General features: G+C 41.5%; 2 protein-coding genes and 1 long non-coding RNA gene across 9 annotated transcripts; 2 read left to right on the top strand and 1 right to left on the bottom strand.

The window, feature by feature from the left end:
• The first annotated feature begins 72,976 nt into the window (after positions 1–72,976).
• Positions 72,977–190,602, top strand: SERTAD2 (SERTA domain containing 2). 4 transcript variants are annotated; one of them, XM_032352274.1, is made up of 3 exons: positions 168,765–169,106; positions 178,170–178,341; positions 185,347–190,602. In XM_032352274.1, the coding sequence occupies exons 2-3, from the start codon at positions 178,283–178,285 to the stop codon at positions 186,278–186,280; spliced, it is 993 nt and encodes a 330-aa protein (XP_032208165.1). In that variant the 5' UTR covers positions 168,765–169,106; positions 178,170–178,282; the 3' UTR covers positions 186,281–190,602. The 4 variants fall into 4 exon arrangements, with proteins under 4 accessions (XP_032208167.1, XP_032208165.1, XP_032208166.1 ...); XM_032352276.1 differs by lacking the exons at positions 168,765–169,106; positions 178,170–178,341 and adding an exon at positions 72,977–73,743; XM_032352275.1 differs by lacking the exon at positions 178,170–178,341 and having other exon boundaries at positions 168,766–169,106.
• A 29,100-nt stretch (positions 190,603–219,702) lies between these two features.
• AFTPH (aftiphilin) lies at positions 219,703–284,083 on the bottom strand. 4 transcript variants are annotated; one of them, XM_032352270.1, is made up of 10 exons: positions 284,020–284,083; positions 255,643–257,606; positions 245,136–245,287; positions 243,163–243,289; positions 242,691–242,747; positions 239,347–239,469; positions 232,955–233,015; positions 231,335–231,418; positions 227,139–227,262; positions 219,703–220,837 (listed from the first exon to the last, which is right to left on the bottom strand). In XM_032352270.1, the coding sequence occupies exons 2-10, from the start codon at positions 257,572–257,574 to the stop codon at positions 220,693–220,695; spliced, it is 2,805 nt and encodes a 934-aa protein (XP_032208161.1). In that variant the 5' UTR covers positions 257,575–257,606; positions 284,020–284,083; the 3' UTR covers positions 219,703–220,692. The 4 variants fall into 4 exon arrangements, 3 of the variants coding, with proteins under 3 accessions (XP_032208161.1, XP_032208160.1, XP_032208162.1); XM_032352269.1 differs by lacking the exon at positions 284,020–284,083 and adding an exon at positions 283,613–283,708; XM_032352271.1 differs by lacking the exons at positions 231,335–231,418; positions 284,020–284,083 and adding an exon at positions 283,613–283,708.
• On the top strand, positions 231,372–235,168 carry LOC116595657. The gene is made up of 3 exons (XR_004287798.1): positions 231,372–231,460; positions 233,970–234,080; positions 234,929–235,168. It is a non-coding gene; the product is annotated as an uncharacterized LOC116595657 (long non-coding RNA).
• Positions 284,084–288,358: the final 4,275 nt, after the last annotated feature.

The raw sequence follows: 288,358 nt of genomic DNA, 5'->3' as shown, positions 1-288,358 counted from the left end.
CGCGCCCAGGAAGTGGCACGTGCCCTGGTCACCCCTGGGGTAGTGCGTGGACGGCTCGGGTGTGCAGCCAGAGCCGGCCTCCCAGCCTCTCTGAATCTTCTCGGGATTTCTGCCATGCCACACCGCACATTTAGAGTCGTTGGGCCGGGCCATCCTGGGGAAAACACCGCATCTGGCGTAGGAAGCGAGAGATTCGTGCACGGTCTTGCTCTGTGTCCACTCTATGGAAAACCGCGTGAAAAAGGAAAAGAGATCTTCTCAGCCAGTGAATCAAACCTCTACAGTATTGATCAGGGGCTCTAAACTGTTAAAAGCTGGTGGGAGGGAGTGGGGAAGAATACCAAACAAAGGGACACCTGGGTGGAACAATAGGTTGAGCGGCTGCCTTTGGCTCAGTCCATGATCTCAGGATCCTGGGATCGAGTCCCCGGCATGGGGCTCCCAGCTCAGCGGGGAGCCTGCTTCTCCCTCTGCCTGCTGCTCCCCCTGCTTCGCTTGCTCTCTCACAAATAAATAAATAAAAATCTTAAAAAACAAAGGAAGAACCCCAAAGGCAGTATTTTTTTTTTTAATTTCTTATTTATTCATTTGACAGAGAGAGAGAGGGAGAAAGAGAGAGAGAGAGAGCGCACAAACAAGGGAAGTGTCAGGCTGCGGGAGAGAGAGAAGCAGGCTCCTCCCTGAGCAGGGAGCCCAACGTGGGACTGGATCCCAGGACCCTGGGACATGACCGGAGCCGAAGGCAGCCGCTTAACCGACTGAGCCACTCAGGCACCCCCTAAAGATAGTATCTTACTTGCCATTTACTCCAGGGCAGTAACTGAATTGGTAAGACCAATCTGTGGGTTGCCTCTTAGGTACTTACCAGAAGTCCTTAGGCTAGTTTAAGATTTATGAGCATTTTGGGGCACCTGGGTGGCTCAGTGGGTTAAAGCCTCTGCCTTCAGCTCAGGTCATGATCTCAGGGTCCTGGGATCAAGTCCCACATCGAGCTCTCTGCTCAGTGGGGAGCCTGCTTCTCCCTCTCTCTCTCTCTCTGCCTGCCTCTCTGCCTACTTGTGATCTCTCTCTGTCAAATAAATAAATAAAATCTTTTTTAAAAAAAATTATGAGCATCAGCTTCTTACTCCCCGGAATTCTGGAACCTTTGAGCTCGAGAAACTAGACAGAGCACCCACAGTTGTCCCTTCTCATTTTAATGAAGAGACCTAGAGAAATAGGTAGCCTGATTCAGGCCATGCTGTTGCTACTGTAAGTTAATGATGAGTCACACCTGGAACGCAAGTCCCCAACCCACCTTATACCTGTTGTCAAATGAGCATCTGCTCCCAGCCTTACCTGCTGGGTGGAGGGCTGGTGGGGAGCGGGTGGGTGTGGGGTATACTCCAAGAATCTGGTATGAAGGAAGCATTAATCAAATGAATGGGGTCTCCCATGGGTTAAGAGCTTCGTGTGTAAACAATTTTGTGTTTCAGTGGAAAACTGAATCATACTATGGTATCATCTACAGCACACCCTCCAGGGTTGTGAGAATCAAGCCCTATTCGCAGTCTTCAAGCTATTTTGCAACTCAGTAAATTGTAGGTAATTGATAGATATGTAAATTCGGTCCTATCTGGTAGAGATTTGACTTCTTCCCACCCCCACCACGTTGGCAGGAAAAAAAGAACGACTTCTGTCTTCATTTGCAATTCATCTCAACATTCCCTTACTCCCTGTAAATTTGTGCTGTTTTGACTTTTCCTTTGAACCAGTTATAACATCTATCTGCCTGGTTCTGTCATATCATTTGAGCAAAATAAATTCGTTAACATGTGTTCATTTTTTAGTATTTTTACGGAAATCGCGATTTTACCTTATTACATTGTCATGCCTCATCTGTTAGGTGCAGCCGTCCCCCTGTGTGCTACGGCGAGTAGCGGCTCGATGAGTCTTTCTCTGTCCAGACAAATCCAGTCTGAGTTACTCTTCTCTGGGTTTGCCTGGTGGGGAGGGTGGGGGGGAGTTGACCCTGGATGGCAGAGTGACTGACAAGGCCCCTCATCTCCACTCAGTGATTGGTGTTCTTCTTTTGACGCTGTATCTAGAAACTATGGCAGAGAGGAAGTCCTACCCAATTCTGAGGACATGATGCAGTCCTGGAGGAGAGTTAGAGGGCCAGCCCGGGTGAAGCAAGGCTTTCATGGGACAGGGAGATGCCTGGCTAGGGATCTCTCTGGCTCATCTTTCCTGGGTTTGAATTTTTTTCTCTGTCTTTTTGCTCATGGGTTGTTTAGAGCATTGAAGATAACAGAAGTACTTGCTTGCTCTACTAGAAAGACAGCTGGGAAAGGGAGAAGAAGATGGGAGGAAACAAGGAAACAAACAGGAAAGCAGGAAAAATTGAGAGAGAGAAGAGGGTGGCTAGGCCTCTGCTCTGAGTCTCCAGTCACTAGCAGTATCCAGCTAGAATTTCGTACCCTTGCTCTGTTTCCATGGTATATATCTTATTGTTTTATCATTTCCTCCTGCTTATAGCAAGGAATATCGATTTTTTTTTAAACTGATGGAAAGCTTCTTTTAAAGGTAATTTTGTTCAGGTTTTTAGAAGGAAGTCGAGAGGGGAAAAAACATCAGTCAATGTCAAAAAATTTAAGTAAATTGAGGATATGCAAAACTCACAAGGGTGGCCCAAAATGACTGGAATTTTGGACTGAAACAGAAGAAAAGGGAAGAAGACAAAGAAGAAAAGAGAAAGAAAACAGTAGGAATGGGAGAAGTGAAACTGCTGTGGGGGGAGGGGTGGAGGGGTGAAGCATAGGGTGTGGGGGGCCTGAGGCCAGGGAGCACTGGTGAGGCAGTGCAGATTATACAGTGAGAGAGAAGGCCCTAGAGGTATGGGAGGGGGTCCGGATTTTATGTTTGGGGTCGAGGGAAGATGGTGTGTCTCAAATGTACCCCGACTTCTTGGGAAACTAGGAAGTTATTCAGGAAAACTATAAGTGGTTTAGGGTGACTCTGACCTTCAAGAAAGGAAAGGGGGGGATCCCTGCCATGGGCTGCCCTGCAAATGAACTCGACACTCTCTTTCTGCCATTAAGCGACTTGAGTAGACATCACTTCATTTTTTCTTTCTTCATTGGTATTCATTAGATATTTTAAAATGTCTAATTGCAAGAACTCATTTCAAGAAGCTCGAATGTTCATGCCATGGCATGAAATTTGTGTCCAGTAACTCAGAGCCTGTCTGCTTCGCTACTTAATTTAGAGATACGCTGGTTGGTGCAAGGCCTCTGGTGCCAAAAAATCTTTCATTTCTGAAGTCTTCCAGCCAAGCTCAATGAAAAATACAGCCATAAATACTCATTCCAACGACTCCCCAGGCCATAGTCACAAAGCTTTTACACTGCATTTACTCAGTGCTCCCCAGCCAAAATTATCTCGCTCAGGCTTCTCCAGGGTCCTTGGAAACGTCTGTGTCCTCCCACCACCTGGCTCACTGTGTACCCCCTTTCCTTGCAGGCCATGCATGTAGATGCTACAGTGAAGCTGTGGGCCCTGATTTCCTGCAGCACTAAGCCTCAGGCTCTCTGACTTACTGCGAGGTGGTGCTCTGGCCAGAGGCACCGGGTGGGGGTAGGGGGAGGCTGAAGCCTTGGATTCTGGCTTTTACTCTGGGAGGCCCTTGCCATTGGGGTTAAGATACGCAAGCAGAGCTGAGTCCCCGAGTGGTGGCCTGCAGAATGGATTTGCAAAGTTGATCCACATGGGGAAAGGGAAGAGGGAGGTCTTAGAAGGATCTAGGAAGACAGGTAGGAGTTCACAAACTTTGATGCTCTTCTCTCCCTCCCCACAAATTGCTCTAGAACCCTTGGAGTTTAAGTCCATGTAGGCTAGTCCTGCTTCCAAAGGCCAGGCATAGACCAGTCCCCAGGCAGCCCACACAAGGGTATGCTTGAGTTTCTCAGTGCTGGCTGCCTGTTAGAAGCAACTGGGGAGCTTTAGAAATACTGATGCCCGAGCCCTGCCCCAGACCGTGTAAATCTAGAATTCCCAAGGGCTAAGCTTGGTCATTGGCTTTATTATTATTATTACTATTGAGGTATAACTTAAATAGAGCAAAGTACACAAATATTAAGTATACAGCTTCATGAATTTTTGCACCTGGGCAACTACTACTGAGATCAATATTTGAGATACAAAAGACTCTAGTCCCTCCAAAAGCTCCTTTCCTCAAATACCAAATATCAAAGCCCATAAAGTCAGGAGCAGGGACAGCCAGCAGCTCTCTTAAACTTTTCTAGTCTTCCCAACTGGTGGGGTAGGAGAGGAACAAATTCTTCCCCTTACCCATCTTAGGTTCAGGGGCTAGAACTCTGTAAATCAGACTGACAAAAGACAGAATCAGGAGAGAAAAACAGAAGTTTATTAACATATGTATCATGCATACACATGGAGCCCTCTGAGACAGAAGAACAAAGTAACAATGTATTCTTTAAAAAGAGACAAGACAGGGTGCCTGGGTGGCTCAGTGGCTTAAGCCGCTGCCTTCGGCTCAGGTCATGATCTCAGGGTCCTGGGATGGAGTCCCTCATCTGGCTCTCTGCTTAGCAGGGGGCCTGCTTCCCTTCCTCTCTCTCTGCCTGCCTCTCTGCCTACTTGTGATCTCTCTCTGTCAAATAAATAAATAAAATCTTAAAAAAAAAAAAAAACACAAAACAACTCAAAAAAAAAAAAAAAAAAAAAGAGGCAAGACAAAGGAAAATGATTTTGAACTCCTAAGGGCAGAGTGTGGGAAGGCAAATACCCTGGGAAACTAATGAAAGATAAGGGGCTAGTACTAGCAAGTTTTGTGATACAGATTCCTCTGGGCTGATCAGGGTCTACAGCAGCCTTCAATCATTGACTTCTATCCTTCCTGACAGAAAAGGTGTGTGTGTAGGGGGTGGGGGGATCAGGGACAACAGCTTTACAAATCTGTCTTGCTTTTTTGGGCAAGGACAGAGAGCTTTTCCTGTATCTGGTTCTTCTCACTTGTCTTTAGCTCAAAATAGATTTCTTGCCCAAATGACATATTTTAGGGAGGCGTCTTCTGCTCCCCTTCCCAGGAAAGCCCTGTGGAGGCTCTAGGACCACCTTCTGGGCCCTGGCCATGGCTTGGAGGGAAAGTGAATGTCTAGCACTCCAGGGCAACTGTCTCCCTAGGGTCTTCTCTGGTGACATTTACAATGAATGGCTTGAGGACCACTGCCTAATGCCTTCAGAAAAGCAGAACTCTGGTGGGGTTTTCGTGTGTGTGTGTGTGTGTGTGTGTGTGTGTGTTAGTGTGTGTGTGTGTGTTTTAAAGATTTTATTTATTTATATGACAGACAGAGATCACAAGTAGGCAGAGCAGTAGGCAGAGAGAGAGGGGGAAGCAGGCGCCCCGCTGAGCAGAGAGCCCACCATCACCTGTGTTCCGGAGCTTTTTCAGCATCCCAACCTGAAACCTGGTACTGACCCCATGGGGACTCCTCTTCCCGCATAGGCTCTGGCAACCACCACCCCTCCTTTGTCTCTGTGAAGTTGCCTGCTCTAGGGGCCTCCCATAGGCGGGATGCTATGGGATTTGTCCTTTTGTGTCTGCTGACTTCACTAGTGTAATGTCCTGAAGGGTCATCTGTTTTGTAGCAGATTACACAATTTCCTTCCTTTTAAAGGCTGAATACTATTTCATTGTTTGGATCTACTACGTGTGGTTCATCCATTCATCTGCAACATTGACTGTGACCGCCGTTTGGCTATTGTGAATAATGCTGTTAGGATCATGGGGGCCCAGATCCCTGTTGGAATACTACGGTGTGCATACATTTAGATGCTCTTCTGCTGATGCTAACACACAGTGGGGTTGGATCTCTCTGGTCTGGAGGCTCCTTGGGCTCCATCCCAAGTCTCAAAGTCAGGCTTCCTCACAGCGCAGCTGAAGAAGCTAGGAGGTGGCGAGACAGGTAAGCCCTTGCACTGCTGGGGCTTCCGATTGAATCCAGGTCACATCCAGTGCTGCCTCTGAGTTTGACTCAGCAGCCTCGGCATCCTCGAGCTCCAGAAAGTTCCTGGACCTTTCTGGAAGCTGACTCTCCTCTTTCCCTTGAGATCAGCTCTGCACCTGAAGACTAGTAGAGGGAACTTTGTCTTCCACAGAAGAGCCTGTGGCACCCTCCTCCCCAGAGTGGACTTAATCACTAACATGACCAAGAGGGGCCACTCCAAGTATCTTCCCAGAACAACAACAACAAACCTGCTCCAGGAGGACTTCCTGCCTCCACCAAGCTCCGGAAGCAGCTGGCAGCCCTTATATTGCAGCTTCAGGGGCTAAAAGAATATCAGCTTTGCTTAGCCACATCTCCCCCCCCCCCCATAGTCCCAGGCCTGCCAGGGGACAGGATCTGGCCTCAGGTCACAGTGGCACATGTAGCATGGGTAGAGTTTGCCCTGGGTGTGCAGGGGCCTCTGTGCCACATGGGCTGGGGAGAGGTCCACTTTACTCCAGCCCGAGGGGTACACACTGTGGCTTACTGGGTAAGAGGGACTTCTGGGTGAAGGCAGTAAAGCTGGTAGCCACAGGGCTGGCCACTGGGGGGCCTAGGGCCGGTGCCCAGGGCTGGGACCTCTGCCTCCTTACAGCGTCTGGCAGGAGTGGCAGGAGCGGCGGGTGCCAATGCTTGCCTGGGCTTCAAGGGCCAAGACAGTGAGCTCATGGGCGCCCCTGGGGCCTCCTAAAATCCACACCAGAGGAAGCCAAAGTTCTGGGTTAGGTGAGTGGGAGCGGAAGGCAAGGAAATTGGAGTTTTTACTGCTCATGGGGGTCCCCTCAGGTCCTTTAGGCTCTAGAGGCTTTGAAAATTCTCATTCACTGGGATGCTCCACAAATTGCAACCAACAAATAGTGAGACTGATTCTTAGAGAAGTAGTTTCAAATCTTCCCATTTCCCAGAACTACAGTCCGTCTAATTTGAGTTTTACATTCTCCAGTATAGGGGTGCTACTATGAACTAAAATGGTCAGGATTCCGAAAGCAGGACCAGCCTCTAGAGGCAGGGGTGCACACAAATGTGAGTTGGGTAGCCTGGAAGCCAGGTCTGCCTGCTGGTGGCCAGAAATGGTCAGTCATTTCTGGGGCTACCACCTTCTCTGGGGCTTAGCGAGGTCAAGGTCTTCTCTAATAAGGACTGGTCAGTTAGTCAGCAGTGACTGCCTTCTCTTTCATCAAAGCAGCTGCTGGATGGGAGGCAGCGATGGGGCCTGGTCAACCCGGGCCAAGAATGGGGTATTAGAGATTTCACAAGTTCTTTACATTAATCTTCCCCATGCTAGGCTCTGCTCCCCAGCAAGCTTCCAGGGAGCACCCATTTTGTGCAAGTCACACTCCTACGCCCTGAGGGAAAGAGAAAGAGATAAGATAGCAAGAAACTTACCATCTGGTAGAGCAGAGAATCAGACATATAAGGAAAGGAACCAGTACCCCAAATAAAGTGAAGGAGAGGGAAGACTGTCCCTCTACTCTCCAAGTTTCAATAGGTAGGTCTAGGAAATAAATAACAACAGGCAGAGCAACAGGAGAAAAGATATATGCATTTTTTAATTTTTAATATTACACGGACAAAGGCAACACAGAGGGAAAAAACGCGAACACCTGAAAAAGAGAGGACACTTGAAAGCTTATATATCATCTTCATAGAGAAGGGGAGGGAGATGCAGGTCACTTCGGGGAGAGCAAATGATTTGGGGAAAGATGAGTGGGCCCTCAGAAGGACAGGTGGGAGGTTATGAGGGTGTGACAGCGTCTGTCTAGGGGTGCTGTGGACTTGTAGCCTGCTCTCCTGGGAGAGGAGTCAGTCTTCCCTGGTGGATGAAGCCCCCAGGTTTTAGGACGATGGAGTTCCTTTCGGAGGCTCTGTCTTTAGGCAGATTAGGGCAGTTCAGGGAGAACCTCTCCCCACATCTGCTGTTTTTCAAGTGCCTTCAGCTCAAAAGGATCAATACACCCCAGCAGCCTATTCTTGAACTCCTTCAAAAGTATGAGTAGAAAATGCAGAATTCTGTTCACAAAAGAAGTTATCTTCAAGCTGTGTGGGATGTTGTTCTGTTAAGGCCGCAGCATTGTTTTTATACAAGTTCGGTATTTTTTTAAACAATGGCAACCTAACAAAATTTTATTAGGGTCAGATGTATGCTAAGCCCTCTGTGAGCATTAATTTGTGTAGTGGATATAATGACACGAAGAGGAAGGCATTGTCATTATTTTCTCCATTTTACAGATAAGTTTAGAAATTGTTAGAGATGTAAAATATTCTCCCTGGTGAGAAGGGGAGCCAGAACCTTAACACAGTCTGGGTCAACTCTAAAGCTTGAATTGTGAATGCAGTGTTAGGCCATATGTCCATATGTATCAATAGACACTTTGGAGGGAGCTCGAAGAAGTGGGAGCTGACTTTGGTTCTAGTACTATCCAGCCAATGGCCCTAAGTCAGTGACTTTGCCCCAAGGCTTTGGTTTTCTTCTCACTGATTTTAATGGTTGAACCAGATGACTACACATGTGCTTTCCATTTACTAAAATTCTCTCAATCTAGGATTTTTTAAGTTCTTACAATGAAACCATTTCATGTTCATTCTCTTAGATGCCTAAATCCCGAAGAACAAGGCAAGCAAGCTGCTGCTGTACGAACGCATTCTTGGATCTCTGGGAAGGCTGCTAAAAAGGCCAAATGCAGTAATAGGGTCGAACATGGGGTTTCTGAGGTAGGGAGCCACAGTCACATTTGGAAGGAACTCAACGCCCTTACTGTAACATATACAGTGTGTGTTAGAGTGGACTGCTCTGTCAAACAGCTACCAATGGCCTAACCCAAGGAAAGTTTATTACTCAGGAATAGTCCAACCCAAGTTTCCTACTTCTATGGCTCTTCTCCAAGGGGCTTCTCAGGAACCCAGGCTCTGCCTGTTTCCTAGGTCCTCAGAACACTTTGGCTCCAGTTGTGGAGGATCACATGAAAGAAGCAAGAGGTAGCATCTCACTTCTACCCCATTCCATTGGCCAGAATTGGTCAAATGATCCCACCTACCTTCCCAGGAGAACTGGGAAATGTAGTCTCCCTGTGCTCCCAAAAGGAAGTTCATTTTGATGACTACATAATGGTTTCTACAGAAGACCGTAAGTAGCCAACTCAATCTTTAAAAAGACAGGTGACGAGGAAGTTTACCCTGACAGTCATGGAGGCTCTCCATTGCTGTCCTCACTGGATTGTCAACAACCCATCTTCCTACCTTGACTGTTCATGTACTAACTTGAGTGTTCCTTGGCAAGAATAGCACGAGCCCCCCTTTCCCTCTTTGGTTCTTTAAGAGAAGGCAATAGACCTTTCTTTCTTTCTTTCTTTCTTTCTTTCTCTCTTCTTCTCTTTTTAAAAAAGATTTATTTATTTATTTATTTGAGAGAGAGAGAGAGAGAGAAAGCAGGGGTGGGGACAGGGGGAGAGGGAGGGAGAATCTCAAGCAGACACTGCACTGAGCTCTGATCCCAATGCAGGGCTGAATCCCATGACCTTGAGATGATGACCTCAGCCAAAACCAAGAGTCAGGCACTTACCTGACTGAACGACCTAGGCTCCTTTTTCAAGGAGCCCAGGCTCCTTTCTTTTTCAAAGAAAAGTGGACTGCCACAGCAGCATCTCATTTGGACATGTCTGGAGTCTTGGAAGCTTGACTATCCTAGATTCTTCTGTAAACGGACATTGAGAGCTTGTTTGGCAATTCTAACAGGGGAGCACAGCTACTCAAGCAGACCCTTGAGTGAGGAACAGTCCTCCTTTATGGGGGAAGGTCATCTCCTTCGGCTGAGTGTACAGCTTTGGGAGGGATGCACCAAAAGTGAGGGAAGAAGGGGATACCCACTTAGCCAGCCAGGGGAGCCACATCAAACCTGGTGATCAATGGGACAACAGATGTCTCAGCCAGCTCGCCCTCACATCTGCTAATAGGCCTTTCTTAAAGTACATAATAGGATTTTCTTCAATGTCTTGTCTTGAAGGTAATAATAATAACTAGCATTTATTGAGCATGGATTATATAACGAGGCACTTACATCATTATCTCAGGGTGGGGGCAAATCTCATGGTCTGAAAGAAATATATAGATTTGAATAAGTGGTTTTGGCTTTTATTTTTAATACCCATTCTTCTGGGTGGTAGAAACTTAATTCCAGTTGGTTTGGGCTCCTGCCCTATCTCAGGTTTTGTCTGAGTTTCCAACTGATGGGATTCAACATCCTGGCGTTCATCCATCTACACAGGCATCTGCCATTACATACTGTCAAGTGACAAAACTAAAACAATTTGAGCTTAATGTCCTTTATTCAAGGCAAAGAAATTCACGGAGGGGGGAATCGTGCTTCCCTAGCTGCGGAGCCGTGGTTCCCCAGGGTGTTTGGGTGAGAGTCAGCTTTACAGGGCGTTAGAAGAGGCAAGGCGGAAACGGCATGATTGATGAGGGTTTCCTCGTAAAGCCAGCGGGTCCTGTTTCCTACGGTAAGGTAAGCTAGCTGAAGCTGAGGAGGAGAACTGTGATTGGTGCATGTCAGCTTTCCTTGACAGATGTTTTCCTAAGCACAGGCTGACTTGGATTTAGATGTGTGATGTGAGCCTCCATTTTGTGGGTCCCGATGTACAAATTAACTTTATCAATCGGAACTGCCAGACTTGACATTCCATCAGGCCCCTGCCTGGATTACTCCTTGGCTCCACACCTCAAAGCCATGGTTTTCTCTGCTACCTCAAAATTACCTCCCACCTCACCAAGAACAAGCCACAGTTTCCGGCACTTGGAGATATTCTAACACTCCCACCTCCCCGCTCAGCCCTTCCATCCGACAAAGTCTCCCAGCCTGGGAGCCCTGAGGCTCTGCTGCCCCACCTTTCCAGGCCAGGCCTTTTTCTCAGGGACACTACTACTGATGCTTGGCTTCCCCTTGGTTTCTCTCCTCCCTTCCATAGCCGTGATAATCTTTATATGCCCACGTCTCTGTTTTTCCGTGTTTAATATTTATGCCCCAAACTTGATGCTTCCAATACTCAAGGGTTAAATTTTGCAGGGCCAAAGGCCTCATTCTCACAACTCCTAAGTAGTTCTGTGGATTTTCTGCTTTATCACTCCTCCCCTGAGGCAATAAAAGCCAGCTGACTTCAAGGCGGTGATAAGGGGGGGGGGGAGGGTACTACAGACCAGATCAGGAGGAGGGAGAGGGACAATGGGAAATAAAAACAGTAAAAACCAAAATTTTGTAAATTTGTCAAAATATTCTCCTGTCATGATCTCATTGAATTCTCAATGGCAGCCTTCTTTTTTTTCTTTTTAAAAGATTTTATCTATTTATTTGACAGACAGAGATCACAAGTAGGCAGAGGGGCAGGCAGAGAGAGGGAGGGAAGCAGGCTCCCTGCTGAGCAGAGAGCCCGATGTGGGGCTTGATCCCAGGACCCTGGGATCACAACCTGAACTGAAGGCAGAGGCTTTAACCCACTGAGCCACCCAGGTACCCCTCAGTGGCAGCCTTCTGATGCAGCCATGACTATCTCTACTGACCCATGAAGACACTAAATTGTGTTCTTCAGATCTACTTTGCCAGGATACTTTCTGGGTGTTTGGTGGATGAAAGAAGCTATTACCATTTGGAATTGGTAAAAGTTGGGAGAAGGGCCATTTGCAAGACATTCACTGTTACTCCTTTCAAACACCGACACAAACTAACTGATACAAAATCTTATCTAATGGAGACAAGTCTTAGACTTTCCTTAACAAATAGCGAAGGCACACTTGAAAATTGTAAGGAAGCCTATTATTCGGAATGGATAAAACAAAAGGTTGGAGAAGTATCTTCTTAATTACGTTAAACTCCTTGCAATCTATTCTAACGATTTACTTATAAGGAAAATCCTTTTACTTACCAACAGTGTGAATGTAAAGTTTGCTCAATCATTCAATAAATATCAAAGGAGGCCTTTTGAGGCTGAGCGCAGACAGTAATTAGGTTTTAAACACTCCAGTTTGCAGCATGGAGGTTCTCTAAGCTGCCTCCTCCCCTCAGCTTTGAAATCTCTTTCTAAAATTTAACAGCAAGTTTTCTTTAGCCAGTGAATACTTGAAGCAGAAGGCTCTGCATGGGAGCGGGGCTCTGGGAGCCTCACAGTGGAGAGGGGGTCGGGGGCCAGGGAAGGGGTGCTTAGAAATGTGGGAGGAGAAGATGCCTGGCATGGGGCAGGCGCCAGCGAGATGTCTGAGGGAGGAACAGAAACTGCAGGGGAGCAAAAGGAACAGAATACCCTCCAGTCCCTCTGGGGACAATGCCCCCATTTTCCACAGGGGCTCCCTTACTGACCTGTCTTGACTGAAGCCTGGTGCCCCATGACTGAGCTTTTCTTAGACCCCATGGAAACCCATCACACCTTGGTATCATCGAGACAGACAGCATGGCAGAGGAATCTGGAGAAGCAAAAGACACAACAGAGATTAACCAAAGATAAGTGTGCCGTTGGATTATTGGAGAGGGCGGTTACTGTAGGGACAGTAGTCAAGGCTGAGTGGCAGGGGCTCTCATTTCTTTCTTTTTTTGGGGGGGGGGCTCTCATTTCTAAAAGGAACCATGGTAAAAAGTTAGTTTTAGAGCTCCCAGACCTTTGCTCAGGATGCCAAATAACACTTATTAGCCTCCAGGGCACTCCTAACTTAGGTATCTGGGTTCAACGAGGGCTTATCATCACTCTCTCTCTCTCTCAATTTTTTTTTTAAAGATATTTATTTATTTATTCGACACACACAGAGAGAGAGAGAGAGCGCGCACGCGTGCACAAGTAGGGGGAGTGACAGGCAGAGGGAGAGGGAGAAACAGCCTCCCTCCTGAGTAGGGAGCCAGACAAGGGGCTCGATCCCATGACCTCGAGATCATAACCTGAGCCGAAGGCAGACGCTTAACCGACCGAGCCAGCCAGGCACCCTGAGGGATCATGATCTTATGGTGGAAGAATCAGCCCCCTCAGAACAAGGGACACCTGGCACCTCTGAAGATTTGTAGGCCCTGGGTTCAATGGATCTGAAGGCACTCACCTTTTGTTGGAAAAGACATCAGCTTCCTGTGGGTAGTGGGATGACTGTGCCCTTCATAGGAGAGCTTGGTGCAGCCCGCACAGGCATCCTTAACAAGAGCTATCTAAGTGGTGTTGCTATTGCTTAACTGCCTTTTCAAATGCCAGACTCAGTAGGGGCCATTTCTAAGAGTGGAGCAGGTGCACAGCGAAGCCTGAAGAGGACTATAAAGGAAGGAGCCAGGTGACCTGGATTCAAATTCTGGCTTCACCACTTTGCAGGTATGGTAGATTAAGGACGGCAGCAAATTCTGTTCATGCCTCCTCCCATTAAGAGATGGAGATTATTCCCCATCTTCTTTCCCTCGGCTGGGTCTGTGGTTCACTTTGGCGAGGAGTGTGCTTTGGAAGTGGTGTCAGCCGAGCACCAGAGGGGCCGGGCAACCTCTGCCCCGGGGCTCTCCAAGTGCTCGCTCTCAGGACATGCCCTCACAGAGAGGCTACCCGTGACATTTGGAGTGACCGCTCCAGCCTTCAACTAAGGGATGGGGGACATCAGTTCAGTGAGCCTCCAGGTAACTGTGGCCCCAGCCAACCTTTAATGGCAAGGTGCCTGAGACCCCAAGTGCAAACCACCCACACGCCTCCAGAGAAGCAGCAGCAACCCAAAGTGCTGCTTCAGGCCTCTGCCTATTGGGGTGTATACAGAGTAGGACCTCAGGTGAGGCACTCAACCCCTCTGAGATCTCCTTTCTCACAGGCAAAACAGCCGTGATGACTTCCCAGTGCTTGTGCTATGAATGCGATGATGGCGAAGGGCCGGGCACAGTGGCCGGCGCACAGTAGGTTCTCCGTAAACGCTGGGCTTCTTCCCGCCCCTTCTCCAGGAGGTTATATATCCCAGGTGCGAGTGAATCTTGGCCGCTGCTCTGAATTCCCTGGGCAAACACCCAACGGCCCTCAAAGGGAATGTCTGGGATCAAACTTGAGAATGAGAGAACTTGATTTTTTTTTTTCTTTCTGGGGCAACCTGTGCCCCCACCTTAGGAAAAAATATTACCACGTTGTTGGAGGAAAACTGTAAGTTTTTAAAAAATTTTCTCCTCTTTTGAAAGGATTGAGAGATGAAGTTTTTGCCTCCCCCCCCCTTTTTTTTTAACCAGAAATATGCTTGCTCACACTGAAAAGTAGTGGCATGAAAGAAAACAACTCCCCTCTGTTTCACAGCCAGCAGGCTTTCTTCAACACCCCGGCCCCAGAGAGCCACAGACTGCACAGCGGGCAGACTTTGTTGAACAGATGAACAACTGTGGCTTAATCTGTTTGGGGAAAAGAAAAAAAAAAGAAAAGTCCTGAAGCGATTGATAAAGAGGCTGAGAGGCTGAGGTCAGTGTGAAGGAAGAGTAAATGAGGCCAGATTGGGGAACGCTGAAACCTAAGCCTCTTCTCCCCCACCACCCCCCAACCCCGCCTCCCGGCCCCAGCCCGAAGTGGGTGTGTGAGGAACAGTCAGGACAAATCTGCTGGGAAAGGGACAGAGAGCCTCTTGGCCTGCCTGAGTTTGGAGTCATGTTTTCGTTATTATCCAAAATGACTTTATTTATTTCATCCTTTCACTTACTCTAAGACCCAAAACTTTTTTTTTTTTTTGAAAACTGTATCCGAGTATAACATAGAAAATACATGAATATTAAGTACAGGCAAATGAGGGTTCATAAACTGAGCTCATCGTGTCACCAGCGAGTGGGTCAAGAATAGAATATTAGTGGCGCCCCAGAGGCCCCCCCAACCACAGGGAGGATCTCCATCCTGACTTATAACCTCATCATTTTTAGTAGCTCATACACATTCATGTGTGTTCTTCTAGGGACATTCTACACATATGCAAGAATACAGATGTTATTGTTTTACACAAATGTAACAGAAGTGTATTTTGCGCACTATGTGGCGTATTATCCAGGATGGCCTGCCTCTGGCTTTTCTCACGTTTGTCTTGGTGATCATTCTGTATCACTACGTAGAAAGCAGCTAGGTTTTTTTCTTTCTTTTTTTAAAATTAATTAATTTATTTAAAATTTAATTTTTTTTTCTTTAAGATTTTACTTATTTATTTGATAGAGATCACAAGTAGGCAGAGAGGCAGGCAGAGGGGCGGAGGGAAGAGGGCTCCCTGCTGAGCAGACAGCCTGATTTTTGGTGGGGGGTTCCATTCCAGGACCCTGAGATCATGACCTGAGCCGAAGGCAGAGGCTTTAACCCACTGAGCCACCCGGGTGCCCCGGGCAGCTAGGTTTCTTTAGCGGTCACATAGCATTCCATTGTCTGTACCACATTTTATTAAAAGGCAAAGAGGTTGTGTTCAACTTTTTTGGAGTTGGCTCCCCCCCCATGTATTCTTGAAGTAATTTTGTTGTCCTTTAGATTTAAGGTGGCAACTAGACCCTGCTTTCTGGAAGCCTTAAAAAAATTGCTACGAGTTCCTGCTCAATTGAGGTGTGTTAGGTATGGTACCTCCTGGAGTGGTCGCCTCTCTTATTGCCTTGTCCTGTTAGAACTCAGTTGTTCCATGTTTGAATATGTATCTAGGAAGTGGAAATAATGTCCCTGACACCCCCACTTCCTTTTCTGGCAAAATCAGCATCCGGTGAATGAATCCAACTGCTTTCACCCACCCCCCTCCCTCAGTCAGCTGCTTACCCAGCATTGTCCTGGCTTGAGAGCTGGAGGTTTTGGAAGATGGATCTCAAGAGCTCTTCCAGACGGAACTACTCGGAAGAGCTACTGTTCATTTTGATTAAACCAACCCCTCCCCTTCTGCCTGCCTTTTCCTTCCATGGGTCTTTCCATCCCTCACCCCCAATCTCAGCCTCAGTCTCTGGGCCGACCCTGTTCTGAACTCAGCTCTCAGAATCATTAAGACTTCATGTGAGTTCAACTTGGTGCCTACTTCCTTCTCCTATTGGCATTTACTCTTTAAATTTCTTACCTACCATATTTATACAACAAAAGTCTTTGTCTCCTTAAGGATTTTTTTTTTTAAGATTTTATTTATTTATTTGACAGAGATCACAAGTAGGCTGAGAAGCAGGCAGAGAGAGAGAGGTGGAAGCAGGCTCCCCACTGGCAGAGAGCCGGATGTGGGGCTCGATCCCAGGACCCTGGGATCATGACCTGAGCCGAAGGCAGAGGCTTTAACCCACTGAGCCACCCAGGTGCCCCTCCTCAAGGATTTGTGATTCCCTAGCGGAAGGAACAGTTATACATTTGGGGGTTGGGGCAATCTCCTCTCTCCCTCATTACCAAAATCACTTCTGTCCTTTCCCAGCCCTCAGGGGCCAGGTGAGAAGGGGCAGACCTAGCTGGTCAGGACTTCAGGGTGAGGTAGGACTGTCTCCACATCCTTTACCTACAGCAGAGGGGCCAATGCCACCAGCTACATGCAAATGTGTGCCAAGGCGGGGCTACAGAAACAAGTCCTTCAAAGGCGGGGTCACAGACAAGTACAGGGACAGGGTAGCCCTCCTTCAGCGTCGGAGAGAAGGATCACTGCTTCACCTCTTGGAATCGGCAACCACGCCTTCTCTGAGCCTGAGTGAAGGCAGTACCAGTGACCGCCTTGGAGTGTGTAATAAAGATGCAATAACTTGGTATAGGGCCGCGGTAAGCGCTCTATAAACGTTAGCTCTAATTATTATATGAGGTGGTCCAGACACAGTGGCCCCAGCGCCGATTACCAGTGGCCACATTAGCTCTGTCCCTGCTCCATTCCTACCCTGTGACTTGGCCGGCTTTCAGGACTCTGCTGAGCACACAGCGCACAGCTCAGCCTTCCCTGCCCCAGCCAGTTCCTGGTCTCTGCATCCCCCCCAACCCCCGCCCCTCGCGTTCATGCCCCGCCTCCTGCCTGCTGCCTTCACCAGGAAGCCTTCACTCTTCACTCTTCCTCGGCAGGATCATCACGGCCTGACCCTCCTCTCGGTTGGGGCAAAAAGCCCACTGCAAACCAAGGAACATAAAACAGCTTCTTCCACCAGTGGTTTTGTGTCTTGTTGGCTCCTGGGTCTTTGCTTTGTCCAACCTCCTTCAAAGTCCCAACTCCAAGGTCTCCCTGCCTCTCTCCTCTTTGTGTGCCCCGAGGACAGTCTGGTGGGAGAGGAGACCTTTGGGGACTCCCCTGAGATCATTGATGGCTAACACATCTGTATCCGCTGACACCCACATCTGTGCAGAAAGACGAGAGCCACAGAACTAAACAATTTCCCGATGAGGACCCCATCCTTCCTGAAGATTTTCAAACTGAGGCTCAGAGCAGGTACCTATCAAGGCTGCATCACTACTACAAGTAGCAGAAATGGAGTTTGAACCCGGGTCTGCTTGACCCCAGAGTCCAGGAGGATTTCTGATAGTAATAACATTTTATATTCTGCTTTGTATTCGGATCAGCTGGCCCAAGAAGTGGTGTTTTCTACTTTTGGACTTGGCATGCACAGCGGATTAGCTGAGGACCTCAAGCTTTGTCTTGTCCACACACAGATTTGATTATGAAATACCAGACTGCAGCTATTCGAAAGTAGCTTTGCCAAGACTCAAACTTCTGAAACACATTCCATCAGCAACTCTCCCAGAGGAGAGCAGGTATTAGAGAGATAGTGTCTAGGGTCCCCCCAACTCCAGCAAGGGGCTCATCAGGATAGACATGCATCACAACAGGTACAGACGAGAAAACCAGTGGATAGAAAAGGGCCTCGTCACGTGAGCTCCTAAAATGCCTTGAAGGTTTTACTCAAAGTGAGCCGTGCTCACTGTCATGGTTAGCTGAGAGCGAGAGCATTCAACAACCTTCCTCTCATGGGGTGCCCGGGTTGCTCAGTCATGAAGCGTCCTTCTTCAGCTCTGTCATGATCCCAAGGTCCCGAGATCGAGCCCCACATTGGACTCCCTGCTCAGCGGGAAATCTACTTCTCCGTCTCCCGCTCCCCCCACTTGTGTCCCGCTCCCCCTGATTGTGTTCCCTCTCTTGCTGTGTCTCTCTCTGTCAGACAAACAGGTAAAATCCTTAAAAAACAAATAAACAAAACAACAACATCAAAACAGCCTTTCTCTCATAGCTCCAAAACTGTCAGAGGTTTATGGAATGTCTATGTGGAGCTTCTGTCTTACTTTCTACCTAAAGTCCTTCCAACCTGTTTCCCTCAAGGTCTGAACCCTTCCCTCTCTGGATTTTTGCCTGAAGCTCTCACTTGAGCAATAGTCTGTCTAATGATATCCCTAGTTTTCTAGTATAGGGTCTTGGGAGATGTAGTTAGCTAAGATGAGGTTATCCTGAACTCAGATGGGTCCTCAATCCAATGACTGGTGTCCTCCTAAGAAAGGAGAGGGAGAATCACATAGAGACTCGGGCGAGCAAGAAGGCTGCGTGAGGACACAGGCACAGTCGGAGTGAGGCAACTCCAGGCGAAGAAACACCAAGGATTGCTGGGACCCCATGGAAGCTGGAAGAGGCCAGGGAGAATTTTCACCTGGAGGCTTCAGGGGACGCATGGCCCCCTGACACCTTGATTTTGGACTCCTAGCCCCCCCAAACTGTGAGAGAATACATTTCTGTTGTTTGAAGTCACCCGTTCATGGTAATTAGTTCTGGCAGTCCTAGAAAACTAGGACAGGGACTCTCACTTGGCTCTCTAAATAAAAAGCCTCTTTTATTATGAACATTTCCACGGGCTTTGTCTGGTTTTTAAACAAAGCTCACTGGGCCTCAATTTTCTCACCTAAAGATGGTTTATTAGTCAGCTCCTGCTGCATTCAAACTACCCCATGACTTGGCAGCACAAAACACTGGGCATGGATTCCCGGACTCCCGGTTCTGCAGGGAGGCTGATGCCTCTGCTCTCCACACCTCTCGCTCTTTGGAACTACAGGGCTCCTGGGCCTCTTCTTAAGGCCACAGCAGAGGCCCAAGTGGGGAAACCCTACCGTGTGAGCACATTTAAAGCCTCTGCACGCATCACATCTGCTAGCATCCCACTGGCCAAAACAAGTCAGAAGGCCAAGCCCAACATCAATGGCATGAGAAGTACCCTCTGCTCATAGTGAGGGGGAAAAGGAGGAAATGGCCAACAATAATTCCAACTATCACACATGGCGCAGGACCTGCTACTATAGACTGAATGCTGGGAATTCCTACGTTCCAGAATGCCTCTGTTGAAACCTAATTCCCAGTACAATGGTATTTGGAGGTGAGGCCTTTGGGAAATGTTTAGGTCATGAGGGTGGAGCCCAGGAGACCCCAGAAAGCTCCCTGCTGTCCTGTAGGGACAGAGCAAAAAGATAGCCATCTACAAATCAGGAAGCCAGTCCTTACCAGATGCCGAACCTGCCAGCGGCTTGAACTTGGATTTCCCAGCCTCCAGCAACGTGAGAAACAAATTCCTGTGTTTGTCAGTATCAGTCCACGGTATTTTTGTTACAGCAGCCCGAGTGGGCTGGGACAGCCCATTTAGCAAGATTTATTGAGAAGTTTATGTATGTCTAACTAAACCAGTAGAATGAATAATCAACTTTTATGTGGTAGGCACTATTCTAAGCGCTTCCCAGGAGTTTGCGTTATCTATCGCTCCATAAAAACACAACCTGAAAACGTAGTGACTTCAAACAGCATTCAGTTGGCGGCTGGGCTGGGTGGAGCTGGGAGGACCGAGAAGGCTTCCCTTTCACGACCTGCAACTTGGTTCTCCTCCCTCTGGCTAGCTTGAGCTTCCTCACAGCATGGGGACTCACCAGAGTGGACGTCTACATAGCAGTGGACTTGGGAGGGGTGAAATTTGAAGCTGCAGCTCCCTGAAGGCCCCCTTTAGATATTACATAGCACGGCACTGCCCCCATTCTATTGCTTTGTGTTGGTTTCCTCTTGTAGCTAAAAGAAATTACCAGCAATTTAGCAGCTGAAAATAACGTAAATTTATTGCCTTATAGTTCTGGAGTCAGGAGCTTAAAATGGGATGCATTGGGTTAAATCCAAGATGTCACCCAGGCTCTGTTCTTCGCTGGGGGCTCTAGAGGAGAATCCATTTTCTTTCCTTTTCTGTTTTCTAGAGGCTGCCTGCATTATTTGGCCTGTGGCCTCCTTCCAACTTCCGAGCCAACAGTGGCTAACCCTACTTCACTCTGACTCTCCTCCTTCCTTCTCAACTCCTAAGGACCCTGGTGGTTTCATTAGGCCAACTGGACAATCCAGGACAATCTCCTCACCCCAAGGTCAGCTGATTAGCAATATTAATTCCTTTTGCAGCCTTAATTCCACTTTGTAATATAAGGTATTAACAGGTTCTGGGGACTGGGATATGGACATCTTTGGGGCCATTATTCCAAACAAGTGACAGGGACAGCCCAGACTCAAGGCGCGGGGACATAGACTTGACTCTCTGACGGGAGGAATAGCATCGTTTCTGTGGCTCTCACTAACCCACCACGACATGCACTGACTCGTGCAATCCTCAAAACAACCACCAGGTGGGTACTAGAAAGATCTGCATACGAAAGTAGGAAACAGAGCAGAGGTGTTAATTGCTGGGCTAAGTTTAGCCAGCTGGTGAGCAGGAGAGCTGGATCTTCAATCTAGACCTTTTGGTGGTGGGACCAGAGCACTGCTTCCCTGGCATTCCTGGTGCTCAGCACATGTTTGTTTTCTCCTCTGTTGATCCCGTTTTCTCAGCCCTTTAAGAGCAGGAAGTGGGCATCCTCTGTAGCTCAGGACACAGGCTTATCTCTCACACATACATGCACACACACGTATGGGCGATGGTAAAGACCCCTTCATCATCAGAGTGCTGGAATGATACCTATTGAAATAAATAAAAAAAATTTTTTTTTAAAGATTTTATTTATTTATTTGATAGACAGAGATCACAAATAGGCAGAGAGTCAGGCAGAGAGAGAGAGAGAGAGAGGAGGAAGCAGACTCTCACTGAGCAGAGAGCCCGATGCGGGGCTCGATCCCAGGACCCTGAGATCACGACCTGCGCTGAAAGCAGAGGCTTAACCCTCTGAGCCACCCAGGCACCCCTAAATAAATAAAAATTTAATGTTGATTTTCCAACTGCGTTAGGACTGGTTATTCGTTTTCTTGTGATTTCTCTCTCCCTGGGGTCCGACTTGCCCACGGAACTGTCACCCAACTTCCATACTCTTGGCTGTTTTACTCCAACTCACTCTAGCTGCTACTTCCCATTCTCATACGTGGGTCCCTTCCCCTCTCAGCTGTGGTGCCCAGCCCTGGCTTTTCCCACCCCCAGCCCGAGCCCGGACTGGTCTCCCAGAGCAAACCTTTGTTCCACCTCAGATGGAACTCCACACAGTACAGGTCCCAGAGCCGGAAGTTGTGGCGCTGTGCCTGAAGTGGATGGGGGCAACAGCATCTAAAATCAGCATCTTGCTAGGGTGCCTCCCTGGCTCAGTTGGTAGAGCACGTGACTCTTGATCACAGGGTTCGGAGTTCAAGCCCCATGTTGGGCATAGAGCTTACTTAATTAAAAGAAAGAAAGAAAGAAAGAAAGAAAGAAGAAAACCCAGAATCTGAAGACATTCAGATTTAGGTAGGATCTGAAATCAATGTGTGTGGAGTACTACATTTCATGGGTGTGAGGCATTAGCCTAAATAATCACTTGATTTGTACCAAGTTCTCTGCTTCTTACCCAAGAATCTGTAAGAGGAAGAGCCTGGTGTCAAGACAGTCTGCAGACAGAAGCGGATGCCTGCCTTGTAAATGGAGGAATATTTTTGGATTCATTCACTTGTCAGACAAATATTTATTAAGTGCTTGCTATGAATCAGTCACTGTGCTAGGCAGAGAGGACAAAGATGAATAAATTGGATGATTCCTGTCCCCAAGGAGTCTACAGTTAATTACAATTGTTATCCACGTTTTATATTAGCCACATTTTATACCTGCACATAAAGTCTAAAGACGTTAACCACTATATATTCCTATCAGTAAGACCAGGTATTTTTCCAGAAATTATCATCCAGAAAACAGGAAAGTACTTTATCTTAGGGTCTATAGAGAAATGACACTCTCCTGCATGTCTCCTTTACTACTCTCGCTCCATACTTCTGACATTTCTGGTCACCAGAGGTATGGATTTCCCACACATCAAGCCATTGTCACACCAGCTGGGGGTCCTATAATGTAACTCAATTTTAACTCAATTCTGACACAGCAGAGACAGGAATCTGGAGACAGATTCCACAAGCCCCATGAGACTTTCCCCCTTCCTCCTCATCTCAATGCAGACACTAATCACAAGTCCAGCTTGTCACCTGGGCTTCAGACCCACTGGCTATAAACTAGAGATTCCCACAAAGCCCTCCTCTGGTTGATATGTTAGAGTGGCTCACAAAACTCAAGAAAACACTTTGCTTACTACACTACTGGTTTGTTATGAAAGGCTGTAACTCAGGAGCAGCGAGGCGGAAGAGATGCCTTGGGTAAGTGACGTGGGAACCAGTGCAGAATGTCTGCCACCTCTCTGGTCACACCTCTCTCATGTCCCCTTCACATATTCACTAACTCGGAGCATCTCTGAACCATGTCCTTTTGGGTTTTTTTGGGATTGGTCCTTTTTGGGTTTTTATGGAGACTTCATTATACAGACATGATTGATTACATCATTGGCAATTGGCAATCAATTCAACATGCAGCTTCCTTTCCCCTCCCCAGAGATCAGGCAGATGGGGGGGGCAGTTGGTTCCCCCGGCAACCAGCCTCCATCCTAAGGTCATCTTGGGACTTTCCAAAAATCACCTCATTCATGGAAACTCAGGTATGGTTGAAGGGGCTTTTTATAGGAATAACAAAAGACACCCATTTCTCCTTTATGGTTCTTATCACTTAGGAAATTCCACGGTTTTAGGAGCTCTGTACCAGAAATGGGGACAAAGACCAAATATATATATTTCTTAATATAAATCACAATATCATAGGATCCTTGCAATGTCTCACATGTTACGCCAATGCTTTCTAAATTGCTTTTATATTTAACAACTGCGTTACAGTCTGAGGAAGACATTAGCCTAAAATACCCTTAATTCATGCTGGTTTTGGAAGCTCGGGGAGATCACTGACTTGCTACAAAAGGAGGTGAGGAAATGTAACACAGATTTGTTAGTTATTCCTGGGAATGTGACTTCACATTTGCGATGCTGGGAGTCGTCATAAACAAGTCTTTTATGATCACTTTAAAAAAGCAGAACAGTGAGTGGTTATGTGGGAGGGACCAGAGCAAACATGAGCTAATACTCTGCGAAGGGACACTTTGTAGTGGGGCTAAAATTTCCAGTGACAGCATTCCCATACAGGGTCCAGGAGATTCTCCAGCAATCCAGACAGAAGTGATAACACCTCCTAAAGGACCCTAGTGACAGTGAGGACACTGATGAGCAGCCAAGAGGTGTGTGAAGAGTGGGAATCGATTCGCTTCATGCAACAGGGGAGTGGAAACAAAGCGATACTTACAAATAAATATTTTGTACAAATGAATTGTATAAATGATATTAAATATGGATGTATGACTAAATTCATGCATAGAATAAGCCTATTGCAGTTTTATTTGTGTCACTCAGTGTTTTCTGTGCTCAGGTTGGCCAAAATATTACAGGAAAATTTCCCCTTTGGAAAGTTTAGGGCTGGGGCGCCTGGGTGGCTCAGTGGGTTAAAGCCTCTGCCTTCAGCTCAGGTCATGATCCCAGGGTCCTGGGATCGAGCCCCACATCCGGCTCTCTACTCAGTGTGGAGCCTGCTTCCCCCTCTCTCTCCGCCTGCCTCTCTGCCTCTCTGATCTCTGTTTGTCAAATAAATAAATAAAATCTTTAAAAAAAAAAAAAGAAAGAAAGTTTAGGGCTGCCTTATATTTGGCACCAACTTCTATCTGGGCATGTGAGGAATCTTTACCCGAAGTCACACTATTGGGAGGGCAGAGCCAGACCTGTGTTACCTCACCCTTGCATCTGCCTTTTTTCTTCAGTCGGACCAAGCTTGAGAAAATCTGAGATACTTGTCCCTGGCCCCACTGTCCATCTATTTCATTCCACTTAAACTCAGAGCATGTATTGAGCCCCTACTACAGCCCTTACTGCAATGGAGGATTTGTTTTTCAAACCTGGCAATCACTTTTAGTACAGAATTAAGAGAGAAAAGACTGACTTTTTTTTTTTTAAGATTTTATTTATTTATTTGACAGGCAGAGACCACAAGTAGGCAGAGAGGCAGGCAGAGAGAGAGAGAGTGGGAAGCAGGCTCCCCGCTGATGCGAGGCTCGATCCCAGGATCCTGGGATCATGACCTGAGCTGAAGGCAGAAGCTTTAACCCACTGAGCCACTCAGGCACTCTGAAAAGACTGACTTTTAACTGAAGATAGAGAAAAAGGAATAATTTTTTGAAGAACAGCTCTAGATTCAGGTTTTATAGGCCATTCTCCCTGTTGTGCAACATGAGTGCTAATCTTCCCTGTTCTCTTGCTTACTTCCTGAGCACTGAAAAATGCCTGCAACCTCAACCCCAGTCGGACAGCCTGCAAGGAACAAATCAACACGCAATTTCCCTTTGTCACCTTCAAATCATAAATAAACAACCCCCATTAGTCTCTGCATAATGGGATTTTACTTTTTTCTTTATACTTTGCAGTATCATATAAATTTTCTACATTAGCATGTTCTTTAATAAGAACCAAAAATCTGATAATTTTTTTGAGAGAGTGAGAGAGAACGCGTGTGCACATGTAGGGGCAAGCATTTGGTGGGGAGTGGGGAGCAGAAGGAGAGAGAGAGAATCTTCAGCAGGCTCCACCCTCAGCATGGAACCCAACGCGGGGCTCCAACTCACAACCCTGAGATCATGACCTGAATTGAAATCAGGAGTTAGAAACTCAACGGATGGAGCCCTCCCAGGCACCCGTGAAAGGTTCACGTTTGAAAACACACAACTATTAGGCTACAGAATTCCAATTTCACTTTCCAGATTTGCATTGAGCCCACCTCACATTTAAAGGCTTTCCTTCCAATTAATCCAGGCTAAAAGAACCAAAGAGCTGCCCGTCTGCCCATGGGAAATACATTCCGGGTTTCCTTCTCGTGGGATCTGCCTGCCACCCAGGCCCACCTCCCCCTGAGATGCCAAGAGAAGCATGCATGAAGGTGATGAGATGCCCCAAGGAGCTAAAGCCATGTGTGTGTGTGTGTGTGTGTGTGTGTGTGTGTGTGTGTGTTCAACATTATTATGTCTCCCTGAGACTTTCCTTTATGGCCACATTCTTTTTTTTTTTTTTTTAAAGATTTTATTTATTCATTTGACACAGAGAGATCACAAGTAGGCAGAGAGGCAGGCAGAGAGAGAGAGAGGAGGAAGCAGGCTCCCCGCGGAGCAGAGAACCCGATGCGGGACTCGATCCCAGGACCCTGAGATCATGACCTGAGCCGAAGGCAGCGGCTTAACCCACTGAGCCACCCAGGCGCCCCTATGGCCACATTCTTAACATGCATATCAAGTTCCTAGAGGTTCTGGGAAAGAGAGTGGAAAACCCTGTGTGATTCAGCGCAAGCTGTGTGACCTCTCTGAGCCATAGTTTGCCCATCTGTAGAATGAGTGGTTGGATCCAAAAGAAAAAGGGAGAAAGAACTTGCCTTGGGGAGACAGACAGGACTGGATTTGAATCCTGACTACCTCTTGCTGGGAAAGAAGTTGAGCCTTGGTTTCTTTATTTGAAAGCAGACTTCTGGTGAAGGTTAAATATAATGTATAAGTGTATCTGTGTAGTATATACTGGTACATCCTATTTGCTAAAAAAAATGGCAGTGATGGTTATGACAATTACTACCACTATGTATGTGATTGGGCCCATTTCTCTTAAAACCATTAAGCACAGGGCTGTCAGCTCAGCTGCACAAGCTGTTCACTGCACAACTCCTGGGTGCCATCCACATGGAACATAATGTCTAGTGGTACCCCGCAAAAGCACTATACAGATTTAAAATATTACTTTTATTAAGAATAACAGAGAGGTAATGCAGGACTTCTCTTATTATATCAATACAAATGAAGCCTCTTAAATGATAAAATAGGTAACAAAAGCACTCCCTTTTTTTAAAAAGGTGCTGGAATTTCTGGGCAGGACTTGGTATTTATTTATTTGAGAGAGAGAGCATAAGCGGGGACAAGAGGCAGAGGGAGAGGAAGACCCTGGGCTCAAGGATCATGACCTGAGCAGAAGGCAGATACTTAACCAACTGAGACACCCAGGTGCCTCTTGGGCAGGAGTTGTTACATAGAAAAACAAACAAAAACAAACAAACAAAAATCAGAGTTCTGCTTTCTGAGTCTATCAGTCACTCGCCTTTAACTGATTTATTCTACGTGTTAGTAGTGAAGACCCTAGGGAGAGAATGGCCCAGGCATCATAGACGTTTCCCATCTTCTCAAGCTATGGGAAGGGACCCAGTGTGCTTGATATGGGTTTCCTACAGTTAGGAAGCCTGGAAAAGTCCCAAGGAGAGGTGCTGGCTCTCCTCACAGCTGAGCAAGGTTAACACTGCAAAGGGTTCAGCCTCTGTCCCACCAACGGTCTCCGAGAGTCTCTCCAGCAGAATGGGACCAGAATGGACATATGGGAAAAGAACTGGCTTAAATTATTTTCCAGGTTTCTTTAAAAAGGCTTTTAAGGTCTGTTTGCCAGGGCAGGTGAGCACAGGGGAAAGGGTAGGGGATGGCATACATGCATGTAAATGCTATGGAAACAGAAGCTACACCCGAGGAGGAGTTTAAGTTCCTAAACCCTTGCTAAAAAACAAGTTCATGCCCACTGCCCACTGCCCCCAACCCAGGGTCTCAAAAGAACCTAACAAAGCTGAGGGGTCCCCTGTGCCACTTCACAATGTCTATTTATAATAGCCCTAGTCAGATGGGCAGTTTCTGCCATGTACCTGTCTTTGCTCCCCATACCTCATCCTGGAGGAGCCAGAGGCAGGAGGGACAGAAGAATTGGGAGAAAGACACGAGATATTTAGGATTTCCAGGCCTGGGAGATAGAGAGAAGCTTTAAAGTAAGTGCAAAAGTAAAGGCTTATTGGAGGCTGGGCCAGTTGGAGATTCTTGAGCGAGGCTGGAAAAACAGTGGGATATTCTGAGAACATCCAGAGGTGACTTCCTTGATCACAGAGGACACGTAATCACAACAAAGTTGATTCCATATTTGAGCCCATGGGCCTAGCTTGATTGAGCAGCGTCCCGTCCTCGGTATTTGATGGTGCTGCTTCTGGCCTCTGCCTCCCTTGGTTCTTTCCTTCTAGTCCCCAGCCAGGAAAACCTCTAGCTCCCTGGATCCACCAGTGCTTCTGCCTCTCCTGCTCAAATGCATGCCCCAGGAGGAGAGAGACTGCCTGATCTTATCCTCACCATCAGCACAAAGGCCCTGAGAACCGGGTTATCCAAGAGGATGAAAGAGCCTCAATACCAGAGTGGAGGAGTGCCAAGGATGATGGGGGGGGGCGTACCAAAAATGGAGCTGATGCACAGAGAAGATGGGGGTCAGGCTCTTCGTCCCCCTTCATCTCTGGGACAGCCAAGAGACCATGCCATTATTTTAGGAACAAGGAGAAAGCAAGCACCGCCATCGTAACCTCTCCACCACCACACTACTTTTTTTTTTTTTTTAAAGATTTTATTTACTTATTTGACAGACAGAGATTACAAGTAGGCAGAGAGGCAGGCAGAGAGAGGAGGAAGCAGGCTCTCCGCCGAGCAGAGAGCCCGATGTGGGGCTCGATCCCAGGACCCTGGGATCATGACCTGAGCCGAAGGCAGAGGCTTTAACCCACTGAGCCACCCGGGCGCCCCACCACCACACTTCTCTGACTTAAAAATTCAGTTAGAAATTTAACAAAATTGTAGTCAAAGCTTTTCTTCTTGACCTTCCATTCACTGGAAATATCCAGTTTACTGCCTACTTATCCTCCATGAGTTGAAACGTTGCTCTTGGCGATGCCCCAAGGCACTGAAAGATTCTGAAGTCCTGACATCCGGCTCCCCTGAGAAAGTCTGGGTTTCATGGCACCGCAGCTGGGTGTGACCCGTACATTACTGCACATCAAGTCTTCAAATGTTCACTTTCTGTCAGTCGGTTAGCCTGAACATCCCATTCCCGGAGCATGTCTGAAACCAAACATTTCTTGTACTCAGTGGTCAGGCTCAACTTGAGAGACGTGGCATGGAGGGGGAACATTCGCTCCTTCTGTGGCTCAGTAAACCTTCACGCCAAATACACCTCTCCAGGGCTGATTTCAGGTAAGTGATGTTCTGGATGAAACAGAGTGAGGAACTCCGTGTGGAAACACGTATCCCTTTTCTATAGACATTTATAGACAGATGTCTCTGAAACTCAAGAGAATGCCTTTCCCCTCCACCAAAATACCGACTCCCCTACCTACAACTGTTTGACTGTTCACCATCAAAGCACCCTGGGGAGGTTGCATTATTTTACTTTGAATGTGTAGAAACACGTTGTTCTCCAAAACCTGTGCTCAAACCTATTGAGTGTTGTCTTGTTTGATCACTGGGGTTGTCCCAGCTGTGCAGTAAATGCTGGTTTATTCTTCTGGACTTCACTGAGTCAATGTCCCTACAGAAGCTGTGGGTTTGTTTAATAACATTCTTACACCCACAGGGACACGAATGTCCACATGGATTGATATATAGGAAATTGTTAGATGTTGAGGGGCGGGATGGGGGATGGTACAGAAAAAAGTTAAAGCAAATAAACAAACAAACATGGAGGTCATCTCAGAGAATTAGGTAATCTGGATCTTTTCTTATATAAGCCTCGTCTCTCTGGGATTCCATGTGGCTTTCATTTCCAGCTTCTCGTCTCCTAAGAAAGAGAATAAAGATGCTTTTTAACCTAAATATGCAACCTTCCAGGAAACAAGAGCTTTTCCCTTCCCCTCTTTAGTCCTAGTAGCAGAATTTTCTTTCGCACTATTAAAAATGGCGTGGGCCACCTTTTCTCCAAAAACACACGAAGCTGCGGCATAACTCTTTCCCAAATAATTAATCTTTCCAGTGGAATCTTTCAAAGCCCCACGTTTCCTGTTATTTTATACAGCTGCAATTTGTAACTGGAGCTCCCGCCCAGTGTTCCACAGGCAAAATGCCAAATCCACTACATTTCACCTACCAAGGTGCCCCACACAAATAATCCTTAACCACAAGTTAAACAGTTAGGTCCTGTTCTAGCTGAAAAGAAAAGCCCAAGGAACAAAAGATTTTGAACAGAACTCTGTGTTAAAATTTTCGTGGATGCTCACAATTATTTTATTTTCCAGGGTCGACATTTGGAAGTATCACCATGATGCCATAATAAAAGAGGAATTTTCAAAAACTGATCGATTGTGGTGTTCAGCTATTATGTGTGAATCACAGAAATGACACCCTCTTAGTTATCCGGAAGCCAGGAACTTGAAGTTCCTGTATCAGACCCACCTTATTTGCTTTCTTGTCTATGAGTTGGAAGACCAGAGTGAAGACTGGCTGGAGGGTAAATAGGGAGGCAAGGTAGGGGGTTGGCTGGGACTCCCTTCTTAATTCTCTTTGCATCTCCCCTCTTCCCTCCACTCAGTAATCCTTTCTCCATGCTGCCCATGAGGGAAGTGCTCTCAAGATCACTAAGTTCAGGGGCACTTGCGTGGCTCAGTGGGTTAAAGTCTCTGCCTTCAGCTCAGGTCATGATCTCAGGGTTCTGGGATCGAGCCCCGCATCGGGCTCTCTGCTCAGCCAGAGAGCCTGCTTCCTTCTCTCTCTCTCTCTCTCTCTGCCTACTTGGGATCTCTATCTGTTAAATAAATAAAATCTTTTAAAAAAAATCACTAAGTTGGGAGTTTCTTCCATTTCAAACCCTCTCCTCTCTCTTTCCTACCTTTCCAACTCCCACCATACATTTCTGCATATAACCTACCTCCTACTTTTCAAAAATTGAAGCCACTGAATCAGACTCTCAATTTCCTACTACAGCCGTGCCCTCCCAGCATCATCCTCCTTCCTTTCCTCCCATCCTGGCTGAGGTCAGGCCCTGTGTCCTGGATCCCAGACCCTCCCGGTCTCTATAGACCTGACACTCTCACATGTCTCCTCTCCCCTGTATACTCCACCCTTCCCTGACACTGAACCCTTCATATTTACACTTAAACATACTCAAGCCCCTCTTCAGATAAAACACACAGCCCCTTCCTGCTATTATTTTTTCTGTCTCTCCTTCCCAGTGAAACTTCTTGAATAGGTTGTTTATACTACTCCTCTTTTTCATCATTTTCCCTTACTCCTCAGCCTCATCACTTTGGCTAAAATGGTTAATGGCCATCACGTTGCTAAAGCAAAGGACTCAGTCCTCAACTTCCCTGGCCTCTCTGGGAGCCTTCCCTCCTGAAACCCTCTTCCGGGGGTTGTTTTACTTTTCCTCCTACCTCTTCCCCACTCTTTCTCTATCTTCTTTCATGACCATCCTTCTCCACAGAGCCATCAAATGTTGTTTTTGTTTTTGTTTTTTAAAGATTTTATTTATTTATTTGTCAGAGAGAGAGGAGCGAGAGTGAGCACAGGCAGACAGAGCGGCAGGCAGAGGCAGAGGGAGAAGCAGGCTCCCTGCCAAGCAAGGAGCCCCATGTGGGACTCGATCCCAGGACGCTGGGATCATGACCTGAGCTGAAGGCAGCTGCTTAACCAACTGAGCCACCCAGGCGTCCCCATCAAATGTTTTTTAAACTTCATTTCTCACTCCGTATTCTGTCCCTACCTTCCATAGCTACAGCTCCAATAATCAGACTCATATACTCAGCTGCCTACTCAAAATCCCCAGTTGTGCTTCTCATAGCCATAAGTCCAAACCCCAAATCAAGACCTTTCTTCCCAAACTTGATTCTCTACCTCAGAATCTTATCTCAGCAAATGATGCCACCAGCTACTAGTTGTTCACGTTATGAACCTGATATCCTTGGTAACTTTCCCTATTTCTCAAATCTAACCATACCCTTAGGCCTGGTGTTTGTATCTCCTAAAATCTCTCATATCCCTTTCCTTCTTTCCACTTCAACATCCACCATCCCAACCCTGGACACCACCTGCTTTCTTCTGGACCACTGTAATAGCTTCCTAGCTGTTTTCCATACATCCATTCTCAGTGCTCATTAAGCTGTTATCCACAACGTTGTCAGAGTATGCAACTCTCTTGCATGGATTCTTTTAATGGTATATAGGACAAAAACTCTGTGTTCTTTCCAGATTCCCTTGACTGCATCCTTTTATTTCTCTGGGTTGGTGTTCCACATATGCCTCAGTCTCCAGGCATGGATAAAATGCCACACCTTGGGCATGACCACTGAAGGTCTGGGTGATGTACTCTGGAAGCACAGGGAATTAGCTTTCTGGAGAGTGAAACATGAACAATGGACAATGGAAGATGGGAGAATACCAGGCAGATAAATCACTCCCTCCTTTCTTCCTGATAAGAACAGCTCTGAAATACAGTTTTCCTTATAAGCTTTCTGGAGAAATTCTATGTGCTGAACAAATGCACTACTTTAGTCTTTAATTCAGGTTGACTTCCTAGAGGTCCCAGATAATATAGATGTTTAGGATAATGACCAAAATATTTATCCAAGACTCTACATGGGTTGATTCCTATCTACTTCTGTAGCCTCTCTCGTCTCCTACCACTTTCCTGTCAATTTTATATCTCCAGCTACAGTAGAGAGTTTTCTCTTCATGCCAAATCCTCACGTGCTAGAAAGTTTATCTGGAAAACTCTTCCTTTCCAAGCCCCTCCCCCCTTCACCTGGCTAATTCTTTTCCCAGCAGATCTGTTTCACTTCCTTCACTTCCTTCCAAAGGAAATCTCTGTGGCCCTCCTCCCACTCCCTCCTCCCCCACTTCTCCTATTTCCGTTGCTGGGACTCTCAACAATCTGTGTCAGGGTTTGACTAGTGTCTACCCCTTCCCCACACTGACTGTAAACTCCATGAGAGTAGAGACAGCATCTGATTTGGCTCTCTTGCATCCCCAGAGCAAAGCTCAACACTCAACCAAACATACATTGAGAAAATGAACTCATCAGATCCAACACTCCCGGCTAGAGAAGCTGACATCAAAGAGATGAACAGATACATTCAAGCTAGCTAGTCTGTGGTAGGGCTCAGTTGTTCTTCTACCTTCTTTTCCAATTGAGAATCATCCTTTTTAATTCTGAAAAACACAGTAACAGGCAGATCAATGAAACAGAATAGAGGATCCAGAAATAGACCTAAATATCTGCTTCACATATGAAAAGTACTCAACCTCATTCATAATAAAGTAAATGCAAATTAAAAAGGAGGTGACATTTCTTTATCTTCCCAATTGGCAGACTTCACAAAATTTGGTAATTTCCTCTCTTGATGAAGAAACTCAACAGTAAAGTGCCAAATGTATGAGAGTAAATATGTAAGTGTTTATGGAATATTTAAATTGTCTTCTTTCATGGAAGACAGTTTGACAATAGGTATTTGATGAAAATAGGTACCAAATTACAAGAGCCCACGCTCTTTGCAATTCAACCTAGCAGTTCAACTTTTAGGTATTTATCCTACAGATATATTTGCCTAGATGGGAAATAGAAAATATACAGTTACTCATTGCAGCATTATTTATAATAGCAAAAGATTTAATGTGCATAATTTAGGGGATGGTGGAGTAAATTGTGGTATTTTCATACAATAGAACAGTATGTAGCTGTTTAAAAAAGAACGAGGTATTTCAATTCTTTTGAATTCTATATTCTTACCTGTGACTATCGCAAATTCCCATTATATTCCATATTTTTATACATACTAATATGGACCCCTTTCTATGATATATAAGTAAAAACCAAGGTATACAGTAGTTGTATAATATGCCCCTATCTGGTTAAAATGAATAAAAACTACAAATAACACCAACTGGATTGTAAACTAAGCTCAGTGAGGACAATGCCCTCATATAGTTTGTCTTTATTACAATGAACCCCATTAATATTTTTCATTAATTTCAATAAAAAGAAATGTCCTACGTGGTAAGGGAAAGGGGACAAAGGGAAAATGGACAAGTAATCATTGTTTATACTTGTTCACCAGCTGGGTGAAATCTCATAAAAAAAAAGTGAAATCTGACAGTCAATGTAACAGTTTTAGAACATCTATGGATTTTTTTGTTCTCCATGAATTGGTTAGCTATTCCCATGGGAACTGAAGAGTTGTGTGCTGTTGATTGTCTCAACTCCTTTCTACCTCAACTGAAAAAGAAAAGATACTCAGTAAAGCTTTGTCTGCCCAAACCTTATTCAGATCAGGTCTCTGCTATCTGCATGTCCTCACTACTGGTTAACCTGATTTCTCACTCCCATACACATCAGGAAAATCAAATGAAAAGATGCTTATGAATTGGCAGAAAGCTGTGCTCACATTAAAGAAACAGGTATAAGTTGATTAAATCTAAGGTTTCACGTTCCTGCCTGCATGTTCTTTTGGAAGACGTATGACTATATGGCTTGGACCTGGGAAGTACTAACTGTGAAATCCGGCTGTTGCCAAAGTAAATATCTGCATGTTTTCCTGTCGAAACGCTCAGTGTGTGTGCTCGCCATGCCTCCGTGGGGACGTTCTTGCTACAGAGGCACTTATGTTATTTTTTCCTGGAAGGCTTTTTTCTAAATAGTATTCAAGTTTACCAATACAAAAAATGTTTTCTAGTGTGACAAAGGCCCAAGGATATTCATAAGATCAGGAAGCTGTTTTTTTTTTTTTTTTTTTTTAATCCTGAAATCAGGATATTAAAGGGAGTAAGAGTCTTTTCCATTCATCAGAGAGCAGGCAGTGGGCTTCTTGCCGGACTAGCCTTGACCCTCTAGCTTCATCTCAGATAGATAGATGATAGATAGATAGATAGATAGATAGATAGATAGATAGATACACAGAGAGACAGATGGACAGACAGACAGCGAAGATAGATACCCTGATAGTACATACCTAGATATAGCATTGGTGAGGTCTGCATCTCAGCTTCTCTTGCATCTGAGCACTAATACCTGAATAATATTTTTGTCTGGGTCTTCCAAGGACCTAAAGGAAGCTGAATCTGCTGGGATGAGCCCATTTCTCATCCTTTGGGTCTGATGGACTGTTAGAAGTCTGCCCTAATACAGAGATGAATAAAGCATGGTCCCTCTCCTTGGGACATTATAATGAATGATACATTAATGGCATGAAATGGGATACAGAAGAAAAGGGAGTTGATTCTGTGTGAAGGAAACCCAGAAGGCGTCACAAAGAGGATATGATCTACGTTGGGCTTTACAGAATGGATTATAGCAATAATATCTCAGATTGATGGAAGACTTACAGTGTATAAAATGCTTTACAGATACTATCTCATTTATTCTATATGATGACCCTGTGAGGTAATTATTATGATCACCCCCGTTTTACAGATGGAGGAACTAAGGGGCAAAGAGGTTAAATGACTTGCCCACGATTAGAGAGCTAGTAAGTGGCTGAGCCAAGTCCAAACCTCAGCCCATCTGATGTCCCTAAGTTTCAACCCTAGGATTTGGCGGCCTGGGACTGATGTGGATGGAGAGACAGGGAGGGAGAAAAGCACTCACTCTCATCCTGAACTCAAGTAACGGTTAGGGAGGGCGATTCAATCCAAACTGGTTGTTGGGTAGAGATGAAGCCAATATTTCCTAAAGTATGCTAGCATATTTGGTAGAACATCAGTCTTTTAAGATGCTCTGTAGAAAAAGGAAAAAATGCGAATAAACAAAGGGCTTATACACACACTAACGTATAAAGGCCCTGAGAAGGCCTATGGTAAAGAAACACGCTTAATTTTTATTTTATTAAAGCTTCGATTTCTTAAACTTATTTGACCACAGAACTTTTTTTTTTAATTATAAAAATTGTTGATCATTTGTATACTCATTACCCAGCTTCAGCAAACATCACTCTTCTCTCCTACGTGTTCTGTCTATGGCCACTTTTCTCCCTCTTTCCTTTTTTGCTAAACTATTTTAAAGGAAATTGCAGAAGCGTGATATTCTACCCTTAAATACTTCAGTGTGCATCTCCAAACAAGGGGGTGATTTTCTTATGGAAAATGTGATTATCACACCTAACAAGATTAAAATATTTTCTTAATATAATTTTACATTCAGTTCATATTCAATATTCCTGATTATCTAAAAAATTAGGGCCTCTTTTTTCGTTAAGACCATTGGAACTCTCTGATTATTCTATTTATTCAGTTTCATAAGCAAGTGCCTGTACCAAGCAAACACATGTTAGAAAAATGTACAATTGTTGATAGTTCTTTACGAAAACACCGTTAAAGAATTGAAACGCTCTTGGGGAACCTGGGTGGCTCAGTGGGTTAAAGCCTCTGCCTTTGGCTCAGGTCATGATCCCAGGGTCCTGGGATTGAGGCTCTTTGCTCAGTGTGGGGCCTGCTTCCCCCCCCCGACACCCCCTGCCTGCCTCTCTGCCTACTTGTGATCTCTGTCTGTCGAATAAATAAATAAAATCTTTAAAAAAAATTGAAATTCTCTTAATAATTCAGCCTGAAAAATACTGGGCAGAATATGTTCAGTCCTTCTTCTTCAAGATGTCTCTTGGCTAGTGAAGATACTAATAACTAGATTGAACCACCTTCCCCCACCCCCATTTGACTTCCAAATAGAAACAAAATAGAAAATCCTTTCAGCATCCCAGGAATACATATTCTGAGGAACACATTTTGGGAAAGCTTGATTTGGACAAAACACCCAGTTGAAAGAAGGCTTCATCTTCCTTGACTGTTTTGGTATTGAATAGCTACAGCTTTAGACTTTGGTTATCTAGGATTTTTGTTTTTAAAAGCATCACATTCTAAAAGGAAGGACTTAGTAATCAGTCCTGGTTTTAACTCCTACACGTCTGTGATATTAAAACAGGCACACACACACACACACACACTCACACACTCACACACTCACACCACACTACTACAAATGTTAAACAGAGAAGCACAATGGCAAAGTTTAAATCAGATCAAAACCATCCGAAGCAAGTGACTAGGCTATTCGAGATCTATTGGAAGGAGATGAAGCTAAAAGAGATGCTTACAATATGGATATGCAAACTGACACAGTAATAAACCATAAAGCACAACAGCAATTTCGTTTCTGCAACTATGACAGCAGCTAAAATAAACGCCTCGTACCACTACACTGCCAACGGTATCTTCTAAATGAAAGAACAGAAGAAATGATTTCATTAATTGATGCTTCAATGGCTAGCCAAATATTTATACACCCCACAAGCACTGTACTCAAAATTTACAGTAGCAAAGCAGCCTGCAGCAACCAAAATATTGATTGAGTCATAAAAACTCAAGGTTATTAACCCAAATATCTTCTTGCTTTGTAGAAAACTAATTGCTAGGCCAGGGAATGCAATTTCTGAGACAATTACCAGGAATGGGGGCTTTAATGACTTTCTCTTACTCTTTGCATAAATAAACAGTGGCTGCCTAATCCAGGACACTGGATGAGTTTCCTTTCGCAGCTCAGACTTAATCAAATGCATTTCTCACCATGTGCGCAGGTGATTCTTTACCTGAAGTTAGACCTGTGCACATTTCAAATTTAAAATGTGTGTTCCTGAAACGGTATGCATCCTCAGGCCAGCATAGTATCTGACGATGTAGGTTATCAACTGTAAGGTTGTGTGAAGGAAAACAAACATAAGGGTAAGCCATCAAACAATGAAATGTATCTTTATTAGGACAGCCCAGCATAGTCATTTGCTGGCTTACACCACACGCAGAAACTGTGGGCAGCTTTGGGGTTAGCTACGGAAGGTGTTGGGGAGGACCTGGTAGTTACCTGTGTTTCCTGCCAAGAGTCAAGCATCCTGCCCCCACATACCTCAGGACCGAGCCAGGTGTGGTCTAGCTAGTTGCTACGGGACAGATGGACAAGAAGGAGTCAGGACCTAGAAGCAAATTTTCCTCTGGAGTGGACTCCAGGAGAACCAAACAGCGGAAAGGGAGGTGAAGGTAGAGCTTGGCGTCTGGAAGGTATGCTGTGGGGCAGACTTTGGTAGTACCAGCAAGGAGCCTGCCTTTAGGGAGCCCCACACAGAATAGTGGAGGTACCTCAAAAGACAAGCAAAGTTTGGCAGTCAAAAATCCTGGAGCGGGTTATATTCAGAAATCCAGGAAGATGGTCGTCTACACTGGGGAGGTAGATCAGCAGGAGCCAGGACCCGGGCGTAGGCTGTAGGGAGGTCTTAGAGGTTGGTAGAGGCTCAGGTTATCAGAACAAGACAGAATCCCCATGTTTTAGTTGGCGCAAAAGCAGAGTAAAGCTGCTGTAATCAAGATACCCATATAGCATGCCTTAAATAATACTGAATCTCATTCCTCTCTCATGCAACACCAGAATGGGAAGGACACCCTGACTCCATGAGGTTGTCCCGGGCCCCAGGAGCCCTCTTTCACTGCGTCCACCTTTGTGTCTGAGATGGTGGTTCCAGTCATGCTCTCCTGTCAGCCACAGCGTGTGCCCTGCACCGTGGTGGTGTTCCAGGCTGTGAGAAGGGGAAAGAGAACACGGAGGACCAGAAACTTTATTGCGAAACTCAGGGAGCAGAAGTTACACACATCACTTTACTCATGGGCCAAATGTCATCACGTGGCCACTCCCGGTTGTCAGAGGGACTGGGAGGTGTTGTCCCTACCAATGTGGCCATGTGTCCAGCTCAAATCTAGGGAGAAGGGTGCTAGCAGTCATTTCTTGTGGCTGCTGTAACATATTACCAAAAACTTGGTGATTTAAAACAACAGAAATGTGTCCTCTTACAGTTCTGGAGTGCAGATGTCCAAAACCAGGATCACTGGGCTGGAATCAAGGTGTGAGGGCAGGTCTACCTACCTCTGGGAGCTCCCAGAGGAGGATACCCTCCTTGCCTCTTGCAAATTCTGATGCCTGCCAGCCTTCCATGATCTGTGGCCACATTACTCCATTCCCTGCCTCTGGAATCCGACTGCCTCTGTCTCTCTTTTGTAAAGATACATGAAATTGGGGCGCCTGGGTGGCTTAGTGGGTTGGGCCTCTGCCTTTGGCTAGGGTCATGATCTCAGGGTCCTGAGAGTGAGCCCCTCATGGGGCTCTTTGCTCAGCAGGGAGCCTGCTTCCCCCCTCTCTCTGCCTGCCTCTCTGCTTACTTGTGATCTCTCTCTCTCTCTGTCAAAAAAAAAAAAAAAACAAACCATGAAATTGCATTTTGAGGTTCCATCCAGATCCTTGAGATCCCTTATCACATCCGCAAAGACGTTTTTCCCAAGTAACATAACACTTAGAGGTTTCAGGGATTAGAACTTGATCTTTGGGCTGGAAAGGGGGCGTGGATTATCTAGCCTGTTACAGGGGTGCTCAATGCTAAGAGGAAGAAGGAGGAAATGGCCTTTGCAACACTCAACAATCAGAATCAGGAAACTCTGGTCAATGCAGTGAACCTCACTCAACGTTAAGCACCAAAGAATTCATCTCTAGCTCTTCAGGTTTTCCTGGCTCGCTTCCAGACTGGTATGGAGCTTGAGCTGGGGTATACCCTGGCTGGAGCCAAGTCAGGCCGGTAGCCCTGGCCATGGAAAAAGATGGCCACTAAGCAAAGGCAGCGGGGGCCGGGCAGTGTGTGCCTTGTGAACAGCCTCGCCCAGAGAAAGCTCAGTGAGCACTACCCAAGGACACATGTAAGGTTCTTGGACCAATAAATTAATACTGAAGCCTTGACAAAGCCCTGTTTGCAGACCACAGCCCCTGAACACAGGATGTCTTCTACCATCATATACCTTACCCTTCTCACCTCTGAAACACCCAAAAAGTCCAGATGCTTGTTAGTGAGATGGCAAAACCCCCTTTCACCTACTTCCCTAATTCCACTCCCCCAAATTAACCACCCTTAACAATTTGATCCTTCCTGACTTTTCTTTATGTGTTTATAAACACACACACACAGAGGGAAATATAGTGGTTCCTTTTTATATAAATTGGACCATGCCATACATGTGTTTTATTTATTCACTTAATAATACATCATAGACATCACTACTTGTCAATTATAATAATAAATGTAGCACCCGTGCTGTGCTGGGCAGCGTGCTGAGCACTTTCCACGTTTTTTATTTCATGTCATTCTCACACCACCTTCTTCGTTAGATATTATTTTATTCCTCTCTAACATGCACAGCGAGCTCAAGTGACAGTTCCAAGGTCGCAGAGCTGGTGAGTAGCTGAGCTAGGGTTTGAACCCAGATTGCCACTACCTGGACCTCACTCTTGGCTAGTGTCCTTTGCTATCACATAGACACCCTTGGAAATCTTGTCCTCAGGCAGCTCTTCCACTGGGAACTAATTGGCTGTTGAACCAGACGAGCTTAACTTTTGCATCACGACCTGTTAGACTTCCCTGGAAACTGAAAGAGTCTCCCTGGTTACTGGGCTGCTGTCTGTCTTGTAGAGCCTTCAGCTTCAGCTGCCCTAGTCTGCATGGGGAGGGGGCTCTCAATTCCATCCCAGTGGGCTGCACCTATCCCAGGGAACCTACATTCTCTCTGCCTCTAACTTTCTCTTAAACCCTAGTGGGTTTGGCCCAGCATCTATCACCCCTGCTCGGATAAGCTAGCCTTACCTGAAAACCGATAGTCGTGAAGCGTTTTTGATGTTTCCCTGATGCTCCAGCTGGATACCCGTCCTCTCTGCTGCTATAGCCATTAGAAAGTCTTTATAGTCATCAACCTTTCTTTCTGGGTCTCCCCATTGACTAGGCAGCAAGGGCTGGGTACCAGTGAGGCCTCTGCTCCCCTTCTGGACTATTACCATGGAAACAGATGCCATTGAGGAACTACATCTCCCTTCCAGGCTGTTCATATTCCCTGGGCACTTACCTTCTAGGGAGCTCTGTCCCTCTCAGTTTCCCCCTGGCCTACCTTCCTACTACTGAAACCTTCTCTCACACTCATATGGGTGAAAATGGCTCAAAACGTGGGGCCTCAGCCCAGTGTCTTCAGTCTTCCTTAGGGAGAGCAGGACTCCAGTGTGAGCTGAGAAGCCCCAGCTTCTCAGACACAGACACAGACATAGACACTGGCGGTTGTTAGTAGGGGCAGAGAGGCATTTGCTCCAGAGAATTTGAGGCTTGTGGTCCAACCCTAGACCTTTAGAAGCTAAGCGTTTGCCCAGGGCAGAACGAATTGCTCTGAGGTGCCAGGAAAGAAGGCCTCTGTTGTCTGAGCAATCCCTCTGTGTGGCTACTTCTGGGGAGTCCTGCTCATGGGCACACCCTTCCCAAAGCTGGCCTCCTGGCCTGCCAGCTTGTGGTCTTTATTCCTTGACCTAGCCGCCAAGGCCTCACCGACTTGAGGGCAGACAAAGCAAAGAAAGCAAAAGCGTTGCCACAACATTGGTCACAGAGACGCCAGGGTCTCGGGTTGAAGCCTGGGGAGAGGTTCCAGGCCATTTCTCACAGGCCTGGTGACCCTCCAACCTGCTCCACCCCAGACCCACAGAATCCGGATCTCTGGAATGGGACCCACGACGTGTTTAAACAAAACTCCTGGGTAAGCCTGACACATGCTCAAGTTTGAGAACCATTCTCCTGTGGCTCCTTCTGATTCTCTCTCCTTGAAAGAAACGGGTCTACTTCCCTCACAAGCCAGAGCGTATTTTTCCTGGGTAGCTGTGGTTTGTCACTTAAAACAAGGTGGCCAACCCTTGTCAGCCCATGCCCAGATCTGTCTTGGGCCAGGAGCCAAACGTTTTTGTACTCTGTTATGAGAAGTCACGTATCTACCACAGATAAGAAAGGGGCATAAAGTGTTACCCCTCTCAGAGGTACTGTTGTTTTATGAGGCCAAGGATACTAACAGTGGTTTCTCAAGCTTGGGCTAGGAGAAGGATTTAGGGGAGACAGCACAGATTTCCTGGTTCTCTTAAAACGGTCATGTTGAGAGGGTCCCCTTGTTGTCAGAAAGGGAACCAGACTTTGTCATGACTCATCCATACAGTTATATGTCACTTAGGCTGAAGTCAGACTCCTGATAGCCACAAACTTCTAGAATCCAGTGCTGGAGTGGGAGCCGGGGCCAGATCTCATGAAGGGCCTTGGAAGCCATTTCTAAAAGTTAGTCTTTATCTTGAGAATGATGGAGGAGTCACGGATGGCTTTTAGGCTTGGGAACACCACCCTCAGCTTTGAATGTGAGAGACAGCTCTGGCTTCCTCGCAAAGAATGGATTTGAGCGGGGCCAAGCAGGGTCAGAATGAGTGACTTTTGCTCAAAACCAGTTAGGAACACAGGAGAGGGAGAATGGCAGCCTGAATGAGGGCACTGGCTGTGGTGACAGAAAGAAGTGGACAGATTCTAGCATTACTAAATTTGGAGGGAGAAGGAAAAAGGAGACCCTACCTACATAGTACTAAGAACCATCCTGAATACTGACATCTAAAACTTACTGTGACAGCACAGAGACGAGAAATAACGTGGCCGAAGGGTTTCTGACTGGATGAATGTAAGAAGAGGGAGGGAGGAAAGAGTAAAAGATGACACTTGGATTCTGACCTGAGGGCTGGGGGTGGATATTTGGTGCCATATTGCCTAGAGCAGGAACATGTGAGGAGGAGGTTTTGGCGGGAGAGAGATAAGGCGCTTTCCCTCCCGCTTGGGTTCCAGAGGTGCCGCTCTCCAGCTGTATCTCAATGTTCTTTCTCCAGGAAGCCACTGTGATGCCATGTACACATTTTTATCGGAAAGGGTTACGATAAAAAAATTTGCAGGTGTTGGGAGAGGGTGGGTTTCGGTGATGTGGAATTACTGGGACGGATTGTCTGTAGGGCTCTTGGGTTCTGCCTACGCTTTGGAATTGTTATCCCAAATCATGAACGATAAAGCCTTTGTCTTCTCATTGGCAGCCACTGCCTCAGAGTATTTAATTCTCTTGTTCTGCGTGTGCAGCCACTTCTCTGGAAAAGGATTCTTCGCCCAAGAGACCAAAATGAATCAAGTAAATATGTGTTTAGACAGTTTCTAAAAATCTGTAGTTTAGCCCAAGAGACCAGAAAGGTTGCCTTCTCCTAGGTAAACAGCAATTAAATGGTGTATTAAAATGTATGTTATGTCCCCGATTGGTCCACGGGGTAATTATACATTTCAGGAATATTTTGAAACATGTGTTCTGCCCCCCTCAGCACTGTTTCAATCCGTCAAGTAACTGTATACTTAGAACATGTGTTCCGCATAGTAAGAGCCGTTTTATAAACCCCTTGTTAAAGGGAACCAAAAGAAAAGGCATTAGCTGCAGACCATTTTTCAGAAGTGTTTCTGCCAGCCAGACGTAGACAAAGGAAAACCGTAGCGGCAACGTTGTCTGCCACAGACCCTCCCTGACTGCCTGCAGAAACCTCGGGGGTGATCCTGGGCCATGAAGAGCAGATGCCAGGGCTCACTGGGACACCTTCTGGAGTTAGGTTAGAAGATGTCCAGAAAGCAAACAGGGAGAAGGGTTATGGCCCAAGCACAGGTTACAGCCCCACGGGAAAAATTCACACTTCCCCTGAAGAGAATGAAAAGCAGGTGTTCTCTTGGCTGGTTGGCAACTGAGAAGCAGTGGGCCAAGGTCCAACCCTGTGGAGTGTGTCATGTTTGCCAAGGAGTTGGAGCTGTTGGGCACTTGGGGTCGGTGGGGATGGGATCCACAATAGAAGAAGGAGGGGCAGGAGCCACTTATTAAGCCTGTGGCCTGAGGCTGAGGGTTTATCCACAGCAGCTGAGGCTTCTGAGCTCTCTTAACCTCATCACTTCTCGAGGAGATGGCAGCACGCAGAGGATTCTTTTTCCCTGGCAGTACAGCCTCTCCTCCATATTCCTGAGTGCTGTGTGCAAGGTAACTTTTGCAGGCAGTAAGGGAGCAAGGAGGCACTAAACATGCCCTTCTCCTGGCCCCAGAGTCTCTCCAAGCCCTTAGCCATTAAGTGGAAGGAACCAAAGCTTCTTTAAAACTCAATGGACTCAGCGGAAAAGAAGAGCTAGAAACGTTTTGAGCCAAGGTGGCATCGACGGTGTCATAAAGGCCCAAAGAACTACAACCCAGGAGGGGTGAGGAGCTGAGGAACCTAATATCCTCCTCAGAGGGGCTGTCGGGTGGGCAGGAGATGAAACAGAGGAACTCACTGAAGGCCAAGTGCTCCGGACGGGGAGAGAAGCAAACACAGCAGAATAAAAAAGTAGGCAAACAGGAAGTGGAACAACAGGGAGGGTCCAAACGGAAGTGATCACTGGAGGGAAATTTTGAAACGCGAAAGAGAGGAAAGGAAAAGGATAACTTTCAGAGGAAAAGCCAGGCAGCGTCAAAACACAGGCTTTCCTGGGATTGATTGATGATTGGCTTGCTTTGAAGTTCACCTTCAAGTAGTGGAGACCCTATTTTCCCTCTGACTGTCAAGAGGAGAATTCCCTGTCAGAAAGATGGCAGCCCCCACCCCTCGTTTTAACTGTCATACCACCACAGTACACACCAGTAGCTATTATCTGGGAACTGAGGGATTCTTTTGACATTATTTTTGGACCCAGTCCTAATCAGTTTTAAAGTATGACACAGATGCATTCTTCTAATGTTTAATGTCTAAAGTCATCGATGCTGCTGGATGAGGAAGGAAACAATCTGTGTGAAATGCCTGAGTGGGTCTTGGCAAGGTCTTGCAGCCTAGAGAGATAACCGTGACCTCAGAACCTGCAACAGGTACAGCTGCCAGGCGCCCTCAGGCTTCATCATGGGTTCCATCTTCATTGCCGTCACCGATGTCCCTGCACCGGAGGGCGAGTAGGAGTGCTGACCTCACTCCTCCACCTGATGGCCCTCATTTGTTGGGCTCATACTATGTACAAGCATTCCCATGATGCCATCCCGTTCCTCATGCCTGATTCCTACACCGACTTGGCAAGGTAGGCTTTTTCTGCTTCATTTACCAAAAGGGGAAATCTAGAATGATCTTGGCCATATCAGTGACTTTAGTCTTCAGCTCTGCCTATGCAGCTACCTGGGGGAGGAGCCCTTGCTGAATTGTGTTGAATGGGTTTATTCTTCACAGGACCCCATCTTGTCACCCACGCAGACCCTGTTCCTGTCAGGGTGTAAGCAGGTCAGGAAGTTGTGAGCAAATGAGATCAAAGGATCCCCTGGTGGGATCCTCACCCCAGGATCCACTTGGTCACCTGCCACATAGCCACCCCCTGCTGCATGCTGCAGGGGACAGAAGGGAATCCTTATAAGGAGGCCTCTTCAGGAGATGAGTCATGAAAAATCATTCCATCAACCAAGCAGTGTTTACTGAGCATTTGTTCAACTACGTGCTGGATAAGTCCTGTTCTAGGCCTGGGGCCAAGGCTGTGAACAAAACAAACAAAAATTCCTGTCCTTATGGTGCTTACAGTCTAATGGGGCAGACAGAAAAGTAACCAGAATATATAGCATGTTAGAGAGCAAGAGGGAAAAGAGCCTTGTAATGAGGGGAAGGAGCATAGGAATTGAGGATGGGTTTTGCACTTTTAAATAGGGTGGACTGGGAAGGCCTCCAGGAAGAGGTGACAACTGAGCACACGTCAGAAGGGAGCGAGGGCACAAGCTAGGGGAAGAGACTGCAGTCCCAGGGAACAGCAAGCACAAAGAACCTGGGGCAAGAGGAAGCAGAGGAGAGGTTAGTAGGAACTGAGTCCAGACAGGAAGGGTGGGGGGGTGAGGCCAGAGCAGGCAGGACCTTAGAGAACGCTGGAAGAACGGTGCCTCCCCAGGACACCAGTGCGAGGCTAATAAAAGGTTTTGAGTGGAAAACAAAAATGATTCTAATGTTTAATCAGCTCACCCGCCACTGTGTTGAGAACAGTCTACATAGCTCAGGTGAGCAAGGACTGATGCCAAAAGACCAGTAAGAGTCCCTAGAAGTTCCCAGCTTTCCAGTCCTCATTTGCCTCCTCCCCTCCATCTAATGCATCAAAGGTTTAATGATTCTACCTACATGTCCCTCTTGTCCCTCTGCTAACTTCTCCCTGAACCTCATTGTTGTTCAGTGGAAGCATCGCCAAGCAGCTTGTTGGGGGTGGGGGGTGGAGTGTCTGCATGCCCTTCGCCTCTCACCACTCAAACCCTCCCCCACATCACTGCCAGCGTAATTGCTTTAAAATGAAGGTAGGATATTGTCCCTTCTCTAGACAGCTTTGATGTGCCAGATGCTGGGGGGATTGAAACATGATCCTTGCCCTGGAGGAACCCACAGTCTAGTGAGAGACACACTGAAGCCATGACCTGCCGCGCCAGGTGACGTGGCCACCAGAGAGGAGGGCCTCAGCCTCGGCCAATCCCTAGAGGAGTGCAGGGTGAATCCTTTAGCAAGGTCAAGGAGGGAGAAGACAGAAGGGACTTACAGTACACCCAGGCCTTAACAGATGAGAAACCATTCTTCAGTGGAAAAGAAAAAAACAACATTGGAGGCAAGGAGAACAACCTGGGTCCATTCATTTCAGTCCAGGCAGATGCGCAGACCCGCCACATCATGGAGGCTCCCTCTCTCAGGAGTGGACTCACATTAGCCAGACTCCCAATGACTGGTGTAAATGTTTCCATTTGAATTTTTAGGAAACAGACTCTTTTTTATTTTTCTTTCTTTCTTTCTTTAAATTAAAAAAAAAGAAGATTTTGTTTATTTATTTGACAGAGAGAGACACAGCGAGAGAGGAAGCACAAGCAGGGGGAGTGGGAGAGAGAGAGAAGCAGGCTTCCCATTGAGCAGGGAGCCCGATGTGGGGCTCAATTCCAGGACCCTGGAATCATGACCTGAGCCAAAGGCAGATGCTAATGACTGAGCCATTCAGGCGCCCCTAGAAACAGACTATTTTTTAAAGCACTTTTAGATTCACAGCAAAACGGAGTAGAAAGTACAGAGATTTCCCTTATATCCCCTGCCTCCTCATACATCCTGCCTCCCCTATATCAGAAGCCTGCACCAGAGTGATAACCTTGTTACAATCTATGAACCTATATTGACACATGATAGTCACCCAAAGTCCAAAGTTTACCTCAGGGTTCACTCTTTGTGTTGGATGTTCTACGGATTTTGACAAATGTATAATGGCATGTATCCACCATTATAGTATCACACAGAATAGTTTCACTGCCTTAAAATCCTCTGTTCTCCACCTATTCACCCCTCCCTCCCCACCACTCCCAGCAACCACTGATCATTTTAATGTGTCCATAGTCTTGTTTTTCCAGAATGTCCTAGAGCTGGAATCATACACTATCATACCTCCTTTTTCAGGTTGGTTTTTCCACTTAGTAATATGCACCTAAGGTTTCTCCCTGTCTTTTCATGGTTTGATATTTCATTTCTTTTCAGTGCCAGATAATATTCCATTGTCCAGATGTACCACAATTTTTAAATTCATTGACCTACTGATGGGTATCTTGGCTGGCTCCAAGTTTGGGCAATTATGAATAAAACTGCTATAAAAATCCTTGTGTGAGATTTTGTGTGGATATAAGTTTCCAACTCATTTGTGATCTTCTTTGAAATCCCTTCTTTTTCCTCTTTGACACTGCCCACTCCTGGTTCTCTTAAGGGTCAGACTGTCCTTTCATCTCTGAGAGACTGTGAGCTCTCATTAAATTATGAGTGGTGATTCCATACCATTCTTTTTTCATTTGAAAAATATAAAGAGCTTACTTCATACAGGGCAACACACAGAGCTTCTCTCCCTGAGGTCTCTATGTAACTACAGAGGCTGTTTTGCGGGCTGCCAAGAGCTGATGAGAGAAATAAAAATTAGAAGGTCGTCCTGTCCTTGGAGAGGGCTTCCCAGATCGCTGTCTCTAAAAAGAGTCTCTCCTCACAAACACAAGGCACTCTCATTTATCCCCTTGTTGGTTTCCTTCATAACACATCAGCATTTGTTACTGCTTTCTCTATTTACTTTGTTTTTGTCCTTCTCCCAGATTAGGATAACATATTCAGTGAGGAGAGAGACAGAATATCACCTATCACTGTATCTCCATGGCCCAGGACACATTATGTGGCATATCCTAGATTCCTGGTAAATCTTTATTGATGTAAGTTTTTCAAGTGAATGAATGAAAGAGCAAGTAATTTCTAAGATGCAGTCCTCTCTCTTATTATAGGTAACGGGGCCTCTTCCAAGGTCTGGGACTTTGTCTGCACATCATTCTCATTGCGGAAAATAGGTCCACAGCAGTGTCCATCTAACACATGCCAGAATATCTTCTTTCTCCTGGTCCTCTTCACCCAGCAATGCTAGCTTGGTTTTACGGGTGCTTAGTCCACACCATACAATTAATCGCAGTGGTTCTAATCATTCAGTGTCTTTTTTTTACTCATGACATGTTTTCAAATTCCTGAAAATCTAGGAATCCAAGCAGTAGACCTTCTTAGGATCTCTCGGCATGACAAGACCACAGCTTCGAGTCATTTATTTACTTATTTATTTAAGATTTTAAAATTTATTTATTTATTTAAGATTTTCTTTTTAAGAACTCTCTATACCCAACATGGGGCTTGAACCTACCACCCCAAGATCGAGAGGCACATGCTCTTTGAACCAAGCCAGCCAAGCACTCCTCAAATTCCTGAAAAATTAGTTGTGCCCTTGAAGAGATTAAAAGATTCAAGGATTGACTAAAGACATGAATAGTGATGACAAAGGATGTCTCCCAGTAATATGACATTATCTACAGTTCTCACAGAGGTCCACCTCCCCGACCATACATTTACCCATATGCTAGTATTGGATACGGCTTCTTTAGTATTTAACACATTTCTAGCAACTTGTACAAAGGTCTATACCAAGTTGCGATATTTGTTGACTAACATTGTTGTAGGAATTGTCTGCCACATTGTACCAAAAGTACATTTTACACATTATTCTGAACTTATCCATCTGTGTGGGGGCTGCATCCCATCACGTGCTCATCCATGCTCTGGTCTATTGTCTGTCCGTCTTCTGATCCTTGGCTTGAACCAAATGCGAGAGAGCCATCACTGAGGCATATGGGGGTTCTGGTTCCTCTATTAGATACATATCTAAGGAGCGAAGGAACTCTGCAGATGTGTACAGTGGTTTCATGTCTTCTCCTGAGGGTATTTCTGTCAGGTAGAACTGGGCATTTCTCTCTAGCTGTGTAAGCAGGAAAGGATAGAAATGGGGAACTGAGAATAAGCCGAATGGGCCAGGACCAAAGTAAGAACTGTCCCAAGATCAGGCATGACTGATGGGCACTGGTGGCCACACACAGTAATCAGAGTGAAAGAAGATTAAAGGCCACCATCAGCCAAGTGTCCAGGAGAGCTCCCAGAGCAGACTCCGCCCACCCACTGTCTCCTAGGAAACCCATCCTCCATGGCCCTCTAATTTTAATGAGGTGGTACCAAGACATAAGGAAAGAAATAGTCAATGGTGGCCTGATAGTCTGTGGTCAAGACACAGTGGTCATGAGGGCAGGCGAGGAAGTGCCTGGGCAGGGGTTTAAAGTAGGGAAGGACTAGGGACAAAAAGGGTGACGGGGGTTGTCGTGTGTTATGGGTTAGACCACGCACCACATCACTGAGTTCAGTCTGTGGCTGGATACTCCCTGACAGGAAGGGTTGCACTGGGATTTATCAAGTGGGAATAAAGTGACAATCTTTCCAGATACATGGCTCCTACCTTTCAGGAGGTGGTCTTGACAGCTAGCTTCCTGCTAGGCTCCAGATGATCAACTGGAGAGTCAGAGCATGGCAATAGGCCCCATCTATTGGGTCTGATATTCTGGACCCATCCCACTCACCTCTGTTTTGCTATTCAAATGTGTTAATATCTTAGTCGTGGTTTACACAAGTTCCTGCCTCTCCTACCTCTTCTCACTTCTTGCTTACATCTTGTAAAGTTATCAACTAAAAAAAAAGAAAAAAAAGTGAGTTAAGGGAATCTGTGTAATTTGTAGACAAACTAGGGAATTTAGGCCCAAATTGCCACATTGTGACCAAGTCTTTCTATTTCTTTTTTGAAAAAGTTTTACTACTATACATGTACTATAATATGTGTAAACTCTGATTTAAGATCTTTTTCTGGGGGGGAAATTTAAATGACAATAATAGCAAAAAATGAGATCTCATCACTTCCTGTGGATTTCAACATGACATGAAAGTACCATTCCTCATACCATTAATTATCAAGAATTAACTACAGGAGAATAAGAGTAGTTACAGATACAAATATAGACACATATGCATACATCTCTGGTTTAATACTGAGAAAAGATCATTAGAAATATAAAGATTTATTGTCACTGGACATTCCTGAATTATCTTACCATAGGAAAAAATTGCAAAATTTCATAGATGGAAATCCATAAATGCTGAAAAAGCCAAAATAAAAAAAATCTTACTTATTCAAAGTTGAAATGTAAGTTATTTTTAATAATACACAGACAGGCAGATGGATTAGAATAGAAATCAGAAATGAGGGACTTACATAGCTATTTACATTATTTGTTTCAACGAAAAGAAGGAAAAGAGCTCACTCATTCATTGCTAACTAGGTAGTATAGACAAACTAGGGAATTTAGGCCAAAATTGTCACATTGTGACCAAGTCTGTCTAAATTCTTGGTCTTCACCAAGCCAAAGTTACTATTCTCCCTCTTATGTTACACTAGGCATAGGAAAAATGGATTCAATTTCAAAATCAGGTCACTACGTCAACAGTTTTGAAATCAATTTTTATAATTTAATGGCTGATTTCCTCACAGTTCCCCCAAACACCAGCTCTTGACCTATTTATTTCTTTCATTTAGACATAATAAAAGGATATAAAGAGTGTTGAACCTATTCTACACTTTTAAGTGAGTTAAATGATGTTTCTTTTTTTTAAAAATCTTTAATATTTCATGCAGTCATCGTAGGTTCAGAGACATAGCTGTATTTGCACACCATTCATCTATTGTTTATATAAAAGCATAGACATTTAGAGTTAAAGGGATTCTAGGGCACTTGGGTGGTTAGTTGGTTAATCATCTGCCTTAGGCTCAGGTCATGATCCCAGTATCCTGGGATTGAGTCCCATAATGGACTCCTTGCTCAGCAGGGACCCTGCTTCTCCCTCTCCTCTGCTGCTCCCCCTGTTTATGCTCTCTCACTCTCAAATAAATAAATAAAATCTTTTAAAAAAAGGATCCTAGAAATAAATTAGTCTGTATCAATCAGGGGTTTGGGGGTGGTACAAATGACAGACAACAAACTTGAACCAGGATAAGCAAAAGGAAGAAGTAATTGGAATCAGTCTGAGTGTCTCATTTAAATGTGGGCAAGGCAGGGGTACACACAGGTCCCAGAGATACCTGGTCCAAATGCCACCAGAATGATCTCTGATCTCTGCTTTTCACTGCATGTTTTAGTTTCTTAGACTTCATGTGGTAGAAAGAGAACTGCCAAGTGGTCCTGAGTCCCACTCTGCACACTCTACCCAGGAGTGCTGACTCTTTTATCTCAGTTCCAGTGCAACAACAAAAACAAAAATCTCAAGGAAGCACTCTAATTGGCCCAGCTCGGGTCAGGTGCCCCCTTCTGGACCAATCAACTATGACCAGGGAGGTCATGTAAGAAAATGGAGGGAGGTCACAGCAGTTGGGGTGTGGGAAAGAAACAGTTCCCAGAAGAAGTGAGGAAGAGGATGGGCAGACTGTCCCCCTTCAAAAAAAAGTACACTGACTCATTTTACAGATGTGGAAATTTAGGCTCAGAGAAATCCAGTGACTTACTCAAGGTTACAACTTGTACTTAAACTCAAGTCATCTGGCACCTAGTCAAATGCTTGGCTCACTCCCCCACACTGCCACTCATTTTGTGAAATCCTTATTTCAAGCTCTTTCAGCAGGGACTGTATCTGGTGGGATGGAGGGGAGTGGGATTAAGAGTCTTATGCTATGCTGAAACTTCTATTCAGTTTTTTGCTGGAGGTCTAACTTCAACAGTCTTTCTTTTGTCTAGTTTTGCTTTATTTTCTTACTGGGGGAATGTGCAGCTGAAGCAGGAATCCCCCTGTTGTCTTCTGCCCTTGTCAGTTCCAGAAGCCTCACCCTGTGTCAAGTTGGATGGTTATCATGTAACAGTTTACACTGAGAGAAGACTTACAATGTATCAGGGACTGTTCTAAGTGCTTTGTGTATATTCTCTCATTTAACCCTCCTAAGGCTCTAGGAAAGAGTGGTTAGCAGCATTATTATGCCCATTTGGCAGATTTAAAAAAAGGGAGGCACAGAAGGTTAATTGGCTTCTCTAAAGTCAGAGTTGGGTAGGGAGGGAGGCAGGATTTGAACCCAGCCGTCTGGCTCCAAAGCCCTTGCTCTTAAACACTGCAATTTACTCCCTCACTAGATAAACACCTCCAGCCTAGGGCTGCAGGCACCAAGCCCTGTTAGTGTCTGGAACTCTTTGGATGCCAGCTGACCTAGAGTTGGATCATCCCTGGAGCCACTGCCAGCCCATCTCTTCTCAAGGCCTCTCCCACTGTAAGCCTGCTTCACCAGACCCTTGTCTTTTACCACTGCTGCCTGCGCTGTTGTGACTTGCCCAGGGCCCACTTCATCCCAGCTCACAGAGGCTGTTACTAGGGCTGTTCCTGGTAATGGGTCTGCCCTCCTACTGCTGTAAGGAACCAGCTCTCCCTGCCCACAAAGGATGGAAGTTTGCTTCCCAACCCTGATGGCATGGGTTAGGGGGGAGTACTTTTCTCCTCTCAAGGAAGTCTTGCTCTTTTAGGTTGACAGGTTTTCCTTAGGAAAACCAGAATCGAGGTCCAAAGGGGCAAAGGTGATTGTCATAGTGACCCTGGACAGACTTATGCACACCCCCATAAACACAGGCCTGGTCCCTAGTGACAGACAGGGAGGAATGCTGCAACTGTCCCCTACCTCAGGATGAGTTCCCATGTCCTCATAGTGGGGACAGCCTTTGTCTCCTCCCCTGGTTGAGAGGGGACTAGAGTTTAGGGTTTGGGGCTAGACTGGGCATTGAGTCCTAGTCAACCATTCACCAGTCTTATGACATTGGGCAGATAAACTTGTAGCCACTACTTGGTTGTTTTCTTAAGTCTAAAGTGAGGGTAGTAATATCTACCTCACAATATTATTGTGAAAATTAAATGACATGCAATGTTGAAACTCACAGGAGAGTGCCTAGTATAAAATAAATTTCAATGAATGATGACATTATCGTTTTTTAGTCCTAAAAAAAAAAAGATTTTATTTATTTATTTGACAGAGAGGGTGCACAAGCTGGGAGTGGCAGGCAGAGGGAGAGGGAGAAGCAGGCTCCCTGCAGAGACATGGGGCTCCATCCCAGGCTCCTGAGATCATGACCTTAGCTGAAGGCAGATGCTCAACCGACTGAGCCACCCAGCACCCCTAACATTTTTTTAAAAAGATTTTATTTATTTATTTATTTATTTATTTATTTATTTGACAGACAGAGATCACAAGTAGGCAGAGAGGCAGGCAGAGAGAGAGAAAGAGGGGGAAGCAGGCTCCCTGCCAAGCAGAGACCCAGATGCGGGGTTTGATCTCAGGACCCTGGGATCATGACCTGAGCCGAAGGCAGAGGCTTTAACCCACTAGGCTACCCAGGAGCCTCATCCCCTAACATTTTTGAGTCCTAACCCTGGTGGCTAGGCCTGACCTCTGGGCCCCCAAATCCTTACATTTTTTGAAGGGCTTGAGGGTGGCTTATGTGAATAGGATGGCTCAGGACCCATAGTTTGCTCTTTATCTACCTTTAGTTTAGGTCCTGGCTGGAGAAACATTGGGTTTGGTAACTCAGAAAGGCAGGCAGAAGTGGCAGGACCAAGGAAAGGCCCCCCTCACCCACAGCTGGTGCTGATAAAGAGCAATTTGTCAGTTACCTTCCACCTGCAGAGAAATGTGATTTGTGCTAGGTTCAGGCCCTGCCCAACCTGAGGGCCAACCTGGCAAACCAGCCACTTCCTGGAAATGCATTATTGCACAACCCCTACTCCTACCTCACCTCCCACCACTCAAAATCCATTCTCAACTCCTAATATTTTAGCCACAAAAGTTACACCTTTTTTGTTAAAACTTCAACCATTCTTTTGCCTGGGTCTTTTTTTCAGGTCCCAACTGTAGGTGCTATTTCTGATTTGCATTGTTGATAAATGCTTGTATTTCATATTCCACACTAGGCTCAGAGAAAGGACCCAAGTGGTTAGACATTTCACAGGTAGGAAAAGTGCAAAAAGATGACCACAGAGATGGCTCTATATGGGTGAATGAAAGATGCTAGGGTACTGACTTCCAAATACTATATGATCAAAATTTTGCTTTATAATAAGTGTATTTGGGGGCGCCTGGGTGGCTCAGTTACTTAAGCCTGGGATTCTTGATTTCTGCTCAGGTCGTGATCTCAGGGTCCTGGAATAGAGCCTGGAACTGGGCTCCTTGCTCAGTGGGGAGTCTGCTTGGGATTCTCTTTCTCCCTCTCCCTCTGCCTATCTCCCCCACCCCCACTGCTGTCGCTGTCCCTCTCTCTCTCTCTAAAACAAAAACAAAACTTTATATTAAGTGTGTATGTGTGTGTGGGGGGGGGAGTGTAAAATCCACACTCAGAGACAAATGGAAAATACCTTTTTCCTGCTTTTCCTGCATCCCTTTTTATTATAAGCAAGCAGCCCAGCACCAAAGACATTCCATTTTGTGATTTCTTCAGCTAAGATGGCTTGACCTATATATAAGTATAAAAATCCCAGCTAGCCCAGACTTTCTGAAAGTGGAACTGTAGAACACACTTCCCTAAGGGAAAATGCCATGAAACCTTCCTGGTTTTTTCCAGGAACTCTTGAGTCCTTACGGGGACAGAACTTAAGGCAATGGAAAGAAAAGAAAAGAAAAAAAAAAATACATGCAAGTGTATTACCTGTGAAAGAAAAACAAAAGAATTGGAGGGAGCAAATTACAAGCGCTGGAAATAGAATCAACACAGGAAAGGCAGGGAAACCCAACTGAGGCGCCAACCAGAAGGGAGAAAGAACCTTAGGACATAGGGACACACACACACACACACACACACACACACACGGAAAAGTGTAAAGGGACCAGTTTCTTTGTGTGCGTAGAAGAGCGGGAGCAATGGAGAGAAGGAGAGGGGGACAGAGACGGAGACAGAGAGACAGAGAGCGCGCGATTGCGATCTCGAGATCTAGACCGGGTCAAGCTGGAAGAACAGGCAGAGTAAGGCGCGAGACGGGGTGGGGAATCCCAGAACAATCTGTTTACAAAAAGACAGGCCTATGGAAATTCCACAAGTGATTTGAGAGATTCAAATCCGAAATAGAAAAGGACCCAAACACACACGCTCTCTGGGTGTGTTTTCACAAACTGCTGATGTTCCATCTAGACTAGAGGAAATTCTCGGCGGCCTTGAACAGACACTTAAGAATCTAGATTTCAACAGACCTAAATCGTCGTCCACGTGGCCTCCCGCGCCCAGGCAGGGGCCAGCTAGCGGCTGCGGTACCGCGGGGCCGGGACCCCTACCGGAGCGCGCGCTGCGCGGGGACTGCCCCCTCGGAACTCCCCTCGCCCTGGCCCTTCGCCCGCTTCCCAGGCGCGCTGGGGTTATTGTTCTGCCTTGGCCGGCCCGGAAGAGGGGTGGGCCCGGGTGGAGCCGGTGGGATGGGATGGGGGAAGCGGCGGGAGGAGAACGGCGGCGGCGCGCGTCTGGCACCCGACCTGGGGCACCTCTCCGCGGAGGACCGTGCGCCCGGGAGTGGCTCTTCCGAAACCTCAGGCTGCGCGACTGCGGAGGCCGCCGGGCGCCTCCCCTAGCCCATTCCCCTGCCCTTCCCGGAGGTCTCCAGCTCCCCGGAGGCAGCGGGCGCGGGCCGGGAGCAGGAAGCCGGGGCGGGCGTCCCGGTGCTGCGCGGAGGCTCCCGCGGCCGCCCGGGCGCTCTCAGCTCGGGGGAGGAACGCTATGACGCACCCTCCCGGTATTAGTACACTTCACCTTCTATTTATAGACACTCCTCCGACCGCAGACCCAGCCCTCTCCTTCCCTCTCTCGTGAAGGAGGGAACGAAAAACCCTACCTAGAATGGAAGATCTTCAGGCACAGTGATAAGGAAGAATTCTGTTCTGTGCATTCCTTTATTACTGCAGTTCTAATTGCAGGTCTCGTGAACTCTCTGTGGCACAGGGAATTCCCAATTTTCTGAAGCTTTAAAACCTATACGACTTTATTTTACATGTCTCTAAACATGTCAAATAAAGTTGTCTCTTGTGGGTTCATGAAATATGCGCCGAAAATTTGCTCAAAGGGGTTAAGATGAATTCAGGGAAAAGATGTTTCTTGCTGCCTTTCTGTATTTAATAAATGCCAGCACTTTTAGCCGTCGAATGTATTTGGGATAGGAAGCATACAGAGGGAAAGTATTGCACATTTCAAACAAAAGCAAAGTTTGTATTAGGGTTTTTTGTTTTTTTGAAATCGTGGCTTTCGGATACTGACTTTTTATGCTTTTAGATGTACTCTATCTATATAATTATACGTGATTAAAAATAATTCTTACCTAGTCACATTAACATTTGCAGTAATTAAAACGGATTTTTTTTAAACTGTAATTTATTTCTCATAATTTGGTTGTTTGTGCGGCAGTCAACTGAAGAGGAAGCCTGATGATTATCTTTCATCTCGGTTTCTATTCAGTTTCACTTTCTAAACTCCTGAATCAACCAACGAAATACTGCCTTTTAGGTTTATTGAGGAAAGACTTAGGTACATATAGGCCCTTTTAAAGGCAATTTTTTAAAAGAGCAACTTTAGGTTTATAGCAAAATTGAGAGGGATATACAGAGATTTTTCTGTATGTCCCCCCAACGCCTAGTAAGTACAGCCTCCCCCATGATCAGTGTCATTCTCCAAAATGATACATTTGTTTCTAAGAATGAGTCTACCCTGACACATCATAGTCACTGAAAGTCCCTAGTTTACCTTCAGGTTCTCTCCTGGTGGTGTACATCCTATGGGTTTAAACAAATGTATAGTGACATATATTCATCGTTATAGTATCATACAAAGTATTTTCACCACCCCCCCAAATTTTCAGAACTCTGTGGAGGCCTCTTTTTAAAAGTATAGCTAAACCACAGATGGGTTACAGTGCAGGTAATTCTGAGACAGCAAACTGCAAACCAAACCATAGTCAATATGCCATTCTTGCTAACACCTACTCTATAAAGTGAGGAATGTCTGTGATAACTATTCTATAACATGATTTTGCTGTGGACAGTACTGTATCCTAATACTGCATAAGTATTTAATGAAGTTAAACAATGACCTTGATAGCAACTGTTACAGAACGTTGCAAAATGCCCCTTGTGAAAGATAATTTGTCAGTAGCCATCAGGTTTTAAAATGCTCATGTCCTTGGACAATTCCACTTCTGCGAGTTAATGCTGTAGAGGCAGCACATACATGTGAAGGGTTGATTGTTGCAGTATTTGTACTTACAACAGATTAGAAACCTAGAAATGTCCTGCAATAATGGTACATGTATGTGATGAACTATTACAGAGCCTTGAAGAAGATTAAAGCAATCCCTCTTTGTACCAAGAGGAAAGTCTCGCCAAGATGTGGTTAAGTGAAGAAAGAAAGATGCAGAAACAATATAAAATACTATCATTAATATTTGAAAAAGATACAAATGCACACGTTGACTTTTATATGTAACAAAGGCATGTGTGTGTGTGTGTGTGTGTGCGTGTGTAAATATTTATGAAACTGGTAACAATGTTTGCCTCTCCAGAGGGAACAAGGAGGTTAAAATCGGAGAGAAACATTTTCTATTATCTATTCTTTTGGATCTTTGAATTTTGTTCCCTGAGTTTGCATCATCTATTATATTTTTTAACTAAAAATAGCTTTGAATTTCTTTATAAATTTACTTTGTAGCAGTTCTATATTTGGGATTATTGTCATTTTAGAGAGGTTTACTGTGTTGAAGCAAAACAAAAAAATGCTAAGCTAAGCTTTTATCCCGGGGACTCTTTTAACGTAGACTTACCTGATCTATGAATCATCATAGACATGCTTTGCCCAGAGATTGCTAAAACTCTCTTACCGGCATTTTTAAAGAAAGCACTCTGTTGTTGATTTTTTCCCTCTATTCTTGGGGCATGTTATGAATGGGGCAGTAGCAGAGTTAAAGGTCTATTTACCATCCATTATAAAATATTTATTTATTTATTTAGTTATTTATTTATTTATTTATTTATTATTTTTAAAAAGATTTTATTTATTTGACAGAGAGAGATCACAAGTAGGCAGAGGGGCAAGCAGAGAGAGAGAGAGGAAGAAGCAGGCTCCCTGCCGAGCAGAGAGCCCGAAGTGGGACTGGATATCAGAACCCTGAGATCATGACCTGAGCTGAAGGCAGAGGCTTTAACCCACTGAGCCACCCAGGTGCCCTTAAAATAGTTATTTAAAGAGATTTATAGTTCATCCATTTCATTTTGCACCAGGCTATCAATTAAAACAAAGTCTTATTTAACAGAATTCATACTTCTTCCCACGATTTTCTATAAGAAAGATCAATTGGTTAGGTTCTGCAATATTCTAATGAGGTAATGTGCATAGAGTCTCTGTGCCTTCATTACAAAAGAGAAAACACAGAGGCCTTGGGGGAGAGAAGGAGGAGTTCACTCTGAGGTTATACCAGAGATCAGCCAAATTATTTATATTTTCAGTTTCATTGTAGGTTTTTTTTTTTTTTTTTCTTTCTGGCTTCAGTGAGATGCAATTGACATCTAACATTGAGTGCATTTAGGGTGTATGATGTGTTGATTTGATACACTTATATACTGTAAAGCAATATTACAGGTATTTCTTAAGTTTATGTAAGTTTATGTTGTTACTCTTCAGTATAATACCAGGAATGGGGTAGGACTGGTGTTGCCAGGGTGGTTTCCTTCAGAGGGCCCAGCACCAATACTCTGTGATGAGGATGATGATGAAGACAAGGAGGAGAAGGAAGGGTGTCTTTGTGCAGACAAAAATATTGCACATTTTTGTGTGTACAGACTAATGTATGCAGAGCATTGTGCCAGAGTCATGCAGTTAAAAAGGGCTCAAATTAGAATTATTATCAGAATGGGGAGGGCTTTACAATATCTCCTGGGTCACAAGTTTCATTTGGGGTCATAGGCTAAGGCTGCCCACAGTCCATATGCCACTTTCTTAAGAACTGCAAAGGCCCCATGCAGTGTTTCCCACCTTCAAGTCCTACCAAAGAAACCATTTCATGCTTTGTACTATCTCTAGGCATCAGCTGTATTATTATTTCTAGAGGGTTTTTTAAAACATTGAATTCAAGCTAACTCTGGTCTCCACCTTTGTTTTGCTCTAAGCCCTAGTCATGGCTTTTAGGTGATGTGTGTGTGTGTGTGTGTGTGTGTGTGTGTATTATCTAATATGCAATATTAGATAAAATATATTATGTATATAATATTAGAATAAAAACCATCTGTGGGCCTGCTGAAAGAATCTCAAGCAACATGTCTACTCTGTTGGGATGCAGGAAAAGAGAGCTCACCACACAACTGTTTTCTCTTTGGCAGTTTTGTCACAACCTGCAGAAGACCCTGTGAAGCCCTCAGCAGCCAGTGCTTCTCCTCCACACCCTCGATTTATTGAGGGGCAGCTGCCCTGGAAGCCTGAGAATGTGATAATCATCTGCTGCTCACAATCACCTGCTGCAAGGCAGACATTTCCCCAGGAGAAAGCTCTTCCAGTCCCCGGCCATGCGTGACTAGACCTGCGTATATCCAAGCGTCTGTGTATCTGTATGCTGGCGGACACTTGCACGGCTGCTGGGTCTGCACTCAGAAATGACGTTTTCAGGTGAATGTACTACCGTCAACTACTTCAGAACAAGATCAAAGTACCTGGGTAGTGAAGAGGTTGGGGAGGGTGGAAATATTTTATGGGGGAAGAGTCCCGCTATGTATAATCTGTCTGGGAAAAGCCACGGGATGCAGAAGAGAGAGGTTGCGGCAAATCTTATTTTATGGAATTGGCCCAAGATATAGTAGCCTATATAACACCACGAATATAAAAGAATCTATGAAAAGTGCAGTTTTAGAAAAAATAGTTCATTGGACACTCATGTGTCCTGCTGAAGAAATAGAGTATCACCAGCCCCTTAGAAGCCCCTGTGTGTCCATTTCTGAACATGCTCATCAACCTGGCTTCTCTCGGGAACCACCTTTCTGAATTTTGTTTTGCTTTCTAGTTGTAATGGTTCTGTACATATTCCTGAATAACGTAGTGTTTAGATTTATCCAGCTTGGAACTATAAATAGATGGACTCTTTGATGACTTTCTTTCTTCACTCAGCATTTGTTTCGTGAGCCTCACCCAGCCTCTTGCTCTCTCTCCTCACTGCAGACCTTCAACCCAGATGCACTCTGGGATTCTGACATTTATCTCCTGTCCAAGCTCTCGGTTAACAGAGTCTTCACTCTAGAATTTGCTGGGCAAACCACCACCAAATATTCACCCCCCAAATGTTAAGTTACAGGGGAGCCTGTGTGACTCAGTCAGTTGAGCGTCTGACTCTTGGTTTCCGCTCAGGTCGTGGTCTCATGGGTCCAGGGATCGAGACCCGCCTCAGGCTCCACGTTCATTGGGGAGTCTGCTTAGGATTCTCTCTCTTTCCCTCTTCCTCTGCCCGTCTCCGTGTCCCCCACCAAATAAATAAATAAATCTTTCAAAAATGTTTTTGAAAATGCGAAGTTACATGTAAAACTGTTTTCTAGCAGCATATTCAGTGAGAAATGTTTGTTACATTGACAAATTTTGCACAAACATATACTATCAATCACATTTGGACCAAAATGTTAACGGTGGTTCTTTCTGGACAGTAGGATTATCGATAGTTTAATTTCCTTCTCGGTGATTTTTTGTATTTTTCACATTTTCAATGAATAATACGAAATCTTGAAAGTGAGGTTCAGGTCTTTTAGTTACCCACCTCCCAGTAGTTTCTGGGGTGGGACTGGTGAAAAGCGAGGAGTGTGGGGTCCGGGAGCAGAACACAGAGCCCCCTTTCTCAAAGACATACTCATGTTTACAGCCTCTGTTGTCTCTCTCACACCCTTCCCTGCCACCCACCCCTCCACACCGGCCAGCATCATTCTCTCAGCTGACAGGACAGCCGGCCCTTCATCTGTCCTTCCAGATGGGGCCAGTATCACAAATGTGTCATCAGTGTAGCCACAATGGGGCCCCACACTCAGAGGGCTCTCTGCTGCTCTGCTGTGTCAAACCACCCTGATTTTATTTTTGAACCTATGTTTTGCATGTGAAGTGCCATGGGACAAGGGGGCATGAGCAGAGGGGATGTGATGTCTGTTGTCCCCCCCCACACACCCGCCCCTGTGTCCTGCCATGAGCACAGAACTCCGGTTGTCCCACAGGCTCAGGAGTTCAGCAAGATGCAAGTGTTTCACCTTTGATTAAGTGGGGGAACTGACAGCCCTGAGAGGTCAGGCTTTCTATTCAAACCAGAACTTGTTTTGAAGGCAGAAGAAAGGGCAATGGTGTTCTAAAGACATGAACAGGCAAAGAACCTTATCATATCCTTTCTTACTTTTGATACTGTCTCTATTAAGCAACCATGCAGGCTGAAAAGGAAGACAGAGAAGGAAAGAGAAATATAGGGTGCCCATGGTTCTGTTTCCTTTCAGTCTTCCCTTTACACAGCTATAAGTTGAAGCAGAGTGCTGGTAGAATGTGCACATATTTACAAGAGAAATAAAAATGGTTGATGTAGTTTTGTGAGGTGTATCCGCTGTTCTGGTAAGAATGAAGTACATATGCAACATACAAACTGGATAATTTCAGTGATTCTGCTTGTAAGTTAAATGCTCTTATGTTTGCATTTGACATTGGTATTTCACAATAGAAAACTAAAACAGTAAAATTCAGCTAATAATTTAATTTTTAAAAATTTCACTTAGTTAGAATACCATTAAATATATATATTTTTAAAAACAGTGACAAGTTGAGAGAGAGAGAGGCTGTGGAAGAAAGAGAAAACCTTTTTGTTTTAGTATCTTTAATAATACTTTTTCCTGGGCTCCATAGTTGTATTTCCAAGTCTATGGTAGCTTATGAGAACTCAGGTGTTTTCTCCAAAAGTATCGTCTCTGAGGTGTGTCCTTAAATCCCGTTTGGAGACCTGGAAGCCAAGAGTTCACTCTTCTTTCTTTCTGAATCTCTGTTGGGGCAATATCCATGTGAGGGCAGGGACTGGGGTATAGGAAATGCAGGGAAATCACACCGGTCAATATCGCAAAATAGTACCCCTCTCTATTAAAAAACAAAAACAGAACGACACCTAGAAACTATAAATTTTTTGAAAGCAAGGACTTTCTTTCTCTCCCCTGAGCTTCCATAATGATTTCCTGTAATAGGGACTTAATAACTGTTTGTCTTTTTCCACAGTGTTTGCTCAATTAAATTTAAAACACTCTTTTCATCAAGCTATGCCAGTTCTCAAACACCTTCAAAGGCTCCCTATTGCCTTATCCTATAAACTGACACTCTTAACAAGGCATTTAAGGTTCTATAATCTGGGCTCCATCTGCTTTTCTAAATACATCTCCTAAGACTCCCTACAACTCAGTAAGTAATTGTTGAACAAATATGGATTACACAGCTTCTAGGAGTTACAAAAACTACAGATGGGTAAATCATTAGACCTTTTAGGGTTAGGTTTATGTAATAGAAGTCAGCTAACATGGATGTCCCAGTACTGAGGGTTGCAGCCCCCACATGGTAAACATAAGACATGCAATCCTGAGAAGAGTCATCTCCATGGGATCACACTATGGCTTCTGCAGAAGCCAGAGATCCAAAGCTAGGCAGAGAGAAGCCCGCAGCTGCTGCTTTGCACACCTGGAAGGAGTATGGTCTGCTTGGGCCTCACAGTGCTGCTCTGCAGAGCTCCCTACGTGGGCTCAGGCAAGCTCCTGCACATGGGATTTTGAGGGCCATGAAATCATAGCCATTACTAGGGGTCAGAATTTCATATGCTAGTAATGAGCCATTAGGAAAGCTTTGGGCAGAGACAGGCTTTTAAGGCAGTAAAATCCAAGCAGGGGTTATTCTTAGTATACCGTTGTGGGAAACAACGGTGCTTCCAACATGCCTGCTCGAGGAGATTCGTGATCTGACAAGGCCTGGAGAAACTTCAAGAGCAGTCGCATCCATTCCCCTGTGTTTGGGTTAGAAAACTCCAAAATCTTTCAGAAAACTACCCATCTCTCCCCAAACGTTCTGGTAACCCCTTCCCTTGTTTATCCATCCTGATTTCAGGGAGCTATTTCTGATCTCTAACCTAGATCTCTCCAGCTCATTATCTTTTTTCATCTCCTGCCTCCCAATCAACTTTAAAAGGCCTTTGTGTCTACTGCTTATTGACACAAAGCTAATATTACAATCACTGCTATTGTTTCATCCTTACGGTTATTATTAGCACTGCAACGCACTAGGAGGTATATAAAAATACACAAGCAGACACATTTTTAGTTCAGTCTTGAAATAAAGCTTTTTAAAAATCCAGTAATGTTTGGGTGTTTCTCCAAGTGGGCAGATGTGAGTAGCCGAGTGGTGGGCAAGGCTGTATGGTATTCTCTATCTCTGGGGCTCACTCTTTAAGAGCCATTGCTCATTTCCCACTCGGCTTCAGAAGGAAACTTACAACCAGATGGACATATATTAAATATGTATGGGGAAGCAGGGAGGTGACAGGGATGTCATGGCGGTAAACACAGTGGAAACCCGCAGAAGGAGTCCACCTGGGGAGCAGGGCAGGCGCTGTATGAAAACTGGCCGCAGCTTCACGTGTGTGAAACTTCCTTCTTGGAAGGACATAGTTGAGTCAGAAGTGAGCTGTCACGGCACCGTCCTTATCTTCCCTCAAAGTGCCCCAGCTAAGAGCAGAAAGGAAAAACATCCCTGTACGAAAAACATCCAGAGGCCCCGTGGCTTATATGACCTTGCTGTTTCTTACCCTTTTTTCACTTATAAAACATTTTAAAGATTTATCCATGCTATGAGATGTACATTTAGTATGTTACTTCGCATTATTCCATTGCATCTGCTACATTTTACTTACCTCTAGTACAGGTGTTCTTTATTTGTTTGCCTACAATACCCTGCTGCCTCAAGTGAGGACCTGATGAACATCCCCAGTTGTGTCCTCTTAAGGCCCTGCACAAGAATTTCTTTCTTAGCGGTGTATATGCCCAGGAGTGGAACTCCTGGGCCATCAGGGAAACATCTGCTACATTTCATGACTGACTGTCAGGAAATGGCTGTACTGGGGCTTAACTCACAACAACAATGTAGAAGGGTTCATGTCCTCTCCCCCTCATCCTAGCCAACACTTGGTGTTATCCAACTTTTACGTTTGTCAGGCTCATGGATGTAAAGAAGTATTCTGTTGTTCTACTATGCATCCATCTGATTATCAACAAGGTTGTGTAAGTGATACATCTACTTGTTATTTTCTCAAGGTTCCCTTCTGTAAATTTACCTGTTTATATCCTTTGGCTATTTTGCTACTGTGTTTCCTGTTTGTTTGTTTTTTTTCTCCCTCAGTGATTTGCAAGAATTCCTAGTATATTCTAAGATATTAAAAAAGATATTAATCTTTTGTTAGTTTTAGCCTTTGGAAATACCACTAATCTATCAACTCTCTTAAATTGTCTATGATGTTGTTGTTGAACAGAAAACTTTAATTTTGATGCAGTCAAGTTTATCGTTCTTTTGGTTTTATAGTTTATGCTTTAGAGTCTTGTTTAAGAAGTATTTTCCTACATTAAGACTAGACTCTAGGGACGCCTGGGTGGCTTAGGTGGTTAAGCATCTGCCTTCCACTCAGGTCATGATCCTAGCATCCTGGGATTGCGTCCCACATTGGGCTCCTTGCTCAGCAGGGATCCTGCTTCTTCCTCTGCCAGCTGCTCCCCCTACTTGTACTCTCTCTCTGTCTGTCTATCTCTCTCTGACAAATAAATAAAACCTTAAAAAAATACTAGACTCTAGATGATATGATACTTTATGTGGAAAACCCAAAGACCCCACTCCAAATCTGCTAGAACTTGTGCAGGAATTCAGTAAAGTCTCAGGATATAAAATCAATGCACAGAAATTGGCTACATTTCTTTACAACAATAAGACAAAAGAAAGAGAAATGAAGGAGTCAATCCCATTTACAATTGCACCCAAAACCATAAGATACCTAGGAATAAACCTAACCAAAGAGGCAAAGAATCTATACTCGGAAAACTATAAAGTAATCATGAAAAAAATTGAGGAAGACACAAAGAAATGGAAAAATGTTCCATGCTCATGGATTGGAAGAACAAACATTGTGAAAATGTCTATGCTACCTAAAGCAATCTACATGTTTAATGCAATCCCTATCAAAATCCCATCCATTTTTTTTCAAAAAAATGGAACAAAGAATCCTAAAATTTATATGGAGCCAGAAAAGACCTTGAATAGCCAGAGGAATATTGAAAAAGAAAGCCAAAGTTGGTGGCATCACAATTCCAGACTTCAAGTTCTGTTACAAAGCTGTCATCATCAAGACAGTATGGTACTGGCACAAAAACAGACACATAGATCAATGGAACAGAAAAGAGAGCCCAGAAATAGACCCTCAACTCTATGGTCAACTAGTGTTCGACAAAGCAGGAAAGAATGTCCAATGGAAAAAAGACAGTCTCTTCAACAAATAGTGTTGGGAAAACTGGATGGCCACATGCAGAAAAATGAAACTGGACCATTTCCTTATACCACACACGAAAATAGACACAAAATGGATGAAGGACCTCAATGTGAAAAAGGAATCCATCAAAATCCTTGAGGAAATCACAGGCGGAAACCTCTTTGACCTCAGCCGCAGCAACTTCTTCCTAGAAACATCACCAAAGGCAAGGGAAGCAAGGGAAAAAATGAACTACTGGGACTTCATCAAGATCAAAAGCTTTTGCACAGCAAAGAAACAGTTAACAAAACCAAAAGACAACTGACAGAATGGGAGAAGATATTTGCAAAGGACATATCAGGTAAAGGGTTAGTATCCAAAATCTATAAAGAACTTACCAACTCAACACCCAAATAACAAAGAATCCAATCAAGAAATGGGCAGAGGACATGAACAGACATTTCTGCAAAGAAGACATCCAGATGGCCAACAGACACATGAAAAAGTGCTCCACATCACTTGGCATCAGGGAAATACAAATCAAAACCACAATGAGATAGCACCTCACACCAGTCAGAATGGCTAAAATCAACAAGTCAGGAAATGACACATGCTGGCGAGGATGTGGAGAAAGGGGAATCCTCCTACACTGTTGGTGGGAATGCAAGCTGGTAAAGCCACTCTGGAAAACAGCATGGAGGTTCCTCAAAAAGTTGAAAATAGAGCTACCCTACGACCCAGCAATTGCACTACTGAGTACAAATGTAGTGATCCGAAGGGGCACATACTTCCAAATGTTTATAGCAGCAATGACTGCAATAGCCAAACTATGGAAAGAATCTTGGTGTCCATTAACAGATGAATGGATAAAGAAGATGTGGTGTGTGTACACACACACACACACACACACACACACACACACACACACTGGAATACTATGCAGCCATCAAAAGAAATGAAATCTTGACCATTTGCAACAACGTGGATGGAACTAGAGGGTATTATGCTTAGCGAAATAAGTCAATCAGAGAAAGACAATTATCATATGATCTCCCTGATATGAGAACATTGAGAGGCAACGTGGGGGGGTTGGGAGGTAGGAAAAGAATAAAGGAAACAAGATGGGATCGGGAGGGAGACAAACCATAAGACGCTCTTAATCTCACAAAACAAACTGAGGGTTGTTTGGAGGAGGGGGGTAGGGAGAGGGTGGTGGGGTTATGGACGTTAGGGAAGGTATGTGCTATGGTGAGTGCTGTGAAGTGTGTAAAGCAGGCAATTCACAGACCTGTACCCCTGGGGCTAATAATACATTATATGTTAATAAAAAAATAAAAAATTTAAGAAAATTCTAGACTCTATAGTTACCTTGTTTTTAATCTCTATTAGCTCAACAGTTTTCCCTTTCCTTTTTAGGATTTTTTAATCCATCATGAGCTCACCTTTGCATATAGTATGAGATATGGATGCAACTTTTTAGTTTTCTCCATGGTGAACTAATTTTCCCAAAATTATCTATGAAACAAAACATCTACATTAGATTGGATCATTGTTCTCAATCCTTCGTGTCTTCCCTGTTATTTGATATTTGTTATTTGCCATGTGATTTTTTTGTAGCATCTTCTGCTACTGCTGTTGGACTTGGCCATGTGACTTATTTGGCCAGTGGAATGTTAGAATATGCGATGGGAGCAGGGGTATTCAATGTGTTTTAGTGACTTGACTTTTCCTCTTGAGCTTCTGTAATTGCCAGAATGAGACATGGGATGTAGACCTGAACTTCACCTGTGTCCTGGAGCTAAGCCCAGTGAATTCAGTGGAGCCCAACCAAGTCTTGATAAATCCAGATGAGGTCAGCAAATCTCAGTTCATACACAGATCCAAGAAGGAGAAAAAAACAATAGCTGCTCTAAGCCACTGATTTTCTGGGATTGTTTGTTAGGCAGTATTATTATTGCAGCAATAGTTGAGTATCTCAAAATGATTTCCTCATAGATTTGTGATGTCACCATTAACACATACCAAATTCTGGTAGGCAAATGGTTTGTTTCTGAGTTCTTTATTCTGTTCCACTCTTCTACATGTCTGTTATTATCACTTAGAATATATCTTACTAGGGACGCCTGGGTGGCTCAGTTGGTTAAGCAGCTGCCTTCGGCTCAGGTCACGATCCCAGCGTCCTGGGATGGAGTCCCACATCGGGCCTCTTGCTCAGCAGGGAGCCTGCTTCTCCCTCTGCCTCTGCCTGCCATTCTGTCTGTCTGTGCTCGCTCTCTCCCCCTCTCTCTCTCTGATAAATAAATAAAATCTTAAAAAAAAAAAAAAGAATATGTCTTACTATATGGGAGGATAAATTTCCCCTGATTTTCTTTTTAAAAAATGACCAGATTATATGGAATTTATTCTTCCATATGCATTTTAATGTTTAAATCCCTCAAATCCTGCTACAGTTTTGAATAATTTGCATTGAGTTTATGAATTTTGAGATCAATTTATATCTTAATAATGTCATTATCCTGTCCACAAACATTACACATAACCCTATTTAGGTCTTCTTTGAAGTTTATTAACAGAGTTAACATCATTTTCCATAAAGGTTTCGTGCATTCTTTTTTAGGTTAACTGCTAGCTTTGCTGCTTTTGTAAATAGTATCTTCCTTCTAGTTTATTAGTACTAGTGTATAGGAATACTTTTGGTTTTCATGCATTGATTTTGTATTTGGGGATCTTGCTCTATCAGTTAGGTTGGGGTTTGGCTATAAGTAACATCACAACACACATACACACATATGCACATTAGCTAAAACAACAGTAGCATATTTAGAGGTTTATTCAGGAAGTTCACAAAGACTTGAGGTAGATATTTTAAGGCTAGTGCTGGTATAGCACATGCCTCCTGTCTTGTTGCTCCACTGTGTGTGGCTTCTATACCCAAGGTCAGCTCATGGTCTAAGATAACTGCTCAAGCTCCAGCCATAATGTCTTCTTCATTTCAGATGGTAGAAAAAAGGATGTGATAGAAAAAAGGATGAGGCATAACTTCTTCCTTCTAGGATTTGTGTACCTATGCCAATTTTAACCTATTACCTGAAATATGGCACTGCTTACCTATAAGGGATGCTGGCAAATGATGTCTTTGTTTTGGTTGGCCATGTGTCGTGCTAAAAAAAGTGTAGTACAATGGAAGAAAGGGAGAAAAGCATCTCTGTCACCTTGCTGATTTCTGATTATTTCTAATAGCTTGTTGTTTCTATTGGGTATTTTATATGGTTGATCAAGTTACTACAAACAATCTGTTTTATGCCTTTCCTTTGGATTCTTCTATTTAATTTCTTCTTCCTTTTACAAACCTTATCCTGTTAGCTGGGACTTACAGTATCATGTTAAATAGTAGTGGCAATTTTGTCTTGATCCCACACTTAAATGGAATGTGTTTTAAGTAAATCTATTAGGTAATAGTTTGCTGTACATTTTGGTCCTTCATAAGGTTAAGTAAATTTCTTTCTATTCCTAATTTTCTAGAAGTTATTATTATTAATAAGTGATGCACTTTCTCAAATATTTTTTCTTAGTCTTTTTGGGATGAATTACCAATAGGTTTTCTGATGTTAAATCATACTTGAGTTTCTGGAATAAACCCAACTTGATTTATTATATTTTCATGATAGATGGCTAGATAGGAAGCTAGAAAGATGTCTAAACTAAAGAGAGGAAAATGAGGCTCAAGTTTTTTTTTTCCACTGGAATAGGCATTTTGGATTTGGTTAGTTAATATTTTATTTAGAATTTTTGTACATTCATAAGTGAAATGGGCCTATATTTTTCTTAAACTGTCCTTTTTCAGATTTAGAATCTAATTCTGCTAGTTTCCTTTTTTTCTGTTTCTGCTTGTGCTGGCTTTTTTCCTTCATTTTGTAATTTGGAATGTAAGCTCATGCTTGTCTAGTCTCTATCTTTGGGAATTCTATGAGTTCTGGCTTGAATTCTCTATTCTCAGTAAGGGATGTGCTTTAGCTTCCTGATCCATGTGGGTAGTATATATTCAAACTAACTGATAACTAGCTTATAACCTAATTGAGATCAGCTATAATCATATAAATATCTAAATAGCAGTAAAAGGGAAACAGTTTATAATCACATATTGCTCATATACTTTTTAAAAAAAGATTTTTATTTATCCATTTGACAGAGAGAGAGAGAGCACAAGCAGGCAGAGGGAGAGAGAGAAGCAGACTCCCCACTGAGCAAGGAGCCCAACTTGGGACTCCATCCCAGGACCCTGGGATCATGACCTGAGCTGAAGGTAGGCACTTAACCGATGGAGCCACCCAGGCATCCCTGCTCATATACTTTTTATTTTAGGTTCTAAAAATTATACATGTGACTCTAAATCATAACAGATTAGAAAGTAAAATAAGTAAGGAAAAGGAAAACAAGATAAAAATGAACTAAAGGGGCACCTGGGTGGCTCAGTGGGTTAAAGCATCTGCCTTCAGCTCAGGGCATGATCTCAGGGTCCTGGAATAGAGCCCCACATCAGGCTCTCTGCTCAGTGGGGAGCCTGCTTCCCCCCACTCTCTCTGTCTGCCTCTCTGCCTACTTGTGATCTCTGTCAAATAAATAAATAAAATCTAAAAAAAAAAATGAACTAAATCCTACTTATCTGTGACAAACACACTTAAAGTTTTCCTAGACTTTCCCCAGGTTCCTATTTATTTATAAGATTTATTTATTTATTTGTCAGAGAGAGAGATCACAAGTAGGCAGAGAGGCAGGCAGAGGTAGAGAGTAGGCTCCCCACTGAGAAAGGAGCCCAGTAGGGGACTCAATCCCAGGAGCCTGGGATCATGACCTGAGCCGAAAGCAGCCGCTTAACCCACTGAGCCACCCAGGCTTCCCCCTCCAGGTTCCTATTTAAATGTTGCATGTGCATACTTTTGAACCTCTGATTTAGGTCTGAGGCAACAAAAAATCGCACATAGTTTGATTGTTTGTTTTCGGTGATCATCACACTTCTTAGTACAACATTAGTTCCACTCCACTGGTTGGAAGAACAATTACCATAACAGTATTTTGGGGGGGGCACCTGGGTGCCTCTGCTGTTAAGTGTCTGCCTTTGGCTCAGGTCATGATCCCAGAGTCCTGGGATGGAGCCTCGAATTGGGCTCTCTGCTCAGCAGGAAGCCTGCTTCTCTCTCTCTCACTCCCCCTGCTTCTGTTCCCTATCTCACTGTGTCTCTCTCTGCCAAATAATAAATAAAATTTTTTTAAAATATATTTTTTGTGTGGCAAAATTTAAAATTTTGAAATATGAAATATGAAAATTCTATTTTTGTGCACTTTTAAAGTATAAACTAGAAAATCTCACAAATATCCTAGGCTCATTATATAATATCAATTGATGATTTTTTAAGCTTATAAAATTATCTGACTTCTCTATACTTTTAAGTGTCATGGTTATAAGGTATGCCTATGATATTTATGAAAGACAATTTGCCAGCTTCATTCTCTTTTTCAGGGATCACCCTGCCAGTGTATAATACAGACTTGTGTTTAAGAAATGTAGAAAGGGAAGTGATCATAAAAATAAGAGCCTGGAAATATATAGGAGAAAGGAAATAGATATGTGTGAGAAAGGAAAATAAGAAAAAAATACAGATGCTCAAATTTTCAAAAGGAAGGAATAAATAGGGGTTCTCATATCAAATGCTTATTTTGACATTTTAATATTTATTCAAGTCACCTGGGGTATTTATTAAAAAAGCAGATGCCCAGGTTCCACCTACAGAAATGATGATTCAATAGGTCTGAATGCAGACCCAGGAATCTGGGTGGGCCTTGAACAACCATTTAAGAAATACTGGAATTGAGAGAGCACAGAATTAGAAAATGATACAATGTAGAGACTAAAGACATGCCAATAAGGGAATAAGGGGGCAACTTCTGCCACAGGATGCTAAACCTGGGCATTTGGAGATCCTCTGAAAGATCCTAGTGTAAGTCTAGACTCAAAATCTTCTTCTGTTGCTATTAATACAGTGTATAAGATAACACTGTAACCAGGACTCAAGACTACACGCTGATGGGATGCCTGGTTGGCTCAGTCAAGTAAACACCAGCCTTTGGCTCAGGTCATGATCCTGGGGTCCTGGGATTGAGTCCCACATTCGGCTCTTAGCTCAGCAGGAGCCTGCTTCTCCCTCTTCCTGTGCCTGCCACTCTCCCTGCATGTTCCCTGTCTAAAAAACAGATAAAATCATGAAAAAAAAAAAAAGACTACAGGTGAAGTCATGGAATGGGCTAAAATCAGACAGAGAAGAGGTAAGAGGTGTCAAGCTGAGTATCACAGGGCTCAGGGGATGGATCAGTACCTTAAAACGACAATAACGAAAGTCTCAATATGGCTAGAGTAAGCCTTTGTGTTCGCTTATTACCTGTTCTCTGAATTTCAGACCACTGTAGTTTTTAATCTCACAATTATGAAAAAAACTTATCTTGCTCACTTCAAGACCCTAAATCAACTTTCGGGTCTCTCTAGTTGACCTATCTATGGAAAAAGGGTATCGGGTATTCTAAGTGGATTTGAAAATCTTTTTGTAGGTATGCAATAATTTATTTTTCCTTGTTTCTTGGTAGGAAGCAACTGTAAATTTCATATAGTGCCTTGAAATGCACCTTGTAGGAAAGAAAGTGGATTTTTGCCAGTGTCTGCTTTTGTGAGCATCTTTAGTCAGGTTTACTGGTAATTAAAGTTACTTCCAAGTAAAAGTGCATGGAAATTGTTAAGGTCTGTAAAATGATTACTGGACAGTAGGCAAGAAATGGGGGGAAAAGCCATAGCTCCTGGGAATGAGCAGTGAGAAGATCTAGCAGTGAGCGCTCCCTAGCATTGCCATCAGGGTACCAAGTAAGGAGGGTGGGCAGAGAAGTGGGAGAAAGAGTAGTGCGTGAGGAAAGGTAAGGCACATACACATATTTAGAAGGCGAAGCCCATACAGCTTGGTTCCTGTCAGGTTAAGAAGGGCCTTTTCTAGAAGCTCAAGAAAGAAATGGTATGTAATCGGGAGCTGTTGCAACCTGTCCACACCCTACCCTCACTTCCCCAGAAAAGAGGCAAGCAAAGAGGCTAATGCCATCGCCAAGCCTCGGGTCTCTTCGTTTCCAGCTTCCTCAGATCCCAGGGCACAGCAGGACGTCACAAGGAGTTGTCTCTCAGAGTGGGCACTTCAGGGATATGGGGCAAAGTTTGGATCTGAGTCACTTCAAATTTGGTTGCCCCTCGGGAGTGGGGTTTGGCCGCAGGGGCACCCCAGCAGCGCAAGGCACAGGCAGAGCAGCAGCAGCCTGCAAGCTGAGTAAGGAGCCAGCCTCCGCCGCCGCCTCCTCCTGCCGGTGCGGAGTCGGTAGCACAGCCAGTCCCCATCGCTGTCACGCCGCCAGCAGCGCTGCCCCTCCGCCATTCCCCCCTCCCCCGCGCGGCCCCAGGCCTCACACGGTTATTTGCGTGACTGACCCGAACTGAGCGGGCGGGAGGGGAAGGCGTTGGCCCGCCCACTCCTTCCCCTCTGGCTCGGGGCGGCACCTCTCCTCCTCATTGGTCACACGCTTGCGTCCATCACCCCCACACAGTCTTCGGATTGGCGGAAAGCGCACTTCTGGCGCTAGGAGGGCAGAGTGACTCCGCCGGTCTCCGGCGCCTCATCTTTCCCTCCACCCCCCGCTTCAACGTCCACCCACCTCTCCCCACCCCCCACTCCACTTCCCCCGCCCCGTTCGCGGCAGTGTCCTTAGAAGACTCATTGGGCCAGGGGCGAAGCCAGCCGCCTATGGAGCCGCGCTGTGATTGGCCGACGCCCACGCCCGTCGGAGCGGCGGGATTCGCCATTCGCCACTCGCTCCGCTCCGCTCCCCGCCCCCCCAACGCCTCGCCCTCTCAGTCGCCTCCTCCCCTCCCGGCTCTTCCTCGGCCCCCATTCCCCGCCCGTCCCCGCCGCATCTCCCCTGTCCAGCTGGGCGGGGACTGCTGTACGACTCTGTAAAGTCTGTGAGTCACTGCACAACCCATCAATCCAATTAAATGTCTTGAGCGAGTCGAGCAGGGGGTGCTGCCGCCGCCGCCGCTCACCCCGCCGCGGCCGCCCCTGCTCGCAGCGCCCCTCTGATCCATGGCTGTCTGTCTGTACTTGTTACGGTGTAACCTCCTCCTCCTCCTCCTCCTCCCTCTCCTCAGGAGCCGCGGCAACTTCCCCTCTGCCAGCCTCCTCTGCTTGGGGACTGCAAAGGCATGGGATAGATCCAGAGCCACTTCTCTCTATCTCCCCTCCAGCCCTCGCTCAATTTCCCCCCCTTTAAATTAAAGTCTGTTCCTCGCTCCTCGTCGTTTTAGAGATTTATTTCTCAGTCTATTATTTCCCCTGATTTATTTTCCCTCCCTGGGGCAGGGGGTCGCAGGGGCAGGTTGGTTTATTTTAGGGAAGGGGCTCTCCACCCCCACCCCCGTTTCCCCTCCTTTTTCGGCGGTGACTTGATTGCCTTGCTCCTCTCCGCTCCCACCCCTCGAACTCACCGTCCTGCACTCGAGTGACGCACCGACACCCCCCGCCCACAGCCCAGACATCCCCTCCCTCGCTGCCACCCGGACCCGTCTCGGAGCTGGACCCGGTGCCGACTTCTTCGCAGAAGGGTGAGTACCGTCTTGGGTTTTGGGGGGATCTGGAAAAATGTAGCCGGTCCACTTTGGGGAGGGCTGGGGTCACGTTGTGGCAGGAGGTTCCTGGTCCGGCGTGGATTTGAGGTGGCGACTGCCTCCCTCCCTCGCTCCCTCTTCGCTCCCTCTTCCCTCCGCCCCTCGACTCCTTATTCACCAGCTTTGCTGTATTTCTAGGTATTGCCAGACTTCCACCATCGGGGCATTATAACGCTTATAAAATGCGCGGTATTGGGATGTTTTCTGTTTTTAGGTTGCTAAGTGAGCGGTAATAGTCAGCGATGGGATCTAATAGACTCTATGACCTGCAAAAAGTGTAAAACGTCTAATGGGTACATTTTACTCTAAATCAAAGTTAAACTTTTATTTAATAAAGGCAAAGCAAAAGCTATTTCTAATTTGAATGTGTGGGGATTAGAGCAAAGGAAGACAGGTTGCCTAGTGGCATGGCTTAGTATTTTTATTTTAAAATAGTTTTATGGGTTCCCTTTTGAAAAAAAAATATGAATTCAGTGTTAAAGACTATGAAGTCTTTGAACCTGTTGGAGGAAAGCAAGGTAAGGTGGAAATCCAGGTTGACACTTCATCTTTATCTCACCTCTTTTCAAGCGAGGCATTACCACACAGAATTTTTAATCTCTCAGTCCCTGGGCACAGTGGGATGTGTTAAGGATAAATATGGATTTTTTTCTTTTGATATCCATTTTTTGTATACTTCATTGCTCTTAAGCAATGTCATGTTACAGAATTTTGTAAAATTGGATTTGGTTTCTTGGTTTTGGGTGACTCAAAGGTACACGTACCTGCTGCCCATATATGCTTTATGAGAATATATGGATCTTTAATATTTACCTTATGCATCTTTAATATTTAATTTGAGATAAAAGGAGAAATTATGAGAAATAGTTACTCTGAATTGGCTTCTGAGGTCACTTGTGAGAATTCAGCCTATTAAAAATGGTAGTACTCTTTTTGAATCAAGTTCTGGTCTAGTTGTCCACAAGATTCAAATTAGGCCAAACCAAACATGTTTTGAAATATTAAAGTACAGGAAAGGCCTCTTAGTAGTTCATTCTCTCCTTCTCTTTCAGACTAACCAGAATAAGTTGTTACTAAATTTAATTTTAAAGAATAGACTGTTCCTGTTCTGAAATCTGCCAAGTTTCTACAGAAAGATTTCTTTTTAAAGAGCAGAAATGTGTTTATGATCAACCCAAAGTAGTAATGTTGACTCAAATGTAAATGCTATCGTAAGGAAATGCTTGTCATAAGCCCCCAAACCTTGCAAAGTGTTTCAGGAAGACTTATACAGAACCTTTTGGAATTGTTTAATACATTTTTTCTTGTGGCCTTTTTCATGAATCTAAGACTGAATCAATGAGAGGCCTTATAGTACAGTGGAGCCCTGCTGCCTAGTTTAAATCTTGCCACCTACCCTTGATGGCTGTCTGACTTTAGGCAAATTTCAACCCTGGCCTGTGCTGGTTTTCTCCTTCAAGTGGTAAGGATGACTTTTCCTCAGAGGGTTGCTGTAAAGGTAAATAAGAGAGTGCGTGTCACAGAGCATTGGGTATTAGCTGTCCCATCATCATCACTATCTACAGAGAGAATATCACATGTAGTGATTATAAGTGTGGCCTTCAGGACTAGACTCTTTAGGTTCAAGTCCCAGAATTTCCTCTTGTTCTCTTTGTGACCTTGGTCAAGTTAACTTGAAAGATTCCTCATCTGTAAAATGGGTATAATAGCAGCATTTGCTTCAGACGGTTATTGTGAGGTTAGAATGAGTTAATATATGCAAAGATCTTGATTAGTGTTTGATACATCTTTTTGAATTTATTTCCCTATTGTTCCTTGCATATCTTGAAACGTGGTTGGCTATATTTTTTTAGAAGTAAATTTTTGGTAAAGATAAAGATTTATTGCTGTCAATGAAATAAGCAGAATTCTTACCATTATGCATGATGTTTTGTTAGATTTATACTTTTAAACTGGAGTTTATGTGAGTCTCTCTGAAATTTAGTCATTGGATGAGTTGAGTCCTCCATCTTTCATTTAAATTTGCATAACAGAATGTATATACCTCTATTATAATGGTACTTATCACACGTTTGCTGTTAACTGTGATTTTCTACTCTACTAAACAGAAAGCTCTTTGAGGGTAAGAATAGTGTTGCATCTGTAAATTAATGTCTAGTGCCTAGCAGAGTGCTGGGTACATAAAGAAGCTTAATGAATTCTGTATAATAAATTAAATACTATTATTCTCAAGTTGTTTATGAGTGGTTGAGTGACATAAGTGATAGTGATAGTGTGGAGAATACTATTATTTGTATTGCAGAATTGAATTTTTATATTCTCAGTGACTATTTTTGTAAATAGAATAAATGAGGGGAATTACAGTATAACTTATGTTTTAGTAAGAACATATTTTCATTTTGAAAATTAAACTTAAAATAGTCTAAAAAGTGCATATTGAGTATCTTTCTTTGTTATCTTACATGTCCATGTTTTATTGTAAGACTTTGTGTCTCCCAAACTTTCTGTCACTAAGTTGGATGTTATTATAATTAATATGAATTATACAAATTATATTTTGAATGTCCCAAATGATGATATGATCTTGTTATTGACTTCAGAATTAATAATAATAAAGAGAATTTATCATACTCACACTGTGAAAATAAAGCAGTATCATTTCCTTAAGGACCAAATCTTTCTCTTTCCATTCAAGAGTGAAACTCTTTTTCTTGAGCAGTCTTTAAATAACTAACTTTTGGGGTACCTGGGCGGCTCAGTTGGTTGAGTGTCTGTCTTTGGCTCAGGTCATGATCCCAGGGTCCTAGGATGGAGTCCTGTGTTGGGGCTCCCTGCTAAGTGGGGAGTCCGCTTCTCCCTTTCCCTCTGCCTCTGCCCCTCCTCACTACTCCTGCTTTTTCTCTCTCTCTCAAATAAATAAATAAATAAATAAAATCTTAAAAAATAAATAAATAATTAACTTTGGAAACAGTAAATTGTGTAATAGGAATCATAAAGGCAGTATATGTAATTAGTGAGTAAAACATTTAAACTTTAAAGTTAACTGCATACTTAAGAGGCATTATACAATTAGGGAATATATTTTTTTTAAATAAGCAAAATTGATGGGGCCTACCAACTGCTTCATTTATAGAATCATTCTGTTTTACTTGTCAATAAAATGCAGTTTAATTACTGTGCCCTCTGAAGTGATAAAATGCAAGAAATGGCTTTCATGAAAGAGATATCCTCAGCAAAGAAACCTGAATACTGATCTGCTCAGAAGTGTACAGTGTTTCATAACATTGTTAAAAGTTTTCAAATATGTGAACTATCTACTACACTGTGGATATTTTTATATACATAATCCTTTGTTTAACTGAATCATCAGTTACCCAATTTAGTTGAATATATTGAATTTTTATTGGCTAAAACAATTAATTCAGTAAACTTGCCCTTTTTTTTTTTTAAAAAAAAGATTTTTATTTATTTATTTGACAGCCAGAGATCACAAGTAGGCAGAGAGGCAGGCAGAGAGAGAGAGAGATGGGAGGGGGAAGCAGGCTCACTTCAGAGCAGAGAGCCCGGTGCGGGGCTTGATCCTAGGACCCTGGGATCTTGACCTGAACCAAAGGCAGAGGCTTTAACCCACTAAGCCACCCAGGCGCCCCAACTTGCCCCCCCTTTTTTTTATCCCTGCACTTTTAAAGCAGCCAAAATCAAATGAAACTTAAAAATGCTAACTTATGGGCTTAGAAACTATACTTCAGTGTCTGTTCTGTGAGATGGAAAGTTGCTTATTTTTCACTTGACACATTTTAACATGACGTTGTTTCTGTAGCTCATATCTCTTTCCCTTGACATTTTTGTGAAGGCATTGGAATATTTATTGGTATTTTACAGATGTATATGATGTCTACAACTTTTAAAACAATGTTTCTGGTGAAGAACTGTGGAAAGAAGAGGAGAGAGGGATAGAAATAACTTCTAGGACTTATGATTTATATCCTTGTCTTCTAACCTTAAGAAAATGGGTAACTGTAATCTGTTAGTGATCAAAAGAAGAGGAAAATAATAGATGCATTATCTACTGACAAACTTAGAATTGAGGTCCATGGAGTTCTAGGCTGAGCAGTGCTACTGATTGGCACGTGACCTTGAACCTTCCACTTCACTTACACTGCTCTCCATGTTCTTACCCTTTCAGTGGGAAGAGGGAAGGCAGTTACGCTGCCCTCACTCTGAGAGTACGTTGTAGGGGTTGTAAGTGCTTTTTAAAAGCATTGGAGAAGGACAAAATGCAAGCAAATACAAAATAAACATTAGCATTTAGAAATGGATTTTTTTTTATCATTCTTTAAAAATCATAACCTTTTAGATCTTTTGTCTGAAGGGCATTTTTCCTTTAACTTCATATTTGAAGAGACTTCTTACTGGTGTGTTCACAAGAATATATAAGGTACCTTTTAAAGAGACAAGGAACTTTGGTTTAATTGAATGAGATATTAATGTTAACACTGAATTTTGGTGTATCCTGAGTTATAGCAGATGTTGATGTTGAAGAACAATGTATGTATTGAGGAGATAACTCATTTTATTAAGTTAAAGCTTATAAAACCTGCTCATGCATTGCAGGAAAAAAGTGTTCGATATATCAGATTCCATTAGAAGTATATTCAAAGAGAAAAATTAATCACATCATTTACTTTTAAATTTCAAAAGGATTAGTTGGCTGTATGCTCATTTATTTTGTACCTCGAATGCAGTGAAATGTGCACATTTCAGAATATGTTTAGTGGCTTGGAGGTTTTTATTTATTCCAGCTAATCTTTTATTTAGGAAGGTGAGTGAAGACACATTTAGAAAGGCTGTGTGTTAAGCAAATAGTTTTTTTTTTTCCCCTTTTGTCCCTGAAAGTGATTTAGCTGTCTTTAAAAGTCAAAAGCCCAGAGTTAGCACATTATGTAAGTTTCTTTGTATTTAGTTTTTCCTCTCTCTGGTTGTTAGAGGAGAGTTTTTACAACCTCATAATGTTACTCACTTTTTTTTAAAGTGGAAATGAAATTCCAATGTACTCAGAGTAAAACCTATCAAGATAAGTGGGACATATGAGAAATATTATTTATCCCATTTAATATTAAGCATAGGGAACAGTGATCCTCAAATGCAAGGTTGCTAAGCAGAAAGCAACTTTTTAAAAATATATTGTCCTTTTGTTCTTGTTGTTCAGTTTCCAACTGATAGAAACTTGGAATGATCAGATTTCTTCTTACCTTTTGAACTTAAAGTCTACATTGATGTTTATAATTTTGTGTGGTGGTATGTATAACTCTATAGTAGTGAATGTTTACTTTTAACATATTAAATAAAAGGATCAAAACCATCCATCCTTTTTTAAAATTTGATCTGTTTTTCACAACCCGCGTCCTTTTGTCCTACAATTTTTTTCAGTTTTCTTAGTGTTTCTAGGAGTTTGTCTTTCTTTTAAGGCAGCATCTTTCTTATTTGCGCCTATCTTCTTTTTGCGTTGGTTTCTTTTCTCTCAATCACAGCAGGTTTTTTCTTAAGCACTTTTTTGCCTTTGCCTCTATATAAGGTATGAAGTAAGGGTCTTCATTTAGTTTATTCTGCTTTTATGAAACTGAAGAAAAATATAAAATTTTCTGTATAGAAAATTTGCTTTGCTTTATCTCAACAGATGAGCTATCTGGTCATCTTATCTACACAAAACTTCAGTGGCTATTTTGTAAACCTGCAACCAAGCTTATATGAGGTGGCGAAAAGGGAAAACTCTGACATATTTATTATTTACTGCTTTTTCTGTTAATTTCTTTTATTGGGGAATACCCACAGCATTTTTTCTGTGCACATTACCTTGAAACTTCTCCAGCATCCCAGCTTTGTTGTCCTCCTTTTGCTCCGCGTCCAGGGGTGCTGGTGAGCTCTGGAACTGTCTCAGCAATGACCATCGCCACCTGACCACGCTAGGGGTGGCTGGCCTGAGAACATCACGTTAGACGGGAAGAGCAGCTCCTTTGTTTTGTTTTGTTTTGTTGTTAATTCCTTAAAACCAGACAGAACATCAGACCATGTCCACTGTGAGGTTTTCCAGGGTTCACCATTGTTGAATGATTAATGGTTCCTGGTGAAGTAACCATCAGCTTTATTGTCTTCCATGGCTTCAACTCAAATGAAATGTATCCCTTTGAGTTAACTTTTGTTTTGATTTTAAGGGTTCTTTTCACCCAGAAAATCAAAGGGTATGAAAATGAATATGGATTTTTATACAAAAGAGATTTACATAAAAATCCTTTGAGTAGAAAGTTTCCTAAGGACCCGAATCCATTGATTTGGAGAGAATGTTTAATAGTTTCCCTAAATATCTGACATTATTCAGACATCAGTACTAGAAAACCTTTCAATTTGATAAAGAAAATGACTCCTCCTTTTGAGTTAGATAACAGTCCATTGTTACTTTTTAATTTTAACAATTCAAATATAAGATTAGATAAACTGCATCTTAGAGTTGATTAAATAAGAGATTTTTCCAGAAATTGTACTTTGTGAAACCTATGCCTCAGAAAAGTTTGACCTTTTATTCTTTTTCTTTTCTTTGCTTTTTTTTTGAACACTTTATCCCATTCCTTATCTCCATTCATTCATTTATTCAGTTTATTCCACAGATATTTACTGAACACTTACTATGTACCAGCTGTTCTTACTAGGTACATATATTATAGCAGTGGAGAAAAGGGACAAATATTCCTGTCCTTGTAGAAATTACATTCCAAACCACTGTGGTATGTATAGAGCTTATTATTTACTATACAGAGTAGTCATAACTAAACATTGTGTACTATTCTGAAAAAAAAAAAGGGAAGATTTCTTCGTATGGATTTTATGTCCTCCAACTTGGTGTAAAAGGAATCCCAACTCCTAAAACAAAACTCCATTTTTTTTTTATTTTTATTTTTCTTAAAGATTTTATTTGTTCATTTGACAGACAGAGATCACAAGTAGGCAGAGAGGCAGGCAGAGAGTGAGAGAGGGAAGCAGGCTCCCTGCTGAGCAGAGAGCCCGATGCGGGACTCGATCCCAGGACCCCGAGATCATGACCTGAGCCGAAGGCAGCGGCCCAACCCACTGAGCCACCCAGGCGCCCCACAAAACTCCATTTAAATGGACAATTATCATTTGTGTTTGAGTTGAAATATTAAACACCTATAATGTTGCTAGATGTTTCCACTAGAAATCTGGAAATCATCCTCATTTATGAACCCTGGGAAACTTACCACTGGTTAGGGTTTGAAATTTCTCCTTGGTTTTCTTTATACTTTTATTTATTTATTTTAAAGATTTATTTGTTTATTTATTTGAGAGAGAGGGAGGACCCGCATGAGCAGCATGGAGGGGCAGAGGGAAAGGAAGAAGCAGTCTCCCTGCGAAACAGGGAGCCCTATGCAGGGCTCAATCCCAGCACCCCAGATCGTGACCTGAGCTGAAGGCAGATGGTTAACTGACTAAACCACCCAGGCGCCCCTTCTTACACTTGTAAAGATGTTTTCTTCCTTTGCTTTGTTTTCTTTGTGACAAAGTCTGAAAAAAATGTGTAATGCTGAAAATTGCACAATGGAAATGTAGTCATCTCAGCTATATTGCACAATTAACAAGAAAATCTTCAGTTTGCTCTGTCTAGTGTACGTAAAGAACTAATTTTTCGTTTCTGTGATTGTCAAAATGTAATTTCTTGGGGTGCCTGGGTGGCTCCATGGGTTAAGCCTCTGCCTTCAGCTCAGGTCATGATCCCAGGGTCCTGGGATCAAGCCCCACATCGGGCTCTCTGCTCGGCAGGGAGCCTGCTTCCCTTCCTCTCTCTCTGCCTGCCTCTCTGCCTACTTGTGATCTCTGTCTGTCAAATAAATAAATAAAATCTTTAAAAAAAAAACAAAAACAAAAAAAATCAAACCATGTAATTTCTTAAACAAATAGAACCCTTAGTATACATTTCTATCTCAGACATTAAAGTAGATATATCTAAGTGTTTTTGCAGTACAAATAGCATGATATGATATGATATAATATGATATGATATAATTATTTAAAAATTTTTATTCATAAATATTTGATACACGTCCCAAGTGCTTGGGAGTATCAGAGACCAATAAGACGTGGCACCTGTTCATAATGGTGTTCACAGTCCGTTTGGGGAGACAAAAGATCCCCACATGAACATTAACTCCCTTGTATTAGGCAATATGGGGTTTAGGTTGATGGGAAGTCTCCTGAGGGCTGCAGTAGTAAGCTTAGTCCTAGGTCCAAAGGACTTGCCTTCTGGAGGCCCTGGTTGGCCTTCATGGGACTCCATCTTTCCTGTTCAGTTGGGGCAGAGACAGTTAGCAGGCTTTCTTTGTGCTTAGGCCCCTAAGGACAGTGCAGTCCCCTTTCTAGCTATTGCACCTGCTCAGCAAGGAAGGGAAAGGAGAGGGAGTGGAGCCCACATCCTAGCCATTGCTTTCATTCACTAGCAGTGTCTGTAGGAAGCAGAAACTGTGCCCGAGAATGGAAAATATATATAGACACCGTGGGTATGGTTTAGGTTCTTGAGGCCAAAATCTTCCATAGGTTTGGGAAGACTGGTATATTAACGAGGACCGTATGTACCAGGGGAGTTCCCTGAAAAGTGGAAGAAACACGGAGAGGGGAGGAAAGAAGGGTGGACTGAGACTTTTGGCCGTTACTGGAGATGCGCTCTTCCTTAGTTTGCCTGGAGCAGCCCTGCCTGTGAGATCAGCATGTTCTGGGCCTAATATGCCAAATTTAGGAAGTCTGTATGTATTGCTGTAATATGTAGATGTAATCTTTCTAAATTGTTTTGCTTCAGAATTAGTCAAAATTCTCAATATGTGTATTTAAATTCTCAAACATAATGCTGTGTGCCTGTGGCTTTTGTTTTCATTTCCCTGGATATTTGAAAATATGAAGAATCTCTTTGTTTTTAGAGTACATTTGTTTGTTTACTTGGACATGAATCTAAGAATAACACATCAAATGCTTGTTTCTTAGATTTAAATTAAAGGGAAAAACATCTAAAGCATCAATGTCTATTTTATCTGTTGATGAAAGTATTTGGACACTTCTGTATAGATTTCTTTATTGTTGTTATTGTTGTTGTTTTTTTAAGTAACAATTTCTATCAAGAGTTTCTTTTTCTGGGGACACCCACGTGGCTCAGTCAGTTGAGCATCTGCCTTCGGCTCAGGTCATGATCCCAGGACCCTGGGATTGAGCCCCGCATAGGCTGAGCAGGGAGCCTACTTCTCCCTCTGCCTGCCGGTCCCCCCGCTCGTGCTCTCTTTCTCTCTGACAAATAAAAATAAATACAATCTTTGAAGAAAAAAAAAGAATTTCTTTTCCTGAAGACTATATCTCGGCAAGAGCCATCACACATCTATTTGATTAAAAAGGCTGCCTAAGATGGTTATATTCATTATCTTGATTGCTATGATGGTTTCAGGGATATATACATATGTCAAAACTTATCAGATTATACATTTTAAATCTGTGCATTTGTTGGATATCAATAAAACTTTTTAAAAAGCCACTTAAGTCATAAGGTATATTTTAAGATAAAATCCCTATTATAAGAAATATATTTTAAAGTTTGTCATTTGTTTTTTATTTCTCTCTTTAATCTACCATTTATTCACCTCTATCCCATACTCCAGACACATATATTTTAAGAAAGACAAATAGAACTAAGGAAACCTATGCGCAGCTGAAATTTAGATATGGGACCTTAGAGAGCTTTTCTCTATATGTAAGGCTCACTGGAGTATCTTTAAGTAAATTGCACACATTTGAATTTAGAGAATTGGAGTTGTGTATTTTTCAAGAAATCCTCCTTTCCTTATAGTTTAACAGGTTATGACTCATCTTTGGCATAAAGTAAAGAACATGAATTTGGTAAGACCTTCTTTTCCTTAAAAGAGGTTAAATGGTGGGATGCCTGGGTGGCTTAGTTGGTTAAGCGTCTGCCTTTGGCTCAGGTCATGATCCCAGGATCCTGGGATTGAGTCCCACATGGGGCTCCCTGCTCAGTGGGGAGCTTGCTTCTCCCTCTGCCTGCTCTGCCTGTTCTGCCTGCAGCTCTCTGTGCTTTTGCTCTCTCTCTGACAAATAAATAAATAAAATCTTAAAAAAAAAATCTAGAAAAATTTTTAAAGTTGTCTTTACAGGATTGGGGCCATCAGAGTTGTGAATTCAAAGTTCTGGCTCTTTCTACCATGCCAGTGATACACATTAGGATTACTTTTGCCCAGGCCACAATGCTGGGGTGAGGCCTTCATTTAAGTATTTTTTAAGTCCCTAGATTATTCTAGTGTACATGCATTCTATTTCCCATACCACATTCCCCCACACGCAGACTTTCTACTGCAAAACTTTCAGACATAGAGAACTTGGAAGAATGTCAACAAACACCCATATTCCATCTAGACTCAGTAATTATTAACCTTTTACTGTATTTGCTTTATGGCTCACTCTCTCTTTTTTCTCTACATATATACTTTATTGTACCATGTGAAAATAGGTTTTAGACGTCATGACTATTTACCATTAAATGCTTCAGTATGCATCTCCTGGGAATAAAGACATTCTCCTACATAACCACAATACCATTATCACACCTAAGAAATTAATAATAACTGAGAATGCTCTTTAGGAGCATTTATTAAAATTCCATTTATTAAAGGCCTATGAATTCAGATTCTCCTAAAAATTAAATGCATATGAAAGGAGAAATTCTTCAGGATATGAAATTCTGTGAATTCTTGCTAGGGATTTTGTTTTTCTCTGTGTTTGCTTAAAATGTTTTGATGAGATAAATGCATTTTCCTAATGAATGGTGAGGTAAGATCCTTCCCAGCTCTCACATCCATGATCATGTCATGAGAAAAAACAGACATTACCAGAGTTTGTGCCACAGTGAAGTTTAGTGGAAAATGCCCAGTTTCAAGCCAGAACGATGTTGGTTCAGGCACTTGCTCAGCCACTTACTGCTGGTGACCTTGGAGAAATAAAATTTTTGTATCAGTTAGAAAGCTGTCAGAAGCCACCTTCAAGCTCACTGAAGTGATCAGGATATTAATTATTTCACAAGAAATTCAGAGGTGGGACAGGCTCTGGAGTTGGTCAGTTCTGTGGTTTAGGTTCTTACAGCATGTTCCCGCTATGCCAGACTCCTTACCACTTCCAACTTGCGCTTTGGGCTCCTTCCTCAAGCTGGTGCACCTCCATACATTATGGGATTCAGAGGAAGTCAGAAACCACCCCCACAGGTGTGGACTGTCAGTCTTTCTGTCTGATTGGACATCTCTGCTCACTTCTAGACCAGTGTCTTGGATTGGGGTTTCCTTAGGGAGAAGGAGGGAGGAATGGACATTGGGTATACCACTAACAATGTTCCTTACTCCTCCAAGCCTCAGTTTTCTTTTCTGTGAAATAGGAACAATGAGATCTACTTATATGATTGTCAACTGGCATAAAATAGGTAAAGCAGTAGACACAAAGCTGATGGTAATAATGCTAGTTCCTGTTTTATTTCTCCCATTTTCATCTTACAAGAAATTCTGTCTTCCTTTGACACTGCCACACTACATACGAGTAAACACATTATAAGTGACTCTCCCTTAACTGGTCTCTTGTGTGTCCTCTCACCTCAGCATGTAAGGCAGAACATTTTATGTGAACTTTGCAGATTGGTCAGATACCTCCATTAACCTCTTTTGGCCCATCTTATTTTTTCTTATGTATTTCAGCTTCACTTTATATTACTGCAGCACCAGGGAAGGGAAACTGTCAGTGGTAGTACATATTTATCAAGATCTAGATCAAATGTGAGCAGAAATCTCTTTAATGTCACTATCCATAAAAACAACATGGTTGAGATAGATTTTCCCCTTTTATTAAAATAAATGCACCATGACCTGTGAAAAAGTCAGCAAAATAAAATGCTATATTTGAAATATAGTGTCTTATTTGTCCAGGATAGATAAGATCTTTGATACCTTGGGAAAATCTAGGCTTATCATCATAGTTTAGCTACTCTGACTTCTTCAGAGCTTACTTTCTAAAAAGAATTGTGTTTTGTTTACCAGCAAATCTCTCTCTCTCTCTCTCTCTCTCTCTTTTTTTTTTTTTGATGGTCTTTTCTTGAACCTTCTTTCACCCACTGTGAGAAAGTCATCTTCCAAAATCTTGTTTTCCAGTATGTGTGAACACTGGAGGGTCTTTGTTCAGGCATGTCCTTTTCAAAATACGTAGAGAAGGATTGTCATATTTTTCTCCCTATGGAATCTCTAAGGCACTTCTGAAACACCTGTGAAATTCTGCAAAATTATTACAACCAAGTCACACGGGAAGGTCATCACCATGTTTTTGAATGTCCTTCCTAAGTGATGGGATCACTCTTAAAGGGAAGTTATTGCTCCTTCTTGACCCCTCAAGTAAAATACTGAATTCCTGCTAACCTCCATGGCGAGAAAATTGAACTGACAAGTCCAGTGTCTCTCCCGACCTGGAAGATGCTGAACCTTGGCTTATCTTTTTTCTGTTACAGTTTTTTCACTTTGTCTTTAATTTTGTTGATGAGGTATCTGTTGATTTGGTAGGCTCTGTGAATGCTGAAAAAGGTCAGATTTTGAGTGGTTCCCTCCATAATTTAAACTTCTGCTGGCATGAATCATTTCAGCTAGAGGGATATTTTCTATTTTGATTGATTGATTGATGTATTTATTTATTTCAGAGAGAAAGAGAAGGAGAGCACATGTGTGAGGGCAGGAGGGGCAGAGGGAGGGGAAAGAGAATTCCAAGTAGACTCCATGCTGAGTGTGCGCCCAATGTGGGGCTCAAGCCCATGATCCTAGGACAGGACCTGAGTGAAAACCCAGAGTCGGATGCCTAACAGGCACCCCCAGAGGGATATTTTTTAAAGGAACTACTTGAGTGTGTGTTGATGCTTTTATACATCTCAAATGAAGGTTCTATAAATGTTTAATTATGAAGCAGCACAATCAAAGCAGAACTCTGAAATGAATTATAATTTTGTTAAAAAAGCCAGATAAGGGATGCTGTGGCTATAGCTTTAGTTAAAAGTGCTAGAGTTTTGGAAAAAAAAGTTTGAGATTTCTATTGCATTTCCTCAGACTGCTGCTGGTTACTTTAAAAAAGGATGACATATGATTATAACTTATGAAAATTGGTTTAGTTTGGGCAGATTTTTAATTTTAGTACCTTGCCGGAAAGTCTTGTGGACAGGATTCCCTTTGCTGTGTAACAAATGCTTTTACTGTTTAGTTAAGGTTTGCTACCAGTAGCTCAGAGGCTAAAATGAAAAGTGAAATGGCTGTTGTTTCCCATCTAATACCCAGTTTTATTTTTATTTCCACTACCCAGTGTTAAAAAAAGAAATGAAAAGAAAGCAAAGATCGAGATCCAAAAGCTCAAACTAAAATTTAATTTCCTAACTAGAATAAGGCTGGCTTTGCCATAATATGAAGAGACATGCGTAGGAAACATTTGTTCATAGCTATACAGTTGGCCATCCTAATTGCCGGAATTAGTAGTTGGATCAGCATGTATTACTGTCTTCAGACACTCAATCAGGCACGTAAAAACCAATCAAGGCTAAACAGTTGGGATTGACTCAACTTTTATAATTCCCTACTGAGAAATGTTTCAACTGTGCTTCTTGAGAGAACAGAGCAAAAATCTAAGTGATAGTGGGTTGGGGAGCAGTGCGTTAATTGCCTCTTTTTACTGAGGACTTTAATGATAGAGTAATTGCTGGAGCTTTGTCTTTGTTTCTCGATTCTATGATTTCTGTATTTTGTCTTGGGGCTTCTTATGTGCAGGCTCTAAAGTTCTATGGAATAGATTCTAAGGGCAAACTGCTTTTGTTTCAGGTCATTTATTGTTCTCACTTTTCGTATGCAGTTCTTATTTTGAAAATCACAGCATGATCAATGAAAGATTTTTGACCAGCTAAGAATAATGTATTTACCGTGGCTTTTAGAAGTTATTTGGAAAAGAGATTATACTTGGAGAATCATTTTTGTTATTATTTCTGGAAGACTTATTGCCGTGGAAAAATTTAGGGCTTTCAGTCCATTCTGCCACAATGAGCATTGTGCCATTCAGTTTATACATCTTTAACTGTATGCTATGTGACCAAGTCATGAAGTGTTTGGGGATATTTATGGTCAACTTGAGTTTTGAGAAGTGATTTTTAAAAAAAAAATTATAGCTGGACAAAAGCAAAGGGTCATTTGAGAGTATCGGAATTGTGTTATGATTGGAAAACTTGATTGTCAGAAAATTTATCTGTAATTAGCCATACATTTGGATTTATTGTGAACCAAGTCATGGACTCTCCTGGTGGTGCAGCACGTCTTTCTTCCAACTGAGCATGAAAACCTGGTAGTACAGGGACACTCCTGTCTTCTTGACATGGTTAAGTCACACTGCGGCTCCTGTCACATGTTATCGCTAACATAGTGACTACCAAGTGGTGAGTGCGCTGTGTGGACATGGGTTGGGAATTTTTGGGTTTGTTCTTTGAAATACTTATGTACAGTAAGAGCAATATGATGACAACTGAAGCATCTTCTATTTGGGCTAATTTAGGATCACCAATAGAGACATAAAGGCATTTGACCAGTCTTTTAATCTTTAATTTGTTAATTTATTAAAAGATTTTATTTATTTATTTGATGGGCAGAGATCACAAGTAGGCAGAGAGGCAGACAGAGAGAGAGAGGAGGAAGCAGGCTCCCTGCTGAGCAGAGAGCCCGATGAGGGGCTCGATCCCAGGACCCTGAGACCATGACCTGAGCCAAAGGCAGAGGCTTAACCCACTGAGCCACAAATTTGCCCCTCTTTTTTTTTCAAATTAATGTTTTGCTCTCATGTGATGACTAGATAGGGAGATGGGCAAAGAATCAATGTTGGGGGTGATGGAGGAAAGGTGCTCGTTGCCACTACTTTTTGTTCATCTGTGTGATCTACTAATCATTTCATATGGCCTCTGGCAACTGTTCTGGTGACCTAAGTTTCACTTCCTTTGCAGAAACTGTGACTTTTTTTTTTGAATAATTGATGAATAAGAAGGTGTTTTTTTTTTTAATTGTATTTGCCATTTCCTAAAATAAGTGGAAGGCTTTCGTTTGCTTATTCTGCTTCATCTTCTAATAGCCATTTGTACACTTGTAGCCATAGTCGGGTGAGAATAACTCTTTTCGCAAGACTTTCATTTGATTTTTGGTCCAAGTGGTTGACATTCCAGCTAGCAATATCCCTCCTTCTTACCTGAGGAATACTTTGGAATATTTATTCCTTAACTTTTGAATATTAGATGCAGGTATTAGTACAAACTTAGTGCACTGTTATGTGGTAAGAAGAAAAGAGACATGTTTATGACTAGCAAGAAATTCTTTTTTTTTTTTTTTTTTTTGAGAAATTCTTGGCAAAGAGAAGTTCTGTCCTGTTCCATCAGTTATAAGATGGAACTGAGTTTTCTTTTATTAGGTGTGTCTTCGAAGTTGAAATGACTCAGTAGTTACCTGTGAGCATTAGTGTAGTGAGTCCTTGGAACCCTTTGTCCTCCCAACGAGGCAGTTTGTGAAGCAGATGTACAGCAAGCACATATTTACAACTTTTCTAAATATTGTCCCACACAAGGGATGATGTTTTGGTATGCTGGACTGTAGCAGTCAGAGCACGGCGTGTTGAGTGGAAACTCAGGCACTTGGTCAGTCCAGTTGTAACTGTCTACTCTTCATATGCCCTCATTTTCTCAGTGTGCTTTTTCGTGATCCTGTCTATTTGACAGGGCCAGACAACAAAAGTAAAATCCCAGATAGTTGATTTTAAGGTTTTAAGTTAGTTGGGTAGGGGAAAACATTAGGTATGAGGATGACTATCAGTTTGGTTTCTTTCACTCTTCCTCTTGCTGGTTGCCTTATCAATGGACTGCGCAATTTTTTACGTCGTTTTATTTCTTTTAAAAATAAAGTCCATGAACTTTAAACTGGTTCAGGATATGTGAAGCTCTGCTGTAATCACTGCTCAGTTCAGCCACTAAAATACTGGTAATTGTAAAACACCTGTGACTGTCAGACTATTAATGTTCCTGTGTGCGACCATTTTATCATTGTTTCACACCATCATTGACTTGTGTGTTCATGTATTCTTTACCACATGAAGGAATGAAGCCGGTGACAGGCATTTTCAAGTACAATCTAAACCTATTTCCATATTTTTCTACAGAATTTTGTTACCTGCCCCCTCCACTCCCCGTTTTTAAAAAATCATTCTATGTTAAGAAGGAGACCAAGGATGGCCTTTCAGGTTTCTTGGTGTGTTTAAGAATATGTGGCCAATATTACTTGCTAGAACTGGCCCTGAAAAAGTTGAACTGGTGCCATATTTTTCATGCTACTGTTATGTCTAACTATAAAATGAAAGAAGTGCTAATAACACTTCCTACTTGTTTAGCACGTTTTCCTCCCCAGCTCTCAAAGGAGTTGGCCAATATCAGGCTGGATTCCCAGACCGTGTTTCTATTATTTTCCAGTTCCTGTCGTGTATTGTAATGTTACACAAGACCTTTTGCAAGGTAACTTCTTTTTTTTTATGTTTTCCTAAAAATTGGAAATGAATATTTGATATTATCGTCCCCATTGCTCAGATACTGAGACTGAGGCTTGCTTTGGCTAGGTAGTTGACCCAGCATTATACGATAATCAGCAGCAGAGCCAAGAACAGAACTCAGAATGCGTCCTCGGCTTCATTTGTTACTGAACCGTAGTTTCTCTTCTTTTCAGCTATATTGACAGCAGGACCAAAGAAAATACATTTTCAGGTACCAAAAATATTTCCCATGTCTCTTCTTCAGTGTTCAAATGTTAAGATATACACTAGATTTATTGTCTGAAGTAAAGTTTCAGTGCCAGTTATAAACATGATCTGTTGCCATCTTATCCCTGATTTGACTCCTATCCCAGAAGGTGATGGATAGTTGAAGGAAGAATATAATGAATGCAGTCCCTATTTTCTTTTGCCCTTCTAAATTTGATTTAATATAAGGTTGCTTTCTGCCAGGAAATTTCATGAATGGGCATATGTTAATAAGCCAGACTTTTTTTTTTCTTTATAGTAATAAACTTAACAAAATATCTCCCCAAAGTGGATTCATTTGGTGTATGTTAATACTTGAGTGAGTACTTCCTGAACTTATATAGGAGGAAGGAACTCCAGCCACTGCAAAAATGAAGCCATTCCTATAAAACTTGGTTACTGCAATCTGAATGTATTTTGTGCTTTGAAATATATCTTCCATAATTCTTTGTTAGTGAATGTTTGTCACACTTGAGTCTGTTAAATGAGAAGAATTGACGGTTCTGCTTTAAAAATACCTTACAAAAATCAAACGAAGTTTCTGGGAGAGACATTTTTTTTTCCTTCAGAGTGACAAAAGTGAAAGTTGCATTTTGATCAATTTTGCTTCGTCGTCTTAGTGAAAACCCAAGACCCACAGTGTGCGCTGGCGCACATATACAAAGCAGTTTCCGTGTCTCGGTGTATCTCCCCCCGCCCCCACGTGAACTGTTGCATGTACACACATGCCACACATAAAGAGTCCATTCTTGCTCACAAGCAGCTGAAGGAGGCTGGCCACTGCGGTCTTCTGCTCAGTGGAAATTGGCAGCCTTTCTTCTCCTGTGAACAACAGCCTGACGTCACCCCGTGCAGTGGTGATAGTGGACCCACTTTAGAGATTCTCAGCTGGCAGAACTGTTGAAGGCCTGTCCCTGGCTTTGGTCACCTTCAGCCACACTTGAGTAAACGCAATGCAGGGAAATTTGTTAATGTCAGGAATACTGGATAGCCCTTTGAAACAGTGTGGAAGGTATTTATCCTTGAATTTGCACACAGAAGCCTAACAAAAAACCTGTGTGGTGAGCCGGAGAACTGGACCTCGTCCTGTTTTAGAAATGAGCTAACTGAAAAGTCCAGAGAATTAAAAAGTGAACAAGTGGTGGAAGTGATATTCAGGCCTTTTAAACATGGTTTTGTCTCTCTTTCCACTATTTTAAGTAAGTTCTTTAGTAATTGTTAACTGTTCTATTCTGTTACTTCCTCTCCCTTCTAAAATGTGTGGAGATGATGATTTACGAGGAACCCCCCCCCCCCCCCACCCCGGTCAAGACATCTGTGCATTAAAATCAGATACAGTCTCGATGCATTTGGGAACTCTTTGACGCTAAGGTAACCTACTCCCTTCCCTCAGAGAGAGAGCCTTTTGGAAATATTTCATGTAAGTCTACACTCCCCAGTGTAATTGGAAAGATTTACTAACAAGATGATCCTGTTTTTCATTTGGCCTCTGAAAGCAATATAAAATTGAGAGAATGAATGATTACAGTTCTTTTGTGTTGTTAACTGGAAGAGACAAAACCACCATGAAAGAATTGTTCTATTAGTTAGAAGTCAGATTTTTATTGGGAAGGAGAGGAGTTGAGCCACTGGTAAAAATGTAATTTACGTGTTATGTAAAATAGTTGTCTTTCTCACGTACCTACTTCTAGTGTATTTTTAGGCAGTTGCAAAAAAGTGAAGAAGAATTTTACCTTCCATGATTTATAGTTGCGTATATGGCCTAGGAATACTTTAGGTTCATAGATAACCCTTGGTTTTTCGGTTTATGACTCTGAATTGGTTTTTCAGTGTGACAGTAAGAATAGGCAGGGAGGGTGTTTAAATATGTGTAGACTATCCACAAGAAATTACTTGTACTTTAACTTCTCTGTGGACTGCCCCAACTTGAGTCAGCTCCCCTGATTCTGAGGTGTATGTTTAGGGAAAGCAAATTGATGTTGATTTTAGCTTAGCCCTGAGAGAAGAATGGCTAAAACTCTATGTATTAAAAAAAGCAAATTCAAATTTTTGAAAGCTGCTATCTAACACTGCACTTTGGAACACAGTAGGCACTCAAAAATGAATTTTAAGTGAAGCTGTGATAATCAGAAGTTAACTGTGTTGGCAACCTCAAGAAGCTAACATCTATACAGTAGCAGACTAAAATATACCCCAGGGGAAAAAAGTGCATTTGGGGTGAAGAAAATATACTTTATTTTGTATAACTTAAAATAAACCAAAAGAGCTGTTGATTTTGCATTTTATCTCATCAAATGGGAAAAAAATAGTCTTGCCTTTAAAAGATGATACTGCCAGCTTTTAAAATTCTAGCAGGTTGAAGGAATGAAGAGGAAGTACATTAAATCTGCTTTTACAAAGAAAACAAGTGACTCCTGTATCTCGGACAAAGAATAAGGAGTCAACAACAGCTTCCAGTCCAAGCCTCTCACTTCTGCTGTGCAGTGACGTGGACGTCTGGGTCCTCAGTGGCGTGCAGTCGCCTTTGCTGTGAGCGTCCCTGTGCAGTGCGGCACCAGCGCGGGCTTCCCCACCACTGCCTGGGGAAGCCCGCGCCCACGGCTTACAGGAACGGCCGGAGGGGGTCTGCCCAGCCCGACCTGAAGTTCAGAAAGCCATGCCTCAAGTGTCTCAGTTTATCATTCCCCGGTAGTGGAGTTTCTCATCACTGCAAGAAGCTGTTTGTAATGGCAAACAAGGAATAGGAAGGGCAGGGGACAGATGTTAGCTCAGGGAGGTCAGTGGTGGAACCACGGGAGAGCCAGGTGGGGCTTGGATCATAACTTTTTTTTTTTTTTTTAGATTTTATTTATTTATTTGACAGGCAGAAAGCACAAGTAGGCAGAGAGGCAGGCCGCGGGGTGGGGAGGGCTTCTCTGCTTCCCTGCTGAAGCAGAGAGCCTGTGCCGGACTCGGTCCCAGGATCCTGGGATCAGGACCTGAGCCGAAGGCAGTGGCTTAACCCGTTGAGCCACCCCGGCGCCCTGGATCGTAACTGCTAAGTCATGATCTTGCTGTCTCTTCCACAGGGGATCTGATCTGAGCAGAAAACAAAGGAGAAGTTTAATTTTAACCCTTCACAAAAGTATTGGCTTTTTCTTTCAACATTTCAGAGTTTCTTGAAAAACAGTCTTGGCAGATTTGTAACAAGTAACGATACCACCTAGATGTGGATGGTGTGTTGAGGTTTGGAAGCCCTCTGGGGGCGTGATCCTATTTCGTATCCACAGCCACCTAGTGAGCTAGTACTCTTCCCCCGTCTAAATGAGGATCGCACTTCTCCATGCTTATGGCTTGTCTGAGCACAAGCATAGAGCCCAGCTGGAATCTCCAGCTTTTGACCTCTTGCTCTAGTGTTCCCTTCACCAAGCCAGAAACAATGACTTTTGGTTTTTCCCATCTCTCACTCTCGCATCTACACAGAAGACCACAGTTAGCAATTCAGATTAGTAACCAAGTTCATGTTGCTCAGAGTAAGAGCACATAGATCATCAAAGGGAAGCGTCTTGATTGACTTCAAAGTTAATACTCCAATAAAAAAGGAGGAGTCTTGTTATTTCCTACTTAGAATCAGAGTGATAGTGCGGAATTAACCTTAGGGACCGTTCAGTTTTAATATTACATTTTTAATAACAATCTAGTATAAAGGGGCGCCTAGGTGGCTCAGAAGGTTGAGTGTCTGCCTTTGGCTCAGGTCATGATCCTGGGGTCCTGGGATTGAGCCCCGCATCGGGCTCCCTGCCTTTTTGGTGGCGAGCCTGCTTCTCCCTCTTCTTCTACAGTTTCCCTTGCTATGCTCTCTCTCTTTGTCAAATAGATAAACAAAATCTTAAAAAAAAAAAAAAAAATCTAGAGTAAAGCATTTCCATGAGGAGAGTGAAACTTCATTTAATTGCAGAGATTAGATTTAGGGCTCATTCCCCAGACCCAGATGAGTGTGCTCTTACTTTTAAAAAGTACACCTCAAAAAACAAAACAAAACAAAACAACCCCAAACCAAAAAAACAAAACAAAACAAAAATAAAAATAAAAATAAAAATAAAAAGTATACTTCCTGGGGTGCCTGGGTGATCAATCAGTTAAGCATCCGACTCTTGATTTCGGTTCAGCTCAGGATCTCAAGATTGTGAGATCAAGCCCCATGTCCAGCTCTGTGCTCAGCGGGAGTCTGCTTGAGATTCTGTCTCTCCCTCTCCCTCTGCCTCTGCTCCCCTCCATCTTTCATCAACAAACAAACAAACAAACAAACAAACGTACACCTCCCTAAGCAGAGGCTACAGTTCCCATTCCAGGAGCTAAGTTGACTTGAGTTTCCAGCAGACATTCCTGAGTATCTTCCCTGTGCAGAGCCCTATGCTGGGCCCAGACCTACAGGACGGTGGGATCTAGTGGGGTAGACTTCATCCAAGGTAAGGTGCTACCTGTGCTGAGTGTCCAAACATTTAAAAGACTAGGACTGTCACTTGTAAATTCATGGATAACCCAGATTTTGTTGGTCTTCTGGAAACATTTATGAAGACGCTCTTTCTTATATAACCTTCTATCTGTATGGAAAAATGACAGTCGTGACCATTTCAGAAAAATGCTCCTCATCCCTGAGAAGCTGAAGTATGAACATTAAAAGCAAATGAAAAGCAAACAAGGGGCATCTGGGTGGCTCAGTCCGTTAAACATCTGCCTTTGGCTCCGGTCATGATCGCAGGGGCCCAGGATCAAGCCCCACATTGAGCTACCTGCTCAGCGGGGGGAGTCTGCTTCTCTCTCTCTGACCCTTACCCCTGTTCTTGCTCTCTCATGCGCGCGTTCTCTCTCTCAGATGAGTAAATAAATAAATCAATCCTAAAAAAGCAAATGAAATTGAGATTGTTAGGACCCGATTTTTCTTTAGGTGTTGCCTCTAAAGGTTTTGACTGAGAACATCATGTATTATTGTAACTTGTTATTAAAGCTCTGCTGATAACTTTTAATTCCTTGGCATACATTTTCAAAGAGCTGATGGCAAGCATGTCACACACTTGCTAGCCCTCCATGAGTGCTGTTGAGCTGAGAACTTGGATAACCTTTTTTTTTTTTTTTTTTTTAAGATTTTATTTATTTATTTGACAAAGAGAGAGATCACAAGTAGGCAGAGAGAGAGGGGGAAGCAAGCTCCCTGCTGAGAAGAGAGCTCAATGTAGGGCTCAGTCCTAGGACCCTGAGATCATGACCTGAGCAGAAGGCAGAGGGTTAACCCACTGACCCACCCAGGCACCCCTGGAGAACCTTTTTTAAACCTCTGATCATTTGGGCATATTCCAAGTCAAGTTGAATTGATAGGGGATGCAGAAAATGATCAGAATAATTACAAGTCCCATTATATAAGAGATTACTTTGCCAACAAAAACACTCATAGAATGTCTTTATAGACCTTACTTGCACCAGAATTAAACTTGTCTTTCTCAGTAGCTATTTCCAAAGCTGAACAAACTGCATTGTGTAAATGGGTCAGTTTGTGCAGTATTCTGCATGAAATGTTCAGGTATACACAAAGGCTGTTGGATTATAAATTTCAAGGGCAAACTAGCCTCCAGTCAAGCAGATAGAGGAGAAAGCTATGTAATATTCTTAGAGGAAGAGAAGTTCCTCTTTAATTTAAAAGCTGCGTTCAGTTTCCCAGGCTCTTGGCTTGGATCGTACTCACCTCTTAGCTCCAGGTTTTGCTCTTCCGCCAGTCTGTCTTCGTTCTCTCACGTTTCTGCCTCCAAGTCCTTGAATCACACTCAGCAGTACTTGGGTATAATCAGGCGATTCTGCCTCCGTCTAAGGTCCAGGGCCAAAGAACTCGATGTAATATTTTGGATTAGCTTTTATTTTTTTAAAATATTTTTTATTTATATATTTGACAGAGGAAGAGAGACAGTGAGAGAGGGAATACAAGCAGGGGGAGTGGGAGAGGGAGAAGCAGGCTTCCCGCTGAGCAGGGAGCCTGATGAAGGGCTCCATCCCAGGACTCTGGGATCATGACCTGAGCCAAAGGCAGAGGCTTAACTACCGAGCCACCCAGGTGCCCCGGATTAGCTTTTAAAAAATAAACGGATACCCCATTGACTGAGGTCTGTGAGTACTTTTCTACTGTAATACCACTGGCTTCAAATCAGGTGAAAGAAGCAAAACATTATAAATGGTACATATGTGAACTTTACTTAAGAGGCTTTGAGGGTCCTACCTCCATTTACTATGTTTATCCCAAAGTGTTCTTTATTTGATTTTGGTAGTGAAAACCAAAGTTGAATTTTAGTAACAGCTTTTTTATATTAATTTTTTTTTATTTTAAAGATCTTATTTATTTGACAGAGAGAGATAGATCAGAAGTAGACAGAGCAGCAGGCAGAGAGAGAAAGGAAAGCAGGCTCCCCACTGAGCAGAGAGCCCGATGCAGGGCTTGATCCCAGGACCCTGAGATCACGACCTGAGCCGAAGGCAGAGGCTTAACCCGCTGAGCCACCCAGGTGCCCCACAGCTTTTTTATATTTATAGCTTTTTATGAGTTTTGTCAATTTTCCCTCTTAGATGATAAGTGATGGAGTTGGGGGAGTTACATAGATTTTAGGGCAAGAACCCAATTCATCATTCATTGGCATTTAAAATTTCAGTTCATCACTTCAGCCCCCAAGACTTGAGGAGAAGGACAGGCATTGCTTGTCTGACTGAAAGCATCAGAAACCTATCAAGGTAACTTAGAAAACAGAGACTTGACTTAACAGAATCTAAGGAAGGCTTGGGTCACCAGACTGTGGGAAGTGTTATCTTGCAGTTGGCCTGAACGTGGGCAGAGTTCTTCTTTCTCGTCTTTCTGCATGTTTGTTTCATTCCTTCTCATGGCAGACCGTTTTTCCACTTAGTTGGAAACATGGGCACCAGCAGTTTATTTTATAGCTTCTGTCCCTGAGAAGTTCTCTAGAGGCCAAGTTTTAAAAAAATCGTAGCTGGGGAATTCATCAGATCAATATAGGTCACGTGTCCATTCCTGTAACACTCACCAGGGATCAGGGAGGTGGGGGTCATGTAGGAACATGGGGACACATGTATTTACCCACACAATTAGAAGTAAGTGGGTGGGTAACTGGGTATTTCTCCAGATAAGAGATGATTGTTGGGAAGAAAATTCTCGGGACACCTGGGTGGCTCAGTTGTTAAGTGTCTGCATTCGGCTCAGGTCATGATCCCAGGACCCTGGGATCTAGCCCTATGTCGGGCTCCCTGCTCAGTAGGAAGCCTGCTTCTCCCTCTCCCACCTGCCCCACCCCCGACCCTAGCTTGTGTTCTTGCTCTCGCTGTCTCTGTCACATAAATAAATAAGATCTTTAAAAAAAATTTTAAAAATTTAAAAAACCTGCCTCTTTAAAAAAAAAAATGTCTCCAGCATGTGTACTCACTATGACATGCCAGGATAATGCCTTTCAGGTGTTTTGATAGAAACTCATAGTAAAAAATACATTTTACATAGAGTAAGACATATACTGTTTAACTGAAAAAAAAATTCATGAAACAATATTCACCCTCACTATGGTTTAAGGCATTCTGATATTTTCTATTACATTGCATTGTAGTTCACTAAAAAAAAAATATATACTGATTATAATTCACCTAATTGGTTTCATGACTCATTAGTGGATAATGATATGTTGTTTGAAAAAATACTATGCTAGGCATTAAGAGTAGCAGGTTGTTCACGTGCAAACAGATTCTTGGGCATGAATATTTTTTGAGTATTATTGAAGAAATAATTTACATTTTAGAAAGATGCTAGACTCTCTCAGGGTGACATATATGTGACATGAATGCCCTTCCCAGTTCCCATGGTGGATATGATGGTGCCTTTCCTACTGAAGAATCCTGGAGCCACCACCCAGCCCTTTGTAAATTAAAGTCAATGAAACAAGCACTATGCTTGCAGTTCACTCTGTTTTAGGTTACCTTTTGTGAGAAATACTGAAATCTGTGGACCTAGAGAATGTCTCCAAATGCTTTCAATTCTCTCTGAAAACATCAACACCACTTTCTCGAAAACTTCCCTGTGGCAGCATGAAGGGCTGCTTCACTGAGCACCATAACACTATAAAAAGAGATGGAGGACGTATTTACTCACCCAAGAGCCAGTTGAAAAGTGAAGGTCTCTTCTTATTTTCTACTGAGACATTTGAATCCTCAGGCTTCCATCTCTTAAGTTGAATTGAGATATTCAGATGGAAATTTAGAGCGGTAGTACCTACAGAATGACTCCTGAGTGGGACTTGGCAATGCAGAGAGGACTGGTCCCCTCCTTTCTGCAGACCATCCCGAGCCCATACAGGTCCTAAATAACCGATAAGCTTGCAGTGCCATGACTCTCACTGTGAAATGCAAAGCAGTACAACTTTTAGAAGAATGTGCTGGAGAAGAGAGAGTTAGGAATATGGAGAGATTTCATAGACAAGACACAAAAAGTGCTGACCATAAAGGAAAAGACTGATAAATTCGACTCTGGTTGATCAACTTCTGTTCACTAAAAAGATGGGACAAACAGATCAGGAAAAGTATTTAGAACACCTACAACAGATAGAGGATTCATACTCAGAATACAGAGAGCTGTCTTGGGAGTGTAAATTGGTACAACCATGTTAGGAAAAAGTCTGGTGGTATCTAGTGAAGCTGAAGATAAGATATCCTGTGATCCAGCAGTTTCACTCCCAGATTATACCTTCAAGCAGCAGTTCCTCAAACCTTTTGATCTCTCTTTATACTTTGACAAATGATGGAAGACTTCAAAGAACTTCTGTTTACATGAATTAAAACTATTGATATCATCTGCCACATTAGAAAACAGAGATATTTTAAAAAATATTTGTTTATTCATTGAAAAGCCCGTTACGTGTTAACATAAATAACATTTTAAATGAAAAATAACTAAATTTTACCAAAACAAAAAAAATTAGTGAGAAGGGCATCATTTTACAGTTCTGCAAATTTATTTAATGTCTAGCTTATCAGAAGACAGCTGGATTCTCTGTCTTCATTTCTGCATTCATCTGTTGTGGTATGTTGTTTTGGTTGAAGTATATGAAGAAAACGTGGCCTTGCACAGATACGTACTTGGAAAAAGGAGTATTTTAATAACCTTTTCAAACAACTGTAGCTATTCTTCTTTGATACCCAACTAACACTACAAATGGTAGTTTCTTAAAGGTTGGTGGCTGTGTGAAACCTAAAACCGTATCAATAAACTTGCAGTTATTTATTAATTAAATGATCTTAGCTTATCTTGCACGTTGCGTGGATTTTTACTCATGCATGGTTTTGTAACACCAAACATGGATTATTTGGAAAATACTGGTTTACTGATGTGTGTGGGTCTTTTCATTGTTGACACATTTCATTATACAACATTAAGATGTCACATTCTTTTTTTTTTTTTTTTAAAGATTTTATTTATTTATTTGACAGACAGAGATCACAAGCAGGCAGAGAGGCAGGCAGAGAGAGAGGGGAGGAAGCAGGCTCCCTGCGGAGCAGAGAGAGCCCGATGCTGGGCTCGATCCCAGGACCCTGGGATCATGACCTTAGCCGAAGGCAGAGGCTTTAACCCACTGAGCCACCCAGGCGCCCCAAGATGTCACATTCTTGAAGTTCACTACCAATCTCATCAGAAAAGTGTTTAAGTATGGGGAAGCTGTCAAGCACAAGATATAAGATACAGATACAAGTTTTCCCAAATTCCAATTTTCACTTGAAAGCCCGAGTTTTATCACTGCACCAAAACTGTCAGTTGTTTTTCTGAAGCGATAGGCTTACTTGTCTGCCAGACACTCCAGTCTGAATCACCAGAGTTTGTCTGTCATTCCTTCAGTGAAAATGGTGTCCTATGAAAGAAGCAGCCACGCAGTGCAAAGGTCAGCAATTGCCCAAGTGCCTTTCTCCAGGCAACCTTTGAACTCTGGTAGGCCACCCAAGTGCTGTGTATGGACTCTCCCGTTTTGGCACAGGATATTAAAAAGGCATGTTCGCAAAGGTAGAGATTGAATAAAATTAAAATTTTTACTGATCCCGTGGGGACATTTTAATGTGAACCTGGCATATTTTCTTTAGTGTGCGGAGGGGAGGGAATACAGTGATTGCTGGTACAATGTGGTTCTGCTGCCTTTGTTCATGTTATCTTAAACCCATCCCAGTTTTCCAGTTCTGCAGTAGTCAAGTGTCTGGGGTCCCCAGAGGTCCTGGGACCCCTCTCCACTCCAGGAGTTCTTTGGAGCTGGTTTGAGAGCTGCTGCCCTGGAGAAGGAAGGCATGGCTCTTATGCCGAGGAAACAGCAGGAGGCATCAAGGAGAGCTGTGACTCTGCAGGAGTAGGGGGAGGGTATGTGATCCAAGGAGGGGCACCCGGCCGGGAGGGTGCTTCTGGCATGCCCACGATGTTCTATGTCTTGACCTGGGTGGGGATGTTGCTCTGTAATATGCAAATCTGTCCATTTATATTTATGCACTTTTCTTTGTGTTTGTTACTTCAAAGTCCAGTTCTCTTTTACTAGTATTGCTAGGCTCTGGTTTAGCAAGATAGGGTCTTGAGGAAGGAATCACCCTTCAGTGTTCCCCTCTTTGTATTGGATGACGGATGTATTTGTCCAACCTTTTCTGCTTTTGGAGCTGTGGTTCCTTTGGTTCTATCATAGTTGAGTTAGGAATTCAGATATTCAAGTGCATCTTCCTTCTCAGAGTTACTTATGTGGCCAAGGCAATAAAAATTTTGACAAGGAAACTTTCTTAATTCAAAACTTTATATAGTGCTTAGTTACTTGAGACTTAGGAACCTCTCTGTAGAATCTGTTCCTATATCCTTATTTTCTGGAAAGGGAACAAAGTGAAAAATGACTCGAGTAAGGACTTGAGTAAGTGCAGACTAAAACCATTTCTAACTCCTTCTGCTGTTATTAAATCATAAAACTCTGGTGACTGTAAAGAGAATGAGAAATAGTAATGAGATTTCGGCATTACTGGATTATTTTACTTGTGGTCAGGCTATTATTAGTGGTCAAATTTTATCTCTGTGACACAGAACTAAACCCACCGAGGTACCAAGACTTGTATTTTGTAGGTAAGAAAACTGAGGCACAGAAAAGATCGGTAACTACTTCTATAGCAAAGTCTGGACTAGTCTAGATTTCACAATTTCTAGAATTTGCTTTTCCCACACAGCCAGTTGGATTGTAAGGAGCTCAAGTCTGCCATCATACCGTGGACTCTTTTCTGCTTCTGTCTTTGGCCCTCTTGCTGCAAGCTGAGCCCAGGCTCTCCCATTCTTGATCAGGAACATCAGTCCATGTTCTGTATGTACATCAGTACCATCTCCTGTGCTTCCTTCTGGGCTGAGACTCGGAATGAGAACATTTAGAAAACCACAAAGACCGAAATCATTTCAGTTTTTTCTGTTAGAACCTGAGCACATCGAGGTGTGTGCATTCTCTAAGGCCAGTCATGGCCTTCAGCCTGAATCCCTGTGCCATAAGCAAGAGGAGTGCTTCTTGTCCGTGTGTTAGCTGTCAGGATGGCTGCAGACAGGTGGAGCTGGACCACAGAGAAAACCGATTAGCTTTCACATGTGCCTGATCTTCCGACAAGGCTGTCCTCTGGTTCCTTGGCAGAGGTTCACACACTCTGGGTTTGTGTGTGTGAGAGCATGTGCACTGAGAGAACAGAATCATCCCAGCTTGGTTGCCGAGATTAGGCCAAGAGTGCTGGACTCTGGGGGCTCTGGGGAATGGCGTGCCCGTAGCATGAGCTCTGATTTAAATGGACATGTGAAGTCTTCTCAAAAGTGGCTGAGAATCTCTGACAATAGAGTGAGGTAATTAGAAAATAAATTAAGGCTCTTTTTATAGGTTGTCCAGGCTAGGCTTTCTTCCTTTCTTTTTTCTTTTTTTTGGAAGTAATATTTACCTTTGTTAAGGGTTAATGTCGCTGGATAAATTAAAAACATTTTTTTGGATATTATAGGCCTTGTATTTCACAACCAGGACCCACATTCAGTACATATTTTTCTCATTAACTCCTTCCAGGGTGTTATTTCTAAGATTTAGGTCTTAATTCAAGTCTTTCACAAGTGAGATATAACAGAAATCTAAGAAATGAGTCTACTAATTGCATTTTTACTGATGCATTTCAAATAGGGCAGTCTAATTATAAGCAACCCTACACAAATGGCTGCTGCTTTGCCCCAGTTTTCCCCTTCTAACCAGGCCCAGATGCTGCTGCCACGGAAGGCGTTGTCTGTGCTCACAGAATCTGAGGGTCGGAGTGGAGGAAGGAGGGGAAATTATGGAAACAGTGGCCAGGGAGTGGACCCCAGGAACAGAGTCAGTCCAGTCAGCCTCTGGCAGTTTCCTGCATTCTTGCTTGCTGCTAGAGTTCTTTATCCTTGTCAAGTGCCACTGAACACAGTAACAAGTGTAGGGGTGGGGGAGGAGTCTTCTTTAACACATAACAAGGAGGGTAGGAGCATGAGTTTGGAGTCTGACACTTCAGACTTGAAATTGGGTGTCAGTCACTTCCTAGCTGTGTTACCTTTGTGCTGGTTGCTTTACCTCACCTGCCAAGTCTGTTTTGTCTTCTGTAAGTGGGGATAATTGTAACTCCCTCCTAAGGTTACTCTAGGATTAAATAAGACTTGTGTACATACACCACCGTACATGGGCCCATGCCTAGGATGTAGTAAGCTCTCAGTAGATAGTAGCTCTTATCATATAATGCAAAAAATTAGAAGGTTCACTAATGATCCCTGCAGTATAAATTATCTTTATGAACAGTGCTTTATTGCAAATATCACATTGAACTCTACTCCCTGGAGGAACTGACATTTCAAGAGGGGAAGGAGGAGGGAATTTTGGCATAGAGAAGCTAGGCAAAGGGGCAGGTCAAAGTGGGAAATGCAAGGGTAATTTAGGGCATCATAAGCTTCTGTGCAATGGGGAGAGGAAAACTAAGAAATGGGACCGGGTGGATTCTTCCTCCCTTTTCCACCATATACACATTGTTGCCAGGACCCCACACTCAGGTTGGGACTGTTAATACTGCATCTGCCCTCTGGCTGGACATTCAGTCCCAGAGCTTATAGCAAAGTACCCGTGTTTGGGTCTTGCCTCAGTCCCTCAGATCTGAATCTCGTCAGGAGGGAGACCCAGCAGCAGCTCCGGGAATTGAGGTGCGGCTGGGGTTTGGAAGCACTTGAGCTACGTGTGGGTTAAATATACTTGTGGAGGTCAGCCTGGACACCTGTCTGTTCCAAGTTCTAAACACATGGGAACTTCTTACTTACACATGCATGTGTGCGTGCGCTCATGCACATGGGAATGTCACAGATGGCCTGAACTTCACCAAAACTTAGTCCTTCGCTGAGTCTGCAGTCGGGAAGGGTGTAGAAAGGGTTATTGTCACTGCTTTTAAGGTGGAGAAATAAGTTTATTTACCAACAACTGTAGAATTTCCAACATACCACGAATGCCATAATAGAGGCATGAATTAGGATGACAGCTCAGAGGAAGGACAAAGCACTCAAGTGCCAGCGGGGGAAGGCTTTTTAGAGGAAGTGCATTTTAACTTGAATCTTAAAGGATGGGGATCGGGTTTTGGTCGGTGAGGATGAAGAGGGAAAGGCATTTTGGAGAGAGGGAATGTTGTGAACAAAGGTGCAGTGACAGAAAAGCCCAAGGCATATATAGGAACAGTAGATGGCCAGTTAGGGAGAGAGTTGAAGTTTATGCTGAGGACTCTGGCAAGTTTATGCGGTTTGAAGTAGAGGGTAATGTGGAGAGAGCACGCTTTTAAGGAAGATGAATCTTCCTGATGGTACTCAGGACAGAGGACTGGAAGCAGATGTGTTTACATGGACGTGCGCTTTTCTGAACACAAGAGGCTGTGTACACGAGTGCGGGAACAGTGCATGGTGGACAGTGGACAGTGATGGTGAGATGACATGGAGAGAATGGGAAATGGGAGGGGAGGCGGCTGGATTAGGGGAAAGGAAATTCTTTTTTTTTTTTTTTAAAGATTTTATTTATTTATTTGACAGACAGAGATTACAAGTAGGCAGAGAGGCATTCAGAAAGAGGAGGAAGCAGGCTCCCTGCTGAGCAGAGAGCCCGATGCGGGGCTCGATCCCAGGACCCTGGGATCATGACCTGAGCCGAAAGCAGAGGCTTTAACCCACTGAGCCACCTAGGCGCCCCGGGAAAGGAAATTCTTTTACTCAACCTGTGGTTGCCTGATGTCTGCAAGATCTGTGTTGGCCCATTTCAATCCATTATTGGGGTTATTCCTCAAGATGCATAGGTGCAGAAAAAAGCTGAAAAAATTTTTTGAAAACAACCTCCTTTTCCCGAGATTTTTTTTTTCCTGAAATGGAGTGTAGAATATTGGAAAAATTGTTTAAGGTGTTCGAGATTTTTTTCCCTGAAACGGAGTGTAGAATATTGGAAAAATTGTTTAAGGTGTTCTGTTGCAACCTGCTCATAACTGCTGATTCTCCCCTACCCCGAAATTATTTCTGAAAACCTGGCAGTAGAAAGACTTCTCTGGAAAGCCATCTGCAGCTCTCACTTCCCTGAATCTCATTCTCCCTTTGTCAGGCATTCTTTATCTAATGGCCCAGATAAAATGAACTCTGGGAGAATCTGAGTGCATTTCCACTTATGAGCACAGAGAAATACTTTATTTAGAAATAGGAAGGGTTTTATTGCAAGCCAACCCGTGTGGCTGCTGAGCTCTGCTATCCAAAAATTCAGGAAGGCGTGTGGGTGTAGGGGCACTTCTGGATTCGCCTGGATTTGCCCTAGACTCAGAATCGTGAGAAGGGATGGCGATTTATGTTATTTCCAGTTAATCTAAACATTAAGAATGAGAAGAAAGGCTATTGTTACTGCTGCCTTAGAAATGAGACTAATTAGACAAAAACCATCCATGAGAGAAGTTATCGTCTCGGATTAGGCTGGAAGGTGGCCTTGCCTTAGGAAGTTTCTTCCACCTTAAAGACATTTTTAAAAAAGGGGATAAAGACAATAGAACAATATTTTAAGTTTTTATCTTAGGAAAGACTCCTAAAAAGTTTTCGAACTTCTGCTTTTACTTTTAACATTTGCCTTATTCCATGTATGTATATTTATATATAGGAAAAAATCATATCCATGCAATTGATGTATTCTGCAATATGCACTTAAAATATAACAGTCTTACATCTCCATATTACTTTTGTGATAAAAATTCATTTAGTATTATACATGTTTTATTAGATTTATAAATCATAATTTATCAGGCATTTTTTTAATACTGGATCATTAGATTGTTCCTTGTTTTTAGGTACTAGAGAAACACTGCACTGTGTATCCTCTATGTATGCATTTTGTTTTTATTCAGTGATTTCTCTCGAATTGATTCCTGGGAGCAGATTTATTCAGTCAAAGGGTATAATATCTTTATGGTGCTTGTCTCAGTTCCTTTCTGAAAATGAGTCCTTTATGTATCTGGTTAATGCTCTCATGATAATAAACCTAGAAACTGTAAAACTCTTAATTCACTACAATTTTGATTTTAGTTTTTTCTTAAAGAATTTATTTATTTATTTATTTATTTTGAGAGAGGGAGAGAGAGAAAGAAAGAATATGCGAGTGAGGGGCAGATGGAGAGAATCCTCAAGCAGATGCCCTGCTGAGCACAGAGCCCACCTCGGGGCTTGATCTCATACCCTGAGATCATGTCCTGAGCTGAAACCAAGAGTCAGGAGCTTAACTGACTGAGCCACTCAGATGCCCCGATTTTGTTTTTTATAACCTCAAATTGATAACATTTCCTTAAAATTAGGCTCTCATAAATACATTTACATTAATATACATATATATACAATACATTACAGCTGTAATGTATTAAAAATAAATTCAGTTCATGAATTTATTATCTAAATAACCTGTATCCTTTATTATATAAAATAAATCCCATACATTATATTCATTTCTTTAATATTTCTGGAAAGTTTATCTTCCTAGTTTTTTTTTTTTTAAGATTTTATTTATTTATTTGACAGACAGAGATCACAAGTAGGCAGAGAGGCAGGCAGAGAGAGAGAGAAGGGGAAGCAGGCTCCCCGCTGAGCGGAGAGCCCGATGCGGGGCTCGATCCCAGGACCCTGGGATCATGACCTGACCTGAAGGCAGAGGCTTTAACCCACTGAGCCACCCAGGCGCCCCCCTAGTTTTTTTTTTAAGAACTTTAAACACCCTTAAAATCCTACTTTTTCCTTTCTTCATAATATGCTTAGGTCAGTTCAGTCGAATTTACATACCTACTATGTCTCAGAGTCTCCTTTAAAAATTTTGGTTTTGTGCATACACTTGTATATTTTTTTTCTGTTAATCTGAAAAAGAAAAAAAACCTCATTTTTATTTAAGTTATTATATATTGATTTAATATATTAAAATATGTTTTTCTGCAGTTACAAGTCATTTTGAGTTTAGGTGGGTCTTTTTCCAAGGACTTATTTTCTGTGTCTGATATATAGCTATGTTAAGACTAAAATAAGCTTTGTGGCTGAGAGTAGTCTCCTTGCCAGTTGGTTTCTGCCACACTTTTCTTTCCCCTCCAGTCCATCCTATTCATTACTCCCAGATTAATTTTCCTAAAACACTGCTTACTGAAAAACCTCATTGAAAAACCTTAATTGACTCCCCATTTCTAGGTGAATTGAGTATAAACTTTTCACCTTGGCATTTAAGACCTATGACAAAACATGCTTTTTGCAGACTCATGAGAACCAGTGGCGAGGAGATTGGCATGCTGCCACGGCTCCCTACCCCAGAAACTCCTAGGTGTAGGACCCTCCGAAATCCCTCTCTTTTACAGCTCCCCAGTTGAAGTACTGCTGGACAGGGGTGATGAACTCTGGCACTGGAAGAGGGCAGAGACTTACATCCTGACTTTGGCACTTACCAGCTTAATGATTTCCAGCACGGGGGTAGGGCTCTCTATACTTAGGCTCTCTTCTCTCAGTAAAATGGGGTCACATAGTATCTTGTGAGAATAACTGCATTTCTGAATACAATAATTGCTACAGGGTAAGAACTAAACAAATACGGACTGCTACTGTTTCCTAGTAATAGTAGTAGTCATAAAAGTCATAAGCTTTGCATTCAGGCAGATGTGGGCTCATATCATAACTCAGTTCTTCTTTCCAGATCTTATCTGAATAACTGAATTCTCTGACCCTTAGTCTTCTCACCTACAAGCAGGGCTAGTAATGCCTCCCTTTTTTAATAGAAGATACAAGATATAAAATATCACATTTGCTACATAGGGGCAGAAAATCATGTGCCAGGTGCTGTTCTATGCTCTTATGTTTTAAGTACCCTTCCCATGAATCCAATAAATTCAATTCATGAATTTATTATCTAAATAACCTGTATCCTTGGTTAGTTGTACCACTACCATCATTATTCTATAGATGAAGAAACTAAGACACAGAGAAGTTTGACTTGCTCAAGGTCACACAGATAGGAAACCATGGATTTAGACTCAGTTCTCTCACTCTAGAGCCTGTTCTCACCCACTCTGCAGTGTTCCTTCTTATTGTTGTCTTGCATTACTATTGACTGACTTCATTATCCCTTTCCCACCTCTGTCAACACTAGCTCCCTCAGGGAAGGTGAGTAATTTTTCTTTATATCTCCTGCAGCCCCTTGAAAGTACCTCATCTGTAGAAGACACTTAACCAGTATGTGTTCAATTGAGCGTGATGAATGTACCCATTTTTCACATCTGATTGTAAAGCTTTTGGCTTTAGGCACCTGTCTTCTGGCAGACTGTCTTCCAGCTTCATATCAGAGGACTCTCATTTGTGTGCTTAACTGCTTTCCCAGCCTCTTCCTTCTGCGCTTTGAAAGTCCGTGTCCTGAGGAGGGGAAGACGGGAGTCTGTGTCATAGGACTGGGTAGAGACTCTCCAGAAGGACCAGGCACCTGGAAGGCAGCCTGGTTGGGGGTGCTGGAGGGTAAGAAGAGTCCAGCCTAGGAAACAGCTATCTCAGGGGAGGGCAAGGTTAGCTGCCACCCATTTTGCCCTTCCCCTGTGACTGTGCCCAGAAGAAGCTCTCCCTCCTGCAGTTAACCCTGTACACCTCATCGGGTTAAGAGAGGTGTCGCATTCATTTCCTGAAAGTATGACCCTGTTTTGACTTGCTTTTTTAAAGGGGTCGGTTTGGAGGTGATTGTCTTCTCTGACCTCTTTCCCAATCTATAGCATTATGAGTGTATCAGCTACATTCTCTTTTTCATGCTGCTACACTTACTTTATGGATTTCATACTTATTCCCTAAAAGACTCTTTTATTTTAGCTTTCTCCAAAGGAGAAATGTAGGTGTATATCTTCTTTTATTACTTACATTCTGAAAATCTGGAGATTTATTTTTTTTTAAGATTTTATGTATTTATTTGACACAGAGAGATCACAAGTGGGCAGAGAGGCAGGCAGAGAAAGAGGGGGAAGCAGACTCCCCACTGAGCAGAGAGCCCAATGGCTGGATCCCAGGATCCTGAGATCATGACCTGAGCCGAAGGCAGAGGCTTTAACCCACTGAGCTACCCAGGCGCCTGAAAATCTGGGGAGTTAATCAGAATTTCTATCATTCTGAGTAATCTGAAATTGTGTATTAATTACAGTTGTGATTATTTTTCATTGATATTAAAATTTTATCTGGATCTCTGATTTGTTTTTTAATAACACCTGTTTGTATTTTTATTTTTTATTTTTTTTAAAGGTTTATTTATTTATTTGTCAGACAGAGATCACAAGTAGGCAGAGAGGCAGACAGAAAGGGGTGTGGGGGGGAAACAGGCTCCCCGCTGAGCAGAGAGCCTGGTGTGGGGCTCTATCCCAGGATCCTGGGATTATGACCTGAGCCGAAGGCAGAGTTTTTAACCCACTGAGCCACCCAGGTGCCCCTGTTTTGTATTTTTAAATTACAAAATCAACATACATTCATTGTAGAAAGCTATGTAAAAATGCAGAAAAAAATAAGTTAAAAAATAAAAACTATGCTGCATTGTGGTATTTAGTGATATTAACTTTTACACTTTGACAGGTGCTCTTTCCGCTGTTTTTTCAGTGAACAGACACACACATAATATGAACATACACAGATAATGAACAGACAAACACAGTAACCTCTCTTTCATAAAATTACCATTTGGCTGTACATACTAGATCTTCATTTTCTTTCATTGTATGATTTATAAGTATCATCCATTGACTTGTTTGAAAAACTGTGGAAATGAATGGAAAGGGGACGTGTGTACATTGCTGGCAATCAACATCAGGCATTTATTATTAATGTGTTTCTTAGGAGCTGGGCCGCCTTTTGTCTGAGCTCCATTTGAAAGTCTGTCTCAGAGGTAAGAGTGACTAAAAGAAAACAAGCTTGACAGGGAATTTCAAGGTGGTTCCCTCTATGGACCCCAGGCGCTGGCCTTCCCCCTGCCATTTCAGTCCTGTTAGGAAAACAAAGCTGCCTTTGGACTGTGCACTACTGTATGTGGTACTTGATTCTATATGTGCTGGCTTTCCACATACCTCGCCAAATTGGTTTCCTGACCGTGACCTTGTAGTTCAGCATTTCCCTTTCCCTCCACCCGTTTCCTGCCCTTACTTTTGATCATCAGGATTTTTTTTTCACATGAATCCCACAGTAGTAATGTAATAGTCAGGCCCACCATTAGGAGGCCCCACCCTTGGTCTCCTGAAGTTCTTTTTGGAAAAGTACATTTTACAGGTCCCTACTCAGTAATTGTAATATGAAACTACTGCACAATGAAAAAAATGTCTTTTGTAATTTGATTTTTTTGCAGCACATTTTGGAATGGTAATTTTTTCTTCAGTAATCCTGACATCAGCATTGCTTTTCCAGAGTGTTTTCCAGAGTGCTTGTATGAACGTGACTCCTAATTCTTGTTCAGCCCTCACTTCTCCTCTCTGTTCCAGTTCTGTATACTTTTAGGACATCTCCAGTTAAGTATAACACTATCACTTTATTTAAAAATTAAAAAAAATTTTTTTAACACTATCACTTTAAACTCAACCTGTTTTATATGGACCTCATTATTTTGCATACAAACCTGTTTTAGTTACCTTTTTTCTTTCCTGTGGAATCTACTACTCTTTCGCTCTTCTGGAATAACTATTAGTAATAGTAACTACCATAAGAGCTGGGAAGAAAAAACAGTAAGTTAGCCAGATGCAAAGAAAATATGCAGCATTCAATAGCTTCCCAATGCATCATCGGTAATCACTTTGAAAAATGTAATGAAATAAAGTCCCAATCACTATAACAATTAGAACTATGTAATACCCTGGAAAAAATTGTAATGATAATTTTGTAAGACATATAACAAAATTTTGCTGGAAGACAAATATAGAGAAACATATTTCTGGATGAGAAGATGCCAGTCCGCCCCAAAGTGATCTATAGACTCAGTGCAATTACAACCAAAAGTCCTAATGGAATTTTTAATAGAATTTGATAAGCCGATTCTACTGTTTCTCAAAATTTGAATAAAGAAGAGTGAAAGGAATAATCCTACCACGTATAGTTCTACCTTAAGTCTAACATAATACATTAAAAAAAATTATGCCATTGGCACAGGACAAAAACCAACAGATCAATGGAACTGAATTGAATCCAGAAAAAAAAGACATAGAACCAAATTTAAGATATGATAAATACAGCTTTTGTAATCAGAGGGAAGAGAATGCACTGTTCAATAAATTAGGGGGAGAGGACAAAGAGAATGTTGCAAAGCCCTGAAGTGAGAGAGAGTGCATGGTGCATAACTGGAGAGGAGGAGCAGGGGCAGTAGAGAGAGATGACGTTAAGGAGGTGAGCAGAGGTCTTTAAACAGCCTTCTAAAGAATGTGGGCCTTTTATTCAAGTGCTTTATTCATCCCCAGATTAGCAAGAATAGTCTCATATATTTTCTTCTGTGTTGTTTTATGATTTCTTTTATTACATTTAAGATCTTTATCTGGAATTTATACCCATTCATTACACGAGGTAAGGATACAACTTTCATTTTTCCTAACTAAATAGCCAATTACCCCAAATCCATTAATTGAATCTCCTCCCACTGAGGTTAAATGCTGCTTTAAATGTCATCACATTTAAAATTATTTTTCTGAACTCTATTCCCTCCCATTTGTCTTTTCCCATTCCTATATAACCTGCACCACCTGGAATAGTCTTAAGTAGCAAAGTGACATGAGATTTACACTTGTAGAGAGATCACACAGCTCAGTTAGGATTCTTTCCCAGTAAAATTCGAAGCAGGACAGTCTGGAACTAAACTGGAGCTGGAACTAAACTGGAGCAGTCGGAGTGGAATAGGCAGAACTTGGTGCTTGCTAGAATCGTATCCATTTAGAAAGAGAAGGGGATGAGAATGGTGCCCAGGTTTCTGGCTTGAGAAACCGGATGGGTGAGAATGTCTTTCATGAAGAAGGAGGAAGAGCAGCAGATCTGAGGGGAGAATTGAGAAGAGAATGAGTTTGGTTTTGGACATGTTGAATTTGATATCCAAAGAAGACAATTTTCAGAGGAGAACTAGAGTTAGGCATTTGAGTATGTAAATCCAAATATCATTAAAGATCTGGGTGAAGATCTTTACCTCCTAAGTACAACTTAGGAGGCATCAGCAGATAGCCCACCATCAGTGTCTGGGAGGAGATAAGGGTGTACAGGGACAGGGTGTGAGCAGGTGAGGAAAGCACCCTCAGAAATACGTGAGCCTCCAAAAGAGATCTAGACTGAGTGGCCAGAGAAGCAGGGAGAAATGATGGTGAAGTGTTCTGGAAGCCATGGGAAGAGGATATTTAAAAAGAATAGAATATGGTACAGTAGTATACAGTCCGGCAGGGAAATCAGGAAAGCTAAGTTCTAGAAAGGTTTCTATGGACTTAGTAACAAAGAAGGCCTTGCTGAGTATGACAAGAACTGGTTGGATGGAGTGGTGGCGTGGAAACTTGTAGTGAGGTGAGCAGTGAATGGGTGGGGAAAAGGTAGATATAGGCACTTGTTAAGAATTTTGACTGCAGAGAAGAAAGATGGTAGTCTCTAAGAGAAAATGTGGAGTTGAACAGTCTTCTGAGTTTCTTTTTTGAAAATGGGAAAGGTTTCAATATACTTAGATGCTGATGGGAAGGATCCAGAAAGGGAATAATTGACAGATTCTGGTCTCTGTTATGGCTGAAAACAAGAGCCCCTGGGATGCAGAGACAGAGTACAAGTGTAGATGACTTGGTCAGGTTGTGGTCAAGCTGAGAGAGTATGAAGGCTTCTATTTTCTCTGTGAAGTAGGAGCAAGGTTTTTTTGCTGTGAACAAGGAGAGATGTGGTAGAATGAGGGGTTTGAGAAAAATGCAGAAAGTTTGAAATAGCTACTGTGTAGAATGGAGAGCGGCAACTATCACAGTATGACGCTCCACATGTGTGGAGTTTGAATTCAGAGGGACAACATCTGTGGGAGCGAGGGTCTAGTGCTGAGGCTTGAGTTTGATTAGATATAAGATTCCAGGTCTTAATCCCTTTTAGGGACGTTAAATTAAGAGTTGAGAGGAAGGGGGGCCTGGGTGGCTCTGTCGTTAAGTGTCTGCCTTTGGTTCAGGTCATGACCCCAGGGTCCTGGAATCCCCGAGCCCCTCACTGGGCTCCCTGCTCAGCAGAAAGCCTGCTTCTCCCTATCCCTCTGCTGCTCCCCCTGCTTGTCTTTTCTCTCTCTCTCTCTGTGTGTCAAATTAATAAATTAAATCTTAAAAAAAAAAAAAAGAATTGAGAGGAAAATGAACAATTGATGGAACAAATGGATCAGAGAAAAAGACTACAGAAAAAGATATTGAAGAGGAACAGTAGGAGAAATAGAAATTCCCAGTGAGTAGATGGTCATGGTGACCAGCAGTTTTAAGTTGAAGGGGCAAGTTGATGAACAGAGTCAGTGTAGAGCTGTGGTTCTTTTTTTTTTTTTTTTTAAAGATTTTATGACTTGATTGATTGACTGATTTAGAGAGCACAAGCAGGGGGAAGGACCGAGAGAATCTCAAGCAGCTCCACACTGAGCGCCGAGCCCAGTGTGGGACTCAGTCTCGACCCTGAGATCATGACCTGAGCCAAAATCAAGAGTCGGGCACCTCACCAACGGAGCCACCCAGGCTTCCCAGGCCTGTGGTTCTTGATCTTGGCCGAACAATGGAATCACTTGGGGAGCTTTAAGCAAGGACCCAGCCCTTTGCCAACCCAAGAGCAGTTAAAGGGGAGTCTGCAGTGGGGCCCTGGCATCAGCATTTGTTTTGTATTCTTCTAATTTGTAGCAGGGCTGAGAGAGAGAATGATGGAGACTGAGATGTGCTTGGACTTGGCCACCAAGTCATCAGTGGCTTCTGAAGAGTAGTTTGAGTAATGCAGTGAGGCAGGATTCCAGTCCATAGGGGAGGACACAGAGTTGTGTGGTCAAAGTAAAGTAAGTGGAGGGAACTGATGGCTCCACGGCCCCCATCTTCTCTTAAAGTAGGTGTTGCTGTAGGCCACTAACTGTAGGTGGGGTGTGGATCTATTTGAGACTTTGTGGACAGTGGGGACAAAACTGAACAGATGCTGTGAAGGATTGTAAGAGACTGCAGAGCCGCAGTGATGGCCTAGATGAGCATGAATTGCAAGTTCCATAATTATCTGGACTCTGTCACTCACCATGATTGAAGCAGCACGTACGGCACTCACGTGTTCAGGTGGAGTTGCATCTGAAGCAGGAGATAAGTTTTGGAGATAGCATGTAAGGCTAAAATTGCATTTGGTCAAAATTGCTCTCGTAAATCCCTAAGGAAGGTGCAGAGTGGGGACCGACATTCCATCTCCCCACAGAGCCAGTTTTTCCTGGCAGCAGTGGAATAATTACTGTTTCTTCCATTGAGCACAGATAAAGTCGTTGACTTGCATATAACTAATGTTATCTGAAAAATGTCTCTAATACTAAAACCACACTCAGCTTAATTAAATACTTTCTTGAGTCATTAAGAGGGGTACTTAATACTGACATGGACTAAAAGTACAAAATTTGTTTCCCTCTCCCGTACTTCTGAACATATAATGAGTAGAACAGGGAGAGTTGCTCTCACTACCCAAGTTGTTATCTTCCAGTTCCCTTGTTTTAACTGAGTGCATAGTTGTATTTGGATAAGTTAAATGCATGCTAATGCAGCTCACGCTACAGGATTTTCTTTAAAGATTTTATGTATTTGAGAGAGAGAGTGTGTGTGCACATGAGAGGGGTGGGGCAGAAGGAGAGGGAGAAGCAGACTCTCCCCTGAGCAGGGAGCCCGATGTGGGGTTTGATCCCAGGACCCTGAGATCATGACCTGAGCTGAACGCAGATGCTTAACCAACTGAGCCACCCAGGGGTCTCTCACACTACTGGAGTTTTTCTTGCTTGCCCTAAATTATCTCCAAGAGAGTAGAATACAGTAGTTAAGATGTTTTACTACCCAAAAAAGCAGGCCACGTTTATGACTTTTAAATAATCAAATCTATCTCAAAGGAGTTGTCCTCAAATCTCAGAACAAAACAAATCACCAGTCATCACACCAAAGACCTCTTTACTAAGGCAAGTGGTAAATATGCTTGGATAAAGTAGATTTCTAGTAATAAATGTTTTATAGATCATCTCTACCAAAACCAACTACACCATGTGTTGAAGACACTCTTGCAGATTAAGCGATATAAGGAGTTGGACAGATTTTAGGTCACATGATTTTTTGCAAAAATAGAGACCTTTATTTTAAAAGAGAATCCCTATTGAAAAGGGACAATGAAATGAAGTCTAATGATGTGATAATGAAATTAAGAGATGACTACAAATGGAGTGATAAAGAAATAAAGAAACGGGTTTCAGGGCTGCCTGGGTGGCTTGGTTATTTTAGGGTCTGCTTTCAGCTCAGGTCCTGAGCTCTGGGTCTGGGGTCAAGCCCCACATTGGGCTCCCTTCTCAGTGGGTGTCTGCTTCTTCCTCTCGCTCTGTTCCTCCCTCTGGCTTGGGCTCTCTTGCACTGTCACACTCTCACAATGAATAAATAAAATCTTTTAAAAAAATGAAACAAGCTTAATTTTAATAGAATGAAGGGGGAGAAAGGTACATCTAAGATTAGACCATTTCTTAGCACTAGGCTTTTCATGAAGCTGTATTTTGCAATGGTCCGTTTCAAATTTGTAGTAATTACTGTTGTAAATTCCTCATTACCAGTTCTTTGAAGTATGTGTGTCATGTTTGCAAAGATTTTTTTTTTCAGAATAAAACCCACAACTGATAAACATATTCAGTTTTACAAACTGTCTATTTGAAAAAAAAATTACCACATTTTGACTCAGAAAATTAATTAGAGTTAGCTCCTGAGCTCTTTGAAACCATTGTACTGTGTAACCTTATAGATAACATTTAGTTAACACAGAGTCTTAAAGCACCTCAAAGAATTAAAATTAATTATTCATCACTTTTTAAAAAAAAGGCAGAACCATAATGAGTTGAACTATAAATGCCTTACAGCTTAAATTTAGCTTGGTTAGTTCCATGGCTATCCCACAGCATTTAGAGTACTAGAGAATCCTTTGTGCCCAGTAATCATGTAATAGCTAATACATTTATTGAGCATTCTCTGTGTAAGGAGCTGTTCTAAGTGCTTTATATGTATTAACTCAGTTAATCATTAAAGCTCTGCATCAGGTCTTATTTTTGCTCAAGACTTCATAGCTAGTATGTGGCAGAGCCAAGACTTGTACTCATACCGTCTGCCCCCAAGGCCTTAACCATTGTGGTACACTGCCTACACTTGAATCTGTAAATTCTGAAATGGAGTTCAATAGCTTCAATTCACCATATATCTTATTTTTTAAAGAAATGGAGGGAGCTTGGGGCACCTGGGTGGCCCGGTAGGTTAATTATCTGACTCTTGATTTTAGCTCAGGTCATGATCTCAGGGTTGTGAGATCAAGCCCCATGTTGGGCTCTGCACTAGACGTGGAGCCTGCTTAAGATTCCCTCTCTCCCCCATCTCTCCTTTGCCCCTGCCCACTATGCTTTCTCTTAAAAAAGAAAAATAAAAAGAAAGAAAAAAGAAATGGAAAGAGTTCTCAATATTAACTTGGGTGTATTGTACAAGTTATGACACCCTGCAGTGAGTTTTCTGTTCAAAGGCAGAATTCTTGAGATTTTAAGTACTTCAGGATATTATAGGCCATTGAAACAAGACTTTCAAATGTGCTGGTTGTGCTATTTCCTGTACTAGACTGACAGCTTGTATTACATTACCTCTTCCTGTATCAGTCTTGCTTTCTATATTGCATGCCAAACAATTTACTTACTACTACTTCTTCTTCTTCTTCTTTTTTTAAGATTTATTTATTTAGAGAGAGAGCATGTACAAGTGAGGGAGGGGCAAAAGAGGGGGGAGGGAATTTCGAGTAGACTCTGCAGTGAGCCTGGAGCCTAATGCAGGGCTTGATCCCGCAACCCTAAGACCATGACCTGAGTGAAATCAAGAGTCTGATGCTTAACTGACTGGGCCACCCAGGAGACCCTACTTAACTACTTTTTAAATTGATTATATCTTGGAGGGCTTGGCGATAACTAGTGGGTGAATATGTTTTAGTTTGCAGCAAAATAAGAGATGTTCTAGTGATGCTGGATGAAAGAATTCCATTGCATTTTGGATGTGTTTTCTTTTCTTTCTTTCTTTCTTTCTCTCTCTCTCTCTCTCTCTTTTTTTTTTTTAAAGATTTTATTTATTTATTTGATACAGAGAGAGAGGTAGTGAGAACAGGAACACCAGCAGGGAGAGGGGGAGAGGGAGAAGCAGGCTTCTTGCTGAGCAGGGAGCTTGATGTGGGGCCCGATCCCACGACTCTGGGATCATGACCTGAGCTGAAGGCAGACGCTTAATGACTGAGCCACCCAGGCGCACCCCAAGGTGTGTTTTTAAGTGTAGGTTTTCTGACTGGTCAGAACTGATGCAGTGACCATCTGAACAACTGATGGTCTTGGTTTGTTCCCTCATAGTTCCTCAGTTTACTTGCTTTTTGTGTTAATTCAGAAAAGCATCCTTTATAAGATAAAACAAGTTCTTTTCTCAGCATGCTTTATGTGGGTAGCTTCTCTAGCACCTGTCTTTCCCTTGGGCCTTATACCACTAGAATGAAGATGAGGTGGGGGAGGATTTTATTCCCTCGTAAGCCAGTTTGGTCAGTTTTAGGCTTACATTGTCATAATGTGTAAGAGTTTCTCGTATCTTATCTAACTACATACTAAATTTAATTCCTTTGGAAATTGTACTGATTGTCCATGTATTGCGTGTGTGAATCATTTTGTTATTATTTTGCATGTTTATAAGGATAATGTATGTTTGTTCAAGAAATCCAAACCATGAAAGTACAATCCCCCTAATTCCTCCACTCAGAATTCATTGACATCATTTTGATGAATAAGCTTCTAGACCCTCCCCCAGGGGATATATAGAAGTTAATAACTTTATTAAATAAAGTCATACTACAGAAGCCATTTTGCTTTCTGTTGTTTTCAGGGAGGGAATCCTTTCCGTGTCAGTATAGATGATCTTTTTAAATAGCAGCATTGTATTCCAATGTGAATGGATGTATAATGATCTCCCCACTAAACCATTATTGCCAGACATTTGTATTGTTTTTCATTTGTTCTCCTGGAAACAATGTACTGCTGAGAAGATCACTTACACTTACATCTTTGCACACTTTTCCATTTTTCTTTGTAAGATAAATTTGTTGTAGGTTTGCTGAGTCTAGTAGAATGTACATTAAAACATTTTATAGTCTTGCCGAGTTGTTTTCCAGCGTCTGTACAGTTGTGTGTTCCTACTAATAGTACATCTGAAGATCTGTTTTGTTGTATCCAATTGCTTATTTCCTAAATTGATCCACTTTTTTATTTAATAAGTGCCAGGGCATGCTAGGGTTTCAATAATAAATGACACAGGGCACGTGGGTGGCTCAGTTGGTTGGGCGACTGCCTTTGGCTCAGGTCATGATTCTGGAGTCCCGGGACTGAATCCCACATTGGTCCAGCGGGAAGTCTGCTTCTCCTGCTGACCTCTCTCCTCTCATGCTTTCTCTCTCTCTAATAAATAAATAAGAAAAATATTAAAAAAAAAATGACACAGAAGTGGAATTTGCCTTCCTAGGATTTGTTGTTTGGGGAGACTAGAATCTTCCTGTATTGCTTTTTTTACCTTAATTTCTTTTCTTCTCTTTACTTTGAAATTTTAAGCTCTATGTATTGACTAGTATTCTCTTGTGAATTGTGGATTCACATACTTATTTTTATGTATTTTATTTTTTCTTTATTACTATTTTTTGATTGTTATGTAGTCAGATCTGTCATTTTTGGCAGGCCTTCTCTAGCCTAAAATTATAAAATTATTTGCCCATCGGACTAGCGAGGGTTTTTGGTTGCAAAAACAGAAACTAACTTTGTTCTTCTACCTAACCTATAAATGGTACCAGGTTCTCTCCTGAATCACCACGAATTGCCTAGAGAGCTAGAAACAAGGACTCAAGAGAAGCTGGGTGGTCTATAGCACAGTAAGGTCACATGACAGGGGTAGGCTTTTAACACCAACCTTCCCATTTTGGACCTGATACTGTTCAGTAGCATCAGGAATATATAATCTTTTCTTACTTTTCTTCATTATTTTCTCCTGTGGTGTGTCCATTCTTAGGTATATTGTCCCCCATGGGGTAGTGGGGACAGCCAGAGGCAATGGTCTAACCTTTTTGGCATCCTTAGCAAAAGACGGCACTTCTTTTCTAATCATTTGCACAGAGGTCTTGGCATTGGATTTCATTGGTCTGTCTTGGACATGTGTGCATCTGTGAACTGATCACTGTGGCAAGGGAGATGGAATGCTTGGATTGGCCAAGCCTAGGTCATGTGCCTATCCCTCGTACTGAGAGTAGAATCAGCTGGACTGCGAAAAATGGAGGGGTGACTCTCAAAGAAAAGTGGGGTGCTGTTATGGAAGAATAGGAATAGATGCAACAAAAGCAACAGATGTCCTCTGTAATGATAGTACTTGACATTTTTTTAATAATGCTGGATTCTGCATTCTTTCAGTAGAGCAAAATGCCACTTTGTAATTTATCGTTTCAGAAAATTAAAATGTCTTTTTATTAAGTAAGTTCTTTTTCCTTGTACATCAGTCACTAGGTGGAGGAAATATTAAAATCCCAATAAGGAAAGTAAGTTTCATCCTTCATTTTGAATCAATTATATTGAATGAAAGACAGCTGTGTAGAGGAATAAAGAACTTTTTCATTGTATACATGAAAAATGTGTTCTAAAAGATGCAAGATTCTTACATGCTGGACATGGACATTTTACTAAAAACCCACATGCTGTTAAAGTATGATATGTGCTATAAACATGTTTAGGAAAACCAGAAATATAAAACTGTAAAGAAAAATACCTGTACTCTCAGTTACATGGCATGAAAAGTCACTCTTGTGTGTTGCAAGATATTTCTGTAGTTATTCAAAACTGGTTCCCCATTTGAGTCAGTACTTGCTCAGTGTGTTTCCTACCATGAGTGCTGGTAACAAACAGAAAAATATCAAGAAACAGTGAAGTGCAGTGAAACAAACATGAGTTTTGGAGTCAGTCAAACTTGAGTTTCAATCTGATCTTAAAAGATGTGACCATGAGCATGCATCCCCATCTGAAAATGATGTAATATCTACCTCACAAGTTTAATATCTACCTCACAAGATTAATTATTACAATTTGGAATTACTATTTGGGGGAAAATAACATTCCTTTGGAAAATCAGTTATGTCAGCATATGCAAAGACGGCGTGTATGTGAAAAAATAGGACGCTTTCCCAACTGTGTACTGGGATTTTCTTTTGAATTCTGCGGTTGGAGTATAGCTGTGGTGAGCCCTTGGGGTGATAAGGTTGATTTACCAAAGATAGACTGTAATATGCTGACTTGGGTTATTCTAGTGTTTGAGGATCTGTGAGAAACTTACTGTACATTCTTGGGTATAGGGAAGAACAGCAGTAGCCCGATGTGTGGTCCAGTACCCTTGGAACTGAATGAATTATCTGTGGAGTTAGCCTAATCTAGCCTAGCAGCATTTGAACTTGGAGCCACACTTTAATTTGATGAATACTTTCACTTACTGGTGGTCTTGTTTTGGCATTTGGCAATTGAATGATTTATACATGCTTTATCCTTTGGGCAAAGCATGTATTTGTTGTCTAACTTCAGAGTTTAGCATCAAATAATTTTATGACAGACCACATTTGGCATGCCTAGTTATTCAGGGAATTTTCAGAGAAGTGTAGTGGGACTTTTTAGTCACACATCCTCTCCATTCTTAGTCATCCATTCCTTTTATAGTAGTCATTAGCAAATATCTCTCAGCCTCTTCTGTAATGGTTAACAGTCAGTGTAAGCTCTCTGTCACATTAGCTGTTTTGAGGTCTGTGTACTTAACTATAACAGTCCACATATACTTGTGAAAACATAAACTAAGTATTAGTATATTCTCCACATGGTTTCTTTTTATGGAACTACTGTCCTTAATACACATATTAAATGATTTCAGAATCTCTAGTTCAAAGATTTTTTTCTCATGTATACTTTTTTGGGTATTATGTTTTCTGTCCTTCTGTTGGACTACTTATCTAAGTGTGGTTGATTACTTTCAGAATTAAGGAAAAACTGAACTGAAAGTCAGTATGATTAGAAGTTTGGTTTTAATGCAGAGGAGAGCAGATATTTTTACCTTCCAGGCAATGAGAAGCGCCTTTTACATTTAGCTCCTTGACCCTAGTGGTCTGGTCAAATTCCAGTGTTACACAATTTCATTCTACCTTCCCTAATACCTAGTAAACCCAGTTGTTCGCATACCTCCTATTTACTTTTAAAAACTGTTTGATGACTCTGCTCTTATTATAAGGGTACAGCAGAAGCGGTATTTGTCACTTTTCCTAAAAATTTGCTAATTTTCTTCCAACGCCTTCTAACCCTTTCACTTCCCCTCTCCAAACTCATTGACATAGTTCCCCAAATACATTCAGTAGGATTTTTTTTTCATACATCCAGAAGACGTTGGACATGTAGGTTGAAAACAACACTAAAGGTTATAATTAATTAGGTAAGAAAAGGATATAATGGGTAAGACCTTCCATCTGATCTCCAATAAGGTATTACAAAGTATTCTTCTAAATGTCTTGCAGGCCCCTGACTCAGTGTATCCAAAGTTAAATTTGTTTTCTCTCCCCAGACTCTAGTTTACCCTCCTAAATGCTCTATCTCTTTCCATCCTTTTGTCATCTCAACTGGAACCCCAGCTCTCTTCCTCATACCCCATATCCAATCCTCTCAGCCTTTGAGGGGGAAGGGGAGCAGTGGTGGCCCTGAGAAACTCCAGTCTTCAGTGGGCTCATCTAGCAACCAGTAGGTGCGTCCATTAACTATATCATGCTGTACAAATCCCAATGGGATAGTGGCTGTATGACCTTGGATGTGAACCTTGAAGTACTCGGTTTTCTTATTTGTAAAATGGACATAAAAGTTTCAACTTATGGAGTTGCTATGAAGATTAAGTGGCAGATAGAACTATTTAGTCCTCAATAAATGTTATCTTACAGCGATTATTTGAACTACTGAAGTATTATTACATTGTTCCTTGTTGTGCGTCCTCTGAGGAGTTCTAAACTCTTAGTTAAGAAAGGGGTTTTGTCTTACCTTTTTTTTTTTCTTTTAAAGGTTTTATTTACTTATTTGACAGAGAGAGAGATCACAAGTAGTCAGAGAGAGAGGGAGAAGCAGGCTCCCTGCTGAACAGAGAGCCCGATGTGGAGCTCGATCCCAGGACCCTGAGATCATGACCTGAGCCGAAGGCAGAGGCTTAACCCACTGAGCCACCAGGAACCCCTTACTTTTTTGTTCTACATCTGCGATAATGCTTGGCATTAATACTAGTAGTAGTAGCAGCAGCAGCAGCAGCAAGTGCTGTTAGATCTTCCTATATGCCAGACTCTATTGTAAGAGCTTTGTTAAGAGTATCTCCCATAGGGGCGCCTGGGTAGCTCAGTGGGTTAAGCTTCTGCCTTCAGCTCAGGTCATGATCTCAGGGTCTTGCGACTGAGCTCCGCATCGGGCTCTCTGCTTAGCCTACTAAGCAGAGAGGGCTCTCTCTGCCTACTTGTGCTCGCTCTCTCTCTCTGTCAAATAAATAAAATTGAGAAAAAAATTTAAAAAAAGAAAAGAAAGAAAGAAAAAGAGTATCTCCCATATAGGGTTGTTGAGAGGGTCACATGCCCTCATAACAACCCTATGTGGGAGATACTGTTGTATCCATTTAACTGATCGGGAGACTAAGGCACAGAGAGGTTAAGTACTTTGTCCAAGGCTACAGAGCTGTTAAGGGGAGGAAATAGAATTTGAACCCAGGCATCCTGGCTATAGATTCCATACTCCTAACTACCATACTAGATTCCCTTATACTAGGTGCATAATAAACATCTGTTGGAACAGATAAATGAATGTGATTCAGATAAACAGGCATGTGGGTTGGAGTGGTAGATAATCTTATTCAGTGGGATGTGGGTAAGAAACAAAAATTATCAGGAGGTATGCTGAATGAATAAAAAAAAAGGCATTGATAAATATTTGTATAATCAATATCAGTGACAATGGGTGGCCGGCCCTTTGCAGATGTATCACTGCTTGACAGGCAGTGCAGGACGATGATCTCTGAGAGAGAGAAATGGAGTAAGCCTGGAGATCATCAGAGGTTTCTGCCTGGAGCACTGTTTGTCCACATTGTAGCTGAGCTGAGGGGAGATAGATTAGAGTTCAGTGAGGCTGAAGAGACTAGAATTTGTGAGACCAAGTACGAGAGAGGGAGAGCTATGTAGACATCTTCATTGGGGTCCCTGGAGTCTGTTGCTGAATACTAATTATGCATGTCTGTGGTTAAACTCCACAAACTGGGTGTGTTGGTGGTGCCCCAAATCCCCATCAGTTTGATAGCTCTCTAGGAGGACTCACAGGACTTGGCATACAGTCATACTCCTGGCTAAGATCTATTACAGTGAAAGGATACAAAGCAAAAGTCAGCAGAGGGTAAAGGTGCATGGCGTGAATTCTGGAAGAAACTAGGCATGAGCTTCCAAGAGTATGCTTCCAATGGAATCTTACAGGACAGAGTTTCTCCACAAATCACCTGCGGCAACACATGTGGAATACTGTCTGACAGAGAAGCTCATTAGAGGCTTAGCACCAAGGTTTTTATTAGGAGCTGGTCACGTAGGCATGTTCTACCTGACACATACCAAAATTCTAGACTTCCACAAAGAAAGCAGATATTCAGCATAAACCGTATTGTTTGTACAAACAGTTAAGGCCCTGTGAGCCACTCTTTATCAGTATGTTGGGAACACTTCTGAAGTCCAAGTTCCCAGGAGGCCGTTCAAAAGATACCAATCTGGCCTGCTATGTTAACTGTTTTCTGTACACCAGACAAAGAACTGGGAGAACCTGTGAGCTAATGATTCCCAGACCTCACTTATGGCATCATGCTGTCTGAGTTCTGAGTAGCCAGGGGTCATTCAGTAGAGGTACCAGAAAGGTCACACTTGGGAAATAGGGCTGAACTATCCTAGAGTAAAAGCTACTCTAGATGAGTGGTTCTCAACCAGGGACAATTTTATCCCCCCAGAAGACATTTAGCAATATCTAGAGACATTTTGTGTCATCACAATAGGGAGGTATTACTGATATCTAATGAGTAGAGGCCAGAAATGCTGCTAAACAACCTGTAATCCATAGAGCAGGCCCCTATGACCAAGAATTCTATGGCTCAAGATATCAGTAATACCAAGGTTGAGAAACTCTGCTATCCTAACAGAACTTTAAACAAGTTTAGAGGATCAAGTTGATCTGCAAGTAACTTGAATGCTGGTCAAAACAAAATAACAGTTTTTAAAGAAAGACAATAAAATCTAGACCCTTAAAAATGTAGCATTTGTAATGTGCAGCATCCAATAAAAAATTGCTAGATATGTGAAGTAAAGAGTACGAATCATTACCAGGAGAAAAAAAATTAGTATATGGGGGACTAGAAATGACTAAAATGATCACATAGCAGACAATTATTATCAATATGACTGAGGACTTAAAATAATCATAAGTAAGGACAGAAATGGAAAAGACTTAAAAATAGAAACTTCTAGAGCTAAAAAATACAATGTCTGAAATGAAAAATTTACTGGATGGGATTCACAGCAGACTAGAAATGCTGAATAAAAGGATCAGTGAACTGGAAGACATAGCAACAGAAACTATTCAATATGAAGCATGGAGTAAAATGACTGCCAAAAAAAAAAAAAAAAAAAGAAAGAAAGAAAAGAAAAGAAAAGGAAAAGGAACAGAGCCTCAATGACCTGTGGGACAGTGTAAGTGGTTTGATATACATGTATTTGAAGTTCTAAGGATGGAAGGAGAAAAAAAATTAGACAAAACCTACAGACCCAAGATGCTAAATGAATCTGAAACAGAAGAAACACAAAACCACACCAAGGTACATCATAACCAAATTGATGAAAACCAACAGGAAGATAAAAATCTTAAAAGAAGCCAAAGGGGGGAGGACATTTAAAGAGACTTTTACATACAGGAATTTTTTTTTTAAATATCACAAACTACTCATCAGAAACTATACAACCAGAAGACAGTGGAATAACATCTTTTAGATGCTTAAAGAAAATGCAGCTAATATAAAATTGCATACCAGGTGAAAATATCCTTTAATAATGAGGACAAAATAAATATCTGAGGCAACAAAACAACAAAAGTGAAAGATGGCCAGTAGACCTGCACACCAGGAAATGTAAGAGGAAAATTTTCAGGCTGAAGGAAAAAGATCCCAGATGGAAACTTAGATGTGCGCAAAAGAATAAAGAGACTAGATATGGTAAATGTGTGGATAATAGGAAAGACTTTTCCCCATGTAATATTAAACAAAACAAAACACTTTGACAACTGACTATTTAAAACAAATAGGTTGTATTGTGGGTCTCATTATTTAATGTAGAAGAAAAATGAATGACATCAATAGTACCAGGAATGATTCTTACAATATATGTGAAATTGTGTGTTATTTGAAGGTATGCTATGTTAAGCTTAAAATGAATATTGCAAATATAACAAGGAAATGAAATGAAATAGTAAAATATGCTCAGCCCAAAAGAAGGGAAGAAAAGAGGGAAAATGGAACAAAGAACAGATGAGATGCTAGATTTAGAGCCAACCTAGTTTAATAATTACATTAAGTGTAATTGGTTTAAACAATCCAATTAAAAGAAGTCATATATATAGTTATATAGTTATATATATATAGTTGAATTAAAAAACAAGACTCAACTATATATGTTATCTATAAGAAGGGCCCAACTGTATAATATATATATATGTATATAAAATGCCATCTATAATTATATATTATTTATATACTTAAAATACAAAGACACAAATAGGTTAAAAGTAAAAGAACAAGGAAGAATAAACTGTACAAACACTAATCAAAAGAAAGCTTTAATGGCTCTATTATTATTAGACAAAGTAGACTTCATTCAAAGTAAGAAATATTGCTAGAGGGAGCGCTTGGGTGGCTCAGTTGGTCGAGTGTCTGACTCTTGATTTCCACTTAGTTTCATGATCTCAGCACAGTAGCAGAAGGCACATTCCTTTCAAGTGTACTAGAACATTCACCAAGATGGACTGTATTCTTGGTACAAAAAAGGTCTCAGTAAGTTTTTAAAGATTGAAATCATGAAGAATATGTTCTCTGACTACAGTGGAGTCAAACTAGAAATTGACAACGGAATATACCTGGGGAATTTACCAAACATTTGGAAATTAAACCTTCAATTACACTTTAAAAATACACATGGTTAAAGAAATCATAAGGGAAAACAGAAAATATTTTGAACTGAAAGAAAATGATATTACAATTCTATTACAAATTAGAATTTGTGAGATGCAGTTAAAGCAGTGCTGAGGGAAATGTATAATATTAAATGCTGATACTAGAGAAGAAAAAAGATCCAAAATCAATGACTGAAGTTTCTACCTGGATAAACTAGAAAAAGAAGAGCAAATTAAACCTAAAGTAAATAGAAAGAAGAAAATAATAAGGAGAAATCAATAAATAAAATAGAAGGAGCAAAAAATATTTTAAAAAACTATGAAACAAAAATTAATTCTTTGCAAAGAACAATAAAATTGATTAAATGTATTATGAGTCTGATTCCTGTTTGCATCCTTAAAATGCAACCCAGTACACTTTTAAAATGAAATTTTGAAAACTAAAATGCTGACTGCTTAATTGTCTTTTATTTAAAATACATGGTCTTATTTTGAGATCTAGTTATTGAGCTAAAATAAAACTTAAACAAGTCTTAGACACAAGTTTAGTCATGATCAATTTATTTCAGAATGATTCCTTGGAAAGATAATTTGTTATACTTATGGAGAAACAACAGTGTTTGTAAAAAACAAAAACAACCCCCCCCCCAAAAAAAACCCTTCACAATTTCTAAGTTCTGTCTTTTGTCTTCAGTTTTGGGGGGGCAATATATATATACACACACACACACACACACGTACATAAAAGAGGGAATAAAATGTTTGAGATTTTTAAAAAAAAAGTTTGAGATCAAGACCAATAACATAAGTTCCAGGAAAATCCAGTTAAAGATGGTGAAAAACTGGGGTGCCTGGGTGGCTCAGTGGGTTAAGCCTCTGCCTTTGGCTCAGGTCATGATTCCTGGGTCCTAAGATCAAGCCCTGCATCTGGCTCTCTGCTCAGCAGGAGTCTTGCTTCCTCCTCTCTCTCTGCCTACTTGTGATCTCTGTCTGTCAAATAAATAAATAAAATCTTAAAAAAAAAAAAGATGTTGAAAAACACATATTGAGCATTTATAGATTTCATTTGCAAGAAACATGTTTTCACAGTATACATTTACTATAAGGTGTTATTCAGTACCATAGATTATAAACAAATATCTGTCAAAAGAAATAAAACTGTACAGAGACCAAACCATTAATATGCCAAATGATGATGTACAATTTTAATAGTTGATCTCTTCGGTTATCAAATCCATTGATAGGGCACCTGGGTGGCTCAGTGGGTTAAGCCGCTGCCTTCGGCTCAGGTCATGATCTCAGGGTCCTGGGATCGAGTCCCGCATCGGGCTCTCTGCTCAGCAGGGAGCCTGCTTCCCTTCCTCTCTCTCTGCCTGCCTCTTTGCCTACTTGTGATCTCTCTCTGTCAAATAAATAAATAAAAATCTTTAAATAAAAAAAAAATCCATTGATAAATAATCTGTTGCCACGATTTGTAGTGTTACTGACAGAGTTTTGCTGAAGTGACAAATGAAGTGAGGTAAAAATGTATAAGGAATCATGTTGTCCTTAATGAAAGTGATCTTAATCAGTTGTATCTGAATTGTAAGATAACAAGGCACTTACTTGTAATGTTCAGCAAATAATGAATACAAGCCCAAGAAAAAAATAAAATCAGGAAAAATTCACTTAATCACTAGGATATTTGGTAAATTTATATCCTTTCTTGATGATTCATTATCTGATTATTCCGTTCATGGATTATGCAGGTTTTCTGTTTCTGTTAGAATCAAATTACATAATCCAGCCCCCTCATTCAGTTTCCTTTTGCTCTTCATCTTTTGAAACACCTCACTGATTACGAACCTCCCAGATACAGGAAGAAGTACTTAAAACCAAACCAGTCAGTTCTGCTACATTCTCATAGTGTTTTTTAAAAGGTTTCTTCATTGTAGGGGGTGGGGGTAGAGAAAGGAAGGATACCCAATGATAAAGCAACCAAAATTAGGATTTCCAGATTATAGGTAGAATTAAATTTCAGATTCTAATTTTTAACTTCATTTGTTCACCACCTAGTTTTTGTGATAGCTTGTCCATCTGCTTCTCAAGATTTCTTTCTGGTTTTGATAATCATCCTTCTGAAGTAGGAATCTTCACTCCAGGCAAAAGATTCAGAGGTAATCAGCTGCAAGGGCAGACTCAAGGAAAACTTGATTAGGATTCCTTTTCTGGGGAATTTTGATCGTTTGATTAGATAGGGTGGGATGCTCACAGTTAGAAGATTTTGACAGGGCCAGAGAAAAGCCCGTTTTTAAGGGCAGGGGTACCGTTCCTCCTGTTGTATAGATTTCAGCTGCCAGGAATTCCTTAAGTGCTGTGGATCCCAGGGGTTTACTGTGACAGAGTATTAGTTACATGCCTTATTGTTGGGAATTGTTTGCACTCTCGTTTCCTATATGAATATCTTCCTTCTATGTTGATTTGAGTTCGCTGTATTTGACAGCTGTGCATCAGTGATATTTTTATAGTTCAAAATAAGGAGAAGGTGCTCTAGCTGTCACTTTGTATTTTCTGTAATGTTCTTTTTTACTCTCTAGTAGGAGGGTTTGTTTTTCCTTGTCTGGAGCTGTATTTAAAAAATGGGAAATTAACACCAAGCAAACTTGAATTCTAAGGCACGTTGTTGCAGAGGATGAAGTCTAAAGCCTTCATAAATTACCAGGGAGATGGAAAATGAATGTGACCCTTGCACCCAGTTTGCTTCTCTTTCTGGTTTAAGTGTTTCCCTCTTCTGAGTTCAAGTTCTTTACTACGCTTTCCGTCTTTCTTAATATTCCTAGGTGTCTCCTCTCAGGCAAGGCGGTTCTTGTTTATTTTTTCTCAGAACTTCTGCCTTACATTAAAAAAAAGAAGAAGAAAAGAAAAAGAAAAGAAAGGACATAACTTTCTTAGAACCTAGTTTTTCTTACCAAGTTTATTTGGCAGATAGTATTTTTAAAAAATGAGTATTGTGAAATCTGTAAATTTTCCACTAAAAGGCTTTCTATCATAGTGGGTACCCATTAATTATTTGTTGAATTAAATTAAATGAATTCTTATGCTTACATTTAGTGAAGAATTGGGAAATACCAGATCATAGGAGTCCCCCAAAAGGATCAATTAATCCTGGGAGACTGAAGACAAAAATCACGCATTCCAACGGTTTTGTAATTCTGCAGAGTCTGACAAAAGGGAACCCTTGGTTATTGGGTCACATTGCATAAGAAGAGGCCTGTGACCTCTGTTCCTTCAGCCAAGTTATTTACCACCTGGAATAAGCCAGACACTGTGCTGGTGTTGGGATATGGTGATAAGGTAAAGAAGGTGGCACTTACCTTCTAGGTTCCCAGAGAAAGCAGCTCCTTAAGTAGAAGCAGCCATTTCTCATCTGTTTTTTCTTCTCTTTTCTCTTTTGTTTCTCAAACCAGTCCTGGGAGCTTTCTTTGTTATATTCTGTGACACATTACTTCGGGGCTCCTATCATAGTGTATTGAAATTACTGCTATGTCCCTTTTCCCAGACGGTAAGGGACTGTCTTGATTTGTTGCCCCAGTACCTAGCAGCATGATGGAACGTGATTGGTGTTGATGTTTGTTCACCGAATAAGTCAAATTGTAATAACACTTCACAGTCTTTTTCGTGCTGGGACACAGAGAAAAGTACCGAAGAGGGTGAGCACTGCCCTGCACTGGTTGAAGACTTTCCATTGCTCTGGGCCCTCTGTGGCCGCCCTGCAGACCAAGGGATCTGTCTCTCAGTGTACCTGCCACCCACTGGTGATGTTTGCACGCTGAACAGAAGCTCTGCACTAGAGAGTACCATGTGCTTTGGGAGGCCTTTGGATTTGCAGCCAGAGGGAAGGGGAAAGCACAGTGGCCAGGAGTCACTGTAGGATTGTAGGGATGGAGGACAGCATCATTAACCTAAAGACTGCAAAGGAATCTAGGAATTTTAGCCAGTTGTCTGAAGGAGAATAAACTTTGAAAAAAATTCCTGCCATTTAACTTTGGAAGATGGGACTTTAGCCTTTGGGAAGGGTGGTAGTTTCTGTGAAAGTCCCTTCTTTTACTTTCTTTCCATCTTGGCCTCCCAAGACACCAAGTGCAAAGAGCAGTTGATTGTATGGCTGTGACTACACGAAAAGCCATTGAATTAGATGCTTTGTATGAATGGGTCATGTGGTATGTGAATTCTATCTCAATAAAGCTATTAAAAGGGGGAGCCTGGGAGGCTCAGTGGGTTAAGCCTCTGCGTTCGGCTCAGGTCATGATCTCAGGGTCCTGCGATCAAGTCCCGCATTGGGCTCTCTGCTCATCAGGGAGCCTGCTTTCCCCTCTTTCTCTCCCTGCCTCTCTGCCTACGTATGATCTCTGTCTGTCAAATGAATAAATAAAATCTTTAAAAAAAAAAAGAAAAAAGTTTTAAAGCTGTTAAAAAATGCCTGTTGTATTTGAGTTTAAAAAAAAAAAAAAAAGAATCTGGAGACAAACTGGTTGCTTTCTGTATAAGAGTCTACTTAGGGGTTTGGGATTACCAAGGTATAAATATTTAAATTAGTAATAAGCATTTCCAAATCTGAACATATAGAAATTTGTTTATTATTATTGGTGTCTCATGGATTTTATAATATTTTATAAATGTCACAGAGTTTGAGCCTACATTATAATCAAAATAGTATTTTATTTTGGTGGAAAAGATTAAGAAATCTTTATGACTATGTAATATAGATTACTTGATTACTTTGATATGAAAGCATTAGTCTTAAAATATTTAGTAGAATTAATTATTTGGTCACTTTCAAAATCTGATTTGCTAGTGTCCAATTTGTATAACTGTAAATGAAGTTATTTTCATACTGTAGATAAGTTTTCCTTTCTTTTTCACATAAGCACTATTTACAAATTTCTAATATGTATAAAAAGTAGCAAAACTGTGAAATGAAATTTATGTATGACCTTTGGAAATTACGATCTCTTATCATTGATATTTATATTTTGGAACAGCTATATTAGTTATCTATTGTCGTATAACAGATTAGTCCAAAACTTAGTTTCAAACAGTAAGCATTTATCATTATGGTTTCTGTGAATAAAGAATCTGGGTGCAGCCTGGTTGACTGCCTCTGTCTCAGGGTCTCTCAGTGCCAAGCAGGGCTGTGGTCTCATATGAAGGGTTGATTGAGGGAGGATCTACTTCTAAGCTCACTCACATGGTTGAGAACAGGATTTAGTTCCTCACAGGCAGTTGGAACGAAGGCCCCAGTCCTTCATGGACTGTTGGAAGGAATTCCTTTATTTATGGGCCTCTGTCTAGAGTAGATCACAACATGGCATCTGGCTTCCATCAGAGCAGTTGAGCAAGAAAGAGTGAGTAAGATGGAGGCCACAATCATTTTGTAAATCTAATCTTGACAGCGACATCTCCCTTCACATTTGCTGTGTCTGTCTGTTAGAAGTGCGTCATCTGGTTAGCCTATACTCAAGTGAAGGGAATTTCACAAGGACCTGAATACCAGGAGGCAGGAGTCAATGGGGACCATGTAAGAGGCTGCCTACTAAAACAGTTCTCTCAGAAAGGTTTACATAATATGTATTTTAACTTAGAATTCATTTTTTACTAAGAGTTCATGGTGTTTCTTGAAAATATTAGTGATACTCAAAGATGTCATAGATAAAGGCCTAGTACACTGGAACTGTTATCGTACCGGTTTCTATCTTCTTGCTCCACTACCCTGGAGCATTACCTTTGTCCAAGGTGTTGCAATACCCACTAAAACAGCCACTGGAATGGGAAAACAGACTGGGGGGAAAGGTGGGCACAACACATAAGTCACATAAACTGTCATTTCAGCTCAAGTCCCATTTGCCAGAACATAGTTACATGGCCGCCTCTTCCCCCCTGCCCCCACCACTGCAAAAGAGGCTAGGGAATTTAGTCTTTGGTTGGGCAGTTGTGGCCTCAACTAAAAATTACGTTGTCATTGAAGAAAAGAAGAATATATAATATATTGGGGGAAGCCAGAAGCCTCTGCCTAAAGCTTTCAACAACATTGAAATAGGTATCACCTGGCCATGCACTAATGCATTTTACTCAGAGTTGAGTAAAATCATGTTCTCATTCAGAGCCTGCTACTTTTAATTTAGACAGAATTCTTATTAGTGTAGTTATAGGGCTCCCCAAACCACTGCAGATTAAGAGGAAGTGTAGTGAGAAGTAGGCATCTTGACAGCTGTGAAAATTGAAAGCAGAATAGCAGAACGTCTAGTAACAAATGTGGACATACAAAAGGCCAAGGCTCAAACAAAATTGGCAGTTCAGAGGAATTTGATAGAGGGGATCCAACTCTCTAGTAGCTCCAAAGTTTTGCTCGTTTAACAGCATTACCACTTAACTAAAATACTTAGATTTAGTAACAGTGCTCTAGAGTATTTCATTGTGGTGAAAAGAGAAAACATTTTGGCACTCCAAAAGGGGTAAGCTTCATTAATTATCTAGAAAATTCATCTATGTAGGGCATTCTATAAACATGACTCTGTCAAATAAAGAGAGACACCCCTTTACTTACAATACTCTAATTACCACCACATTATTTGTATAAAAAATTCTTTCTGAGTTCCATTTCTAGTATCTAGAATTGTATATTGTCTCAGAGTAGTTGGCATTAGTAATTTCTTTGTTTTTAAAGAAAATGTATTAGCCAAGTCCCAGATATTTCATATTATAAACATAGAGCTATTACTTCCCATCCTCACCATCTTATAAAGAGTATAGAACTTTCTAGTTACAAAATAGAGTATTATTGTAAGAATAGGATTGTTAGAGAGTTCTGCAGTTCTCATATTTTTTAGGCAACTGACATCATAGCTGGTGTTGCCATTCTGATACATTAGCCCTGAATGTTCTTCCTCATTTCTCAACCTGGCAAACTCTTACTCAGTAAAGACCCAGCTCCATTACAAAATAAGTTGCATTATATACATGAAAAGCATGATCTGTGAAAGAGAGAATTGACAAGTTAGACCATCAAAGATAAAATTTGCTCTATGAAACACTGTGTTAAAAAGATGAAAATACAAACTGCAGACTTGTAGAAAATATCTGACAGAGGACTAGTATTGACGGCATTCTCAACAGTAAAGAAACTAAACAATCCAATTAAAAAATGGGTGAAAGGCGTGAAGTGACGTTTTATCAAAGGGGACATACAGATGGCAAAAAGGTGTTGGACATCAGACTAGGGAAATGCGATACTAGGAAATGTATCTCACAAAGAGATACATATGAGTCTTTCCGAATGGCTAAAATAAAAAATAGTGACAACACTAAATACTGGTGAGGCTGCTGAGACAGCAGGTTACAGATACACTGCGGGTAGGAATAGAGAGTGTCACAGGCCCTTTGGAAAACAGTTGGTCAGATTCCTCAAAAGCTAAACTTGCTACTACCACGCGACCAAGCAGTTGCACACCTGTGCAGTTAGCTCAGAAAAACAAAAACTTAGATTTGTGCACAAATCTGTACATGAATATTTATAGCAGCTTTTATCATAGTAGCCCCAAATTGGAAACAATTCAGATCCTTCAATGAGTGAATGGTTAAACTAACTAGTCTGTTCACTACTACTCAGCAGTGAAAAGGAACCAATTAAGGATAAATGCCCCAACTTGGATGAATTGTGCTGAGTGAAAAAAGTCAGACCCAAAAGGTTGCATACTGTATGATTCCGTCTGTTTAGTGATGTTGGAGAACAGATGAGTGATTCCTGAGGGATAAGGAAGGTAGAGGATGGAGAGAGAAAAGTCAATATGGCTATAAAAAGTCAAGGATCAGTGTGCTGATGGAAGAGTTCTCCATCCTGACTGTATTAAAGCTAATATGCTGTGCTTTGGTTTCATAAGATGCTACCCTTGGGGGAAACTGAGTGAAAGGTACATGGTATCTCTTGGTATTGTTTTTTACAATGGCATGTGAAAATATAATTATCTCAAAAAGTTAGGTTAAAAATTATGAACTTCTTAGAACTCCATTAAACTGTGACCTTCATGAGGGAAGGGTTATCTGTATTTCCCCAGCACCTAGGATGGTGCTGGACTCGTAGAAGATGCTTTTAAAATGTTTGTGATTTCCCTGAAGGGAGAGAGGCTCAACATTTGAATGTAGCCATAATAAGCCCATCCCAAAATGAAGGGTGTCTCTCTGCTGACCCATTCGTTTAAAAACTAGTGAGCATCCACCTCACGGCAGGCAGAAATACCACAGTAAACAAAATCAGGGGTTGGGGAGCCTACCTGCTTTCTTGGAGCTTACAGTTTAACTGGGGCAAAAGACAAGCATAATACATAAATTATACAATGTGTTAGGAGATGTACTATGGAAAAAAGTTTTAAGGGGTCGTTTAGGGTTTGGAGTGTGAAAATACAGAGCAGACTGCAAGAGTGAGAAGGTTACAACTTGCAATTTTAAACAGGATTTAAAAACAAAGGACAGTGTCTTTTGAGCAGTTTGGAAGGAAGGAAGGGAAAAGCCATGCAGGTATGGGGAGGAAGAGAGTTCCAGGCAGAAGGCTCAGCCAGTGTGAAGGCTTTGGGGTAGGAAAGTTTTAGTATGTTCAAGGACTATCAAGGAAGTGAAGCTAGTGTGGGAAGAACAAGAATGAGTGAGGGAGAATAGTTGGCTGATGGTTAGAGAGAAACTGGAAATGTAGAAGCATAGAGAGCCCTTTAGGATGTTGTAGTCTTTGGGTCCTACTTTGAGTGAAATGCGGGGTATTTTGAGTGAAGCAGTGACATGCCCTGACTTAACATTTTCAAAAGGGTCATTCTGGCTTCTGTGTTGAGAGTAGATGGTAGAGGAACAGGGTAAAAGCAAGAAAGAGTACTTCAGAAGCTTATTTCACTACTTTAGGCAATAAGAGATGGTAATTTGGACTGGGATGGTGGCAATAGAAATATGAGAAAAATGATTCATTTATTTAGATTTTGAAGAGAGGGCCTGATTTGCTGCCAGACTGGTTGTGGGGTATGAAGGAAAGAGGAGGACTCCAAGGTTTTGGAGCCAAGGACTTGCACAAATGGTGTTGCCATTAAGTGAGAGCGGAAAACTGCAGGGACAGGGGCAGCTTTGGGGGGAAGTTGAGGAGGGCATGTTGAATTTGAGACATCTAGGTGGAGATGTTGAATGGGCAGTGGGATATTCCAGATTGGAGCTCAGAGGAGAGGCGGACTGATGGGACATTTAAGTTTGTAGGTTGCCAGCATTTATATGAAACTGAATGAGATCTCTACGGGAGGAGTACAGTGAAGAAGTCCAAAGACGAGCCCCAGGGACCCTATAGAGGTCAGGGAGAGGGAGAGAAACCAGCTGAGAGAGGCTGAGAAGATGTGACCAGTGAGAGGAAGACCAAAACCAAGAGTATAGGATCCTGGAAGGCAAGTGAACAAGGTGTTTCCTGGAGGAGGAAGGAGTGATCGGGCAGTCAACTGTGTAGGTCAAGTGAGACTGGGAATGACTGTTGGGTTTAACAGCATGGAGGGCACTGGTAACCTCCCCACATCAGAGAGGAAGAATTTCAGTCATGAAACTGATCTATGACTCATTAGGAGGACAAATTTAAGTTTTAGAAGCTTTGTTTTAAAAAGCTACGTTCCGGTTTCTCAAAAACTATGGAATTGCCATATGATCCAGCAATTCCATTTCTAGGGCATACCCAAAAGAATTGAAAGCAAGAACTCAAACATACCTGTATGCCAATGTTCAGAGCAGTATTACTCACAGCCAAAAGGTAGAAGCCACCAAAATGTCCCCTGACATGTGACTGGGTAAACAAAATGTGGAATCTACATAGAACAGAATATTATTCATCCTTAGAAAGAAATGGAATTCTAATACATGCAACAACATAGGTGAACCTGGAAAACCTACTAAGTGGAATAAGCCAGACACAAAATAGCAAATATTACACGACCACTTACCTAAGTTACCTAAAATGTCACATTCATAAAGACAGAATGCAGAATTGAGGTTATTAGAGGCTGGCTGGGAGCAGGAAGGAATGGAGAGTATTTGTTTAAAAAGTACAGACTTTCTGTTTGGTATGATTAGAAAAGTTTTGGAAATGGATGGTGGTGATGGTTGTACAACAATATGAATGTGCTTAATGCCACTGCACTGTGCTCCTCTGAAAGTTTGGATAGCAAATGCATAATAAAAGGAAAGTATAGGATGCAGGTAGATACTGTCTAAAGAGTTATTGATTATGTAATTCTGACATATATATTATAATACAATTAATGAATGAGCAAAAAAGGAAAAACGATTTTTTCACTTATTTCTGATCTAAGAACAAAGTTTGCTTGAGGCATTATCTAAGATTTAGCACTCCTTGTAGATCCTTTCATACATGTTTGTGACACTCTTTTCCTCCTTCGTTCCTTCCCCTCCCTCCTTCCTTCTCTTTCTTTCTTTTTGGTTACACTCCTTGTTAATGGCTCAGGTCTTAGTTAAAGAAAATAGCATTCCCTTTTATTTTTTTAAAGATTTTATTTATTGGGTGCCTAGGTGACTCAGTGGGTTAACCCTGTGCCTTCGGCTCAGGTCATGATTCTCAGGGTCCTGGGATCAAGTCCCGCAGAGCCCCGCATCGGGCTCTCTGCTCAGCAGGAAGCCTGCTTCCCCCTCTCCCTCTGATTTTATTTATTTATTTGACAGAGAGATAGAGAGCACAAGTAGGCAGAGAGGCAGGCACAGAGAGAGGGAGAAGCAGGCTGTCTGCGGAGCAGGGAGCCTGATGCGGGACTCAATCCCAGCGCTCTGGGATCATGACCTGAGACAAAGGCAGCCACTTAACTGACTGAGCCACCCAGGCGCCCTAGTATTCCCTTTTAAAGTCGTTATCAGGAAGGCAGGAGAAGAGTCAATTGTTACAGAATGATCCAACTAATTACAATTTTGGGGAAAAGGGTTCACCTTTTATATATATATATATATATATATGTATGTGTATATATATATATATATGAAATATATATTAAATAAACATGTTATATATATTGAATAAATATGTATATGTATTAAATATGTATTCCATTACTCAAGAAAATCTTTGTCATATAATGGTCCTTGAAAATAATGTTCCTTGAATTCACATGTAAATATTATCCTGCTAAAATCAGCATTTTTGATAATTTAGCAGAGCTGATACGGAGAAAACCTTGAGTACTGGAAGGTTTTGTGGCACAGCATATTTAATAACCGTGACAACTCAAGAATTTTAAGCAGACTCGCCTCCTTGTCTGGGATCTGTCGGCACCAGCGTGTCTCTCCTGGCCAGCCCCTAAATGTACTATTTCAGCCAAAACTGCACTAATGATGGTCTACCAAATTTTAACAGGATATTTTTAAGACCTGATAGTCTCATGATTAAAAGAAAAACAACCAAAAAACAAAAACTTTCCGTCATTCCTTTCAAAAGCTGCCACTCTAAAATGTGTGCCAAATAAAAAAAAAGGAGGGGGGATGTCTAAAATTGCTTTACAGTCTTGATGAAACAAAGACTGGTGTGTTGGTGTGGCTGCAGGGAGCTGTGCGCTGCTTTTGTATGATTTCAGAGGTGAATTTAGATGGCTGGAAGATAGATGGGTGCCAGATGCAGTCTGACATAGATTGAGGCAGCTGCTCCTGGGCTAGGTTTCATGAACTGGTCAGTGCGCCAGCAGAAGCAGCAGAGCGAGGCCCCAAATGCCAAAATGACAGGGAGAACAGTGGAACAATACAATATTCACTAAATGATTTTAATCTTGGAGATTAAATATCACCCAATCAGTTTCCAGGTTTTAAAACCCAGCTCCTACGAAGCCATTAGGGGGCCAAGTTTTCTTGTCCATTGAGGGGAAAATGTCGTAGTTAAAAAAAAAAAAAAAGTTTGTCTAAAAAGAAAAAGTGTCCTCGACTCATTTTGGTAATATCTGATTGAAAATCATGTCAACCTCCTCAACATGCACACCACGGTAAAGAGAAATAGATGCATTCTATTGCACCCCAAATAGACCCATTCTATTGTGCCCGGCATTTAATCCTCAGTAAGTGGACCCAATGTTGGTTAATCTATCTTTTTTTCAAATGCAAGTCTTGGGTGAACTTTCCAGGCTCTTCCAGCTTTAAGGGCCCCCTACCCCCACCACACCAGTTCTTCAAAGAGAGACCAAGGTCTCCAAACCCAGAGAGTGTACTTAATTGCTTTTGAGACCTTATGCTCTGCATAACTAATGGTGAATATGTATGCAACCACATAATTGTGAATTAAAAAAAAGGTTTTCCTATAAAGAATTTTTGGTCTAACTGCTTGTGGTGTTGTAAGTAATTATGAAAGTGACTCCAGAAGTTCCCATACTTGATTTCAACTCGTGTGTTTTCTCAGATGAGGAAGGGAACCTTTATTTAGTATATTATTTAAACTTACTAAACTTATCTTTGCTTTTCTGAAAAGAGTGTCATGATCTAATCTCTCAGTGATGCAACCATTTCATGTGGGGTAATCTCTTAAATTAAAATTAACACAAAATAAATAATTGATTGGACATGTACATATTTGAAAACTGTAAGTCTAACCAGTCTCTGCTTTTCCTATTTAGTTGTAGGAAGCTAATGCATCACTTATAATAGCTCTGAGGCATTACATGGTATTTCTTTTTCTTTTTTTTTTCCTCCAAACAAGTGTCTGCTCAGCTTTCTTAATAACAATGGGAGTTGTATATGTGCTCAGAGAAGAATAGCTTCCATTGTGTTTTAGTATTTTTAGTATTTTGCTTAGTAATAATGTTGTAATACTACTTTTTGGGGGGAAAGTCTAAGACTTAGAAATAAGCTCTGATTGAGTTGGAAACTCTGTATGTTCAGGAGCAAATTCTAATGTTAATTGGTGCGTATATGACATCCTACCACGTTTGAATGTATTCTAGACTTGAATATGTTGCATACATGTTCTTTAAAGTTTAATTTCCTTAAATCAAAGCATTTGACTTAAAGGTAATCGTACTTGAGGTCACATGGTTTTAGTTCATGCAAGTCCCTGGGAGTGGTCAAAGCTCGGCTCTTCTCTCCCTTCCTTCCCTCCTATTCCCCCTCCCTTCCTCAACCAGTCAAGCAGACTTGAATATGTCCACCTCAATACTGAGATCTATGTACTACTCACAAGGGCCACCCTTGCAGACCTCTGATAAGGGGTGAATACTGGGTTAATGAAGAGTCTGTTTGGTTCAGCACACTCAGTTTTAGTGAACCTAATGAGACTCAGTTTGCATTTCTCATGAACAGCCTTTATAAGCTTTACCTAACCTTTCCAAATCCCTCACAGAGTCTCTGGGAGGAGAAAATGAGGCACATATGTAACACATTTAGCATAGTACTTGGCACAAGGGTTCATTTGGTGGTTCTATATTCTGTATTTCTTTCCTTTACCTTGTGCAGATATCCTCTGGAAAATTTCTCATTTAACCTTGTGAGAAAAGTTAATATATGTAGAAAACATATGGGAGTGTTCTTCAGCGAAAAGGGTTATATGAGTAGGCCAAGATACCGTTGTGGTCATTACTGACCAATATAAAACCACTTCAGTTATTAACAGTCATTTGACATTTTAATTCATTTTTCCCACAATGAAATCATAAATTTAAGCCCAGTCTTTTACCTTTTATGGCAAATTTTGTTAATTATCTATTATGTCTATTCCCCTGGCTACTTCATTCTGTTTTTTTGTTTTGTTTTGTTTTCATTTTTGTTTTTGGTGGTAAAATACATACAGCATTTAACATATCAGCCATTTTTAAGTGTATGGTTCAGGGGCATTAAATATGGTCACACTGGTGTGCAATCGTCACCATCATCCATCCCTAGAACTCTTTTCATCTTGTAAAACTGAAACTCCATACGCATTAAAGAGTAACTCCCCATTCTCCCTACCTCTAGCGCGGCAGCCACCACTTTTCTGTCTTTGATTTTGTTTACACTTGGTACTTCTTCATAAAAGTGGAATCATATAGTGTTTGTCTTTTTGTGATGGGCTTATTTCACTTAGCCTCATGTCCTCATCCTTGCATTGTGGTTCATCCATGTTGTGGCATATGGCAGAATTTCCTTCGGGAAATTCAGCTTTTTTAAGGCTGAATAATATCCATTGTATGTGTAGACCACATTTCGTTTAGCCATTCATCTATTGATAGGCATTTGGGCTGCTTCCATGTTTTAGCTATTGTGAATAATGCTGCTATGAACAGGGGTATACACATATCTTTCTGAGACCCTGCTTTTGATTCTTTCCCCGGAAGTGAAGAAATTGTTGGATCATATGGTAATTCTGTTTTTAATTTTTTGAAGAATTGCCATACTGTTTTCCAATGGCTGGACCCATTTTATATTCCCACCAATGATGTACAAGAGTTGTGATTTCTCCACATCCTTGTCGGCACTTGTCATTTTCTGGTTTTGTTTTTTGTTTTTGATAATAGCCCTCCTAATGGGTATGAGATGATATCTCATTGTACTTTTGATTTGGATTACCCTAATGATTTGTGATGTTGAGCATCTTTTCATGTGCTTGTTGGTCATTCATATATCTTCTTTGGAGTAATGTCTTTAAATCCTTTGCCCATTTTTGAATCAGGGTGTTTTTGTTGTTGACTTTTGGGAGTTCTCTCTATATTCTGGATATTAGTCCTTTTTCAGGTATGTGATTTGCTAATATTTTCTCCCATTCTGTGGGTTACCTTTTGACAGTGTTTTTATTTTTAAAAAAATCTTTTTAAAGATTTTATTTATTTATTTGAGAGAGAGAGTGTAAGCGGGGGGAAGGGTGAAAGGGGAGAGAGAAACAGACTTCTTGCTGAGCAGGAGGCCCTACATGGGCCTTGATTCTAGGACCCTGAGATCATGACTTGAACTGAAGGCAGATGCTTAACTACCTGAGCCACCCAGGTGCCCCTTTTGAAAGTTGCACAAAATTTTCATAAAGCCCATATTTGTTTATGTTTTCTTTTGTTACTGGTGCCTTTGGTGTTATATCCATGAAATCAACTCCAAATTCAAAGTTGTGAAACTTTTGTCCTATGTTTTCATCTTAAGAGTTATTGTTTAGGTCTTATATTTAAGCTCTTCATCCATTTTGAGCTAATTTTTGCATATGCCATTAGGTTAAGGGTCCAGCTTCATTCTTTTGCATGGGGATATCTGGTTTTCTCAGCACCATTTGTTGAAACTGTTCTTTCAATATTGAAGGGTCTTGGCACCCTTGTCAAAAATCATTTATCCATCTATGTGAGGGTTTGTATCTGGGCTCTCTGTTCGTTTCCACTCATCTATATTTCTGTCTTTGTACCAATACCACAGTTGATTACTGTTGCTTTGTAGTAAATTTTGAAATCAGGGTGTATAAGTCCTTTAATTTTGTCTTTCTTTTTCAAGATTGTTTTGGATATTCACAGTCCATTGAGATTCTGTATGAATTTTAGGATGGTTTTCCTATTTCTGCAAAAAACAACATTGGGATTTTGATAGGGATTGCATTGAATCTATAGGTCATTTAGGCAGTATTGACATTTTAACAGTACTAAATTTTTCAATCCATGAACATGAGATATATTTCCATTTATTTATGTGCTCTTTAATTTCTTTGCAACATTTTGTAGTTTCCGTTGTACAAGTCTTTCACTTCCTTGATTAATTCCTAAGTGTTTTATTCTTCTTGGTGATTTTGTAAATTGAATTCTTTTTTTTTTGTTTTTTAAGATTTTTATTTATTTATTTGACAGAGAGAGAGAGATCACAAGTAGGCAGAGAGGCAGGCAGAGAGAGATGGGGGGAAGAAGGTTTCCTGCTGAGCAGAGAGCCTGATGCAGGGCTTGATCTCAGGACCCTGGGATCATGACCTGAGCTGAAGGTAGAGGCTTAACCCATTGAGCCACCCAGGTGCCCCTGTAAATTGAATTCTTTTTGTAATTTATTTTTCAGATTGTTCATTGTTCATGTATAGAAATGCAACTGATTTGAAGTGATTACTGTTGAGGAGGGACTTAATTCTGCCATTGTGGTATTAGTTTTCTATGTGACTTAATAGGTTTTTGTCCCTCATGCCCTGTATTACTGTTGTGCTGAGCTGGTTTTTTGTAGTGAAATGTTTAAATTTCCTTCTCATTTCTTTTTGTATATTGTATAACCACTATCTTTGTAGTTATCATAGGGATTACATTTAATATCCTTAAGTTGTAACAGTCTAATTTGAATTTATACCAATCCAACTTTAGTAACATACAAAAACTCTGCTCTTTTTTTTTTTTTAATATTTTATTTTTTACTTATTTGACAGAGAGAGAGATGACAAGTAGGCAGAGAGGCAGGGAGGAAGCAGGCTTACCACTGAGCAGAGAGCCCAATGCAGGGCTCCATCCCAGGACCATCCCAGCTCATGACCTGAGCTGAAGACAGAGGCCTTAACCCACTGAGCCACCCAGGCGCCCCTGCTCATTTTTAAAAAGATTTTATTCATTATTTGAGAGAGAGAGAGAGAGAGAGAGAATGCAAGCACAAGCAGGGGGAGTGACAGGCAGAGGAAAAACCAGGCTCCCCACTGAGCAGGGAGGCCAATGTGGGGCCCAATCCCAGGGCCCTGAGATCATGACCTGAGCTGAAGGCAGACACATAACCGCCTCAGCCACCCAGGCAACCCAAACTCTGCTCATTTATAGCTCCATCCCAACCCCTTTTGGTGCTGATATGCTTTAATCTCTTAAGTTGTAGAAAAAACAAGATGTGGAGTGCAAACCCAAAGTTACAGTAATACTAGCTTTCCCACTAATATTTTTTTTTTGTTTTCTTTAAATCTTTGTCTTGAATCATGTAGAAAACAAAAAGTGCAGTTAAAAACCAGTTTTGCAATAATACTAGCTTTTATAATTGTTCTCGTATGTAACCTGTTTTGAGATCTTTATTTCTTCATATGTCTTTGAGTTTCTGTCCAGAGTCCTTTCACTTAACCTTGCTGGATTCCCTGGAACATTTCTTACAGGATGGGCCTAGTTTTCATGAACTCCCTTAGCTTTTATTTATTTGGAAATGTCTGAATTTCTCCTCACTTTTGAAGGACAGTTTTGCCAGATATAAGATTCTTGGTTGACAGTTTCATTCTTTTAGCACTTTGAATATGTCAGCTAACTATCTTGTGGCCTCCAAAGTTTCTGATGAGAAATGTACTGATAATCTTATTGAGGATTCTTTGTATGTGATGGATGACTTCTCTCTTGCTGCCTTCAAGATTCTGTTTTAGTCTTTTGAAAGTTTTGTTGTAATATGTCTCAGTGTGGATCTCTTTGAGTTCATCTTTTTTGGAGTTTGGTGAGCTTCTTCAATGTTTATATTCACATCTTTTATCAAATTTGGGAATTTTTCAGCCATTATTTCTTCAAATACTCTCTCTATGCTTTCCTTTCTCTCTTCTTCTGAGACTTCCATGATGGGTTTATTGCTCCACCTGTTCCACAGGTCCCTTGAGCCCTGCTTGCTTTTTTTCAACTTTGTTCTTTCTGTTCCTTAGACTCAATGATTTCCAGTGTCCTATCTTTAGCTGATTCTTTCTTCTGCTTAGATCTACCTTTGAATACTTCTAGTGAACTTTTACTTCATTAATTGTGGTTTTCAACTTCAGAACTCCTTTTCAGTTTTTGTTTTTTTATTTGACACAGAGAGAGAGATCACAAGCAGGCAGAGAGGCAGGCAGAGAGAAAGGGGGAAGCAGACTCCCTGCTGAGCAGAGAGCACGATTTGGGGCTTGATTCCAGGACCCTGAGATCATGACCTGAGCTGAAGGCAGAGGCTTAACCCACTGAGCCACTCAGGCACCCCTCCTTTTTAGTTTTTTTTTTTTAAGGTTTTCTGTCTCTTTATTGATATTTTCATTTTGTTCACATGTCATTTTCTTTTCTTTTTTTAAAAATACTTTATTTATTGATTTGTCAGAGAGAGAGAGAGAGAGCGCGCACAAGCAGGGAGAGCAGCAGGCAGAGTGAGAAGCAGGTTCCCTGCTGAGCAAGAAGCCTGATGTGGGACTTGGTCCCAGAACCCTGGGATCATGACCTGAGCCAAAAGCAGATGCTTAACTGACTGAGCCACCCAGGCGTCCCCACATGTCATTTTGTTGACTTTCTCCTCATCTTCATTTAGTTCTTTGAGAGTCTTTAAAACAATTGTTCTAAGGTCTTTGTCTAGTATATCTCCACTAGGTCTTTTTCAAGTACATTTGTTACTGATTTATTATTCTCCTTTGAGTGGGCCATATTCTCCTGTTTTGTTTTGTTTAATACCTTGTGATTGTTTTGTTGTTGCTGAACACTGGACATTTGAATCTAATAGTGTAGCAACTATGGAAATCACACTCTTCCCCTTCCTCAGGGTTTGCTGGTTTTTTTTGGTACTGTTTTTGTTTATTGTCTTTTTTTGTGTCAGGGGGTGGGGTTGATTGCTACAGCCTCTCTCTGTGCCCAGATTCAGCCTGAGATATATACTTAAAGTCTTCTCAGGGTTTCTTTTCTGATCTTTTCTCTGGGCATGCTTGGTCACTTTCTTATTTTCCCTGTATATTGCAGTTGTCTTTTTTTTTTTTTTTTTAAATATGCCCTGGCTCCCACAGGCTGTTTGCAAGCTGCTCCAGGAGCATACACACAACTGGAGATGGAGACACACATCTGCTAATGTGCCAAGACCTGAACTTGACTGAAATTAAGTAAAATTCACATAATTTACTGTACTCGTCTTCCCCTGGAAGTTGTAAGCCTTCAGCAGACCCCAGAGTTCCAAATTAGTTATAGCAGACAGATTCTGCCAGTGCCGCTTGGTGTCTAGTTGGAGTGACAGATTCCTGGTACTTTCTATTGTGCCCATCTTCCCAGACTCCTCTCCCATTCATTTGGTGTTAAAGGAACACTGATTTTTTTGGGGGTGACTGTACTAAGTTTAAATACTTGATATTTGGACACTCTTCTATGTGAGAGGGCTATATTCTGCCTCTTTTCTGACCTATAACATATGAGTAGATGTTCTTAGGGGAGGATATATCACTTCTTGGATAAAAGACAAATGCCCATGAAGATAAGACTTTTGACTTTATTCTTACCTGGAATGTGGATAAAATAGCTTGTAGATAGCAGTCTTCTTGTGACCCTGAGGACCTGCGAGGCTGGTGGAACAGTTACCTTTGAACTGTCTTTCCAGTCCTGGACTGTGTAATTCCACATTTCTAATTTTGTGAGGAAAAAAAAAAATAAACTTTATTATTTCAACCACTGTTAGTATTTTTTTTACTTAGAGCCCAGTAAATCCCTACATACCATTCAAGCCCATAACCTACCAACCTGGGGATAGAAGTTTGGGCCAATGGAGATGAGCACCAATATTTTTCAGAGCAACTCAAGAGATTTGAGATTCAGCTACTTAGAGGTATAATGAATATTAAAGAAAGAGGAGGCTTGAAAGCTTTTGACGTTTTGTTTGGTTTGAGCACTAAATTTATTCATTTATTTCTAATGAGGCTTTAACGTTTTTGACATTTTTGGTATATATTCTCTATTTCTTTGGGTTCACTTTCAAACATTACTGGCACTTTTTTAGATGGGAAAAGAAAGCACTGTAGCCCAGTTATAGCAATGAAAGTAGGAAGAGGCATGCTGGTTGCTCCTGTTACTTATATTTTAAAGCCATTATAGAAAGTAGCTGATATCTCTTAGTCTTTATTATGATTTGTTGTGTACACATTTTTGCATCAGAATATAATTAATGCAAAGGGTCAAGGAGGAGGGAATTCTAATTAATCCAGATAGCTAACATTCTCTCAGTTATTTGTGACAGAATCTTTTCTTAAGCTTAGACTAGGGCCCAGCACAGTGGACGCTCAGTAAATGTTAGGCAGAGAAAAAAAAGTGGGTTCGTTTTATATTGAATTACAGGTACTGAGGTTCATCTTCAATACTAAGCTAAATGATGAGATTTATTCAATAAGTTTGTCTTTTTCTTGTACTCCAGTCTGGCCTAATGCCTTATGTGTGTGGAGCTCTATCTAATGTGTATCCCAAACCTGTACAGAAGATTCATCATAGTCAGCAACAATGACTAGGCCTCTTCGGATGAGCAAAGTAGCTCTCCTTCCAATACCAGTGACCACCAGAGCGGTACTGAACTTCAGTAATTAGTAGTAACAAAAACAGCTACTTTTGTTTATCCTTTTCAGGGAACTGTGCTATCTTCTTTACATACATAATCTCACTTACTCCTCACGGTGACACCTGCCTCAGGTCCTGGTTCTGTTCCCTTCTTACAGCTGAGAAAACTGAGAAAATTGTCTGTCCCAGGACTTTTTGACTCCAAAGTTAGTGTTGTTAGGCATGTAAAAAATGTTGATTATAGTATGTTAAGTATTTGCTAAATATTCTGTATTTTGTACATCGGTTTTCCTGTAAAGAATCAAAAGGTAATGGTATAAGTGGCCAAAGTCATAGTGAAGACTTTTCTATTGTTAATGTAGGGAAGATGATTTCTGACTAAGGGTACCTTTATGGAATCCTTTTTTATTTACTTCCATTTCATGGTTTGTCTTTCCTGCAGGTGGGAGGTGGGGGAGAGGAGGATGACTGTGCTTGTCTGGGGTCACACACAGTGCACAGTGAGCATGAATGTACGTTACACAGAGGGCAGCTTCGCATTCGATGAGTCTGTCCCCGAGCTGCATGACTGTGGCAGTCTTGATGAATCATGGCGTTTGAAGCCCTGCTTGTGTCATCAACGCATGTGGGTTGAAATTGCATGGAAACATAGTAGTCCAATAGAAATACAAGTAAGAGTAAAATACACCATTGGAATAACAGTAGCGTTTCTTAGAGCAACCAAATACTTCTGAAACCTGTACATTTTGAGCTTTTTGTTTTTAGAGCGAATGATTTTGTTTACTAGCTTAGACCATCTCAGCATTTTCTATTTATTTAAGTGTTTGAGATTCAGTCATAAAATTTCACTTGGAGCTAAAGCTGTTTATAGAAGTTAAGCCCGTGTGTGGGCATGTTAAAAAGAGAGAGATATTATATGTATATATTTTAAAAGATACCTTAAAATTTTTCTGATTTATTCTGCTTTATAAATAAGTAGATAGGTAGATAGAGAGATCTATCTGAATAGCCATCTGAATTTGTTTTTAGAGACGTGCTTCGAGAGAGTCCTCATTTGACGGTTAAGTGAAGTGCTATTTATAATAATGTAAATTTGAAAATGAAAACTGGATTTTGAATCAGATCTGGATTCCAGTCTAGGCTTTGCTGTTTGGTCATTGTGGCATCTTGAGAAAGTTTTCTCTGAACCTCAGTTCCTCAAATGAAAAACAGTATAGTAGTATCTGACTCTTGGGGCTTTAAGGGGAGAGGAACAAAGAAGATGATGATGTCAGCATGCTTTATAATGTATAAATAAGAAATTATACAGATTTACGGGGCGCCTGGGTGGCTCAGTGGGTTAAGCCGCTGCCTTCGGCTCAGGTCATGATCTCAGGGTCCTGGGATCGAGTCCCGCATCGGGCTCTCTGCTCAGCAGGGAGCCTGCTTCCTTCTCTCTCTCTCTCTCTGCCTGCCTCTCAGTGTACTTGTGATTTCTCTCTGTCAAATAAATAAATAAAATCTTTAAAAAAAAAAAAAAAAAAAAAAAAAAAAAATTATACAGATTTAAAGATGTGGTATCATTTTTTTAAATTAATTTATTTTAGAGAGAGAGTGTGTGTGTGTGTGCATGCACATGGGGGAGGGTTAGTGGGAGAGAATCTTCAAGGAGACTCTCCGCTGAGGGTGGAGCCTGACATGGGGCTGGGCTCCACAACCAGTGAGATCATGACCTAAAACCAAGAGTCAGATGCCTAATAGACTGAACTACCCAGATGCCCCTAAAGATGTGGTATCATTATCATGTACTCTACAGCCAGCAGATGAACTGATTTAATACCATCCTTCATTCATGAAGGTGATGGTGTCTGTTTTGTTCTCTCAAACAACACAGATTTATTGAGCTCTTAGGATGCATGAGGACTTCCTCACATCAGCAGAACTTATGTATAGATCTACAATAGCTGTAATTCACGTAGTGACATATTATTCATATAGCATACGGGCATTCTGTACACATGCATTTTATAGATATTTGAAATTTCTCTTTAAGCACCCAAATTTGTTTAATGTGAACTTGTTTGATAAAAATCTTTCCCTATACCATTATTATTCTTGTCGTTATTACATTTTTCCCACAGAGAGCATTGAGCATAAAATGCTACCTTTTCTTTATAACTGAGTATCATTTAGGTTGCTAAGGTATTCTGTTGGAACAGAGTCCTTTAGGGCAGAGCCAGTGAGGAAGGGGCATGGTGCTATTTGCGACTAATTTAAATAATCCCACATCACTAAATTTTTGGAATTCTATATCAACATTTTAATCCTTCCTCCTCTTTCAAATTGTTAACTTTCTTTCTTTCTTTTTTTTTTTGGCTGGTATTATGTACAATCCGTTCTCCCTTCTAATTTCCATTTACAGTTGATGATTTGGAAGGGAAAAAAACCTTAAAATTGTCTTTAAGGTTAAATAGACAATCAGGAAATACATGATAATGCATGAGGTTTGGTACATGGGCTTTGTGATTTCTTGTTTTTTTTTTTGCAAAGATTTATTTTTGCTTACTTTGTTCATTCCAAATACCTGGAGTCTCTCTGGATGAATCGTCTCACCCCAATACTATCATTCTGCATCAGTTTCCTCTAATAATCATCAGTGATACTTTTGTAGCTCTCCACCAATTATAAAATGCTCCCACATACATTGCCCTGCTTGATCTTTACATGATCATGAGAGATAGGCAGGACATATATTATTTTCCTATTTTATGGATAAGAAAACGGTTAGAGGTTATTGAGTGGATATTTGCCAGGAGTTCCAGCTGAATTTCCCAGGAAAGTTTGTTCATCCATACACATCTGGTGCCTGTACCTGGATAGCTCAGTTCCATAGGTCTGGGGCAGGTCCCTGGCATATATATTTTGGAAAAACATCCCAAATGATTCTAATGTGCCTGGCTTTCCCCGACCCTTTTATCCATCCTCCACCTGCCCCCCTGCTCCCATTGAGGACCGCTGGGTTAAGTTTTTATAACGTGATTTACTAGGATGCTTTCATGTACAGGTTGCAGAAAAGCCAACAAGCAGTGGCTTAAACCTGTGATTTGTAATGGTCCTGTAATCAACTGCCGTGTGGTCAGAATAGTGCCCTTCACCCATCCTCTCCCAACCCCCACTGTGACTTTACTTGGTAAAAGAGACTTTGCAGATGTGGTTAAATTAAGGCTCTTGTGATGGGGAGGTTATCCTGGATTGTTTGGCTGGGTTCCATGTAATCACAAGGGTCCTTGTAAAAGAGGGAGGCAAAAAGGTCAAGGGCAGAAGAAGGAGTCTGGGCGACAGAAGCAGAGGTTGGAATAAATGTGTTTTGAAGTTGGAGGAGGGGATCATGAGCCAAGGAGTGCAGGTGGCCTCTGTGAGCTAGAAATGACAAGGAGACAGATTCTTCTTGAAGCCTCCAGAAGGAATGTAACTCTGTCAACACTGCAGTTTTAAACTTCTGACCTCCAGAACTGTAAGAGAGCAAATTTGCATCACTTTAAGCCACTAATTCTATGGTAAATTTGTTATAGCAGCAATAGGAAACCAATACCACTGAGAAGTATAAAACGCAGATTCCTTTTATTTTTTTAATATTTTATTTATTTATTTGACAGACAGAGAGCACAAGTAGGCAGAGAGGCAGGCAGAGAGAGAGGAGGAAGCAGGCTCCCTGCCAAGCCGAGAGCCTGATGCAGGGCTTGATCCCAGGACCCTGGGACCATGACCTGAGCCAAAGGCAGAGGCTTTAACCCACTGAGCCACCCAGGCGCCCCATCCTTGAACCTTTTTTTTTTTTTTTTTAAGATTTTATTTATTTATTTGTCAGAGAGCGAGCGAGCGAGCGAGAGCGAGCACAGGCAGACAGAGTGGAAGGCAGAGTCAGAGGGAGAAGCAGGCTCCCTGCGGAGCAAGGAGCCCGATGCGGGACTCAATCCCAGGACGCTGGGATCATGACCTGAGCCGAAGGCAGCTGCTTAACCAACTGAGCCACCCATCCTTGAACCTTTTAAATCACCTCAGGTACCACCTGTGGGACACTTTACTCTGAAAAACAAATGCATTATCTAATTTAATCTCCATAATACCACTGGGTCAATACTATTCCCCCCTTTTTGCAGTTAAGAATCAGAGGTTGAGAAACATGCCCAGGGTTCACTGGTAGAAAGCTCCTAGGTGGCAGATCTGCCTTAACTGTAAAGCTTAACCATTACACCTGCTGGTGACACAACTGGTTCTCAGTTGTTTAATGTCGGTGGCACATTCTCAAACACTAGAATTTTTGGCACACTCGAAGAGATTCAAACCTCAAAGCAACCCTGAGCAAATTAATCATTACAACACAGTCACCGTGATTGAGGATTTGGAGAGAGGAATGACATGACCTGACTTTCGCTTTAAAAAGACCACTGGCCACTGTCTTGAGAATACATAGGGGTCAAGAGTACTGCAACCATTGCTTCCCTTGGGACTCAAGGTAAAAGCGAAAGTCATTGCGTTGGCTTATAAGGACTTCCACAACCTGCCCCCTCCTGTTCCCCCCACCTCTTTCCACTCCACACCCCCAAAACTCTCCCCCTTTTGGATGTGGAGCCCCCAGACATGCTTGCATTTTCTCTTCCCTGTCCTGGGAAAACTCCTGTGCTTGGCTTCAGTTCTCACCTCCCTCATGGCTTTACTTACTGTCATCTTCTCAGTGAGGCTTTCTTAAGCACCTCTTCAAGATCACACCTCCACCCCACACATACACACTCAGGCACACATTCCCCATCCTCCTTTCCTGTTTTATTTTTCTATATAGCACTTAATTGCTAATATGCCATATAATATACTAATTTATTCTGTTTTTCTCTCTTTCCCCTCACTAGCATGTAAGAGCTGTGAGAACAGGGATCCTTGTGGGTTTTGTTTGCTGCCACATTCCCATCTCCCAGAACCTAGGACACAGTGGGCATTCAATAAATAGTTGTTGAATGCATATGATTTTTATGCACAGCTCTGATTAGTTCTGTGGAGTAAATTCCTAGCAGTGAAAGGACCACATTACAGGATATAGATATTTTCAGAAGTTCTTAATACAGACCCTGACCAAACCCTTTCTTCTCAAGGTTGAATCCAGTTCCACTTTCATCAGTGGCTCTGACAGCCCAGCCCCTGTGTCCTCACATTGTTAACAGTGCTCACACATCTGTAGCCAGCTCCGTGTGGGGCAGTCCTATTTCTTTCTCATTTGTATTGCTTTGATTGAGTGTATTTGTGTTTGTTGTTTCATGCATTTCTTCTTTTGGTGATTATTAGTTTGTATCCTTTGCGCATTTTTCCAATTTAGTGTCAGTGTTTTTCTAATTTAGTATTGGTGTTTTTCTAATTGATCCATGAGGCCTTGTTAGGTATTAAGGTTACTAACTCTTTGTTAACTGTGTTATAAATATTTTTCCTAGTTTGTCCTCTTTTTAATTTTGCTTATGGTGTTTCTTAGTATATAGTTTTGTAGTGTGGTCTGTTTTAAGTTTATGGTTCTTTTGCTTTATGTTCGGAAAGGTGTTGTCTACTTTTTTTTTTTTTTAAAGATTATTTATTTATTTGACAGAGATCACAAGTAGGCAGAGAGGCAGGGGCGGGTGGGAGGAGGAAGCAGCCTCGCCACTGAGCAGAGAGCACGATGGGCTCGATCCCAGGACCCTGGGATCATGACCTGAGCCGAAGGCAGAGGCTTTAACCCTCTGAGCCACCCAGGCACCCCAAGGCCTTTAGGATCACTTATTCATCTGTAATTTCTTTTAGTTCTCATGGTTTGTTTGTTTGTTTTTTTTAAATATATTTTATTCTTTAGTTAATCTCTAGTGTTTTATCACATTGTTTGGGGCAAAAAATCTAACATCCAATTCTTTCTCCTTAAATAGTAGTAAACTACTGTACATACCGTCCTCTGGCCGTAAAAGAATGCCATCTCTGACAATATGAGATCTTTATACTAAGGTCTGTTTCAAGTTTTTCAATGCAGATCCATTTGTATTTTTCTTTTGCCAGAACCCAACTCTATTAATTATTACAGCTTTTTAACATCTTCAGTAAAGTTTATTTTTTCTTCATTTATTGGTTTTTCTAAATAAATTTTAAGATTGTTCTCCCAAGTTCAGGTATAGATATAGGATTAACGTCCGAAAATAAAAATCATATCATGCCACTCTTATGGAAAATCTTTTAATGACCCCTCACTGCCTTTAGAATATGAAGTCCAGACCCTTTAATGTGGCATCCAATGCCTTCCTAGACATGTCCAGCCAAACTCCATAGTCTTATATGTTGCTACTCCTTTCTTGCGATTTACGCTTCAGATCTGCATCCATATACTGTGCTATTTCTCACCTCCCCATCTCTGGTGCTCCATCTGCCTTTGATGACCTTGACCCATTTACCCTAAAACCATCACTGTGTCTTTCACACTGGCCAGGCTCTGTGGCCACTCAGAAGTGTCCATTGTCACCCTGCTCATGTCTCTGTCACCGTATCACCCGTGGCATTGCATTGATGAGTTTGTCTCCCCTGTGAATTTGGTGGGAGCATCTCTTGTTCGTTTTGTATTTTTGATACATTGCATGTTACCCGTCACGCAGTAGGTGGTGTAGATGGAGTAGAGAGGGACTATTCAAGACTGGAAGTAGGGAGATGGATTTTTGCAGTCATCAAAATGAAAGATGATTAGGGTCTTGACTAGGGCAACAATGGGAAAATGGAGAGGAGGAGGCATAGTTGAAAAATATTTAAGAGAGAAAATTGACAGGACTGTGTATCTGGTTAAATGTGAGAGAATGGGAGTGGGAAAACGCTTTGAATCTTAGATTTCTCATCTTTCTAATCTAGACACCAAGGTACCTTAACCTCCCCTAAGCATTCAGGAGGAGGTACAGATTTAAGGAGAATACGATTAGGACAATTTTAGATGAGCTGTGAGTTGGAGGTGCCTTTATGATACCCAGTGGAGATGTCTAATGGGCAATGGGATAGAAAGAGGCTAATTATGTACTTTTATTGTTCAAACCAGGACCGTTTTGAGATTGAAACAGGGTGCTATTAATAATTATGCCGGGACAAGCATAAACTAGGAATGACCCTGACAAACTGGGATATATGGTCTCTCTCTACATAAAGGTCAAAATATGAAGCTCAAAGAGAAGGATCTGGAATGTGGTTAATGATTTGTGAATCATTAGCATACAGATGCCCTGAGAGTGGGTGAGGTTGCCTGGGGAGAGTTTATAAGATGAGAAGAGAGGAAAGAGCAAAGAGAAAATCATAGGGAATACAAACATTTAGATAATGATTATCAAATGGCAAAATTTTTTCGAAACACACACGTGTGTCCAAATTTTCCTGAAGATTTGAACCAACCATCCCCATCCCCCATTCACCTCCTTATCCCTTTCTGGTCCCAAATTGCAACTGGAGGAGGTGGTTTTTTTTTTTTTTTTTTTTTAAGTCAAGAACTACAGGTTTGGGGTGGGGGACAGTCCGAGGAAGAGGAGCCAGCCTGGGAGACTCTAAGTGTCCAGAGAGATAAGAACCAGCAAACTGTCATTTAAACAGACTCACTGAAAGAAGTGGTTGGAGGTGGTCAGTAATGTCCTGTGCTACGAGGGGCTCAGTACTATGAGGAACTGGGTCCATTGGCCTTGGTGCTTAGAGGGCACTGGTGCTCTTTTCGCAGGCTGGTCAAGGGGTGGCCGACAATGTTGGCCTGCAGAAGTGAGAGGAAGGAGGAGGGACTAAAGCTGTGAGGGGTAGAGATAGGAGCACCTCCTAGCCTTCCTGCCGCACTGAAGCACAGGAAGATTGTTTCTTGTTTTAAAATTGAAGATAGACTGTGTTGAGTCTATAATTTATTGACTCCAGGGAGGAGCCAGTAGAGATGGCAAGGCTTGAGTGTAAAGGGGAGGAAAGAAATAGCAGTATGCAGTTGTATTCAAGCTGTTTGCCTTGGCCCAGTTTTCCTGTCAGTAGTACCTGTCCCGTCCTACAGTTGAATGTCACCAACCCATTCCAGTAGGAGTCACTCTGACTTTGAAAACTATTATTCAGATGGCTTAAAATTTGATTAGCTTGGGATCTGGATTTTTCTCCCAACTTTTCATAAAAGACTCAAGATGGGAACTTTTGACTAGAATTTAAATTTATCTTCCATTTGCATTAACTTGCTGACATGTCACTAATAAAGTGTTAATAACCCATCAATGTAGACTTATGAGTTGATATGATGATATATCCTTGTCGTATATCATATCAGCCCATAGGAGCATAGAAATATATACTGCAGATGAACATACTTCTTTAGAACATACATGTGTGCGTTTATGTGGCCTTGTACGTCTTAGAAGGAAAATAAGTTTTAAACTGAGAGTTGGTTTTTATTTCCATGAGAAGCTCCATTAAACACGCGCACACACACACACACACACAAACTTTAAGCTTCAGAATAGAAACTGTTCCGTTTTCTGATCTACCTCACAGTAAGAAGTTAGTTGCAAGGTTAACTTCCTCAGAGAGAAGAAGGCAAGGACACCAGCTAAAGGAAAAGAAAGGTTTAATTGCTCTGCAAAGGCCCAGACATGCTCTGAAAAGTAAAGATTTCAGGCTTAATGTGCATGGAACAAAAGGCCGTTGTGAACTGTGTACAAGAGTTGGTGAGAGTTTGTATTCTGCCCCTTTTTTCTGTGGGAGTTATTTCCTGTTGTTGACTAGAGTTCTTTATTTAGAACCACCTAGCTTCAGAATGCCTGCTAGCACGCAGAAAAGTGTGTATTTAAAACATAGGCTTATTTCAAGACAATCTCTGAGAAAAAGTCACATTACCCATGCACTGAGACAACATCATGTTCCCAGAGGTCCAGAGAGCATATGGGCTTTATTTCTGTCCCTATATCAAGAAACACAAAATCAGAAAGAATAAAAATGCATTCGGTGTAGCAGCCAGTGGTCACCGCAACACCAAGTGAAAGAAATTTATTTCATGGGTAGATGTGTTTCCATTGTTTTAAACATACACAATTTCACTTTTTAGTGCTAAATGCTTTATTTGGCATATATTAAGGAAGTCACAAGCCTCATATTTTGTGAGGAAGCTTTTATCGTTTCTAGCATGACCGAAGTTAGCCTGGCAGGTGAGAAATACACCCCAAACATGGGCTTTATACCAATTATTCTCTTATACCTGATCTGTCAGCTGGGCTTCCTATTAAGAACTTTAGGTTACTATAGTGGTATCATTGGATTTTAAAGTCTGCTATTAAGAGCGAAAGAAGGACAGTGTATCAAAATGAGTGAAAGGAGTAAGTTCTTACTGAAATAATGGGAGATAAATAAATACATCAAATGTGAATACTGTCCAATGCTTTAGATATTAGATAGATATTAAATATTTTAGGTGTTTTTTAGGTATTAGATACTAGATATTAGATAATAGATACTGGAAATTGCAGGAAAAACCCTAGGAAATTCTATTTCACAGGAACCATAAGGAAGAAAGAAAAGAAGTTTTATTGTTTTAACCTGATGAAATCTAAATCAATAAATTTAAATTTATCCCAAAATACTTAAATGCTTTCATTTTTTTTTTTTTTTTAAGATTTTATATATTTATTTGACAGACAGAAATCACAGGTAGGCAGAGAGGCAGGCAGAGAGAGAGGAAGAAGCAGGCTCCCCACCGAACAGAGAGCCCGACTCGGGGCTCCATCCCAGAATCCCGGGATCATGACCCTAGCTGAAGACAGAGGCCACTGAACCACCCAGGCGCCCCGCTTTTCATGTTTTTAAAAAAGAAATTAAACATTATGAGTAAAAGAGAAGCCACCTGTATGTCTATCCCTGATTCCATTTCCTTCCTCTCTTTGCCAGAGGTAACCACTTTCCTATATATTTTTTATCTCTAATGTTTTTCTATAATAGCATACCTTGTTTGTAAACAATGTATAGCAGTATTTTGCATGTTTTAAAAGATTTTGTATAATGATATTATACTGTACATATTTTTTTTAAAGATTTTATTTATTTATTTGAGAGAGAATGAGTAAGAGAGAGCATGGGAGAGGAGAAGGTCAGAGGGAGAAGCAGACTCCCCAAAGAGCTGGAGCCCGATGAGGGACTCGATCCTGGAAGTCCGGGATCATGACCTGAGCCGAAGGCAGTCGCCCCACCAACTGAGCCACCCAGGCACCCTATACTGTACATATTTAACAGCTTGCTTTGTTTTAGTCAACATTTGTGTTTTTAAGATGTAGCCATGTTGATTTATGGTACCTTTAGTACTTCTTAACCACTATAGTTTCCAAGTCTATCAATTTATTCTCATCTTGATCAATGTTAAGGTGTTTCCAATGTTTTAGCTATTATAAGCAAAGCTGATACAAACATTCTTCTATGTCTCCATGGGGGATAAAAGCAAGAATTTCTCTAGATTCTAGGTTTAGCTCTTCTCATCCAGAATTCCTACAGAGAATTAAGCCCCAGTACCCTAAGGCATCCATTATATGTAATGAATTAACTTCAGTCTTATAGGTCTAGAGTGGTTCCAGTGTAGGGCTGGAGCTAGAAACTGATACCAGCTCCTGGCAGCGATTGTGTGAATCTTTCTAACTCTTGAGTTCAATTGGGCAGCTTGAAATCAGCTGTGTTGGGGCGCCTGGGTGGCTCAGTTGGTTGGACGACTGCCTTCGGCTCAGGTCATGATCCTGGAGTCCCGGGATCGAGTCCCACATCGGGCTCCCAGCTCCACGGGGAGTCTGCTTCTCCCTCTGACCTTCTCCTCGCTCATGTTCTCTCTCACTGTCTCTCTCTCAAATAAATAAATAAAATCTTTAAAAAAAAAAATAAAAAAAATAAAAAAAAAAAAAAGAAATCAGCTGTGCTAAGGGTATTTACACCACAGAAATCAACAAATGCTACAAATAAAGGCTTCTTTCCCCATCTACCTAGCCAGTTGTTAACTATTGACCAGCACACTACCGGTTTTTAACTTCATTCCATCCGTGGGTGAATTGAGGAGCCATTTTCTGTAGGGCTTATTTTTTTTTTTAATTTTTTATTTTTTATAAACATATATTTTTATCCCCAGGGGTACAGGTCTGAATCACCAGGTTTACACACTTCACAGCACTCACCAAAGCACATACCCTCCCCAATGTCCATAACCCCACCCCCCTTCTCCCAACCCCCCTCCCCCCAGCAACCCTCAGTTTGTTTTGTGAGATTAAGAGTCACTTATGGTTTGTCTCCCTCCCAATCCCATCTTGTTTCATTGATTCTTCTCCTACCCACTTAAGCCCCCATGTTGCATCACCACTTCCTCATATCAGGGAGATCATATGATAGTTGTCTTTCTCTGCTTGACTTATTTTGCTAAGCATGATACGCTCTAGTTCCATCCATGTTGTCGCAAATGGCAAGATTTCATTTCTTTTGATGGCTGCATAGTATTCCATTGTGTATATATACCACATCTTCTTGATCCATTCATCTGTTGATGGACATCTAGGTTCTTTCCATAGTTTGGCTATTGTGGACATTGCTGCTCTAAACATAGCCAAATAGTTTGGCTATTGTGGACATTGCTGCTCTAAACACGTGCCCCTTTGGATCACTACGTTTGTATCTTTAGGGTAAATACCCAATAGTGCAATTGCTGGGTCATAGGACAGTTCTATTTTCAACATTTTGTAGGGCTTATTTTTTCATGGAACCCCATTAAGAAAGACTGCATGTCTACGGGCAGGGTGTATGCATCTCCCATGTTAGCAGGTAATGCCAGCTCATCTTCAAAATGGTCAATCTGATAGCTGTGAATGGTCTTTTTATAATTTGCATTTTTCTTTTTTTTTAAAGATTTTATTTATTTATTTGACACAGAAAGAGAGAGAGGTCACAAGTAGGCAGAGAGGCAGGCAGAAAGAGAGGGGGAAGCAGGCTCCCCACTGAGCAGAGAGCCCGTTGCAGGGCTCGATCCCAGGACCCTGAGCTCATGACCCTGAGATCATGACCTGAGCCGAAGGCAGAGGCTTAACCCACTGAGTCACCTAGGTGCCCCTTAATTTGCATTTATCTTACTACTGATGAGGTTGAGTGTCTTTTCATATGTTTATCAGACATGTAAGTTTCCTATTTAACTCATTTTTCTCTTGGGTTTATAGGACTTCTAAAAAATTTACTCTGAATACTAATCTTGTGTTGATTACATGAATCACATATATCATTCCACAGTCTTTAGCTTGCCTTTCTTTTGTTTAATAGATGTTTAATTTTAATGTAATCAAATTATCCATCTTTTTCTTTATGGTTTCTGCATTGGGTGTCTTGGTTCTGAACCGTCGAAGTCTCGGCAGGAAGCAGAATTCCATGAGACTATTAATAAAGGGACATTTTATAGAGATGTGACAAAAGTGGAGGCATGGAAGACCAGCAACAAGCTGTTCCTGTCTTTAGGTCTGTAGGGGAAAGGGGGAGGAAATGGTCTTGCTTGAATTTGTGAGAGTTGACACCCTGGAGAAGGAGCCATCCACAGAAGCTATGGGTATGCAGGGATGGATACTGCCATGACAGGGTCTCAAAGCAGGAAGGATCAGGATAAAACCACCCTCTTTCCTCTCTGACTGACTGGTCTCCTTCTGGTGCCTTGCTTTCACTGAATCCAGCTGGCAACTAGTTGGCAAAAGAGCTTACTTCTTAGGGGGTCAGCATTTCAAAGCACAGAGCAAAGCAGAGGCAAGTAGAGAAGGTAGAGAAGGAGTCTTAGGAATCAAACAATAATTTTATATTCCCTATCCTGAAGCCATAAACATATTCTCCTGTATTCTCTCCTTAAAAGTTTTAAATTTATGTTTTACATATTTAGATTTAGTCCACCTGAAATTTTTTGGAGGAATATTAGGTACTTAATTTTATTTTATTTTTCTTGAAGTTAACCAGGTGACCATTAAGCCATTTATTGAATAACCTGTTCTTTCCCACCGATCTGTATTAGCACCTCTGCCGTATTTTATACTTTCGTATATGTGTGTGACTATTTCTGTATTGTCGATTCTGTTCTCTTGATTTACTTATCTATCCCTATGACACAACATTCTCTTTTAATTACTAGAAATTTATAATAAGCCTTGATATCTGACAGGACACATCCCGCATTTTGTCCTTTAAGCTTTTTTAGCTATCTTTCCACCCTTCGCTATTCCAGATGATTTCTGGGTTTGCTTACCAAGTTCTGTGAAAAAAAAAAATTGGGATTTAAATTGGAATTGTATGATGAGTTGAGGAGTGAGAGAAGTGATATTTATTTTGTCTTAAGATTTCTTATTTATTAGCGAGAGTGAGAGCGAGCACAAGCATGGGGGAAGGGTGGGCGGTGGGCAGGGGGAAGAAGCAGACTCCGCACTGAGCAGGGAGCTGGATATGGGGTTGAATCCCAGGACTCTGAGATCATGACCTGAGCTAAGGCAGACACTTAACCTACTGAGCCACCCAAGCACCCTGAGAAATGCTATTTATAAAGTATTAAATATTCTTGTCCATAAATGATATCATTTCCCCATTAATTCTGTTCTTTTCATCTGATGAACTTTCAGAAAGCTTTCTATTTTCTCACTTTTCATTTTTGGCCAAATGAGAAAATAGTAATTCTGGAGTATTTATCTTTACAGCTGTTGTTATCACTGGAACTAAAAGTATGATGTCTAACAGTTCTAAAGTGGTAATAAATGAGAGTAGATTGAACATGAACATCTGATTCATTACAATTTTGTCAACCTTTTTGTAATTTGGGCCTTAATTTCTTAAGTAACGTTAAAAGGAAGTATAAATACTGTTGAAATTACCTGTATTATTCCCACAAAAGCTAGTTTTCTGCATCCCCAGTGTGGACTGTGCTGCTCTGTGTGTAATGAGGCCAAATGAATCACTACAGTCAAAATCAGGGAATCTTGCCCTTTTTCAGTGAGTTTTTTTATATAATGTGACTCTTTCACATTTATGTTTTCTTTTAAAAGAATCATCTTTAGGAATGATTAACTCTCTGCATTGTGTGAGCAAACTCAAATTCATAGCATGTACATTGATTTGTAACAGAACAGCACAGCAGTGGGCGTTTATGATAGAAACGATATTCTCGCGCTCTCCTTTCTAAATTTGGTGTCACAGATTCAACTTCTGTTTTTAAAAAGGGAAGTTACATATAGCTCATTCACACTATTATTTTCTCCTTAAAAGCCAGTTTCTCTGATAATTGCCCATTTAAGGAGTTTCATATAATTCAAGACTTCTCTGAGAAAACAGTTTGAAACATGTCTTACTTAGCAAGATCAAATTTTTCATTCAATATTTAAAGTATATATCTAATGTGTTAGTGTTTATCTGGAATGCTTGCTTTAGTTTTCTTACTTGACCTCACTCTGCATTTCTGAAATTTTAAATATTAATAACTTTCCACTTAAAATTTAACCTTTTTGGGGCACCTGGGTAGCTCAGTGGGTTAAAGCCTCTGCCTTCGGCTCAGGTCATGGTCTCAGGGTCCTGGGATTGAGCCCCACATCAGGCTCTCTGCTCAGCAGGGAGCCCACTTCCTCCTCTCTCTCTGCCTGCCTCTCTGCCTACTTGTGATCTCTGTCTGTCAAATAAATAAACAAAATCTTAAAAAAAAAATAATAACCTTTTTTCAATTTAAAGCAAGGGACCCGTAGAATTAGACAGTTGGATAACTTTAAAAAAAATATTTATTCTTGTTTATTCTGACAACGGGTCTTTTTTAAAAATAGTTCTCCATTGGTGACTAAAAGAAAAGTCTATACCATTTTACCTAGGTGTAACCTATTTTCCAGAAAATCCAATAAAAATCCAAAGTGGCAAACAAGCTGATGCATTTTTAGTTGTATACTATGTTTACGTTTAAACTGGGTTCTCTGGCCACATGTTTATTTTCTAATGATACCTCATAACCTGAACTTAGAGGCTTTTCTTGGGCATCTATACACACAGCTTAAAGCTTTGCATTTTTTTTTAAACTTCTCAAAGTAGAATTTTTACAGCTGAGACTTCAAAAATGACTTAAATATATTATTTACAATTTCCAAATCACCATAGTTCTCTTAACTGACTTCTTTACTCATACGTGATTTAAAGATATACAATCCTAGTTTCTACAAGAGATATGAGGCTATTATAGCAGAAAATATAATTTAGTTTAGCCAGTTATATAAATGCTTGATTTTGACAGTTAAAAAACAGCTGGCATTAGAGTAATACTTTAAAAAAATTATTTTTCCTGTCATCATTTTGCCAAGTGTCCCTGGGAGTTAATATTAGTTGATGATATTCATAACATATTTGATTATTGGCATACTTTTAAATTCCATGACCATGAGAACATGAAGGTGCCAGTAACAAGTGGTCATTTGTACCATTCAGGTAATCAGCTGAAGATTTGGGTAGGCAAGTCTTCATCACCAACCCACTCCATAATTACCAAATGCTGCTGTGGTTTTAAATATCATTTGACCAAGACTTTTAATTCTTAAGGTAGGAAGAGAAAATCTTTATAAAGAAGTATAGAATAATGGAATTATGGCAATAATTTATCTGCAAGGTTATTCCCCCAGTAGTGCGATCGTATAGATTAATAGTACTATGTGAGTGCCCATTAGTCTTTGTACCATTAAACCCAATTGGTATATTTTAGAATTGCTGAAAAGCAGTTATAAGGACAATATTATATTGCTTAAAGTGATCCCTCTAATTATGAAGGTTCCCAAATACTGCTTAAAAATACATGTGTATGTTTATTTATATGTGTGCACACACACACACACACAGAGCTTAGTGAAAGGGTAGTGAGAGGAAAACATTAGCAGGAAAGATTAACCCCTTGAGTTTATGAAGCTGGTACAAACTCTTCAGCATTCTTTAAATTATTCATTCAGTGAAAACTCACAAATACCAACTGTGTCAGGTGCTGTTCTAGAGGCTAAAGACAAAGTGATAAACAAGAATGCCAGTTTTGTGAACCATATCAGAAATGAGTGAGGGGTCTGAAGGGCACATTGAGTTTTCTTTTTTATTGTATGGGTTATTAATTCTGTGGGCTAAAATAGGATGCTAACAAAGCCAAGGACAGGCAGATTTGGAGTTCTTTGTGTAAGAAACAGAATTGTTATTTCAGAACCCTAGTATAAGGTCAAAGCAAAATGGTGTCAGGATCCTGGCCCAGCACTACCCTCCTGGTGGCCTCTACATGTCAGCTTTGTACCTCCTGCCTATAAACCGTCCTCCCTGCTTAAGGAGTTCATACTCTTCTCAGGACCCTCAGTTTCATCTTCTCTGGCTTCCACAATTTCCCTGAATGTTAGAAATCTCACAGCCTCCAGACCTTCTCTGTCTCTGAGAGTCAGCTTGATAAAGGAGTTCAGTTGGCAGGTCCATCTCCAAGCCTTTGTTTTCTCTTCTATAAGATGTGAGGAGTCCCTGTCCTGCCTACGGCACAGGGAAGGTGCTATGAAGAGTGAACCTGTAAATTTACACAAAAATGCCTTGTAAACCATCCTGCTTCTCTCCAAACATTGGGGGAGGGATGGGGTGGGCTTCAGATTTCCCAGATAGGTTACTTGAACCATAGTGGGTAACAGATCCAGGAGAATATGGATCGCTGGCTCAAATCTATCTTCTGGATACGAAAATAATTCCAAGAACATATCCTATTGAATAGAGTATATTATCATTATTTGCATTTCTCTTTTCTCTTAGAAATATGTGAACGTGAAGTTGGTTTTATATTCTTCCAGTTTGAGCCGATTATTTCATTTGAGCCCCAAACTCCAAGTTCTACATTGGAATCACTTTTTTATAGACTCCTAGCTCTGGGAAGGGGCTATGGAAATCTCTGAGCCTGAGTGTCTCCTTTTGAAGGCAAAAGTAGACCCTGTGATGCCAGGGGCCTGATTCAGCCTCCCTACTGGCTCTGGCTGAGAAACTAGACCCAAAATCTCCTGACCAAGGTGCTTTTACCCCCAGAACCAGAGCTGACCCTAAATCTGTGACATAGAGGATTAAGAAACCAAAAAGTCAACAATTAATCATAGTTGAGTGATTTATTTGTACAAGATCTTTGTACTCCTACTCCAGGAATCATCATCTCCTCAGGCTGGTTCCCCAGGACAAGGAAGGCCTGGAGGCCATGCAATTTCTAACATTATGTTTTCAGTGGATGCCAGTAGTGCCAAGTATCTGGAGAAGAGTATGAACTCCTCAAGAAGGGAGGCTGGTTTATATGCAAGTAGTGCAGAGTCCACGTGCAGGGGCCCCTGGGAAGGCAGTGCTGTGAGGGGAACTGGGGATTAGGAGATAGGCTTGCAAGAAGCCACCGCCAGTCTCTAGCGGAGCAGCAGCCAGCAAGAAGGGAACACTGGAGCTGTTACCAGGAAGGGCCTCCACTTTCCAGCTGAGAAAAGGGGGAGACCAAAAGCTGGAGTCTTTAAAGGGCTGCTTCAAATTGGACCTCACGGTTTATCTGAAGATGTTAATGGAGAAGAGTGGCAAATGGAATAGGAAGGACACTGATGCCCAACAGAAGCTATCTTTTCTAGTGATGGTTAGAAGGGACTAATCAACAATGTTAGAGTGAAAAATGTTTTTATTTTTTATTTTTTTAAAGATTTTATTTTATTTATTTATTTGACAGACAGAGATCACAGGTAGGCAGAGAGGCAGGCGGAGAGAGAGGAAGGGAAGCAGGCTCCCAGCCAAGCAGAGAGCCCGATGCGGGGCTCCATCCCAGGACCCTGGGATCACGACCTGAGCCAAAGGCAGAGGCTTCAACCCGCTGAGCCACCCAGGCGCCCCCAAAAATGTTTTTAAAAGCATTTTCTTCAAATATTACCTGTATGATCTTGTCCCAAATTAGGACTTAAATATTGTCAGATTTTTAAAAGAGAAGAAGACGTATCTCTCACAGAACAGCCCTCTAAGGGGCTGTCGAGGCAAAGCCGGCCAATAATAATTAGGGAAGCTGTGCAAAAGCAGCCCTTCCCTGGAGTTGAAGTTCTGCTTGTGTGAACTGTGACCTCAGGGAGAAAGAGGGGGAAAACCTGACAAAGTAGGTAGAGGAACAGCTGGAGAGCAGTCTGCAGAAGATGTGTTAGCATGCTCCAGTGCTACAAGGAAGTTTTCGGTTGCCTGTGGCTGCAAATACCATTTGTGCCATCTTCCTGAGAGAGTTGCATTGTCCCAATCATGTGTCCAGTATCAACTCCTTGGGAATCAGTTAGGTGATGTGACTTCCAGAACTTTATTTTGAAGTTAATGGTTTTAAGTTATCAGCGAATGGGAAGTCCAGGTTCAGTAAGGATGTCTGTATTTTCCATGAAAAGATGATTGAGCCCAGCTGGCTGCCTACAATATGTTTCAAGAACTGAAATATTTTTTGTTTTTGTTTTTGTTTTTTTTTTGAAGATTTTATTTATTTGGCAGGCAGAGATCACAAGTAGGCAGAGAGGCAGGCAGAGAGAGAGGGAGGGGGAAGCAGGCTCCCTGCCTAGCAGAGAGGCCGATGCGGGGCTAGATCCCAGGACCCTGGGATCAGGACCTGAGCCACAGGCAGAGGCTTTAACCCACTGAGCCACCCAGGTGCCCCTGAAATGTTTATTTTATCTGATTTTTTTTTTTTTTTTTTTTTGCTGTTAAGACCAGTATTTCCAGGGGGCACCTGGGTGGCTCAGTGGGTTAAGCTGCTGCCTTCAGCTCAGGTCATGATCTCAGGGTCCTGGACTGAGTCCCACATCGGGCTCTCTGCTCAGCAGGGAGCCTGCTTTCCTTCCTCTCTCTCTGCCTGCCTCTCTGCTTACTTGTGATCTCTCTCTGTCAAATAAATAAATAAAATCTTAAAAAAAAAAAAAAAGAAAAAGAAAAAGTGATATTTAAAACTGTTTCAAAGTCTTTGTTTCTCAGTTTATATGGCCAGCTTGTCCTGGTGTCATTTCTTGGGTATACGCTAATTTAAGTGCTAAAAGTGGCCTTCAGTTAGCAAAGTTGTCTAGTAGTTTGCAAGATGTGAAGGCCCAGAAACTTTCAAAGAGAAGCAGTGAAGTACAAACTAGTACCCAGAATACAATGTTGAGAAGTACTTCTCTGAAACTAAACTAATGAGTATTTTTGCAAATTACCATCACCATTCTATACTTAAAAAAAACATGTTTGTTTTCTCCCTAAACAGATAATGTGCCCAATAGTTAAATGTGGATGCCTGGCCTGATTTCTTATATGTGAAAGTGAGAAGGAGAAACTCTAAACTCTAAATCCTGAGGGTAGGATTATTTTAAATGGGCTTTTAAATGTCCCAAGGAGTGAGAGTGAAAACCACACTTATATTTTCACGAAACATTTCTTGTTCATTTGCTAGGAATGAACAATGATATATATATATATTTTTTTAATCATGCCACTGCATACCAAAGGGGGTGGACTTCAAAAGCTCACGGAGGGCTTTTCCTTATCTTTGTGGAGTTGGGTTCCCAGTGCCAGGCAGGGGTTGCTGGCCGGCTTATGGGGGCTCAGCCTGGGGGAGGGGTGGTTAACCACCTTGTGTGGGACCACATTATGAACTGCCACTTCATGCTTTGATGAAAGATACCAGAATCTAAAAGTGGGGGAAGAGGAACTCTTATATACTGTGTACACTCTTAAGAGGCTACTACCTTCAAAAGTGTGGAAAGGTAAAAAAAACCTTTTCCCTCGAAAACTCAGGTTGCTCTCCTAAGAAGTCCGACCTTTCCTGAACAACCGGCCTTAGCAGAATCTCAGGTCCACTCTGGAGACACAAAATTGTCACTTTTGTGCAGGAACACTGCATTTGGTAATCCATTTGCTCGAAAATATCCAAGTGTCACAAAAATCCTGTAAGTCTAACTCATTGCTAACTTCCAATTCATGAATAACAGTTTAAATTCACTTTAGATTCAACAGAGCCTCTGGCCTTTGCTACAGAGATATCACAGGAAGAGATTATTGCAGCTTCTAGTTCAATGGCTTTTCCTTAAAGTGAGCGCTGAAAGTATAAGTAAGTGGGTGGTTAGGAAATTGTTAGTAGTTAATGTTGTCTTTAAAAGGCAGAACTCTGGAAATGAAAAATATCTTGGCTTTGCAGCAAAATGTTTGAATGCTGTGCCACCCAGGCGCAGACAGCAGGACCTGCAGAGGGCCCTGAGCACTACTTCCATGATGTGTAATTTGGAGCGCCACTATAATGAAACTTTCCAGAGATATCCACAAATAATTAGCTTTTGGCATCAGTTATACTTAAAGAAAAATCTATAAGATTTTAATTATACTGAGGGTGAAGTACATACCTTTTTTATTCTCCTTCAAGATAAAACAAGAAACACAGTCTTCTCTAGCAACATTTTACCCCAGCTTTAATTTCAATAAGATCATCAGTTTGATTGATAACAAATCATTACAGAAGAGTTGAAGAGGTCTAAACTTGTCTTGATGTTAACGACTTATAATCACCTTTATGTTAGGTCTTAAAGCTTTATTATCCTTAAATATAACCAGTACAGTGAACCATTAAACGCCAGATATCTGAGATATTGACTGGGGTGGCAGCCAAAATTTTATGGTGCCTGAATTACTTTTTTAACATCTTTACACTGAACGCGCACGTAATTTTTAAAATAATCATTAATTTTCCAGGGGAGCTGTCTTCTTTTCTCTCACCACTTAGGCATACACACCTCTCCCAATTAGTATAAATTTCCCTGCTACCTGTAAGTAGTTCAAAGCCGATGCCTTTCTAAGGAGAGGGGAAAGGTTATCCGCAGGAAGCTTCTGGGCAGAGGACGGGGCCTCTGACCCTCCTGCGTCTCCAAGCTTGGCTTCCCTACCTGCGTGGGCTCTGCCAGCGCGGGAGGCCGGCTGCCGGCTCTGCACCGCGTCGCGGCGGGCCACGAAGAATGCAACTCGGCTCCGTCCTACTCCGAAAGTACTGTTGACTTGGTGACCCATTTCGAGTGTTGGGCCGAGGCCGCCGCGCCCAAGGGGCATTTTCTGGGCCCGGTTCCTGCTGGAGCCCCCGTCCTGCCATTGGAACATCTCTGCAGGCCACTGGTGCGTCCGGAGACGGGGGCGTCTGGGAGTGTCCCAGCTGTGGACGCTGCTGGCCCCCGCTCTCCCGGGACTCCAGTCTCGAAAGCCGCGCAGGCAGCGTGGACGCGGTGCCTCGGGGTCGAATTTTTGCCCCTCACCTCCTATCTTCCCCCTCCCCCGCGGGACCCTGCCCGCCCTGCTGACCGGCCCCAAGTTGCCGAATAGCTTAGATGCTTGTCATATTTGCGGTCGCGCGACTCAGCGGGCTGTGCGCGCGCTGCACTCGCCGCCGCCTTTGTCACTAGCCGCCCGGTCATTTGCATGAGTATTTTCTGGAGTGTGAGGGATTATTGGTGGTTAGTTGTGGTCCCCTGGCCGGAGTGTCTCTTCCCCTCTCGCCATCTCCTTAAGCCTTTCCTTAAGAGAAAATAAAGGGCGCGCCGGCTGGAGAGGGAGCCGTGGGCGGCGCTGCCACCCGACGTCTCCCGTGCTCTGCCTGCCCCTTCCTGCTCCTGCGGCGGCCGGGGCCCGGCTCGGCATTTATCTCGCCTCCCGGGACCGCCGGGGGAGGGGGCGGGGCCGGGGAGGGGCGGGGCCTGCTGAGCCCGGGGCCCGGAGCTCGCGGGAGGCTCGCTGGCCGCACGTCACTCCTGCACAGCGAGTGCTGGAGGACGAGCTGGTGCTCGCTCGGTCAGGGCGCCCCCTCCGCCCGCCTCCCGCTTCCTCCTCCGCTGCCTGCCGCCGCCGCCGCCGCCTCCACCATTGTATAATGCTCCGAGCGCGCCGGCAGAGGACTGCGGAGTCTTAGCTTGGGTCTCGCCTCCTGCCCGCTCCCCGGCGCCACCCTCGGGCCCCCGGAGCGGGGACTCCGCATGGAGAGGGAGTAGCTTGAGGAGTGGGCAGAAACCCCTCCTGATGCGTTAGTTCCCAGGTGGAGCTGCATGTGGTAAGTTCTCCCGGCGCCAGGCTGGAGGGGATCCTCGGATGCGCCGGGCTCCCGATGGGTGGTGGGCGGCCCTGGGACCCGGCCAGGGCCGGGAGAGCCCGGAGGGCGGAGGAGGGGCCCGGGCGGCCGCGAGGGTCGCGGGCGCCTCGGCTAGACGGACCTGGCCTGGTGCAGGTACCCGGAGGAGCGCTCCCTTCCACTGCTTCCCGGCCCTGCACCCTTAGACCCGCGGGGCGAGGGCCGGGAACCCCCCCCCCGCCCCCCCTCCCGCCACCAGCGTACGCGGGCAGACCTGCTGGGGGAAGGGCAGGGGACGGGCAGTCACGGACCCGGGTCAGGAGGGGGTCGGGAGCTAACCGGAGCCCGGCAATGGGGCGGAGGGAGCTTGGAGCTGTCGCTTTTACAGCTGAGATGTGTGTGCGTGTTGTGGCCGTTGTGTTGTTGTGAACGTACGAGACTTCTTTTTTTAAGGCTCGGATTGCTGGAGTAAAGGCTGCTTCACTTTTGGGTTCCGTGACCGAGTCTGCATCCAACTTGCTATAGTGTGTTTCTGTGAGTTTCTGTGTTTTCAGCTTGAAAACATCCCTCTCTACCCTTCTCTCACCCGTGACAAGTGAATTGATTTTGAATATACGTGTGTATTAAACTTAACGTCCAATTGGCTTTTAAGTTAGAAATCTACAAGTCATCTTGGTGGTAACCGCCTATGACCGAAAGGGAGGGGGCCGAGGGGAGCCAGCTGTCCCTGGCCCTGGACTTTGTACCATTAAGACAGAGGGTGCCTCAGAGGGCCATTGGATCTAGAGAAAATCATAAGTTCTAATTTTTATTCTTGGCCATCAGTTAGCTTACCTTTAGCAGAAGTTGCGGTAATAGATTGAGATGGGAGAAGTGTTTTGGGTTTAGTCTTAAAGTTCACAAAAAGATTAGGTATAGTTTGTCTTAGAATAACTTTCTGCTTTCAAACTGGGGAGTTTCAGGATGTTTTGAGTGGTAGAAAGTAAGTTTTTAGAGGCACTAGATGGGGAAGGGCAACCCGCAGGGTGAGACACATAGCCTCCGGAGATAGCAGTTTTTATTTGAATTGAATTGGGCAGCCCCAGTCAGTCTTAAGGAAGACAGAAAGTGTTTTCAAGCTTTGTTCTTGAAATTTGCTTTTTTGATTTCCCTATATATGTTAAGAAATGTCCATAATGTGTGTAAAGAACCTAGAAGTTGTAGTAGCAGCCAATAGGATCCCTGAGGCCTCAAGTGTTCAAAGTAGCATTTTATAATTGGGGTCTAGTCTCTGACAAGATTGAAGTGGGCTCTTGGCCCCACTCAACCCCTGGAAGACAGTCCACCTGAGAGCCTCTTCATTGTTTTGCTTTGGGGGGGGGTGAAGGGGATAGTTGCTCAGCTAACCAGAAGGCATGCCTCACTCTAGGAGCTCCTCCCATTGCTCCCACTTTTTATAGCAGTCTATTCTGATTTGAGCAAGGGAGGGTGTGCTGCGAGGGTGAAAATACTCATCGCAAGACCCAGCTTCTGGTCTGAGCAAGAATAACTTGTTCATGGATCTCTGCTTTCCTGTTAAGTTTATCAGTTTCTTTGCAGGAGAAAAAGAGAGACCTGTATTAGAAAGTTTTCCTTTAGCCTCATTGATCTACTTAGAGGAATTATATGTTAATGTAAAGTTGTTTATGTTGTTCATCAAGTTTGGGAGCCCTGAAAATAATTTTTGCCCCCCACCCATAACCATGTTGCTGTCAGGTGAGAAATCGGATAAAATGGATTTGATATATTTTTTTCTTTTTTGACACTCAGTCTGTTCCTTGCTTTATTACAACAGGTAGGAGAGAGGATTCACATTTTATAAAACCAACTAAGTATACAACAAGAGGTGTCCTAAGGAACTGTGTTATCGTCAGGCAAGTGTCACAGCTTCTTAGGTAATAGCTGCTCAGGCTTGTTTCCCTTTAGGAACCAAGAGAAGGATATTAATTCAGATTTTGAAATTCTTTAGGCTCCTGTTTACTGAATTGTCCGCGTTGGGAGTGTTTTTAGTGAGAAATTGAAATCTAAATTTTATCCAGTTGCCACACACTGAATTATTAATAATGAGCATGGAAAAGAGTAAAAATTTTGCTAATTTAAAACTCACTCAAATTTATGTAGCAACTGATACTTTTGGCATCCACTATTTTAAATAATGCTCCAGTGGCAGAATAAAAGTAGTTTTCTTTAGAAAGACATACACAAAACATAAAAAAGGTAGGGGGGAGGTAAAAAATATAGACAGATGCATAAAGGGTTTTTTTTTTTTTCTGAAGTGGCATACTACAAATGATCAGTATCAAATTATACTACAAGCCTACTCTGTCAAAATATTTTACACTTTAACTCAGAAAGGTAAAAGCTACAACAGAAACTTTTTGAGTTTGTTTTTTTGCTGCAGTTTCTTGTTAAAGAACAATAGTAAGAGCATGGCGCTTTATATTTCATTTACATCAGAAAAATCAAGATCACTGTCAATATTATATGTAGATTAAAAACATGGTATTTAGTAATATGAACTTTAATTCACTTGTAGAATTGTTTTAAAATTTTGTTGCTACAGAAATTTCATATTTATTGTGATGGCATATCCTGTAGGAGATGGCTCTGGTTGAAGTAGTTTATTGGCTAAGGACAGAAAGAGAAACACTGAGTCCAAAGATCACATATATGCTAAAGGCACCAAAGAGCAAGCTTCAGTTTTAAGTGAAAAGTGGCCTTACGGGAAGGGTAATGCCTACCTTCATAGGTTTTTCCATTAATTAATACAGACCAACAGAACATACAGTATTCTCCAGCCACTTGCGTATGCGTAAACCATAATTTTCTACCTACTGTTGATATCGTTAACTTAAACCAATGATAGAAACCCATAAGCTAGGACTCCTGATTAGAAAGTATGTGGATATTTAATTTAGTTTTAATATTCTCGAAGGAAACAGCTACTAACCAAAGGTGGCGTGTCTTTAAAAAAAAAATTGTCTCCAATGGCCAGTGCAGTTGGTATGAAAAGCAAACTTCTGCCCTCTGTGCAGATGCTGGGAAACCCTGTGAACAGAACTGTCCCCTGGAGCGCCCATCACTCATTGTGTGGAGCAGTGTCTTTCTCCATGAGCACTGTGTGGCAGTTCATTCTTTGTATGAATCTGTGAATGGCATATGTCAGGCCAATAAGACGACATTCCTATTCTGGGTAATAAATAGATGCCTTGTGTTTTTTTTTCTTTTTCTTTCTTTCTTTTTTTTTTTTCCTTGAAGATCATGAGACAAACAAAACATGCTTGGCTGTCTAAAAATTTTCATTGAAACACAGATAAAAATTTCAAAATAAAAACATCCCAAAATTTTTTGAAAATGTATGACTTTTAACAGGGCAAAACAACTGCTTATCATCTAAACGAAGCACTTCAGACAGACAATGCAAACTCCCTTTTGGAAATCTGCTCTCTTCGTGGTCAGAGGGCTCCAAAAGCTGGAAAAGCTCATTTGTCTCCTCTCAAGGTCTTCTGTCCCCCATCTGCACTTAATTGGAAATACCTGCCGGGATTCACTGACACAAATATCACAGTTTGATTTATTTTCGAAACCCGGGATCATGGAAGCTGTGTTCTGTACCCATGGCCGCTCTCAGTTCAGAATGGAGTCGGCATCTGCTGGCCTGGCTAGCCTCCCCTTACCCTTGCACGCTGGCTGTGTGTGCAGCTCGGGCCCTGCCTCTGAGCAGGGATGGCAGAACGGGGGGGTGAGTGTGCCGGGCGTGGCACCACCCCGAGTGGAGTGAGCTGTGCTGATGCGTGGGGTGGGGGCTGGAGGGAGGGGAGTGGAGGGCAGAGCTGGAGCCACCTCGCAACTCCTACAGCAGGTCTGACTAGTTTAGGTGCCCAGAGGCAGCTTTGTTTCTCTAGTGACTCCAGGTAGCAGCAAACCTAAGTTCTTAAAACTAATTCATGTCTGAATTACCATCTTTCTGTCTCTTTGCAGAAACTGTAACTTTGCAGAGTGCCTGGTTCAGAGGCTTTTGCTTTAACCGTCTTCATAGGTGGTTAACTGACCAGAAGCCCCTAAACCAAGCATTTTTTTGTGGTTCTAGGGAGTTCCATGTAGAAGAGTGAAGGGGAAGGGATTCGGGCACATCTTACATATGAACACGCATGTTTGTAGTGGGCTGTGTGAATCTGTGGAACAAAAGGAAAAAGAATGACCTGAATGTGGCTTGGTCAGAAAGTTACATGCGGATATGCTCCTTGCTGCAAACGAACCTTTAACTCCTCGCTCTCCTCTCCTGGCTGGCTGCTTATCAACCCATGGCACGCTGCAGCTCCTGGGGCTTCCAGCAGAGCTGCCAGAGCACCCCACCCTGGTGTTTAGACGTGTTGCCGGAGTTAAAGTCAGGGAATCTGAAAGTCCCAAGGTCATCTCTCCACCAGAACAGGTTTGCATAAAATTCTAGCCACACAAGTGAGATAATGACGTGGCAACTGTTTTAAACCGATCCTCTCTGCGTGGTTATCCCATTTTATAATAACACATGATACAGATTTGCTTTTCGGATTTGTCTCTTTTTTGGAGGAGGGAACCTCCATATACATGTATGTGTACTTCTCTGCCTTTCCTGCTGTCAGAGAGAAGTGAACCAGCAGAGGAATTTGAATTCTGTGGTTTGCAGCTGAAGAAGACATTTTTGGCTGCCTCTCTGCTTGTCATGAACTTGGTGATGGTCTCTTCTGAGTAGTTTTTAAAACAGGCTGTTTTTTTAAAAAATATTTTTTACCACACCCAGAAATGGAAAATAAAATAGATTTCATCTGATGATGATTGTTAGTGGTCTAATAGTAGCTGACTTACAAAGTCAAAGTGTGGATTCTTCAGGTGGCACCTGCCTTCTTGCTTCTGAGACTCCTGAAGATAGGCAGGGCGAATGGAATGTTAGGGGTAGCAAATGTGGTAGGCTGGAGGCAGGCTCTCCTTAGGGATCATCGAAGAGCTTTGAAATGTTGAGAGGTTGGTTCCTTAGAAAATAAATATTGATCACATTCAGTGAGGTACTCTATTTTTATTGTCTTTGACTAAGTTGACTTTGTGTTCCATGGGTCACTAATTGTCAATATGCAGAGGTTCTCAGAAAGAAATACATTTTATCTCAAAGTAGCCCCAAAGTAATTATTTTTAAATATGAATGGCTGGCATATTTTACAAAGTATTATTCACTGCTCTCAAGTTTAGTGTGTTTCCTCATTTTCTTTTTTCTACTTTGTGAGTTATTCAAGTATATGATATGAAGTTTAAATTGTCTTTGTAAAACTTTATCACTAGCCTACCTAATTCTTAGGAGTAATTAAATAAACATGTTGATTCTGAGTATGGATGGATTGCGATGCACACAGTTGAATAGTTTCCTCCCATTTATGTGTCTCTTAAGTCTATTTCTGTTATCTTGTACCTTCAGTTTTTATCCTCTCATGTATGTCATGTAGAAATTTCTTTTAAGGAATCCAGATTTAGACCATACAGTACAATGTTCGGTTTTATTCATTAAGTAAATTAAAATAAAATAATAACTAGACTGCATGTAGAAGTTAAGATGAAATGTTTGTTATTTTATAACACGTCTTCTTTAAAATGACTTTTCACAGTATTAAAGCGTTCTGCATTCGACTTGAAGATGAAAAACTACTCATTGCCTTTAAGAAACACTTCTATAAAAATGCTTCCTGACGTAGTATACATACTTAGTTTCCTAGTTTCATTCAGTGGCAGGTAGTTGGCTAAGAATACCTGAAAGGCAACCTTTTGTTTAATTAAAGTTTATTTAATTTTATACATATTCATTCTAACAAATTACATTTGCCTGTTTTAGTGTGACTGTTTTATAGATCTGATGATCCTCTTTGAAAAAAATACAAAGAACTGTCACTTACTTTTGGCAAAGCATTGGGTTTCTGCCCTAAGCCTTTTATTCCCCCTGCCATTGTTTATTACAGGTCTCTAATGTGAGGGGAAAAACAAGGTATCTTTGGGGAAAAGATGCTACAGGAGGGTTGAAACCAGAGTCCCATCCAAGCAATTATAAATACAGGAGAAAAAAATATTTTCATTATGCACGGGAATGGGGGTGGGGCAAGCAAGGCTGGCTATCCTTTACAGGCACATTCTCTGAAGGGAAAGAAAGAAATTAAAATCTAAGGATGTTTTTCCGTAATTGATTTTAAGTCTTTGGATTCAGCATGTTAAAGATGTTCCTGACACCAAGTTAGTATGAATTAGCGTCATAATTTAAATGATTATAAATTATCATAAATAATATGTTTATATTTACAGAGTTTCAAATGGAAAGATTGGTGTTAATAGTTAATTGCTTATGGACATTAGTATATAGAACCTCAACATAGAACCTCAATTTATAATTCGAGTAGAAAAAGTTTCAGCAAGTAGTTACACAGTAACTGGTTTCATTATCTAAGGTTAACTTTGTTACATTTTACAATTAAATGGCTCCTCCCTAGTATCCTTTATGAAGTTTTCCCAAATAACTGCCTGAAGCCATAGCTGTTCAGTGTAGAAGTAGTTTCTTGTTCTTAAGAGGCAGTAGGATTATTGAAGGCTTTTCAATGGTAAAATTCTTAATGCTAACATTGAGACTAACTCACTGTGTGGTTGGGAGTCTACTTTAGGACCCTTGCTGGCAATGTTGAATTGTTGGCTTTTCCAAGTCCTCACCTTATGACTTGGGTTTGTATGTTTGTCGTTGTTGTTGTATGTTCTCACTTCAGGAACCCTCCAGGGGCTTTAACCATGGTTTTGGAAACATCAGTGTCACCTATATACAGGCAGCAAACTTTTCTATGTACAATATTTTTAGAGCCTGCACCATAGCATAACATAATTCACTTTGGTCTTGGCAAAGCCCTTGGCTTGCTTAGCACTGTTCTGTGTAGACTGGAATTTGGGAACAATCTCGGAAGTCTGTATACTTTGAGAGATGAATAGGTAGAATTGCAGTAATAATCAGACTTCAGGGGTGCCTTATTGCTCTTCTGCCCCACCTTGTGGCTGGATGTGATGTGCTGTCTTTCAGAGTTTGAAAGGAGTTGACTTGTACTGGGCATGCTTGTTTACATGGAGCGTTAATATTAGCTTTCTTCTGTGTAAACTAACCTATCAAGTTAATAGAATAGTTCTCGCTGAGGGTGTAAATAATTTATTGTGCTTATTTGATTTTTGGAATTCGTAGCATTTTAAACATATGTGTATGTGTTTTTAACTTTTTATTATGGAAAATTCCAAACACTTAAAAGTAAAAGAACAGTGTAATGTATCCCCTCATACTTATTATCCAGTTTCAGTAATTGTCAACATTGTGTCAGTTTTGTTTTATCTACATGGCCAGGTTTTTTTCTAGAGGATTTAAACGTAAATCCAGGCATCATGTATTGATTGTGATTTTGTTAACTTACGTTCAGAATCTGTATATTTCTGCTCAATCTTTTCCTTTAAGGGTGTGGTGCTTTTAGCCAGAATCCTTAGGTAAAATAAAATAATTGTTAGAATTCCCATTGTCTTTGGAGGAAGGGGACTGGTCTCTCACCACCGACACCCCCCCCCCCCAAAGCTTCTTAAGACTTAGACTTAAAATCTAAAATTCCGAGCTGGTAGAGGATCCAGTAAGACAGGATGTTAGAAACATTTTATACTACTTAACAGTTACATTCTAAAAAGCCCCTTTTTCTTTCCAGCTGTTTATTAACAAGGCCATGGTATAGTCCAAAGAAATATTCACTCGAAACATTCTCTCCCAGAATTTAAGTCTGGTTTGCCAACTAAATGCAGTTAGTTGTCCGCGTTTACATTTTCCTTAACTTTTTCCAAGAGAAAAGACGGTATTTGACAAACCAACAGTGTCTGAAAGGGTCTTCAATTTAATGGAAGCATAGAGGTGAAAATCCTGAGAGGGGAGAGCTAGAGTTTCTTGAAACGTGGACTTTAGAAGACATTCCCAAACAGTGAAAGTTTTTGTTTTTCTTTATTTATATTTTTGGTTGAGTGAGAGGTGGACTTCCTGGCGGGATTTCGGTTTTATCTCTAGGCTTTGGGGCGCTCTCTGGAAGACAGGGAGGATTGTTCCCTGGGTCTCCGTGGCAATGCGGTGTGTGACCAGCGGCGAGCAGCCGGTGCCCCACGGCCCCAAGCCCCCCGCGCAGCGGGCAGAGCCAGGAGGAGGCACTGCCGCCAACAGTGGTGTCGGGTTACAGCTGCAGACTAGCGCCCGAGTGCGCCTAACTGGCTTCATCTAGTGACTGGCTTCATAATTACATTGCTGATTTGTTAAGGAAGGCTTTGTCTTACTTACCAATTAGCATGGATGTTACTGCAGGGACTTCATCCTGGATGAGCTTTGCTTGGGGTTTGTTTGTTTGTTTGTTTTATTTTGCTGTTTTAAAAAAAAATAACCTTTCCCGAGGCACGCAGCTTTAGGGGTTCTGTTACTAACATTCCCCCCCTCCAAGTGTCTTCTGGGAGTCCTTACCCTGTCTGTAAATAAGCAGAGAGGCTTTCTCCCCGTTGGAATTTTGTCCCTGTTTCCGCCATTCCCTGAGGCCAGAGGCAGTCACTTTGGGGTCTGAAGGCAGCCTTTGGGAGGGCTGATTCCATAGCCCCCACCCCTTTCTACACCCTCCTGTTCTCCACACCCCCCCCCCCCCATGTCACCACCTATCCCTGCACTCGGGTTTCTGGCCCCTCTGCGATGAGCAGTGAGGCACAGGGCACAGCCGTAGATAGTGAGCCCTTGAAGGACCGGGCTTGTTTCTGTTTGCTGTTTCTATGATCCTGCCCCCTCTTCCCTCACCTACCATGTCCTTTTCAAGGTGGCCTTTTTGTTCTCCCGGTGTGTTTTGTTGTTACTTGTAGGAGGGAGGGTGTTAGAAGGGTAGACATTATCAGAGTTCTGAGTCCTGTGTGTTTTTTAAGGTGTAACATTTTAACAGCATAGAAAGTTGTCTAAGCAAATGTGGCTTCCTCCCATTAAAGTTGGATCAGGCTTTTCCTTCCTGCCTGGGAGTTGCTGTGTGACAATCTGACAGACAGTGGAAGAACCATTTCTCAGAGTTGTGCCCTGTGGCTCTTGGGAGGTGTCCTCTCTTATGCACAGAAGCTCTCTGTTTGGACCACCTCAAAAACAGGATCCAGAATGCTTCTTAAGGCAAGTATATATGGGGTGCGGAGAAGAGAAATGAGAATATTCCGTGTCTCAGAAGTTGTCTCAGAGCCAGTTCTCTGGCTGGCCTCTCTTTGGGTCTTGGAAGTCTGTCACACACACAATAATTGTGCCAGGGACACTCCTTCTTTCTACCACGCCCCCCAAAAGAAACTGAAAGTGTTTTTCCACTTAAAGGGCGGTGGGTTTTGGCAGCACAGGATGTCAAATGGGGAAATAGCCCCTGCTAGCCTTTTCGAAGACACTTGTCACACATTTTCTCTTAGCTTCTTTTTTCTTCAAATAAGCTTGATCCTTGAGGACAAACCATTGTTCTGAATTGTTGGTATCACTGTAAATATCTCATTTTTATGATTTTTAGTGTCAGCATGGGTACTTCTGTGCCCTTCAGCAACCGGTCACATTGGAGGTCACACTGGAGGATGCAGATGAAAAGATTAGGGATGTGGCTTCTCAAAGCTCCCCTTTGAACGGGGAGCCTTTTTTTGGAGAGCTATTAACTAGTGTTTTTAAAGCATTTTTACTAAAGTACAGTATTATTACAGATATGTACATAGACCCTAAGTATACAGGCTGGTGACCAGCTCCAGAAGCCGTGCCCACCTCGTAGCCACCCTTCCCTGACTGCAGATACCATGGCTTAGCTCTGCCTCGTTAACTGACTTTCAAAACAACATGTCACTTAATTGGGAAGCCTGCTACAATTCCGAGAAGGGAAAGCAGTGGATTTCTAGTTTTTATTTACTAGTACAAAAGGAAATTGGAACAGGCTCTTGAAAATGTACACAAGGTATGAACCAGTTGGGCCTTGAGGTGTTTTGAAGTAATGATTTACATCCTTTTTTGACCTATACATAGAAAGCGAGAAAGTCAGCCCTTATGGTGGGCTGAGGAGGCTTCCCATTCAGACCACCACAGGACGCAGTGGTGATGCTGGGTCAGCAGCACTGCCATCCGTGGACTGTCTGTGGGAGGCCCCAGAGGGCTGTGGAGAAGCCTGCAGGTTTAAGCAATGGGTTGTTGGGGGGAGAATGACGGAAGTAGTAGTTAGTGAAAGCAGATTTAATAATCTTAATTTAAATGTAACACTTATTTTTGACAGTTCAAATAGCATCAAAGGAGAGGTTTTTTTTTTTTAATTTAAAACATAGCTTTTAAAAAGTTGAAAAACACCAAGTTAAAGAGAACTTTTGATTTTTTTTTTAAGTTTGCATTTTTCCCTTAATGCCTTAACAATATAAAAGCTATGAAATGTTAGCCTTTTAATATATGGGTAACACATAGGTAACATGTAGGTACTGTTTCAGTTCCTTTTTGGATGCTGTGCTTGAGGCTTCACTACCTTGCACTCTAAGATCACAGCAAGAAGAATTTGGGTCCCACTGAACTAGTGGGATCTGATGTATCAGGCTGAGAAGCTGGACTTTACCATTAAATTGAGCCAAAGACACCTTAATTCTGCAAAGAGTTGGGTTTGTTTTATTTTTTTAAATGCCATTTGCCAATTGCCTTTGCAAAAACTCTGTTCATTTCTCTTTTTTCCCTTACTTGCTTAGACACAAATGGGAAGACCTTTGGACTCAAGATTAATTGGGTAAAAATACCCACAGGCTTAAATATGAAGAGGTTGGAGGGGGAAAAGAGGAAGTTGTGGTTCACGAAATTGGGTCCCCAGACCACCATTACCTGGAGACCTGGAAATGCCTTCTTGGGTCCCACACTTGACCTGTTGAATGAGAATCTTGGGGGCAGGGGGGCAGCATTCTGTGTTACCTCAAGGTGAGTGTAATACTTGCCCAAATTTGAGGAGTGTGACAGGCATTTGTGAGACAGCCTTCTGAGCTGAGGCTTCCCTGCCCACCGGATGTGCCTCTATCTCACCGCTTTGCCTTACCGACGTCCCATCCTGTACAGCTGCCTCCTCTGAGGTCTGTTCAGTTCTCCTCTTTCTCAGACCCTCCCGCCCATGCACTGTTCACAGTCAGGGACAAAGACACACACATCTCTATGTCTTTCAGTTCCCAGGCTGTCCCTCAGACTCTTCCCTCATTCTTTCCATTCACCATTCATTTAGTCAGCGGGGGTTTATGGGGCGTCTTCTGTGTGTCCGAGACTGCCCTGTCCTGAGGATACAGAAATGAATGAGACAGAGTCTGCCCTCATGGTGCTTACTGTCAGGATTAGGAAACAGGCCTTAAGAGACAATCCCGCCTTAAATTTAAATCTCAAATCCTATCTCCAAAAGTTTCTCCTCATCACCCCAGCCCATAATAACCTCTCACATGCCTTGCTCTGGGCAGTCACTTAGAATCTGGAAATGCAGGGGCGACTAGGTGGCTCAGTTGGGTAAGCCGCCAACTCTTGATTTCAGCTCAGGTCATGATCTCAGGGTCCTGAGATTAGCCCCACATCCAGCTCCAGGCTCAGCAGGGAGTCTGCTTGAAGATTCTCTCTCCTTGCCTATCTGCACCCACCCCTACCCCTGCTCATGCTCTCTCCTCTCAAATAAATAAATCTAAAAAAAGAAGAAAAGAATCTGGAAGTGCAAACTCTGCCATAGTGAGGTAATAATAGGCTCCTATGTTTCTGCTCCTTTTTCTTCCGAGGAATGTTTTAGTGACCCTTTGTGACTTTTGATCATTTGCCCAAGCAGATTGTAGCCTTTGAGGGCAAGGTCCTTTCTGATGAAAGTTGTGCAATTGAAAGCTGGGTTTGGTATATAGAGTTGTATCAGTGTTAAGCTTACTAGAAAACTCTGGAAGAGAAGTTTTCATTATATTGCTACCCATGGGTTGCTCTTTATCTTCAAAGCTCAGTTTGCTGTAGTAAATACTTGCTAAAATTTATGTTAAGAAAATCAGGATGCTAGGCATTTGTTTCCTAACAGGTTTATTGGAAAGAAGGGTGTTTTATCATGAACCTTATATTAAAAGCCACCAAATATCCAAGAGAAGTGTTTGTGGTTGGCTTCAGGCTCCTTTTTGGAGGGGCAGAAAGGGAAGGAAGCAACCCCCTCCTTCCTCCATTGTGGAGGAGGGGGTTGTCTCTTACCAGCCCTGAAATTCAGGGTCCTTTTTGGATTTTTTTACTGAAAAATGGGGTAGACAACCTGTGGTTTGGGCTAAAGTCATCCCAAGCCAAGAGAGGAGACAAAGACTGGTGTCAGGTCTCTGGATGGCCTAGAAGCAACACTTGTCACAAGCTCCTCCTTTCGGTGAACTTCGGGTCCGTCGTCCCGGTGTTGGTGTCAGTGCTGCACAGCTAGGGTCTGGGAGTCGGGAACAGCAGAACAGCCTCTCCTCCAGTGTTAACCTTGAAGCACTTAATGAGCCCCAGCCGGGAGGCCTTTTCAAAGGTCACATGCTTCTCCAATCTCGGGCTTTAAAGAGCTATTGTTATTTTCTTAGTTTGCCTGAGGAGAGAGGCTTCTGAGGAGCTGCTGACCCTGGATTTGGCTAGCCCAGCTCCAGGCCGAGGGACACCATTTGGCTTTTTGCCCTCAGGTTCTTGAGTGGCTGGTCTTTCCTTCTCTGAACCGTGCCCTGCTCCAGGAGGTGGTCATTAACACCCGCCCTGAGAGAGAGAGAGAGAGAGTTCTCAAAACCTCCCACCCCGAGGAGTTGGAGGCCTTTTCTGAATGTGGTCAGTGGCAACACTTGACTCAATGTTTTACTCAAACTCTGGAAAAACTTTAATCTTTAAAAAAAAACTTTAAATCTAAAGCCTCTAAGCAAAAAGGTGGACTGGATTTTATCATGTTGCATGTTATTCCTTTCTATAAAAATCTCAATAGAATCAGGATTACAAATCAGTATTGTGTGCGTTTTGCAGTCTCGATGGGTTTGTGGAGCCAGCCTGGCCTCATAAAATGCCATAGTGAAATGAAGGCTAACCTGCTTGGAGACACTCTGTCATGGGCTCTTATTTACACTTTTGAAAAGCATCCAAGCTTTGATTTGTCTGTCCTGCCCTCAGATTTTGCTTACAAGGGTCCTCCTCCTTCCTTTTCCAGCATTACAACATCTTATCAGGCTGTTCCTAAATCATTAGGATTATCACACATCTATGACCAGCTGGATCATTCTAATTGGAAATTAAGTGCTTCTCACATTGAAATCTCTTCGAAAACATCACCACCGATCTCCTTCAGCTATGGGAATTCTGCTAAATGCCTAGTACTGCATGCTTGGTAAATATTCGAGTTTTACCAATTCATTGATAATTTCTAGAGAAGTAATCCTTATTGAGAAAGTTATTGAGAAAGCCCTATTGTTTATTCTGGCAACCAGTATTTAAAAGACAATCCTATATTGATGACTAGAAGACAAAGAAAAGCCTACACTGTTTTAGCTATTCCCTCTCCTCCAGAAAACCAATAAAAATTCCAAGTGGCATTGAGCTTACTAATTTGTTTTTAGTTGTTTGGTATTTGATTTTGGTTTACATTTAAGGACAGTGCTTCTCAAACTTTTTGTGATGAAGAACCATCTTGTTTGTTTTTTCTTTCATAGAGGAATACTTATGTAAAATATAAAAATACTTAATAGAGAAATGAAATTTAAGTACAAAGACAAAAACAGAAGCCGCATTTTAGAAATTAGATTTATAGACATATAGTTACTCTGTAAATATGCTGTTAAACATTTCTAAATAATATAGTATCTCTGTTTAACTCCTCATGGGCCAGTAACAATTCACATATTGGCACCTTCTGCAGACCATGCTTTGAGCAACACTGTTTGGGAGTATATTTCTCTGTATTTGTATCGTCTCACACAGATTTACATGTATTGGGTACTATTACATTATAACCTATAACACAGACCATCTACCAGCTTTATAATGAGAATTAAATGCACTTGGTGAGCTCTTTGGCAAAACTGAAGTTTTCCTAGAAATGAATATTTAAATGCTTAAATTTTAGGCAGATAACAAACAGTATAACTGTTTGAAAACACAGTTGTCCAGTAACACTTCTAAGGCATAAAGGAGAAAGTGTTTTGTAATGTGAAATGAAATCACCTCCTCTCTGATTCACACTCAAGTTAAAATGAGCGCAGATACTTTAGGTGGGAAATGTTCTATGCAAAGTATATACACAAATGAGACTTTCTAGCACTAAACAATAGGAAATGTTTTGTCATGTGAAGTAGTAGATACAAGAGTTATTACCACCGTATCTTCCTTGCCTCATAGAATATTATGGGACTGGTCTTTGGTCCTTGTGATCGACATCCATTGTCTTAATGTTTCCATGAGGGAGAGCATTCCATACAAGTAACTTAGATTCTTTATGAACATTAACAAATCCTCAAGCTGACTGACATTGCTGGGTTGTGGCTGTTCTCTCCCAGGGACTGAGGCGTGAGGAGGCAGTCACTGCAGGTGGAACTCGTGTGCCCCGTGACCACCCGCATGTTTGTCTGTTTGGGAGGCAGTGGGGGTGGGCAGCGAGGTCTTCCTCAACAAATTGTCTCAAGGAAGATCTGTGAGTTTTATTATGGTTAGCCTTATTCCTTTAGGATGAGACTCAACTCAAAAAATGAGAATGAGGTGTAGGAGATGATTTTCACCCCCTTAAAGACCAGGCTTTATTCATCTGCCGACTACCCTCTTTCTGGCAGAGTGCCCAGGATAGCATAGATGCAGAATGAGTAAAATATAAAGGATTCAGCGAGGCTGCACGTGAATCAGCTGAAGCAATTCAGTAAAGGCAAGTCGCTTTTAGAAGAAAAGTCGGATAAGTACAAACTGCTTGTATATGAAGAGATCAATGAGTGAGTGGCACTGAGGGGAGGATTAATACTCCTCTGTGGGTAAGTGCTGCAGAGGTTGGGGGTGTGGGTAGGAATCACAGGCCTGAAGTAATGAGAACCATGTCTCCTGGTCTGGATGGCAGAAGAACAACTTCCGTGATTAATGGTTAGCAGGTGAGGTCTATGAGGCGAAGGCCAGTGGTCTTGATGGTGGAAGTTCTGAAAGGAAGGACCACTCTCCAGAAGGTGCAGCCCCTTGAGGGGGTCTTCACTGAGGCAAGAGCAGGCAAGGAGGCGGCCTAGGTTGGGAGCAGCACGTGAGGTGGGGCAGGAGTTAAAATTCAAGCCATTCGTACATACTCAAGGTCTGAGATAGGAGGTGGTGGTTTTTTTGAAATAGTATGTATCTCTGGAATCACAGTAGGTATTTGTTATGAAATGTCTCCCGTACTCAAACAGCAGTGCTTATAATCAGAACAAATTACTTTTGAATTCGTCCAGTGCGTTCAGAGGTAACTGTATGTAGTCAAATTGAACCATTGGCACTCGGGCTGGGAAAGCCACATTCCTCCACTTTATTCTAGGCTGAAAAGCGGTGGCAGCTCCATCACTGTGGTCATTTGACACAGGCCAAGAGCTTCACCACATGTCACCAAACAGGCAGAAAAGCTCTGTGCATAATGAGGAAGGAAAAGGCATTTTGAAAGCACACGGGGCTCTACGAAAATTGTCCATGCCCTTCTCCCCACTTCTCCACCTAGGTTCTTTTAATCATTCAAGATGTGTTCAAGCTATAATCTTTGACACCTTTATCTGTTAGGTCATAGCATTGCTAGTGTTTTCTTGGGCGTTAAAAATAAATCTGTTTTGGGGAGGGAAATGGAACCTGCATGGTAATGTTAGGCAAGCCAACGCAAGCGCACGAGTGGAGCAAGTCAAAATCATGGTTTCCATGGTAACGTTTAACTTGCCTGTGTCGTACACATTTCTCAAGAAATACATTCACCAGACTACCTAGTGATAAAAATTGCTCCACCAGCATACAAAGGTAGATTTCCCAATGCTCTCACATTCCAAAAGATTTCCCCCAATTAATTCATCTCTTCTAACCAACCTTGGGCAAGGAACTCCAGTCCCAACTCCTGACCGCCGAGTCAGCGCCTTTTTTTTTTTTTTTAGGGGAGAAATTCGTTTTCATGTGATTAATTGCACTTCCTTCCTTTCCCCTTTGCAGATATATGTTGGGTAAAGGAGAAAAACGGAAGTTTGATGAGCATGAAGATGGGCTGGAAGGCAAAATCGTGTCTCCCTCCGATGGTCCATCCAAGGTGTCTTACACCTTACAGCGCCAGACTATCTTCAACATTTCCCTTATGAAACTCTATAACCACAGGCCCCTCACCGAGCCCAGCTTGCAAAAGACCGTTCTGATCAACAACATGTTGCGGCGGATCCAGGAGGAGCTCAAACAGGAAGGCAGCCTGAGGCCGGTGTTGGCCGCCGCTGCCTCGCCCCCGCCCGACTCGCTGAGCGCCAGCTACCGGGAGGCGCCGGCCGCGCTCAGCGCCCCCGCGCCGCCTCCGCCCGCGCTGGCTGGCGACCTCGGAAGCACTACGCCCCTGGAGGCCTGCCTCACGCCTGCCTCGCTACTCGAGGACGACGACGATGCCCCGTTTTGCACTTCCCCGGCCGCGCCGCCCGCGGCTCCCGCCAGACTCCCGGCTCCAGCGCCCCCGCCGGAGAAGGACAGCTTCTCCTCCGCCCTGGACGAGATCGAGGAGCTCTGTCCCACATCTACCTCCCCAGGGGCCGCCGCGGCTGCGCCCGACACCTCCCGAGGGGGCTCTGGTGCGCCGAGCGTCCCGAGGCCCGACGACCCCAAGCTGATGGACTCTCTGCCCGGGAACTTTGAAATCACGACGTCCACGGGCTTTCTGACAGACTTGACCTTGGACGACATCCTGTTTGCAGACATCGACACGTCCATGTATGACTTCGACCCCTGCACGTCCGCGGCAGGGACGGCCTCCAAGATGGCCCCGGTGTCGGCCGACGATCTCCTCAAGACTCTGGCCCCGTACAGCAGCCAGCCGGTGGCCCCGAGTCAGCCTTTCAAAATGGACCTCACGGAGCTGGACCACATCATGGAGGTGCTGGTCGGCTCCTAAGAGCCCCAGACCGGTGCCTGCGCCGCCCAGACCCTGCGAGTGTCCCCGCACCCCCCAGCTCTCCGCACTGTGCATGCACCCTTGCTTGCCTTTTTCAGAGAAAAAGATCGTTTTACACAAGGATCACACTAGTTTTTGCTTTGAGCAGAGTTGGAGTGCCTTCATCCACGTATGACCACTTTTAATATGCTTTTTTGAGTGGTTCTCAGAGACCTACTGCCCTGGAATAGGAAAGACTACATTGGAAGACAATGTTGCTATGCTGAATGACAAAAATAAACAGTTCAAGTGAAGCACAAGGAATAAGTTGGAAAAGCTGTAAATTGCATGTGCATATTTGTCTATTTTTTCTATAAGTTTTATTGCAAGAGGTAAAAAGAGAATATATATATATATATATTATTTAGATAATCTCAGTACCTTTTCTGGCATTTTCGCCCTGTATAGGTTGACTTGGCAATTCAGCCTTTTTAGAGGCATTAACTACTCCTCCTAAGTGTTGCATTTACATGGCTGTTTAGAAACTGCTGCCCAAATTTATTTTATATTTTTGTACAGATTCTGCAGTTTATGATATTGTTTTTCTAAAAACAAATGCTGTTTATACATATGAGATAGCTATTTTGATAGGATTTGCTCACATAGTTCCTGCAAACTTCAGATGTACAAGTTGCACTTGTACTTTTATAGAGTTGTAATGTTTTATATGTGTTTGGTGCAAAGAGAAAATTGGATCAAATTAACCCGCAGTCGATGTCCCCAAATGCAAACACACACACACACACACACACACACACACACACACACTGCTTTAAGAAAGGGCCAGGCGATATCACACCCAAATTTCACAGGCACCGACCCCCTGGCACGAACACCCGCCAGCACTGTGACTTCCAAAGCCAGAGCCACGTCTGCTCATCAAACTTGCATTAAGCAGTTGGCGGGAGATGGCCCATGGAGCTGGGGTGGGGGGAGGTTTGAAGTGATGGTTCTCTTTAGCTCCCTCTCTTGATATCGAATACTCACTGTATTTATGCCAAGTTTGTGCTTTTAATTGTTCTTATTTTTTTTAAACAGAAACCCAGATCTTTCCCTTTTGGCATAATTTTTACGATGACCTGAAATTTTACATGAGAACAAAATTTTCTGAAAAGTAACTGACCTCTTTGTGGAACTAAACCCTGTTTGCAATGCTTAGAGCTCATAAGGAAGAAACTACCCCAGAAGGCATCCACTGTGTTGCTCAGTTGTCTTTTCCAGCTTCCCTTCCCTAGAGCTTTTGTTCCCTCTGTTGCTAAGTGCTGAAAATGGCATCTTCGTGATCACCACAGTGAGCATAGCTCACCTCGGCCCAGTCTGGGGTGCTGTCTTGTAACATCCGTTGGCTCTTGAACCTGGAGTTGGTACCATTATGTCACAGCTTCCAGTCTTGTTGCTTTCTCGATTCAACTGCTTCAACTACACTTTACAAGGATGTTTTACCCAAATACACAGACAGGACTCTCTATGCATGTTCATCTTCCTTCCCCCTGCTTCCCCTCCACCCCACCCCCACACCCCACCCCCAGGACACTTGAGACGTAGCTTCTTATTCCTAGTGGTATATATTTAATTTAAAAAAAAAAAACATTTGCAATGTATCATGCTTGTTGCCGAAATTGTTGATGGCCTTTTCGTTTCAGTTTTTTTTTCTTTCTTCCAATGGTACTTTAGCTGGTTACAACCTATATTGTTGAAATGCAGATGGCTTCTTTAGGAATAACTTTTATATTTATTTAAGAATTTTTAAATTATGGGATTTGTGTTATTGTTGTTGTCTTTGTTGTTGGTCATTTGTCAATATCCAGTCACCAATTCTGCTCACTTCTTGCCATGGATAAAATTGAGTCTTTCTGGCCAATTAAAAAAGACAGCTTTATAAAATGGCACTTTAAACAAGCCATAGATAGTTTTATTTTTATAATGCACATGGCAGAGCAAATACATTTGTGATGAAGGAACTGCTCATTTAAGCAAAAGATTTGTGTATGGTATGATTGAATTCTTCTATATTCGAATTTACATTTTCCCCCACTTGAATGTGTTTTCAAAGGCTAATCGGCCCCTCAGTAGAGCAGTGAGAGATCAAATTGCACTTGTTCTCCTACAAGCAGCCTCCACCTGGACGCCTCTCCCTGCTGCAGATGGGGCATTTCCTTTGACAGGACCAGGGACCATCTAGCTGAGGTGAGGCCTGTTGTAGATGCTTCCGGTGTCACTGTGCCTGTCCATTTTAAGAGCTTCCTCTTCCTGTGGAGAACAAGGCAGCCCAGGCGCCGCGCTTCTGATAACCGGAGGCCCTGGCGAACTCCCCACATGCCGCATGCACATACATACGTGTACAGACACAATAGTGTTGATTATTCTGAACAATACCAGGGTAAGGCAGTTGATTTGCCATTGTTAAAAACTGATTTACAGTAACTTAGAACAACTGTACTTTGGTTGGATTAGCAAATCGTGTGTTTAAACAAATCCCATATGTTGGGCAACAGTTCAAATAAGCGTAACAAAGTGTTGCCCAAACATGGTTCTCTGACTCTCTCGTATTTGTAAGGCTGGGCTTCCAAATCAAAACAAAAAACACCCAACAACAGCAGGCAAATAAATGCTTTTTAGTGCTGGACCCTCACCATAAATGCTTGCTATTCCAGGTCTGTTGAGGAAGACGTGGGAAATTAGGGGCCCATTTTTCAAAGAGCAAAAACATCCAAGTGTCCAAGTGACTGCTGTCTTATTTTCACAAAGTGAGGTCCCAACAGGGAAGAACGCGGGCCTGGGTGTGATCTCCAAGCCCCAGGTTGAGTGTGGGAGTGCTTCCAGATGCCACCTGGCTATCGTGCCTTTCCCCTTCCTAAAGGACATTGCGTGGCATCCGGACTCAGCCTGGCAGTTGGAGGTGCCTTTCTGAGAAAGACATGCTGGGTGGGGCTGGGAGAGGAAAATTGACAGTGATGTGCAATGAAATGACAAGATGAGAGCAGAATCATAAGAGCTTTGAATTTGAAGTGATTTCTTTCATAAGTTATTTATTCCTTTTTTTTTCTGTGTAAATATATTTATTTGACTGTGGAGCTCTAACAACATCTGGATCGTACCATGTGCAAGAATGTATGGTAGGAATGTATTCTCTTGTAGGAATGTCAGTTTGTGTTCCAAGGGGGTCTGACCAGGCCCCTGGATCTTCTCTCGTATGCACGGTCCACATCCAGTTTTCGCCTCTTCTCTAATGTAGGTCTCTTTGAAATATGCAAAGGGTATGGATGAGGAATGTTTCAATACCTCCAAATTTTTAAGAAAATCAAGCATCAAAGGGTTGATATTTTTAAACTTTTTTTAGTAACACTTTCTCTTGATGACAGAAGGGGCAGCCACACTGACACCCTCGTTCACACCAAAGGGTGAGAACTAGCCAGAACCTCCGCTATACCTCGAGTGTCTTTATCAATTGAGCTTTTTATTGCCATATCCCCGTGGAGAATCCCAACTGCCCTGAGGTCAATCAAGGAAAATTTCTTAAATAAATAAGCTCCAAAGAGCCAAAGTATCATCTTACAGATCGTTTTTAAAGCTTAAATTTATTAACCACCTTTGTGGTAAACAATGAATTATGAATACCACAGGGCAGCCTTCTTAAATGACAGATGTAAAAAAATAGACAACAAAACTCTACTTTGTGCAGCAGTTATACCCTCTATATGAGTTGTCTTAATTTCAAAACCTTGCTGTTACAAATTGGACCTTTATACCTTTTCTGAAAATATTGAAAAGAGCATATTTAACCAGTTCTGGCCGTGAATGGTTAACTTCCTGTCACTGCTGAAGGCAGCGAACTGTGTGTGTCCTGCTTGTGTACAGTTGTCCTCAGTGCTTCTAAGAATGAGTCTGATGGTTCTTGAAAATTAGCCAGGATCAAATGCTGTGGCAGACAAAGCCAACAAAAATTGCAGACGTGTTTTGGGGATAACAAGTTTGGAAGAGATACACAGTCCAGACAAGCAAACAAATACAAGATTTTGGAAAATATGTACATAGTGAGATGTTTGGTGCATGGTTTTTGAGGAAGGCTTTTGTCAAAAAGGAGGTGTAACCTTTCCCCCCACAGACCTGAGAGCTGTGCCTTTTCTATGCAATATTACAGACGTTACATCGGAACCCAGATAGCTGTATTCACATGTAGGTTTGGGCTGTAATCTAAACAAATTGGACAGATTAAATGTACATGGAAATGAGCAGTCTTACTTTTGTAGTTTTATATTATACAATAAACAGTTAAAAGATGAGCGAGGCGTGTTTGCAGTTTGCTTTTGACTGGAGCACAACCAGCTCCGATGTCACAGTTCGCTGGTGTGAAGGAACGGCCCACCCTCAGCCTGTACTGGGGTTGGTGCAATTGACCTTCTCACCCTGTCTTGGCCTCAGGAGCACATTTCCCTCCTGGTTCTCTCCCGTGCCTCTTGGACCCTTCTTGATCTCCTGGTGCTCCCTTATCTTCCCCAGCTCTCTCTTTCCCGGTGGGATCCAATCCACTCAGGACAACGAAGACCTGTTTGCCGCTCCTGCCTCTCTCTCTCAAGCTCTGGAGTTAAGTTTATCTGCCAAGCTCGGCCACCCCACACTCACCATGCTTCCCCTCAGGGCGGATCCTTCTCCTTTGGTCCTCCCTCTTGTCCCACACTCTGTTCCCCAATGTCCACGCTCCCTGGCTGCCTCCTTTCCATCCCTGCCACAGCTTCCCCAACCCCGGCCCTCTTCCCTCCTGCAACTGCTTCCTATCTACTGTCAATGCCACAGCGGTTTCTTTAACATCCTTGATGCTAGAGTTGACAGAGTGCCAGTGGTCCAGGCATTTCTGGCCCATCATACCAGCTGGCGAGGGAATGGAGCTACATGTGAAGGTCCTGTAAAATGAGGGTTCCATTCAACCACCAGTGGGATATTTGGGGGTTGGTGTTAGGGAGAGGTTAGGGGTTGAATTCTGTGCTCCAAAATAGATGTTGACATCCTAACCCCCAGTACCTCAGAACGTGACCTTAATCCACAAATAGGGTCTTCACAGAGATAATCAAATCAAAATGAGATTATTAGGGGGAGCCCTAATGCAGTATGACTAATGGCCTTATAAGACGCGGAGATGTTGACGCACAAGCACCCAGGGAGTACACCAGGTAAAGATGAGGGCAGAGAACAGGGTGATATGCCTCTAGGCCAACAAACACCAAGGACTGCCAGCCAACCCAGAGAAGCTAGGGGATAGGCGTGGAGCAGGTCTGCCCCTCCCTGCCTCCCCCAGCCCTCAACAGAAACCAACTCTGCTGACACCTGTATCTCTGACTTCCAGCCTCCAGAACCACACATTTCTGTTTAAGCCACTCAGTTTGTGGTACGTCGTTACAGCAGCTGTAGCAAACTAATCTAGGGGAGGAGAACAGGCAGGAGGAGCTCTTTCCAGACATTGCGGTGGAAGATACTCATTAGGCAGCTAGAAATAAGAATCTGCTGCTCAGTAGAGAGGTTTGCCTCCGGAATATGAGCAGCTGCTATTAATTAGAGATAGAACTTTGGGAAATCATTCACTCTGTGCTTGTGAGGGCAAGATAAAGTCACAGCTCCTAAATCTTTTCGAAAATGTTCACAATGCAATGAAGATGCAAAATTGGAATATTGTCTTTCCTCGTGCCCCTAGCAGTGCCTACCACAAAGTATGCACCCGAAATATCTGTTGAATTAAAAGAAGGAAAAAGGGCTATAGTTCTCTTTACCATATGGGAGAAGCCCAGAGCTCAGCCTTCCTTGTCTGGGTCCCTAGCCAGCTCCTATCCCAACCCTCTGGATGCCCCATTCCCAGCACACATCCTTGCTCACGCCCCTCCCTCTGCTTGTAGAAATTTACCCATCACTCCAAGGCCAAGTTCAAGTGCCTAGCATGAGCTTTCTCTACCCATCCCCCCCAGTCAGAACTGACGTCTTCTTCTGCTAGAGGGCTCTGGAAACGCCTGGAAATGCTCTCAGCAAGTTCTGCCAGGTCTTAGGTGAGCTGTGCACCCTTTGTTTCCTCCACTCCCTTCTGCTCTGTGACCTCCTGATGTTCACCTTTGCCAGAGGTCTGCAAACTATGGCCCTTGGGCCAAATCCTGTGGACTGCCTATTTGTTTAAGTAGAGTTTCGTTGGAATACAGCCACATTCGGTCATCTGTGCAGCTGTCCTACTGCAATGGCACCGAGACCCTAAGTCTCCCAAGATCTAAAATATTTGGCCCTTCTCAGAAAAAATCTGCCAGACCCTGATGTTTGCAAACCACATAAAGCCTCAGTTGGTGTCTGATCCTAGCTGGGGCCCCAAAGTGCCGCAGGGCCCGGCCCCTGTGCCCAAAGGCACTTGTGAACTGAATACAGTAGGCGTTCGGGACAGGCATCTCCGGGTGCTGGAGGAGGGGCTGCAAGGGCCAGAGGAGACAGAGCGGTCCGCGTTGTCTCACGAGAGCGGCCATCTTCTAGAGCTAAAGATGGCGGAGGAGGCGGAGACACAACGCTCGCCCTGAAAAGGCCCCATTTTACAGAGATGAAAGCCGACACGCGCCTAGAGAAAGTAATGACTGTCTGATGCAAGCCACAGTTCACGGCATCCGGGTTCGGAGTTTGGCTCTGCAACCGGACCGCCTGAGCTTGAATCCCGGCTCCACAAGCTCCCGAATCTCTCCGTGCCTCAGCTTCCTCACAGGTAAAACGAGGGTGACAGCCGGGCTTATTTCACACAATGGTGGGGATTCGATGAGTCCATATGTGTAAAGCACTTAGTTCTGGGACCTTAAAGAAAAGAAGTCCAGAAATGGCAGCTGCAGCTTTAACACAACCGTGGGCAAGGCTCATAGCCGCGTCTCTGCTCGCTGTGGTGTTTTAGTGTTTCAGGTCGAGCCCTAAAGCAAAGCTGGGGCGTCTTAATGCTGAAGGCGTGTTTTGTGGGGACACCACCATTTCCCAACACCGTACTTGTCGTCATGGTGGTCAGCTGTTTATTTACCGAGGACTGTGCTCCCAGCTTGTGTGGCAGTCTGGGGGCTCAGAGTGCCTGTTGCCTTTTTCCTCTTGCTCCGCTTGGAAAGGAAGCTTTGACTGAATCTCGATCACAGTCTCCAGGGTTACCACTTACTGAGCACTCGCGTGTGCCAGACACCCATGAGTACCGGCATGTGTGACCTCATGGTCGCTGCCCCAGCCCTTGGCGGTTTATCCTACCTCCTCAGCTTTGCAGAGGAAGGAGGCCAGGCTTCGAGAGGTTAAGAAACTTCCCAGAGCTCACACAGCCAGTAAGCGGCAGAGCTGGGATTGTGATTCATCTCCATAACCCCATTCCGCAGCCTCTCCTGGGGCCCATCTGGTGTCATGGGGGATGTGGGGCCAGGCCGAGGCCTGGAGCCTGGGCAGGGGGGAAGGAGTCAGGAGATCTCATCCCAATCTGAGCTTTACCTCTTTCACTTGCCTGACCTCCAACAAGCCCTTCAGCTCTCCTCTAATTTGCTGGGGTGTGTATCCCACTGGCACACTGAGGCATCCCCTGGAGGGACAAGAGGAAGATGGCCCCATGAGGGGCAGGGAACCAGGAGTTAGGGCTGCTCTCCAGGGCTGAATCCCCTTACCCTTTCTCATCCTGGCTCTGTGTGACCCTGGACCAGGCACTCCCCATTTCAGAGACTTAGTTGGCTCAGTGGCAATGAAAGGGGGCAGGCCTACGTATACTCTGGGGACCATGGTTCTCCCTGGCTGCAAGTTAGAAGCCTGGGGGCTTCAGCAGCATCACTGGGTGCTGGGGCCAGGCCTGGGGGATTTTACAGAAACACTGGGTGGGAGGAGCCCACTGTTCTGAGGGCACCAGTGCCAGCCTTTGGGGCATCAAGGAAGAGGGCACGGTATATACATGACCAGGGAGGCACACACGCCAGCATTGTCCCTGGAGCTGGGAAGCCCCTCGGAGCCTCCGGCTGCCCCAGCCCCACAGCCTACGGCAGTCTCCACGTGTGTCCCCCCCCCCCCCCCCCAACAAGGCCGAGCTACCAGCTGCTAGCAGGGCCTATTGTTCAGCAGTGACAAGCAATGGCTGCAGGAGCAAAGGCTCCGGAGGCTGGTGAGGGAAGGGGGAGGGGTGGGCGCAAATGTCTCCCAACAGCGCTGTCGCCCCAGCACAAACACACCGAACCCATGGCTGGCTTTGCTTGTCTTCTCAGGTTGGGATCCTCGCTGGACGTGTGTGTCACTGGTGCTGTGGGTTAAAGTACAGAGTCAGGCTGCCTCTAGGAAAGGAGTTTCAGTCACTTTTCTCCCAGCCAAGTGCCTGAAAACAGGGCCAGGTGGCTGAGGGCTTTTGAAATAGTGTTGTTGGAAGGCAGTGTAATCCGTACGCTTGTCGTGGAGACCGCGTCCTGGGGTCTGGACAGGTTCCAGCTACGGTAATAATTAGCCCGACACTTGTGTGCAGCTTGGTCCCATCGTTCAGTCACTCTGTGTGATTTTCATGATGATTCTGATGGGGGTGGCAATGGGGGAGGCTGAGCAGACCTGAGGAAACTGAGGTACCCAGAGGCGCCCAAGGCTGCCAGGTGCAGTGTATGTGTGGAGGGGGAGGGATGCTGTGTCAAACTCTGGACTCCAACCTTTATTACCCCCAGGCATTTCAAAGAAACTGGCCAGAAACTTAGTTATGAAAGAATAGTGATCCACAGCAAGGCAGGGAGCTCAAAGTCACCCCTTGTCTTGGAGCAGACTCAGGGGTAATTGAAGTCATTCACAGCTTCCAGACATCCTTTCCTCTGAAAGCCTCCCTCCTCTTTCCCCAAACTCACACATTCCCCAGAGCTGAGGGGGGCAGAAGCAGAGAAGGGGACAGCCAGTGGTCTACCTCAGTTCAGCTTGTCAGACCTGATTGGGACCCACAGTGCCATCCCAAACATCAACCTAAAACAAAGTGTGCCACTTGCTGAACTGTTCGAGTTTAGAGACAAATCCCAAGCCCAGCACCCCCACCCCGCCACCCCAGATGCTGCCCCAAAGCCTGGCTGGTGCCGAGCTCCTGCTGTCACCTGCCCAAGGACTGGATCTTAGTCTTTCTGTCTCTGTCTCTCTCCTACTCTCTCTCTCTCTCTCTCTCTCTCTCTCTCTCTCGGTCTCACTCCCTCCCTCAATCTCTTGACTCTCAGTCTCTTGGTCTCCCTCCTTGCCCCTTCTGTCTCAGTCAGTCTGTCTGCCTCCATCTGTCTGTCTCCTACATTTGTACTTACAAGCCGGCTTTGCTGCCCTAGAGTCTGTGGATAGCACAGTCTCTTCGCCCTAGGATCTGGGGAACTGGGTAGACCCTTGAGTGATCCTGGTCGGATTGGGAGGAGGAGGGGGAGCTCTGAGTGGGGCTCACCTGCTCATCAAGGGCCTTGGTGCTGCTTTGAGTCCCCAGCTTCCTACCTGGGGCCCCCTGGCCACCTGGCTGTGGGACCAACTAGAGTAAGAGATTTTTTTAGCTTTGTTTTCCAGGTTGGCGTGAGCAGCTCTGACTGGACAGAGTGCATTTGGCCTACAGGCAGGAAGAGAGATTCTAAGCAGAGAGGAGGCCTGGCTGAGCTGGTGGGGATCAGTGCTGGGTAAGGTGGGCTCTGAGGAGCAGGGTCTACCTGGCAGAGGACAGGAGCCAGTGGTGCTGGCAGGGAATGGACACTGGATGATTCTTGGGTCATTCTGTTCTAAGTGATCTGAAAATAGACTGCGTAATATGGGCAAGAGCCTGCTTGGTACCCCAAGTGAGGGCTGGCTGAGGGGTCAGGCCGAGAGCCTATGTTCAGGGTGATAAGGGAGGGGAGACTACCTTCTTTAAAGCAACTTCTTTCTGCTAGACACTGGACTCATTGGTCCCACTCTCGCTAATCCGCCTAGGGAAACTGAGGTCCCGAAAAGTTAGGCAGGTTGTCCAAGGTGGTATAGCTGGTAATGAGGGTCTCAGAGTAGAGTTCTATGTGTGCCTGTAAGACTCTGTTCTGCAGTGGGGACATAGCCCACTACTGTCCAGACGGTGCAGGCCATCCTGTGGGTGATTGTGGAGATGCTGCCAGGCGAGGCTTGGACATGGTCTGTAGCTGCCTTGGGGGAATGTGGGGCCAGGAGGAGGTTCAAATCCCCAAATCATAGCAGCTTGCCTCCCTGGTCTGCCAACCACCTCTGCTGGGCTCCAAGGAAGAATAGGATGGACAAGAGAGCAACTTCAGAGGCCAGAAGGGGTCCCACCCCATGAGACTGATCCCCGTGGGTCATAACAAACCAGGGGACAGATCCCTCACCAGTCAGAAACAACCTGTGAGCTTGTCTGAGGGCCGGTAGCAGCAGGAAGTCTTTGGGGGCAGCTCAGGCCAGCCAGCCTGCGGGGCTCATTTGTTCTTTCATTCAGTTAGCCTTTATTGGCTCACCCCCAGTGTCCCCAGTGCAGTAGATGCTGCCACCACCCCCTAACTGATGGGGCCCGAGTCCTCAGAGTCCTTCTTGAGCCCCTCCTTGCCCCACCTCCACCCGGTATATGCTCTGCCCTCCACACAGTTGCTGCCCAGTGGCTCCGCCTCCTAGCTTGTCTTCCTGCCCCCACCCTCGTCTGGATCCTCTGTCTTCAGCAGAGCCTCAGAATGACCCTTTAGAAATAGAAATCATCATTTTGCTCCCCAAAATGTACACGTGGATCACCTGGGGGCAGGCCTGGAGTGCAGGCTGAGCACCTGTGTTTCCAACAGGCTTCTGGGAGACAGCAGTCCATGAACCACATATGGAGGTGCCAAGTGTGGGGTTGAGGACAGGCATGGGGTTGAGTCACCAAACGGTTGTGGTCGGTCAATACTCAAGTCTCTTCTTGGGTCTGCCCTGGGTGAAACATTTTCCGTGAAGTATCTCATTTAACCCCACTACAGCGCAGTAAGGTAGGTGTCATTACCACTGACTTCCCGTTTCAGGGCGGCCTCCTGCTCGCCCTTTCGGGATGTGCTTTCTCTCCCCACCGCCTCCCCACGTTGGTGACCTGACTTCCTCACCCTTCATCCCTCATGGGCAAAGCTGGGGCATCCTTCAGAGAGGAGAAGGGGCTATACCTGCACCCCCTCCGTGGCCCTGTGCTCTTGGGCCAGGGGACCAGTTTCAAGTACCAGGCACCAGGCACTTGTCCAGTCTCCCCCACCCTCATCCTACCCCCACCACCTGTGCTGCTGAGGGATGGCATGGTGGGGTCCCAGTGGCTCCAGCCTGGAGGGAGCAGGCCCAAGGGCCATCACCCTTGGACAGGTAACTGATTGGGAGAATGATATATGTGCTGGGCTTGTTTCCAGGTGGGGAATTTCCCTTTCCCAGCCAGGGAAGTTTTATGCACTTCGCCCCAGCCCTCCTCCCCTGAAGGGCTTTGGCTGGGGCGCGGGTGGGGGTTGGCACTGCTGCTGCCACTGAGGGAGGTGGGTGGGCCAGCCCTGCCCTGAAGGAGAGAAGTGGGTAGCAGAAATATTTTTTAAACTACTTTTAAAGACTTTTTATTAATAAAGTTTACTTTTTTAGAGCATCTTTAAGGTTTATAGAAAAATTGTAACCAAAGTACAGAGTTCCTAGGGGCTTTGGTGGCTCAGTCAGTTTAGTGGCTGACTCTTGATTTCTGCTCAGGTCTTGAGATGGAGCCTGGCATCTGGGTCTGTGCTGGACATGGAGCCTGCTTGAGGTTCTCTCTCTTTCTCTCCCCCTCTCCCTCTGCCCCTGACCTTCTCAAAAAAAAAAAAAAAAAAAGTACAGAGTTCCCATATATCCCCTCTCCTTACCCCCCTAAATTTTCCCCCATTTTATAATTTTGTATGAGAGCATTACATTTGTTACAATTGACGAGCCAATATTAATGCATTACTGTTACCACCTGAAGTCCACAGTTTATATTAGGGCTCACTTCTTGTGTGGTACACTTCTATGGATTTTGACAAAATCCTAATGTAGTGTCCACAATTACAGTGTCATACAGAATACAGAATAGCTTTTCTATTTTTCTGTCATACAGAATAGCTTTTTTTCTGTCATACAGAATAGCTTTTCTACCCTAAAATCTGCCCTCTTCACCTGTTCTTCCCTTCTTTCCCCACTGGGCCCCTGGCAACCCCTAATCTTTTTTCTATATCCATAGTTTTGCCTATTCCAGATGTCGTGTAATTGGAGCATTATAATATGTAGCCTTCTCAGACTGAATTCTTCTTCTTCGTCTTTTCTTTTGTTAAGACTGTATTTATTTATTTGGCAGAGAGAGAGAGAGAGCACAAGCAGTGGGAGTGACAGGCAGAGGGAGAGGGAGAAGCAGGCTCCCCACTAAGCAGGCAACCTGATGTGGGACTTGATCCCAGGACCCTGGGATCATGACCTGAACTGAAGGCAGATTCTTAACCAACTGAGCCACCCAGGCTCCCTGAGAGTATTCTTTGTAAGAAACTGCCAAACTGGTCTTCCCAAGTGGCTGTGCCACAAGCAGTAAAGGAGAGTCGCTGTTGCTTCACATTCTCATCAGCATTTGGTGGTGTCAGCATTTTGGGCTTCAGCCATTCTAATAGGTGTGTAGTGATACCCCCTTAATTTGCAGTTTGGTAATGACAAATGATGTTGATGATCTTTTTGTATGCTTATCTGTCATCTGTTATATTTGTTTATTCAGATCTTTTGCCCATTTTTAATTAGGTTGTTTCTTTTCTTATTGTTGAAAAGTTCTTTGTATATTTGAGATACTAGTTCTCTATCAGATATGTGCTTTGCTAAAATTTTCTTCCCTCTGTGACTTCCTTTTGTTCTCTTAGTAGTATCTTTTGCAGAGCAGAAATGCTAAACTTTAATGAAGTCCATCTTTTCTAATTTTTTCTTTCATGGATCACACTTTTGGTGTTTTCTCTAAAAAGTAATCACCAAACCCAATGTCACCTAGATTGTCCCCAGTGTTATCTTATAGAAGTTTCACGTAGTTTTGCATTTTATATTTAAGTCTATAATCTGTTTTGAGTTGATTTTTGCGAAGAATCCAAGGTCTGTGCTTGGATTCGTTTTGTGTGTTGTGAATGCTCAGTTGTTCTAGGATCTTTTGTTGAAAGAACTATCATTTGTCCATTGAATTGCCTTTGCTCTTTTATCAAAGATTAGTTACTATATTGGGGTGGTCTGTTTCCAGGTACTGTGTTCTCTTCCACTCATCTGTGTTTCTTCTTCCCTTACAGTGCTGTCTTGATCACTGTAGCTTTATTGTAAATCAGGAGGTCGAGTGGTCAGATTCTAAATTTTTTTTTTTTTCTCCCTCAATATTCCCAATTCCTTTCCTGACCAGTCCTCCCCTCCAACCTCATTCTTCCTAAGTCTTTCCCTTGCTTGGTGCCCCATGGCTCTATTAACCTTTCTCAAGTTGGACCACCACTCCAAGCTTGGTTTTGCCTCAGGACCTTGGCATTTGCTGTGCCTTTCCTCTCTATCCTTGTATTTTCTTAAACCCTATAAATTAGTATTTTTGTAGACCCTCCCACCCCCAAAAGGTTAAATCTCCGTAATTACATGGGGATCAACCTAATACATTCCGTTGTTTCTCATCTTCCAAGATTCAGCTCTAATGTCACCTCCTCAGAGTGGCCCATCCCTGACCACCCTACCCCACCCTCAGTCAGGCACATAGCTTTGTTTTATTTTCTTCATAACATTTATCGGCATGTGAGGTCATCACATTCATTTATTTATTTCCTTGTTTGTTACCCATTTATTTCCTTTGGCCTATAAACCTCCTAGCAATAGTCTTCAGAGACCTAGATATTTGTACCATTCTGGGGAGGGGGTTGCCTCCTCCCACCCCACTCCAAAACTTGACTGATGTCATATTTCCGACCAGCAATTCTGTTGGGCAGGCAGCCCGATTTATCTGACAGAACAACAGAGAAATATGTCTTCCCCTTAAGTATTAAGGACCAAGTTCAAAATCTCTACAACCATGTAGTTGGACAGTAGCATGGATTGTTCAAGAAAGGTATTCTACTGGAGGCAGAGGGCACTGATTCAGAACCATCTCTGTACCAGCAACACCTGCCTGTTTCCTTGGCTACCACCTCTACCCACCTGTCCTCCACTCAACAACAGAATAGCTTTCCTTACACCCCACCATGTTCCTCCAGATATATAACTTTTGGTGGTTCCTTATGGCCAGACCCTGCTGTCTCCTGCCCCATGGACTCTTTCTGGAGTCCTTTCTCCCTGGGTACCTAACCAGACCCAGCCTGTCCTTTGGAGCTCCGAGTAAACTCTGTCTCCTCCGAGAGCCTTCCCTGCCTCTCTGACATTGCATGTCTCCAGGCAGTGACCTGTTATCTCGGGAAGCTCACAGGGTTTCTTTGAGATTTGCAGGGGTCTGTTTCAGAGGTCAGGCTCCAGAAGAACAGGGACTCAGTCCAGAGACTGAGTGCCAGCTGGCCATGCTGCCCTGCTGCTGAGGAGGAGTGTGACTTGCTAGAAAGGGAAGGAGGAGAGACTGAGGGGCCTCCCAGCAAGGGGGGACTTTTGTCTCCTCCTTGGTGGAGTCAGACCCCAAGAACACACCAGTTTAGAAAGGTGGGGCATGGTTCCCCCCACCCTCCCAGAGGGCCCCCGCCCTCCTGCCGTGTGGAGCTGGGTTGACTCAAGTGGCAGGAAAATACGCCCCCCCTTCCAAGCTGCTGCACATCTGTGCCCAGACAAAGCCAGCTATTAATCCTAGCTTTTGTGTGAGTGTTTGGGTGTTGAATTCCACTTGGATCTGCTGGCTTTTGGAAAGGGAGATTGGAGGGGATTTAGTGACAACAAAAGGAACCCACTGAGGGGAATGGGAGGGGGCCAGGGGAGCTAAGAAACCCAAGTGCATTCACTCTGAGCCTGGTGGGGGCTCCTGGGAGCCCGGCTTCAGTGAGAGCCTAGCAAGGCTTCCAAATTCCCAGGGTCTGAGTCACAAAAAGGGGCCACTCCCCAAGAAAAAAACACCAGCTTCCTGGGCCTGCCTTGTACTCCAGATGCTGCCTGGTGCTGAGGCTAGGCCTAGCTTGACCTGGCCTGGGCACTGCCCCTGGTACTGCCCCTTTCAGACTGGAGCAGCCCATTGCTAGGGGAGTCCAAGGATGGGAGGCAGGAGATCGGGACCAGGCAGAAGGCTGGAGCCCCTGGGACAAAGCCAGATTGGGGAAAACCTCAAAGCCACCCCAGCTGAGTCAACAGAACAATAAGGCCAGAGGCTCTGAGGCAATAGGTTGCCCAGTGGCTTGTGTTGGGTTCTCCCTAGAAATTCTTGGGCACTTGGTCCCATCCAGGAGCTCCACCTCCAGGGAATCTAGTCTACACAAATCCTAACTCTGGCTCCAGCATCCAACACTCAGAACAGCCCAGGACAGAGTCAGAATGTCAGGGACAGGGTCAGAGTGTCTATGTGGAGAGGGGTGGGCTATGTGTCTTAGAGTGTCAGGCAGTTCTGAGGGTGGAGGGGCGGGTAGTGACTCATGGCCCAGACAGGTGTTACTGGATTCTCTTACTCAGCAGGATTCTCTTACTCTCTCACTCTTACTCTGGGCTGGTTACTAGTGGGTCAGGAGAGCGGCCTGTGGGGCCAGTGGAAATCCCCTGACCTGTCCCGCCCCTCCTGCTTTGTTAATTTCACCTTTTTAAAGGAGCTTCCCATCTGCGGGTGCTTGACTCCAAATGTTCACCAACTTTTCAGGTCATACCAGCAAGTGCAAGTAGTTCACACTCCGGAGGGTGTGAAGACACACCCAGAACTTCCTCCCCTTTTCCCTGCCTTATCTCAGAGGTCTGGTAAAGTCATTCGTTTTTCCATTCAGTAGCTGGTTGAACTTTTGTTCTGGTTTAGCTGCTGAGCAGCAAATGCAACATGTAACTCCTGACTGACATTTGTGTGTTCAACCAAGCTTCTGGGTTTATTTAACTATTTGCTTTTTTTTAAAAAAAAAGATTTTATTTGTTTACTTGAGAGAGAGAGAGAGAGATAGAGAGAGAGCGAGAGATAGAGAATCTCAAGCCGACTCCACGATGAGTGAGGAACCTGTCATAGGGCTCGATCTCACGACCCTGAGGTCATGACCTGAGCCTAATGAAAAATCGGCTACTTAACCAATGGAGCCACCCAGGTGCCCTTGTTTAACTATTTTCTAATGGTTAGCACACTTACAGATTTTTTAAAAAACAGTTTTTATTTGAGTATAGTTGGCCCACACCGGGACATTATTTCCAGGTGAACAACATAGTGATTCAACATCTGTCAAGCTGTGCTCCCCACAAGTGTGGCTGCCTTCTGTCACCATACAATGCTATTATGATATCATTGACTGTATTCCCTATGCTGTCCCTTTCATTCCCATGACTTATTTATTTCATACCTGGAAGACTACATCTCCCATTCCCCATCCCCCATTTTGCCCATCCCTCACCTCCCTACTGGAAACCATCAGTGTGTTGTCTGTACTTACAGGTTTTAGATTCCACATATGGTACTTGTCTTTCTCAATCTGACTTATTTCACCCAACATAAAACCCTCCAGGTCTGTCCATGTTGTTGTAAATGGCAAGAGCTTGTGGTTTTTTATGGCTGAATAATATTCCTCTGGAGATACATACATATATATATATATATATATATATATATATATATGCACAACATCTTATTTATATGAGTGTTTTGTTCTATGTTAATTAACTCTAGAAATATAAAAAATAATCTCCAATAATTCATTTATTCATCCCCTCAGTCATTCAGGATAGATGAAGTCAGGCTGGCCTACCAGGTCCTTTATACTAAAAACCCTAGTTGTTTCCCCAACTCTTTCCTGGTCTTCAGGGAAGAGGCTTTCACAGGTCCTCTGTGTGGTGCTATAAAAGCTCTCTCCTCCCAACTGTTTCCGAGGCCCTGTTTGGACAACCCTGCTCTGGATAGGGGTGGAGAATGGGTGGGCCAGTTGCTGCCTCCAGGGACTGTGGCTTCCTCTGTGTCAGGGAGTGGGCATAGCTTCTCTCTCTCCTAGATGGAACCTTTTAGAAGACCAGAGAGTCACTCTGTTCCCACTTTTTTCAGAGGGTGGCTGTGCTATTGTTGAGAAAACTCCTTGAGCCTGGGGGACAGGTCCCAGCTGCTGTACTGACTGCTCTAGACTGCAGAGCTGGGTCAACTCCGTGAGAACTTTCTTCTGGGTGGATAGCATGGGCTTGGCAGCATGGAGATGGTCATGGGGGTTTGAGAGGATGAGCAGGGGAGGTTTTTTTGAATCCCTTAGTCCCACGTTGGGTGGTGAACAAGATAAGTTCACAGGCCTTGGGTGGTTCTGAGGCATCCCCAAGTAGACTGTGATGGATGGAGGTACTGTGGAAGAAGGGTCAAGATGGGGACCCTGGCTCTGTGGGCAATTATAGGAAGGAGGGATAGAGCATGTGGGGAAAGGGATACAGTTAATAGCCCTCACCATGAGCAGCCTCCTAGGTGATAGGTCCAGCCCAGAGTCTAGAAGGCCCTTCTGGAATCTGTGGGTCAGGGATTTGGCTTCTCTTCCAGTTTCCTTCCCAAGATGGCTAGAAAGGCCTCAGTAAATGAATGTCAGCACTGTCAGAGGCTCCCTGTGTGGCTCTCCCACCTCTTGGGCAGGAAAGAGTCTGCCTTCCCAAATCCGAAATGATCCAAAGTGCCATTTACTGAGTGCTTTGTGCCAGGCAATGTGCTAAACCCTTTACGTGCCATTATCTCAGTAAAGCCTTATTGTCACCAATGAGGTCAGCACTATTATTACTCCCACTTGATAGCAGCAGTGCACACTGAGGCTTAGAGAGGTTAAGGATTTCACCCAAGGTCACATAGATAATAGAGGTAGATCCAGAACTTCAATCCCTGGGTTCTTCTCCACGCTGGTGGGGGTTCCTCAGACCTCTGGATCCTCTTCTTTCCCAGTGCCAACTCCCTAGCCAGTTCTCACAGCTCAACAATGTGGGAAAGGCCTGGAAGGAGAGGAAAAATCCGTTTGAGCCTCTCTTTTGGCTTCTTGGTCAAAGATGAGATTCTAGAGGAAGATGAGTAGTCAGGGGATTATCTGGAGATTTCCTGGCTCCAAGACATTGACCCTGCCCCTCCCAGAAGAAAACAGATTAGCAAATTTTGCTCTGGTAAGTAAGTTTTAAAATTAATTTTTTTTTCCTCTTGACAAAAACAAGTATGTCTTTTCTAGGGCAAAGCTAGAAAATACAAAGAAGCAAAAATGAAAATGTAAAATACTCATTTTTGTGTTAGAGGTGATGACTGCTGAAACCTTACATATGTTTTTGTAAGTGCCTTTGGAAGTAGGGACACATAACACTGTTTCATACTCTATTTTTCTAACAAAGCAAAACTGTCACCATTATTATTTGGAAACTTTTTGCATTCAGTGTATCTAAGCATTGTCCCAAGAAGGGACATAGTTATTCATCTACTATATCATATTCAGTGGCTGTGTGGCATTCTGTTCTGTGGCTACACTGTAATTCATTGAACTAATTTCCTAATGTCAAATATTTAGGAATTTCTGATTTTTTTATTCTTGCTATGATTAACAACTTTAGTTAAAAATCTCAGGACATCCTTATCTAGAATCTTGAAGTGAAGTTGATGAGTCAAAAGATGTGTACCTATTGCCAAGTTCCCTCTGCCTGCTTAAACAGTGCTTGAAACCCGCCCCCCCCACTCAAAAGACACTGTTGCCATTCCTAGGAATATTCTTCCATTAAAAAAAAAAGGTTGATAATTTGATACATGAAATGCTATCTCATCATTGTTTTATTTAGCATTTCTTTAATTATTAATTGGGGTCAACAGTTTTTCATGTGCCTATTCGCCATTTTTATTTCTTCTCTGAATTACCCATTCACATCCTGGGTCCATTTTTCTATTGGTTCATCTTCTTTTTAACACAGTTGTCTTATTTACGTGAGTAGTTCTTGCCCCTGGTGTATGAGAATCACCTGGAAGTCTTTTTAAAGAAAGGAAGAGAGGGAGGATGGCAGGAAGGAAGGGAGGGGGAGAGAGAGAGAAGGGAAAAGTCCTCATCCCTGAGTAAATATTTGCTGGAGCCTGGCTATCAGTATGTTTTAAAGTGTCCTCGTGCTTCTAATTTGCAGCTATGGTTGAGAACCCTTGTTATAAATTAGATTTCTCCCTGTCTGGCTCCAAAGGTTTTATTGCAGAATCTATTCTCCTTTCTTTGACACCCAGTTTTCTCTTGTGAAAAATGGGCAGCAGAACTGGGAACAACACAGCACCCCCTCCTAAATTCTATAAATCCCATCAAGGAGGCCAGAGTTTCAGGAGAAAGGGTGAGGCAGATGCTGTGGTCAGGCTCTCTGCCAGGTGGATTGGAAAAAATTAAAAATGCTCACTCAGGCAACAAGGCTTTCCCTGAAGACAGGCTGAGCTCTAAGCCAGGGGTGGGGGGGGTGCAGGGGGTAGTAAAAGGTTGGGTTTCTGTGGAACATATTTGCTTCTCTGTTGCATCCTCCCCTTCAGATGCACAGCAGTCTTGCCCTCTCTGGGGCCTCAAGTTTTCGAATGAAAGTCTTCTCTGAGGCATTTGATCTCCTTTCAGTTGTCAGCGTGAGAGAGGAGTGCAGGCCCAAGGAATCAGGCCATCCAGGAGGGAACCATTCCCTGGCTCCTCGTGCTGCCCCGAGGGTGGGAGAGGTCGCATGGGTAATGGGAGGGCTACCTCCACTACTGTCTGGTCTTCTCAAGGGGCTGAAGACATTGTCAAAGCAAACTTACTTGAATTCTGTTAAAACCCAACAGGACTGCCGTGGTATGGGCTGTGTAGGTCCTACCCGGTGGACAGGATGAGGGTGAAAGGGTCTTTCTGGTGAGGCACTCAGGAAGTTCCCTGGAAAGCCCCAGGCTGGCTTGGTGCCATGCGAGGTGGTGTGGCTGAGGCCTTGCAGAGTACCTCCAGAGTGGGTCTTCCAGGTGCTACTGCTCCCAGAGGAAGGGGGAAGCCACATGTGGATCCTAGTCCCCCTTGTGCTGGTGGGCGACCCTGAGCCTCAATGTGTTCATCTGTAAAATGGAGGTTGTAATGCTGATGCTCAGGATCACTGAAAAGACCAGAAAAGCAGTATGTAGCACGCTGTGGATTCTGAGTATAAGCCAGGGGTGTTCCGTGCACGCCCCTCCATGCCCTTTCCCTACATTCGCTGGTCAAAGCCAAACTGAAGGCTCCGAGTCCAGCTTGAGTCCCCACCCTCCTTTTCATCCTTGGGACGGAGGAGGCAGCCCCCCAGAGTCCCTCCCCCACCCCTGCACTGAGCCTCTCCCACACCAGAAACTGGACCCCTCTGCCTGCACTCAGCCCCCTGCCTAATCCCTCCTCCCCCAAGAATCCCGTACTCTCCCATCCGTTCCCCATAGCCCTAGTGCTTCCCACCCAGACTGGACTAAAGTTTTTACTGTAAATCTAATTTTTATTGAGCTTATTTTGTGCCAGACACTGTGCTTCATTTCCCTGACCTTAGGAACTATTCACAGGAACATTTTTATTATCCCATTTTACAGATGAGGAAAGTTAGACTAGTTCTGCATAGCTTGCCTAAAATCACAGGGGATTAGGGAGCAGGATTGAATTCTCACGCCACTGTGCTCTGTGTTCCAAGTCATATACGCTGACCTTCTCCTATTCTCCTATGTGCCTGGCCCCAAGGAGCTTCAACTCCAGTAGGTATTCCCTTTCTCTCTCCTGTGCTCCCACTCTGTCATGCTTATTTCTTCAGGATTCATCTTACCCTGCCTTGAATTGGTATTTTGGGGGTACCTCTGTCTCCTTGGACCATGCGTTCCCCCAGGGCAGAAAATATGCTTTTGTTATCTTATGCATCTTTGAGTCTGGTGCAATGCTTAGAACATTGTAGTCTCTTAAATTATGTTTTCTAATTCTAAGGAAGGTCTCATTCTAGAAAGAGGAAAACACAGAAGAAGTGAAATAGAAAATAAATATCGCCTGTGATCCCACCACCCAGAGAAAACCTTTGTTACTATTTTGGTGAATTTCCTTTTAGTCCTTTGTTTCCTTTATAAATAAATAAATAAAATAATATGCATCTTTAGACAAATAATATGTATTTCAGATAGAACAACATATAATACCATTTAAAAAATATTTTATTTCCAAGTAATCTCTACCAGTATGGGACTCGAACCCACAACCTTGAGATTAAGAGTCACACACTCCACCGACTAAGGCAGCCAGGCGCTCCAATGATACTCTTTTACACTGCTTTTCAACCTTATATCATGAGCTTATATTATATAATTCCCAGATCATTAGGAATGATTTGAAATGGGATGTTTGATGGCTGTAGATTGTTCTTCTATGTGGCAGTGCTCCTCCTATTTAAACCACTCCCACCTTGTTATGGTCCATTTAAGGCTTCTCTGATATCTCCATGAAGAACACCTGAAGTGGAATCATTGCTGGGACAAAGAGAAAGGCTCTTTGCAAGGCTCTTGACATATAATTGTCTCTGAACAAACCCCTGCTCTCTCAAACCCTCTCTTGCCTCACCTAGCCAGGTGCACACATTGACCAGCTAGAGGCCCAGTTCTCTAGGGCCTCCTCTTATTCCAAAAGCCCTCTGACCTTTCAAATGCTCAGAGGCAAGTGGGAGGGTCACCTGGAAGATGGGACTGAAGGCCGTGGCCAATCCCTGCTCAAATCTACCCCTCTCCGGTCTGGATTCCATCATCAGAATTATTACTTGGATGAAGGGCAGTGTGGTTCAAAGGTTGCTGGTTGTAAACTGGTTGTAAAATGTCAAATGTCTCCAGTTGGAGACCTTCCCTCTAAATCACAGCTACTAGGTTACCCTTCTCTGTCACTAGGTTAATAGCCAAGATTTGGGTCTCGGGGAATGGGACATCTTAGAGTTATGCATGTTTAAAATTTTATTGAAAACATTTATATAAAAATATTGAAGATGATTCTGGAAAAAAGCTATCTTTTTCATCCTTCCACATTATTCTAGGTTAGTGAAGTAGTCTCTTCTTGTGGAATGGGAATGACCTTTAGTGAGCTTTTAGATAAGTATCTTTAAATGTATTCAGAACTCCTCTTGGGGAGATTTTCATCCCGCCTATGAAGGACCTCCATAAAGCAACGGCCCCGGCCCCCAGCAAAGGCTGGATAGACAGTCACGCCGGGTGTTTCGAGCGCCTCAGAGGCCCGGACAACAAGAATCAGAGTGCTCTTCCAGCTCTGCTGTGAACAATTTGGGGTTTAATCTAGGGAAATGCTATGTGGATCCATTCTTTGAGGAAATTTGGGTCAGTTTCCAAGTCCCTCCTGGTCATCATCCAGGAAAGACGATTTTCATTAAAGAAGCCAGGGCTGCTCGGAGGAACACTTCTCCCGCAGTCATTCAAGCCGCAGAGGTGAATGGCTGCGTCTAACAGTCCGCTAACCGAGAGGGAACAAAGACGGGACCGGCGTCCTCCCGCAGACGGGCACGGCGGGGTCCGTGCCCCGGAGCCGCGCTTCTCAAACGTCCGCCGACGTGCGGGTGTCCTGCGGGCCTGCAGAGCGCGGCTGCCGCGCCGCCGAGACTCGGCTGCTGTTGGGGGTTGGGGGGGTGGTTTGTGGTCCGGGCGGGCCCGAGAGCTGGCACGTCCCGCGGTCCGGGGTCTGGCAAGGGCGGGGGACGAGGGCGGCCTGGGAGTGCATGGGGCCAAAGCGGGGTTGGGGAGGCAGGCAGCGGCGCCCCCGGGCGGCGGGACGGGCACGGGCCCGGGGCGAGCGGGAGCGCGCTAGTGGGCGGCAGCGGCGGCTGGGGAAGGGGCGGTGGGGTGGGGCCCATCGAGGCGAGCAGTGGGGGCGGGCAAGCCGGAGCCCAGCGTGCGGGATTGAGGCGAGCGCAGAGGCCCGCGGCTGAGGCTTCCCTGCTGACTGTCCCTCCTGAGCTTTTCGCCGCCTCTGCTGCCTGTGGCTGGAGTGTGGGGCTCGGCCTCTGGCCCACAGGACCAGACCGAGGCATCAAGCACCCTCCAGCCCCAGACCGCGGGTCTAGCCACTTGGATCCTATCTCCGGGGTGGTCCCTCACAGCCATGTGGCCTTCTACGGCTCCCTTCATCTCTCTGGCCTCAGTTTCTCCTGTGTAAAGCAACTGGGTTGGAGGAACATGGTCTCTGAGGTCCCCTCCAGCTGTCCAGGGCTCTGATTGCCCACCTGGACCGTGTAAGTGGGTGAAGGTGGGCTCAGGTCCCAAGGAGGGCAGAGAACAGGGGTGAGGCTAGGTGGGGAGCCATGCAGTGGGGGAGGGAAGTAGGATGAGGCAGAAGGCAGGCATCCTGGCCTCCAAAAGGGGAGGTCCCTGTGGGAATCCCCTCACTATCTGGGTGCCTGGTTTAGTCACGTGTTTGCCTGGGGATGAGGGAAGGAACAGGAAGGAACGTGCACACTTGACTGGAAAATCCAGCTGGACAGGAGACAGCTCCTGGCTGTACCTCCTGCTGAGGCTGAAGCCTGGCCTGGTCTTGCCCCAGTGCCACAGGAAGGCCCTAAGGGCCCGAGCCCCCATGAGGGCTGCAGGCAGCTGCCACCAGACTGGGAGCTCCTGGACACAGTGTCTAGGAGCCTTTAGCTTTGAGGCTTTGCACCTGCTCCCGAGACTGGGTGGAAATGACATTATTTTCAACTTAAATCCATTTTTTTATAGATTTACTGAATGAGTTTAAAGACACTACTTCTTAACTTATAAGCTTGGCAGCAGTTTCCAACAGATTAATCCAGAGGCCTTCATGTGCTCCCCAGCCCACCCCTACCCCCATCTGCAAGAAGGGAATCTTCTACAAAATGTCCAGATGGCTCAGAGAATTATAGAACACAGTCTGGTGGCAAGTGGCAAAAAGGCCCTGGCAAGTAGCTTAACGATACACAAAAATATAGAATGTATAAATATGTGTACTATTTTGTTTGTATATTTGTTTCACAAAATCTAGATAAAGGTTGAATACCAGCAGGAAGGGCAGGAATGTGAGGGGTCTTGAATGCAGTGGGACTTGGCTGGCATCTCCCAAGCTTTGAGACTTGAGGTCTCACTGTAACTTTTGTCCAGACATCTAGAGCAAGGGAATCCTTAGCAAACTACAGAGGACATTTGAGAAAGGTCTGCTGAAGACCCCGCTGTCTTCTGCCAGGCCTCTCCTGCAGAACTGTAAATAGGTACCTGGTCAGCAAAAGTGGGACAGCAGCCTGAGGAGGAGGATTGAGGTGGGATGCAAGCCAGCTGAGGAGGCTTGTGCCTCTCTCTCTCCCCATGGAAGGCACTCCTCAGAAGACCCTGTGACTTGCGCAGAAGAGAGAGTGAGAGGAGATCTTAACCTTGATGCCAGGGCCCCACCTCATAAGCCATCTCTTCCAGGCTGCGGTCTCTGGAAGGAGGCAAAGTGATGGGACCGGGATGAGGAGCCCTGCTTGGTGGCCCCCAAGAACTGTCCTAGAGGCCCCCTGCAACCAAGCTGGACGGCCTTCCAGTGTCCATTACTCCGTGCCCAATCTTCCCCTCGTCACGCCTGCCCAGAGTGACCTCTTGCCCCTCAGAATTCCTCTGACTTTCTTTTTGGCTCTCAGCCCTTCCAGCAGGAGGTCTTGAAAGCCCAGGGTGACGTCTGGCAAGTTACCTAACCTTAGTGTCACCACCTGTGGAATGGAAATCATCATCGGAGATACTTCCGCGGGGTGGTGGGGAGGCTCCCAAGAGATCAGAGCTGGAGCAATGGCGCCTGCACTATAAACTCCAGGATTCAATCCAGTCTTCTGGGTGCTTTGGGCAAGTTACTTGAGCTTTCTGGGCCTCAGTTTTATGGTCTGTAAGGTGAGGAATTCCCAAGGAGCAGTTCCCAGGACTGCTGGGAGAATAAGTGAGCAAATGCACGGAGGGCACTTTGAGCTGAGCCTGGCCCTTACCGCGGGCTAGGTGGGTGCCCACTGCCAGAGAGCTGTGTGCACGGTAGCCCTTGCAGGGAAGGAGCCCCAGCACCCCAATCCCACTCCTCACTTCAGGCCTCCGCTCCCCATTAGCTTACGCTCCTGGGTGGGAGGGACACAAGGCAGGAGTTTGATGCAGCTTCGTTGATTCACCATCCAACAAGCTGCCAGATGCCCTCTCTGTGTTTTCTTACTTTTATTCCCCCGTCTTTAGTGGGAGTAGAGTTTGGAACCGTGTCACAGAGTCTGCTGGGAAACTGATGAAAGCTCTGGACCGTCTCCCCGTAAAGGCACTCAGAGGCAAGTGTTCACAGTATGTTGCACAGGGTTTCCGGGGATTCCCGGACCCCTTGAGGGCCAGGGTGAGAAGCCCCTCTTTATTTATTTATTTTTTAAAAGATTTTATTTATTTAGTAAATAAATAGCAGGGAGAGCAGAAGAAGGAGAGGGAGAACCAGGTTCTCTGTCAAGTAGGGAGGCTGATGCGGGGCTCAATCCCAGGAACCTGGGATCATGACCTGAGCTGAAAGCAGACATTTAACTGACTGAGCCACCCAGGCATCCTCAGTAGCCCCTCTTTAGATGAAATACCTGCATGTGTTATTTATTGGTTTCACTCCAACAAAACAAAAGCTGCCCCTTTTCCTTTACTCATCAGTGGGTGGCTGCTTGGCTTCTACACTGGCTCCCACAGCCCCCCATTTCTTCTCCACAGGCCCCCTGGCCCACTGAGTACATACTCCAGGCCACGACCCTTGGCTCGGAGTTAACAATAGCGCCTACTCAACGTTCGAGGGTGAAGAAGAAAAAAAAGGAGGAGAAGACGACAACGCCAAAAAAAAAAAAAAAAAAAAGGCATCATCCTCTAAGCCCAATGCCATAATTCATCGGCATTTATTCGCTGAGTGGGACTAAATGATATTTATGACCAACAGGCCCTGGGCTCACCCTGAGTTGAGTGATTCAGGAGTTACCCAAACTCTGGCAGCAGGGAGGAAAGACACGGGGCTGGGGAGATCAGACAGCTTGCAGGGGAGATTTTATTGTTCACAATTGGTGTGATTTTTTTGATCCACTTAATGTTAAGTGTAGTTTCAGAATTTTCATATGAGTTTCTGGGAAGACAATAACCTCAGTATCTGTTCGCTTGAGGTCAGTTGCGGGCTTGGAATTGGGCTGTATGCTGTGGGGCCCAATTCATTCATTCATTCGAGATTTATTGGGTACCTTCCTTACACACAAGGAGCTATTCTAGGCACTGGAGATAGAGCAGTGCACAAGGCAGCAAAGCTCCCTGTCCTAATGAAGTTTACAGTCTTGGCAGGAGAGACAGATAACCAAATAAACAGTAACTATATGTTGGATGGTAATTACTGAGTAGATGGTAAGTGCTGAGAAGAAAAACATGGCCCCTAGTGGCTAGACAAGGTCATGGGACACTATTTTAGCTAGTACTCAGGAAAGCTTCTTTGGGCTGAGGCCTAAAGGAAAAGACCTGGAGCCATGTGGAGGTCTGGGGAGGTCCCCAGGAGGAAGGAAGGCCATCTACCAGGTGGCCAGTCCTGGTTGGGTTGGACAGCCCAGCATGACTGAGGACCCAAGGGCCAGTTCCCACAGCTGGGGGTTTCTGGATAGCCAGGTGGCTGGATGATCCGCCCCCACCTTTGCTAGAACCTTCCTGGGGCGCACAGGTCCTTCCTGGCTATGTGCTCAGTCCTCTCTGCCATGCTGAGAGCACATTTCTTCTAGAGCCTTACCCTTCCCTATTGTACCTACACTTCGCAGAGCCCAAAGATTTCTGCTGAAAGTTGGATGGAGTAAGATGCTGACCTTAGGGAAGGCTATATTGTTTGCTACAGACTGAATGTTTGTGGTTTGTGACCTCTCAAAACTCCTGTGTTGAAATCCTAAGCCACAGTGTGATGGTATTCAGAGGTGGGATTTTTGGGAGATGATTAGGCCTTTGGGATGAGATTAGTGCTTCCCTGTGACACCCCAGAGAGCTCCCTCACCCCTTTTGCCATGTGAGGATGAGGTAAAAGACAGCGGTCTATGAAATAGGACACGGGCTCTCACCAGAACCTAGCCAAGCAGTTGTCTTGACCTTGGACTTTTCAGCCTTCAGAACTGTGAGAAATAATTCCTGATGTTACAAACCACCCTATCTATGGTACAGTTGTTTAAACAGGCTGAAGGGACTCAGACGCTGTTAGAGGATGTATGGGGGAGAGAGAAATGAACAAGCTGCGTGACACCAGGAGGAAGCAGGTACATCCAGAATGTGGGACATTCTGCAACACAGCTGGCCTGGCCTCTTAAAAATGACAACAATGTAATAAAAAATAAGGATGGGAGAACTGTTCTAGATTTAAAGGAATAGATAGTCAAAAGGGATGCATCCACATTGAGCAGACCCTGGTTGGAACAGGGAAGCTATGACAGACATTTTAGGGATGCTTTGGGGAATTGAAATAGGCTGGTTTTCAAATATTATTGTTTATTTTGTAGGTGTAATAATAGTATTGCAGTTCGATGAGAATATCTCTGTATTTTGATGATGGTGGTGTGGGGGGAGGGACATGGGATGACAGCCCATGTCCTAGTCGGCTGAAGCCGGTATTAGATAAATACCAGTTGTCACCGGTGGGCTCTACCCAGATTTGCTACCCTTGAATGCATCCTTTCAATAGGTGTTTGGTGACACAGGGCCCATGAGGTCCTGCCTGCCTCACAGATGTTAGGTTCTAGCCACAAAACCAAAAAAAAAAAAAAAAAAAGAAAGAAAGAAAGAAAAAATCTGGGGTGGAAAGAAGAGTCCAGATTTCACTGCAAATGAAGCTTTGCAGAGCTGCTGAGTAAGGAGTTTTTTTTCCAAACATCTGAAACAGCATACAGACTGTAAATTAAGAGGGAGTTACAAGATAGTAGCTGCAGGGAAACAACGCCTCCCTGTTCTCTGGATCTGAGCTGTGGCTGCACTGTGGGCACAGGCCACCAGGGAAGGTGACGCGCCAGGCTCAGGAACAGGGGTTGGAGTCCAGGAGGGCCTGCCACAGGTAGGAGGTGGCTTCAGAGAGAGTTCTGGGCTCTCTTTGAGCCAGGGAGGGCTATTTTCTTCTGACAAGAGGTGGAACACTGTTCTGTGTCGTTCTCTTGAGCCAATGAATTAGTGACTCCCACCCAGATCAAAGTTCAGGCTCCCGAGGCAACTCAGCAAAAACAAGTGAAACAAATTGTAAGCTCCTCAGAAGGATGTTTCCCTGAGTAGAGCCTGAAGTGGGGGGGGGGGGGGGCGGGGAGTTGGATAGGCCTTGGGCCACACTTCTCCCACAGAGAAAAAAATACTGATTTCAGTAAAATGTCTGCATTCCACGGAGGCTTGAGTTCCTAACGGAAGGCGAGCCCCTGGGGTAGCTTGCTCTGGCGGCAGTCCTGCTGGATTTGGGGTCCTGCGGCCATGATGGGAACCTGGGCCCAGAACCACACAGTCAGAAGCAGTGTTCCCCACCAGGCAGACCTGCACCACCGCCAGCTCCGGAATGGAAGCCCTGCTTTGGAGAACAGAAGAAAAGGGGTTGAGTAAGTGGGAAAGCCAAGGCCCGAGAGGCAGTTTTCATCTTGGAACATGCCTTCAGGCATCCTCATTGTGTCCCTGGAAGGTAATGACAATCAGCGTATCCGCTTTCAGGGCTATCCAGCTTTGTCTGAGGACCCAATGGCATGGTCATGTGAGCCCCTCTGAGTCACGTCAGGTCTTGCTCGAGACTGAGGCATCTTTACTGATTTCCCATTTCCCAGATAACCATCTGCTCAGGGAACCCTCTGGGAAATGGTCAGGATCATTCTAGGTTTGGGAGTCTCCTAGAGAGCCATGTACTTCTCAGCCAGGGGCTGCTGGGGGTGTGTGTAGGCTGCAGAGTTGTGCCCCAGGAGTGGCCCAGATCCCTGTGTGTTCAGCCCCTACTTGCTGCTCACCCAAGGCAGGGATTGATGCAAAACCAAACCCAAACAAATAGCTTTTGGCAAAATGGAGCCCCAGTGGGTTGGGGTGGTGTTTGGGGGTTGCTTCAGAGCTTGAAGGGTTGAGTCAGTGATCAATAGAATAGGGTATGTTTTGGAAAAAATTCAGATGGGACTTGAGGTGGGGTTTAGAATATTTGCAGATAAAGGTGAAACACAGATTCTGGAAGGATCCCCATCCATTTCACTGGGAGGCTTATGCATAAACTGGTTTAGGAAGCAAACCAGGTGAGAGTTCGCCTACGTGTCTGGCACTGTGCCAGGGGCCAAGGGGACAAATCTGGGCCAGACACTGATCCTGCCCTCAAGGACCTCACAGCCTAGAGGAGAAAGAAGAGCAAATCGGTCATCATAAAGCAAGGTGACGGGTGCTGTAGGGGCCCTCATCATGCCAAGAGGCTGATACCCTGCGGGGGAAGCGTTCAGCCTTTGGGATCAGACAGACTTCCTGGCTGAGTGACCTTGGGAGCGTGACATCCTGTTCCTAGTCTTGGTTTCCTCACCAGTAAACTGGAGCTAGGTAAAGGTCAGGTGCCTCTTAGGGGTTGTGGGAGGATTCGGGGAGAGAATGTGTGCGAAGCCCCAGTGTCTGGCACTCAGGAATGCTTGTTATGAGTGCACACTGGGTTTATTACGAGTGTTACGTTATCAGAGCGGCTTGCTGAGCACTCTGGGAGAGCAGAGAGCGGCTGTGTGGGGTGAGGTGGGACCCAGGGTGGGAGACGTCCAGAAAGGCTCCCAGAGGGAGGGGTGCTGGCCAGCTGGTGAGGAAGGGCATTCCCTGAAGAGGTGCTAGCCAGGATCAGTCTCCAGGAGCCCGGGCAGGGGCAGAGAGGATAAAGATCTCAGGACCTCACACATAGTGTGCCAAGTGATTGGAAATGCTCTTCTCCTTGATAGGCCAGGCCCAAAGGACCAGCTACAACATTGGCTAACCAACACGGAAGGCTGTGGATTCAGGCTGACTTACCCATCAGGACACAACTGCCTGAGGATGTGGGAACCCTGGGTGTCTGCTCTACCAGTAGGTGCTGGCAGCTGTCTTGTGAGATTCGGAGCTCATTTGAGGTCCCTGCGAGTGTTCACAGGCGGGCCTGGCCACCCCTTCAAAGGGAAGATGCAGGAGAGTCAGGAAAACCGGGTTCAGGTTGTGCCTCTCTGGTTATAGATGCATAAGGCTGTGCAAGTCTGTTTTCTGTGTAGACTTCCCATCACTGCAGCTTGCAGAAGGGAATAGCCTTGGCTTTTTCAGATTTGGAATCTGCTGCACGCCTGTCCCTCATCAAAGAGTCCCATAGAGTTAGTAGCTTGTGCCTCCTACTTCCCTGCCCTGGTCACTGCGGGGCCGGCACTGCAGGGCTCCCCGGGGGTGGTTTCCAGGCACCCAACTGGCTCATCTTCCAGCCCTAGAATTCTGTGATTCTCCTTCCTACCTTAGTTTTCAATTCTGTAGACGCCGAAGTACCAGAGACTTAGAAAAGGGATTTATTTGGCATCTTCCAGCTGATTAGTGGAGATCTATATTTAGAGGACACAACTCCCAGCCTAATCCAGGGTCTCTTCTACCTCCCCAAGCTGCTCCTTACCACCACCAACGATTTATCTTAGCATGAGTTCCTCCCAGGGCCCAGGAAACTGGTGTTGCCCTGTATAGATTCCTTCCCCTCTGACAAGAAAACACCAGAGAGCCAACAGATCCAGCTCTGAGACGATTCTGGAATTCATTTCTCTAGGTATGACTTGAGCTCAGTGAAATAGTGTGTGTATGAAATGTGAAGTGAAAAATGAGGCCCAGCTTTGCAGTGGTCCTACAGTATCCTCCCCTTTTTGCCACCAGCGCACTGTTCACATGGCTGCCTGGAACACGGGAACTTCCCTGTCTCTTTTGTAACCAGATAGGGTGCTGCAACGAAGTTCTGGCCATGAAGTAATAATTAGAAATATTTTGTATACCTTATGGAAAGTGGTTTTTTAAAAAATATATTTTATTTACTTGATAGAGACACAGTAAGAGAGGGAACACAAGCAGGGGGTATGGGAGAGGGAGAAAGCAGTCTTCCTGCGGAGCAGGAAGCCCAATGTGGGGCTCAATCCCAGGATCCTGGGATCACGACCTGAGCTGAAGGCAGATGCCCAATGACTGAGCCACCCAGGCGTCCCATGGAAAGTGCTGGAGAATGTTCTTCTTCGCTATTCCTTCACTGATGGCTGGAACAGAGGCACAGTGGCTGATCTGTCAGTAGCCACCTTGGACCATGAAGCAGACACCATATGTGGGTTGTGGGTCATGGTAGAACAACAGGGTAGTCAAGAGCTTCAGTCACTGATGATCTTCTGAAGCCCCCTCACCAGCCCTAGACTGTGAGAGAAATGAACTTCTATGGTTTAAGCCACCATTACCACAGTTCAGCAACTCTGGCCATCAGCTCTAAGACAGCATTATTTTGTACATCACTAACAGGAAAACCACTGCCAGTGAAATGGGATGCCTCTCTGATTGTAGGGCACATTCCAATCTCAGAAGTTCAGATGTGACAGAAGTATGAGTCTTATTACATGGAATGCAGTATTTTGGGTTTTTGTTACTCACAGCCAAACCTAATCCTAACTGATTCAAGAAACATGAGGGAACAAAAAGTGGCAAGTTCTAAATAAAGAACATGATTATCACATAGAGGGAGGAACAAGTTTCTATATAAAAGAATGACTCATAAAAATAGTAGTGACACATGACTCAATTTAGGGACATTTCTCCTTTACTTCCCAGTCTGGCGTGGAGTAAATGGAGACTTAGGTATGGCTACTTGGATTTGGCTGTGAGTTGAGCTACCTTTAAGGTGTCAAGGACACAAAACTGATTGCTAACGCAGTTTCCACTGTGTGTGATTGGCTTTTAGGGTCTCTGCCTCTTCAAAGCCTTCTCCCTGACTCTGCAGTGTCCACCTGGTTGACTGAGAAAGGACCAGTGGCCAGCAGCTGTGTGCTGCCAACAGGCTTGGTTAGCCGAGAGGCTCCTCCCTCAGCAGCCACTGCTACTGCTTTTTGGTGCAGCCGGAGCCCTGGTTTGGGGCGAACACTTCCGGTCCTCAAGGTGAGTCCTGACTTTAACCTGTGATGATCCAGTACTGATGTGCCTGTTGTGATTAAAACATCAAAGGCCAATAGGACAAACAAAAGGGCAATCTCGCTTATCTGAATGTCGCTCTAAGATGAAATATCCATTCTGTGTATCATTAAAGCAGGGTCACGTTCATGAGGAAGACCCACTTGACTTCGTCTAAATAATAGTGCAATCACTTGTTACTTTATGGGATCCTTTCTCCCGGGATTGCTTCTTGAATCTACTGGGACTCCGCCATCACAGGTTTTGCTGACTCTACATTCTGACTACCATTTATTGATGCTTTCCTCACGTGACAAGTGTTTTACATTTATTATTTAATACATCAACCCTACAGAAAGGCAGGTTCATTCCCATTTTCAAATTAAGGCTCTGAGAAGTTGATTAACTTTCTCACAGTAACGCAACTAATAAATGGGCTCTGGACTTACGTTGGTAAAGGCCACCATTATAGTGCAGTTGTACTGAGCAGCAGCACTTTCAGCTTCACTTACTGAAATGTGTAAAATTCCGCTAAGGAATACTTTTATCCTTCCATTCAGAAGGGTCACTGGACAAGAGGACTTGGGACTATTCTGAAAGAGACTCTTCTCTGAAATGACAACGACGATGACAACAAAAACGTTAGGTAAGTGGCGGGAATGGACCAGACAGGCACCGTTACTCTAGGCCAAACTCCCAGTACACTCACCAGAGGTTCCCACAGCCCGTGTGATAACCTGCAGCGCAGGAATCTGTCAGTGAGGGAGCAGCACAGGTTCCCCTGGCAGAAGGTGGACTACCCGTCAGGCGGACTGCCTATTCCTAATGAAATGTCATGTGACTCTGCTGATGCAACAGCTACTAACAGTATTTTAAAATTACCTTGGAGAAATTTCCTGCTCACCTTAATATCATGCATGTGTATACTGGAAAAGAAAAAATTCCCTAGAAATGCTTATTTAACCTTGCCAGTTCTGATGAAGATATAGTATAGCGAATCATGGGAATTCCTTTTATGATTTCATGTTCTACATAAAAACGGCTCTGCCTTAGTACTGATCCATTTCCTATGGGGCCTCAGCCTAAACCCGTCCGCTTTCAAAAAAGTAGAAGCCCGACTTACCAAATGATTTCCTCTGGATTGAAATACATTAAGATAGAATAAACCTTCGCATCCAAACTCATCAGATACCAAAGTACAAAAGTACAAAAAGTACAAAAAGTACAAAAAGGCCAGGCTGAATTTCTTTTAAATTATTTTATTTTTGTGTAAGCTAAAAGGAAATTTACACACTGAAATCTCAAAAGACCTTAGGCATGCATATTAACCCTGTCAGAGGTTCTTCTACATGTCTTTCTTTTTTCCATAGGAATTTCCCCAAACATTTAAAACCCATAGTTTTTACTGTATATACAGCCTAAACCATAGCAATCTATGATTATGTCATTTTACACTGTGCAAAATCCTCAAAAAATAGTGGTACGATAGAACAAAAAATCATTAACAAGTAAATTTCATTTTAAGACATGTAATTTGGTCCTTCTCCAAACCAAAATGATTGAAAACAGACACAGCCTCTTTAAACCCCTCCAATCAAGTTCTGACAATGATCCACACCCTGTGACAAAACAGCAATCGATAAAGTACCTTGCAAAAGGTCAAGCAGCAATATGCCAGATTGGAAAGATTAAAAAAAGAGCGCAAAAATGTTAACAAAAGCCGGATCTGAAACAAACCCATCACACATGAAATTGAAAACAAACAAACAAACAAACAAACGGGGACTTTGGAGCTTATTTATGATTGCAAAAGTAATTCAACATATGATATGAAAAATTAATAGAACATTCAATGCAATCTGGAAAGACTGAAGGGGATTTCAGACAGTGGAGATTTGAATTTTTAATTTTCTTTTTTTTATTTCAAAAGTTTTGTAAGAAGGACACCACCAGTGTATTTCACAAAGACATAAATGTATACACCCCAGCAACACAAAAAGAATAAATCTTCAAAAATGTTCACCCCCAATTATTTACATTTTTTTCTAATATAAATTTAGGACTTCAGTATGTAAATAAATATACATTACTATGTATACCTTTCTAGTGCGGCTTACCAACAAATCAGCTGAACTTTTTTTTTTTTAATTAGAGCAGGTATGCTTTTGATGGGAGGGAGGGATGGGCGGGAGGGAAGGAAAAGCAATTGAAATTGTCCAATTCACATCAGTTATCAGTCTGCTTTCTCTTGGGACCTTGTGGAAGGTGTTAACGTGGCTGGGAACATCAACACCTTGGCATGCATGAATGTTAAGTCCGGAAGGCTCGTGATCACCTTGATGGCTTCTTCACTCAGGTGCTCTTCTCTTTTTGGTTTCCTATTGACAAATGAAAAAAAACGTGTTAATGTGGCTTTGCTGTAGGACAAATGGGAGAAAATCCTTTCTCAGGGTAGACAGCGATCTGTGGGGCTTCTCTGCCAGGTCCTGAACCTTATAACGTGTGTGTGCATGCGCATGTGCGTGTGCTTCCAGTGCCAGAGGCCGAATCCCTTACAGAGCTGCATGCCCATGTTATGTGTGCTTGTTATAGCTGGGCACAGACATACAGACATTCCCATGTACCTATGGACAGCTCAAAGATTTGCTGAAGGCTCAAAGCATCTACCCGGGCCCACTTTTAAAATGTTCTAAGCAGAAATAGAATGCTGGAGCCCTAATAAAACTTCACCCAACCAGATTGCCCTCTGGCCCCTGTGAAATTACTTCAACATAAAGTATATAAACATATATGTTTATATATATATAATATACATAATATATATACATAATTATATATTACATATATTATGCTTATATGTAAACATAAACATAAACAAGACCCTGTAAGTCATTTTAACCTCAGGCTCTCTCAATCTCCTATGGGGAATTCCAGGAGAAAGCCCTTGGCTCAGAAACACCCAGGCTTGACCCTGCTGGAACACAGACAGCAGGTCCAACAGGAGCAGCGCGGGAGCTGATTGCAGATACTGAGAATGGACATGGGCAGGAAGTGCTCGGGGAGAGGGGAAATCTTGAAATCCTAGAGGTTCTGGAGACAAAGTACATTTCACTCACTGCCCCTGGTATTAAAGGTGAGCATGTTAGTGCCTACCACAGATAGGAAGAACTCCTTTTCATCCAGGGCTTTCCAGATGGTGAGCTGCAGAAATGTCAAGAGAGCCTCAAATGTGGCTCAAATTGAGCATATGACTGTAAGCCAACCTTGATTTTTTTCCAGAATGTTAAAAATATTCAAAGAATAGTTGCGGTCATACAGATACTAATTTTAGACTAAAGTTCATTTAAAACTGTTCATTCTAAAAAGCTCAATTCTCTTCTATGGTAAAATAGCTGGTACTATATTAGGTGTGGTCCAAGTTATTTCTTCCACCTAATTATTTTCTTTGTTGTTGGGATGGGGAACGGGACATCATGAGATGAGGCGAGAAGGGAAAGATAGATACGGGTCTTTACTTCATACCTAGACTTTGCTGTTAATCACTTTCCAATTCAGGCTGAAATGAAATGATTTATTAGAATGACGGAAAAATCAGACATCAGAATTTTAGGACCAGAGTTCTTCAAAAAGGGGTGGGCTTTAAGCACCAAAACCATCAGATCAACCAATATTCAGGTCTGCAGTTTCTCAGAAGAATGGAATAGCAATCCAGTATTTTCTACTTAAAATCTACAATTTTCATTGCATTTAAATGGTGGCAAAATTACTAGGTGGATGTTTGATGAAGAAAACCCAGAGAGTAAAGTGAAAGACTGGAAGTGTCTACATAATGAAAAAGGCCAGCCTCTCACCAGTGGTCCATCTTAGCATCACTAACAATGGAGTCAACCAGGTTATTATGCAACTTCTGACACAGTACAGCACCTGTGCTGTCGCCCAGCCACAAAGTTTCACCCACGCTCATTAAACTTGTGGATATAATTTCTAGCTTACAGGAAGTAAGGGGAAATGAGAAACATTAACTACTACTGGAGGAAGCCGACAGATAAATTCTGAGGTTTGGGACATTCTGCAGGACATCTGGGCTGATCTTTTCAATATGCTACTGCTAAAACTGAAAACAAACACAAGGGTTAGGGGTGGATAAGCTAGGTTAAAGGAGGTTGAAGAGCCATAATAGCCAGGTACAACAGTTCTCTGCTTTGTGGAAACCAATATTGAGTTGAGGGGACATCTGAATATAGCTTTGGTATTAGATGGACTAAAAATGCACTGAAGGTGATAGATGGAGATCACAGGCTGCAGAGGTTGAATTTCGTATGAACTATAAAATCTCATTTTTGGTTAAAACAACACACATACATATGTATTTGCATGGAAAATGATCTGAAAGGAGTTATACTGATCTGAGAGGTAAGAATGTGAAACTAAGTTTTAATTTTTGTATTTTCTAACTTTCTATATATATATCTTACTGCTTCTGTAATGACAAAGTTAATTAAAAACAGTAACAAGGAGAGAGACTCCTGACTCCAGGAAACACACTAAGGGCTGTGAAAGGGGCGGCGGGTAGGGGGTTGGGTTAACTGGGTGATGGGCACTAAGGAGGGAATGTGATGTGATAAGCACTGGATATGATACGCAACTAATGAATCATCGAACATTATATCAAATACTAATGTACTGTATGTTGGTTATTGAATTAAAAAGAAACAAAAAAACAGTAACAAATAGGGGCACCTGTGTGGCTAAGTTAAGCATCTGTCTTTGGCTCAGGTCATGATCCTGGGATCCTGGGATGGAGCCCTGTGTCAGGCTCCCTGCTCAGCGGAGAGTCTGTTTGTCCCTCCCCACCGACTTGTACTCTCTCTAATAAATCTTAAAAAAACAAAACAAAACAAAACAAAAACAGTAAAAAATAAAAACTGCACCTAAAGGAACTTTCTCATTTGTGAAATGCAGTTGGAGTATGGGGAAGGAGAGCAAGGTAGAAACTTTTAGCCAAGAAATGGTTGGTAAAGAGAACTCTAGACTTTCTGCTTAATGGTCTTGTTTCAGAGGCACTACTCAGAGGCAATAGTAAATTGAAATAATAGTTTACAGAGCCGATAGTCTGTATATTTATCTATAGTCACTGTGCACCGATGTGTTCTAGAGGAGGATTTGAAAATAAAAAGTTGTATCATGAACTTTTCTCAAATCCAAAAGCAGTGATCTAATGCTGATTTATATTCTCATTAGCCAAGATTTATCCTTTTTGTCAGTGGAATACAACTGACAGTCCAGAAACAAACCTATATATTAATGGAAAGTTGATTTTCAGTAAGGGTGCCACGACCACTGATGGGGAAAAAAGTCTTTTCAAATAGTGTGGGATATCGACATGTAAAAGAATGAAGCTGGACCCCTATCTCAGAACATATTCAAATATTAAATCAATGGATCAAAGACCTAAATGTAAAAGTTGAATCTATAGAACTATGGAGAAAAAAACCTAGGTGCAAATCTTCCTAACCATGAAGTAGGCAATGGTTTCTGGGATGGCTGTAACCAAAAAGACAAAAACAAGCCTCAGTGAGAATGTGGAGAAACAAGAATCCTTGACATATGTAAGAATATATAATGAGTATGTACGAATGTAAAATGGTGTAATGTAAATAATGTAAAGAATGTAAAATGGTGGCACTACTTTGAAAAACAGTTCAGCAGTTGTTCAAAAAGTTCAACATTGTTACCATATGACCTGGTAGTTTCACTCCCAAGAAAATGGAAAGCATATGTCCACACAAGAACCTGTACATGAATGCTCATAGCAGCATTAGTCATAATAGTCAAAAAGTGAATACAACCCAAGTATCCATCAACTGATTAATGGATAAGTAAAACGTGGTATAATCACACAAAGGAATATTATACAGTTGTAAAAAGGAATGAATAAAACTGATACACAAAATAACATGGCCAAACTTGAAAACACACTAAGAGAAAGAAGCCAGGGACAAAAGGTCACATATGTGATTCCATTTACAGAAATAGCCAGAACAGACAAATTCCTAGAGACAGAAGGCAGATTAGTAGATGTCAGGATGCCTGGGAAAACTGACAGAAAAGGGAGTAACTGCTAATTAATGAGTATGGAGTTTCCACTGAGGGTGATAAAAATGTTCTGGAAATTAGTGGTAATGGTTGTGCAATGCTATCAATGTACTAAAAATCACCCAACTGTACACTTGAGAAGGGTGGATTTTACGTTATGTGGACTATGTATGTTAGCCAATTAAAAGGTCAAAGGTCAAAATTAAAAGGTTAAAAAAAAAAGACAAAAAACATATGTATCTCTTTTGGCAACTAGTCCGTAGGCTTGTAGAAACTTGAGTTCGAGATCTACCACTACTAACTAGGTGGTCACCCACTGATTAAGGAAGTTATTTTTCTCTATACTAGAAAAGGTAAAGCAAGAAGAAGGAACTATTTTAAAACTAAGAACGTGCATTTCTTTAAAAAGTGAGAAGTTACTTTTAACAGGCTGTGTACGGAAAGAGATGAGCTCATGCATGTCTTCCTACATATGCAGCAAAGGCACTTGGAAAAGAGTATGCTATTACCCGTCAACTTCCTCTACTTACACCTTGGTTTCTTAACCTTGCAGTACCCTACATCACTCTACCTTCTGTGTGTTGTCAGTTGTCAAGAAGATTTTGCTGAGCTTTACTTTCTGTAGTTTATTCCATTCAAAACCAAAAACAGAACTATGTAAAAAAAAAAAAAAACAAAGACACTGACATTTTCTGAAACGATGCCAGCCATCTGCCTTTCTCTTACCTGTGCAACTGAGAATCATTCATGGGTACATTTTACAGTAATTGTAAAGGCTTGTGAAAATTTGCATTTCTTACCATTTTCAAATAATTGAAATGAGTTGGCAACTCATTTCCGCCCCCCCCCCCATTTGTTATGTTTTAAACACGAAGCTGGACAGATACTAGAAAGCAATTTGGTGCAGTTATAACACTCACCTTAGGATACACACAATGGTTCTAGTTCATTCTGTAGTAGTACAGAATAAGGGAAACAATGAAAATAATTTCTTAAAGTGATAGGAGTTGTTCAAGTTCCCTGGTGTACATGGGATGTTTCAAGGATGAGTTACAGTTGGGAGAGCAAGCAAGCTAACAATGCGGTATAGAGCTCCTCCTAATGGCACAAAGACTGAATTCTCATCATGGGACTTTGGAAACTACCATAGTTCATTCAGTGACACTGCAGAAGGACAAGGGTAATGAAACAGTAGTACTGTCCTTAGAGAAGGCTGCCCTAAAAATGACAGGGGAAAAAAGCCCAAACAATAAAAGCATCAGTATTTTTTTTTTTTTAAGTCAAATGTGCAGTAGCTTTTGGCTAACATATATAGAACAAATGGACGAGAACTTTGAGAACTTCAATTTGAGAAAAAATTTGAGAGAAAAAATTATAAAGTGAGCAAAGAGAATCCACAGAGGATTCATTTACAAATAGGTTCACTTAAGAGGAGGCTTTACCCCAAAGACATGGGAACAATGAGAATAAGAGAATCTGTGGTGTGTGCACTCTGTAAATTATTCTAGGGAGAAGTTAAGAGTATCCACAATTGTAAAATACATAAAATGCCTCTTTTATAATTATAAATATTATTAATAATACATATATGTTGAATGAATGGATATTTAAGCACACAACACAGTTTGAAAGGCAATGGGATAATTCAAACTACAGTTTGAAGCCTGGTAGCATTTATTATTTATAAGGAAAAAAGTTTTTTGTTTTTTTTAAAATGGTTGTTTTTCTACAGAAGAACTGCTTCAAAAGATAAATCTGAATCTGACATAGAGTTTATCTGTTGAGGAGTAAGGGCTATAATACTTCGGCCAAAGTGGGCCACTAGCAGGTAAATATTTCCACTTGAAAATGCTGATGAACAATGCATTTGTAACAGCGAAGCTGGTGCTCCTATCAGCCAGTATTTGCTCCAACAGTAGTGGTCTCCGGTTCCCAATGACTACTTCTTCTGAGGAACTGGCCTATTCTTATAGCTAACATGTCTAAGCAATGGCTTACTGTTCGGTGCTAAATTACGTAAAACTAAAGGCTTCCTGAATCCTGAGCACAGGGCCCAAGTGACATTCCTTCCGTTTGGTTCCAATACTGCTTTTCTAAAGGCCATGTCCCTGAGGGGCCTCCCAGAAAGCTTGGCTAAGCAAGGCTTCACATTCCAGAGGTGCTGCACATCAGCAAAAATGCAGAAAATAAGAGTGGCCATTGCCTCACCTACTCCAGCTTAGCTCAGGGGTAGAAAGTTTAGCCTAAGTGTGATCATCATCTCAGTGGTTAGGAAGGGAAAGAGGGACAGTTTCTAAAATGGCTTATGATCTCAATACTTCATCAGAATTCTTCTCAACAAACTTTGGCCGAGGGTGGGGAGGGTAAAAAGAAAAAACCACATCTGCAGCCCTTTCCAGCTTCTTACGAAATAGCTCTGCTCTAATAAAGTCCATAATTAAACATAATTTGATAACTGTTTTTTGGAATTAGGGATCATCTGATAAATAGAAAGTGCATTTTAATACACTATATTGAAATACCGTCAACTTACTTGCTTTCCTAAATTCAAAATTTAGGGTATAATGAACACTAGCTGTTTACCTGGTAGATGTGCTTGTCTTCTCTACTGTGGACATGAGTCTTGCAAATGCATCAGTCACTTTGAGGCTTGAGGTGGAGATTTCCAGCTTAGAAGTTGTTAACTCATACAACTCTGGATCCACACCTTATAGTATAAAACGACAGTCAGTGAGGGCAAGCTGCACTGCGTTACTCATCAGCCACGATCCAAGATGCAAAAGGCACTCATTCTGTAAACATCTGAGTCTTTTAGGAGCATGACATGTCTTTAGACTAATGTTGCATTTATTTTTTAAATTATAGATTCCAACTTTCAGAATATTTAAAAAGTAGGAAAATACTTAAAAAATCTCACTTAGGTATTAAATACAGCCTTAATTCATCTAACATTTATGTAGTAGATATGCAAATACTTCTACAATTTCTACCTGCTGTAGAAAACTCAATTTTGGATTATTAGTGATATGAAAGTTATCAGTGTTTTATAGAAAGCACACATGATTTGTTACAGGTACCTCAAGGTTTAAATGGACCGATTAACTTCATTTTTGGAATTTTCTCCCCTTCTACACCTCTTTAACAATTTTACCTCCATTATACTTTTTTCCATACTGAAAGATTTAGGAGCTAGTCTGAAGTCTCAAATACAGTAAATGACTTGGTTAAATATATTCTGACCACCGGAGGACATAAACTATTACTCAAAGTGTCAAAATTATTACTAAAGATAAATTATGTACCACATTGTTCTTTCTTCAGGTCAGAAGTAGGGAGGGTAAAATATTCCCAGAAAAACTAATAAAAGCACTACTTTTAGACAAAATGAAAACTGTCTCAAGGGTTTATTTCTTTGGTTTCATATTTGACCTGGTTTTAAGGAATTCAAAATGAAGCTGAGTCTCTTAGATCTGACTTCACTAAAATATACATTTTTACATTTCCAAAGAATATAGATTTATATTAAATAACTGACTACAAAAACAGTCAAAAGAACAATAAATATTTTCAACTCAAGCTCAACTTTGGATAATAGAGACTCCGATTAAAAAAAAAAATCCCTTGGGGCACCTGGGTGGCTCAGTGGGTTAAGCTGCTGCCTTCGGCTCAGGTCATGATCTCAGGGTCCAGGGATCGAGTCCCGCATCGGGCTCTCTGCTCAGCAGGGAGCCTGCTTCCCTCTCTCTCTCTCTCTCTCTCTCTCTGCCTGCCTCTCTGCCTACTTGTGATCTCTCTGTCCAAAAAAAAAAAAAAAAAAAAAAAATCCCTTACTCTCTATGGTACCAGCAAATTACCTGAGGTAAAAAGTTTAGTAGTTTCAGATTATAGCAGAAATGCAGATTATAAGAGGAGAATGTCTTATTAGTTTAATTAATTTTTACTTATTATTTCTAAAAAAGTTCTGAAAATCGGCAGAGAAAATTATAAATGTAAATACTAGTGTTATTAATTTTCCTTTTAAGATATTTTAAGGTTAAGAAAAAAAATCACGAACTGCCTTCTATTAACCAGCTTTGCAGATGAGTGGCAGATGTAAACGCAGATCTCAGATGTTTACAGAAATCAAACAAGCAAAAGCAGCTTCCACAGTTATCATGTCCAACAAGGGGAGGAAGGCTATAGAAAATGTTTGTTGACTCTCCCAAGTTCTTAATATTTCATTAAGGTACGGTTTCAAAAAATACTTAATGAGGCCCTTTCTTTGTATCTCTGTAAGGATGTAAGTTTCAATTAAAACCTAAAAAAATTGTAGATACCTGTAGGGGACCAAATGAACCCAAAGTACCTCCTTCCTCCACTGTGAAAAAGGTTAGATTCCAAGTAACCACAATATTGAAGCTGATGTCTAATACATAGTGCAGAATAAACAACTGTATTCTGACTGCCAACAGAAAAGTGGTAGTAAAAATTTGGTCAGGTTTGTAAAATACTGGCCACTTGGCTGTCAAAGAATAAAGTGGGAGATTAAAAAAAAAAAAAAAAAGGAGAAAAAAGACAACAAAAAACCCAATCCCCCCTTGCCCAAAACAAAACCACCACCATCACACAAAAACCAAGTCAAACCAAACCAAGACAAAAAACCCAGGAAAGTGCCATGACTATATTTTTCAAAAAGGGATAACTATTTAGTCTACACTAATAATTGGAGAGTAATTTTTTTTTTAATGGAAGAGTCTGCTTGTTTTTGTTTTTTACAGAACCTTAATGAGGTATAGTTTAGTTACATAACTAAAGCTAGCCAACCAAGTTCTATGCCAACCTCCTAAGTCTCACACACAAAATAATTAAATAACCGCAAGCTAAGACAAAATGACTTTCCCAGAAACAAGTCGGAAAAAGTGCAAGCAAGTGGTAAAATGGAATACTGAGAAAGGTGTTGATACCTGTAGGTTGATGGTAAGTTTTAACAAAACCCAATAGCAATAAAAAGAAGCCAAAGCAAATTTATAGTAATCAAGTTTATACAGCAGCTAGAGCATATTAATGAAAATATGGAACAAAAATACTTAAAGGTTTCAAAGTAATGAGGACTGCATTTCAGCATGCTAATTTCACTTTCATTACAGCTCTAAGTTTCTGAAACCACTTGCTCTTCTTGAAGCTGTGTATACTGAGCCTAGTTATCATGTAATTTCCTTATTTCTTTATGTTCTTAACTGAGTTTGAAATGTAATCAAGAATTAAATTTAAACCAGGTTTTAGGTGTCCAAAAGCAGTGAACTCATGTAAATTATAATATAGTTCATGACAAAACAAATCTGAGAGCAAATTAAAAATGGAGTTTGGTAATTCATTCTTGGGAATAAGGTAATAAGGAAACTGATACATAAACTTTTGTTGTCTTTTCCCCCCACTTTAGAATTAAAAGCAGCTAATTAGGCTCACCCTGGTCATTCCATAGCTCAAATGTATTTAAAGGTAATTTGAATAAACAGTAAAATATCATTTTGAAGTCAAAACCAGACATAAGATTGTTTTTTTTCATATGCTTGCAAAATCCTCGAAGTAATGAAAATTATTCAGGGGCTTAGATTTGAGAAAGCCAGTCATTCTACCTAAAGGCCTTGGAACTTCCTTAGAGTAGGAACAGATTTCCATGACCAGATTTTAGAGAAGGATGTTCTGGGTTCCAGGCTCACCCTTATCTGACTCTCTTGGTCTCCCCCATTTCCCACCATGGCTCCTGAACTGCTGGAAGTGAGTGGTAAGATATCAAACGGAATAGACAAAACCAGCAAATTCTCAGGAACAAGGCTTGCTGTGTAACTGGCTGCTAGTGGGGCTAAACGGATCCTTGTTGCGCATTCTGGGTATCAGTATCTATACAGCACCCCAACAGCTGTCTGGTGATCAATGGGCATGATTACCAGATCACAAGGAGGGATGACAGGGATTCATTAAAATCATATCAAATAAAATGTAAACATAAAAATGCCATTATATTTTAATCTTTTATTCAGTTAAAAAAATGACAAAGTACATTAGTCCTTTGGTCAATAAACTGAATTTCGCAGGGCTGAACATTAACAGGCACGCCAGTAAGTTTTAATTTCTAGCTTTTAATATCTCATAGCAATTATTTTTTATTAACTTCTGTAACATTTCTTTTTTCTCCATGGAAAACTAACAATACTTTCTATTTAAAAGCTACATAAAAACTACAGAAGTTCTATGTGGGATCTATATAGAACTAAGTGCTAGACTCTTAACATTTTGGAACCTAATTATACACTTAGCATTAATAAACAACTAACTGAATGCTAGAATTTTAGAGGTTCTGTTACCACAGGCACTACAATGTAAAGTCATCTTTGTATACTAAAATATTCTTGTATCTCTAAACCTGTATTTTTTTCAAATGGCTTTATATATTATGCTTTCAAAAATAAGCATATAAAATACACATTTTCCATTTACAGGAACCCCTTGCCCCCAAACAAAACCCTGCCTTTAACTGTCTAAGGACATTAGGGCTACTTTACTCCTAGAAACTCCTCTCAGCTCTGACTGGTACACTGAGAAAGCTTTCCTTAAAACACATTTCACAGAAGTCATTTGTTATAGTCAGATACTAGAAAATAACAGTAGATAGATAAAGGAAAAGTATTAGAAAGATATAGAAAATACAACTACTTGTTTCCTTGTTTATAGGAAAGTCAAGTGATGTGGTCATGCTTTTAGTAATTAAACCAGAATTGTGGTTTTAACACTCTGCTGACCTGGGATTGTGGTGCTGCTGCTAGAGCTACTGTCATCCACGGGCCCAAAGAAATCAAGGTTCAGAAGAGTGGAACCTCCACTAGCTTGAAATTCAGTGACCGTGTTGGTAGGCAGCCACACAGAAGGTAAGCCAAGGGAGGAGGGGTTATGTGTAAAAAGGGGTAAGACACACACTTGAACATGCAGGTTATAATTAGTAGTCATTACATATTTTAAAATCAACATTAAAACAATGTGTACAGTATTAGTTTTTCATTACTAAGGACATTTCTAAAGTAACAATTTAATAATTCAATGTACATTTTCTCATGTACAAAGTAAAAAATTTAACACTTAGTAAGGTTTTAGTTAGGAGTTCAGTTCTTTCAATCAAAACTCAAAGCCATACCAGAAAGACCAAGGGGAAAGTGTACCCGTTAAAGGGAAACAATACTTTAATCTCAGCCCAACAGTAAATTACTGTACATGCCCAAATCAGTCTTCCATGTTAGTAATGTTGGTTTTGAATTAATGATTTTTAAAAAGTGACAAAGTTGTCAGTTTCAGGACACGCACCAATACATTAACTTCGTTTAAAGTAACATTCGTAAGGACTGTCATAACTGCCCTACCCTGATGTGCAACCTCAAGCTGTACTGTTCCCCTTTAACTCTGAAACAGTAATCAGAAATAGTATACAGTTTTAAAGAAGTTGTTTGTTAATAAAAAGCATGATGATTTGACTGAATATTCAAGACACCAGACAACAGCAAAAGGTGCATCCAGGCTTTCCTTCAGCACACTTATTCAATTGGATGCTTTTCAGAAGTCCTAGGACCCCTCATCTAAGGCAAAGCTGATAGAATGACAGGTGTTTTAGACAATGGCTCAAATAACTTATGAAGTAAAGGAGTAAGAATAATTGTATTTTAGGGTCCAATTAAAATTTGTGGTGTCAACGCACTGGAAAAGTACTATTTTGTGTCATTTATTTTAAAGACCCACATTACTAGGATGTTATTCCTTTTTCAGGATTTTCTCTTAAAGCCATGAGAGAAACCAATTATTTCTGGAACTACCTACTAGTATTTTGAGATAAGTTTTAGAAAAGGATCATGAAAATCATTCATTTTCCATTTGCATAATAAGTGCACTATAAAATATTATTAAATCTGAAAACTACTTTTAGTCAGTAAATATGGATCTATTTGCACATTGTTTTTGGTTATATAATTGTGCTTTGTGCTTTTTTTAAGCAGCCTCTAGCCACAAGACTTTGCATCCAAGAAAATTCCATAAATTAAAACTACAGAAACAAATTTCAAGTAAACTGGTCCTACCTAAAATATCATTTCACCTACTTAGATACTTGTAAAAAATAAAGATGCTTTTTTTTGACTTAAGATAAATTAAAATTTTACCTAGCTATTGCTACCTACTTATGGACATTATTACTGTTAATAATAGTAACAGCTGTTTTTTTGAGCAATTACTATTCAGAAAGAAAGCCTGAATTTCCAAAGATAAGAATAAGAAGTTATGTTCAAACAAAAAAGGAAATCAGCAGAGAGAAGTTTGTCTGAACTTTGTAGCTTTCTTAACTCTAGCTCTGGTGCTAGAGGCTCTACGGAGAGACGTACCATCTAAAGGGTTAGTAAGGCCACTGCTACTCCAGTCAAACTGGACGGGTGGTAGAGACTCCTAGAGTTGGAAACCAAAAAATCAAAATTAATCAGTACAGGCTGTAGCAACATAAAGAATTCTTAAAACAACAACAACAACAAAAAAAAAACCCAAAAAACCCCCCAAAAACTATTATAGCAAGATCACTAGGCAATAAAGTACCTAAAGACAAAATAGGGATAATTTACAATTTCAGAAGGTTACCTAAAAATATGAACACAAACTGAAACTGAAAAACTGACAAACAATATATCTTATTGATATCAAAAAACTATCTTTGAGAAATGGAATTCACTTTACATTTTCAGATTTTTATGGACTGATTCTATATCAAGATTTCAAACTATTCTCAAGTTATGATTTAAACTATTGGCTAGATTATAATTCAAATTATTTTTTAAAAATCAGACTTTTATCACTGAAGAGTGATCTACTCTATATTAAATGACTAGCCACTTAAAATTTCTCCATGGACAGTCTAATGGAATAGATAAGGTACCACACTGAAAATAAGATTTGAGTTATTCAAGACCAGGTAATTGCTAAATAACTAGTTGCATGACCATGTGTAGCTTAACTTAGTTGGTCTCTTTGTATATAAAACGCGAAGGTTTAAAAGACCAAGGTCTCTGGTTCTTCACAATTTCCCAAATTACAAAGAAAATTATGGGCCAGTAAATAGGAACTAAATTTAAAATTAAAAAAAAATTTAAATCAACTTCTTTAGCAATTACTTATAATCAGTATCAGAACTTAGTTTTTAAAATAATGTACTTAAAAAGTATACTCAGAGCTCATTTGAATATTCTAGGTTTTTAAATTTTGTTGACTGCCAGACACATAAGGATAAATTGAGCAAACGATACATATAAGATGGAAAATACAAAACATTTAAAAAATGACCATTACTTTAAGAACAATCTTAATAAGAAAAATTTGGAATTCCTGATTTTCTTTCTTCTTTTATTTTAGGGTGGTGCTGACAACACTGAAATAGCCTGTGTTCTGACAGACTCTCAATACCAACATGTTGCTGCTGTCCTTTTTTTTCTGGTATGGCTTACCACTATGCTTTATTTTAAGGTAGGTACTATTAAAACTTTACATTCATTTTTTTGGTGTGTAGATAAAGACTTGTTCCCTGTAGGAAAGGAGCATGAATTGGTTATTTTTTGAAGTCTAATCCCATGACATTATAATACAGTTGTCTTGATAACTGGGATACCAATGACAGGCATGTTACTTTTATGCATTCAGTTTTCCTAAATCAGGTCAGGCCTGGAGGTTGAAGAGGGAGGTATAAACAAAGCAAAATCCTCACATTAGTGGTTGCCAGGGCATTAGGGATAGCTGGGGATGGAGACAGCTGTTAAGACAGTTCTTTATGGTGGTGAAGAGTCATGTATCTTGCTTGTGGTGGTGGTTACACAAATCTATCCACATGATAAAATGACACAGAGCTATATACACATTGTAATCAAGTCATATCCCTTGTTTTGATATTATGCTATAATTAATTTAAGATGTAATTAAGGGGAGAAACTAGTGAAGATTACAAAGCATCTCCTCTGTACTATCTTTGCAAGTTCCTGTGACTCTATAATTATTTCAAATAAAATCAGAAATAATGCTGGTGAAAATCTAGTTTATAACCTACCTACAAGACTAATAAATATTTAGAAAAGATCTTCTTTAGCTGATCTCAAAAACAAACAAAAATCTCTTAAGTATTCCCACAGATTCAACTCCTATTATTCTCCTTAGAGATTAGTGAAACCTTCAGTCCTACTGACTGGATGGTAACACCCAGGTTTATGCAATAGCAAAATTTCTGGCTAAATGGAGCAAATCTCTTTCATTAACATGTTTTACCTAAACGATGTCAAGTAGCTGGTTGCTTAGAAACATTTCATGATTTGCTGAAATTTTAGATTCTTATACAGGTGTATGGCATTTTGAAGACATAGCCAATATTATAATAATGTGCTAAAACACGAATCAACATTTAATGGAAATAAGAGAGAAGACCTGAGCAATTATAAGCTAACAAATGGCACTGGTGAGGAAGGCTACTTAAAGAGAAAGCACTGAATGAAGCATTTTAAAACAACTTCAGGGCGCCTGGGTGGCTCAGTTGGTTAAGTGACTGCCTTCGGGCTCAGGTCATGATCCCGGAGTCATGGGATCGGACCCAGGCCCACATCAGGCTCCCAGCTCCATGGGGAGTCTGCTTCTCCCTCTGACCTCCCCTCTCATGCTCTCTCTCTCTCTCAAATAAATAAATAAAATCTTTAAAACAACTTCAAACAGTGTGGTATGAATGATTACTACAGCAACTAAAAGCACTAAAGGAAGAAAAGGTCTTAATAAAAAAGAGCAAAAACACTTTATGTAAACTAACTGGAGTTTAAATAAAAACTTGAAATAAAAAAGAATGAAATGAGAAAAATTAAGTACATTTAGATTTATTCCTAAGTATTTCATGGTTTTGTTGCTTTGGTAAATAATGTGCTTTTTATTTCAATTTCCAATCCTGGTTTTTAATATATATAGAAATAGAGGTTCATTTTTTAATATTGATCTGAGACCCTGAAATTTCGCTAAATTCACTAACTGGCATTACTGTCGTTTTTTCTTGTAAATTCATTGGAATTTTCTGTGTAGATGATCAGATCATTTGTGAATAAAGACAAAGAATGGTTATTAAAAAAAAAAAAAGGCGCCCCCCCCATGGGGACTAGAGATCACAGACTTGGGTTCTAGTCCTAGCTGTACTACTGATTAATGATTTTAGGTGTACTATTTAGCCTTTCCAAATATGTTCTCTTGATGTAAAAAAGAGCACAATGCCACATAATCATTTTTTTCTTTCTTCTAACTTTAAAATTCTGATTCACAAATGAAAGAGTCACATCAAGAGGAAATTTGCTAAGTAGTGACTAGCTGGGTAACTGCTAGCCGGAGAGCTGACTACTCAGCAGTGGATGAAGTGTGGCTAGCACACTGATCTTACCAGGGAGGTCAGTAATGGCACTGTGAGTGATGTGACCCTGAAATTCAGCGAATAAAGCTTTCTGAAAAACAAAACAACAGAAGTATCACTACTGCTTTTTGCCCAAAAGCTCTCTTTTCAGGTGAAAGTATCCTGGAAAAAACACCAGGAGCAGTGGTTAGTAAGTCATCCAGCTCCTAAACACGAGATGTACTGGTTATTAGAGTAATGAGTATAAACTAATTTGGAAGAAATAATAAAAATCCAGTGGGTACCCAAACTGAGACAGAACAGACAGATTAGAAAACAGGCAGTCATAATGAGAATTAAACAATGATGCTAAGTTTGAAAGTCACTGTTAGTGGTGCCAATATAAAAACATAAAAGCAAGGTTTGGTGTATGGTTGACAAAACAACAAAAGAAACCAGATCTTTCTTGATACATTTTGCTGAACTTCAGCACTGAAGTCTATGGCCGTTTCCTCGAGATATTATGACTAGTGGAAAGACTTAAGAGTATTACTGCATGGCCAAAATGTAAAGTAAAAATAATATACACACTGACTGCCAAAGAATAGTGGTAAGAAATACTGCTTTATATAAAGAGAATCTTACAATTCATTTGAGATGTTTTAAAAATAATTTAACTTGACTCAGAGGTAAGGAGTCAAGCAAAGATCATATAATTTAGTGAAGAAGGTGAGGCATCTCAGCACAAAATTCTGACGTAAATACTGAAATGTTCAGTTTAATTGTATGTTAGAATGAAGACTGAGAGAAGAAGCTCAAGGTGATTCAGAACTAAGTTTGAATAACAACTTCCACGGGGAAATATTATTTTCATTGGCTCCCAAAAAAGCCTAAAAGTGAAAGCTAGTAAGGATCATGAACTACCACAAAAAAGTACAGAATAAACTTTTTAAAAATTACACCTAGGGGCGCCTGGGTGGCTCAGTGGGTTAAGCCGCTGCCTTCGGCTCAGGTCATGGTCTCAGGGTCCTGGGACTGAGTCCTGCATCGGGCTCTCTGCTCAGCAGGGAGCCTGCTTCCCTCCCTCTCTCTGTCTCTCTCCTCTCTGCCTGCCTCTCCATCTACTTGTGATCTCTCTCTGTCAAATAAATAAATAAAATCTTAAAAAAAAAAATTACACCTAAGTGTATTAACAAGAGAGATGTGTTCACGAAACGGAATAAAAGGATGTGATTAAGAGGTGTTTTTTTTTTTTTAATATAATTAGCAAGAGACCAAAGTTCCATGTTCCAGCAAAAAAGTAAGATATACTTAAATGCTGCTGAAAACTTCTATACTTGCCTATGACTAGGGGGACAGTAGTCCTTTGATTACAAATGTAGAGGTGGGTGTGTACATGTAAAAAGACAGCAGCAGCTAAACAACTACCATGGAGCTATGACTGACCTCCATTAAATTAATACACATTAATTTCCATTAAATGTTCCATTAAATTAATACACTTTTAAAATCATCTGGACTTCTAGTCATTTATAATTAAATTCTGTAAGAAAGGTAATAAATATGAGGTGTGACTAGAATGAAATATTATGAGATTGAATAAGCCAGCTAGGGGCAAAAATGACAGGTGAGAGCTAACTCTGATAAAATAAGCAAGTTTATGGGGCTGTAACACAGAGAAGTGCTTGGATGGGGGAGAAAAGGAGGAGGAGGTGGTGTCGGCAAGCAAAACTACCAACAAGTGGCTTCATTTTCAGTAAACAGAGCAGGCCGTTTGAACCAGGTAGTTCAAATTATTATCCTAACAACCCAGCACTGCTGGAAGAAAAACCTTGCTTAAGGCCGAAGTGAGAAGGTGCTGTGGAAGAAGTAATTTTGGAATCTGCTTATGCAGGGCACACCTGGGAGGGAAGCTGATAGCCAGAGAACAATATACTGGCAATTAAAGAAAGATAACTAAGGACAGAGTCTACCTGCTGAGACATATGTGCCCAAACCTCCTTGCCTGTTGCCCAACCATCAACAAGGCAGGCATTTTATGCCTCAGGCCTCCTTGCCCACTGTTTCAGGGCTAGTAATAAATCGACTTCAAAGGGATGTTTAAGCTATGCTCAAGTATAAACCACAGTGGCACACAGTAATATTAGATGTTCCCTGAAACACATGTGAAAGGGTAGGACTTTGCTTTGTATTATTATTTTCTAAAGCATATTCTTTAAAATACTAGTTCTTTGGGTGTCATGACTCTTTTCCTCTGGTCCCTGCAGAGACGGGTCCTGTGGCCAAGTAAATTTAAGAAATAATTAAAATTAAATAAGGTTATTCACTGCAGGATTCTCCAGAGTCCTTAACTGTGTGCTGAGAATTTCCAAGGGTGGTTAAAGAATATGATATGAAAAATTTTCCAAACTTACTTCCCCTTGGAACCCTCCTTTAGTGGAGCATCTCTGGGGATTAATGTTCAATGGAACACACATTTTGGGAAAGGCTGTCCAAATACACATTTTTGTGTTAGGTAAAACTGAAGATGATATTTAAGGTAAGGAGTGACAAACATGGCAATGTTCACGTATTAATATTTTAACTTTTATTATTAATCAATAAATATTAATACAAATATTAGTGATTAATATTAATATAAATATTAATATAAAATAGTAATCTTCTAAAAAACTGAGTTTTCTAATTTGATGTGGGAAGAGTAAGCAAATTTTTTCCCAGATAAAAAAGTGAGGGGGGGTGGCTTTCATAATAAACTGAAAAAAAGTTGTGCTTAATGGTGCCAAGGTGGTAAAAGAAAGGTAAGACAGATTCTTTTCTTAATTCAAATAATGTTTTGTAAAGGCCACATCATTTTTACCTTAAGTAATATTTTTATTCAAACTCTCAAAACAATAGTTTTTGATGTAATAAACACACCTAATTTTATTACTTTACAAAATTTCCAGGCTTCCAGAAAAACACACATTAGCAGATTTGAAGAGCTGGTGTAAATGCAGTGTTTCCCAATTATTTTGAAAATCAGTACTTAACCAGATTGGTGTGTCAGTAATTATGATCATACAGTGTTCAGGCTGTAAGGGATTTTTATAGACACCTGCTTCAAACTCTTCATTTTACAGGTAAGGAAATTAGGGCCTAGAAAGGTTTAAAGAACTTACCCAAAACCAGCCAGTTCTCAAATTGTGCCTTTTTTGAAAATTAAAGATAACTTGTTTATTGTATTGCAAGGGATGTTAATAAGTAATCAAAATCATGTCCATCTCTAAATCAATTTTTAAAATATTTTAAACTAAAAGTTATATATTATGGGAAACACTGTGTCTTTCTGGACATATGTGTGTGTATACATGCATAAATGTTCAATACACGTACAGATATTTTTACCTGGAATTGGTCAGATGTACATGTGTTCATTTCTGGTGACACGGTGTTTGTCTGACCAATGGAAGCAATTTTTTCTGCAGCAGAGAGTGGTTTCAGTGGTTCCTTGGTGGGCTCTAACATACCCTGAAAAAGGCATTTAGCCATTAGAGGAAGACGGAGAGAAATCAACTCAAACTTTATGAGAAAGTCAGTCTAGCAGAAAGTAAAAAACCAAGTCATTTGGAAAGTACTAAAGACAAAGAGGAACTATACTTAAATTTTGTTTAGAGATGATCTTCTAGTACTGTAATGGAAGATGTTTTACAATAGAACTTTTGGAATCCCAACTGTATTTGTTTGGATTTGTATAGTTATCTCTGCTACACAAAAGCATAAGCAATTTGGGATGGCGGGGGAAGGGGAGGGCAAGCACCACAGATTATATCAAGGCTCTAAGACTCCCAACAATATTGTGATGTTTCAGTCACTGAAACTGCAGAAGAGGACACCCTTTGTACCCTTTATACCATGATGGCGCTTGGAGAAGCGAGAATTCTAGAACATGCCATCTAATGTGATGATGTCTACATGCTTCAATGTAAACTTAGTATTTGATCCTATCTACACTAAAGGATGGGAGTCTTAATACTTAGCTTCTGGGATTAGCAAAGCAGAGACACAACCATTTCAGAGGGGAAAACATGTTACATGTTCCTCTAGATGTGTTATAAATCTAACAGAAGGCATTGTGTTATTAGGGAAGGCATTCAGGAAGGTGGAGGTAGAAATAAAGAAGGAAAAAAAAAAACCACCCCAACATTCTGTATCAATGCTTTACCAAACTAATAATACTAATAATAATGCGTAATCATCAGTTAATGGCCTGAAAAAAAGCTAAGCTTTAATACATTTAAAAATAATATTCAAGGAGTGTTTGGGTGGCGCAGTTGGTTAAGCGTCTGCCTTTGGCTCAGGTCATGATCCCAGGGTCCTGAGATCAAGCCCCACATCAGGCACTCTGCTCAGCAGGGAGCCTGCTTCTCCCTCTGCCTGCCACTCTGCCTACTTGCAGTCTCTCTCTGTCAAATAAATAAAATCTTAAAAAAATAATACTCGATAAACTCTTGAATATTTATCAACCAAACTAAACTAAAGTCTTCCTTTACTGTGGGAAAAATATCAAAGCAGTTACGACAGTAAGGTCAGAATCTGTAAATTTCTAAGGACAAGTTTTCAGAACAATTCCCCTTCTTCTCAAAAAATAGGGCAAATGCTAACTAAAGCAATTTACAGATTCAATTCTTAACAATGGCATTTGTGAAAGGCTTTACTCCAGCAGTTTGAACGAAAATAAATTACTAACTTAAGAGCTTATACATCATACAGGCTTTCTATCAAGTGCATCCTTATATAAAGACGATGCAATTCCCAGCCTTAGCCGACTTTTCTAACATGAACTACCCCTTCTATCAGTGGTTCTCAAAGTGGTCCCCAATCAGTAGTTTTTGTACCACCTGGGAACTTGTCAGTTGTGCAGCCTCACCCCTACTAAATAAGAAACTTGGACGGGGTAGTGCCCAGCATTCTGTTTTAACACGTCTTCCAAGCAGTTATGATGCATATTAAGGTCTGAGAATGAGTGACTTAAGCCATCATTTCAGGTCTTAGTCCTCCAGATGAGAATAAAAGACACTGAACACTTCATCTGTGTGAAGCACCATGGAAAAAATTCTGTTACAATTAAAATTTGAAACCAGATATGAAAAAGAGTAAGTCTCTAAGTGTAAGTTATCATAAAGATGGAGTAGGAGAGGTATATTTACTAAAACTTTGGTATTAAAAGCTTATAAAAATGGTAAAATTATTACTAATAAAGATTGTAATTAAAGTAGGAAAATAAAGCAAAAATATTAGTCTCTAACTCCTCACAAAATTCAAAGGACTGGCTAATGTGCTGAGCCTACACATAAGGATTAAGTAGGTTACTGCTCCCAATGTGCTGAATGAAAACTTGTACAAACTGAATTCATAGTTTCTACTCAGAAGTGAGAGTAACACCAACAATCTCTAGAATGCTGCTACTTGAGGAAAAAAGAGATACAAATAACCAAAAAGTTGAAGAATGCTCTCCATTATATTTACCACAACAGAAGTAAGTATAAGGATAATTATGGTGTTTTGAAAATATCAGATAAGTTACATTTATATTTATAAAGGAGCAGAAACTGATTAAAAGGCTGAAACACAGAAAAGTTTTTGTCTTGGGCACCGGGGCAGCTCTTTGGCTCAGGTCATGATCTTGGAGTCCTGAGATGGAGCCCCATATCAGGCTCTCTGCTCAGTGGAGAGCCTGTTTTCCCTCTCCCTCTGCCTACCGCTGCCTACTTGTGGTCTCTATCTCTCTGTCAAATAAATAAGATCTTAAAAAAAAAAAAAAAAAAAAAGTTTTTGTCTAATTCTTTAAAAGAAAACTACAAAAATAGAAACGAAGTAAAACATTCCAATTCATTATCAATAATCAGAACTTATTCAGGGGGAAAGTCTATACATTAAAGGTGGTCAAGTTTCATAGCAAATTCATTTTTGCATGCACATAAAGGGTTGTATAATTTAAATCCCATACCAAATTAGTTATTTTTTCTTAAACACTGTATTTTTACCTTATTTTCAAGTTACTGGTAAAAAAATATAAAAATATCTTGTCTAATAGACAGAACATTATTTTCACCAATAACTCAAAGACATGCCAAAAACACAAACACATCTAAAGTGTGAGTCTTGATAAGGTACAGAAAGAAAATTCCTCAGTTATCCTGGACTACCTGGCCTCCCTGAAAAAACAAAACTGAACACATTTAAAAAATTAAGGGCAAAACTAAGAACCAGTTATGGGTCCTGGCTCATTTTCAATTACTATCATATGGTATTCCCAAACTTTTATATACATCCATAGCTTCACTAATGCATCATTTAAAATTTATCACAACTGGACTCAAACACATGATATCTAAGCCCTCAGGTATTTCAGCTTCCACTTTTTAAAAGCAAATTTAGAAAGAAAAAAAAAAAAGGGAAGAAAGAGCAAGACCTCCAAAGGTACATTTATAGTTATGAGCACCATTACTACTAGGATAAAAATAATCTTCAAACTAAAACACAACAGAATCTTTAATTAATAAATATGGAAAAATGTCCTTAAACCAAGACTTGAAGGGATTTATGACATCAAAAAGGAAATTAATAGTTAATCATTTAATGTTCTCACACCAAGTGCCCCATAAAATACACTTTCCATGTTATGCCAGGTAAGATAATTTTACAGAATGTAGCAATGATAAATTTGCGGAGACATTTTTTGTACTTACCAATCCTGCTGCATACATGGGCACTATTACAGGCTGCTTCTTATTACCCGTGAAGAGCTACATACATGTGTTAGAGAAAAAGAACACATAGTTAGAGAATGCTATGGCATACAATGAAACAGTTAAAATATGCTTGGAATGCTTTATTATATACACTGTGAAAAATAAATGCAATAAATTATTAAATTCCCATATGGGATTATATTTTTGATCTCTTAGTCCAATCCCTTCATTTTATAAATAACAGAAAAACACTAAAACGACCTTTTCTTAAAATAAGAAATACTGACTGCAGAAAAATTTAGACTTATGTTTAGAGGTTGGCATAGTCAAAATACCTGAGCATTTAAGACAACTAATAATTAATTTTTCTGAACAACTAGCTTATCGCAACTTAATCAGAAGTTGTAACAGAATTCAAAAACACTCAGAGGCCCACTAAAGGATTTCCCAAGGTATTAACAAAACTCACAATGTTTCGAGTATCTATTCCTAAGGAGCACAAAAGCTTCTTGTTGCTATGGGAGCCGCCCCACTGATATCTCAAGCCATGTGCATCGTGGATATCCTGGAGCTCGGTCCACACATCCAGCAGTTCCCTGCAAAGGTCATGACAAAGCCACCATGAATTCATCATGGATTCTAGTTTTAATGTGATGGTGGAATGTTACACATTCCAATCAATCTTGGATTTAACATGAGTATACAACTACTATTTGAATAAAATCAACAACTACCACTTAGTCATTAGAGTAGCTAAGTTAAACTCATTTGGAACAGTATGCCAGTAAACAACCAAGATTTAGCCTTTTTTTTTTTTAAACTGTAAAACAAAAACATTTAAAAGAAGAAATCACTCAACTTTTCCACCAAATTACTAGAGCCATTTAATATTGGTGCTTTTTTTCTCTTTGAATCCTGACCCACAAACACAGCTGCAATTATAATATATAGAGAATTTTATAATCTTTCTCAGATTTTAAGCATTTCTTCATCTACATGTATAGCTTTTTCAATAGCGGTGTAGTGTTCTACTAGACAGAAATGTATCATTATTTATATGGCCACAACCATATAGTTTAAGTAAGTTGTTTTTACTGTTCAGCTCCTATTGTTAGTTTAGGCAAATATCATCCTGTATTTTATGGTGTGTTTTATTGTAGAGTTGTGTTATATCCCAAAAATGAATCTCCTGGAGAGATTCCTGGGTCTATTTGGACAACTAGCATATTTTAAAATAACACATCTAAATGGTTTTAAGATGGTAAAGCATAAACCTTTTTGTCTCCTTTTCTTCTCAGAAATCACCCTCCAAAACACCAAGAAGCAAATCATAATCTTCATCTTTAAAGAAATTAAGAGGTACTTAAAACCCTGAACCACAAGCACGGAGGTTACAAAAAGAGATGGAGAGACTTGCACAGAGGGAGAGAATGCGTCCAGAGGTGGAGAGTAATGAAATGCAAGAGTAGAGTACAGGAATAAGAATAATTCTGAAATTAAAATTAGAAAATCAATCTAGACCCTCTAACATCTAATAATTAATAGGAGTTCCAGAAAGAAAACAATGGAGGGAAGGTTACTGTCAATACAAGAGAATTGCCCAATACTAAAGAACAGCAGTCTCCACACTGAAAGATTATACACATGTGCTCAGTCCAATGAATGAAGTCTCATCAAGGAATTTTCAGAATACCAATAACAAAAAATCCTAAATTATAAATTTAATGTGAGGGCAGAATAAAGTAAATATTTACCACCCCTGTACTTCATTTCTCAGGAGGCTATCAGAGGATGTGTTCCACCAAAATGGGCTATAGGTGAAGGGAAGTCCCAAGACAACATGTGTTTAAGAAGCCGAGACTGAATCCATTCCAGATTGGAATAGGAGGATGGAGGACTCAGGAAAAAAATGGAATGGCTAGCCTGACAGGTTTGATCACAAGTATTAACAGGCTGCTGGAGGGTAGGAAAAGACTTAGTAAATGACAAAGAGAGGTGATTATATATCCAGGAAGAAGCTCTAATAGTGGACAATGAACATGATTTACATGATTATAATAATGAAAATACCAAACACCAGCTGAATGAAAAACTATGATATAATGACATACTATGTGTTGGGTAACTGAATTTAAAAAATAAAAAAATATATATAGGGACCATGAAGGGAGCAGATGTAAAGTCTAAATTCTCATCTATCATACCAGAAGTCAAAAGATAATATATAAAATTGATGAGAATATTGATCTAGAAATATTTTAAAAAGCATTAAAAAATGGAGCAGGGAGTTTTTTGAATTTTAATAGCACAATCTGACTTTTAAAAATTCACAATGTTACAAGAATATTTCAGAACCCTGATGCTTTAAGATAAGCTTCTAAGTTAAAAAAACAGTTGAAACTAACAAATAGACATGCTGTCTAAAAACTGTCTACTACTTACCCACTTTCAGCTAAGGCCTCTCTTGATTTTATTGGGAAGGTGCTTGTTTCCAGCAAGTGCTTCAGGGAAGTAACTTCTTCTTCAGTACCAGGGATAAATATTGAAGGAAAACATGCTTCGAAAATTCGCTCCAGGCGGTTTAGTAAAGCTGTCTGCATCAAAACACCCCAAAAAGTTTATTTTCATTTCTCTAATTTCAATGATGTCAGTTTTATCATCAACACACACATATACCTCTAACCCCACACCCTCTCCACTACTATGAGAGGTTAACTACCACTCAGGTAAAGGAAACACTAAGTGAAAGGAGCAAAACTTACTCACAGAACAACTGTTCTAAATGATTACATTAAGTAACCATGATGATATAGTGGTGACTAACGTAGTTAAAGGCCAAGCAACATATCTGGTACTTTATAAACATTACCTTATTTAATCTATTACAGAATTCACAAAGAAGAAATTATTACTCAATTGTACAGTGAGAAAGCAACCTCAAAGTGTGCATAATCTACCCAACGCAAAAATAAAAACAGACACATTCAGAAAAACACACAAGCAGCATTCATATTCCTTCTATCACTAGATGTTCCAACTACCACTCATGTACATTAGATTTAAGAATGATTAACATGAATGTTTATGAAAAGCATTATGCTATTATAGTTGAACAGAACTTTTTTCTTGAATATAAACATCTGAATTCTAAAAGCCTTTTAGAAATATCTCTGCTGCTAATAGAAACCAAAGTAGGAAAGAATGCCTCAATCTTTACTAAGAAATTCAATAGCTCATTTAACATTTTGATGATCTATGTTATCTTTTAAAAATTCTCTACTCTTCTATCTATGGTGTGTTTGAATGTATTTTTGAATAGAACGCTGCCTTTCCTCCAAGCAAAGACGGAATATTCCTTAGAGTATTTTCACTGAAAACACTGGCATTTTGGAGTATGTTCATTAATTAAAACTTAATAAATTGAGATTAACTTACATTTTTGGGGGTACTACTAGGTTGTTCTACACGTGTAGCCTATGAAAACATTTATTCCCACTTTCCCAACTGTATGTCAGATACATGTAAAATATTTTCAACTTAGCTCAATTTACTACTTAAATATCAAACAAGAATACAAACTATTAAGTTAAAGATTGTTGTTAGTGTACTCCTGAAATGATACTGAGTGTACAAGAAAACACCACATCATGGTGGTATTTCCTGCCAAGTAACAAAAGTAAGTTAACGCTTGATTTCCATTGTTTAGCATAGTCAGCAAACAGGAAAATGAAAAACAAAAGGAAAAATCTTCACAAACATGTTTTCCAAACCAAAATCTCTCTTCTGAAAGCAGTATCAGAGCAAAAAACTTAACACTGAATAATTAGTCTCAGGGTACTCTTCTGCTATCTCTACAAAAGTTACTCGAACACCTTCATTATATTCCTGTGTGTGATATGGGAAAAGCTTCTCAGTATCAATTATGAAACCTACAGTAAAGAGTAGACTCAAGATCCCCAGGCTTGTGAAACCTGAGTGTGTCAAGGGGACCTGCACTTACTTGCTTCAACAGAGGGAATGGACAGACACTACTTTTAAAGGGATCAGATAACCATCTAATTGGAAACATGATGAGCCCTGGCTCCTTCTGGGCAGGGAAGGTAAACAAAAACTCACATATGACTAAATTTTACTTCTCTGTAAATTAAAACTGAATCTCTCTCATATCCTCTTTGTTATCCTTTTAATGGGAAAGAAAAAATATTTATCAAAGGAAGGAAGAAATAACCCCAAAACACCTCAGTTAATTGGGCAATATTATACCTAACTATCAGTCTTATGTACACCAGTGAGCAAATTGTCAAATCAGTGGAATGTACATGAACAAACATCATCACATTCACCTCACCTTTTCTCATACAGAATGTAAATTACATGAAAAACTTAAAAGAAAGTTCCATTTATCTTTGCGGTTAGATATTACACCCAATTGCTTCAAATATTTTGTTGAATGAAGTAGAGCAGGGGTCAGCAATTCTTTTCTTTTAGCTATTCTTTTTTTTTTTTTAAGATTTTATTTATTTATTTGACAGAGAGAAATCACAAGTAGACAGAGAGGCAGGCAGAGAGAGAGGAAGGGAAGCAGGCTCCCTGCTGAGCAGAGAGCCCGACGCAGGACTCGATCCCAGGACCCTGAGATCATGACCCCAGCCGAAGGCAGCGGCCCAACCCACTGAGCCACCCAGGCGCCCCTTAGCTATTCTTTTTAATATAGGGCCAGATAGTAAGTATTTTCAGCTTTGTGCCATCTATAAACAAATAAGTGAGGTGTGTTCCAATGAAACTTTATTTACTAAAACAGGGAGCAGGATAGATTTGTCTCATAGGCCACAGTTTGCTGACCCCTGCGGTAGAGCAATAAATAACAAAGATTCAAATATCAGAATCCACTAACTACACCACTAACAGCACCACCCACACCACAAGGAGGAACTCTTAACAATTCAAAAAGAAAGCAGCTAACAGAATTAACAAAGATTGTGATGAAAATTAAATTTCCTGACATTTTCCTTTAAAAATACAATTCCCAGCTATGCACAAGACTAGTCTGATGGTAAAAAGGAATCCTCTAAAAAGAGTTTCTTACTAATATGTTGTTCATGATAATACATGCCAAATTTCATTTGCTACTAGTTAATTCCAGGAAGTTAAATGGCTGATTAACTATAATACTTCAATCGAGGGCTGTGGACCTAGAGATGAGACTCAGCTTCTGGACTTATCAACTGGAAACAGCAGGGGCACTCTCACAGGGTAGGTGATGAATTACAGGATTAAATGTCTGGCACCAGTGTGTGCCTAAGAAGTAACTTTTATCACTACTATTGTTGTTATACAGATGGTACACAAAACACAGTACCCTACCAAGAAATAAATTAAATGTCAAAACTAGGTTCAAATCTCACTAGGGATGTTTCTCTACCACTAGTTAGCATTCTAAATCATTATGAAAATATCTGTTTCGATCTATCAATTTCTACGATAAGAAGAAATTAAATAATCCAAATTTCTGCACCCTCCTTAAGATCCTCTTACTGAATTGGAAAATAAGTACCAATTTAAAAATGTCTATCATTAAGAGCCACTTATATAAATAAAACCTCTTACTGTTACTCCTTGTGGATTTTATTTTTTATGAAAAAAAAAATTTTGGGTCGGGGGACGCCTGGGTGGCTCAGTGGGTAAAGCCTCTGCCTTTGGCTCAGGTCATGATTCCAGGGTCCTGGGATCGAGCCCCACATCAGGCACTCTGCTCGGCAGGGAACCTGCTTCCCCCTCTCTCTCTGCCTGCCTCTTTGCCTACCGGTGATCTCTCTCTCTCTCTGTCAAATAAAGAAATAAAATCTTAAAAAAAAAATTTTTTTTTTTTGAGAGAGAGAAAAGAGGGGGGTGCAGAGCAGAGAGAGATGGAGAATCTTAAGCAGTGCCCAGTTTAATATCTACAAAAGCCTTAAACCAAATGAGTAATAAAATTAATATTATATCAACACTAGGGTCAACAAAGTAAAGTATTATTTAAACTTGGACTTACTCTACTGTGTATAAGTGAAAAGGAACTTAATATTACCCTGCTTATAAGAATTCTTATTTCTGTATAGAGTATATCTAGCCATAAGAGGCAATCAACTCCTGGTTTTGATTAAATGGGGACACTACATACTTTTAAACTCCTTGTAGCTGATTAACTCAGAAAAAGATGTGAATTAAATAGTAATATTTATTAATATGTTACAATACATGTGGACTTGTATTAGATATAAAATTCTAAAGGACTGTATTTTATTATTTGGAATTAGAGGTAAAGTCAGACTGTGTAAATGAGTTTCCCTAGGCAGACAATGCAGTATGTATAAATCAAACAATATCAGTATAACCCTAAACAGTTCAAGAAAGTGAGCACCTAAATTCAGTAAAATATCAAAAGATGTTCTCTGAAACATAGTTAGAAACTGCAACAGCCTGATATAGCTCATTATGTTTTTTATTTAATGCTTACACAGTGCTCACCACATGCCAGGCATTATTCTAAATGCTTTACAAATATTAACTCGAAGAACACAGAGGAACCACAGGTGGAAGGTGACAGTCATATTATTATCCCCATTTTCTAGAGGAGAAAAATGGAGCACTAAGAGGTTAACTCGCCCACAGTCAGATGAGTATTACACTCTGAATCCTAATCTAGGGAGTATAGTTTCAGAGTCTGTGTTCTTACATGCTGTATTAAAGCTGTCATCAAAGCAGTTTTTTTTTTTAAGATTTTTATTAAAGATTTTACTTATTTATTTGACAGAGATCACAAATAGGCAGAGAAGCAGGCAGAGAGAGAGGAGGAAGCAGGGTCCCTGCTGAGCCAAGAGCCCGATGTGGGGCTCAATCCCAGGACCCTGGGATCATGACCTGAGCCAAAGGCAGAGGTTTTAACCCACTGAGCCATCCAGGAGCCCCCATCAAAGCAGTTTTAAGCTCAATATCTAAAAATTATAGGAGCTTTGAGGGCAGGGAATGTGTCTCATTTTGAATGTCCAGTACTTAGGTTTCTGTACCAGCCGATACAGAAATGTTAGCGAGATCAGTGTGCACTAGATTTAAAATACAAAACAAAATACACTTCACTTTTATTTAAGACTGCAGGGGGCGTATTTGTTCTACTTATGAAAGTATATCTTTTTATAAGCCATCTAAACCATTTTTGTACATAGGTTGGATATATTTATATAATTTAACAAGTATAAATAATAACTGAATCCCTTACATACTAGGTACTATTGCTTGATACTTACATATATTACTTTATGTATCTTTTTAAAAAAAATCCCAAAAGCTAAGTATCATTGTTTCCAATATTAGAGATGAAATGAAAGCTCAGGGAGTAAATTTTTGGTTTGTTACCAGAAAGTCAGCATTCAGGATTTGGGGGAGACTTGTAACCTGTTTGTGACTGGGGCCTACCAACTGGGAAACTCTTCATTCAATAATATGACTTGTTTCCATCAGTGGGTGAAATGAATGGCTGCTTATATACCTCCTACCCTAAACATGGAGATATGACAGAACTCAGAATGAGTATAAATGAAAGCTATACAGGGACAAACGTGCTCCTTCTTCTGATGGTTAATTTTTTTTTTTTTTTTAAAGACTTAATTTATTTGACAGACAAAGATCACGAGTAGGCAGAGAGGCAGGCAGAGAGAAAGGAAGGAAGCAGGCTCCCTGCTGAGCAGAGAGCCCGATGGGGGGCTCGATCCCACAACCCTGGGATCATGACCTGAGCTAAAGGCAGAGGCTTTAACCCACTGAGCCACCCAGGTGCCCCAATAAATAAAATCAACAAACAACAACAAAAAAGAAAATCTCATTCAGTTTTCCAAAGGGGTGTATAAGACCAGCACCTAGGATCCTAGACTCTGGTTCTTATGCCACTCAAATGTGTGTCTTCTTTAAAGTATCTTGTATTTTTAAGGTAGTTCCTAAGGTTCCTTCAACATATTTCTATTTTTCTTTCTTTCTTCTGAACAAAAGTTGATTAACATTAATAGTTTTAACACTGATAGCAATAGATCTTACTCTTAAGTGGAAATTTGGAAGAAATATAAAATCCACTGGGTAATTTTATCTTCCATTTAAGAGGTTACCTTATGCCTTGCCACCATTAAATATTAAGTAAGATATCAAGTACGATCTACAGTCGTACACTTTACCGATTCCCAATTTCAAGCTATAACAAAAGAAAAGTGACTAACTGTAATATTCACCATGCTCTAAAAAGATGGTTTGGTCCTTCTGCACAGTTTGTGGATAAATCTAATAAGATATTTCTACCTACTTTTGGAATTAAAGACGAGAATCTTCCGAGGGAAAAATAACAAAAGAAATTGCTATCCAGATACTTCAAGTAAGCAAAGAGCTATAAGGCCAAAATCTCAATTTCTTTAAAAAAAAAACAAAAAAACAAAACGGAACTGAGATATAATTGACATACATTACATTAGTTTCAGGAGTACAGCATAATGATTTATATGTATATACTGCAAAATGATCACAGTAAGTCAGTCTATCACCACACATAGTTACAAATTTTTTATTTCTTGTGATGAGAGCTTTTAAGATCTATTTTCTTAGAGATTTTCAAATATACAACAGTATTATTAACTAAAGTCACCGTGCTACACATCTCCAGGACTTATTTATTTTATAACTGGAAGTCTGTATCTTTTGACCACTTAATTTATTTGGTTGCTTATGTTTTCAGTAGTAAGTTCAGCCACAGAAAGGAAAACATGCACAAATCTTATGCAGATGATTAAATAAACAAACTAACCCCACATTTTTGTGGTGTGGGTTAGAGTCAGTTTGAGAATGCTGACTTTCTGGTAAAAAACGCAAAATTTACTTTCAAAGTAAAATAGGCCAAATTATTCATAATTTTCTTCCTTTTTCTTTTTGTGATACTCTTAATTTTTAAGGCTCTCTAAACAAATCTTCATCTAGTAACACTTTCCCAGGAACATTATCAAGTAGATGGCTAATAAGGAAAAATTGCTTATAGCTTCCTTTTCTATAGTCAATTAATATAAAGAGATTATTTACCAATTACCTAAACTTTCAAGTAACATCCACAGCAATATTTTAAAAATTTTATAAAAGTTCAGAGTTAAATGCAGTACTTACAATGTTAACCTCCTTTACCATAAATCTAAGAAAAGTAATCTTGGTTATTTCAATCAAATTTCCTTTCTGGAATATTAATAGGTTAAAGAAAGAAAGAAAGGGAGGCAGAAAGTAAGGGAGAAAGGAAGAAAGAAAGAAAGAAATCTGGAAAAAAGGACTGCTTTGAAAGTAAGGAGAATTTTTTTTTGGTTATCATCATTTTGCTTTGAATCTTAGCCCAAAAACCAAAGAACAGTTTAAACCTCTTTTCCAATTTGTACAACAGAGATACCACTACTTGTTTTCTACAATTTATAAGAATGTTAACAAGAAAATGAAATATATTGAGCTCTGGGTTCTCAGAAAAAAATATTCAGTGAGAGGGAAGAATATTTCTCAATAAATGGTCATGTATGGCTTTTATATCAAGGCTTGAACCTCTAAGGCTCACCAGACCCACATTTATGAATTAATTTGACTAAAACCATTTTATAATTTTTTTTTTAAAGATTTTATTCATTTTATTTGACAGAGATCACAAGTAGGCAGAGAGGCAGGCAGAGAGAGAGGAGGAAGCAGGCTCCCCGCTGAGCAGAGAGCCCGATGTGGGGCTCGATCCCAGGACCCCAAGATCATGACCTGAGCCGAAGGCAGCGGCTTAATCCACTGAGCCACCCAGGTGCCCCCCATTTTATAAGTTTCAAAGATGTCTTCTTGGTTGACTTTTCCCTAAGTAATAAATTATTACAATAAAGCTGCAATAACTGACAGTCTCTTGACCCAAGGAAGATATATTTTATTAAAATATTAAGATATCTATGGGTAGCCTGAAAAAAGGAAATTACTAAAAAATAGGACCCAGAAGATGTCACAGTGAAAAGTAAAAATTTGAAAGGACAAATGCACCATTTGTCTCATTTCTTAAAACCAAGACTTGTTCCCCATATTTGTTTAACTGAATTAACTGAGCTATGAATTCCAAAAGACTCACAACATTCTGTCAAAGCAGAATTTGGACAAAATGACTTGAAGGCATTTTTCTCTGTCCAGGACAGAATTACTGCATCCAGGTAAGATTCAAGAGGAATAAGTCATTCTAAATTTTACCATTAAAATCCTAATGTTTACTGTCATTTGAGGCTCCTGGGTAGCTCAGTCAGTTAAGTGCCCAACTCTTGATTTCAGCCCAGGTCACGATCTTAGAGTCCTGAGATCAAGCGCCACGCCAGGCTCTTACATTCAGTGGGGAGTCTGCTTCTCTCTCTCCCTCTCTCTCTGCCCCTTTCCCTCTGCTCCTCCCCATGCTTGTGCATGCTCTCTAAAATAAATAAATCTTTAAAAAAAAAAAAAAGGAAAAAAAAAGAACCCGACATTCACTGTCATTAATAAGTCAGGATTCCTGTGCTGTCCCCAACACTGTAGCAGGTAGGAGAAACATTTTAGGAAAAATACCAGTAAATCTAATCCTCTCCTAAGGGACTTACTCACATTAATGTACATTTCCAGCATATTCTGGGAGAGGAAGAAACTGCAGGCCACAAGCTGCCTTCACAAAAGCAGGGTAAGAATGAAAATCACTTCCAATTCAGTCATTTACTCAGCAGGGCTTACCCAATTCCCTACCTCAATTTCCTTCTAAACTTCTCTTCCAGTCCCTTCCACCAATTTCTCCTTTCCAAAATTCATCTCTAAATTCTATTCATTTTCCAAACCTATCAGCAAAAATAAAAGTCTGATGAGTGAGCCAAACAAATCTCAGGAAGTCTTAAAGGTATCTTGCCACATCTTCACAGTTTTTGCTCTATCTTTACAAAACATAATCATACTACAAAATTTTTATTTTTCAGTGGATTTTTTTCATTCACTTCAAAATTTACTGTCATTTTATCTTCACAAAAATCCTCTGAAGTGGATTATCTGTCTCTCTTTTTTTTAACAAGCAACTGATCTCAGAAGTAACTTGTCCAAAATCAGAAAGCTTGTAAGAGGCTGAGTCAAGACTCAAACTCAGATTTGTAAATTATATAAAGCTTATATACTTTATTACCTCTTATATCTAGTTATCAAGTTATAAACAACTTTAATCAACTAGTGTAATGCAAAAAATTCCTTTTGAAGTGGTCATAGTTTAAAAAATTCATTATCTCATGATGTTGTAAGTTCTAGAGCTATAAAGATCATTTAATACCAGTGTCACCTTATAGTAAGATGAAACTAAATAGGAAAGGATTAGGTCAAAGTCAACAGTCTTGGCTTTGTATAATTAGTTTACTCATTGTTTAAAATGGAAACCTTCTACTTCAATAATAAATTCATCAACAGGAATAATACACACGAGCCAAATCATATAATAACTGAATTAGGGAATTAAGCTCTTCAGACTCTCAAAGTCCAATGAAAAGTGATTAGCTATTTCCACCACCTGGTAATACCATAATAATATCTTCATGTATCAAAGCAATGATGTATAACCATTTCAATTAACACTCAGACTTTGGAAATACTTCTAACTGAAAATGGTTTGTTTAGCGTAAGATAACTGGAAGAATTGGCAGATTCTGATCTTGCGCTTTGTGTCTTTAAAAGAAGCTCGTTGAGATGAGTGTTATTTTTATCAATTGTCACTACAAAGCAGTGATTTTCTAGGAGTGCTCTTTTTGACACCTCTGGGGTTGAGGAAAAGTTAGGCTTAGCACAGGGTATAACTCAGGATTGGGGAACAGCCTGGATATCAAACTGTGTCTTTAGGAGATAACTTTAAGTCAAAATAAATCATAGTGCTCTTCTCTGAAAGAGTCTGGAACAGAGAAGGATAAAGTACAGGCGCTGGGGGGCTAAAAATATTCTCCCTGACACACCTACTCCCCAGAAAGTGTAAACATAAATGGACATTTGCAGGAAATTATAAGTAAATAAATACAGCCACAGTAAATCAACCTATGACTGTTCCTTGTTCTAGGTCTACCCTTCATTCTTCTCATCCCTCATCCCAGGTCTTTAGTCGCTGTCAAATTACGAAGTCCAAATCCACTTTGTTCAAATTCTTTCTAGCCTTCAATTCCCTACAACCTTCAGCAGAGGCTGAGGTTTCAAATTCTGTTTGCTCTCTCCTGAACTCAAAACTACTTCGGGGGCACCTGGACAGCTCAACTGGTTAAGTGGCTGGCTCTTGATTTCAGGCCAGGTCGTGATCTCAGGGACCTGGGATCAAGCCCCTCCTCCATCGGGCTCTGTGGGGAGTGTGTTTGAGGGTTCTTTCTCTCTCCCTCTTCCTCTGCCCCTACCCCAGCTCATGCACGTGCTCTGGTTCTCTCTCAAATCAATCAATCAATCAATCAATCTTAAAACAAACTGTACTCCAACTTCCTAGGTCTTTTGGTGGGCAAAATTAAGAGACATTATTTCTGAAACTTAAAAAAAAACTTCTGTATTTCAGTTTAACCTTCTTCTGAATAATCACCATAAAGGTAAAAGCAAAAGGATTCACCGGATAGTTAATTAGCTAAACAATGAATTTTTATTTAGGTGCTATTTATGTTAATCAAAAATCCAAGCTGATGAATTTCTGTAAATATTAAACTCACTGAGATAAAGAAAAAGCTTTCCAAACACTACTTACTATAGGACTGTCTATTTAAAGTTTACCAAAGGGTTGTGAAAAATTTAACTGACATACAAATCCAGCAAGCATTATGTATCATGAGAGACTCCTTCAGCAGGTACCCAATCTAGAAATACTTTCTGAAAAGCCTCCACAGCAATTAATTGATCATACAAAATAGAGAAAATCAGTAAATACCTGAACTGAAGTGGCTGTTTCCTGCAAATGGCCACCAGCAACTGCTCCTTTGGAAGTTGCTGAAGGGACACTGTGCATTTTGGGGGTTCCTGGAGTAGCAATCTTTTCATCTGTCCTATGTGACTGCCAGGTTTCCTTTCGATGGTGAGATTCAGTAGCCTGCTGGTCTCCAAAAGCAGCCCAAGAGCAACTATCTTTCTGTCCACCCTCAAAAGCATTCCAATCTACAACTTGGCTAGGCCCAGCTGAACTGAAGTCCGCAAAATCATCAGAGTCTTGAAAAGCACTGCAGTCATCTTGTATATTTGGCACAGAATCGAAATCTCCAAATTCACCTTCTTGCCCAATTTCCAGTTTTGAAACAGGATCAGTGCCTGTCTCAGTAGACTTTCCTCCCAACTTACATTCCTCTGATAAACTATCAGAAGTCTGTTTTAGGTCAGACTCTGTAAATATAATTTCATCTTGGCAAGAAACAGCATTCGTATCCCCAAATTCTCCGAAGTCATCACCTGGTTCACTAAAATGTGGAAAGTGCTCTGAGGACTCTTCAAAAGTGATATCGCTCATTGAATCTTGAGTACCAGTAACAAAAGGTGGAGTTGTGCCACTGGCTGTGCCGAAGTCACCAAACTCATCCTCATTAGTATCGTTGCAAGTCACAAAGTCATTACTACTATCACCATTTTTTACACTTATAGAATCATCCAGAACATTTTCTTCTGTAGGATCAATGCTGGGGCTTTGGGAATAAGTAAACTTTCTATTTTCTTCTTTGGAAGAACCAACTTCATTATTAGCATCAGAAGCTTTAAAAGAATCCATACATAGGTCAGCACACTCAGGAGTAAACAAATCAAGTTTTTCCTCAGTTTTATACTCTTCTCTCATACTGGATTCTGAATTATCAGCTGAGTCTGCCAAATTCCAAGGCTTTGACTGAACACTTGATTTTAAAAATTTGTCCTGTTGCAATGCTGGAAGGCCTTGTTTTTCAGTACTGAAAACTCTGGTACTCATTATGCTTATTTCTGAAACACAAACCTGATCCTCTGCATCCATGTCTCCTTTATCATCAAAACTTCTACCCAAAGACACTACTTTTACAGTATTCAGTTCACTGACTCTGTTAATTTTATTGTTTTCCTGAATGGTTAATGCTTCTCTATCATTTAAAACTTCATATCCTATTTCTTCTAGTTGTATCCTTTCCTTTTTGGAAAATGTGGCAAAATCTGCAAATTCCTCAGCAGGACTAGGTGCACAGTCTAAGTTATACTCAGTACTATGAGTGCTAAGAGGCTTTCTTCCTTTTGAATTGGCTACAGTGTCCAGATCTTCTGTTCCCTGAGGATTTACAGTTTCCAGTACTGCAAACCCATTTGTCAGAATCTCCAGACAAGGAGGCTTTTCACCATTGCAGCTCTCTAACTGCTTGTTTTGATGAACAACATTCACATCAGTTCTAAAATTTCCTGGAGAGAAACCTTCAGGTGTTCCAACATTCTGTCTCTGCTTCACTATAGTATTTAAATCTCCCAGACTTTCAACGCCATCAATGGAAGTATCTAACGTTTTAGATGAAATTATTTCTTTGCTGGTGGTAGAAAGTAAAACATCAGACTGTCCTTTTACAGGAGAAGAAAGTTCAGCTGTGATGTCTTTATCGTTACCATTTTTAATGGACTTAAAGCTAGTAAGGCTATCTACATTTTCTGAGAAATCATGAATTGGCATAAAATGGTTTGAAGGTACAAACTCTTCCTTGGGACGAGTATAATCTGGTGCATCAAAATCAACAAACCCTACACCAGAAGGGCTAACTTCTGAAAACCCACCAAATTCCCCAAATTCATCATCATCATCATCCTCGGCTCCATTGTCTAGTGGTGGTGGGGATGAAGAGTACATTCGAATGATGTCTGGCTCCATTGCTCAACTGCTTTCAAATAATTAATTTACACCTGAAAAAAAAAAAAGAACAGGGTTGGGTTTTTTGTTTTTTTTTGGAGGGGACAGGTTACATATATTAAGGCCTTTCAAAATTCTCTCAAAGCTATTTCAAAACAATGCAAATTCACAGTGTATCTTTCAAATTATTTTTCTCTGAGTTGCGATTACTTTACACAGCTATAATAGCAAAAAAACCAAAAAACAAAACCTCTCCTCTAGTGTATGTTTCCAAAAACACTGGTATTACATTACTGAACTTGAGGTTTCCAAAAAAGTTGGAATAAACACAAAAGTATATTTACAAAATACTCTCTCAGGGAACTTGCTTGTTCGCTTAAGTTCTCTTTCCAGTCTGTTGGGGATTCAGGGCCTGCCTTACGGATTTGTATGACTTCTTTATAAATAAGACATGAAAATTTTATCTCTACTAATTGCTACAATATTCTCACTTTGCTTTTCAATGTTTATTTCTGACCCAAGTTAATTTTCTTTTTAAATAGACTAAAAGAGCAGTTTTTTAAAGAGCAGTTTTAGGTTCACTGCAACACTGAGCAGAAGGTACAGTAAATTTCTATATATTCCACACCCATACTCGTGCATAGCCTCCTCTATTATGAACATCCTATACCAGAGTGGTGTATTTGTTACAACTGATGAACCTACACTGACATATACCACAACACTATCACCCAAGGTCCATAGTTTATATTAGGGTTTGCTCTTGGTGCTGTACACTCTTGGTTAGGACAAATGCATAAATATGAATCCACCATTAAAGTATCACACAGAGTAATTTCGATGCCCTAAAAATCCTCTGTTCCACCCATTTATCCTTCCTTTTCCCCTGCCCCTAGCAACCACTGATCTTTTTACTGTCTCCACAGTCTTGTATTTTCTGGGATATCATATAGTTGGAATCATACAGTCTGTCACATCATATGTAGCCTGTACATACTACATGACTGGTTCTTTCACTTACTAAGACGCATCTAAGCCTCCTCCATGTCTTTTCATGGTTGATAGCTCATTTCTTTTTAGTGCTGAATAACATTCCATTGCCTAGATGTAGCCCAGTTTATTTAAGTCAATTAAAAAAAAAAAAACTTTCAATACTGAAGTTGTTTCTGACTTAAAGGAATTTGCAAAAACAATCAAGTTCTCACATATATCCCACACAATTTCCCACAATGATAGCAGGGTAAATGATGATAGTACATGACCAAACCAGAAAACTGACATCAGTACAACACTATCAACTCAGCTACAGACCTTTTTTAGATTTCACCAGTTTTGTGTACGTGGGTCTGTGAAATTTTATCACATGTGCAGATTACATTCAAATAACCATCACTGTAACTAGGTTAAGAACTGTTGCAAAATAGTGCAATAATATTCATCAATATAAAGTAACTCCCCTTGAGTTACCTCTCAATTACTCACACCCTCCCCGAAGCCCTAACTCGTGCCAGCTGCTGATCTATCCTCCATCATTATAATTTTGCTACTTCACAAGTATTACCTACATGGAATTAAAGAAGATGTAATTCTTTGAAGTTTTTTTTTTTTTTTCCATTTGGCTTAATGCCCCTGAGATCCATGTTGTTGCATGTCAAGAGTTCATTCTTTTTTATGCCAAGTAGTCCTCCATTGTATAGCTGCATCACAGTCTGTTTCTCCATTCACTCAATGTAGGACATTTGGATTATTTCTAATCACAAATAATTACAAATACAGCTGCTATGAATATTTATGTACAGACTGTTATGTGAGCACAAGTTTTTAATTTTCTAAGATAAATTCTCAAGAGTGCAAATGCTTGGTTACAGTACGTATAAGTTTAACTTTATGAGAAACTGCCAAACTGTTTTCAAAAGTTTAATTTTTCAGGGGACAAACTGATCAATTTTTCATTAGTAATTTTCATTATTTTGCTTTCATATAAGCTTGAGATTTAATATTCCTTTTTTTTTTTTTTACTTTTAGTTGGTTTTCTTAAAATTTAAATTCAATTAGCCAACATATAGTGCATCATTAGTTTCTAATGTAGTGTTCAGTGATTCATCTGTTGCCGCAGTTAGTTGTTGTTTTTTTTTTTAAAGATTTTATTTATTTATTTGACACAGAGAGAGGGATCACAAGTAGGCAGAGAGGCAGGCGAAGAGATAGGGGAAAGCAGGCTCCCTGCTGAGCAGAGAACCTGATGAAGGGCTCCATCCCAGGACCCTGAGATCATGACCTGGGCCATGACCTGTGCTGAAAGCAGAGGCTTAACCCATTGAGCCACCCAGGTGTCCCTGCAGTTAGTTTTTAATACATCTAGAATTTATTTTGGTATGTGATCTAAGGCAAAGGTCTAAGTAACTTTTTTTCTAAATAGCCAAGCAATTATCATAATCCCGTTTACTCAATAATCCTTCCTATACTCATTAGTTCATGATACCTTCCTGCTATAGACATTTAACTCTCAAATGGAAATCTCTATCTGGATTATCTTGTTCCTTTGTAATAAAAAGTCACTAAGGCCACAAGACAGATTTACATTAAAAGCAAAGGCAGAATTAACAACAAAAGTCCTAGAATAAAACCAGCCCATAAATTGATACTTCCAATCAACTGAAGCCCAAGGAATATTCCCTGCAATTCACAGTTGCAAAATTAGATACATGAAGAAAGTATTTTACTGTAACAGTCAACCAGTTTTGTAAACTCAAAAAACAAAACCACCACTTTCTTCCAACTCTCAGATTAAAATTTTATAAGATTTTCTAGCTATAGGAAGAAGGTACCTTAGAAGCCATTTAATTTAATTAGATATGAAGACAATGAGGCCTATTGGTAAGCAACTTTCCCAAAGGTCACACAGTTGGTTAGTAGAGAATGGCTTCAGAATTTTGAGAAGGATCTTTGAGGTCAATGACTGGTCTGTCACTGAGAGTTATTTGAAAGAAATTGAACAAATCATAAGAAAAAGATTTCATTGTAATATATCTATTTTAAACTGCCCTCCTTACAAAATCAGCATCATAAAGAAGAAAATGATGGCTTTATGAAATACCTTCTTTTCTGCTGATTTAAAGAGAAAAGGAAAATAACAGTAAAAGATACATGTAAGCCCTACTTTCTTCCTTTGTCCAGAGTCCTGATAACCCCTTCCAATATTTAGGTATACAGGGTAATTTGACCTCTAACAGTTTCCTTGTGATTATGAAGTTCCTATTTTTAAAAATTCTCTAATTGTTAATGAATGTGTGGAGAAAAGGCCATTTGCACACACATATTGCTGGTGAGTGTGTAAATTGTTAGAAGGCTTCCAGAAGGCAATCTGGCTATACTATACAAATTGTTTTTTTGTTTGTTTGTTTGTTTTTTTCCTTAAAAGTAAAACAAAATGCTCCAAGGGATTGTTTAAGCAATCATGCTTTGTCCTTCCAGTAGGATACTATGTAGCCATTAATATCGTGATTCTTCTTCTTCTTCTTCTTTTTTTTTTTTTTAGTTTAAAAGCATCCATAATGATGGCAACATGTCAAAAGGATACAAAAGCCAGCTTAAAGGAATTCTCAGTGGTAAAATCTGACAATTTGAGCATCAAAATAAAGATAATACTGGATTATAATCTACTGAATAAAAGAAACAACTCTCAGTTCCCAGATATAAATATGTAAGATAACCGAAGCTTCAAAATACCTTCCCAAAACATAATTACAAAGGAAAAAAAGTGTAACTTTACAGTGGTGAAGGGTGACACTTCATCAAATGATCAAAGTGAACATCATTAGTAACGGAAATACTGAAATCATGTATTTATCATCTGACAAGATGCAACAAGAACACCAGACCACTCCTGGAATAATTGCTGCCCCAAATACAGAACCTCAATCTATTCATGAGGAAACTTCAGACAAATTCATATTGAAAGACAGTCTACAAAACAACTGGTCTGTGATCTTCAAAATTATCAATGTCATGAAAATTAAGGAAAATCTTAAGAACTCTTCCAAATTAAAGATGACTAAAGAGACATGACAAGTAAATTCAACACCTGATTTTCAACTGGCTTCCCTTTCTATACAGGTCATTATTGGGACAACTGTGAAACCTGAATAGAAGCCAAGAGCAATGTGTTGATGCTAATTTCTTGATTTTAAGGGTAGTATTGTAGTTATGCAAGAGAATGTCTTTGGTTGTCAGAAATGCACACTAACATACTTGGGCGAGGTGAAAATAGTAGACACACCCTTTGTCTAGCTCCCCTAATGGTGAATCGTATATAGTTCTAGTACAAGAGCAAACCTGGAAATTGACCATGTTGGCACAGTACTATTAACCAGACTACAGACCTTATTCAGTCTTCACCTTTATAAAACAAAACAAAAACTTGCATCCACTTGTGTCTGTGTGTAGTTCTGTTCAATTTTATCCTATGTACAGATTGGTGTAACTACAACTACCAAAATACAGAACTGCTTCCTCTCCTGCACCCCATCCTTGCGCAACCACTGATCTGTCTTCCACCTCCATAGTTTTGTCATTTCAGAAGTGTTATGTAAATGAAATTATATAGTATGTAACCTCTTGAAGGTGACTTTTTTCACTAAGTATAATGCCCTTAAGGTCCATCCTGGTTATTGCATGTATCAGTAGGTCAATTATTTTTATTGCTAAGTAGTATTCTGTGGTACAGAATACTCATCAACTGAATGACATATGGGTTATTTCCGATATTATAAATAGTACATAAACTACATTAATAATATATGTCAGTAACATATTTAAATAGTACACATATTAAAGACGATGACAACATTTATATACAGGTTTTTGTGTTAACCTAAGTTCTTATTTTCTGGACAAGTGTGATTACTGGGTTCTATGGTAAGTGCATGTTTAGTTTTGTAAATGCCTATTTTTCAGAGTGCTGTACCATTTTACCTTCCATAATACTCATAATACTTTACTTTTTTTAAAAGACTTTATGTATTTGTCAGAGAGCGTGAGCACACAAGCAGGGAGAGCAGCAGGCTCCCCAATGAGCAAGGAGCCTGATGGGGGATGTGGGACTGATCCCAGGACATGAGCTGAAGGCACACCCTTAACTGAGCCACCCAGGTGCCCCCATAATACTTTACTTTTTAAAGAACCACCTGTGATGTTTCTTATTAGTACAATCTGTTCATGGTTAACCTACTACTTTTCTTAAAACTTTTCATTATTTGAAAAATTAAGTATTTTACTTAGCTTAAGCTTATTTCAAATTCAGATGTTAAGGAAATACCAAGATCTGAATCAGAAACTTTGTAATCAAACCAACAACACAGAAAATACTACTTCTTGTCACATCTTGAAAAAGTACTCTCTTTCTCCTTCTAGATGCAACAGGATCTGTCAGCCTCCCAGACTATGAACATTTCCTCCTTTTTCAAAACGGTGTCACCTACCAATGGGAAGAACTTGGGCTACACATTCCCCTTCGGCAGGTCTTGTCTTTGGTCCAATTCACCCTTCAAAAATCTAAGAGAATGCTATTCTCAAGTTTCAGTTAAGAATGCCAACCAGCCAGAGGGGAGGAGGCTTGAAACTTTCCAAGGCAGTAAAATTTGTTAGTTGAAGCATTATGTGTTAATTGAAGTAGCTGTATGATTAATTAGCATATTAAGTCTGACTTAAGACAAATTCTTCTTTTTTAAACACAGAAAATATGGACTTTAAATGGCTATTCCTTAACAGGAAAAAGAGCTAGATGAGCTACTTTAATACTATGCCTGGCACACAGCAACCTTAATAAATATTTCTTCATCCCTCTTAATGGACTACTTACTTCACACCACAAGTTGTTTTCTAATTTTATAATCTTAACAAACACATGCACGTGAGTATGTGTGTGTAGGAAGCTGTGTTCAACTTCCCATTTTTATGCCTGCTTATTCCAAGACCTCTTAAACAAGTAATTGTTTAAACAAGTAATGGGGGTATCTAGGAAAGATTCAAGCTATAGGATACACAAAAAGTAGACACGGGGCTTTCATGCTTGCGTAATAAATGGGGTATCCTGAAGTTAGTTAGAGCATGCAGATAGAGAATCTGGCAGACCTTCTACACTTTGGAGATCTGTCCATCAGAAATCACATCGTTAATACAGCGCCTAGGGGACAACATAAGTGAGAAACAGTGAATAAAAATGCAAATCAAAGATGATCTTCAGGGTTACAAACCATGAAAACCAAAGGATCTTTGGTTTGGTAATTCTTATAGGAGTCTAATACAGAGGGGCCAGGGGAATAATCCACAATCCTAGTAGCAATCAGCAGTGGAACCCTGAGTCCTGTGCCAGATTAGCAGCCAGGGTAACAAGGCATACAATGGGTGAAAGTGATTCAATATTAATCTCTCATAAGAAAAAAAGTTGCACCTGCTCAAGGAGTTCTAGCCTCAGGTCTGAAATGGTATGGAAAAGAAGAGGTGGTAGGTCTGTAGGTTGAAAACCCTGGGGTCAAGTGGAAAGGGAGGCTTGGTAACACAGAGGAATGAAAGGAGGAATGGGGCTAACTATCTTCTAAAACTACCTGGCAATTTAAAAATAGTTTCCCAAAAGGAACAAAGTTGGAGCACTTAAGTTACCAGGTATCAAGACCTGGTTTAAAGCTACGTGTCATGCGATAACAAAGATGCCACTGCAGTGTGGAGGGGGAAAGGACAAGCCTTTTTTTTTTTTTTTTTTTTTTAAACAAATTGTGCTGGATCAAGTGAAAACCTACACAAGGGAAACAAATCTTTGATTCTACATAATAACTCACAGAAAAATCAGCTCCAGACAGACTGTAGGCCTAAATGTGAAAGATGTGAAAACAATCAATGTTCTAGAAGAGAAGTTGAGATTATTTTCATGACCTTAGAGAAGGCAAGCTGTTTTAAATAGGGCATAGAAAGCAATAATCACAAAAGAGAAAAATGATACAATGGACTTCATTAAGATTTAAAACTTCTGTTCACCTAAAAACAACATTAAGAGGGGCACCTGGGTGGTTCAGTGGATTAAGCCTCTGCCTTCAGCTCAGGTCATGATCTCAGGGTCCTGGGATTGCCTCCAGCATTGGGCTCTCTGCTCAGCAGGGAGCCAGCTTCCCTATCTCTCTCTGCCTACTTGTGATCTCCCTCTCTGTCAAAAAAATAAATAAAATCTTAAAAAAAAAAGAAAGAAGAACATTAAGAGAGTGAAAAGGCAAGCCACTGCCTGGGAGAAGGTATCTATGGTATACATAACTGTCAAAGAACTCATCGTCAGAATATATACAGAATTCGTAAAAATCAATGTGAGACAACCCAACAGAAAAATTGCCAAATATTAAAACAGGTAAGTCACAAAAGAGATTATCCAAACAGCCAGTGAGCAAATGAAAAGTCATCAGGGAAATGTACACTAAAACCACAGTAAGACACTACTATACACCCACAAGAACAGCTAAACTTAAAACAATTTTAATCATAGCTACCAATGGCAATAATATGAATTGGTATTCTCATATTTTAATGGCTGGAGTGTAAACTGGTATACCCATTTGGAAAACTGGCAGTATTTACTAACACTGTATCAGGTATGTACTTTACAAAAGTGAGTACATATAGGCACTGAAGGCATGTACAAGCCTGTTCATGACTTTATTCTTAGCTAAAAATAACTCAAGTGTCCATCAGCAGAATGGTTAAAATAAATCATGGCATATATATATATATATATATATATACACACACACACACACACAATGGCTTACATTATGGATTATTATTACATTTAAAAACATGGATGGGGACGACTGGGTGGCTCAGCTGGTTGGGCCGCTGCCTTCAGCTCAGGTCATGAGGCCAGAGGTCCTGGGATCGAGTTCTGCATCGGGCTCCTTGTTCAGCGGGGAGCCTGCTTCTTCTCTCTCTGCCTCTGCCTGCCGCTATGCCTGCTTCTGTTCTCCCCCCCCGCCCGACAAATAAATAAATAAAAAAAATCTTAAAAAAAAAAAAATAAAGACATGGATGACTGGGGCGCCTGGGTGGCGCAGTGGGTTAAGACTTTGCCTTCGGCTCAGTTCATGGTCTCAGGGTCCTGGGATTGAGCTCCGCATTGGGCTTTCTGTTCAGTGGGGAGCCTGCTTCTCTCTCTCTCTCTCCGCCTACTTGTGATCTCTGTCAAGTGAATAAATAAATGAATCTTTTAAAAAAAATCGATGACTATTACAGACATGATGTATCAAAGAAACCAGATATATACACACATAAAATATATATTGTGTGATTCCATTTCTGGGCATGGCAAAACTAAACTATGGTGATAATTCAGAATAGGGGTACCTATAGCAAGTACAATATTGACTGGAAGGGGGTATAAAAGAACCTGGTGCGAGCTAATAATATTGTTCTCTCTTGATCCTAGTACTAGTCACAGGCACATATATTTGTAAAAATTCATCCCATTATACATTTAAGACTCATACACTTTGCTGTATGTATGCTACAATAAGAAACAAAAAGTGTTTCTCAGAATATCAATATACTTAGATTAACAATAATTATATTACAAGTGAATGCACATGGGACCATAATAATAAGCATATCATGCTACTAAAAAGAAGTTTTGCTTATTTATACTTTGCCTACCTCTGAGATTTAAGGTGATATATGTATGTCTCAAAAGGTAGCATGGTGGGGTGCCTAGGTGGCTCAGTGGATTAAAGCCTCTGCCTTCGGCTCAGGTCATGATCCCAGGGTCCCGGGATTGAGCCCCACATTGGGCTCTCTGCTCAGCGGGGAGCCTGCTCCCCACCCCCCCCCCCCCGCCTGCCTCTCTGCCTGTCAAATAAATAAATAAAATCTTAAAAAAAAAAAAAAGGTAGCATGGTATAGGAGAAAGATCTTGGACTTGGAGACAGATAGATACTAGGTTCAGATTCTAGTTTCCTCATTTACTAATTGTGTGAGTTTGCCTTCCTTGAGCTTTAGTTTCCTATCTATAAAGAAGGGCTAGCAGCTTCTCCCTTCAAATGCTGTTGTGAGGATTACAGATAACAGACCTTCAGTACCTGGCACATTCTGTACCTCAGCAAATTATCAACTATCATTACATTTTAACTTACACCAAGTTTGTGGTTCAGACCATAATCTACCCTTAACAAAAATCTAAGCCAATGTTTGCTTAGTTGCCAAAAACATTCACATGACTCTGCATATACTTTAAAGGTCAATGAAAGAATAAGTCACTTAAGAAAAATATTAGTAACCACACTAAAGATACAGGACATTGCCTATATTGCCAATTTCTAGAACCCATCCCTGGAAAATATGAAACAATGCTCAAGGTTGAAGGACTGAAACCACAGCCTCTGAACCACTGGTAGTTCAGAGGCTAGTAGCAGTCTATTCAAGGAATCAAGGTTTTGATGAGGAACAGGAGAATACGACCCCGAAGTCCTCACTAGTAACTGAAGTAAACTGGCTGTAGCTACTATCCATTTAGAGAAAAGACCACAAGAATAAAGGCTTCTAAGAAGGTACCTGGTTGGGATGGAAAGGATTCCATATATGCTTCTGAGATAGAGTTCATCCTTGACCACCCCTTTATCCTCCATCATTCACATAGAGTATCAACGATCTTAAGGGTCTTTGGAGTCACATTTGGTGGCAGAGGTAAGGTCTGAGAGCCCCTTTAGGAATTTCCCAGATTCAAAAACTGAGAGAACCTTCCAGACAAGCTAAAAACTCACCAGGAAAGAAACTCCCATGTTTTACAGGGCACCAGCCAAGCTGCATCAATATGTACATCAACTTTCAAGGCCAGATAAGCATACCCAGATTATACCATCCCCAGCTTTATTGAGGACCTTACACTCCAAACTTAGTTTTACTGGACTAGAATGCAGGTGGGGGTAATGGAGAACACATATAAGCAGGAGGATGGTGGTAAGAAAAAAGAAAAGACAGACAACCATGTCTGAAGTTGTGCTACAAGCTTTAAGTAGTACAAACTACACCACCAAGATTTAGTTAACAGATCACACACACAAAAAAACTGTTATCTTCTTACCATGATGTCTAAAGTTTTTAATGAGTCACTTGTCAATTCATTTGGTTGAGTGATGGGGAAAAAAATGTGTATTTTCTTTAGAAAAATGAATGAAAATGTTACATAAGCAATTAACAACATTGATTTGCATTACAATTGTTGCCTGCTATTCCAGTAGTCCAAATTATTCAAATCTTTACTATAATATCCTCACAGGAGTTTTAAGATAACTATCAAAATATACTGTCAATGAACCTGCCCAGCCTACATTCTGCTTAAGAGTCATCTCATTAGCTTGTCTCAGAAACAGCCCTTCTTTTGAGTGATACAAAGATACGAATCTTAGTTAACTTTCTGGCTTTTGATATATCTAGAGATGACTGGACCATGCGTGATGTCACAGAAATTTTCATGCTTCTAAAACTGAAAATCTACAAGAATAATCATCTTTATTCTTCCTTTTTGAGTGATTTGTCCTCAGCATATTATATTAGCTCTATGGTCGTTAAAAAAACAAGGAAAGCCCCTAAAAAGAGATGCTTTTTAGCTAAGAATTGAGAAAAGTTTTGTTGTTGTTTTTTTGTAGGACTCCATTTAACATAAGCTGCAAACTTAATACTATTTAATCAAATTTCCACTAATTCTGAAGCTGAGTATTTTTAAGAGACCTTGCAATTCCTTATAAACTTGCCAATTTAAAAACAAAAATCCAAGATATCATAGACATCAACTGCCAACATGCAGTGTTGTTTAAAATATTTGTTGAGGGGCGTCTGGGTGACTCAGTTGGTTAAGCGTCTGCCTTCAGCTCAAGTCAGGATCCCAGGGTCCTGGGATTGAGCCCCTTGTGGGGCGGACTACCTGCTTAGCCAGGAGTCTGCTTCTCCCTCACCCTCTGCCTCTCCACCTTGCTTGTGCTTTCTCTCTCTCTCTCTCTCTCTCAAAAAAATAAATAAAATCTAAATAAATAAATAAAGCATTCATTCAACAAACAGTATATTCCAAGTGCTTTCATTTTCTGCTTACACCAGTATCAAGTTAACATTTATTCAACGCTATGTGTTGAAACTATGTGAAAAGCATTCATGAATTATTTCACTTAGTCCTCATACTATGCGATGAGATAAGGATTATTATCTTCATTTTACAAATAAAAGCTTAAAAGGCTAAATAATCCCTCATGGTAGTGTAATTACTAAGCGGTGAAATCAGTCACAAGCTAATAAATAATTGAAAAATGTCTTACTGCAGAAATAATTGAGAGCAAATACTGGAATTACAAGAATCATCCCTTAAAGATTTCTGAGTTGTTCAGAAAAAAGTTTCTGAAACTTCCACAATAATTTGGAAGGAGAAAAAAGATGCTTACAACCTAATAACCAACAAAAAATGCCAAGAGGTGAGTGTTTTCTTTTAGTATTAATGTACACAGTAGTAAAAACGTGGTGAAGAATGAAACAAGCAGCAAAATATCTTTATAACTAAGCTGATTACCCTCAAAAGGCCGGACTGCCAAAAATGACAACCAAATTTTGTCTTCCTGATTTTGATGTCAATAAGGATGATTCACAAAAGTACAAATATCATATGTACAATGTAAATGAGGATATAAGCAGCAACTCACATTCACTCTTCAATGAATGTTGCTAAAAAGCAATGAGTTACTATTTTACAAAAGGCAGTTCTCAAAAATTCCTAAGAAAGAGCTTTCCTTTTACTGTATATTTAACTTTTTACATAAATCCATAAGGCTTTTTATTTGTGTTTGTATGGTTCCACAGTAAAAATTAAACAAGATAAATAAAAACATCTGAAACTGTTTCACCTTTAATTCATTATATCAACTGACCATATTTGAGAGATTACTAACTATTATTCCCCAAAAGGTACTTCAACTTGAAAATGAATAAATGATATTGGATAACTGCTGGCAACAAAGATAACGAAACAGAAGCAGCAGTGAGGATAGATGCATTAGCGCTGGTAAACACTTTTTTCCCCAGTACTCTGTGCTCTTACTACAGTTACAGAAAAACTAGCCACTCTAATTTTCCCTCTAATAACCCCGAACCTTTTCAACAATGAAAACAGAATCTAAAAGCAGGAACTACTTCAGTTTCATGTCCTTTCACTAAAATCTTGCTTACATCTACAATATTGTCTACAGATAACCCCTGGACCTTCTGTTCTCTGAACTGCTTGCTCAGAGGACCCTTTGAATTTCTCCATTACTACTGATGCTTTCTCATCAAGCTTGTGAAGGTTCAAGAGTCTTCCAATCTCAAAACAAATCAGAGCAAAACAAAACCAACTCCTCCCTTCTGTGTCCTTCTACCTCCCCTCCTCCTCACCATATCAAGCTTCTTTTTGCTATCTCTACTTCCTAACCTCCCACTCACTCCCTCAACCCAGCACAATCTGGCTTCTGTCCTACCACTCTACTGAAACTGCTCTTGTAAGAGGTACTTTACTTGAGCTCCAAAGACTGGAAATGTTGTGCAGGAATAGGCAGGCCTCTGTTGTCAGCCACTGCATCCTCAGGGCCTGGTGCACGGGAGGAACTGAACATATGATTATTGTTCTTGCTGGGACATTTACTCCAATGACCACTTGTGAACTGTCTCCTCCTCCACCTCACATTGGGTTTCTAAACGCTAGCTCTGGTGCTCCACCAAGTTAGGAAACACCAAAGTTCAGTTAAGGTAGTAAGTGTGATCTGAGAGAGGCTGGTCTGAAATGTAACACATGTAAAAGAGAGCAAACCCAATCATTTGTGCTGCACCTGTTTGAAAAAAGAGAATGTTGAGAGGTGTAGTACTTATATGCAAGCTAGGAGGAAAAAAAAAAATCTGCTGAAGGACAAATTTTTGTTCATGAGTTTTGAATAGACCAACTAGTATGACTCTCTGATTTGAGGCAGTTTCACACCCTAAGTGGAGGTGTCAGCTGGTGTCTCCGGAGCGTGATGAGACTCTGGATGGCCCAACTAATTTCCCCTGCTCTTGTTCTCTGCTCCCAGCAACTTTAATGCTCCATGTAAAATTTCCCACAGATTTGCAATCAGCTGGCATGAATAGCTGACATGTTCTGAAAGAAATTTCTTGCTGTAAAGCTTTAGATTTAAATTCTGGCCAAGACTGATGAGTTTAAACCTCAAGATCCCATGGTATTCTGAAAAAGATAAAACCCCAAAACACAAAACCTACTTTGTGGACTTTCAAAACAGAAAACCCCCCCTCTAGTCTGTAACTAAAATACATACATGTTGGCAGGTCTCTGGCAGCTGCCCTTCCTGATAGTGCTACTCTCTACTAAATGCCTACTATGAGAGCAGCTCACCTTTTAGAGAAAAAGCCATCTAGTATAGTTCTAAAATTGCAACCAAATGCAGTTAAAATTCAATTATCTGAGCTAATGAGAAAGGGTGCTATGTCCTACATAACCTATAACTCACAAATTTGGCTTTAAAATATGACCTATGTAACAGCAGATTTACCTCACAAATTGTCTGTGCTAAGTGCTATTTGTTACTTTAATTTGTTCCTTGACCACCCATCAATTGAGAAAAAGATAACCTAGAAACATGTGAGAAGGAAACCAGATGATGAACCAGACTTAAAAAGAGCCATAAGTCATCCACAAATAGCAACAAATAATGACATTTTTGGGGTGAGTTATTATAAAACATAAGTTTTGTATATGTGAAAAATCAAATATAAACACACTCCAAAACAGTGCTCAGGAGTGTATGTGTGTGTGATATACACAGCTAAAGCCACAAGTAGGGTCCCCTATACTGATAACCTTCATGGAAACTATGGAAGGAATTCTCTTAGCAAACAAATTCTAGGTGGTTGACCTTTCAATAGTGTTGTTTCTTGGTTTAAAGTTTTACTTTCTCCTGAGAGGCAGAAAGGCTAAAGGGTAAAAAGAATTTCACCAAACAGTACTTACCCTTATTCTCTGGGTACTCTTGATAGTTCTATACCATTTTTTCTTAAAAGCTGGTCAGGATCACCTAAACTGATTTTATAAACTTAAATTTATAAACCAGGAATAGGTCATAACGCAAAGTAAAAAAAAAAAAAAAAAAAAAAAGACAAAAAGGACACTGAAGAATTTAACAAAAATGACCAAAACTCACAGTCAATTTCCTCTAACTACTATTAGTACCACTAAGGTTAGGGTCCCTCTATATAGATGCTATGAACAATGTCAAGTAATCAATCAAAAAAAAAAAAAACCTGGAAATTTGTCCGTATTTTTTACCTTTAAACTATTTAAGCAGCAGGATTTAAGCGGACTTAAAACTTCTGCAGTATTTCTATTATATTTTCTAAAACATCTATTCTCTTACGATCAGTTTTACAGGAAGCTCATTTTATAGTCTTGCAGGCATTGCTTAAAGTTTGCTACAAGAAAAAAACCCTCAAAATTATCTCTGTGCAAAATCTTAGCACAGAATTTGTGTTAATAATGTATGTCTATCATAACAAGAACTGTTTGCACGCACCAATTTTGTTCAAGATTTAATCCCCCTCACAATAATACCATCATTCTCTTTCCTTCTGATCCACTTCCTCTAAATCCAATTACTGCTTCCAGCATGTAAGAGGAGGGAACAGAGCTTCTTTCAAAACAAAGAACCCCTCCTTCATCTGGTGCTTACAATGACAAAAGGCTTTCTTAAATTACATTATTTGAATAAACTAAGTAATTTGATAAAATGAAAGCATTCATTTTCTCTTCACAGAATTTTACACATAGTAATAAAAAAATACTATTTGTTTTTAAAATTCATACTATCCCCAAACTAGGAAGCAAGCCACTTTAAGAATAAAATTAAAGACACTATTGGTGGGAGTAAATGTTGGTTCATACTCCAGGCAATTCTGCAATATACCAAAAATTTTAATGCATATTTTTTGGACTAAACAATTTTATCCACAAAAATGTATCCTATAGAAGCATTCACAGAAGTATATAAAGATCATTCCCCCAAAATGTTAACTCCTACATATTTTAAAAAGCAACTGAAAATAACAAATATTTACCAATAAGGAATAGGGTAAATAAAAAACTATAGACTATATTACTAATTGGGAAATGTTTCTATAACATATTTTTAAGTGAACAAAGTATTTCTGAAAGGCATTCTCTCTTGATTCTCCTCTTACTTACCACAGCCTTCTCCTCCTTCAGTGGATCGGCTTCTTTTGCTTGCCTCTCAAATTTCAGTGTCTCCCAGGCCTCGGCCTCCCCATATTCTCATCCTGGACAGATCTCATCCACCTTTTGTTTTCATAGGTTCATAATACCGAAAGCCCTATCTCTCTACAGGCTGCCCAACCTCCAGATGTGTCTACCCAAATGCTTTTCTGAGTATCTCTACCTGGATGTCCCAAAGATAGCTCATATTCTCCAATTCCAAAACTGAAGTCAACCTCTACTCAAAGAACAGAAACCACTTCTTCCTACACAACATTCTGAATTCTAAGTCCAGAAATCTGTTATTCCTGACCACTCCCTCTTTGCCATCCCCATCCCATGAATTTAATTGACCACAAATTAAATCTTCTATATTGCTTACTATATTTGTTTTAATATCCCCTGACCAATAGCTCCTTTAAGGGCCTTATTATTTTTGGCCAGGATTACGACAGTCTACTTGAAACTCTTATCTTATCCAACATGGCTAAGATATTCTCTCTTTGCTTCAGTCAGACAAAAGTACCCCCTGTTCCTCCACTGGTACTGTTACCTCTAGGTTGTTACATGTCATTTTTTCTAACTTCCTGTCCTTACCTGTTTGGAGAACCCATTTACTATACCTTCAAACCTTATTCAGTCATGAAGTTTTCTGTGAAATAAGATCACCAATATTTATCAAGGTGTTATGTCATAGGTACTATGCTTGGTGCTAATCATACACTATCCAATTTAATCTCAACCACCCATTGTTATAGAGGAATAAAACAGACGCTGCTCAAGGTCCCATAAAGACTAAGTATGGAAAGTAGGGCTCTAACACTACAGCCGGTATTCTTTTCACTATGTCAGGTTGCCTTTCTGAATTAATTAATCCTTCTTTATATCTACATCTTTTATTACATCCGACAAAGTACATCAAATTTGTTTCTATGTTTTTCTCTTCCAATAGCCTATAAACCCACACTACTCAATCTTAGCTCTGTATTGTTTTCCTTTTTTAATAGAACAGGTGGACCTAAAGATCGGTATTTTTCAAAAAGTTTGAAAGATGGTGCTGATTGTCAGCAAAAATTGAGAGCCACTGAGTTATATTTCCAGACGATAAGACTATCACCAGGGGCACCTGGGTGGCTCAGTGGGTTAAAGCCTCTACCTTCAGCTCAGGTCATGATCTCAGGGTCCTGGAATCGAGCCCCACATTGGGATCCCTGCTCACTGGGGAGCCTGCTTTCCTTCTTCTCTCTTTGCCGCTTTTCTGCCTACTTGTGATCTCTGTCAAATAAATAAATAAAATCTTAAAAAAAAAAAAAAAAAAAAAGACTATCACCGGACTTTTTACCTTGGGGGTGACATAAATGTCTATAAACTTCACTGCTGAACTCACTGATACAGGTAAATCAATGAAACTGTAATTTTTCTTATAAAAAGTTTTCCTCTACTTAAAATGATTTAAATGTATAAATGTTTCTTAAAGTTCTGTCATACACATTTATCTGAGACCATCACAAAGAAATTTCACACTCAAGATTTAAAAAAGAGTTCACAATACAAAATTTTTGATATTTTTCTTAAATGAAACTTGGAAAATTTCCTTAAAGGATCAAATTTAAATTACTGTAATAATCCTTGAAACAGATGCAATTATGTATATAATTTAAATGTTATAGAACCCTTGGAAAAAATAACGTTTAAAAAAATTAATCTGTTTCACTTGCAGCTGAATATTATGAAATGAATGTGAACAGCAACAAAAGAAACTTTTCTCTACTTCCAGAAACCAAGATCACTGGTAGTCTGATTAAAACCTATACTTTTTATTTAGGTGCAACACTTGCACTGTTTCAGGAAAACTTCTGAAACCTAATGTGATGGAAAGCTGTCATCTGCTGGCTCATTATGATATAGCGGAATGCATCTGCAATATGAAAGGAGTAAGAAAAAATGATGACTTGACTATAGGTAAAAAGTAATGAATATTCTTTTTTTTTTTTAAAGTAATGAATATTCAAACATTCCAGTTTGGGCTTCAGGAAAGAAAATTTGGATGTGATACCTGAAACTCTTGATATTTCTTCTTTTTTTAAGGAACAAAGATGCTATTAAAACTATCCAGTACAAAGAGTTAATTTATCTCTTAATGTAAGGTCATCACTTTTTATAAATTGCTACTAAAATCAAAAGCCATAAGAAAAGAAATTAATGCCTCAGATTTTGAGTGTCACTGTAGCAGAAATATTTTACCTGAAAATACTCCAGGTCAACATTTCTACATCCAAATAATAAACAATTAAGATAAGAGATGATTAACCACAGCAAAATAGAAAATACTACAAAACATAAGCAATGACGAAAAAGAAAACAACAAAAACACCCACCTTGGAGGGTATGTGAAGCAGAAATATTATTCACTTTATCTCTTTAAGTAACCGTGGTCTCATTAAGATATATGCAAATATCAAAGATCCTATTCCGAGAAGTCTCGCTTTGAAAAGTATCATTTAAAGTTAACATTTAGGGGCATGTGAGTGGCTCAGTAAGTTGAGCATCTACCTTTGACTCAGGTCATGATTGGGATAAGTCCCATGTTGGGCTCTCTGCTCTGCGGGGAGCCTGCATCACCCAATCCCTCTGCCTATTGCTCTGCCTACTTGTGCTCACTCTGTCAAAAAAAAAAAAAAAAAAAAAAAGGAAAAGAAAAAGAAAAGCCAAAACAAAAAAAAGAGCCCTAAAACTTAAAGTTAACATTTAAAGACTAAGATGTGAATTAAGAATCATATCCTCTATTACCTAAACAAAGAATTGTTAAATTTAACATAAAAATTCAATGTTAGCAATGCAGAATTTTTACATTTGTTGTTAAATGTTAGGTTTTGTTTTTTTTTTTTAATTTTATTTATTTATTTGAAAGAGATCACAAGTAGGCAGAGGCAGGCAGAGAGAGAGAGGGGGAAGCAGGCTCCCTGCTGAGCAGAGAGCCCGATGGGGCTTGTTCCCAGAACCCTGAGATCATGACCTGAGCCGAAGGCACAGGCCTTAACCCACTGAGCCACCCAGCTGCCCCTCTGTTAGGTATTTTATCTTTTTTTTTTTGCTGCTCATGTGAAATGGGGTCTCCACTTCCATCTTATTTTCTAACTGCTGAGTACTATTTATAAAATTGAAAGTTCCTGTTACTTGTAAAATTTACCATCACAACATAAGCAAACTGGAATAATCTGACCATTTCCTTTCCAATTCTTATGTCTCTCTTTTTCTTTATTGTGTTGGCTAATGCCTCCAATACCAAATCTAATGGTAGTGGTGATAGCAGGCATTAGTATTCCCCCTAAATTAAGATACTGATTTTTTGATTTGAGGCATATACATTTAAAAAAATTAAAAATGAGTTTCAAAATTTATGGAGTTAATAGTATTTATGGAATTACATAATTTTTCCTTAGGTCTATCTATTAAAGTAACCAAAAACCCAATACTTCTTAATTGTTTTCAATGTGTTCATAAGGGAAGTCCAGTTTGTTTTCCGCTGCAGGAAAAAGGTATGTTTCCAAATAATCAGATAAGCTTGTGTTAGATTATTTGCTTGGTTACACACATGTCAAACAGAAACATTTAAGTTACTCGATCCAATTTACTCCTTACTTTCACTTTTACAAACAGGTCTTAAAACAAACTTAGATTTTCTTAAGTATGAACATATTCAAATTAATAGGGTAAGTTCTTCCAGGTTTCATCCAGGCTCTTTTCTTACTCAACTTCCCCCACAAACAATCTCATCCATCTAGGCTTTAATTATCACATTCTAGAACTTGCAGATTGATCACTATAGCCCAACTCTCAAACCTGAGCTTCAGACCTCCCAGGGCTACTCTCTACTAGTTCTCTCCAACTGAATTCCTCAACTCAAACTGAGCTTAAATGTAACAGAACTTAAGCTTTTCTTCCTCAAATCTGGTCCTCTTCCAGGGCTAACTCAGGGAATGGCCCCTCTACCCACTAGTTACTAAGTCAGAAACATGAGAGCCACCCCTGACAAAGCTCCTCACCTTCACTTATCTTCTAAAGAATTATTTTTATCTCATAAATCTTTCAATTCTAGAATATCTGTACCTTCTTTCACCTCCTATGACTTGTTCTGGTCTAAGATGCCATTATCATTTTAGCAGCCTCTTCCTGACTGGTATTCAATCATATGCAACCCGAGTAATCTTCTAAAAAGCCAATCTGTTCACACTGATTCCCTGCTTGTGATAAAGATTTTAAAAAATCTTTAATAAAGTCTATATAAGCCATTCCTATCTCACCAGTCACCTCCTCTTCCCTTTCCCCGTTTTTTCCAATGCTCTAAACTAGGCCCTCTTTCATTTATTGAAAGGCAAACATTGTTTTGTGCCCCAGGGCCTTTGCACCCATAGTCCCACTGCCTGAAACACTCCCATACATCCTTCAATTCTTAGATGAGGGAACAAATTTTCACATAAATTTTCTAACACCCTCTCCCAAGTCCTATATTTCTTTCAGAACATAAGAACTGCAGTTAAGTTATAGTCTGTAATCAGAAATAATTTATTTGAAAGTTTACTGTGCAAAGTGTGTATCCTATGAAACACATACTGACAACCTGAAATACAAAAGTGATTTTCAAAAAACTTTTTTACTGCTTTCCAGAGTAGTGAATTAATCTCGTATTTCTATTCCATATATAAAAATAAGTCAGTGTCATGCTCCAGAGCAGCATGTTCCAGTCCAACTGAAATACGACATGACCCATGTATACGATTTTAACTCTTCCAACAGTCAATTAAAAAAGCAGATAAAATTATATTTTGCTTAATCCAAAGCATCTGAAATATTATTTTAATATATAATCAACCTAAAATAGATATCTTAACATTAGTTTTTGAATTCTGGTGTGTTTTTTAACTTAGAGCACATCTACTTTGGACTGGCTTTATTAAAAAGTGTGACATGTGGCTAGTGGTTATTATACTGCACAACATAGCTCCAGAAGATAATACTGTATTTCTTGTACTTAAATAGCTTACTAACATAATCAGAGTTATTTTAAAAAGAACACAGCATTAAGCAATTTTAACTTCATATCAAATAAGGACACATCTCCTGTTTAAACCATTCAAAAATGTTTAAATTATGCAAATATTCCAAACTCCTGAAAAGCCTAAATCCAAAATAAAAATTCAGGTAAACAGTTTAAAAAGTGCATTTTTACTGATAACCTGAGGAAATTAAAGGAAGATGGGTACTCTCAAACACTGCTTGTAGGTAAATTATTTTATTACAATCTCTTGGAAAGCAACTGGTTTCCCTTTTGATTTAGTAACTCCACTTCTAAGACTTAGTCCTATGGAAATAACCAAAAACAAAGTCAAAGATCACAAACTTTTTCACCAAGATACAGTATTATTCATGTATACACGTGTATATGACACTCATACCCACAGGGGGAAAAACTGAATGCAATCCAAAATGTTAAGTTATCTCTTTGTAGTGTGATTACTAATATTCCTTTTAACATGTATTATTCCTTTCAATAAATATTTATTGAGTGTTACTCTGTGCCAGGCATTAAAACAGATGGGTCCCTGTCATTAAGGGCATACCTGTGTTCTTTAGATACTTTTCCAAATTTTTCAAATGTCTATAGTAAACATATTATCCTTTTGTAACTTTAATAACCAGAAAAATATAATATGGAGTGGATGCTGATTTGGGAAAATCAACTGTAAAGGGACATCCACCTGGGGAAAAACTTGAATATAGCCTTGAATATTAGTTTAGATGAAAGTTTTCTGAAATGGTAAGGGAAATTTAGTTGATTAACACAAAACAACCTACAAAATAGTCTATACGGAAAGACTGCAGTTTGTTAAAAGGGCAATACACACACACAGACTCGCGCGCGCATACACACACACACACATAAATAACGTGGGGAAAGATACATGCTAAACTGTTAACAAGGCCATTTTTTGAATAGTAGGAATGTGATTTTTTCTTCTTTTTTTTTTTTTGCTTGCAAATTTTCTACAATGCCCTTGTAATTAAAGACTTTCAAAAATTAAAATATGTATGAGTGCTGTGAAGTGTGTAAACCTGGCAATTCACAGACCTGTACCCCTGGGGCTAAAAATACATTATATGTTTATAAAAAAAATTTTTAAATATTAAAAAATATATACACCCACTATTTCTGAGGATCTACTACATACAAAACTGCTAGGTTCCATAAGAGGTAGAAATGAATAAAAGGAGTCACAATCTTAAAGAAAACTGCAACTAGTTAGAAGAAACAACCTAAGAGAAAAATAAAAGTAATTAACACAAGCCAGAATTTAAACATCAAATGAAGGAAAATATAGTTACAAAGATTCTAAGAAAAAGATCTTACTTGATTGGGAAGAGGAGGAATGGTGAAAATGAGAAAAAGTTTTGTGGAGACAGAATTTGAAATTAAAAGGATTTTAACTGATAGAGATAATGGCAGGCACTAAAAATAAAGTATGGGGCAAGTGTCAAAGAACAGTAAGTCACATAATAGTTTGGTCAGAATGTAGGATATATGAAGGAAGTAGGCAGTATGCTGGAAAAGCTGACTGTGAAGGCCTTGAATTTTCAGAAGAGAGTATCTCTGTAAATTTTTTGAATTTAGCAATGAGGAAATTACCAGAGGTTCCAATTCAAGAAACTGTCCATATCACTGTAACCACCTCCTAATAGAATCCTCCTGCTTCCACTCCTGCACTCCCATAGTCTATTTTTTGTACAGCAGCCAGACAGATCCTTTTTTTTCCCCCTAGCCAGATCCTTTTATAACATAGATTATGTCACATCTCTACTCAAAAGCCCTGCTATGGCCTCCCATTTCACACAGTAAAAAGCCAAAGTCATTACAATTTCTACAAAGCCCTGCAACACTGCCCTCTTACCCTCTAACTCTGTGATCACATATACTACTTGCCCCCTTGCAATTCTTTGAATATTCCAGGCATACTTCTGCTTCTACCACTCTTCCCCTATATTCTCCTCACCAACTTCAGGTCTGAGGCTTCCTCTGAGCCCATCATACATAAAACAGCAAGCCCCAACAACCACCACCTCCCACTCCAGTCTCTAAGACAAAAAGTTTGTAATCCCATACCCCTTCAAATGGACTGCTTTTCTCTGTGATACTTAACATCATCTGCCAGCTCTGTATTTTATTTTTTTAATCCCCATACACATACACACACACGCACACACTCAAGTGCAAGAAAATGAAGCTCAGTAAGGGCAATTTTTTCCTTATTTGTTCATTTCAGTACCCCCAGCATCTACAACAGGGCCTCATATATCGCAGCAAGAATGAAAGGAAGAGAATACCATGGTGTTAGATATTTAGTTGAAATGGTTTATGGCACTTTAAAAGTATTTACATAAATAGAACCTACAGTGAATATATTCTAATTTACTACTTTATTTTCCTCCGGGAACTATTCACCAAAACAGTGCTTATAAATTAAGCTTTGAGCATACAGACAACCTTTAATTTACTAGCAATTTATCTCTGCAAGGTTTACTTTAGTTATTAGAAATAGGGATGGTGGTGACTGAGGAAGAAAGGAGAGAGCATTAAACCTATTTTCCATTCTCCCAAACTAATGAGCAATGACTCCCTACCTCTCTGCTTCCTCCCCAGTGTATAGTTTCTCACTTTTTCCTTTTCCCAGGGAATAGCTCTAACCCAGACCCATGTGTCCCAACCCCAGGGTAAGGCCAGAAATAGAAACCAGGAGTGTGATACAGGGCTATGGATGGTTGACAGAAATAAGAGGAGAGCCCAAGGCAAGGGAGATTCCTGCAGAGGAACCTTGGAAGGGGAACAATTCTTTAAATATTTTCAAGTTAGAACCTCCTTATATTTTAAAGGGAAGTCAATACAAAGTAACACTTAACTACTTCCGTATCCTCTATTTAAATACACAATACTAAAAGACAAAGTAATGCTTTACTTTAAAATGAAAAAACTGACCTTTTATTATGATTTCACGCACACAATTTTAGAAAAAAATATAATGAATGATCGAGTACCCACCACCTAGCTGTGTTAAATCTTAATCTTTTACCAAATTGCTTCAAATGTACACTAAAGAAAAAAGCTACGGTTGAAAAACACAGGTCCTTCCTAGATCCTTTATCCCTCTTCAGTTTTTCAGAAGTAATTTTTATTCTCAGTTTGTATTTATCATTCCCATGAATGCTTTTGTACTTTTGCTACATATTCCATGATTCCCAGGAAATATATTGTATAGTTCTGCATGTTTTAAAAACTATATTAAAACTACTTAAATATGATAAATAACTTTCATATTATATCCTGGTCTGTTACCAGCTGTTTGACCTTAGGCAAGCTACTTAACATCTGTGCCTCAGTTTCTTTTCTGAAAAATGGGATACCACATATGAGTTTATAGGGTTGTTATGAGGATTAATGAGTTAACATACTCTATATAAATCACTTAGATAAGTATCTCACTCATAGTAAGTACTGTGTATCAATGTTACTAATTATCATAAAGTTGTAAAAGCACCTGTGACTGTATTATATACACACTCTGAGAAAAGACTAATTATCGAATTGATAGATACATATAACCCATATAATGGCAGACATTTTTCAAAGTGTGAAAAAACTATAAATACTTATGAAGTTCAGGCTGGAAAGATTGACTAGGCTAATTAAAGAGGAACTGAAACTGCTAAGAGAGAACAAAGTCCTTATTTTTTAACTTACAAATTTTAGGTAACATTAAATTACAATATAAACATTTATTTAAATAATTTATGACAGTTTAAAAATATCTAAATACTTAATGGCCTCCTTTTATGAGTTTTGGGGAATAGGGTTAGGAGAGAAGGAGTACTTCCTCAATGAGAAGCTATTCAAAGACTTTTTAAACTGTTAAGGGAAGCACTTTAGGTCTCACACAAAAATAAAACATTTGGTACTCAAATTTCACTTGTTTTCTGAAGTTTTAACTGCAAGTAAAACAAATTAAAATTTTTTAAGTGATGTTTTATAATAGGATTCACCTAGATTACAAAATTTTCATAAAGACAACTGCATTCTGCAAAATTTATTAATGGAATTATGGACTCAGTATCTAATTATGGACACATTTGATACAGGATTATTTTTATAATAGTCTCTAGGTCAAAAATCAGAAAACAGAAAAACAAATGCCCTACATATTATGCGAATTCTAATGAATTTCTCACAAGAGCTTTTTTAAAGGTTTTAAAATATATCTATACTTTGAAGCTCAATTAATAGATCTAATTGTTACACAAAGGAAATCAGTCTGATGAGCATATACTAGGTGTCATTTACAGAGCGAAATATTTTATACAAGATCTTTAAATCCATGTGCAATATCTTCATGGACAAAATTTACAAGGCTACCACAGGTACTCTTCTATAGAAATACACTCCCGCAAAGAGTTAAAAATGACTTAATGACTTAATTACCAAAGCCAACATTTAAGCCAGCAAAGCATATAAAAATGCAAATAAACTGCAAATTATATCAATGGAGTAATGCTGAAACATTTGTTTCACTAGAGTTTGGCATATTTTTCAATGTCTAAAAGGTTAACTGAGAGTAACAATTAAACGTAACATCAAGGCTCTAACAGTCTACCCCTCCCACCCTCAAAAGAATAAACACACAAAAACCAAAAAACCCCAATTCGGAGTATGAGAATGTACTCCGTGGAAGCCAGTGAAGAGGGAAGATTAAAGTTCAAAAGTAAAGTGTTACTTTTCTTCCCCTAAAGTGAGAACTCTGATATGGAACCACTGTTTTTGTTTAATTTGCCCCCTTCCCACGTCCCCACTACAATATTTACAAGTATGAGTTAGTCTTTTCCCCGGCCCCCAAAGAGAAGATTCAATGGGAAACTAAGCTAAAACTTGCATTAATCACTAAGAGAAAAAACCTAGCCACTCTCAGTACTTTCCTAATGGAGAAAAGACCCCTACCACTGTTCACCCTATACTCTTGTCCTTTGCCCAAGCAAGACACACTGCACCTGACAAACTGGAAGAGTAAAGAATGGTCCAACTTTGCGAACGCAATCTGGGGAGGAGACAGATTATTTCTTGAGGAGTGCAAGAAAGAAGCAAAAAAGATCCTTTCAGGAAGGGATGCATGAGCTCTGGGGCTCTTCTCTGCCTGTTGGGAGGACTCAAAATCCGCTTGCTTCAGAGACCCTTGGAAGCAGCTACACTCCGGTCGCAGCCGGCCTCAGGCCTGGGAAAAGCAGAATGTTTACACCTGTCACGAGGAAGGGGGAGGGAAAAAGAGGAAGCCGGAGCAAAGCCCCAAACTTCTCTACAGCTCCCGAGAGGGAGCGGCGGGCCGGAGCTTTGGCAGGTGGAAGCGGAGAGGCAGGGCGAGCCAACCGCGGCCCCGGGGATGTGGGAACGGCTTACACTTCTCCGGCTGGTGCCCGGGAAGGCAGGGAGGGATCTGTGCGCTTTGGACGCTGCCGACGGCGTCCCCGCACCCGCCGCGGAAGAGGGCAGAGCCCAAGTCCGGAGCCCGCAGGCCCGCAGAGCCGGCACCGTTCCCGTCTCCGCAGTCCCAGGCTCCGCGGCAGGCAGGTGCTCCCGACCCGGACAAGGGTCCGGCCAGTGGGCCGGGCCGGGTCCCAGCACCCTCTTACCCCGCGCGGCCGGGGAAGCGGAGCGGTGGCGCTTACCTGGCTCGTTCGGGGCGGCCGCGATGGGCATGGCTCAGGGGCCCGGGGAGTAACTGGCTCCCCGGGGAAGGACCGGCTAGTCCGACGCGGAGCTGGTGAGAGCGGAAGGCAGGCTGCTCACAGCCCTGTCAGCGAAGCAGCGCCATGGACGCCCACCCGGAGTTTCAGCGCTGTCGCGGGACCCCCATCCCATTACCCTCCGCCCTCTTCCGCCGCCGCCGCCTCCACCTCCTCCTCCGCCGAGACCCCCCGCCCACTCCACACACTCTCCCATCATGCAGCGGGGGAACCGCTGCCGCCGACACGTCACTTCCGGGCGCAGGTGGCTAGGTCGGGGCCGGGCGCTGGTGGGTGCAGGAGGGGTGGGGGAGGACACTCCAGGGGAATTAGTGTCACAGAACGCTTACCCCTGCGCAGGCGCGGTGGTGCAGCGTGCCGGCCGCCATTTTGGGTGTGGGCAAGTTGCCCTTTTCCTTTACTTCCTTGCGAGTCATCGAGCTGTTGCGGGGAAGGACGTCTTTCCGCATTCCGCCTCCCGTTGAAGCTGCGCTCCGGGCGAGGGACAGGTGCTTTTCAGCCAATTAACGATCTCGTTCAGTTAGGACCTGGTTAAGTCTCTTGCTCTCCGAATAAAATTGCCAAGATTTTGAAATACAGAACCATATCTTCTCCACCAAAAACCTACCGGAGAGCCTTACCACCTTGCCCTTTTTGCCCCGAAAGACGACTTTTCCTTCAGTCCGAGTCCCTTCCTCTTTGTAATTAAAACTGACAGAAGAGGAAGCTGGTGGTTGATACATAACAAAGAGATTGTTATAAATCAACCCTAAGAGGGAAAGCACCCGCCGAAGACTGACAAATCGGCTTTGAGACCAACAGGAAAAAAAAAAATTGGGAATTTTGCTAACAGATGGAGACGGTGGTAATTTTTCATAGATGCTGCGGGAGAATACCCAATGAAGCTAAAGATACCAAATCAACATGCATTTCTCTAGCAGGGGTCATAAAGGATTCTTTTTCTATCATCAATCTTGAGCAGTTTAATCATTTGGGTTTTTATAACCTTTCCCTCTTTTTTATTTTTAATCAAATATGTGTTAGAACACCGACCACTGTAAAAATCAGTCTACAAAGGTTTCAGAGATTATTGTTGTCGTCCGGGGTGATGAGCCCTGCTGAGCGCTCATTCTGCTCACTTTTGCCAAACCTGCACCAATAATTTGAATAATTTTAAATAGTTCCAAGATAGCAAAGCTCAACAGCTACGCAAAGAAACGAGGACGGAAAACACCCCCTCAGCCACAGAGAAGTGGCCACCCCCTTGAGTGGAGAAAATATACAAATCAGGGGAACGATAAGGACAAAAGCAGTTCATCACGGTTTATCCCGCCTCTGCAATGTTCTAGACAAATTAACTTGGAGCGCTAAAATAGACCCGCATTTGTCTTTTTACAACTCAATCGCTGCAAGAAATACGGAGACTGCATCAGTTTAAGTTGGAGTACCAATTGCTTTGTGGTGGTACTGGATTTTTTTGTTATTGCTCAGTCACTAAAGAAAAATCTATATGGCTTGTCAAATTCCTATTGTATTTCGCCCCCTGCTGGTGTAGCTTGCGTGCAAGGGTGAAACAAAGTGTGTGTGTAGGTCACTATAAATGTTTATTGACCAAGGAAAAAAATATATGTGTAGAGAACTGGAAATGAATTGACTTTAGGTGACATGCTTGTTTTAATTTGATAGCTCTACTAAACAGAAATATTGGAGTAAGAAGAACATATGATAAAATCCTAAAGCAGATCCTACACCAAGAAAATGTTTAAATTGAAATAATGAATTTAAACATCAAAACGTTAAAAAGAAAACCCTGCTTTAGGAAAAATATCTCCCTGATCCATACATAACATGATTTATAATGTGATGATTTTTGTCAGATAAATGTAGAAGCCAGTTCTATTTACTTAAGGACAAAAATGTAAGAATCAGTGTCCAACTTTGAATATGGAAATTGAGTAGCTATTTGGTCAGATGATATGTGAGTGCAATCAAGCAACTTATAATTGGTAATCTTACACAGGATTCTGAAGACAGCATTCCAAAGCCTACAAAAATGTAGTACAAAATGACAGTTTTTGCTTCTGTTTTTAAGATGATGAACCTGTAGGAAACAATTACCAAAATTCATTGCATCTGAAAAAATTGCATTTGGATCTAGTGATGGTATTATTTTTGTTTATTTTTAAAAATCATGACCATAACTTCATTATCTAAGAATTTGCATCAAGAAAAGAAAAAGTAAATGATTATTTATCATTGTGTCGTATTTACTTCTAGTTTTTCCTCCTGTGCAGATTATTTTTACAAAGTTGTAATCATAATAAAGTTATGTAAACATAACTTTCCACTTAATATTATGCTCTAAGGGTTTCCTTCTTCTTTAATTTATTTTTATTTTTTTATAATTATTTTTTTTTATTTGACAGAGAGAGATCACAAGTAGGCAGAGAGGCAGGCAAAGAGAGAGAGAGAGGAGGAAGCAGGCACTCCGCTGAGCAGAGAGCCCGATGTGGGAATCGATCCTAGGACCCTGAGATCATGACCTGAGCTGAAGGCAGAGGCTTAACCCACTGAGCCACCCAGGCACCCTAAGGGTTTCCTTCTATTGCTTAACATTTTATAAAACCTTAATTGTCTACATGGTATTCAATGGAGTGGACATACTGTGATTAATCCATTATCCTATTAGTAGATATTTTCCATTATTACAAATAATACTCTAATGAACATTGTGTGCATGCGGCTTTGTCCAATTGTAGGATTTTTTTTCTCAATATAAAAATGATTGAGCCAAAAAGCTATTAAGGTTTTATTGGCACTTTTTCATATTATTTTCCAAAGGAATATACCAATTTACAATACCACCAGTAATGTAGGAATGTACCAATTTTACCACCTCCTTACCAGTAGTGGATAATAATTAAAACAAAAAAAGATGGAATTATACTTTATAGACTAAAAGTTGAAAGGAACTTAACTCATATTGTATAAGAAATCAACAAGCACAAAACCCCAGCACTGTGATATTCTGGAAAAGCAATAATATAGACTTGGATTTACAAATAGGTCTATCATCACTATGATTCTGTATAAATTACTTAACCTCTCTGGACTTCAGTCTTCTTATATGTCAAATGAGAGGGTAAAACTAGATCACAGGCTCTCTACATCTTTAGGACAAGTAAATGGCACATGTATCTCTTTGAGGATATGGTCAAAGCTTCAGTCCTTTCTGCAGAAAATGCTCATCCCACAGAGATTCAGATTTCTTAGACCTCCTAAAGCTCATTCACAAAAGAGGGTCTGTGAACCTCAGCTTCAGAAACCCTGCATCAGATGCCTTCCAAGGTCCTTTGCATCTGCACATTTTTCTAGGATTTCATTTTATGATCCAGTAAACACTTTCTGGCTAAGTAATACTTTTTAGTGGACAAATAAATGGTAATACATTCATAGATGGATTACTTTTCAGCACTTAAATAAACTAGTGTACAGGTATCAATATGGTTGGATTATAAAAACAAGAGTGAATGAAGCTTCAGAATGGGTAAAATGTGATATGAATTTTATAGTGTCTGTGAGTTTTAAAAATGAACGAATGCTTTATGGACATAAATTTTATATAATAAAGTATAAAAATATGGACTGGAATGATATACACAAAACTCACTAGGAGCAAGTATGGAATGGGTCAGAGAACACTAAAGGAGACTTAATCAATCTGTAATTGCAATGTTTTATATCTTTAAGAAAATCTGAAGCAAATATGACAAGCCATTTACAGTTTTTTTTTTCTAGCTTTAACTGACAAATAAAAATTGTATTTACTTAAGATGTGTAATTGATGTTGTGAAAAAGTCATATACATTTAATTCTAGGTGGAGGGTACATGGATGCGTGTTATCTAATGCTCTGACATGCTCTGTATTCATTTTTACATGAATAGCTTTTCTAGAGCTAGTTAGTTTAAAACCATGAATTGTGTATAGCATTCTAGAGAGTTCCTGATGTTTTGTGCTAATGCTAGTATCTGAGATATGTACAACTTTTCAAAGCTTTTCACTATACTATCTCTCCTGATTCTCACACAGTCCCTGTAGAGCCTCTAGGGTCCCTCCCGCAAGCGTCTGCTATGCTCCCCCAAACTTAAAAATCATTCCAGGAGCCAAACTGCCACACTGGTTTTCTGGAGAGCTTCCTACTGGTATTTTGGGCCTCTACTGGTATATTAGAACTGACAGAGACAGTAATTCTGACCTCTGGTTCCATATTAAGTATGCCATACCCTAAATTCTTATAGCACTGTGGACCCCTGAGGTAAATGTTGGTGTAGTACTTTCCTAACAGGAAATCAGGCCAGAATCTCCCAGAACAAGGCAAGAGGCACTTGAGCACGGGCTATGCTGGGAACTTAACTCTTCTCTAGGGTAGAGGAGGACTTGTTCTCAGACTGCAGGCGGGATCTTTGCCTCCCGTCATTAATACCATCAAGATGAGTGTCTCTCCTCTCAGGTAATCAAGTCAGTCTAAGGCTCAGAAGCAGAGAGCAACCCCATGGAGCTGGCTGTCACTTCTCTCCACACCTTTAGTCCTGCTATAATCCTTTCTTAGACTATTTTGCCTCACCCAGCCTGTGTGCATTATTTCTGTTTGTCCCTCCCCCACCTGAAAGACAAAGGCAATTGGACA

This window comes from Mustela erminea, chromosome 7, assembly GCF_009829155.1.
Source record: "Mustela erminea isolate mMusErm1 chromosome 7, mMusErm1.Pri, whole genome shotgun sequence".
NCBI lineage: Eukaryota > Metazoa > Chordata > Mammalia > Carnivora > Mustelidae > Mustela > Mustela erminea.
Note: the sequence above shows the minus strand (reverse complement) of the source record. Positions and strands in the feature narration are given on the sequence as shown.

What these genes read in the sequence shown, in the direction of transcription:
- SERTAD2 (XM_032352274.1), top strand. Translation starts at nt 178,283, where the DNA reads ATGCACAGAAGCTCTCTGTTTGGACCACCTCAAAAACAGGATCCAGAA. An exon ending in GATCCAGAATGCTTCTTAAG is followed by an intron (nt 178,342 to 185,346) that starts GCAAGTATATAT and finishes TCCCCTTTGCAG; the next exon opens with ATATATGTTGGGTAAAGGAG.
- AFTPH (XM_032352270.1), bottom strand. Translation starts at nt 257,574, where the DNA reads ATGGAGCCAGACATCATTCGAATGTACTCTTCATCCCCACCACCACTA. An exon ending in GAATAGATACTCGAAACATT is followed by an intron (nt 242,748 to 243,162) that starts GTGAGTTTTGTT and finishes ACATGTATGTAG; the next exon opens with CTCTTCACGGGTAATAAGAA. An exon ending in GTACATCTGACCAATTCCAG is followed by an intron (nt 233,016 to 239,346) that starts GTAAAAATATCT and finishes TTCCAACTCTAG; the next exon opens with GAGTCTCTACCACCCGTCCA.